The 251,806-nt window shown below is 37.6% G+C and overlaps 15 protein-coding genes and 6 long non-coding RNA genes across 35 annotated transcripts; 12 read left to right on the forward strand and 9 right to left on the reverse strand.

The window, feature by feature from the left end:
* Positions 1–3,822: 3,822 nt before the first annotated feature.
* Positions 3,823–7,301, forward strand: nefmb (neurofilament medium chain b; the record flags this gene model as incomplete). Its single annotated transcript, XM_082189201.1, has 3 exons — positions 3,823–4,827; positions 5,554–5,678; positions 5,765–7,301. The coding sequence occupies 3 exons, from the start codon at positions 3,823–3,825 to the stop codon at positions 6,765–6,767; spliced, it is 2,133 nt and encodes a 710-aa protein (XP_082045327.1). The 3' UTR covers positions 6,768–7,301.
* Positions 7,302–9,873: 2,572 nt separating this feature from the next.
* neflb (neurofilament light chain b) lies at positions 9,874–13,096 on the reverse strand. Its single transcript, XM_082188101.1, has 4 exons — positions 11,880–13,096; positions 11,504–11,628; positions 11,000–11,340; positions 9,874–10,545 (listed from the first exon to the last, which is right to left on the reverse strand). Exons 1-4 carry the CDS (start codon positions 12,891–12,893, stop codon positions 10,316–10,318), a joined length of 1,710 nt encoding a protein of 569 aa, XP_082044227.1. The 5' UTR covers positions 12,894–13,096; the 3' UTR covers positions 9,874–10,315.
* A 4,012-nt stretch (positions 13,097–17,108) lies between these two features.
* LOC309512757 lies at positions 17,109–19,158 on the forward strand. 2 transcript variants are annotated; one of them, XR_014211173.1, is made up of 4 exons: positions 17,109–17,377; positions 18,034–18,135; positions 18,818–18,940; positions 19,095–19,158. It is a non-coding gene; the product is annotated as an uncharacterized lncRNA (long non-coding RNA). The 2 variants fall into 2 exon arrangements; XR_014211174.1 differs by having other exon boundaries at positions 19,098–19,158.
* A 1-nt stretch (position 19,159) lies between these two features.
* LOC309512760 lies at positions 19,160–24,112 on the forward strand. Its single transcript, XR_014211177.1, has 3 exons — positions 19,160–19,210; positions 19,981–20,369; positions 23,510–24,112. It is a non-coding gene; the product is annotated as an uncharacterized lncRNA (long non-coding RNA).
* Positions 21,818–24,258, reverse strand: LOC309512759. Its single transcript, XR_014211176.1, has 3 exons — positions 24,123–24,258; positions 23,365–23,466; positions 21,818–22,756 (listed from the first exon to the last, which is right to left on the reverse strand). It is a non-coding gene; the product is annotated as an uncharacterized lncRNA (long non-coding RNA).
* A 3,053-nt stretch (positions 24,259–27,311) lies between these two features.
* Positions 27,312–45,083, reverse strand: LOC309512323 (protein NLRC3). The gene is made up of 7 exons (XM_082187855.1): positions 44,944–45,083; positions 43,169–43,589; positions 40,722–42,539; positions 40,092–40,265; positions 31,928–32,101; positions 31,626–31,672; positions 27,312–27,867 (listed from the first exon to the last, which is right to left on the reverse strand). Exons 2-7 carry the CDS (start codon positions 43,585–43,587, stop codon positions 27,344–27,346), a joined length of 3,156 nt encoding a protein of 1,051 aa, XP_082043981.1. The 5' UTR covers positions 43,588–43,589; positions 44,944–45,083; the 3' UTR covers positions 27,312–27,343.
* LOC309512368 lies at positions 35,601–37,193 on the forward strand. Of its 2 annotated transcripts, none has more exons than XR_014210965.1 (5): positions 35,601–35,994; positions 36,097–36,157; positions 36,325–36,422; positions 36,509–36,627; positions 36,735–37,193. It is a non-coding gene; the product is annotated as an uncharacterized lncRNA (long non-coding RNA). The 2 variants fall into 2 exon arrangements; XR_014210966.1 differs by having other exon boundaries at positions 35,608–35,994; positions 36,325–36,418.
* A 232-nt stretch (positions 45,084–45,315) lies between the features above and the next one.
* On the forward strand, positions 45,316–59,133 carry LOC309512324 (NLR family CARD domain-containing protein 3-like). Of its 4 annotated transcripts, none has more exons than XM_082187856.1 (8): positions 45,316–45,644; positions 47,201–47,315; positions 47,546–49,318; positions 49,750–49,923; positions 51,070–51,243; positions 54,363–54,536; positions 55,026–55,199; positions 56,861–59,133. In XM_082187856.1, the coding sequence occupies exons 2-8, from the start codon at positions 47,266–47,268 to the stop codon at positions 56,865–56,867; spliced, it is 2,526 nt and encodes an 841-aa protein (XP_082043982.1). In that variant the 5' UTR covers positions 45,316–45,644; positions 47,201–47,265; the 3' UTR covers positions 56,868–59,133. The 4 variants fall into 4 exon arrangements, with proteins under 4 accessions (XP_082043982.1, XP_082043983.1, XP_082043985.1 ...); XM_082187857.1 differs by having other exon boundaries at positions 47,230–47,315; XM_082187859.1 differs by lacking the exons at positions 45,316–45,644; positions 54,363–54,536 and having other exon boundaries at positions 46,673–47,315.
* A 2,688-nt stretch (positions 59,134–61,821) lies between these two features.
* Positions 61,822–65,957, reverse strand: asb6 (ankyrin repeat and SOCS box containing 6). Its single transcript, XM_082188589.1, has 7 exons — positions 65,873–65,957; positions 65,139–65,275; positions 64,890–65,062; positions 64,695–64,801; positions 64,500–64,608; positions 64,304–64,390; positions 61,822–63,064 (listed from the first exon to the last, which is right to left on the reverse strand). Exons 1-7 carry the CDS (start codon positions 65,903–65,905, stop codon positions 62,334–62,336), a joined length of 1,377 nt encoding a protein of 458 aa, XP_082044715.1. The 5' UTR covers positions 65,906–65,957; the 3' UTR covers positions 61,822–62,333.
* Positions 65,958–66,507: 550 nt separating this feature from the next.
* wdr13 (WD repeat domain 13) lies at positions 66,508–74,854 on the reverse strand. Its single transcript, XM_082188588.1, has 10 exons — positions 74,780–74,854; positions 73,733–73,811; positions 73,371–73,602; positions 72,954–73,063; positions 71,949–72,079; positions 69,911–70,218; positions 68,467–68,647; positions 68,197–68,338; positions 67,993–68,111; positions 66,508–67,144 (listed from the first exon to the last, which is right to left on the reverse strand). Exons 2-10 carry the CDS (start codon positions 73,771–73,773, stop codon positions 66,960–66,962), a joined length of 1,449 nt encoding a protein of 482 aa, XP_082044714.1. The 5' UTR covers positions 73,774–73,811; positions 74,780–74,854; the 3' UTR covers positions 66,508–66,959.
* Positions 74,855–75,402: 548 nt separating this feature from the next.
* On the forward strand, positions 75,403–76,353 carry LOC309512871. Its single transcript, XR_014211205.1, has 3 exons — positions 75,403–75,984; positions 76,152–76,183; positions 76,283–76,353. It is a non-coding gene; the product is annotated as an uncharacterized lncRNA (long non-coding RNA).
* Positions 76,354–79,175: 2,822 nt separating this feature from the next.
* On the forward strand, positions 79,176–103,441 carry asic1a (acid-sensing (proton-gated) ion channel 1a). The gene is made up of 11 exons (XM_082189213.1): positions 79,176–79,380; positions 81,129–81,542; positions 83,509–83,704; positions 94,151–94,298; positions 94,376–94,503; positions 94,573–94,723; positions 98,978–99,034; positions 99,798–99,951; positions 100,162–100,253; positions 100,742–100,821; positions 102,026–103,441. Exons 1-11 carry the CDS (start codon positions 79,352–79,354, stop codon positions 102,143–102,145), a joined length of 1,569 nt encoding a protein of 522 aa, XP_082045339.1. The 5' UTR covers positions 79,176–79,351; the 3' UTR covers positions 102,146–103,441.
* Positions 103,442–104,548: 1,107 nt separating this feature from the next.
* gpd1a (glycerol-3-phosphate dehydrogenase 1a) lies at positions 104,549–113,300 on the forward strand. The gene is made up of 8 exons (XM_082189217.1): positions 104,549–104,687; positions 105,757–105,934; positions 107,243–107,383; positions 107,551–107,689; positions 108,641–108,753; positions 111,283–111,519; positions 112,602–112,708; positions 112,791–113,300. The coding sequence occupies exons 1-8, from the start codon at positions 104,644–104,646 to the stop codon at positions 112,885–112,887; spliced, it is 1,056 nt and encodes a 351-aa protein (XP_082045343.1). The 5' UTR covers positions 104,549–104,643; the 3' UTR covers positions 112,888–113,300.
* On the reverse strand, positions 112,927–121,226 carry LOC309513419 (NACHT, LRR and PYD domains-containing protein 12). Of its 3 annotated transcripts, none has more exons than XM_082189211.1 (10): positions 120,414–121,226; positions 118,099–119,677; positions 117,591–117,752; positions 117,234–117,398; positions 116,965–117,132; positions 116,111–116,284; positions 115,128–115,301; positions 114,864–115,031; positions 114,282–114,362; positions 112,927–114,165 (listed from the first exon to the last, which is right to left on the reverse strand). In XM_082189211.1, the coding sequence occupies exons 1-9, from the start codon at positions 120,433–120,435 to the stop codon at positions 114,293–114,295; spliced, it is 2,682 nt and encodes an 893-aa protein (XP_082045337.1). In that variant the 5' UTR covers positions 120,436–121,226; the 3' UTR covers positions 112,927–114,165; positions 114,282–114,292. The 3 variants fall into 3 exon arrangements, with proteins under 3 accessions (XP_082045337.1, XP_082045336.1, XP_082045335.1); XM_082189210.1 differs by having other exon boundaries at positions 112,927–114,168; XM_082189209.1 differs by having other exon boundaries at positions 112,927–114,362.
* A 1,655-nt stretch (positions 121,227–122,881) lies between these two features.
* Positions 122,882–130,313, reverse strand: LOC309513424 (keratin, type II cytoskeletal 8). Its single transcript, XM_082189216.1, has 8 exons — positions 130,006–130,313; positions 128,962–129,170; positions 127,782–127,842; positions 127,409–127,504; positions 127,150–127,314; positions 123,969–124,094; positions 123,550–123,770; positions 122,882–123,167 (listed from the first exon to the last, which is right to left on the reverse strand). Exons 1-8 carry the CDS (start codon positions 130,231–130,233, stop codon positions 123,152–123,154), a joined length of 1,122 nt encoding a protein of 373 aa, XP_082045342.1. The 5' UTR covers positions 130,234–130,313; the 3' UTR covers positions 122,882–123,151.
* A 1,231-nt stretch (positions 130,314–131,544) lies between these two features.
* Positions 131,545–142,463, forward strand: abtb1 (ankyrin repeat and BTB (POZ) domain containing 1). Its single transcript, XM_082189214.1, has 12 exons — positions 131,545–131,798; positions 132,761–132,823; positions 132,908–132,963; positions 134,101–134,245; positions 134,325–134,484; positions 135,585–135,630; positions 135,712–135,828; positions 136,192–136,304; positions 136,817–136,915; positions 137,261–137,428; positions 139,883–140,083; positions 140,974–142,463. The coding sequence occupies exons 1-12, from the start codon at positions 131,743–131,745 to the stop codon at positions 141,178–141,180; spliced, it is 1,431 nt and encodes a 476-aa protein (XP_082045340.1). The 5' UTR covers positions 131,545–131,742; the 3' UTR covers positions 141,181–142,463.
* Positions 142,464–152,060: 9,597 nt separating this feature from the next.
* slc6a6a (solute carrier family 6 member 6a) lies at positions 152,061–175,973 on the forward strand. The gene is made up of 14 exons (XM_082189236.1): positions 152,061–152,266; positions 158,311–158,540; positions 159,059–159,193; positions 162,491–162,725; positions 162,801–162,933; positions 165,173–165,307; positions 165,408–165,511; positions 165,619–165,743; positions 166,164–166,276; positions 168,162–168,299; positions 168,376–168,478; positions 171,311–171,411; positions 171,493–171,663; positions 172,577–175,973. Exons 2-14 carry the CDS (start codon positions 158,312–158,314, stop codon positions 172,730–172,732), a joined length of 1,878 nt encoding a protein of 625 aa, XP_082045362.1. The 5' UTR covers positions 152,061–152,266; position 158,311; the 3' UTR covers positions 172,733–175,973.
* Positions 168,606–168,894, reverse strand: LOC309513446. Its single transcript, XR_014211451.1, has 2 exons — positions 168,798–168,894; positions 168,606–168,665 (listed from the first exon to the last, which is right to left on the reverse strand). It is a non-coding gene; the product is annotated as an uncharacterized lncRNA (long non-coding RNA).
* Positions 175,974–177,207: 1,234 nt separating the features above from the next.
* On the reverse strand, positions 177,208–209,841 carry grip2a (glutamate receptor interacting protein 2a). Of its 6 annotated transcripts, none has more exons than XM_082189220.1 (25): positions 209,049–209,838; positions 205,817–205,882; positions 202,561–202,638; positions 200,914–201,049; positions 197,560–197,705; positions 196,757–196,843; positions 195,860–195,935; positions 195,005–195,150; positions 193,433–193,580; positions 192,628–192,782; positions 188,843–188,965; positions 187,723–187,893; positions 187,338–187,524; positions 186,475–186,620; positions 186,282–186,362; positions 185,979–186,042; positions 185,722–185,867; positions 185,250–185,394; positions 184,903–185,042; positions 184,586–184,777; positions 183,464–183,614; positions 181,842–181,962; positions 180,458–180,625; positions 180,224–180,370; positions 177,208–178,548 (listed from the first exon to the last, which is right to left on the reverse strand). In XM_082189220.1, the coding sequence occupies exons 1-25, from the start codon at positions 209,209–209,211 to the stop codon at positions 178,354–178,356; spliced, it is 3,378 nt and encodes a 1,125-aa protein (XP_082045346.1). In that variant the 5' UTR covers positions 209,212–209,838; the 3' UTR covers positions 177,208–178,353. The 6 variants fall into 6 exon arrangements, with proteins under 6 accessions (XP_082045346.1, XP_082045349.1, XP_082045348.1 ...); XM_082189223.1 differs by lacking the exon at positions 209,049–209,838 and adding an exon at positions 205,967–207,005 and having other exon boundaries at positions 177,209–178,548; XM_082189222.1 differs by lacking the exon at positions 209,049–209,838 and adding an exon at positions 206,007–207,004 and having other exon boundaries at positions 177,209–178,548.
* A 677-nt stretch (positions 209,842–210,518) lies between these two features.
* LOC309513433 (protein SSUH2 homolog) lies at positions 210,519–225,649 on the forward strand. 3 transcript variants are annotated; one of them, XM_082189239.1, is made up of 13 exons: positions 210,519–210,725; positions 210,815–210,873; positions 214,389–214,493; positions 215,553–215,628; positions 216,703–216,832; positions 217,263–217,323; positions 217,691–217,812; positions 220,037–220,099; positions 220,354–220,436; positions 220,594–220,686; positions 224,725–224,830; positions 224,914–225,021; positions 225,208–225,649. In XM_082189239.1, the coding sequence occupies exons 1-13, from the start codon at positions 210,706–210,708 to the stop codon at positions 225,346–225,348; spliced, it is 1,167 nt and encodes a 388-aa protein (XP_082045365.1). In that variant the 5' UTR covers positions 210,519–210,705; the 3' UTR covers positions 225,349–225,649. The 3 variants fall into 3 exon arrangements, with proteins under 3 accessions (XP_082045365.1, XP_082045367.1, XP_082045366.1); XM_082189241.1 differs by lacking the exons at positions 210,519–210,725; positions 210,815–210,873 and adding an exon at positions 210,882–211,232; XM_082189240.1 differs by lacking the exons at positions 210,519–210,725; positions 210,815–210,873 and adding an exon at positions 211,248–214,086.
* Positions 225,650–230,841: 5,192 nt separating this feature from the next.
* On the forward strand, positions 230,842–244,411 carry LOC309513434 (protein SSUH2 homolog). Its single transcript, XM_082189242.1, has 12 exons — positions 230,842–230,884; positions 231,174–231,223; positions 233,695–233,767; positions 240,032–240,167; positions 240,321–240,381; positions 241,473–241,594; positions 242,294–242,356; positions 242,504–242,586; positions 242,971–243,063; positions 243,153–243,258; positions 243,349–243,456; positions 243,864–244,411. The coding sequence occupies exons 2-12, from the start codon at positions 231,175–231,177 to the stop codon at positions 244,005–244,007; spliced, it is 1,038 nt and encodes a 345-aa protein (XP_082045368.1). The 5' UTR covers positions 230,842–230,884; position 231,174; the 3' UTR covers positions 244,008–244,411.
* The last annotated feature ends 7,395 nt before the right edge of the window (positions 244,412–251,806 follow it).

Here is a 251,806-nt window from a genome sequence, read left to right on the forward strand (position 1 = left end):
TTAAAGTTATAACAACAACATTTCAGTCTTTCCAGTTCACATTCGTTATAATAGTAACAATACAATAAATTAAAGGTAAAAAAAAAAAAAAAAAAAAAAAACATCAAATTACCAATAAAGAAAAACAAATTTTGTGACAGATTTGTATCTCATGACAAAAATAGTTCTAGTGACATATTATCCATTAAACATTTCTGAATGAATGTTCATTACTGATATGCATTTCTTGTTTGTAATTAATTTAAGAGACTTAAAATAAAAATCCACCTCTATCAAAAACAACTTAAACGATGGTGAAGAATTCTGGAATTTACATTTATGGATATGAAACTTGCCTAACAAAATATAAAGGTTTCAACACGCCTATAGACTGAACACGTAATACACATGCGTATGATGTCACCGTTTTCACAAATTTGCGTTTTTGTAGTTTACACAGAGACAATAATGGTATTGTTTTCAAAAACATGCACTTTGAAACCCATTTTTAAAAGTTTTTGTTTTCAGGCCCCCAAAACGCCGGTGAATCTTAATTTTTATAACTTGTGCTAAATATTTTTTTTTCCTTTATTAAAACATTGGCTAAATATATATATAAATATCCTATAATTGAAAAGTAAATGCACGTTGTTCTATCATATACACTCTTAAAAATAAAGGTTCAAAACGGAGGTTTCCGTATTCCAAAGAACTATTTTTGGTTCCTTCCTCAAATAACTTTTTTGTTGTTTTTTTTTACTGTGAAGAATTTTTTCTTCTATACTTTGCCACTATAAAGAACTTTGTGTGGAAAGGAAAGGTTCTGTTAATGTTAAAGGTTCTTCGTGGAACTGAAAATGCCATTAAAGAAGTTTTAAGAGTGTAAATGCAAAAAAAGAGAGACTTCGGTGTGGTCTACTATAGTGTCTGAAACTCCCCGCAAGACTAGTAAAATCTGATATCACTTGGTGCAGCAAATGGTCCTCATGAGTAAAACTGCTTATTAAACAAACTCAGTAATGTGCTGATGAAAAAGCAAAAGGTTTGTGAGTGGTAGGGGTAAAATCAATGCAAGTCAATGGAAAGTCCACATCGTGATTTAAAAAATCAAATGCGTATTTGTGTAATAGGCTTACTATCTTTCTAGACTGACACACACACGGTTTCTAATATGGAATTCCAAAGCTGCCAAAATATCTAACCCGTCCGGCTCTGTAAATGAGATGTCTGTGTGCAGTGGTGTGCTGCAGAGGGGCGGAGCCTGTGATTTACACCCATCAGTGTGAGTGTGTGTGTGTGTGTGTGTGTGTGTGTGTGTGTGTGTGTGTGTGTGTGTGTGTGTGTGTGTGTGTGTGTGTGTGTGTGTGTGTGTGTGTGTGTGAGTGAGTCTGCAGGAAAAACAGTGCTGTCAGCCCGCGCGAGCGCTCGCGGTGCCGCAGAGCTGCTGACGTTGGAGAGGGATGCTGAAGTGTTGAGTGGGAAATGCAATCCTCAAAACACCTAATAGTTGTCCAAGTATGTCTTTAAAAAAGAGACTTCTGCACGCTGAAATGATACAGATGTATTTCTAGTACCAGTATGTTTGTGTTTCTCATCATTTTTTGCTTCAGCACACACAAACACACGCGTATATGGTGTACTACTCTCTGTCTTACATTCCCATTTGTATGCAACAGTAATGGAGCTCCGCTGTGTTCCTCTGCCTCTGAGCTGACTCAGCATCTCTGCACCCTTCTGTTGGCTCGCAGCCTGGGTTGAAACATCATCCGGCGCACTCTCTAAAAGCATGACTGTGCAATTTTATAACCGGCAAAAAAGCAACCTTTTTGGGCTTTACAATTACATTCGAGCGTCTAGTGTTTCACTGCGGCAGGCGATTCCCTATCACAGTCAACAACGACACATGAGCCGGATGAGTTACTAGAGATGATGCACAAACAGCTAGCTCAACATATTATAGCCTATAGGATTTAACTCAAACTAGGCTATATCATGTATACACACTCTGACACACACACACTTTGTGTTTTAATGTTTTATGGGGACTTTCCATAGACATAACGATTTTATACTGTACAAACTGTATATTCTCTCCCCTTACACTAACCCTACCCATCACAGAAAACCTTCTGCATTTTTACATTTTCAAAAAACATCACTTAGAATGATTTCAGTGTCATTAGCAACAGGCCACTTTCCCTCTTTTGATTGTCAGATTTATATTTTCTATTGATTATCTATGATTTGTATTGATCTAGTCTGCAAAAGCTGCTTGTACATAACCTCTGACATATGTGTACAGTATTTCCCATCATGCCCCACTTCTTCCAGTATGTGTCTGCTCATTTTACTCGTCATGGCTATAATCTGGATAAATAATTGAAGTGCAGTTCTTATGGCATTATTACTGCTGTTTTAATGGATTTGTCTTATATAATGATATTAATATCATAACATCTTAGTGATTTTGCACCCTTTTTTTAATTAATATCAGTATTCAAGATGCTTTTTTAGGTCCTTGGGGTACTTCCTTATGAAGAAAGTATAATTATTATTTTAGGAAGGCCCTTGGTTTTTTATTAAGCATTGAACTAAAATGACTCCCTTGTGCACTCTAAAATGAATTAGAAAACTTCTTATAACCTTGGTACTTTGCTGCATTATTGAACCTTCCTGACAACAGAGGCCAAATCCTCAGTGCATCAACTGAGGCTGACAGCGGATTGGCTGCTTCGTCTTGCCATGTGCACACATTCAAGAATATCAATGTCTGGAAAAGCAAAGGAAAAAATGACACTTTATTAGAAAGCGATCAGTTAAAGAGGGGAATGTTAATATGGGACAGAGGTTATCCATAAATATTATATTGCTTTTTAACCTTTCGATCCAATTTGATGTTAATTTTAATTTTAATAGAAGTGCACATATTACTTTATTTTGTGTTTGTGTGTATTCAAGCAGTGCTTTCATGTCCCACAGTGTGGCATTTTATAATTCATCTGTATATCCAAAAAAATGTGTTTTAATAAAACTTTTGTAATTATTATTATTATTATTATATTATTATTAAGTATGCAGTTTTTTACTGCAAATTAATGCAGAGACTACATGGAATATCTGTTCTTTAAAATAAATTATTTGTCACATAATTAATTAAACTAAAAACAGAAAAACAGTTTATTAAAAACAGTCACAGTTACAGCATGTTAAAAAAAAACTTTACTTTTTTAATGAATATATTTTTGTAAATTAGAGCTGTGTATTTATTCAGTCGATGATTAATGTTTGTTATATCTCTGCAAATATTTTGTTCAGTCTCTGCACAAATTGTTTTTAAATTCATATGCATTAAAATAAGATATTACTGAATTTGAAGCAAAATGCACGTTTATTGGCAAAGAAAGTTGCACTTTTGATGGGTTGCTCTAAAGAACACATAAATTAAAATTGGGACAGACAGATAGATAGATAGATAGATAGATAGATAGATAGATAGATAGATAGATAGATAGATAGATAGATAGATAGATAGATAGATAGATAGATAGATAGATAGATAGAGTCCATCTGCAATACATTAAGAATAAGTATAAGTGAACAAGTGCAAAAAGTGCGTCAAGTGCATTAAACAACATGTGATGCAGAAAGTCACAGCCTCTTGACTTCACCTTTTATACAATTTTAAAAGACTTCGACCACTGAGGTGAATTGCTGAACAACCCAACGACCCATCTTCATCGATTTTCCAAGGGGAGGGTGGTGCTCCTGCCTCGTTGACAAAGTAAGCGCGCGTATAAATAGAACAGGACCGAACACACCACCAATTCACAAGCACTATCTACCATGGACATGATAGGTACCTCCTCCCGCCGAAGAGCTCTGGAGACACGGACTATCCGCCAGCCGTCATCCACTATGCGCTCTTGGGCTAAAAGCAGTCCTGTGTCTTTCAAAAGAACCGCAAATGTGACTGCATCAAGAGCTGCGTACAGTTCTTCCGTGCTCGCGTCTCCGGAAGGGTTCGAGTTGAGCGCGGCGCTCAACGGAGACCCGGCGCGCCATAACGAGAAGGAGCAGCTCCATGGGCTCAACGATCGCTTCGCCAGCTACATCGACAAGGTTCGCTTCCTCGAGGAGCAAAACAAGCAGCTCGAGACTGAGATCCAAGCGCTAAAGCAGCAGAAACTGTCGCAGTCCCTGCAGAGCGATGGGTACGACCGCGAGCTCCAAGACCTGCGCTGCGCCCTGGAGCAGCTCCACAAGGAGAAGACGCAGATCCTGCTGGACACAGACCACATGGATGAGGATCTCCAGCGGATCCGAGAGCGCTACGAAGATGAATCCAGGCTCAGAGAGCACATGGAGGCTGCCATCCGAGGCATGAAGAAAGACAAGGACGACTCGGTTCTGATGAAGCTGGAGTTGGAGAGGAAAGTCCAGTCGCTCGTGGACGAAATGGACTTCTTGCGGCAGAACCACGAGGAGGAGATCAGCGAGCTTCTGGCTCAGCTTCAAGCCGCGCAGGTGCCGGTGGTGGAGATGAGGGACCTCCAGAAGACCGACATCACCTCTGCGCTCCGGGAGATCCGCGCGCAACTGGACGGGCTCTCCTCCAAGAACCTCCAGCAGGCTGAAGAGGTGTTCCAGTGCCGCTATGCCATGCTGACGGACGCCGCGGAACAAAACAAGGATGCTATAAAGTCCATACGGGACGAGATCGGTAACTACCGCCGTCAGATCCAAGCCAAGAACGTTGAACTGGAGTCTCTTCGGGGCACCAAAGATTCACTGGAAAGGCAGCTGCATGATATCGAAGACCGCCACAACACCGACGTTGCGAGCTATCAGGTCAGTTTATCAAGACCTAATAAAACATTTAAAACCGAATCCATTATAAGTTTAATTCAATAATAATATAAATAAAAAGTTAATAAAAATATAATTATTTTATATATAAATTATTACTAATTAATTCATATAAAGTTAATAAGAATGTTTTTTATAATTTATATCAGATGTGACAGAAAACCTGCAGCACTAGTAGCTAAGTATGCACACTGCACCGTTGCGCGTAAATACGCACGCAGTGAGATAATTGCTTTTTTCATGATATGAACGATGGATTTTGTTTTTAGAGTTTATTTATTTCTTAATTCTAATGTCTTTAATGTAAGCAAATGCACATGGCTGTGTTGCAATACAGAAAGCACCCACGATGGCCAAAATTGCTGCTTACTAGGTTTTGAAACCCAGCCATTATTTTACAGGTGGTTGCGCACTGCGTGCGTAATTATGCGTAGCGTGCAAAGCGCGTCCTACTTAATTTTTTCTAGTGCTTCAGGACTTCATTTTAGTGGTTTCTGCCAGGCCGGGTATAAATCATAAAAACAAATCATAAACAGATGCTACATTTGGTCCAATGAGAACATTTTCCACCAAATAAGAACTTTTATCAATGTAGTTGTTTCCTCTGTAAGGGAAAAAAAATATTTTTTTTAGTCAATACTGAGTCATAATTTCTTGCTGTTAAATTTTAAGTGTAAACTAATGAATTTATCAAATCTGCTTTAACAGGAAATGATTCATCAACTGGAAAATGATCTAAAAGGAACAAAATGGGAAATGTCTCGTCATCTTCGGGAATATCAGGATCTGCTCAATGTCAAGATGGCACTGGATGCTGAAATAGCAGCTTACAGGTAGAGTTGTGCAGAACATTAAACTTTGTTTTGCTCTTTTTCATGTCTTGTTTGATTTATGACAAACTTTTCTCTTTTAAATGCAGGAAACTACTGGAGGGCGAGGAGACTCGCTTCCGTACCGTCTCTGGAAGTATTTCAAGCGCTGCGTTCCCGTACAGCCAGCCCAGATCCTCTAAGGTCAAACATAAAATAGTGGAGGAGATCATTGAGGAGACTAAAGGAGAGAGTGACTTCGATGATGTCCTGGCAGAGGTGGCAAAAGAGGTGGGAGCAGAAGCTGGTGAGGGTGAAGAGGAGGAAAAGGAGGAAGAGGAGGAAGAGATTGTTGCCGCCAGTCAGGCCAAAGTGAGTTCCGCCGCTCCTGAGGGAGAAGAAGAGGAAGAGGAAGGAGAAGATGAGGAAGAAACAGCAGAAGAAGGAGAGGCGGCTGAGGAGGCAGAGGAAGAGGAAGAAGAGGGTGAGGAGGAAGAAGCAAAAGTGGAAGTGATTGAGGAAACAAAACTGTGTGGAGACAAATCACCAACATCAGAGAAAGAAGGCAGTGACAAAGATGAAGAAGGAAAGGAAGAGGAAGAGGGCGCTGAAGAACAAGAGGCGGAAGAGAAAGAACAAACCAAAGATGATGAGGAGAAGGAAGAAGCTGATGAAAAAGACGACGAGAAAGAGGAGACCAAATCCGAAGGGGATGAAGAGAAGAAAGACGAGTCTGGAGGAGAGGAAACAAAGGCTGATTCCGAGAAGAGCGACAAAAAAAGCGATGCAGAGGAAGACGAAAAGAAATCCCCCGTAAGTGAAGAAAAAGAGAAACCAGAAAGCCCAGCAGAGGAAAAGAAGCAAGAAGAAAAAGAAGAAGTTGTTCCCAACGGCGAGCAGACGAGCCCGGCCAAAGAGGAAGCCAGTCCGAAAGAAGACGTCCAGACCAGAACAGTGGAGACCATCACCAACGGAGACAAGCAGAGCAAAGCAGACACAGAGAAAGAGGAAGAGAAGGAGCCAGAGGAAAAGCCTCAGGAGAAAAAGAAAGTCACCAAAACGGTGGAGAAAGTCACTCCCGAAGCCAAGAAGGAAATCAAAGGAAAAGACTGATGCAAATGATTCCGATGGGAAATTAGTTATAATCAATTGTTAGAAATTATTCTATTCGATGCAAAATGTGAAAATGACGCAGCTAGCAATAATAATTGCATGCGTGTTAAATGATTAACTTGCATGTGTGGTTTGGGGAGGATGTCGCCATGCTGAGCTGTTGCGTCTGAAACAGAAATTATAGCGCATTTGAATTAAAGTGCAAATACATCACGCTGCTAATGACTTGAACCATCTCTGTGAACGAGAGATTTCGCAGTGATGTGAAGTTCTCCAGCAGCTGTTTGGCAATAATGGTGCTACAACTATATCATCATTCGCAGGCACACTTTGAGCAGAAACTACTTCATTTCATCTGTATACTTCTTGCCTTAAGACATAATGCACTGAATCAATGATAAGAGTCGGTTTGTTAACATAAAACACAAAAGCTGTTAACAATGATACTGTGAAAGCTAACTGGTGCTGCACTTTGCAATATCATATCAATCAATAAAAGCTCATCAAGTCCTTACAAAGCTTCTTGTGTGTTTGCATTCATGTTACTGTACACAAAAGTTTGGGGTGGATAAGACGGAAGTCTCTTATGCTCACCAGGGCTGCATTTATTTGATCGAAAATACAGTAGAAACAGTGAAATATTATTACAATATTAAATAACTGTTCTATTCTAACTATTCTAGTTGAATATATTTTAAAATGTAATTTATTCCTGTGATCAAAGCTGAATTTTCAGCATCATTACTCCAGTCTTCTTCAGTGTCACATGATCCTTCAGAAATCATTCTAATATGATGATTTGCTGCTCAAGAAACATTGTATGAAGAAACAACAATGTTAAAAACAGATGTGCTGCTAAATATTGTTGTGGAAATGACAAAAAAATAAAAATAAATTATGAATAGAAAGTTCAAAAGAACAGATTCATCAATTTAATGCATTCTTTCTTAATAATATTATGGACATTTGCACTGCAATGATTTAGAAACAAATAGCACAAAGATGATTGGTGATAATCACAAAAATCATTATGATTTTGTAACCCTAAATGATACATTTACCAATAAAGAATTTATTGTCATATAGATAAAAGGCCTTGTTAGACACAATGCACAGCAAAGTTACCATTGCATCCCCTTATTGTATATCTAATTAATCTATCTAATTGCTTTCATTAAATGTTTCCTACATAATATTAAGATCACAAATTTGAACTACAACCATTAATTATCCTTCCACAAGAAGATAAAGTCCTTCACATGTAAACTAAGATTAATAGTTGGCAATAAAACCTTCTTTTTTTCCACCTGGGCAAATGGAAAGAATGACAATGAAGCATGACTTAACTCACAAACGTTTCATCACAGCGTGGACATAAATCAAAAAACATTTGCAGGCGAGACCATCTCTAAACCCCCTCCATTAGTGTAACTACATGTCAGCGTATAGTTCTCCATTAGGATAATGGAGAACATGCGCTGCGCTGGCTTGTTAGAGCTCGAGTTGAGTCCTCTGGATCATCAGGTAACTGAATTTGTGCGAAAGGATGTCGCTGAGGGGGCAGTAATTGGATTTGTATGCTAAAACTCACTAATTCAAATGATAAATCAATAGAGATTTGTGCTGACCACCGGTTATGGCTGAGGATCACATCTGGTGTGACAGTGCATAGCTGACACACTTATCCAACACACTTAGTGCACAGTGAGAAACTCCAGTGGATTCAAACCTAAAACTTCCCTGTTAAAGGGATACTCCACTTTTAAATGAAAATTCTGTCATCATATACTCATCCTCATGTTGTTTCAAACCTGTATGAATTTCTTTCTTCTGCTGAACAGAAAGGAAGATATTTAGAAGAATGTCAGTAACCAGACAGTTTCTGGTCTCATTGACTTCCATAGTAGGAAAAAAATATACTATGGAAGTCAATGGGACCAGAAACTGTCTGGTTACTGACATTCTTCTAAATATCTGTTCAGCAGAAGAAAGAAATTCATACAGGTTTGAAACAACATGAGGGTGAGTATATGATGACAGAATTTTCATTTTAAAGTGGAGTATCCCTTTAACAGCCCAGATCTGAACCACTATGCAACACTCACCTCGTATATATGTACATTAGAAGCATAAGCTGTGCTTTGACTGGGCTCCGCTCTGTGCTGAACGGGCACAAAATAGTCACATGACATCAGTCTAGTGAAACACTTTAGCTGAGCTCTGAGGATTCTTGCATTATATTGATTACAGCTGTCATGAATAAATAATCAATTTGCAGCGCTATACTGTTAATGGCTCAGTCTGTTCTTGCAGCGTTAGTGGGCCGTAGTGTACCTGAATAGATTACACTATTCTCTCAGCATTTCTACAGTATGCCTGATTTATGGAGAGAGAGCAGAGCACATATGTGACCCTGGACCACAAAACCAGTCTTATGGGTCATTTTGTTTAAATTGAGTTGTATACATCATCTGAATAAGCTTTCCATTAATGTATGGTTTGTTAGGATAGGACAATATTTGGCCGAGATACAACGATTTGAAAATTTGGAATCTGAGGGTGCAAAAAAATCTAAATATTGAGAAAAAATGTTTTTAAAGTTGTCCATTTATGTTGGTGATTTTGCTGCATTCATTCACAAAAATACATTTTTATATGTTTAAGGTAGGAAATTTACAAAATATCTTCATGGAACATGATCTTTACTTAATATTCTAATGATTTTTGGAATAAAAGAAAAATCGATAATTTTGACCCATACAATGTATTGTTGGCTATTGCCACTAAATATACGCGTGCGACTTATGACTGGTTTTGTGGTCCAGGGTCACATAATGGTATATCGTATATCCCACAATGCACTGTGCTAAACCTTTAATGTCTGGCATTACGAATGAACCGGAAGAAATTTTCAACATTTAATCAATGAGTTCCGACAAAACATGCAAAGTAACCTTCTTCTGAAATGATAGCTAGACACCACTCGCTGAATTATGCATGCCACATAATTTGTTCTAGTTAGTTAGTATGTATGCTTACAGCATACAATGTAAGGCATAGTTAAACATATAGGCAGAAACACATGAAAACAGAGTGACGCACTGGGTTAAGGAGATTTGTCAAGATTTTATTGGTAGGCAATGAGCCTTTCTTTGAGGATCTGGTATAAGGCATTTTGTATACTAAGCACACTTGTGTTAGCATAGGCAGTTGATAGTGCGATTAATGCTGAAGGCATACAGACACAGTGCTCAAATAATAACATTTGTTTGCATTTTAATAAATAAACATCAATTAAACCAACACAAGAAACCTGCAATCACAACTTCCCTGCCAAGCGCAAACATAAGGCATGTGTTCATGCATAGGCTACTCTGGCTTTAGGCGATCTCTATGGTTGCATTTATTATTCTAGTTTGTGTCTGAATGAGAAATGGAGCAGCAGGACACAGTAAACTTGTCAAGACGTCTGCATGTGTGAGATAAATCAGGGTTGATCACGAGGTTTGATCACCTCCAGCTAGCACCAAGGGTTTGGTCCAGTGGGTTTACTTCTCTTTCGGCTTGACTTTCTCAGCTTTACTCTCTTTCTCGTCGTCTCCTTTCTTTTTCTCCTCTTCTTTTCCTGTATCATCCTTCTCCTCCTCTTCTTCTTCACCTTTCTCTTCTTCTTTATCACCTTCTTCACCCTCTCCTCCTTCCTCTTTTTCTTCCTCCTCTTTCTGTTCTCCCTTATCCTCACCTTCTTCCTCTGCTCCCTCTTCACCTCCTTCTTCACCTGTAAAAGAGACAACAAATGTCACTACTGCCATCTATAGATAGATAGATAGATAGATAGATAGATAGAATTTATATATCATCACCTTCCTAAAATAATTGCCCAAGTCATTTTTTCAGGTTTCTCAGAAAACACAAAAAACGGAACCAATAATGTAAAAATTTACAAATTAAAAATTGAAAAGGTGACGATATTACATATAAACACATTTTAACAAACATAAAAAATTTTGGTACAAAATGTTAATGTACATTTTTTTTTTTTTAAATCTAGTTATAATTAACTTTTTTTCACTAAATGAAGATAAATAAAAATAAATAAAGGGGAAAAATATTGTGGAAATTATTAATAACTTTCATTTACTGTACATGCACCAATTTGTCAATAAATTGAAGCAATTTTTATGTAAATTAAAAAAAAAAATTTATCTATATAAAAAACAAATGATCCTCACCCTCTTCTTTTTCCTCTTCCTCCTCCTCCTCCTTCTCACCCTCTTCCTCCTCCACCTCCTCCTTCTCCTCCTGCTCCTCCAACTCCTCCTCCTCCTCTTCTTTCTCTGGACTTGCCCCAGCCTCCTGCAACTGACTGGCTTCTATAATCTCATCCGGAATGGCGGAGTAGCTCATCAATCTGGTTCCCAGAAGATAGGGGGCGCCAGAGGTCAGACTGGCCTGCACAGAGAACACGGGACGGCCGAAAGACGGAGTGGCAGCGATGGAGGGAGAAAACACACTGGACATACCGCCAATACCGCCAACGTTGAAGCGGGTTTCTTCTCCTTCTAGAAGTTTCCTGTTGGAATGTAATTTGACTTTTATTTAAGGATCTAAAGAAGTTTTCAAGATTAGGGAGGATCAAATGTAATCAATGTAAAACCCATATTAATTGATTGAGGTTAGATATCAAATGCAATGAAGCAAAAATGTTGTTCTAGAAAACGGTTGACATTACTAACCTGTAAGCAGCTATCTCAATGTCCAAGGCCATTTTCACATTGAGAAGGTCCTGATATTCTTTAAGGTAACGGCCCATTTCACTCTTCATGGATCTTAGCTCATTCTCCAAGTCACCAATGTTATCCTGTCCAGACAAAAATTAAAGACAAAAGTTTCGATTTTTGAGTACAACAGTGCATACAGAGCATTATTGAAGGATATAGCCTTCCTGTAGCTCAAACAGTAGAGTATGGCACTAGCAAAACCAAGGTCATGGGTTCAGTTCCCAGGGACATAAAGAACGGATCAAGTGTGTGTCTTGAATACAATTTAAGTCACTTTAAATAAAAGCAAAATGCATAATGTAAATTGAGGACATGTAGTTATGATTCTGACCTGTAGCTCAGCGATCTCCGCGCTCTGCTTCTCCTCGACCTCTTGCAGTTGTCTCTCCAGAGCTTGGTTAAAGCCCTGGCATGCTTCGATCTCCAGGTCTCGAGATTTCAGCAGGCGACGGTACTCCCCGGCCTCGTCTTTAGCGGTGCGGATGTTCTCTGTGTGTTTGGCAGTGTCCTCCGTGATGGTGCTCACCTTCCCGCGGAACCACTCCTCTGCGGCCTGGATGTTCTGCTGAGCCAGGCGCTCGTACTGACCTCGGATTTCTCGGAGAGCCACAGAGAGATCGGGTTTGGCCACTTCCATCTCCACCGACACCTGGGCGCTGTACTGCACCTGGGCTTGGAGCTCGGCGATCTCGCTTTCATGGAGCCTCTTGAGGAAGGCCAGCTCGTCCAGAAGAGTATCGGCTCTTTTTTCCAGCTCAGACCGGGCCAACGCTGCATCGTCCGCCCCCTTCCTGGCATCCACCATCCGGCCTTCGGCTTCCTCACGGGCCAGGACTACTTCTTCATAGCGACTCTGCAAGTCCTTGAGTGCGTCTTCCAGTCGGTCCCGCCTTTCTTGAGCCGCTTGGCGCTCCCTACGGGCCTCGTCCACCGCCGCACGTAGTTCCCTCGCCTCTTGCTCGTACAGACCCCTGAGGCGGGAGGGTTCGCAGTGCTTCTGGCGCAGCAGGAGCAGTTCTGCCTCCAGGGAACGGTTCTGGAGCTCCAGGCCATGCACACGCTCAATGAAGTTGGCAAAGCGGTCGTTGAGGCCCTGGAGTTGGGCCCTCTCTTGGGTCCGCACCACTTTGAACTCCGAGCTCAGCTGAGAAGCCTGGCTCAGGTCCAGCTCTGAATGCTGCAGACCTGCAGAGGAGGAGAGAACCGAGGCACGGGACGGGGAAGAGTAGGTTGAGTAGACAGATCGAGAACGACTGCTTGCTCCGCCGAAGGGTGTCCCGCTGCGCACCACCACGCGCCTCCGCTGCACAGACGGGAGATAAGGGTTGTAACTCATTGAGCTCATGGTTGTTGAAGAGAGAAGAGAGCAGAGGTTTCCGCAGTGCTGCTGCTGTTGTGGAGAAAGGTCTGTGAGGATGTAGCGCCACTGGCACGGCTTTTTATAGCAGGAGGAGAGACTCTGACGCAGAGCTTTTTACTGACAGCATGAATCCATTACCTTCCAGTGCGGGCTGGGATGGGTTTCTCAGGAGTGGAGGGGCGAATTACAGAAATGGATTGGCAATGCGCGAGAGAGAGAGAGAGAGAGAGAGAGAGAGAGAGAGAGAGAGAGAGAGAGAGAGAGAGAAACAGAGAGCACAGCAAAGAGGGCAATGAGGACAAAGCTTTCAAGAGCTTGCAGAGGAAAAACACAATTCATCATGCAATTGTACAGATCTAACAGGGGATATAGCTGTTAAATCGAGCCTTTAATACTAGTTCCCAGCAGTTCTCTTTGCATTTAAACTGTTTCTAGTTGTGAGATGAGAAATCTGCATAATATTTTCACTTTTGCCATCTTAAAATGTTGGCAAAATTGGTGTGAAGGAAAGGCTTTTCAATGGCCTGTGCAAGTGTGTATATTCAGCTGCAAAGGCCACTATAATCTGTCACCAGATGCTCTAAAGGCAGATCTTACAAACAAACTGGATAAAAACATTAACAGAAGGACTAACATAAGTAAATGCTTCTCTCTAGTGGTGGTCGAAGGTATTGTGAAATAATCCAAGTTAGATTTGCATCCCTGTGAAATAATGCAGTGTCATTGAAGAATCTGAAAATTGCAGATCAAACCAACAATAACCTATAACAATAATAGGTCTTGATCCTTAAAAACAATATTTCAGCCAAAAGGCAGATGGAGGAGATGAAGTGATTTATAAAAATGAGTTAATTGAAAATGAGTAGTGTCTAAACTCAGTCAGACCAGAAACAATTGTTTTAAAAGTGTTATTAAATTAATAAAAGAACATCGTTGCTGTTTAAAGCCCCCAGGACCTTGAATGAAGACAACTTTTATCTCTTACTGTGCACAAATGAATGAAGCCAAAAATATATATATATTAATCTCTCTTCTCCATATACTCATTTGTGAATAATGTCAAATCACATCAATGCTCTCTTTTTATTTACAAATGCAAAATGCCCCCATGAGTAACTTTTAGAGTTGACATAGGCTAAATGTTCAATGTGTTACAGTGGTTGATCATTTTAGCCACTTGTAATTAAAGCTGCAGTCCGTAGCTTTTTTGAGTCAAAAATTATCCAAAACAATTTTTTGAACAAGTACATAACCAGCCAGTGTTCAAAACTATCTGCTTGCCTCAGCTTGACTCAAAACGGTAAGCTTGTAATAATGTTTTTAATTCCAGTGGTACTGGTGGATTTCAGCGGGAAATTCGAGCATGTCTTTGCGTCATTACGTCACATCTGTCCACATAAAGAAGAGTCTCGGCTAGTCGGCTATGAGTGTGTGGATGTTGGAGGTGGAGATTTATAGCCTTTTCTCACAGCACTTGATATAATTAAACTTATCAATTTGATGGCGGATCCAGAAAGGTTCAAAAGACAATCACCAGTGACGAGACTCACCCGCTGTAAAACGCGAAAGACTTCGGACTTCGGAGAAAAAAAGAGACTGCAACCGGACCCATGCGAAAACAAAGATAAATATCGGCAGGGCATTAAATGTAGTCACGCAATGCTGATGTTGTTAACATGAACAATTTGAGAACCAAGTTTAATTTGCACGGTTTGATCGTTGAGCGATCGTTAGATTTAATCGGCACAATTTTACTGCAATGCTTTTTTTCATTTAGTTGGTCGGAACAAAAGTGGATGTTACTTACTTAATTGTTCAGATTACATTTTCCGGTGAAAATTCTTATGTTGGTCATACTTCCCAAAAGTAGAACCTGTGATTGCGAATGACAGTATCCACACCACCAGAGCGGTGATTGACAGCTGCACATTCTCCTCAAAACATTGGATTCATCCGCGCTGAGCCATGCCGACGCACAACGCACATCAATTTTATAATTCTGCTAATAACTGCAATTGTAGATTTCGAACAGAGATGGCGACACAGAGGAAAAACTGCGGACTGCAGCTTTAAATTTTAACATTTTAATTGTTGTGGTAAGCTTGTAGAGCTTCACCATCTCACCATGTTTCTAACCATATGGATCACTGTGTGTTTTGCGAAAAAAGATGAAAAATGTTTACATGCATACATGCCAACAAAAACAAACATTTCTCATTGTTTAATGTCTGGTTATTAAGTTATAAAGCCTACCAACTGAGAAAGCAATAGGGAATGACAATCACAAATAATCATAACTGAAACTTTATTATGCCATCACAGATTTATAGAAGTTATTTATACAAGTGAAACTATTTTGAAAGACCAAGCTAAATAGAAGTCTAAATAGCCTATATAGTTAAAACAAACAAACTTGGTGGCTTTTGGCTCAAGGCCACAGGCAAATCAGTTGCTGTAATTAAATTATGACACAATGTACTATTTACATTGTGCATTGAGCATACAGCTTCCTGACACACTTCCATATTGAAATAGTACATCTCACTTATTTCCGGAAATGTATATTCTCAGTGTACTGTAGTCATCGAGATGACTAAATGCTACCTAAAATGAGTGTCTGCATACAGATTTAAAAATCTGGACATTTTCAGAGACAGTATAAGAGATATTCTGATGATTAATGTGTACAGAATTTTCAAAACTCAGCGGAACATGAAGTTTTAATCATCCAACTCATGATGATCTGAGAAAGCAACTACTGTTAAACATTGATCAAACATGATTATTTCCCAACAGTATGTCAGTGCTGGTCTAAACTAGTGACCGATATGCTGAAGAGTGTGAGACCTGATAAATACAATCCTTTATTTATTTGTATTAAATATTTTAATCACCATTATTTCATTTATCATTGTCAATCATTTTAGTGTTTGTAATTTAAATGTTTATTCCCAAAATGCTTATGCAAAGTATTGACTGTCATTCTCCTCTACTGTACGTTAGCCTCGGGAAACCCCCAAGATATAACAAGTAGAATGCGTAAGTAGTTGAGCAAGTAATCCATTGAGACTGTTTAGGTTTTAGGGAATAAAAAAAAGAAGAAGGAGTGAATAGATTTTGATCATTATAGGGTGGTTGTCTCCACACACTGCTAAGACACATTTATATGCAACCCTAAACCCTAACCCTAACCCTAAACCATGTAAAAGTGCATTTTGCATCTTATGTCCCCTTTAAATAATGTTTTTGTTCAATCAAATTTAAATAACATATTTTAAATCAGCAACAAAATCTGACAAACTGTCCTATTAATTATGTTTCTTATTAAATAGCATTAAAAAAAAAAGCTTATATATTAGGATGGTCCAGCCAATATCAGTGACGGGATGACAATTCAATATTCTAATTCTAATTGAGAAGGTGGGAAGTATTCCACCATATTGCATGTTCTACTCTCATTTATTTTAATATGAATGAATTGTCTGTCTTGGTATGTCTGAAGTTTTTGGTGTTGATCGTAGACACGCCACAGCATTGTTTAGAAAAACATTTTGGACAAAATAAATCAAATTTGCTACATGTTAAATGCTAACGTTTACTGAACTATTCAACCCTGTATCACATGAAATACGTTCTGAGGAAACTATTTTGCAAATCGCAATTACGTTACATGCCAACATATAAGCAGTGCTATTACGTTGGTCCTTAACCTAATATAAGCAGTGCTATTACGTTGGCCCTTAACCTAATATAGCCAATCTATTGCAGTGCTATTACGTTTGTCCTGAACATAATACATCCAAAGCAGGTTTCTTTTCACACGTAGCAGCTAATGCTGTTCATTTTGTTTTAATTATTTACTCCCTTTTTTCTCATTGGGCTACAAAATATTATCTATGCCAGGGCGAGTCAAATGGCAGCACACAGATAATTTTTATCTGGCCCTCCAACTGGTTTTTGATGTTTAAAACCCCTCGCAATCTGATATCAAAGTCTCCGCAAAGGTTTAGCGCGTTCAGCGGTGAGTTTAACAACGCACGTGATCATTCAGCGGTGAGTTTAACAACGCACGTGATCTCACGGCAGTTCGTGATATGGTCACGTAATTTAATCTATTGATTTGTGCCACGGACACGTTTATTTCGTTATTTTTGTAATACCAGCACGTTTTTTAAACTAATGTATTTTCAATGGGAAGCGTCTTTCGTGATAATAACAGCACGATTCTTTCTGCCTGGCTGTCGGCTGCAGCAGAGAAGCTGTTTAATCAACATTTATTCACGAGATCTTATGTATTTTTATGTATTTTTTTAATGTTATTATTTCGGTCTTATTGCCAGGGAAGCTGGTTTGCTTTGCTGTTTATTGATTTTCTAAAATTATATTTTATCAGTAGGAAATCGCGCTGAAGAAGTCTCGTTCCGAACACATCGCGATATTTGGCATCAGTTCACGTGTGTCAGATGTTGGTAAGTAAATACCTAAATACGCTATCCTAATGTGTGATATCATGTCTTTTCTGTTTGTCGATGTTAATCTGCCATTATATCTGCCATCTCCACGGAGACTTTGCGTTTCATTGCTTTCTAATTCAAAACAGGGTGATTAACACTGCCTGTCACGTGACGTGCTATAGGCCTAGATATTCATATCAGATTAAAAATAGTACAATTAGTTCCAAAGTTGTATTTGTAGTAGAAGCACAGTAAAAACAACACTTACCATGCTTTTACCACAGTAACATTAGTTTTACTGTGATAAGTGTAGTAAAAAGACAGTAATCACAAAACTTACCATGCTTTTACCACAGTAACCATAGTTTTACTGTGATAGGTGTGGTAAAAGGACAGTAACCACAAAACTTACCATGCTTTAAACCTCAGTAACCTTAGTTTTACTGTGATTGGTTTAGTAAGGACAGTAATCACAAAACTTACCATGCTTTTACCTCAGTATTGATAGTTTTAAAGTGATATTTGTTGTAAATGCATATTAACCACAACACTTGCCATGCTTGTAAGGCTTTATAATGTAACATCCAATATTTGCAAGGTAAATCAGTACTTTTCCCTTTAAATAATCCTATATATTATACATAATGATATTTTCTTTTCTCTTTTTTCAGCTGAAAAGACCAAAAGGGCCTTTCGGACTCAGTCATTCCATTATTGTTTGAGGAGAAGTAAACGGAGGAGACGGAAAGCTGCAAAGGCAAATATTCGCAATGGTATGTGTTGGTTTTAACCCTAAATCAAACATTTTATCAAGCATTTGTTGTTTCTTAAAACTTTTCTCACAAAACCCATAGCCCAATCAGTACAAACATAGTCTGAAAGTCTTAATAATTCACAAGATTTAACAAGTTTTTTCAAATTCGTACGATACTCGTACATATTTGTATACTCGTACACAATCCTGCAGCTTTTACTCCTAGTGCTGTCATTGGCTACTGCCTCAATTCCTGTACATATTTATCGCGATATTTGTAAATCAGTTGCGCCACTTCTTGGAAAGTTGTCGGATGTCACACACACTGTCAGAAAGTTTATATTAATTGCAAATTGGTCTCCGTCTGTTTATGTTCCAGTGATACATGATGTCTCTCCACACCTCATAACCTACCTCTGTTTGCAAGAGTGGAAAAGCTTATCTGACTTGTCAAATGACATCAGATACTCGATTATTTATATATAACTGTCCCGTTTGCATGTAAATCATTTTCATGATTATTGCTTGCTATTAAAGACATACTTTTATTCATAGAAATGCCCACATATCAGTGAACTTATTACATAAAAATGCTTTTAACATTTAATTATGCAACACTCTTTACAGAAAACATATCCTACAGTTATAAACTGACTATTTGCAAGTAATGTATTAAAATGACCTTCCTTTCTGTTTTGCAGGATTACTTAGTCCTTTTTTTTAAAGCTCTACCAATATCAAACTCAACAGCTCTTTTAAGAGCCAACCATTACAAGAGCTACTAGTGAGTCGCAGCGAATCTTGCCGTGATCAGCCCTTCCCAGGTGAAGTTTCTAGAATATTGCAATCAGTATTTACTCATCAAATGTTCTCTCCTGAATCATATGGTAAATTAACTTATTTATAACTGTCTTAATTTGTGTTTCAAGAACAATAGTAATTGCACAAAGAGTAAGTCGAGACTATCTTGTTTTACAGCAGAGAAGGAAGACCAGTCCTTATATCAACGCAAGCTAATCGAATAAGTCCTTTGTTTCGGGTGGGGAAGGAACATCTGGTGCCCAAAGAAGGCAGAAAAGTGCGCGAGTCCATTGGTATGTCTTGTATTGAAACAATGCTGTAATATGTAGTACATAATTTGATGTTGACAATTTTACATTGTACAGGTTATCACTTGGTTTTTGACCAAGTGAAGCTCTTGAAACAATTGACAGAAGAGTATGTTGTCTGGAAAGAAATCAAGCATCACTGGCAAAGGCTCAAAAGAGACCATGCCTTTCTTAAAAATCTTTTAAAATAGGTTGCTGTTGATATGGGTAAAACTGTTTTTGTTCAGTACTTAGCTTATTTTGTGCTGCAATATTTTATATATATATATATATATGTGTATATATATTTATATATGTATATGTGTATATATATATATATATATATATATGTGTGTGTGTGTGTGTGTATGTATATATGTGTGTGTGTATATATTATATATATATATATATATATATATATATATATATATATATATATATATATATATATATATATAATACTTCAATGTGTATATTATATAACGTACTGACTGCTGCTTTGTAAATTTATGTAAGGAACAGGCAACTCTGGCCCTTTGCATTCTACTTTTTGAGGTTAGTTAAGAGTTAACCTCCAACCCTAATCGAGCACATCTGAAAATTTTAACCAAAGTCTTCAGGTTTACTTCTAGACAATAGGCAGGAGGGTTTGAGGTCGGAGCTAAATGTGCAGGACAGTGGACGCTGAGGGCCAGAGTAAACCATCACTGCTTTAAATAACGCAGAACATAACATAACTTTATTTGAATGGTTTCTGTCTTTTGTTTTACTTTCAGACCAGGACTGGAGAACGCCTGACAATGGGATGTTGAGACTTCTTCCTCTGGTTGAGAAAAAGCTACACCACATCAGTGATCACATCTTCTGTTCTTCTGTTCTTCAACTGAACAAACTGTTTAGACGAGGAAGAAGAACACTAACACGATAGAGACGTACAGGGAAGAGCAAGAAACCAGTTTAGCTGTGATAATGAATCATTATTTTCCAACACAATATCAAATCTGTTTTCTGTATCATATGTGACTGAATATGATTATCTGGCACTCGTTTTGTGGCTTCAGCAGCTGTGAATGGATTCATATGATGTTAACGTGTTTTTGAAGACACATTTTTATTTATCTTGAATCTCATTTGTCTTTATGCTACTTTATCAACTTTATGCTTTGTTCTCCAATAAAGTGTTGTTTAATAACGTATGATGACTATTGTGTATTGAAAGTGGTGTTTGGTACAGTAAATAGAAATTTTCTTTTGAGAAATTTTAATTTCTTATTTCTTTAAAAATAACTACATATAATTAATAACTTATAAATAACTAAATATAATTAATTACCATGATTCTTTTACTTGGGACATAAAAATTTAGATCTGGTTAATGATATTTGGGACAACAATGCAACAAAAGTTGCACATACTTGCATGTATGCCAGTTTCCAGTGAAATAAAAGGAAGCTATGTGAATAACAAGACGCTGCAGTGGGCTATCTTGCTAAATACTTAAAGCTTAATTGAAGATGATCCATGTTGATCATTCTAGTATACTCTATATAGTATACTCTATATATCACTGATGTCAGGAATATAAGCAGCAATCAGAGGGGGGGTGAAAAGGAAATGTTGGCACTGTTTTTTTGTTGTTTTACTGAATGGTGCATTATCCTTGTGTAATAGTAATAGTATGTGTAGATCTGTGTAGATTATACTGTCCTTCCACCCCCAGGGCCCAGCAACGGCCCCCAGAAGAGCAAACAAATGCACGTTTCAAATGGCTGTAACTCAAAGTCTGATTAGTGTATCAAAGAGAAAATCGTCTGGACAACTGCTTATACTATGTTTAATAAATAATGTTGGCCACAGTTTTCAGACATATATGGAAAGCTGGCATAAAGGTTATTTTTAAAGTGCTCACAGTAAAATATCAAATTTCAGCCTGTCCCTCATATATGTCATAAAGGTTTGCACAATGAACAAATTTAGATATCCAGTTGTCCATTAAATATATTATTTATTTAACATTTATTGTTTTATTACTAAACGTTTTAAACTACATTACCCACATATCTCTGTCATTCTATCAGTGGAGCAGGAAGCATTGTTCTGTAGTTCATTGAAATGTGCAGACATGCTTAGGGTTAGGGTTAGGATCTCGGTAAAGGAGTAATTTCTCACAACATAGAGACACTTTATAGTTAGCTTAATGTATAACTAACGTAATAATACCACCAAAACATACTTTGTAACATGAAGCGCCGTTTTATATGGGTTAAACGATTGTCCAATCACAGCGAGTTCTGCGATAAAGTCACAGCCAATAACAAGCCAGCTGAACAGATGCGTCACACTTACATGCCCTGGTTTATGGTAAACGATGACAGATCTCTTCTGGTTCCGGCTGCGGGGATAGATACCTTAAATATTTTATATTTAGGCTGTTAAACATGCATTCCTTCTAATTAAATTATAAAACTCATATTTAAAAACAAAAGACTCCTTTGTGTGGTTACCATCCAAAAACGAGGTCACATGATCAATGACACAAATTTGCTTAGACTGATGCATAAATAAATTTGAAAGAGAAACTTTTTTCAAAGCAATGTCCTACAGCAGGGGTAGTTTTGCAGTATTTTAATTAAAGATAATTACATGTACTAAAGTGCTTCTAACATTTACAGTGTATGTATAGTATATTAAAGGTATATCAATTATATTCAAATAAATGTAACAAAAGCACAATGAATGGACACCATTTTGAAAACTTATTCCAATATTTAATGTCAAACTGTTTAAAGACAAATGTAGTGCCAAAACTACTGCACAACAGTATAAAAATCAGTTAATTAAAAATATCCAGATACAGGAGCAATCTATTATAGTGACACATACATTAACGTTAAAAAAATTGCTATGATGAAGTTGAATATATTTACAAACCAAGAGATGAGATTCAAGTTTGTTATGTGAACATACATTTGTTTCTTCGCTTTAAATAACAAATAGGCAAAAACATAAGCACAACATTTTACATTCTCAACTTTCATTCTATATCCTTGTGATTATTGGTCACTTTTATTGTAACTATGCAATGAATATGTCCTTTAGCAAAACACCTGATGAACACTGACACTTTTTTGATAAAGGCATTAGGCAGAAATCAAGTACAATTTATGAAGCTGAAAAGAGAAAACAAAATGCTTTAACAATATGGAAAAAGATAAATCACTATTTTCAATATTGGTTCTGCATATATCAAAGAGATCCTGAGGAGGAGTGGGACTCCACATGAAGACTTTCAGAAACTGTGACAGAGCAAAGTGTGCACCTCGCTGGACACATCCTACGCATGCCCAAACAACAACACCCAAACACAGTGATGAAGTGGACACCACCAGGAGGATGCAGGAGACAGGGAAGACCAAGGAAGACATGGAGACAGATGTTTCACGAAGACCTGAAGAATGTCAGTGTCCCATGGGAAGATGTGAAGAACCTGGCCACGGATCTTCACAGGACTTGATGATGCCGTTGTGAGTTTATAACTGTAGGATATGTTTTCTGTAAAGAGTGTTGCATAATTAAATGTTAAAAGCATTTTTATGTAATAAGTTCACTGATATGTGGGCATTTCTATGAATAAAAGTATGTCTTTAATAGCAAGCAATAATCATGAAAATGATTTACATGCAAACGGGACAGTTATATATAAATAATCGAGTATCTGATGTCATTTGACAAGTCAGATAAGCTTTTCCACTCTTGCAAACAGAGGTAGGTTATGAGGTGTGGAGAGACATCATGTATCACTGGAACATAAACAGACGGAGACCAATTTGCAATTAATATAAACTTTCTGACAGTGTGTGTGACATCCGACAACTTTCCAAGAAGTGGCGCAACTGATTTACAAATATCGCGATAAATATGTACAGGAATTGAGGCAGTAGCCAATGACAGCACTAGGAGTAAAAGCTGCAGGATTGTGTACGAGTATACAAATATGTACGAGTATCGTACGAATTTGAAAAAACTTGTTAAATCTTGTGAATTATTAAGACTTTCAGACTATGTTTGTACTGATTGGGCTATGGGTTTTGTGAGAAAAGTTTTAAGAAACAACAAATGCTTGATAAAATGTTTGATTTAGGGTTAAAACCAACACATACCATTGTGAATATTTGCCTTTGCAGCTTTCCGTCTCCTCCGTTTACTTCTCCTCAAACAATAATGGAATGACTGAGTCCGAAAGGCCCTTTTGGTCTTTTCAGCTGAAAAAAGAGAAAAGAAAATATCATTATGTATAATATATAGGATTATTTAAAGGAAAAAGTACTGATTTACCTTGCAAATATTGGATGTTACATTATAAAGCCTTACAAGCATGGCAAGTGTTGTGGTTAATATGCATTTACAACAAATATCACTTTAAAACTATCAATACTGAGGTAAAAGCATGGTAAGTTTTGTGATTACTGTCCTTACTAAACCAATCACAGTAAAACTAAGGTTACTGAGGTTTAAAGCATGGTAAGTTTTGTGGTTACTGTCCTTTTACCACACCTATCACAGTAAAACTATGGTTACTGTGGTAAAAGCATGGTAAGTTTTGTGATTACTGTCTTTTTACTACACTTATCACAGTAAAACTAATGTTACTGCGGTAAAAGCATGGTAAGTGTTGTTTTTACTGTGCTTCTACTACAAATACAACTTTGGAACTAATTGTACTATTTTTAATCTGATATGAATATCTAGGCCTATAGCACGTCACGTGACAGGCAGTGTTAATCACCCTGTTTTGAATTAGAAAGCAATGAAACGCAAAGTCTCCGTGGAGATGGCAGATATAATGGCAGATTAACATCGACAAACAGAAAAGACATGATATCACACATTAGGATAGCGTATTTAGGTATTTACTTACCAACATCTGACACACGTGAACTGATGCCAAATATCGCGATGTGTTCGGAACGAGACTTCTTCAGCGCGATTTCCTACTGATAAAATATAATTTTAGAAAATCAATAAACAGCAAAGCAAACCAGCTTCCCTGGCAATAAGACCGAAATAATAACATTAAAAAAATACATAAAAATACATAAGATCTCGTGAATAAATGTTGATTAAACAGCTTCTCTGCTGCAGCCGACAGCCAGGCAGAAAGAATCGTGCTGTTATTATCACGAAAGACGCTTCCCATTGAAAATACATTAGTTTAAAAAACGTGCTGGTATTACGAAAATAACGAAATAAACGTGTCCGTGGCACAAATCAATAGATTAAATTACGTGACCATATCACGAACTGCCGTGAGATCACGTGCGTTGTTAAACTCACCGCTGAATGATCACGTGCGTTGTTAAACTCACCGCTGAACGCGCTAAACCTTTGCGGGGACTTTGATATCAGATTGCGAGGGGTTTTAAACATCAAAAACCAGTTGGAGGGCCAGATAAAAATTATCTGTGTGCTGCCATTTGACTCGCCCTGGCATAGATAATATTTTGTAGCCCAATGAGAAAAAAGGGAGTAAATAATTAAAACAAAATGAACAGCATTAGCTGCTACGTGTGAAAAGAAACCTGCTTTGGATGTATTATGTTCAGGACAAACGTAATAGCACTGCAATAGATTGGCTATATTAGGTTAAGGGCCAACGTAATAGCACTGCTTATATTAGGTTAAGGACCAACGTAATAGCACTGCTTATATGTTGGCATGTAACGTAATTGCGATTTGCAAAATAGTTTCCTCAGAACGTATTTCATGTGATACAGGGTTGCAACTATTATATAAAATCAACATTATACTCTTGCTATATATATGCACACTACCATTCAAAAGTATGGGGTCGGACAGATTTTTTTTAAATGTTTTTTTTTAATGCATTTATTTGATCAAAAATACACAAAAAACAATAACATTGTGAAATATTACAATTTCAAATAACCGTTTTGATACTTGAATATATTTTTTAAATGTAATTTATTTATTGATGCTGTAATTTATGAGTATCAATACTTTTATCAATACTTCAGAAATCATTCTAATATGCTGATTTGTTGCTCAAGAAACATTTCTTATTATTATCAATTTTGAAAACAGTTGTGCTGCTTCATATTTTTTATGGAAAACGTGATTCTTTTTTTCTGAATTCTTGAATAGAAAGTTTAAAAAAACAGCATTTATTTTAAATAGACATTTTTAAGATTATAAACATCTTTACTGGCACTTTTGGTCAATTTAACGTATTCTTACTAAATAAAACTTACTGAACCCAAACTTTAGATAATCATAACCATTTTTTTGTCCACTGACACACAATCTTATTTTGACTAACTGCCCTCACAATCTGAACATTTATAAAATGCCACTTTTAAGTTAAATAATATTTGCTGCATCTGTGCATTGCAGCAGTGAAAGAACAGCAGTTAATTAACTTTGTCTTTTGGTGTTTCTGTTAAGGATAAGGATACATATATATTTATAATCTCATAAACTAAAGAGTTGCTACAGTTTAGTAATTACTGTGTACTGTAGATGAAAAGTGGCGGTTCTAGGGGGGGGGGGGGGGGGGGGGGGGGGCAGTGCCCCCGTGTCACCAAGCTTGGCCCCCCCTCTGCCCCCCCAAATTTGGAATCGTAAAATCACACCAAACAACTGCGCATTTTATCAGTTGCAGCGCCTTCATCTATTCTAGGCTACACTGCAGCACGACGTATATTCACATCAAATGTTAACGCAGAGGAACGGGACACTGCAGTTCACAAAAGTTCATTATTTGCATGTACTTTAAAGCCTTGCCGGTTAAACATGTCATTCGCTGCTGATGCTGTTCAAATATGCGCTTTACTGAGCGCGTACACTCGACGCGCACATGCACTAAAAGCCTGTTACTGGACTAAGTTATCTTTTGAGTCTTATATTGCGCTAATACTGTCAAATACAGACAATGTTTACATAAACAAAGTTGGTTATGTCTAAAGTGAAAGCAAACAGAGAAACTTAATTAAAATCTGCTTGTCATATGCGTGTATATTAGACGCGTCGCGTGCAGTTCTTAAAGAGACAGTAGCCCTAATAATAAACATGCTGCCGCTTGTCCTTAAAGAGATAGTTCACCCAAAACCAAACAGTTGCTGGTCCCCATTGACTTCCATACATAGTAGGAAAAAAATATACTATGGAAGTCACAGGGGTACATCAACTGTTTGGTTACTCACATTCTTTCAAATAACGTTTATTTTCAACAGAAGAAAGAAACTTATTCAGGTTTAAAACAACTTAAGAGAGTAAATGACTTTTTTGGGGGAGAACTATCCCTTTAATGTTAATAAAACAACAAAACACACAGAGGAAATCATTCACTGCTCTTGACTGAGAACTTTAAGTCTGTTGTGTTTTATTTTCATATTTGTTCATTTAATTACTTTCTTCAATACTGTTAAATACACATATAGCTGAAAAAAATAAAGCACTGTTTATTTCATTTGTATATTAAGTTGTGTATGTGTAATATGTATCTCCGTTCTTAATTTTTAATAACATAGAAAATAGTGACAAAGATTTTTATTTTCGCCACTTTGGCCTAAATGTCTGCCATTCTTTTTTATTTTATATTTTGTTACCTATATTTTGTTACCTATAAGGCTTTGCTTTTAAAATAGGGACATTAGTTTGGCTGTAATGCTCAGTCACATGCAAAATAGTAAAACCAACATGAAAAAAGAATCGTGATAAAATCGTGATTTTCCAAAAAAAAAAAAAAAATTGTGATATGATATTATTGCCATATCGCCCACCCCAGGTGTAAAAAAGTGCCTAGATGTGCTTAGATGCAAAAAATGTGTTATTATTGATCATTATATCACACTACAATTAAACATAATGAAACATTCATTTGAATTGAAATTGTTTTATTAGCTTAGCTAATATAATTTATTAGCTTTTTCTAGAGATTGCAGTCATGCATGACATGGTGAAAAATGACTTGAAATAATACTGAAAATAGGTTAAGATGAATGTTAAAGGTGTGCCCCCTAAAAGCACAAGTGGCCCCTGCCTGGCCCCCCCAGTTACTGTGGTCTAGTTACCACTGGACAGCTGTGTGCTGCTGTCTCTTTTGTTATAATAAGAGGCTGTTCACCCTGACAGAAACACTGAACCATAAACTGCAAACCCAGCATAGAGCTGTTCAGTGAAGGTGGTGTTGAACGTATATATGTGCGCAAGCGTGTGTGTGTCAGAGATGTTGTAGAAGGACAGAGTGCCGGCCGGCTTGTCCAGATACACTGCTACTCTGTACGAGGGTTTTGATGGGAAATTTGCATCTGTTTTCTTGTTATCGTGCCAGGCACTATATCCATCAGGAGTACAGAAAAGACTCCAGGACTTTTCATTCCACCCAAATCTACAGTCACTCACTCCTTTCTTTCCTTTATTTCCTTTATAAGTTACTGCAACATAAGCCCCCCCACTCCATTCAACCTCCCAGTAACAGCGTTCAGACAGAGTTTCTCTACACAGAACCTGCTCCTGGTGCTCAAATCTCTCCGGACAATCAGGATATGACTTCTTGTCTTCCACATAAGTCGCCTTTCTGTCCCCCTCAGACAGAGCGAGATGAGTGTTTGCTGTGTCCGGATCCAGCGTGAGATCACAGGAATCTAAATACAAAAATATAACAATAGATACAGGGTCATAACCACCAAAGACATTGAGGGGGATGTCTCCACAATGTCAAAATGTTTGAGATAGTCAATCAATCCAGCTTTATTGTTCAAAGAACCCTTATATGAATTCCAGTGACACTTTGGATTTAATGGTGAAAGATGCAAATGGCTAAACATTTAATAGCTTATTTGACATTTAAAGGGGAACATGGCAACTCTAGCCATTTCTTCGCTGATTTTCCCTTTTGTTGTTGCGTGTTTTCTCGACGAGCTCCCCCTACAGCTGTAGTTAAAAAACTCCCCCTACTCCCCCTTTCTACCGCTGCTCATGTGCATTTGTTATTATGGGAGCCGGCCAACTTTATCATGTGGAGCTATGTCTACCGAGGTGGGTAATACACGTTTATATAGTAATACATCATACACAGTATCATATGGCGTGTGTGTTTATGTTGAATTGCCGTAAAGCAGTTCGTGTTTCTCGCTCGTTCTCGCTTCTCACGAGACTTATTTGCAACTTATCGGGACGTTAGTCCCCATGTTGCAAGGTTGGTTTTCCGGCGGGGAACACCGGGGGGTGCGGGGAAAGTCACCATTCTCACTAGAACAGGTTATTTAACCATCCAAATGATTTCTAAACGGATTTATTAAGTTGAAATAGTTACCAAGTTCCCCTTTAACTTTCACATCGAAATGTTAAATAACCAACAGTAATTTTAAAACCACAGAAATAAGTAAAAACTTCTTAGGCAATTATTTTTGTAAACAAACAGTAATAAAATAAGAAATAAGCAAATTACAAACAATAGGAAAAATAAACAACAGATTAAATGGTGTTGCGCTCATTTGATCTAATATTTTATGTTTTTCAAAATGTTGTAGATTTAAGTAGCAAATGAGAATCACTAAAATGATTGAATATATTTTATAATATAAATGGGGATTTCTCTGGAACGCTGGGGATTTCTCTTTTTGTCTGGCTTTGGCCCCGCCCATCTGAACCTTTCTGCAGCACTTTTCTTTCAATGGACTGAAGGCAACGAAGATAGCTAGATAGATCTTATTTGTGCAAGTTAGTTAGATAATGGTGGGGAATGTGTGGGAGCGCTGGCCACATGTTCCAGGAGCGTTTTAAAGAGCTGTGTTGCGCAAAGACGCATTCAGTAGGCTACTAGGCTACAGACATTTGCTGCGTCCCAATTCGCCTTTTGTTTAGAAAAAGTACATACTTTTGAGTGTGTAGCAAAAGAGTAGGCAAGCTTTGGGACATACTACTTCGTCATCTTAACGGACAGATCTGTCGCGTGCATCCTGTCACCATAAACTGCCCTGTCAATCATTTGGTCACAGTTAAAATCCTCCATTCAATCTAAATTAATTTCCTACTGTTTCGAAGAGAAATGTAGTTGCACGTTGATCTGCCAGTCGTGGGTCTTTCATGCGGAGACTCTCATGTGTTTGCAATTTGAATATAATGATGCATTTAAAAGTTAATGGCTAAACGTATCTTTACAAAAGTTCACAATGCTGCTGCAGATGCAATATAATGCAGACAACATTGAATAAATACATTTACGTCAGGTTAGATACTGATAATAATCACTCAACCCCCTTTATCTAAACCATAGACAGTAAAAGATCTAAACCTCTCTACATAACCGCCGGACTCGCGCGTCCTCCATGTCTGTAGTTTTTTTTAACATTTTTCACTCGTGTTTGTAGTTCTAACCGAATCCTCGTCCAACGCGCGATGGGTTGTGGGCGATATTAGCCCATAGACAGTATTAGCAGAGAATGGAATGGCTAAGGGCTCTGGTATTAGCCAGTGCGCATCGATTTGCACTTTGGATTCTGACTGGAAATAGTAGACCATCCGGGTATCTTTGGAACACTCATTTCAACATACTACGATTTGGGATATACATACTAATTCTATTTTCGAATACTTTTTAGGACGGATAGTATGCGAATTGGGACGCACCAATTGTGATTCCCAAAGAGAAGCGTGCTGCGTACAGAGGACTTAATGCCAGTGCCGTTGTAATTAATTGCGGGGACAGAGCGCGTGCTTTGCTTTCTAAATGTTTGTTGAACTTAGTTAAATGTGTATTTACATAATGGTTATATTTTTCTAAATAAAATTGACATAAATATAAATCTAGTTAAACCTCTTCAAGGAAATCTAGAGGTTTGGTAATTGGGGTAAAAAGCACAACTGCTGTTGGGGCAAAAGGCACAATAATTAACATGATGATAAATATCTGACTTTTCCATTTGTTGACATGACATGGTTAGATTCAGATGGTAAATATCATATATTAAGTTGGGTGTCCACCTTAAAGATAATCACCATATTTACAATGAAACCATCATATTTAAAAATATGATATAATATAATAAAATATAATTTATTATTGCTACAGTAAATCTATATTAAATTTATTTTAGGATCTCCTTCAATGCTTTCCGAATCTTTACTTTTTAAAATATTTTTATATTAGCATTTTAATTACAGTATATTTATTGAACAAAAATTTATAGTACAAAGAAAATAACAAACTTTGCTAAAGTGATTGTTTTGAACAAGTATTAACTTAGACATTATTAAAAACATTATTTTACCTTAAGTATTTGTATAAATAATATGTGCCTTTTGCCCCATGCTGGTGAGCCTTTTACTCCACACACTGCCCCCCTCGTCACCTCACACATTTATCAGATTTTTAAACAAAATAAACAACTTTTATGATTTATTTTCACTCAAAATATGTTGCTCTATCAATGTTCAATACAAACATTTTTTTTTTCTGCAATCATACACTATGGGAATAGTGAAAAGCACATTTTGGATCAGAAGCTGCATCTGAAATAGCAAAAAAAATTATTTACACAAACTGTTAAATGTTACTCATAAATGATTAAATTAACAAGAACTCCATACTGTCAAGTAATGCTCTTGATATTGTAATACATTGTAATAAAACATGTTTTTGTGTTTGGGGAAACTGCATGTCATATTCTGGCTACACAGATAAAACAATCTAAGAACCATTTATGAATTATTTTAATGCTTTTTACGCATTAGAAAATGAAGACTTCACATGATCTTACCAGCATGATGAATAAATTATATTAACTGGAATAAACTGTGAACAGAAAGGGAGCAGAGAATGTGACCGATCGTGAAGCTGTCCATAACTTGGATCTAGCGCGACTAAGCACTCTCACAAACACTTCCGTTAAAATCACGAAAGCTGACTACACTGCGACATGAATCTCTTACATCAAATCTGCATTTTGTTGTTTATGATGGGAGAATTCGAACAAAACTCTTTGTTTCAGCGATGATTAATCTGAACCTCTGATTGGCCATGACATTCATTAGCGCAACAAAAACGTGTGTGATTGGTTCTAATGCTCAACACTGCTAAACGAAATCTGACTAAATGCCACAGTCGGATCGATAGAATGAACGTTAAGGATTGTAGTTTGTTTAACCAATATTATCAATTGAGAGATTTGCTATTTTAAAATTACATGACTTTTCCAGGTTTTTCATGACCGTACAAACGCTATTGACAGTTCCATCGCAATGGGCAGAGCAGGAGAAACGACAGACCTTTTCTGTGCATGTGCTTCAGGTGTGTGCACAAGGAGGGTCACCTGTCAGCGTGTAGGTGGAGATGTGATTTAGGTCATACTAATATGTATGTTAAATGTGTGTGAGTACATGTGAAAGAGGAAAAACCTACATTTTTGTAGTCCTGGTTTGATCCTGAAATCTCCACAATAGTCTGAACTACAAGAAACAGAAAAAAAGTATGTAGAAGGTCTAGTGCTCATTCACTTTTTCTCACACTCATTCATGTCTTTACTGAAATAGACATATGAGCATTCTTTATTAAGACCAAATCAGACAATAAAAAACAAAGCTGGTTTATCATTTATTGGGTAGAGATGGCAAAATGTACTTTTACAACTACATTTTATTGGAAATCCTGATTTATCTTCCAAACAGATGTAACAAATAGATGTGCCATAAAACGCAACATACTTGAGTTTCACCAGTTTGCAGTCTGGATTCTTTAGGTGACCTGAAAACATCTCAACTCCTGCTTCTCCTGGGTGATTGTAGCTTAGATCCAGCTCTCTCAGGTGTGAAGGGTTTGAACTGAGAGCTGAAGCCAGATAACAACAGCCTTTCTCTGTCACCATACAGCCAGATAATCTACATAAAGAATAATTGGTAACACTTTACAATAAGGTTCATTAGTTAACATTAGTTAACTTAACTACATTAGTTAACATTAACTAATAATGAACTGCACTTATACAGCATTTGTAAATCTCTGTTAATTTCAACATTTACTAATACTTTATAAAAACTTTGTTAACATTAGTTAATACACTGTGAACTAACATGAACAAACAATAAACAGATATATTTTTATTAACTAATGTTAACAAAGATTAACAAAAACAGTAACAAATGTATTGCTCATGGTTAGTTCATGTTAGTTAAAGGGGTGGTTGATTATGATTTCACTTTTCTAACTTTAGTTAGTGTGTAATGTTGCTGTTTGAGCATAAACAACATCTGCAAAGTTACAACGCTCAAAGCTCAAAGCAAAGGAAGATATTTGCTTTTAAAGAAAAGGACTATGGCTCACTGCATGAAAAGTGGGATTTTCGACAGTTACCGGCGCTGTAGATTGTCGTGGAAGTTCAGGTTTACGACTGCAAACGGCAATTTACAGGCAACACTGCAAACTGTCGGAAATTGTCGGAAATTGACGTGGGACTTGCTTGCCCCGTGACCCCCCTCCCTCTAATGCTTTAACATGTAAATGAGACTGCTGTGAGCTTTACAAATGCAAATGAGGGTAGCAGGGGGAGTTTTATCCCAGGTGACTCAAAGGTATTAACTTAATTCTAAAAAAAATACAATATTTATTTATAACGCAAAATTAAAAACAGCCAAGGCTGACCAAAGTGCTGTACAGGGCAATAGATAAAATGCAGGGCAGAAACAGGACAATTAAAAAAAAAAAAAAATAGTTGTGTCAAGGGGTATTAAAAGTTTTCAAGGATGTTTTGAAGATGGAAATTGAGGGAGCTAGTCTGATATAGAGGGGTAGACTGTTCCAAAGTTTTGGGCCTGCAGTCGCAAAAGTGCAGTCGCCTCGTTTTTTAAGTCTGGATCTGGGCACGATGAGAAGACAGTGATCACTGGATCTCAAAGTACGAGATGGAGTGTACGGGCAGAGGAGTTTGGTCAGATATTGGGGGGCCGGTTTGTTAAGAGCTTTATACACAAATAGTAAAATTTTAAAATCAATCCTGAATGTGACAGGTAGCCAGTGGAGTTTGAATAAAATAGGGGTGATCGACTCATATTTGCGTGTCCCGGTGAGAAGTCTAGCCGCTGCGTTTTGAACTAGCTGTAGACGAGAGAGAGAGGCCTGAGATAGCCCAAAATAAAGTGAGTTACAATAGTCTAAGGCCATCCTTAAAAATATTCTTGTTTGCCGTAACCCGGCCGACCCTGTCAATTTAGTAGCCTACCGACCCAATTATTTATTTTTTCCCCCTTTTAGTCCGACCGACTTGCCGGCTGAAACTTGTGTTAAGACCGACCGCTTTTTTGTAACTCTTCAAACAACTAATATAAATGCAATAAAATAATATTAGTTATTAAGTATTGTGAATATAAATTCCGTAGGCCTGCATACAAACATAAGCTATAGCAGTGTGATTTTTATTTCAAAATAAGAGATTTTTGTTTAACGGTAACACCAGTGACACAACTCCAGGGGACCACTACTTTCATTATAAATTTTATAATATGTATTCTGCATTTTTTTTATATATATCATTTACATAATATATTTGATAGTTATGTATACATGATTGTATTTTAAATGGTGTAAAAATCTGTTATTGACCTCAAAATAAAGCATTTTCCCTCTGTACATGACTGTGGGGACGAGCACTTCTGTGGTGCTTGAAATTCTATATAATTCATAAAAATCAAATATTGCCACATTGATGGCTCAAGAGGGTGTAATTGTTCAAATAACATATTGTTTTATTTTAAAATGTAAAGAAATTGTAACCCTAAAGTGTTTTTTAAGTGTAATATTTCTGTAAAGGCTAGGGACAGAAAAATTGACATTTTCATAGAATGACCCTCTTACATTTTAGCTTAAATTGATATATTTAATGAAAGTAGCTAGATTAGTTACTATGTGTCATTAGCAATAGCCAATGTTATGTAAAAAAAGACACAAAACCATTTATTTCAACAATTAATTTCAATCAGGCTTTGCCACAAAGGTAAAATGTGCATTCCATGCAAACAGCATCACAATCTGCCCAACCACTGTGCATAATACAACACGAACAGAAGATTGTATTTGACTCATGCTGCATACACATACGCAATGACAAGAATTATGCCTACTGTACATATAGAGTTACAACTACGATTAGAGTTGTTTACATAAAATGTACCTCGTTTCTATTTTGCATTAAAAATGTTTGTGGCCCCTTTAAGAAATCCCTCTCTTCTCGCGATACTATTCACTTGTGCTGGACGCGTGCGCGCGACCAGAGAACGGCAGCCATTTTTCATCAGGAGAGCTCCATGACGGTGCGTGCATCGATCGGATCAATACGTTCTTCTTTCTTGGTAAATATTACTCCAATATCTTTAATATGCACAAATAAGTTGTGAAGCGAAGTTAAAAGAACATTTGATGTGTACATTTTTGTTTATAGATTCATTTGGAGCGCATGTGTGACGAGGGAACCTCGTGGTGATCGGACGGTAAAGGATTGGGTATGTACGTTTTATGGTTTATGGGGGAAATTACTGATGGCATGTTTATTTGATAAATCTGTTAATGAGTTGAATCTATATTCTGTGATTATACAGTATAACTTTATGGTTAAATGCATATTTCTGGTTCCGCATGGCATGATTAAACGTGGGTTGTGGCTTTGTTAAAGTGCTTTTATTTCTCTTGTAACTTAGGCCTAAGTTACCTCAGCCACTGCAGTATTCCAGTTTGTGTTATCGTATTTAATTGTAGCCTAACATATCTTGGTTTGGAGAAATCAATTTAAATCTGACCAGTTGCAGTGTATTACACTGCATTTCAGTTTGAATTGAGTTAAGTATTCTGTGGATTTGGGCATTGATCCACTGGTTAAGCTTTTTGTGACATTTGATTGTCATCTTCAAATTTACTGTAAACTGTTTCTACAATTTTTTTTATTTTTTTTTATTTTTTTTATGTGAAATCTCTTCAAACAAGGCAAACTTTTTTCTTAATCAGACTTTTATCTGTTTAATTGCACATGCTTCCATTGACCGCTGTCACTTATTTTAAACAGCAGTCAGAATAAAACCCCAATTTCAAAAAGCATAGTTTGCTTCCGGTGTGTATTTCTGCAATTTCACCCGGTTGCATTTTTTCTCCTTTGTTTAATTTTACTGTGACTTATGTTGTTCTTATTAATTTTACTGTGACTTATGTTGTTCTTATTAATATCACTCTCAATTAATTGTTTTCCAGCTGCCTTAAAGACATATTTCACGACAATGCGCAGGAGCTTCAGGTACAAACAACCAGATCTTGCATTGCAGGCGGAAGCTGTGGTGAATTCAGCTCGGAGTCGAGCGAGAAGAAAGACTGTAAGATTTATTAGATTAGATTCGTTTTTGGTCAATGTGACTATTTTTCAGGTGCATTAATAGATGTGTGTTGTCCATACGCAGTGCATTGCGCAGTATTGATTGTCTTTATTGGTTTTAACAGCTGCTAAAAGCGAGACAGAGTGTGCTAGCTGAGGATGAGGTGGGCCTTTGGAAGTGTGCTACCATAGACCTGATGTCTGATGAGGAAGACGGCATCGTTGGCGGGGTGTCTGGATGGATTGTGCGACCTCCGTCCTGTCGCAGCCAGGAGCTCACCGAGCTCTGTACCACGCTGCAGTCGAGATTAGAGGCGACTCCAAAGTACAGGGCAACGCACCATAGACGTCTGCAAAATGGACCGAATTCAGACAGAATGCCGCTAGTTACCTGCAGCTGTATTTTGTCAGGCCTTGTGAAATGTAAGAATATTCTGTTTTTCATGATTTCATCATAAAGCAAGAGGTCATGGGATTGATGGCTATTATTTGTTTAATAATTGTAAATAATCCTGTAATTTACAGGAAGCCGTATGCCATCTTCACAACTCTGAGACAAATTGTGGGCGCTACGAACTGGATCAAGGTAAAAAAAAAAAAAAAAAAGAATCTTACATTCTTTTATTTTTTTACTTTCATAAAAACTTACAAACATTTTAAAGGTAAGATTCAAAGAATATGCTTTTATTCTCTTGTATAAGAAAATAGATCCGTTATAGTTTACGATCTTAATCATACATTTTGTTTCCATAGAGTAACCTCGCCTCATAACGAGGGCGTAACCTCACATTTACTCAGAGCTATGTCTGCAAGTCCAGATTTTCATGACGCTGATCATGACAACATTGTAAGTAACTTTTACTATTTTCTCCTTGTTTCATTTTACTGTGACTTGCGTTGTTTTTATTCATATCACTCTCATTTAATTGTTTTCCAGCTGCCTGTAAGACATACTACGAGACAGTACGCAGGAACTTCAGGTACAAACAACCAGATCTGGCATTGCAGGCCGAAGCTGTGAAGAGTTCAGCTCGGAGTCGAGCGAGAAGAAAGAGGGTAAGATTTTTAGTCAATGTGACTATTTTTCACGTGCATTAATAGATGTTTTGTGTCCATTCACAGTGCATCACAGTACTGATTGTCTGTATTGGTTGTTTTTACAGCTGCTAGAAGCGAGACAGTGTGCTAGGTGAGGATGACGTGGGCATTTGGAAGTGCGCCACCATAGATCTGATGTCCGATGAAGTTCAACCACCAGCCAGGAGCTCACAGAGCTCTGTGCTACGCTGCAGTCGAGATTAGAGGCGACTCCTAAATACAGGGCAACGCACCACAGACGTTTTCAAAGTGGATCGAATTCAGAGAGAACGCCGCTAGTCACCTACAGCTCCGAAGATGAAAACAGACACTGAGCTTCCAATTTGTTGTGTGTGCAGATGATCTATGCTTTGTACATAGGTGTATATTGTTTTGTGTCTGTGCTAATAAAGCTCTTTCTTTGAATAAACAGCATGTCCCTGGCAAATTTTCCATTCCTTTATAAATTCATGTCCTTGATGGTAATAATAGTGTAGTCCATAGGTTAACAATGACATGAATATACCACAGAATAGCATATTATGAATATAAAAAAATAATTTATATATTATTATTTATATGAATATTATAATTTTTTGAATTTTTAATGAGCGAGGGTGACCAATAGTAACAGATCTGCCAACCAATCACGAGTGATTTTTCTTGTTTAAACCACGTGGGTTCAACCAATAGTGAGTGAGGAAATTCAAGCCTTTCTCTGGCGGGAGCTGCTATTCATATGGTAATTAGAGCCATTCACACCTCCGGCGCGAGCGCTCTGCATACGTCATGGTTCGTTTCCTACAATATTCGGCACAGACGAACGCGACGTTCACAGGCTGTAAATTGTCGTTAACTGCCGAAAATTAAGGAGATTTACGGCCGTTTACGGGGTCGGAAATCCCAATTTTCATGCAGTGGTAGGGACTACACAACATTCCTCCCGGGTTAGTGACATCACTAACCCTAGAATTTACATAAACCCCTCCCCCGGGAACACGCAGTCCATGTTGAGAAGAGGAAAAGTTGTTGTAGTCGAGCACATTTGTGAGTCAGCTCAAACTTTAGCATCCATCTTTTCACATGCAATAGAAAGTCACTCTGTGTGCATCTCACAACAGTTCCTATACGAGCGATTTATAGATTTATCATGACAGAATATCCTAATTGAAGATAGTTAACTCCACATCAGCAACATAAATTCATCAACTAACCATTCAGAGACGTCCTGTTAATTCATTACATTTATATAATAATAATTCATTACATTTATATAGCGCTTTTCTCGGCACTCAAAGCGCTTTACATAGAAGGGGGGATCTCCTCAACCACCACCAATGTGCAGCATCCACTTGGATGATGCGACGGCAGCCATATTGCGCCAGAACGCCCACCACACACCAGCTTACTGGTGAAGAGGAGACAGTGATGAAGCCAATTAGTATATGGGAATGATTAGGAGGCCATGATGGACAGAGGCCACTGGGCAAATTTGGCCAGGATGCCGGGGTTACACCCCTACTCTTTCGAAAGACATCCTGGGATTTTTAATGACCACAGAGAGTCAGGACCTCGGTTTAACGTCTCATCCGAAGGACGGTGCTCTTTGACAGTATAGTGTCCCATCACTATACTGGGGCGTTAGGACCCACACAGACCACAGGGTGAGCGCCCCCTGCTGGCCTCACTAACACCTCTTCCAGCAGCAACCTGGTTTTCTCAGGAGGTCTCCCATCCAGGTACTAACCAGGCTCAGCCCTGCTTAGCTTCAGTGGGCAACTGGTCTTGGGCTACAGGGTGACATGGCTGCTGTTGCATTCTACATGTTGTCACTTCTTCTTGAGTCTCTCCATCTTTGTCTGAATCCGTTTAAACATTAAATGCAGAACAGTTTCTGTCATTTTAGTGTGTCTGCGTGAGATAATAGCAAGCGGGAAGGAAGTCGACCGGAAGTTGAAGCCGGCCGCGTGCCACCATCTTGTAGCAGAACTTCACCTGCTGTTAGCATCCCATTGAATCCCATTCATTTTGGCGTCACTTTGACAGCGAATAACTTTACATCTGAGGCATTTAAAGACTCCATTTGTCCATTATTTATTTCTAAAGAAACACGACAATGTATAAAATGCCCCATTACCTTGTAGCTTATGTTATGGCCCCGTAAAAACAGTTTTTGTAAAAGTAGGCTAACGATTGCGTCATAACCACACGACTCTCTGTCGCGCAGTAGAGAGATTAAGTTACCGTATTGACGGGAGGAGAAGCTCACGGGCAATCGGGGAGATGTGGAGGCAAAATGACAAAATAATTAATCAGAATACCTAGCAAAAGTTTATCCTGCTCCTAGCTCATGGACACCTCCTACTCACGATCTCTGTCTCTGCAAGATTCGGAAGGGAATGATTCAGATTTCTCATGCCACAGCCACTAGAAGACAGACGGGTTGCTCACGTCACATATACGTCGTCAAGCTCAGTTTGAGTCTGCGCGTCAGGAACGGAAGTCCTAAAAAATCGCTGAAAATGGGCTTCACTTGCCTCAATTGAGTTCCAATGAGATGACTCTGTCCATTTCTTATACTGTCTATGGATAATAGCAGCTGCTAACACACACGAGCTCTTGAAACCCCGCCCTCTGCAGCAGCTCATTTGCATTTAAAGGGCCAGGCACAAAACGGTGCGTTTTTGCAAACCCTCAAAAAGTGACAAATTTAACTTGCTATATAAAAATATCAGTGGGGTATTTTGTCGCTAAAACTTCACACACACACTCTAGGGACATCATAGATATATTTTACATCTTGTGAAAAGGGCATTTTACCACCCCTTTAATACATTAACTCATGTTTAATAAATTAACCTTATTGTAAAGTGTTACCGAATAATTAATAGTCAGACTGAGATTTCTGGTTGTATTCGAATATTGATTATGTTATGATGATAAAAGAAAAAATATCTGTTAAATACTGCAGACTTTATTGCTAATTTATTTAGTCAAGAATCGCACATTAGAACTCAAACTTACTAAAAAAGTCAAAAGACAAATTCAAAGACAAAAGTATGCTCCAGAGATGTCAGTCTCGTGCACAGTACACATGATCTAAACGGAGTATGCAGCCAACATTTTCTAGTCTTATGCACATTTGCATGTCTGAACACTTCATCTGCACATTTGCCTGGAAATGACTGCACTTATTGGTGGGTCTACTAGGTAGCAGCAGTCACATTTTTTGAGAAGTACTTGAAAATGGAAAATGGTCGTTAAACAAACGGTTAATCATGAGTATTAAGATAACAACTCAGTGCTGTCCTCTGCAGGTCAAGAGAAATATCACAAAGTAGAGCACACATTACATGTTTTTGTACAGATTTATGGTAAGTAGAGTATCATAGTGTGGCATAATGTGGAATAGTGTGGAAATTCCATTTCCAGGTATTACTCACCTCAGTATCTCCATCCGACAGTGTGCACTCTTCAGTCCAGCACAGAGGAGCTCCACACCAGTGTCCTGCAGGTCATTGTTACTCAGGTCCAACTCTATCAAGGGCAAATTTGATGATTGTAGAGCTGACACCACGATTGCATAGCACTGATCTGTGATATTACAGCCGGAAAGACTGAAAGAGAGTAAAACACTGTTTCAGTTGATGAAATGAACATCTGTAACAGGTTGTTAGTCAATCATCATCATACTTGTACAATTCTGAAGGCATTCAAACATTCAATTAGTTGTTTCAATTTCACAAATAACATATAGGTTGAATTAATCTGCTTGATTTCATTAAAGAAGCAAAGACTTAGTTTATATAGAAATTGCAGCAGGATTTTCACAAAAAAAATATTTGAACTGGAAACATTAGGAAATTGTAGGCCAACATAGAGTAAATAAATGAATGTGTTAGTAACCTGGAGAATTTTAAGCATGATCCTGACCAAGTTAATTTGACCATCGGAATACCAGGCAGGAAGTGAAGAAAATGCTGATATGAAACTTAGTAGGTGACCTTATGATAAATAACATGTGATATTTGACACTACACTGATATTTGACTCTTTACTATGTAAACACTCACATAGCTTTTCTGCAGTTCATCACAGCCGGTACCAGTCTCTTTCTGCCCTCATCTGATGTGTTGTATTTCTTGAGGTCCAGCTCCTCCAGCACCTCATCTGACATCTGGAGCAGGTAGGCAATTGCTGAGCAGTGAGCAGGAGAGAGTTTCTTCTGCGAGTCTTTGTTTGATTTCAGAAACTGCACAATCTCTTTGAACAGAGTCTGATCGTTCATCTCCAGCAGACAGAGGAAAAGATTGATGGATCTGTCGGCCGAGAGACCCTGTTCATGTTTGATTTTGTCTTTAATGTAAGCTGTGATTGTCCCGATGCTCTCTGAGCTCTTCTCCGTATGTGTCAGCAAACCCTGTAAGAGTCTCTGATTGGACTCCAGTGAGATGCCCAACAGGAATCGCAGGAAGAGATCCAGGTGTCCATTCTCACTCCGAAGAGCCACATCTATCACTCCTTTATGGAAATTTGGCAGCAAATCAAACACTTTCAGAGCATCTGAAGTGTCATTTATAAAGCTGTAAAAAACATACAACGCTGCGAGAAACTCCTGAAAGCTCAGATGAATGAAGCCGTAGACTTTCCTCTGATGAATCACAGATTCCTCCTTAAAGATCTCAGTGCAAATCCCAGAATACACTGTGGTGTCAGTGGCATCTATGCCGCTCTCTCTCAGGTCCTCCTCGTAGAACATCACATTGCCCTTCATCAGCTGATTGAAAGCCAGTTCAGCAAGTTTCACAATCACGTCTCTGTTGGACTGCAGGAGTTTCTCTGGATCTCTCCCACTTGTCTCTTCATACTTCTGATTCTTCATGTTCATCTGAGTGAGCAGGAAGTGGATGTACATCTCAGTCAGAGTTTGAGGGATTTCTGCACTGTCATCTTGTTTCAGGAGGTTTTGAAGCACGGTGGCTGAGATCCAGCAGAAGACGGGTATGTGACACATGATGTGGAGGCTTCTTAATCTTCTAATGTGTGATATGCTTCTGCTGGCTTGATGCTCATCACTGATTCTCTTCCTGAAATATTCCTCCTTCTGAGAATCATTGAATCCCTCAATTTCTGTCACCCGATCAACATATTTCGAGGGGATCTGATTGGCTGCTGCTGGTCTGGATGTGATCCAGATGAGAGCATTGGGAAGTAGGTCTCCTCTGATGAGGTTTGACATCAAAACACCCACTGATGAAGACTCATTCACATCAGAAACGGTCTCAATTTCTGGAAACAACAGTGTAATTCTGCTTTCATCCAGACCATCAAAGATGAACACAACTTTATACACTTCAAAGATCTTTGAGTCCAGATCCTGGAGTTCAGGATGAAAGTCCAACATAAGTCTGTGAAGACTGTACTGGTGATCTTTAATCAAGTTCAGCTCTCGAAATGGAAGCACAAACATGAAATCTACATCCTGATTGGCTTTTCCATCGGCCCAGTCTAGAATGAACTTCTGCACAGAGACCGTTTTTCCAATTCCAGCAATACCACTAGTAAGAACGATCTTGATTTTGTCTTTTTTCAGCTTCTCACATCCTGGTAGAGGTTTAAAGATGTCATTGCAGTTAACCTGAGTCTCTTGGAACATCTTGTAATTTTTCTCCAGCTGTAAGATCTCATGTTCTTTATTCACTCCTTCACTCTCTCCCTCTATGATGAAGAGCTGTGTGTAAATGCTGTCCAGGAAGGTTTTGTTCTCTTGTAATTGAATTCCCTCATATAAGCTCTCATACTTGCTCTTCATGCTTGTTTTGTGTGACTCCTTGAGCACATCAACAGATGAAGTATAGCGGGAAGCAGAACCAACAGAACTGGAATTCAAACTAGAAAAAATTATTAATTACATTTTTTTTATTAAAATGACCCACCGCACAATACTACAGTAGGGTAGGGTTATACCAATAATTTAAATGAATATTTAAATCAGAATTGGTTTAAGAATTGAAAATAAGGAAATGAAGTATTGTACATAGGGCTAAGTATTGCAATTCTACTATAAAGTAGCCTACATTTATTAATAATAATATTATGATTAAATATTAATTTTTATTTTACAGTGCAGTTGTATTACAATAGTAATATATTCCTTTAGCAGTAGTAGTAATAAGAATAATGAGAATTAATTTTGTTCTCAATGTGCACCAGATTCATGCTTTTTAATTTAAATTTTGTTCTCAATGTGCACCACATTCATGCTTTTAATTTAAAAATGCCCTGGACCCAGCTAGACGTCCAAGGTCCACTAACCACAGACTCACAAAATCCGGTGGGAAACACTGAACACCCTTAATTTAGCTTAATAAAAAACAACAACAAAAAAACAGCAATATACTTCATCTGAATGAATTTGAGCATATGCCACGATACTGACATGTCAGGAATTTACATTTTAAGTGTCCTATCATACCTGGGAGAGTCTATACTGTTCACAGAAGCAGCACCTTTGTCTTACCTGGGGTCAAATGGCACGGGTCCACGTCCATCACTGAATCTAGGAGGTTCATACATGGAGCATTTACTCTTCACAGACACACAGCCGGGCTCTGGAGATGCCGTTCCCCGTCTCTTCTCCTTTCCTTCACTGAATCTAGGAGGTTCATACATGGAGCCTGTACTCTTCATAGACACACAGCTGGGCTCTGGAGATGCCGTTCCCCGTCTCTTCTCCTTTCCTTCACTGAATCTAGGAGGTTCATACATGGAGCCTGTACTCTTCATAGACACACAGCTGGGCTCTGGAGATGCCGTTCCCCGTCTCTTCTCCTTTCCTTCACTGAATCTAGGAGGTTCATACATGGAGCCTGTACTCTTAATAGACTCACTGCTGGTTGCTGGAGATGCTGTTCTCCATCTCTTCTCCTTTCCTTCCATAGCTTTCAAAAGGTTAGAATACAGTATGTCAACCACAGGAACGTCAAAATAAATTAATTCTATATAAGCTGTTTTATTTTCTTTCTTTTTTTAAAACCCTGATACTAAAATGTAGAACATATCTAAATACTGTATAGTTCCAAACCCTGATTTGTGTGATTTTAGAATATACCAATGAACATTAAATAAACAGCTAAATTAAATATCAAATTTAAATAATTAAAAACATAAATCAAAATAAAAAACAATAATACTTCAGTAGAACAGGGTTACATAACAGTTTTGGAATCATTGTACTCAGTTTTGGAGAAAAAAAAACTCTACATATTCATAAAATACATTTCCCAAATGCAAAACACAATTTGTAGATATTCAACTGTGCACAAAAACCTTCGAATGTTTAAAATGTACAAGTTTATCCTTGAATGTGAATGTGTGAATCGTCTTGGATTTGTTTATATACTGTCTATGGATTTGTGTGTGTGTATTTAGTGATGATTCGTTCATTTTGAACGAATCTTTAATATGACTCGGGACTACCGAGTTGTCTCAGAGAGTGATTCGTTCATTTTGTGTTGACCGCGCATGCGCGCAGCATTCCATAGGTTCAGTACATGAAAAACATAAATGATTTGTTCGAGTCTACGGGAGATCGGAGGTACTTCTCAATATCCCTCCTCGTCTGCAGTGTCACTTTCAGTGTCAGTTTCTGTCCAGTGAGATCATTGGCTTGTTCCCGAGATCTTGAGCTCTTTAATTAATCAATTAATTAATTAATAAATTATATTAAATAAATTATATTAAATAACCAAAAACTTGAATGAAACTTTTTGCTGGACCAGCTATCTACGGAGCTTATCTATTTAATGCTCATCATTTGTTGAACATTTGTTTGTAGTAGAACAGCGCCCCCATGTGACATCAGCTGACTACTGCTGCTCTTCTGTTGAACATCTTTTTAACCAAAGGAAGAGATTTGTTTGACATGAATATAGAGGAAGATGACTGACGGAATGTCAGCAAAAGGAAGAACATCAGAGACGAGAGTTAATTTTCTGTACAGTTAAATTTTTTATATTGCATTTGAAAGAGATGCACCTTTGAATGATTGCTTATGAATGTCTTTGACAAGTGATGTACATTTTTTCCAATGTGCCAAAAATAATGCATTAGACATTTCTATACTGACTTTGTTACATAATTTCACAGGTCTCAAGACCATTTTAATGTTGCTGAATGATTTGTAAATTTTTTGTTAAGTAGGCCTACTTCATGTTTAAGTTAGTAGCTAATGAGAAAGTCACTTTTAAAGGGATAGTTCACTTTGAAATTAATTTTTGGTATGTTTTAGCTTACCTCAAGGGCATCCAAGATGTAGGTGTCTTTTTTTCCGCAGTAGTTTCAATTTTGAGTTCTTGTCTGTCAGTCATATAATGCAGGTCTATGGTCATTATCTCAAAACACAAGCACAGAGTCCAAATTAAAACAATTCCCCGTCGTCCAAATTAAACAATTCCCCATCGTAAGTAGCCTACACATTGATGGCCTAAGACACGAAACGAGCGGTTTGTGTGAGAAAACGAACAGTTTTTATATCGTTTTTATCTCGTATACGCAGCCATGTCCGAGTGATCTGATCTGACGTGTGCGCAGACTGGTGCATAGATAGCCTACACACTAAATGTCGCCTTGTCTACGGCAGTTCATTGGAACGAATGTCTTTAAGGCGACATCTAGTATATCTATGCACCAGTCTGCGTACACGTCAGATCAGATCACTTCGACATGGCTGCGTATACGAGATAAAAACGATATAAACACTGTTCGTTTTCTCACACAAACCGCTCGTTTCGTGTCTTAGGCCATCAATGTGTAGGCTACTTACGATGGGGAATTGTTTAATTTTGACGACGGGGAATTGTTTTAATTTGGACTCTGTGCTTGTGTTTTGAGATAATGACCATAGACCTGCATTATATGACTGACAGACAAGAACTCAAAATTGAAACTAGGCCTACTGCGGAAAAAAAGACACCTACATCTTGGATGCCCTTGAGGTAAGCTAAAACATACCAAAAATTAATTTCAAAGTGAACTATCCCTTTAAAAGTGACTTTCTCATTAGCTACTAACTTAAACATGAAGTAGGCCTACTTAACTAAAAATTTACATCTTGCTCTTATCTTAATTTTCTCAGACACATAGGACCTATTTGCTTAAAACACATTTTTTATGTAATTTTTAATGCAGATTGGGGAACATTTTAAACACTCACACAATGTAGAAGGTTGTTGTTCCCCAATCTGCACAGCTGCACACTTATGTATTATGTGTAGGCCTACTGTACAAAACGGGGGAGTTTTATAATATTATAATATATATCATATTTTATAACAATGTTTTGTAATCATTTAATGTTTTTAATTCGGCCTCTTTGTTTCAAACTGTGATATAATATGTATAATTATGTATGTAAATTAATACTGAATAGTGATGGGCGCTTTCGAAACGCTGCTTCATGAAGCTTCGAAACCTTTACGAATCTTTTGTTCAGAATCAGTGGTTGGGAGTGTCGGTACACGATCCGTTCCACCTACACGATCCGTTCTACGCATGCGTATAATGGGATTTTAGCTAAATTGCGATTATGCTTTTTACCTCATGTAAACACAATACTTAATAATGTGATAAGCTCATAATCGCATCAACTATAATCGTATTAAAACAGGTGGCGTACGCCGTTTTTAACCATGTAAACACTTGAATCGCACTAACTGAAGTGCGCGTGTGTTTTTGTCACGCACCTTAAGCGTGTATTCATTTTAAACTTGACATTAGGAAGTTTTCCCTGAACTCTGTCAACACGACTCACTGTCAGCAGTCTACCTTCATCCAGAAACAGCTCAAATAACCTGACAGCAGTGTATAAAACTGTTACAGGCACCGACATAATATTTCTGTCTTCATCACGGCACAGAATAACAAAATACGTCCATAATAACCCGTTTGTTATTAAACGTACGTAATTACGCGCATGCGTAGAACGGATCGTGTAGGTGGAACGGATCGTGTACCGACAGGTAGCGCGTATCAAACTGCCAGAGTCACGTGATTTCAGTAAACGAGGCTTCGTTACGTCATAACTGTTTCGAAATTTCAATTGTTCACCGCTGGAGGGCGATGATCTCAGAGTTCCCGTCAGTTTAACAAAGTAGACTCTTTATCAGTAACAGTAACACCAACCAAAAAAAGACAAATATGAGACTGTTTGTTTGTTTTTTCATAATGGTGTTTGTTTTTTCATAATGTTTATTTTTTATTTTTTTATATAACTTTCTTGATTTGGTATGATGAATTTTGGTAACAACATACAATCGATACAAACTATTTGTCATGTATATTTTTAATTTAGGTGTGATTTCTATGGTTTGTAACGTTACGTCCAAGGACGTATTTATTTATTTATTTATTATTATTATTTTCTTCTGAACTTCTTTGGTTTGCTTCTTTTCTTTCTTTTTTTTCTTTCTTTTTTTTACATTTTAATTGTCCTGCTATGTAACCTAGCTGCAAACTAGCTTCCAATGACATTTAAATACTTTTTATATGCCAGTGTCAGAATCAGTGTTTCTGACTCTTCAGACTTACTCGTGCAGCTCCATTAAGACTGAATAAATCATGGAGAACAAAGAAACATTCAGCAATAGAGATTTGTCTACAGGATGCAGGTACGTCAAAGTCTTCCTAAGATCTTTATGTTACATAAAATATGTTGTATTTCACATAACAGAGCAGTTCTGGGTGGTTGTAATGGTTGCTAAGGTGATATGAGTGGTTTTCTCTTATTCTAGTGCTGAGATATAGTGAGGATCTAGACAGATTAATGTATTAACAAGTGTTTATTTGATCACTTTTACTTCTTTAATTTATGTTGTAATCTACTATTTTAATCTTTCAGTTGTGGCTCTCAACTGATGAAAAGCTCATTCAAATCAAATCTAATGAAGAAGTGTCTGTATGAAGGAACAGCAAATCAGGGAAACCCAACACTCCTGAATGAGATCTACACAGAGCTCTATATCACAGAGAGTGAGAGTGGAGGGATCAATAATGAGCATGAGGTGAGACAGATTGAGACACAATCCAGGAGAGCAGCAACAGAGGATACACCAATCAAATGCAATGACATCTTTAGACGTTTACCTGGACAAGACAAACCCATCAGAACTGTGCTGACAAAGGGAGTCGCTGGCATTGGAAAAACGGTCTCTGTGCAGAAGTTCATCCTGGACTGGGCTGAAGGGAAAGAGAATCAGGATGTCCAGCTCATATTTCCACTTTCTTTCAGAGAGCTCAACTTGATGAAGGACAAATCACTCAGTCTTTCAGATCTTCTTCATGTCTTTTTCCCTGAAATCAAGGAAATGAAACCATTCAGTGGAGAATATGAAGTGTTGTTCATCTTTGATGGTCTGGATGAGTGTCGTCTGCCTCTTAACTTTAAGAGCAATGTGAAACTGTGTAATATATCTGAATCAGCCTCAGTGGACATGCTGCTGACGAACCTCATTGCGGGGAATCTGCTTCCCTCTGCTCTCATCTGGATCACCTCCAGACCAGCAGCAGCGGATCTCGTCCCCTCTGAGTGTGTCCATCGAGTGACAGAGGTACGAGGCTTCAATGAGCCACAGAAGGAGGAATACTTCAGGAAGAGAATCAGTGATCAGAGTCTGGCCAATACAATCATCGCACACCTGAAGTCATCAAGGAACCTCCACATAATGTGCAACCTCCCAGTGTTCTGCTGGATCTCAGCCACTGTTCTAGAAAAGATGTTGAGTGAAGCAGAGAGAGGAGAGGTTCCCAAGACTCTCACTCAAATGTACACACACTTCCTGATCATTCAGACCAACATCAAAGATAAAAAGGACTATGAGAAGAAAGTGAAAAATAAAGACATGATTGTCAAACTGGGGAAACTTGCTTTTCAGCAGCTTGTGAAAGGCAACCTGATCTTCTATGAGGAAGACCTGAGAGAGTGTGGCATTGAGGTGACAGAAGCATCATTGTACTCAGGATTGTGCACTCAGATCTTCAGAGAGGAGTTGGGCTTGTATCAGGGTAAAGTCTTCTGCTTTGTACATCTGAGCATTCAGGAACATCTAGCAGCTCTTTATGTGCACATCTCCTTTATAAATGACATCAATGTGTTTGACCAAACCAAACAAAAAAATGTAAACGCAAAGAAACATGTGTCATTATCTGAGCTGCATCAGAGAGCTGTGGATGAGGCTTTGCAGAGTGAGAATGGACATCTAGACCTTTTCCTGCATTTCCTTCTGGGTCTCTCATTTGAGTCCAATCAGACTCTCTTACGAGAACTACTGACACAGACAGGAAGCTGCTCCTACAACAAAGAGGAAACAGTTCAGTACATCATACAGAAGACCAGGGAGAAACACTCCCCAGAGAGATCCATCAATCTGTTCCACTGTCTAAATGAACTGGGTGATGATTCACTGATGCAGGAGGTCCAACATTATCTGAGATCAAGAAAAATAAAACAAACCAAACTCTCCTCTTCACAGTGGTCAGCTCTGGTTTATGTGTTGCTTACATCAGAGCAGAATATGGATGTTTTTGATTTAAAACAATTTATTGGAGCACAAAATAAAGCAGATAAAGTTATTCAGAATCTGCTGCCTGTGGTTAAAGAATCCAGATCAGTTCAGTAAGTCACACTGACAACAAACACTACACTGTTAAAACATGAGCACATTTATGATTTTAACATGTGCTTTCTAACCAAAGCAACAAAAAATGAAAATGTTCAGAAAATCCCGTTATTGAGATGTTTTGAGACATTCTTACTAAAGCAGCTGAGGAGGTTTTTTTATGTGTGTCTGTGTGGGAGCTGGATGATTGTAGAGGTCAGTGTGTAAGACATGATTGAATGTGATGGGGATCAAAACCGGCAGCAATTTTTTAGCAGTGTCTTTTTCTATATATTGATGCTGTATGCATTAGGATGGACTGATGGACTGTTTGTCTTCTAATGATGTTAATGTGTTTTACTCTGAGTAAATTTGATTTAGTAGTTTTCACATTTTCTTTAACTGCAGCTGGTGTCAGATCATCATTCATGTTCTTTAATCTCTACAGTCTGATTGATTGTGGTGTCACAGATGAAGGTTGTGCTGCTCTGGCTTCAGCTCTGAGATCAAACCCCTCACACCTGAGAGAACTGAATCTGTCATTGAATAAACTACGTGACTCAGGAGTGAAACTACTCTCTGCTGGAATGAGTGGTCAGCACTGTAAACTGGAATCACTGTGGTAAGTTTGTATAAATCTGTATCATCCCCCATTTTCCTCTAATGGTTAATACTGAACAAAATGGTAACAAAAACTAAACAAAAGTGTTCCAAGTCTCTAACAATTTTGCAATATTTATAAGTATAAAGTTGATTGTGTGATGTGAAGATGTGACAACTGCTTTCATTTCATACAGATGTGTTGAGGATTTTGGGGTACTCGCATAAAAAAATTGAACATCGAAATTAACCCCCTCAGGCACCCATGTAGTAACACGGTTGCCCCTTAGGCTGGACCTGTTATTTGTGTCATAGATTAAGTCTCTTTCTGATTGTGCAGTTCATGCTAATCTAAGCTGTACATAATAAACAGAGACTGAAGTGTGTGTGTATGAGTGAGCTGGTAATTTTTAAGCGGATGTTCACTTTTATTGTATTGGGATAGAAATATATGTATTATGTATAGCGTAATCCTTATATATATTTTGGAGTATGTATTATGTATGTATCATGTATAGTTTATTTATTTGATATTTTTAGCAGTGTTGGGAAAGTTCACTTTCTACATGAACTAGTTCAAAATTCAGTTCACAAATTTTAAAATGAACTAGTTCAGTTCATAGTTCATACTAAAAATTTTTAACTAAGTTCACAGTTCCAAAAATGAACTAGTTCATAGTTCTTTTTTTCCATGTTGCTGCGAGATATTATTTTTCAAAAAGATTGCCACAGCCTATATAGAACCACAGACAATTATTTTATCAGTTTTAACACTGAAGCTTTGCGTCAGATTTTTCCCATCCTCACCGACCTTGTCATAAAACTCGTTTAAATGATCATACAACGCCTCCTTGCTGCTTTTTGTTTTGATTTGAGTCGTTCATGAACAATCCATTCAGTACGGTACTGTACTGTACAATACAGTACGTTCAGTTCACTTTCACCCAAAATATGAACGAGTTCATGAACTATCGTTCAATGAACGCGTTCAGGCACAACACTGATTTTTAGGGTGACAATTTTACCACCAGTCCAGGGACTGCAGATATAAAATAGCCTTCTGGCTAATTCTGGCACATTGTACATTTATGTATCATTGATGTATATTGTCCCTGTCAAATAAACCTGAAATAAATAATTAAATGTAGAGTGTCATTGCTCTCTACAGGTTGAGTTATTGTGGTGTCACAGATGAAGGTTGTGCTGCTCTGGCTTCAGCTCTGAGATCAAACCCCTCACATCTGAAAAAACTGGATCTGACTCGAAATTATCTCAGAGACACAGGAGTGAATCTACTCGTTGCTGGACTGAATGATCCTCACTGTAAACTGGAGATACTGAGGTAAATCATTTATTTGAGATTCACACACACAGGCTATTGCTCTGACATAACAGCACATTTTTATCAGTTATTTTGTCTATGGGTCATCATATTTCTAACAGATTTCTGCTCATTCTAAATCAGATACAAATAAAGTACCACAGTAGTAGGATTACATTTATTTGAATGCATTAGTGAGAGTGACTGCGTGTGTGAATAAATCCTACCTGTCTATGTAGCGTCTCTCTACTAAAATTTGGGTTTTAGTTACTTGTTATGACCCTCCTATGACTCGTACCCATCTAGGGCTTTTTAAGAGGGGAACACGTAACCATCTCAGACACACATCAACATATAACACTGAGTGAGGTGAGAAAACACGAGAGACCACTGAATAAAGTGAATGAGTTTAATAAATATATAATGAATAAATATATACCATAACAAAAACCCAACCACAAAGGGAAAAAAAAGGGTGAAACGGATTGTGCCAAACAAACGAAAGTAATATAAGCAAAAAGGTTATCTAACACATTTAACTTCTAATACTAAGATAAAAGAAAAGATCAAAGGAAAAGTCTTCAACGTCCGGGACGTCGTAACTAAACTACACTAACTAATAAACATAAATACAGCGGGTGGCACAAATCCCTAACTAGTGTTTTTATACAGACAAATTTAACTACGTGTGTACAATGTATGTAACGTGACAATCTTACCTATCCTCTTCTCCTTTGTAGACCGCAATGCTCACAAATGAGAAGGTTTTGGACACAGCCAAAACAAGGAATGATAAACATACATGTGAACAACGTAACGAAAATAAAACACACAAACAGTTTCTCCAACAAAAATATCTTAAGCATAAAGCTCTCTCAATCTCCAACCTCTCTTAAGATAAAGGTTCTCTAAAAGGTTTTCAATCGCAAAGCAAAACTAAGACAAAGATCGTATCGCAAAGGTTCATAACACAGGTACTCATTACAAAGGTTCTCTCAATACAAAGTTCTCTAGTCACACTGGCAGCAGCATGGTCTTTAAGTATCCGCTTCACCAGGTGTCACTCATCATGCTGATGCAGATCCCGCCTCCCAAGGCGCGGCCACTCATCTCGTTAGTCTTGACTGACAAGCAAGATAGCCAATCAGCAACAACCTAAGAAAGCGAAAGTAAGAGAAACAGGACGGAAAAACATAATACACCACACACACACACACACACACACACACACAATACTATAAACGTCCTTACGGACGTAACACACTATAAAATAGAAAGAAATATATGTTTCGTTTCAGTTTTTAAGCTATTTTATTGATAAATCACAGGACAGTGTTGACATGAGTTTCTGCACTCCTGAGAAGAATGGGATCAGTAAAAGGGTGGACTCAAAAAAGTGTTGGTCAAGTCAAAAACTAAACCCACTGCTCTTACTCCCCACACCACTACTCCAGTTATTAAATGTGTTAATTTAGTAGTTTTGCCAGGATCAACCAGATCATTGGGGGCAGGGTTAGTGTAAATAGCCTCTGCGAACAAGGAGGGCTATTTGCACTTAGTGCAAATAGACACTCTGGGAAAGGCACCAAGTGTAAAAAGGAGAGCCAAATCCCTGTTACAAAAAAAAATGCCTCACACACACAACACAGGTGAGACAAGGATCTTATTTAATGAACATAACTTCCTATACTTTTTATAAGGCAGATGTTGACCCTGGACCACGATCCAAAGTGGACAACGGCGGTACTTTATTCTGATAAATGCATAGCTACATGCCATATAAAATAATTTATGGACATGAAACATTGATGTGATTGTAAATAATCTTATTCAATGCTAAGTAATATGAGATAAAACTAGCGCAGCTATGTAGGAAATCTGTCATCTGGGACAACAGTCAATATAATAAAAAATAAACAAATAATAACATGTATAATGTTTTCTGATTCATATGTGTTTGTAATGTGGGGTGAGCTCAGAAACAAGGAGAGCCAGATCCAAATGCAGAATAACATTTAATGATACAAAGAAGAAGTGGGCCTGGAAACCAAGGTGGAGCAGGAAAGATTCTTTAAAAAAAATTATGATATTGAAATGAAGCCACTCAAGCACAATGTAGAAGCGGGTTTACACCTTAGACTGGACCTGTTAATCGTGATGTGGATTAAAGGGTTAGTTCATCCAAAGATGAAAATTATCTCATAATTTACTCACCCTCAAACCATCCTAGGGGTGTATTACTTTCTTCTTTCAGCCAAACACAATCAGGGTTATATAAAAAAATATCCTGGCTCTTTCCAGCTTTATAATTGGTGTGAATGGTACCTTAGATTTTGAAGCCCAAAAAGCGCATCCATCCATCATAAAAGTAATCCATGACTCCAGGGGGTAAAGGCCTTCTGAAGTGAAGCAATGTGTTTTTGTAAGAAAAAATATACATATTTATAACTTTATAAATTATAATCACTGACTTCCGTTAACGGCCTTATGCGAGTCTATACAGAAGAGTGACCTCTGACCCGACACATGACATACTGATGAACACGGAAGTGCAGAGGATAGAGCAAAACAAAACACGGGTCATGAATTGGAAGTCTAAAATGGCCATTTTTAAAGAGAAATGTCAGAGCTTGAGTTTGTTGCCACGCCCTATTTGTTTGAACTGCGAGAGGCGTCTGCTCTCACCTAAGCTTACGCTACTCCTACATCATGTGTCGGGAGAGGTCACTCTTCCGCCTAGACTCACATATGGAAGTCAGTGATTATAGATTATAAAGTTATAAAACTTGGATATTTTTCTTACAAAAACGCATCACTTCAGAAGGCCTTTATTAACACCCTGGAGCCGTATGGATTCATTTTATGATGGATTGATGCGCTTTTTTGGGATGGATTGATTTTTTTTTTACCATTCACACCAATTATAAAGCTTGAAAGGGCCAGGATATTTTTGTAAATATTTTTTAATGTAAGAAAGTCATATACACATAGGATGGCTTAAGGGTGAGTCAATTATGGGATAATTTTCATTTTTTGGGTGAACTAACCCTTTAAGTCTCTCTTTCTGATTGTGAAATTCCTGCTTATCTGAGCTGTATATCCTGAACTGAGAGACCGAAGAGTGTCATTGTTCTCTACAGGTTGAAGAATTGTTGTGTCACAGATGAAGGTTGTGCTGCTCTGACTTCAGCTCTGAGATCAAACCCCTCACACCTGAGAGAACTGGACCTGTCTGGAAATAAACTAGGAGATTCCGGAATGAAGCTAATCTCTGCTCTACTGAAGGATCCTCACTGTAAACTGGAAATACTGTGGTAAGATTGTATAAATGTGTCAACATCCATCTCCATTTTCCTCATATTTTGAATATTGAACAAAATTAAAACAGAAACTATTGAAGAGGATGTTGTTCTATTATTCAATAGGTTTTTCCCTAAAGTGACAATTTTTGTACTCAATAATAAAAAGTTGATTGTGTGATGTGAAGATGTGACATTCACTTTCATTGGTGGTGTTTAAGGAGATTCCCCCTTCCATGTGTGTAAAGCGCTTTGAGTACCCAGAAAAGTGCTATATAAATGTAACAAATTATTATTATTATTATCATATCATACAGATAAAGTTCTCACATTATGATATTAAACTAAAGCTTCTCAAGCACCACGTAGAATCGGTTCTGCACCTTAGACTGGACCTGTTAATCGTGTCGTGGATTAAGTCTCTCTTTCTGATTGTAAAGTATCTGTTTATCTGAGCTGTATATCCTGAAATGAGAGACTGAAAAGTGTCATTGTTCTCTACAGGTTGAGTGATTGTGGTGTCACAGATGAAGGTTGTGCTGCTCTGGCTTCAGCTCTGAGATCAAACCCCTCACACCTGAGAGAACTGGATCTGTCTGGAAACAAACTACGAGACACAGGAGTAAATCTACTCTCTGATATAAAGGATGATAGACATTATGAACTGAAGATGCTTCTGTAAGTTGTAATGATTATAATGTTTATATTTGAATTTGTTGCTATTGATTGTTATTAAGCAGTTTAATAATGAAGACCATGTTTGAGTTGCAACCCACTAGTGCATTAATTATTAATATGCAAAGGAAACAATGTATCTTAAAGGTCCCATGACATGAAATTTCCACTTTCTGGGGTTTTTTAACATTAAAATGAGTTCCCCTAGCCTGTATATGGTCCCCAAGTTTCAAAAAAATTTAATCGGTGTAAATCGAGCTTTTGCTATTTTTCTCTGCCTTTGAGCTCAACCGGGCTGATCTTGAATCTCCTCCTTATGACGTCATAAGGAGAAATGTTACCTCCCCTTTCTCTGCTTTGCCCGCCCAGAGAATATTTCTCGCCCATGAGAAAATGAGCTAGGAAGTAGAACGCGCGCGCGATTTTAGTTTGTCCACGAGAGATATCATGGCTTTTGAGCGAGCGAAGCATAATAATTGCTTAATAATTGGATGTACAAATGAACATCGAATGGTCAATACAGAGCTGGGCTTGCTGAACGTCGGACAAGTAACGTTAAGTCAACAAATTATATATAAGTGTGTTGCTTTACTGTTTATGGTTACCTAGCTTCTTACACGTAGAATGTGGCTGTCACATTAGCTATGCAGCTATGCAGTTACTTGCGCTAATGTAAAGGTAGACAGCATCAAGTTACACATACTGTATTGCGAGTGTTGTACATTTCTTTGTTATTTGGATAACCGTTTTCCTGTTGGTTATATGGCGCGCGCGATATCCGCATTTCAAGATCGCAGAGCTTGATGTAATTGTAATAAGATAAATTACAGACGTGACAGATCTCTCATGAAAAGGCAACAGTAGGTTAGCGTTAGCTACATGATGATAACTGTAAACCATCCGAATAAAGTACCGTATCCAGACATAATATTTTAAACTAACCATTAGGAAACGTCCTGCTGGAGCCGCTGAGTTGCAACTTCTTCATCCGTTGCTTCTCCATCTGGATCAGATTCTGGGTCAAACTGAAATGCTTGAACGACTGTGTGTCTTCGTGCCATTGCAATATCCAACATAAACAAACATGCATGGTACCGTTGCGCAAGATGTTCAAGGCCACACCCACCCTCCACCTTGCGCCGCCTTTCTCCTCCTCATTAGTATTTAAAGCTACAGACACCGAAACGGCCCGTCTGAAGGAAGCTCATTCTGGGACTGGCTTGTAGTGGCTATAATTCTGCACCGAGGCTGAATTTTTGGAAAGAGATTTCAGATACAGTACTAAGGACCACTAAGGACTATATTAAAGCCTACAAAAAGTAGCATGTCATGGGACCTTTAATGTTTAATTTTAATTTCAAAACAAGTATATAATCATTCCCAATCTTTTATTCTATCAAAATTATGTATTTCAAGAGTATTCTGCATTTGTCATTTTTAATAGAAGATAAAGGTAAATATGTGACACAAAAAGTATTTTTATGGATAAGAGTCAAAGGTCAAATGTTGAATATTTAAAAGGGCTTTTACAGATCCATCTACCGTTGACGCCATGTATCGCAGGGTTAATTTCATATTCACGTTATTCATATGTGTTGAATTTATTTTTGAGTGTACAATAATAATAGTAATGTCGCAAACAATTTACTGTGTTTTACTTCCAGGTTTTAGCTGTTAGTCTGACCTTCTCTGGACCAGCTGATGGTGAATAAAGAGTCACTACAGACACATTACATTCAACAGAATCAACAGGCACAAACCCATAGCAATCATCACACACGGATGTGTTTGTGTAACTTTCCATAATCATCCAATCCTTGATCCAAAGTCAAGCAAAGAATCCTTTTGCTTCTTGTGACATTTATACTGGTTCCCCATTTTACTTTATGATAGCTTATAGCAGTGCTCGGGAACCTATGGCTTGCGAGCCACACCTGGCTCTTTGACAAAAATCATGTGGCTCTTCAGGTCTCTCACCCTTTACCAACAAATCGATAAAAAATTTGACACTTCACTAGCGATGTGCAGAGACTGCAGAAAAAGCAGCCAATTTCAATTCCTTTGTTGTACAGCCTATCGAAGTTAATAAAAAGTTTAGAATAATAATATATTTCAAATTGTGCCATCCAAAGTGCGTTCAGCGCTGTTCGAGATTGTCACGACAACAATCAACTGCAAACCACTTACATTCTATGGTTCCCTAGAGCTCCTGCACTCATATTCAAGCAGCTACGTAGCTTCCCAGACAGCAACATAGTGTTGGCCCAGATCCGGCCTACATCTGGTACACGTGGGCCAGATCTGGGCCGAAACTATGTTGCTGTCTGGGTTACATTTACATTTAATCATTTAGCAGATGCTTTTATCCAAAGCAACTTACAAATGAGGAGATCAATAGAAGCAATTAAAATAACAATAGGACAACAATATGCAAATGCTGTGCCACTTCTCAGTTTAGTCTACCGCAGTATAAACGAGTAAGTATATAATTTACTATATATTATATTATTAATATTATGGACTGGACTATGGACCTAATAAAGTTAGCATTTATGAAATAGTACTGACAAAAACAACAACATGTTTTTATAATACTATAATATTTTAGATAAATATCATATTATCATATTTTAGTTTAAATATTGAAACTTTTGGAAAAATGCATGAACCAAAAATGAAAAAATGGCTAAAAGAACTGAACTGAGCTCGACGATGATTGATTTAATAATTATGATCTTTATAAACGGAATCAACACTGAACTGACTTATTTTAGACTTTTATTTTATTTTATTTTTTTATCACAGTAAAGCTGCTTTAAAACAATAAATATTGTATAAAGTGCTATATAAATAAAGGTGACATGACACTGAGTTGACACAACCGCTGAAACACGATGGTTAAAACCTGTGTATTTATTTTTAATTAACCCTGATAAGATAAAAATACACATAATTTCCTGCCTGTCATTTCTCAATGTCTGTAATCTGATCCAATATGGAAGTGCTGCTTTAGTTTTCTGTCTCTAGTGCCAGAAGCTTCAGTATGTTTTTAATGAGATGAGATAAACATTCATATGAATAAGAAACTCATCATAGACACTTTCCATGATAGTTATGCAACTAGACTGTCACAGATTACAAGATACAGATTAAAAGATATGTTAAGAACATCTGAATCTCCAGTTAAGTTACACTTTAAAACACTTGTTAATATTTGATCAGAGGGGTGGGTTGTTGACTTTGTGCTCTGTAATTAAACGTTATGCTTTGTTTTGGTCAGTCAGGCTTATGATGGGCAGTAAAATGTACCTTTTTATACTGTGGTGAAGGTAGACAGGGTCTGAAATTTTTCATCTTGTACGTCCGGCAGAGAAGCCTAGTCTTTTTCTAGTCTATTTTTACGTATATAATTGCTGCCATAATAATGGCCCATTTAAAATGTTTAATTGCTTTTCTTCTTTCTTCAATTAAATTACTGCACGATCTTGGTGTTTGTCAAAATCAGTAGACCTATAGGTAATTCGGCCAGGGCTTTTTACGCAGGTGGTGGGTGAAAAACACTGGCATTCTGGATTTGGACAGCAATAAAATCACTGACTAGCTCCAGTAAATGTTGAAAATACCTTATGATCAAATGAGAAACAATTACTGTCCGAATAGGGCTATATTCAGCAAACAGATGCTTTGTAAAATGTGTAATAGGAATCCACAATATATTGGTTATCATATCTGTATCTGCCTATGTGTTAATCAAGCCGAAGATGGAAGCAGATACTGTATCATGGCTTTTTTAACCTGAATCATAAATTAATTTGATCATAAAAGTACTAAAAAGTTATATTTTCTACTAAATGTATGTAAGGGATAATGTACAGTAAACCAGCATGATACACAGCTAATTACAAAATAAATAAATGGAAAAGGTTTGTTTTTTGAAGATTGTTTGTTTTTCTTATTTGAAAATTGTGCAATATCCAATACAATACTGATCATAAATACAAGATGAAAGAATGGTTTTGGCAGACATCACAATCCCAGGTGATCTCACCGGTCTAAACTGGGCAGGTTTTGGTTGTCTGTCCTTCACACGAACCCCCACACCTCATCTCCTTCACTCTCCAGTATCATGGCCACTCCACCATGCCAAGCACAGTCAGTGCAGTCGCCCCAAAAAACGAAATTCAGCCTGTAGTCCTGAGATACAGTACATAAGACAATGATAAATACCACAATACTGTATGATTAACATATTTATGTACAAAAGTTTTGTACAATGAATTCCAAGGTACTTCAAAGAGTATCATGTGGATCATGATTCTTTTTTGTTTGTGATTACAACACATTATAAATTTAAATGACAATATATATATATATATATACAGTATGTGTATATATATATATATATATATATATATATATATATATATATATATATATATATTAAGTTACAATGAAATTTGATCAATTAAAAAAACTGATTTAAATAAATAAATAATATATTTAACAGTACAGTGCGATTATGGGTAGAAACTGTAATAATTCATGCATCCCTTTCCTCCAATAACCACTTCTCTTCTCTTGATATCAGTTATACTGACTGTCTCTGCTCCACTTTAAAATCCTTTTCTTGACTATATCTGTCCTCTATATATATAGAGGCATTGGCAGCAGAAACTGATACATATATATATATATATATATATCAGTTTCTGCTGCCAATGCCTCTTACTACCAGAACAAAATAGCAAAACCTCAGAAACCTGCAACTATTCACAACATTTTCCTCTCTACTCTAGCAACATCCACCTTCTCCCACTCCGTCTCTGACTGGTGATGATCTTGCAACCTATTTCACTGATAAAGTGGCAACCATCAGGAACCAGTTCTCTACACAATTCTCTGCTCTAGTCCACCGTTTCAAACTGATTCAGCATGACATGACATAGTCATACCACTGAATATTCAACAATATTATTGATCTGACGGCACTGATAGGATGAGAACTGAACTGAGGTGCACGATGACACTGTTTTCTGAAGAACGACTTTATAGATTAAATGAACTAATTTATGATCTTTATAACGGAACTGAATCAACACTGAACTGACTTATTTTATACTATTTTCTTTTTTTCCTGTCATCACTGTAAAGCTGCTTTGAAACAATCTATATTGTAAAAAGTGCTATATAAATAAAGGTGACTTGACACTGAGTTGTTAGAAACAGGCTACGTTCTAGTGACATCCTTACGCGATGACGTAAAAGAACCGCTGAAAAAAAAAAATATATATATATATATATATGTATATATAATTGTTTTATTTTTTTTATTTTTTTTTACTGGTTCATTGAAACTAACCGTCCGAAAGAATTTGGCCCTTTCCTAAATGGCACTCTTCATTATGCACTTATGGTCTTGTACAACAGCTGCCGCATGCAGTAGCACCTCACTGCAGTACACGAGATCCAGGGGGCAGAGTCGGATCCAGATCTAAGGGGTGGAGATTGGTAGGTTTAGAGGTGGGTTTAGGGATCAGGGGGTGGAGATGGGTAGGTTTTGGTATATGTAAGATGGGAGGAGTTGGATCTGGATCCAACTCCTCCCCCTGGATTTCGTGTTCTGCAGTGAGGACCATCTCGCCACATGCGTGTGTCCATTAAGTCCAACCCATTTTGTGTCAGTCGATGTGTCTCTTTTGCACGCGATGCATGCGCACTTTTGCCAAGCCCGCACTGAAGCGCGCTCCGCACATAGGCTCCGCAGCAGACTTCTATGGGGTTAGAATTGTTGCATTATTCCAAATAAATAGATTAAGATTCATAAATAAATTTAAAGAGATTCACAAAAATTTATCAAATTCACAAATAAATAGATTAAGATCCACAAATAAATGTAAAGAGTTTCACAAAAATTGAATTCACAAATAAATAAAATGAGATTTGCAAATAAAAAATATTTACAAATGTTTTATTATTTTACAAACACAACTCTGCCTGACATTTATTTGTGAACCGCTTTCTGTGCATTTGTAAATCGCTGCACACATTTGTAAAACCCCTCACACATCTGTGGATTTTGAAACACTTCTAGCGTCGATGAACAAATAAATCCACAAATAAGTGGACTCCACCCACCGTTTACCTAAGCCAATCAGATAACGGCCACATTGAGCTGACCAATCGTAGCACGTTCTCGCTACAACCAATCACGTTTGGCTTTACACTCGGGGCGATCTTGCTCTGAAGTAACTTTGCTCATTCATACTAGTCATTTTCTTTTACTGTCTATGGTCATTCCATTTAGGATGGATAGTTTGGACATTAGGATGCTGGGCATGCGTTTGTGTTAGATAGATAATTAACTTACGGCCCATCAAGTGAACTCTGGTTGACTCATTTGTTCAGCTGTAAAATAAGGGATTACTTCAAAGTTTCCTATAAATGTATTAATGATTCCATTTGAGCTAAATTGACGCTTCCCTTACATGAATGCCATTGCTCTCAGAGAACACACTAAACTGTTCAAATTTGAACTGAGGTCTTTGATATGACGTGATACACATACACACACACACACACACACACACATCACATATTCATACACAAAGACACACACAAAGTACAATGAAAGTCAAACATTTTTTCAGTACTCCAGCTACAAAGTTGATCTTGTTAAGGCACATTAAGTACATCAAATTAACGATAATGCAAAACATGGTGACTGATTCCAATCAGCAACTCTGAATCACTTACAAATCAGCTTAAAAATAGACACACATAAGTACAAAGCACATAACGCAGTAATGCTGCATAATATTAAAGATTCAACTGTAAACAATTATCACTTTTATACTGAAAAATAAACTACAATACCAAAAAAATTACCAGGAAAACCAGGAAATCTGTAATATAGTGAGGTTACTGGCTTTTTGGCACACCATCTGAATGACACTTATAACATTTATATACATATTTTTGTAAGTTTCCCGCTCTCAGATCAACAGACAAATGATCTTTCTGCATGCTGATTCAAATGATACAAGCACTGCATCACTTTTATCTGAATTTTCCTGAATGCAGAGGTCATTAAGGGCTCCATATTTACAACCACACACACAGTCCGTGTGGATCCGCCTCTCAGCGTGGAGAACGTCGAGGTTTGAATCTGTCCCAGCCGGGTCTGTTGGTCCAGCAGTTCTCTGGGAGCAGCAGGTCCTTCAGTCTGTCTGGCAGTGGCAGGGCTTTCACCTTCTCCTCAAAGGGCCACGGATGCAGACAGCGGCGGATCAGTCTCCGGCAAAGGCATCTCAGTGGCAGCGGCCGGCTCTCTTGGTCCTCCAGTTTGCTGTAGAGCTCCAGCAGGGGCTGATGGGTAGAAACCTGGTCCAGAACGGGCAGTTGTGAGCGCGGGAAGAGAGGAGGAATGACAGGAGAGCAGATCCTGGCCAGATCCAACAGCACTTCAGCTTTGGCTAAAACATCAGCCAGCTCGGCGGCATCTAAAGGCTCACGGAGAGCTTCAGCGAGACGCGTGAATATCAGTTGTTGACCCGTCCAGAAGGAGGCGCTGTGGTGAGAGCAGACGAAGGAAGCGCCGTGCTGGAGTAGAAGAGCGGTCAGGGGAAATAGCAAGTCGAAGTTCTCCAGAATCGTGTAGGTTAGAGAATGTTCCCACTCTTCCCCGTCGGCAGCGTTCAAGCAGCAGCTGGGATCGGCACCGTGGCTGATCAGAAGATGTGCCACGCAGGTACAAAAACACCCGATCTCCTTCGCATCCTCCACGCTGCTGTCCAGAGCCTCCTTCACCAGGAAGATCAGAGAGGACATGGGGGTCTCGCCGTCATGTGTGGTGGCGTTCACATCTGCACCTGCACAGGACAGATATATGTTTAAAAACACAGTAAGAAATAAGAATAAGTGGTTTGATTTTTTTACTTTTAGATGGCTGTAAAAAAAAATGTCAAGCAAAAAAAAGTCTATTTAAAGCAAAAAAAAAAAAACATAAAAAAAATATACATACAGGCAAATCAATTATACTATATATATTTATTTATTTTTATTAAAAAATAAATACATTTTACCTAAAAAAAAAAATATATATATATATATATATATATATATATAGTATAATTGATTTGCCTGTATGTATATGTTTTTTTTTTTTTTTGCTTTAAATATACTTTTTTTTGCTTTACATTTTTTTTACAGCCATCTAAAAGTAAAAAAATCAAACCACTTATTCGGTAAGATTTTTAATGTTTTTAAAAGAAGTCTCTTCTGCTTACCAAGGCTGCATTTATTTGATAAAAAACTATAAAAAAAAAAAAACAGTATTATTGTGAAATATTATGACAATTTAAAATGACTGTTTTCTATTTGAATATATTTAAAAATGTAATTTATTCCTCAGATGAAAGCTGAATTTTCAACATCATTACTCCAGTCTTCAGTGTCACATGATCCTTCAGAAATCATTCTAATGAAAATTCAGCTTTGATCACAGGAATAAATTACACTTAACTATATATTCACATATCTGTTTTAAATTGTAATAACATTTCACAATATAACTGTTTTTGTTTGTATTTTTAATCAAATAAATGCAGCCTTGGTGAGCAGAAGATACTTCTTTTAGAAACATTAAAAATCTTACCGATCTAAAACTTGTATATAGTGTGTATATATATATAATTTATTTTGAGGTGTTAATGACCTATATTATAAATATTATATAAATATAAAATAATTAAGTATAACAAAAAATTAAGTATAGAGTATACAATTTTTTATAAAAAAAAAAACGAAAAAAAAAACTTTTTTCAACACTGATAATCAGAAATGTTTCTTGAGCATCAAATCAGACTGGAGTAATGATGCTGAAAATTCAGCTTTGCATCACAGGAATAAATTACATTTTAAAATATATTCAAATAATAAACAGTTATTTTAAATTGTAATAATATTTCCCAATATTACACTTTCAACATTACAATAACAACTATATCAAATCTTTCAGTTTAAGACAAGATTTGAGATTTTAAAATGACATTTCTGAATAAACCTGTTGCCTAATATCAGAACTGCTGTTTTAATGTCCAGTGAAGCACCTCTTTGTAGAAGCAGCTCTATATTGTCCACATTATTGACTGTGAGTCCATCACTGCTGGCCAGAGCATGAAGCAGTGCAGTTTTCCCTGCAAAAGCGCAAGCATGTGCAACAAAATAAACAGAGAGTTAGAATCAAATGAAACATATCAAGAAACCACAAACATTCTACATTGTCAGATGAGTTAAATATAATACCATTCTTGTCTTTCGCATTCACATCAGCACCCAAGTCCAGAAGCACACGCAGACACGGCAGCTTATCCGCCTCCTCGCTGGCCAGGTCAAGAGGGCTGCTTTCATGAATCTATTGCAGAGATGAACAAGTGCCACAAAAAGTATTATTGCATGACTATGACAGTAAATGCTCCTTTATAAGACACGTGTTCTCACCCTGTCCCTCTTGTTGATTTCAGCTCCGTGAGATATCAACATCTGCACCATGTCTGGCTTGTTCCTCAACACTGCAATATGTAAGGGGTTGTAGTACGATACAGGGTCTGGAACAATAACAAAAAGTTTCAAGATGATAATGAGGTTTATCAGAATCACAAAATCATGATGTATTCGTCTTTAGCATCTCCGCACCTTCAAAGTTGAGATCCGCTCCGTAACGCAAGAGCACCTTTGCTGCGCCGACCAACCCGAGATCAGCCACTCGAAACAGGCAGTAGCTGATTCCCTGCATGAAGACGGGAGACTGGGACTCTCTATCCAGAAGCTCCACAAGAGCCCTTGAGATGCTTTCTTCATCCTCTTGTCTGTGAAATGCAGTGCATACAATTCTGTCATCGTCTGCTCACTGCAGTGTCTTTAAAGTGCAGTTGAGATGCTGACCTGCGCTGGGTTTCTCCTCCTTCTGTTCCCAGGACACTCATCACAGCATCCACCAGCGGCTGGTACTCGTACACGATCCTCCTGAACCCGTGGAGGAAAGGCATATTCGGTTCCCTCTGTCCCACGGTCTCTTCACGCTTTAAAACAGTACAAACTCATGCAATATTCCAACAAATATATAAATCAAGTCAGTAAAACATAATGCACACAATATTATGTAATGCACTAAAGATCTTGCTTGGAAACTGAGTCACATATCAGTATTTGTTCACGACAAATAAACAATTTTTATGAAATAGTGTATAGGGTATATCAAAATATAAATATATATTAAGACTATGATTACATAAGAAACAACCATTAAATCCTTTTCGATTTTTTAAATAATGCATATTAATGAAAGAGAAAACTCGTTTTATCAGATGGACCACACCTCTAAAAAACGGCCAGCTCGATGATTCACATGCATGAAAATATAAACTAGTTTAACTCTTTATAAGATGTCTTTATAATTACAGAGTCTGAATTAATAGAAAATAAACCTATAAACCAGATTTATTCATTTTTGTTAGGTGTTTTATGTAGTGGGTTCTTTACTTGCCTGCTAGCGGTCTACCTCTTACTATACAGTAAGTAATCAATGTTCAAGGCTCCTAAAATATTTTTTTTAACAATATATATTTATACCATTTGCGTTTCATTCATATATTTGTTTGTTTTCTCTTTGAGCTTACCCACTGTAGAACCGGAAGTAGTTCCTCCCACATGTTACAGTGTAGCTGCCGTGAGAGAATTGCTCCCTTTCAAAATAAAAGCACATGAAAAAAGTGTGCTTATGCATATTTAAAACATGTTAATTTCAAAATAAAAGCCTTAACATTTAAAAATGGCAACGAGGTTTAGAAATCTTTTTATCCGAAGTCACCAAAGTCTGAAGACACCAAATATTCTACTAAAATAAAAATATTTACATTTTATAGGCAACAATTTATTTATGATACTAAAAAATACTTTAAATATATTGAAGAAATATTGTCACCGGTATTAGCACAGAGTAAATATCAATACTAAAGAAATACATGTAAAATTACTAACTTGAGGAGATCTATTCATATTTAAAACTTGAAAATATAGGCTAAATTTGCACTGAAACCACAACCAAATGCTTAAAATATCATAAGTCACAAATCTAAAATCAAGTCTCCATCTCTCTTAACTGGTAATATGTACAAAAGTGCTCAAAACAACAACTTCATTTGTCCCAACAACTTTCCCATCTTCAAAAAGCTACTTTGATTTAAGGTTGCCAATCTTGCCATTAAAAAAAAAAACGTGAATAAATCCAAGGAAAACACAGAGAGACCAAATGTAACTTAGTGCTTAGTGTGAGTAAGTTTATTGAGTTCAACAAGGCATAAATACAGTAGTGTTATTGTGCAAGCGAACACAACTTCAGTGACACATTGTCTCAAGCGTTCTCATTCTCTCACACTTACTCACAAAGACAATGCACAAAGGTGAACAAATTATTATATTAACGTCTCCTCTCTTAAGTTACACGTTTATGACCACAAAGCACTGATGAAGTGCACATAGTCACAATCAAGCATCACATCCCAAAACAACAACAATAGAAATATCAGCCCTAAACAAAGATAAGAGAATACAAGTTTCTTTCATGGTCCACATGAGTTAGCTCAGACTCATTCAAAACATCACAGTCATCACACATTTACAGTAGGAATTTCATTGCACGTGATTCAAGCCAGCCTGCATGAAAGATGCTGTAGCCAAGGTAGCAAAAGCTTGGAGTCGCTGTGATTACTTCTGCTCCCGTCTCCAGATGATCACCATTCCGGTGGCGTCAGAGGAGGCTAGCAGGCTTTCGTCGCAGTTGAAGCTCACGTCCAGGACGGGCACGCTGTGACCCTGCAGCTTGTTAACAATGGCCTTAGTGTTGCGCTCGACGTCGAAAAAGTAGACACATGCATCCTCGCTGCCAGTGACTACATGAGAGAAAGAGCAGGGATTCACTTACACTGGCTTTGTTCCAAAACAGTGTGAGATGCCTACATAGTACATAGGCAGCATCCTGACTAAAAAAAGGAACCTCGTAAGTGCACATCAGTGAGTGATATATGATTGATCGATTTCAATAGTTTGACATTAGTATGTTGCTAAACTAATAACATATAAAAATCACACATACATTACCATTCAAAAGATTTTTTTTTCTGAAAGAAATTAACACTTTTTTTCAACAAGGATGCATTAAATTGATCAAAAAAAGTGACATTTATAATGTTGTTTTTCTGTACTTTCTATTAATCAAAGAATGCTGAAAATATATGCCAGTTTCACAAGAATATTAAGCAGCACAACTGTTTTCATCATCGATGATAATAATAAGAAATGTTTCCTGAGCAGCAAATCAGCATATTAGAATGATTTCTGAAGGATCACGTGACGCTGAAGTAATGATGTACACAGAAAATGTATTCATTTTAAAATATATTAACATAGAAAACAGTTCTTTTAACTTGAAATAATATTTCATAACATTACTGTTTTGACAGTATTTTTGTCAAATAAATACAGCCTTGGAGACTTATTTTAAAAATCGACCCCAAATTTTGAATGGTATACAAAATATTGGTTAAAATAGTCAGTTTTTAAATATATGAAACTATTTTTATTGCCATTTCTTGCCTCTGATGACTAGTGTTTAAGCAGACATAATTCGAGCTTTGCTCAGTATTCAAAGAAAAGTATTTAAAAAACAGAAATTACAATGGCCCTATTTTCAGTTGCTGAATGTAAACGGTCACAGATGAGATGATGATTCGGGTCTTACCAACACAGGCTCCCTGTCTGAAGGACATGAGAGGACAGAAGATGCTGTGCAGCGGTTGGGATCCTTGTTGGATGGGGAAACTCCTCTTCAGCTGTAGAGTCCCCTCATTATCCACGACCCTGTCAATACCAGTTCCACACTGATCAATAATCATCTTAGCCAAAGGAAAGTGACTATCTGGATTGCCGTTAAGTGCATTCTAACCTGTAGAGCAGTAGTTTGTTTACACAGGCGTTGACGAGCAGCGACGGATCCCGAGCCTCTCGACTGATCCAGGAGCGGGCTGAGATGCTGGAAATAGAGCTGCCCTCATTCACCACCAGTCTCTTAGCTTTGGTCAGTTTTCCTGTGGAAGAAGAACCTTGACTTTACTTAAACACCAATATATCAGTTCTACTCTCATCTACATTACTATGTATTCCAGATTTCCCCCCCAAAATCACAATCTGGGCCTGACATGAAACATCTTTGTACCTGTGGCCATGTCAAAGAGGAAGGAGAAAATGCTTCCCCTGTCATCGCCAGCCCACAGGATTCTCCCTGGTGCATCGAACGAGAGAGAAAGCACTCGACCCGTCAGTTTGCTGGAGCCTCCTTTCACTTTCTTCCCAGTGGAGATGTTCACCACCTGCAGGTGATGTTTGCTGTTGCCAACCTGGGACAAAGACACATTTGATTTGATATATCATAACGACTTCAGAAAATACTTAACCAGACATTTTCATATTATTACAATTTACAAAAATTTCGTTGTGTTACATTAGCTTTGTCTAGTAACATATGTAGACACAAATAAAAGGGAAATTACATAATGTTGAAAATTGAAGTGAATCTGGAAAGCTTTGTGTTATAATTGAAACACGTGAGTCTGAGTTTGTTTGGAGCATTCACATTAAGACAAAATCACTACAGAAGTGAAGAAAGCATGAAAGATATAATCTAGTTGTAATATAACCGAGTTTCTTTAAGCATGCCACATTGCAGAGATGTTTTATAGGTTGCCCAACTCAATAAATGTATTCACACTAGCTGAATTAAACTACATTTGGTCTCTTTACATTTAGTACAATTACCCACTATTGCACACAAAGTACCCTTTTTTCGGCTGGTGGCGCATATCACACCCTAATAGGATTACTGAAAGGGCTGATGGTATTTGTTACCACAATATTTCATCAGCATAAACAATTCCATTTCCCCCAAAATTATGAAGTCTGTCACCCAGAATTATCCCATTCTAGGGGGCGGAATTCTTAATATTTGTTTCTTGGGAACAGGTAATAAATGTGGGATGCCTTTCCTCTATAGTCTTTCTGATAAACATAATATTGCAGTTCTGCAGTTATTACAAGATGTATGGTCACTAGAAAAAAACATCTGTAATTACACTACTGTTCAATAGTTTGGAGTCAGCAAGATTTTTCTTTTTTTAAAGAAATTAATATTCAGCAAGGATGCATTAAATCGATCGAAAGTGATAGTAAAGACTTTTACATTGTTACAAAAGATTTCTATTTCAAATAAATGCTGTTCTTTTGAGCTTTCTACTCATCGAAGAATCCTGAGAGAATCATGGTTTCCACAAAAATATCAAGCAGCACAACTGTTTTCAACATTGATGACAAAAAAATAAAAAATTTGAGCAGCAAATCAGCATATTAGAATGATTTCTGAAGGATCATGTGACACTGAAGACTGCAGTAATGATGCTGAAAATTCAACTTTGCATCACATGAATAAATTACACTTTAAAATATATTAGAACAGAAAGAAGTTATAAAATATTACAGTTTTTACTGCACTTTTCAATCAAATAAATGCAACCTTAAAGTTTTTACAATTTTAAAATTCCTACTGACCCAAAACTTTTGAACAGTAGCGAATATCAGAAACAATAATGGTTGCAATTTGGGCTCACCACAGTCAGGTTGTTGTTCATGGGCTGAAAAGTGCAGCACAGCAGCTCACTGCCTTCTGGGTCGACCACCTCCCGGATGCAGCGGCCATCCTCTGTGTTCCAGATACGCAGAGTGCCATCTTTGGACGTGGACACAATGATGTCATTGCTAAGCGACCAGGCAAAGTCAGTCACGGGCCCAGCATGGCCTTTCAGTGTCACCTTTACAGTTGGTGGAGGTGGGGATAGTGTCATGATTGACAATGTTCCATCCAATGAGCAGCAGGCGAGGAGGTGTTTATCATCATTGGCAAACTGCAATCGGGGAACTGAGGAGATAAAATAATTAAAGGTTAAATGAGAGGGTAAAAACAACAGTCCAGACCAAGGAATTAAAAAAACAATATTATCAATAACAATATATCCTTTGTCAGTCAGTGCTTTCTTGAAAAATTATTAATAAACTGTGGTTTTGCTGTGGTATCAAAATTGGTATCAAGGATAGTGGTCGACTGATATATATCGGTCAATATATGGCACTTTTTATTTATCAAAATCATCTGATTTACTTTTTTGTTGTTGTTGATGAGTGACTTTTATTTTGAAAGTTTTATTTTATTATGAAAAATACTATAATAGGATTACAAAATCAAGAAGTTGCTATCTAAAATATAAAAAAGTTTAATTATTTTTTTAATAAAATTATTTTTTTATTAAATTAAAATAATTTCAATTGAATTCTATTATAATATTTTTCGCATATTGCTTAATTTACTAATTATTTCTGATTAAGTATATATTATGCAAATAAATATCTAGCAGGCAGCAAGTGTTATTTACTATCTTTAAATTAAATAGTGTGATATCATATATATTGGCCTTATATCGGAAATCTGCCACCCTGCCCTCTAAAAATGTATATCGGTTGACCGCTAATCAAATATTGTGAAATTTGAATGGTGCTGGTATTGACTAGGGATGTCAACGATTAATCGACGATCGATTAATTGTCGATAATACATTTAATCGATACAACTTATCGATCATCGATTAAGCAGGTCTTCATGCGCGTGCGCGCTGCTCAACCGCGAAACATGTAAAGCGAGCGCGCCGGAGTTATGTTTGGGACCATTTTTCACCTTCATCATGACTATAAGTTTGCATGTGCATTCGCAGCCTTTTGTTTTGTGCAAATGTAAGTTGTAATACTGTTTATTTTCTGTAGGCCTATCTATATCTGACTGATCTCATATTGGATGCATTTGGTTAAGAATTAACTCTGTAGTAAAGCGTCAGCTTCAGCACGCGCAGCTCAAACGGCAATGCACGACTAATAATGACTATTGGGACTAAAGAGAACAATATTGTAATAAAACATTGTGAATTATTTGGGTTTAGTTGCCGTGTCGCGTTGCTCCAGGAAGACCGCGTCCACAACATGAGTAGTTCTGAATGAATGGCACGTAACTTAGTTCAAGTTCACTTGTGCATGAATTTGCGTCATTTTGTGCAGATATAATTTGTAATATTATGTTTATTTTGAATATACCTGATTAATCTCATGTAGGACGCGTTTCTTTTAGATAAATAACGTGCTAGCAAAGTGCTCCAGTTTAACGGTAGCAGATTCATTCAGCGCGTGCAGTTGTTCCAGGAAGAGCGCGTCCACAACGGTCACACATTCTAAGCGCATGTGAGGCGGCGTTGGTGACACGTTGTATTAGTAGTTATATTTGATTATTAAATAATTAATTTAATTATCAATCACATCGAAACATTTTACAATCCTACTAGCCCTTTATTTATATTTAAAACCATTCTAATTGATTTGGTGAGGAACATATAGCGTTTTGAGCAGCATTTGCAGACCCTGTCATGCTGTTATAGCCACTGCAGTAGACGCATATCGCAGTATTAAGGCTAACGATTAATCGATTAATTGATCGTTAATTTAAACGACGATCGATCATGGGAATTTGTGAAAATTGACATCCCTAGTATTGACTATAGAAATTTCTGTTGGTCACAGCCCTAGTTGTGTCATTAACATCTCACTCACCAGCTGAGTCGACATGCTGGTCAAAGATGTGGTGCATGCCAGCAAAGGCGTAGTTCTCACTGAGGGTGGTGTCACCTGCCATGGCCCGACTGGCTTCTGCCACCGAGGTGGGCACCAGGCTACCTGGAGGCCTGGCACATAAGATGTTCCCAGAGACTTAATTATACACAGTGCAAACACAAAAATAATGAGTAAGGCTATGTTCACACTTAGCGTCTTTTTTGACAAGAAAAAGTTGACAACGGCGTTTTTTTAGCAAAAAAAAAACGCTGGCAGCGTTCGGTTACAAATAGCAGCCGAGCGCGTCTTTTGTGGCTGGCGCATATACTGACGCGTCTTGACCATGCGTCAACATACGACGAAAAGGGTACCCCCATAACGTCCATATGTGACGATTCGGGTTATGGGTAGGTTTAGGTATGCGTTAGGGTACCGCTAGGAGGCGCTGCTGGTGCGCTTCTGTCTGCGTCTCATATTGACGTTAAAGGGGTACCCTTTTCGTCGTATGTTGACGCATGGTCAAGACGCGTCAGTATATGACGTTTTGGGGTGAGACCGGGCTGCTATAACAAGAGCTGCAACAGTAGCCTAGTGCTGTGTGATGCAAAAAATGTTGAGAAAGAGAAAGTTGGCTCTTGCGTTGGCTTTTGAAGTTACCGGGGAGGAGAATGTCGGTTCACAAAGACGTTTGTGGGTGCACGACAGACAGTTGTTCTTGTTGTTATGGAAACGACAGGTCTCGCTACTCGCTTGTCATTGGTCAGCTGTCAAAAAGGTGCTTGACGTAGGGCGTTCTTTTCAGAAAAGTTGAACTTTTTTCAACTTAAAAAGACGCTCTGAGCTGCAGAAAAAGACGCCGGCGGTGGCGTCTAAAAAAGCGCTCAGGACTTTTTTGAAAAAAACGGTTTACTCCATAGGGTTATAATGTAGAACAGACGCTGGCAATTTGAAAAAAGACGCTAAGTGTGAACATAGCCTAAAATAGTTAAGGTTAGTGGAGTTTACCTTTCATCATACACCGCCCTGTTCATCTGGGCTTGTAGCTGGTATGAACCACGGCTTACTGATCTCCGGTGGCCTCTGGCACCCTGAGCCCTGGGATCCTCCTCAAAGTCCTGAAAAAAGATGAAAAAGAGAATAAAAAATACCAAGAAAAGAGAAAAGCAGGCAGCAATGGAGGGTGATTTTAGAGTTTAGCACTACAGCAACATAAAGCCCATCATGCACAAAAGAGCTCGCAATCTACATGCACTGCAGCTCTCACACAACACATTGACCTGGATCTGGATTGCTATTTATATCTAGGACTGTCTTATATATACTATCTTGCCCTCTGAATGTGTTTTTGTGGGGCTTATTTCAGCCCAGTCCTCCTAATCCACATTTCTCGATCCCTCTTCCCTGTTTCTGAATGCACCTAACCTCCATGCGATCCAGTGTGGTGCGGGAACTGCGCACACTGCTGGCTCTGAAGCTGCTCTGCTCTGACAGAGGCCCGTAACGCAGGGCGAGCAACTGACTGCGCAGACGCAGATACTGCCTGCGCAGCCCCGGCTCAAAGCCACACTTGGCATTCTCGCGGAGCAGCTGGCTGCGCCGGCGGATGTACTGTGTGCGGAACTGGGGGAACGTAGGTGTGCGGTAAGCATTGTACCTGAGGAATAAGACAGGGAGAGGCAGAGAGGCATAGAGAATAATATAAGACATGATTAGTCCCTACACACGTTAAAAAGAAATGCACACATATGCATGGAGTCTCACTCCAATGACAATCTTGCACACACCTTGCGTCCACTGCCAGCACCTGCTGCCAAACAGCAGCCATGAGATCCTCAACACAGAGAGATGCAGGAAACACGAGGTCTGCAGAAAAGACAAATACACTGTTATATAAATCCATAATAAATAACTAAAGAAGATGTCAGAGCCTTATTTGTACCGTTCAGATTAGATATGATTCAAATTTTCTATTTGTAATTGTTGTTAAAAAAATTTACAAGAGACACAAAATAACATAAATGAATGCTAATCACAACTTAATAATCATCTAACTCAATGATTTTCAAACTTTTTGATGCTAAAGACCCTAAAGGAGATGATCTGCTTGTGAGACACCCTGTTTGTAAACATAAAGGCAGCTGTGTAAAAATCTATTAATAGTCTGTGTGGAAAATATAATTGTTCCCAAAATACAAATTTGGCTTTTTTACATTGTCATATTACTACAACAAATTGTTTAAATAATATCTGGAAAATATTTACATGAGATAAAATTTTCCACAAAGACTTTTAATTCTATCTTTTTTATATTAACTATTTATGAGAAAAATAAGACAATGTATACAAAATAATAGCAAATGATTTCTGACCAGTGTTTAGAAAGCAGAATGAAATTTATTGAATGCAACCGTTAAAAAGAATTACGTGAAAAACGTATTTCATTAATATGTTAACTTTGATCGCACTAAAAACACATAAATCCAGCGTCAAATTACAACTAGCATGCCATTCTTCTTGTTTCTCAAACACACTAGTACACTGAAACATGAATAACGTGAACACAATGTTTATAACGAATATATCATTTCAAAATGATTCATATTTATACACAACCCAAACAAATAAAATCAATTTAAAATCAATGTTTTGACGCATTCGCCCCAGTTAGCAAGGATGCTAACAACAACAGCAGTTCCACAACGAATAATATTTTTTTTTCAATCATGTCAATCACACAGAAGCAACAATATCTCGCGAATAACATTTCTGAATGCCTTTATCTTATTGAAACTTAATGTCAATGTATAATTTTATACTTAAAGGACACCTACCGTGCGAGATTCTCACCGGTTCATTCTGTCTGAAGCTGAAGGGACTGGCATGATCACGTGACCGACCCGCCCTGACAGCAGCTGATCTGCATATCATTGACGTCACTGCAGCGCGTGTAACGAGGACTGTCAAATGATTTGTATGTTGTTAAAGATTGAAAGACAAGGCAGAGTGACTTGGCAATGAGAACTGATGTTTACATGTATGTATGTAGAGTAAAAATGTATTTTAAGTGCATATAGAATCAGTCAGTAGGCCTAGTAAGTGTTCAAGTTCAACTGCATGACAGATGTCTCAAGAGAAAGGCTCACAAACTCCAAATATCCATATTCATATATAAACTAAATATAATTATCTAAATATTAATCTAAATAACTTTTTTTTTAAAACTATATTTTATTTGTGACTAATAATTTAGAGCAGGGTATTATTATTAACCACATAAATTCCATTATTTTCTGAATCAGAAGATAACAGATTTATTTTTATATTTTTATTACTATAAATATTTTATATATTTTTTTATATTCTTTTCTTTTCTTAGTGCCAGGTTAGGATATGGACATTTGGCTTTTTGTATAGGTGTCAATAAAATGTTAAGTTCCTACTTCATTAAATCTAAATAATGACTGTTAAAAAATAAAATGATTAACCACATAAATTCCATATTTTTATTAATATAAATATCTTACTTTTTTCTTTTTTTTGTAGGATATGTCTGAACATTTGCCTTTGTGTATAGTTGTCAATAAAATTCTAGTCCCTAATTCATTAAACCTGAAGATACAACATTGTCCTGATAAAACTGCAGAACATAATTTGTCTAACTAGTCAGAGCTCAGAGACTGTTAATCTGCAGTTTAACACTAAATTTTAAACTGGATATTAACATTTCAAAATCAAGAATTCTATCCGGGTTGAGGAAAAGGCTGCGGGAGCGAACCATCGATTTGCAAAATAAAAGGATTAACTGTACAAAAGATATGATTCCACCTGAGCTCAGCAGAGGCCCGTGACAGGACAGTGCTGAGGCACAGCTGACGGGGCTCTTTACTTGTTCCTGATGCTGTTTCCCGAAGGGGCCCCGTAAGTGGAGTCATTCAGTGGCCGGGGCCATAAATGAGGGCCGCGCCAGCGCTCAGCACTGCTTATTCTAAAAGGACGCAAAGACCTTGGAGCGCAGCCAAAATGCCTGGAACAAAAGGTAAATATTGAAGAAAAGCTTTAAAATATGTTTTTAATTAAGATTTTAACATGCAAAACTGTCATGAAATAATTACACCTTTCATTTAGACTTTTATGAACTTCAAAACACCACAGTAGTAAATTAAACCAGGCATGCAAAAAGTAATGTCCTGAATGTTTTAACAGGTAACAAGGGGGATAAGAAATCCGCTACCAAGGTAAAGAATTGCCCACAGCAGACCCATTTTACATACATGCATAATTAATCTTTAATTGCTTTCTTGAGATTGAATTTCGATTTTCTTGTCTTCCTGTAGCAACCTCAGAGTCCTAAGGAGCAGCCGAAGAAAGTTGATGAGAAAGGAGATGACACCAAAAAGCAAGGAGGTAAATACTGACAATAGGCCTGTAGACATTTCAGATGTGCATGAAACACAAGCAAAAAAATGTCAAAACACTTCTATAAATAATGTTGTTCAGAATTGAAACGTAAAATGGTTTTCATGGCTTATGAAAGTAAATGTTTGTCTGACAAATACACATTTGAATCAATATGCAGTGTGTGAGAAATGCAACATCTTGACACATAATGAGAGAAGAGATTGCGCATTTCTATCTTGCTCTCAGGGACAATTTTATTACACTTGCTATGTTTCCAGTCAAGGTATCTGTCTTTGTGTCTTCCCCTCACAGGACAGCCAAAGGGAGAGAAACAGTAATTTCCAGGCCTTCGTGAAGCTGGCTCTGGAGACTCTCCTGGGCTCTTGTCGACGCAATCATGAGGGCCCTCGTGGTAGGCAGGGCTGAGGTCTGCTCCTCACACCAGCCAGCCAATCAACAGCATCCATTCGACTATCGCTAGACAGAGCTTGGCCTAAGCCTCCGTCGTCTGTCCCTTCCGTACCTTCTCACACGGGTCTCAGGTCTGAATAACGCTGCTGATTTGCTCATTGGAAGTCGGGCCGATATCCCAGGATTCCAGAGACTCTGTGACCCCGCCCTCATCTGATCACATTTGACTCCGCCCGTGTCATAGTTCACAACTGTGCTGTACATAAATGAACTGAGTTACAAATAAACATGATTTCATACACTTGCCATTTTGACTCTTTCCCCCCTCATTTTTAAATCCAAATATTCACTTAATCAAAATAACCTACTGTAAAAACAGTAATATTATGACATTTTATTACAATATAATTTGATATATTTAAAAATGCCATTTCTTCCTGCGATGACAGCATTATTACTCCAGTCTTCAGTGTCACATGATCCTTCAGAAATCATTCTAATATGATGATTTGATGCTTAAGAAACTTTTATGATTATTGTCAATGTTGTGCTGCTCAGTATTTTTGTGGTGATACAAACAGTGATCCTTTTTTTTCCAGGATTCAAGTACAGCATACAGCATACAACTTTATGAATGTCACTTTTGATCAATTTAATGCACCCTTATATTGATGAAAGACAAGATTATTTCTTTGGAATAACGTACACTAATGAATCATTTGCATGTACTAAAAACAAATAGGTTAAATTGTGATTTTATGCTGGTGTTATAAATCTATAACATTTAGTCAAACAAATCCCAATTCCTCATTCAATCAATTTTACAGCTACATACAGTAATTATATAATAAGAAGATGTTGTCAGAGGAGCACAGCTATTAACCTACTGCTCTGACATACAATAACATTTGCATTTTAAAAATAATCAATTTTGCTGATAGCGGCCCCATGTGAACAAATGTCTCGCCAAGTAGACAGTGGACTAAAACAGGCGTAGTGTAACCATGCATTAGAGACAGAGTTCAGGGACTATATATGTAATATTAAGCTGAGACAGCAAAACAATAGGAGGCATTTGTGCCATGAACAAGTGAAAGGAGGTGCATGTAGTCTTTTAACTAGATCCGGGTTCTGTAAATAAAGCATATAACATGGACGTAGCATACAGTGCTTCTGCTTTATAGAATGCCAGAGAATCTTTCTCTTGACTTAACCGCATTAGACAGATTGTGAGTGTGTGTGTGATCACATATGCAGAGCCACATCCAACGCCATAAACCTGTCAGAGTGATGTGTGCATTTCTCTCCTGATGCACTTCAAAAAATATGCCATTCATATTTGATATCAAGCAATGAATATTTACTTACAGCAGCTAAGCTATCATATGTGGCCATTTAAACAAAGATGTCATGTGTTGGATCCGCATAACCCCTTATAGGCTACTGGCTTATTGTTTGAGGGTTATTTTCAGGATTAAACTCATTGAGAGAGATCAGATACAGAAAATGAGAATATATAGAATAGAATAGAATAGAATAGAATAGAATAGAATAGAATATATATGTGTGTGTCTGTGTGTACAGTATGTATATATGTAATGTTTAAGAGAAACCCCATCGATTACTGCTGAAAATATTTTTGATTTTTCTTATCTTTATAAAAAATACTGTGTTAGCACCACAATATTATGGCATAGGTATTATACCATGGTACTGAAAAAGATAGACCAATAGACAGACAGACAGACAGGCAGGCAGGCAGGCAGGCAGGCAGGCAGGCAGGCAGACAGGCAGGCAGACAGACAGACAGACAGACAGACAGACAGACAGACAGATAGATAGATAGATAGATAGATAGATAGATAGATAGATAGATAGATAGATAGATAGATAGATAGATAGATAGATAGATAGATAGATAGATAGATAGATAGATAGATAGATTACTATGAATGTACTGTATCTGGTATTTACATACTTAATAGGTATTACCATGGTGCATGTAAAAAAAAAAAAAAAAACTACAATACTTACAAAAACGTGTCCGAAAGTATCATTGCCATATTTTATTTATTTATTTGTACATGGTAAACATCGTGATACATGAATTTCAGTACTGTAGTATTTCCATCACTAAGTATCCAGGTACCATATTATTACATCATATTACAGTTCTGTATTTTATATCATGTAAAAACTACGATTCTGCCATACTCGCTCCAAAACGTGGCATAACCATGGTACATGTAGTAATACTATCATATAGGCTAGTAATACGATTGTGGTACGTTTTCTTACATCTAGTAGCCTACTAGCTATCGATGAATTCATAATTGCCCTCCCACTCTCTTCTCTCTCGCACACACACACACACACACACACACACACAGAGAGAGAGAGAGAGAGAGAGACCTCACGATCCTTGGCTTCAGCCATTAGAGCTTCAGGATCGTCACTCGAGAGAGATCATCCATCGCGCGAGTCATCATTTCATCACAGATATGGGTTTCCATCGGTCTGTCGGGTGGACGACGGGATCGGCTGATTTCTGCACGAACACCGGAGAAATGTTCGGATAACTGGCATCTGTTTTCATGTACAGCATCTTTCTGAAGTGCTTCAGGTAAACGCTACAAGTGAACGCTATCACTGTCGCGCGCTTTAATTGTCTGTTGGATTCTGTTGAGTGATACAGTGTGACAAACCTAAAAACGAGTCGTGATTTCACCTGAGACAACGTGGATCTCACGAAAATATGTTTAGGTCACATGAAAAATGTTTTTGTAGCATTAACATTTCTGAGTTGTGACATTATTTGAATGGCAATTAAGCACATTTTACACTTTTGGCATAGCCTAGATGAGTAGATGTTTTGCTTTTGATTCTGAGTGATGATTCTCATTATTGTAATGTAGTAATGAGAACTATTGTTTTAGCTTTACTTATTAAACATAAATTAAATAATTTATGCATAGGCCTATTCTACATTTTACATTATTTATGTCTATAATATAAAAATGTAATTTAAATGGTAAAATAGGCCAATGCCTAAATTATTTAATTTGTATATAGGCTATTTTGCATTATGTAAATAGGGGTGCTTGCTTAATTATCATGTATATCATGTCACAAATGAATGCAAAAAAGAATGTAATGTTCTTTTCTTTCTTTTTTTACTATTCTTTTAATTGTGGGAAATACGTCATTTTGATTTTGAGTTTTTCTTGTCAGTGGGGTTGATAGACTATAATTAAACACTAATTAAACGCAGATTTTCCTCTACATGCTGTCTACGTGTCTGAACTATATGGTACACAGAAGGAACAGAGATCTGTCGTAATTTGAGAGTTGCATTGATGTACAAAGTCTTATAGGCCTACTTGTACATTACATTTCATTTCAATTTTCTACATTTCTATATGAAAATGGAACATTTAGCTGAACTTTTTTGAGATCAAACAATGATTCGTTTGTTGAAGACCCCTGATATTGGGATATAGAATATGTTTTTAGGGAGATGACAAGATGAACTTGTGTTTGCTGATTAGTAATTTCACTTAAAGGGATAGTTCACTCATTAATTAAGCATCTAAGTGTTAGTTGCGTAGTTGTCAAAGGGACAGAAAGCTCTCAGATTTCATCAAAAAGATCTTCATTTGTGTTCCGAATGAACAAAAGTCTTACGAGTTTGGAACGGCATGAGGGTGAGTAATTAATGACAAAATTTGCATTTTTTTTTGTGAACTTACCTTTTAAAATCTTAAAACGTAAAAAAACGTTTTATGTCTTCAAATAAAACTGGAAAAAATATTTAAATATTACATTGAAAGAAAAACTTAAATAAAAATAAGAAATATTGCATTAACACTGTCAAGAACAAGTAATGACATTTCATGGATCAACCCTTGTGGGGTTTGAACCTACAGCCTTTCAGTTACCAGCCCAGCATAAAGTTGGCATGAGACAGAAGTTGGGTAAGTCTTTTCTGGGAAAAAACTTCTCAAACAAGAAAAAATTTAGGGCGGGGCTTGATTTTGTAGAATGGAAATTGATTGGATGGTTGTGGTTTGCAATTGGTGGATGTTATGTGAGTGACAGGTTGTCCCGCCCTCATGCCAGTAAACACATCATCAGAGAAGAGATGTTGCTGTGAGTGGGAGGGGAAGTTATTTTGATCATGAGGGCACATACAGTTTTTTTAAATAATGATGTGCACAGATAAATAATAATAATTACTGCAATATTCCATAAAAAAAATAAGATTTGTCCATTCTGATTTCATGTTGACTTTAACAGAGCTGCATCCCAAAATGGAAATAAAACTATGGAACTATGGAAATAAAATGTGTCTTTCTGTGTTTAATGTCTTAGGGAGAGTTTCACAGCTTTGCATTGGAAGACCTGTGCAATGAAGACATCAATGATGGATCTTAAAGTGGAACCTATGGACATTGATTACGACCAGCCGCCTCCGCTGCAAGTGTTCGCTCACACCTCGACTCTGCATGGCATCTCTCATATCTTCTCTTATGAGAAGATCACGGCCAAATGCTGCCTCTGGCTGGTGTTTTTCCTCAGCTCTTTAACCTTTCTCATGTACGTCTGCGTCGATCGGATTCAGTTCTACCTGGAATACCCTCACGTCACCAAGCTGGACGAGATCTCGACGCCCGTGATGGTGTTCCCCGCAGTGACGATTTGCAATCTCAACTCCATCCGCTTCAGCAGGATCACGCGCAACGACCTGTATCACGCGGGGGAGTTGCTGGCGCTCCTGAACTCGAGGTTGGTGAACGCGTGCGTATCAGTCAAACGGCTGTGGTTAAGTTTTAAAAATGAGCATGAGTCACTCGCTCAGTAGATTATGCTCTCGTATTCCCCGCATGAACGCACAAGCACATTGGAGTGTACATAATTAGCGTGTTTTTATTGAACTTGAGGAGCGGAAATGAAAATGCAGAGCTCTGGGGAGTCCCTGTTACTGAAGTTATAGATTTCCTGCATCTCCCTCTTTGTCGTATGGAGTCCCTAAGTGCTTTTCTGGCATATTGAAAGATGCAGTCTGATTATTGTTCCATTTTAATCGAGGAAAGTGACCTGTAGGTTGTGAAACGGCAGATGTGACAGGTCTTTTTTTGGATTGTGGAGGTTTTAACATTATTAAAAAAATGACATATTTGGCTGTAGGAACAGGATCTGTTTCCATCTGGCATCAGGAAGTCGTGATTTAGTTACTGCAGTGTTGTAACACCCAGCAGCTGTGATGTGATGTGGGTTTGAATTGGACTTCAGTCATTCCTGCTTCTGCATTCCAAGTGCTCACACACACACACACACACACACTGTCTCTTTCTCGGTTTATTCGGCCCAGTGTGGCACTTTTCGACATGTTTACAGGGAATTAACCTTGACTATTCATCATACTGAAAAGAACATGCACAGCTGTGCTGCATCAAGGGCACAAAATAAATATTGACATTGTGCCATTATTTGGGCTCAGTTATGAGTGTAGTCAAATTGAGATTTAATTTTGAGATTTTGAGTTATGCATGTGTTGTCACTGTTGCTGTTATAATTTTTTTTAAAGGTAATTTTTTTCATACACTTTTGTTATACCTGAACCAAAACCACAAGCTAAATGCTGCGTTCATGCCATGTCGTAACTGTAATTGCAAGATGGCAACCGGTGATGTTCTAACCGGAGCTGTTCATTTCCTCAGACTCGGATTTATGTATTTCAGTGTCAACATTGTCAATGTCGAAATGAATCCGCAGTTGTCAGGTGGTACATGTAAGAGCTCTATACGTTTTTTGTGTTCATTATTATTGTAATGTTATTTGCTTTGAGACATGAGGTAATTTAACGCCATTTGAGGGATCTAATGCTATTAATGATAATAAAGTAAATAATACATTAAAACATTAGCATGTAGCCTTCAAATATAGTTCAGTTAAATAAACATTGCAAAAAAAAAAAATGAAAATTTAGTAAAATGAAAATAAAAAAAAACACATTACAGGTAACAAGTGGCAGGTTTATTTAAGACTTAATGCATGTATCTATTTTCAAACGTCACAGTTTCAGATTCAATCCCTCATTTTATTATGTTTTTTTCTCCCGAAACTTTGCAGTGTGTAGGCTACTTTTATTAAAATTATGAATGGGTTATACCAGAAAGCGATCTAAGATATAATCAATGAAGCTGATATCTTTCCAGTTCAGTGAAAAGTGTTAGAATTTTTAAAAAATCTGTCAGTACTGCACAATGGATCTCTTATTTACATCGTCTTACATTTTTGTTCTTTGTTGTTTATGACGAAATGATTCGCGAGCATGCAGAGCTAACGCTGAACTCTGGCGTATTGAGCAGATTCTGACTAACCTAAACGTCTCTAATTGGGCATTGCGTTCATGCGCTCAACAAACATGTCTGTGATTGGCTGCAGAAACATGTTGTAAATAGAAACATTTGAAGCTCTTCACAAAGCGCTATACAGACGGGAGCTCCTCTTTTCAAAAATATATTTTGAAAAATGTCTTTATGTCATTACAATAAATTCAATGTGGTCCAATCTTGTTTTGGACTCCACTGAACTTCCACTGTATAAAAAAACAAAAACAAAAAACAGTTCACTGATTGGTTCTTTGGGGAACTTGAAATGGTCCTTCAAGGCATTGCTGCAATAAACCCTATTTGGAACCTTTATTTTTAAGAGTGAATTCTTGTTTTTTTTGTGTCTGTCTCTATAGACATGAGATTCGGGACTCTCACCTGGTTGAAGAAAGTGTGATGGAGGTTCTCAAGAGCAAAGCAGACTTCCGCGTATTCAAGCCACGACACTTCAACATGTGGGAGTTCTATAATAGAACAGGACACGACATTAAAGACATGCTGCTGTCCTGCCAGTTCCGAGGCTCGCCGTGCCGACCCGAGGACTTCAGCGTGGTGAGAAACTCTAGGAATGCACAATGATAGATTTCTTTGAGCTCTTTTCACTTCAAGCCCCAATACTGCAGCCCTGGTGTATTTATTTGATGCGAAGATTTATTTGATTTATATGGTGTACTGAGAGAGCCGGAGGCTTTTTCTAGGTTTCATCCAAATGCTGGGGTGTGATATTTGACAGTCCAATCATTTACGCTGCTGGAATGAAGTTTGTAGTTCTCAAGATTTCCCAGGGTTCACATTGTGCTGTTGAGTTGTTTTATGGCTTTCATTTCACAACACTAACAAAAAGTTCTGAAAAATACCCATTTTCTTCTATGTATCCAGTAACATGGTAAAGCCAGGGCTCAACTATAATGACGGCGTGTTGGCCTGAGGCTAGTGTGAGAGAGGTTTGGGCCAGAGAGCTGTCAATTCAGTTGAGTTTGCATGCATTTAGAGCGGCTGTTGTGTGAACGGGGGAGTCTACACACCTCCCCCGTGCATCCAAAACATTATAGCAGTTTAATTTATACACTACGGTTTACTAGTTTGGGGTCAAAGAGTCTCCAATTCTAACTGCAGCTCTTATGCTGCATGTTTAGATTTTTTTTAAATACAGTAAAAACAGTAATATTGTGAAATATGATTCCAATTGAAAAATAACTGTTTTATATTTGAATATATTTTAAAATGGAATTTATTCCTGTGATGCAAAGCTGAATTTTCAGCATTATTACTCCAGTCTTCAGTGTCACATGGTCCTTCAGAAATCATTATAATATGATGATTTGCTGCTCAAGAACACATGATCCTTTCTTTATAATCAGACAAGATGTAAACCTGGCACTGCAAAATATATGTTGATTATTGTAGGCTTACCATAGTGAATTGATGTCAGGCAAGAACACAGGAGAAAATGAAGGATTTACTTTGAAACAGTTTTCACTCATAAATTGCTATTACATTTCATGAATAATTACAAAGAAACGCAAGTAACATTGAATTAAATTGACATTTTTGAAGTCGAAAGTATGTAAAACAAACATTCCAATCCTTTAAAAGAATGATTTTTTTTTATGGAAACCATGGAAATATCATGATACATGCATGTGGTAACCATTCAGTACCATGATATACAGTTGCAATCGAAATTATTCAACCCCCATTGCAAATCAGGTTTATTGGCAAAATGTACAGACTTTCTGCTGTTTGCAATGAACAAATAAAAAAAAGTATTTGAAATAGCTCAACACAACAAATGTTTGTTGGTTTCTCCAAATTCAACTGAAAATGCAACTGACTTCTGCAGTCTCAAAAATATTCAGCCCCATCAAGGGTTAGTTCACTGAAAAAAAAAAATTCTGTCAGTAATTACTCGCCCTCATGTTGTTCCAACCCCGTAAGACTTTAGTCCAAGTGACTACAGTGGCTCAACCTTAAGTTTATCAAATGCAGAGAATACTTCTTGTGTGCGCAAAAAACAAACAAAAATAACGACTAGTTACAATATACAAAAAGTATTCTTGTCGCTTGATAAACTGTAGTCACTTAGACTATTTTAACAATGTCTTTACTAACTTTTCTTGGATGGCAGATATCGATTACCAACGGTGTCTCTAGGAACATTTAGTGCCTTTGCTATCTTTTTGTATCATGTTCCTTGTTTGTGAATGGCGATGATATCTTCTCTTAACTTTTTAGACCATTCTTTTCACTTATTTCTAACATGAGGTCAAACGTGACACTCAACAAACCTAGCCAGTTGAGATATTTCATGTGTTCTAGCTCAAGCACACCTGGTGCAACTAATTGAGCCCTTGGTTTGTTGCATCAAGTGTGCTTGAGACAACACCTGTTTTGCAGATTTGTGTTTGACCAACCAAACAGAGATGAAGCTAGAAGCGACCAAACACCTCCACGTTTTGGCACTTTTCTAAGCGGGTAAAAAGGATAACTATAATGTATGGCGGAATAGCACTTGAAGTTGGGAGCACTCCCGAGTCCTAAGTGCTATTCCGCCATACATTATAGTTATCCTTTTTACCCGCTTAGAAAAGTGCCACGTTTTATTTTGTGTCACCATACTTGGTCGTGTAACTACTCGTGTAACTGTTTTTAAATAGGGAAAACGTGGAGGTGTTTGGTCGCTTCTAACTAATATGAAAAAACGGTGGAGTATCCCTTTAAAGGAAAATTCGGGCCGGGTGTCACAGCATGGGGCAAGAAGCAGATGTGGGAGCTTATAACGCAAATTATTAACGTTTCATTCCCCCTCATTGTGCACACCAGGAAAGCCAGCTATATTCATAAACGCAGTTTTTCGAGCCTGCAAGGTGGGAATGTCCAGTGGAAACGAAATGAACTGCGACACAATAAGAGGTTCTGAAAGTGCTGTAATTGTTTGTGTGATCACTCTGCTTACAGAAGGTTGTGACAGACCCAAATCATCAATGCTGCATTGTTGCATTTTCCCAGTTGCCAAATAGCTTAATGTAGTGATTACATTAATTTCTGGCGCTAGGGCATTTCTGCACTGTGTCGGAGATGTTAGCGTGTCTCTAATAAGATCTGTCACAAACATGATCCCTGCACGATCTAATCTATAGCGTCTTATTAACTCACTGTCACCCATTGTCTGCAACACATTTCTTCTCCCTCTTCATCTTTCTGCCATTTTCTCCTCTGCTAAAGAAACTCGTCCGTACTCCTAACAATTTTGACCTTAAGACTTCTTTTAAGGGTTAAGATGCTTTCTGAATTACTTTTTTCTTTACTAGGATTTTTATTTAATTTTAAGAGTAAACACCCACATTTCTAAGAATTCTCTTTGAATTTTGTCACTAGGAGCTACTCTTTGCATTGAGATTTTTTTATGAATGCGGGCCCTGATTTGCAATGGGGGTTGAATAATTTCGATTACAACTGTGTATCAGTGTACCATGGTTGTACCGTCTGAAACCACTGCTATAGTATTGTTTTTGCATAAGAAGCCAGTGACTCAGACCTACAATTATAACTGTAAGCTATGAGAGCAGATGTGAGCAGCAGCTCATTACTGAAAATGAGCATTGGAGCAAGAGTTCACTATGACACTAGAAAGGGCTATGGTGCTGAAAAGGTTACTTGATGATGTAACCATGTTTCTCTCCAAGTTTCCATGGCGACATGTTGAACTGACTCCCCACCTCCCCCCCACCCCCCATCCCCGTCGGAAGCATCTGAAGTCTTTTGTGTGGTGTATTGGTGATAATGCCCTACTTACCCAAATGCCAACATGAGCGTATTGTACAGGGATTTTTCCATCTCTAAATATAAATGCTTGTATAACAGCATTAGTAGTTCCCTGATGTGCAAAGAGTCTCCCCAAAAAACCTCTGCATGTTTCTTATTCCCCGATGATTTTATCTTCACCTTCATTGCCAGGCTTTTGAAGAAAAGCAATCCCATTTGCTTCAGGCTGCTTTAAACTCCCACAGCAGGGAAAACTCCAGCAGGCTTTAAAATAGGTCAGTGTTAAATATTAGATTTGGTGTGATGTGTGAGAGAGCGTCTGGGACATTTTATTCTTTATCTCTGTCTTCACTGACTCAGTGCTTTGGGAAAAAATAGCCCAGTGAAGTGCACCAGACTTTTTGTAGGCTAAATGTTAATGGAGTTCGAGGGATGGCTCTCCTATTCACGGCCAGCCTGCTCTTATTTTGTGCTTTTGATTTTTTTTCCAGCCCTGTGTGACTACAATTAAATGCTTGGTGGGTTTCGTTCTGGGAGGGGAATTGCTTGCTTCATTGGCCTTGATGACTGAAGTCATTCGGCTCGAATGCTGTTTATACACTCTCCAAACTGCTTTATTTGGCACTTTCCACAGATAGGATGTGCTTGGTGATGCATTACTTTTTTCTGTCGTGAGACCTATTAAAAAGTTCTCGCACAATTAGCTAGTTTTAAAACAGTGGATCTCAACCTTTTTGACTTGAAGGCCACAACAATATTTGAAGGCCGAATAAGAAAAATCTCGATGTTTGTTGGTTTTAAAACACATCATATATCTGGTGAGTTTTTTGGCATGTCAGAGGCCTTGACTTTTTCCTCTGTGTCCAGGATTTCATAATTTTTACATTTTATGTTGAATTGATATTCAATTAATTGTAGTATAAAGCAATTTTTAATTATTATATTTTGTATTATTTGAAAACAATATTTAGCTGCACAATATTTTGTGCACAATAATTGATCTCTGTTATATAACACACATTTCCCTCCATTTCAATAACTGTAAAATTATTGAAAATTCTAACTCAACAATTTACATCATTTGGACTCTTTTTTCCACATGGCGGGAAATGAAGTAAATAATCTTGTTCCATTGTCTCAATTCTTACATATATTGTTTTGTTGACTGAATTTGTCAAGCTCAGTCGATCAACCTTGATAAATCAGTTTAATTTATCATGAATTTGCATAACATTTATACATTACCGTTCAAAGTTTGGGGATGAGTTTATAAGAGTTATAAGAGTTTTATATAAGATTAAAAAAAAAGAAAAGAAATAATACTTTTATTCAGCAAGGATGCATTAAATTGATCAAAAGTGACAGTAAAGACCTTAAAACTTTCTATTCAGCAAAGAAAAAAATGAAGCAGCACAACTGTTTTCAACATTGATCATAATAAGAAACGTTTCTTGAGTAGCAAATCATCATTTGGTCGAAGTGATCTGATCTGACGTGTACGCAGACTGGTGCATAGATATATACAATAGATGTCGCCTTAAAGACATTCGTTCCAATGAACTGCCGTAGACAAGGCGACATCTAGTGTGTATATCTATGCACCAGTCTGCGTACACGTCAGATCAGATCACTTGGACATGGCTGTGTATAAGAGGTAAAAACGATATAAATACTGTTCGTTTTCTCACACAAACCGCTCGTTTCGTGTCTTAGGCCATCAATGTGTACTTACGATGGGGAATTGTTTTAATTTGGACTCTGTGCATGCTCTTTGAGACAGTGACCATAGACCTGCATTATATGACTGACAGACAAGAACGGTTTGACCTAAAAATATCAAAATTGAAACTACTGCAGAAAAAAAGACACCTACATCTTGGATGCCCTTGAGGTAAGCTAAAACATACCAAAATTTAATTTCAAAGTGAACTATCCCTTTAATAACCACTGCCAATGTTTCAGATCTTCAGTTGCAGATGAATAAATTATTGTGCGATAAATAAAATAATCACACATGATAATGAGACCGTGATTAAAGTGCCTTTGCATGCCGTCTGTGCTCCCACCCCACGTAAATGGTGTTTACAGCTAATCATGACGGCTAATTGGACTCCAGAGTGTTGCCGAAGGAAGATGGTGGGGGGTCGTATGCATAAAGAATGAAGACCATTGAGAAGACCATTCTTTCAGTATACTAACTGACAAATCTAGGCATCTTTAACTCAGTTAGCCCATTAATAATGTTTCACATACGTACTTTAATTTGTTGATAATGACAAAATAACAAGGCAAAGACAATGTTTGTTTCTTAGCATGTTATTCTTATGCAGTAATTCACGCAAAGTTGCATTTTTTCAGATGTGAGTGCTGCTTGCTTGTACTACATTGTTATAGAGTTGCTAAGATGTTCTGAGTGTTGCTATGCAAAAATTGGGGTGTTCCGGTGGTTGCTACAGTAGGTTGTTGCTTATTTGTGTGACTTGGCAAGGAGAGGCTATTACTTTTCTAAGCAACCAGACTTACTAGTATTTTTGCCTAGGAATGAAAAACAGGTTAAAAAAAATGCATTAAATTCATTAATGCATTAAATTCAGTCCTGTCATGAAACTCTTGTTAGGTCAATCTCAATCTGCTTGCAATCACATCATTCTCTATAGGGCACTGCTGATTGGTTACTACTGTGTCAGGAACCAATGAGCTCGCTGCTCAACCTTCAAATAATGTACTTGGTCAGCATTTTCTGTAGCAGTGCAGTGCTCTTTCAGATCCTCCACCTTCCCCAGCTCCACCTGTATAATTAACCGGGTAATTCATGTATCCTCTATTGTACATAGCAGCATGTCCTCCTTGCTAACAGAAGCGTGTCCTGTACTTCCTCTGCAGCCGCAACAGCGTAGAAGATCTATTCCGCCAAGACCAAACATTGTCATATCCATTACCATGCCAAACAAGTGTTGTCATGACAGAACTACATTTACTTAGCCTGGAAATCCAGATCTAAATCTGAAAGATTAAGGGTCTGGAATCGAGTAATGAAAAATCGGCCAGCTCGAGGGGCGGCACCAAGCATGCATTTGAAAATCTCACTGCACGCAATTGGATAACACTACGACCAATCACAACAAGCCCCATACGCTTAGCTACCAGCGGAGCTAACTGGTAGATTACCGTATCTGGTCGGCAAAACGGCAAAAAACGCCCTTCTTGCAAAGAAACGATTCGAGCGCCGTCTTCTGTTCCTCTTTTAGATAAAAAGCCAAGTCTAACTCGTTCATTGTAGCGGCCAAAGCCATTTCAAACAACTGGTGTTCCTCCATAGCCATCTTGCAATTAATGACTTGGACGTCACAGCGCTGTCGTCTTCTGTTTAGCTCGCCTCTGGCCCGCCTATATCAGATAACCCGATGTGATTGGTGCAGCTCGGCTAAGGGCATATTTAATGAGAATCATTACTCGACACCAGAGTAAACTCGCTGAGCAAATTCAACTTGTGCTCTTGCGAGAACTCTGGATTTCCAGGGTAACATTTACTAACAGTGATCAATGCATTTGTTGCATAATGCATAATCTTTGACAACATAAGTTAGTAAAAATACATTACAAATACAAATACATAATTCATTGTTGGTTCAAGTCAGATTAACTAATATTAACAGATATACAACTTTTGATTTTAATGTTGAAATTAACAATAACTAAGTTTAATAAATTCAGTGTTAGTTCATGTTAACAAATGTAGTCAACTAATGTTAACAAATGGGAGCTTATTGTAAAGTGTTACTGAAAAATCCCATAGAGCAACATAGTATCTAGCAACACTTAACAACCACCCAACTGTATAACAACATGCTGGCAACTTTACTGAATCAGTTCTGACATGCTCTGATTTCTGTGGATATTCCCCATGCTTTTATTTATGATGCAGTGTGTCTTATTTTCCGTTAATCAGCCATAGGACATGATGCAATTCAATTCACATTTATTTATATTGCGCTTTTCACAGTACATATTGTTTCAAAGCAGCTTTACAGAAAATGCACGTCTTCATTACAATTTAGAGTGTTATCTGCTATCAGAGGTGACTGTGTCCAAGTTAATGTACATACTCAAATCACACAGTCAGCTAATAATGTATTCATTTAAACAATGTATTCATTTAAGGTGGAAATAATTAGCTAATTGAAGTAATGAATACACATTTTTTAACAAATTATTAGGATATATAGAAAAAATGTATCATTGGCTCATGCTGATTCAGAGCTTGCTTCATCTGCAGTCCTCGCAGGAGTTGGCGCTCTCTTCTTCACAGGTTATGGGGCGTCTGAAGTGGATCATCCAGATCAGACTGTTTTTCTCCTTGCCGATGTCCTCCATTTATCTTTCTCGCTCTCCTGATGGAGTGGTACAATCATTTCACCTCACAGCTCCTGCGGCACACACATCTGTCATGCAGCGGAGACTTAAATCAGGCAGATCTGTCAGGCAGACCTGCCCTCATGAGGACCCGCAGATCACAGCTAGCCATGAGTCAGTCACAGATTGGAATGTGAAAGGGTTTGTGGCTATATATGAACGACAAAGCTGATTCCTTTCCTAGTGAACAAAACTGCCTAAAGTGGGTTGTGCTGGTTTTGCTGGTCTCCCAACCAAGCCTAGCTGACAAGTGCCTAAAACCTTCTTAAAGTCACCAAGAAATCAAGATGGACCATTCTTTTTTTATGGAATATTGCAGTATTTATTAAATGATTTATCTTGTGCACATCTTTTTTTAATTAATGTGCCCTCGTAATCTTTAATCAAAATAACTTCCACTCCCTCTTGCAGCGACATCTCTTCTCTTCTCTGATGATGTGGCATGAGGGCGGGGCAACCTGTCACTCACATGAGATCCACCAATAGTAAACCACAACCACCCAATCAATTCCCCATGGATGAAATCAAGTCCCGCCCTACATTTTATGTAGTTTGAGAAGCCGTTTCACTCGGATATACGTCAAAATAGGGAAGAAAAAAAATCTATCTCATCTCCTTTTTTATGCAGACTTTAAAACCAGCAAGACAGAGTTTTTCAGAAACTATCATGAGGTAACCACCTTAGGCTCATTTTTTTTTAGGATGATCTAGTCTAGAAATCGGTTAGCTGACGTGGTAAGATGTTGGTATACAAAGGTATGCAAAACGTGCTAAATTATGACTAGATTATGATCTTGCTAGCTATCTTCTGCAATGAATGCTGTGTTTCTAGATGTGTCTGTATGTAGAGTTAAAAACACATCTCAGAACTGCTGTGTTTTGCTCACTGATTGCTGTCAACTTGTTTCCCTTGAAATTTCTCAGTAAAAATTTAAATAGTCCCACGAGACATTTATCGGCAAAATAAATTGAGCTATCAAATAAATGTGGATAGAAGCTCAAATCATTTTGTCTTGGAGAGATCTCTTAAAATTGTTTGCTGGCATTAGTTTTTTGAAAGGTCTGAGCACAGTTTGAGATGTTTTTGTTTGTGACACCAGAATACTGGGGTCTTTTTCTCTCCAGAAATGCTTTTATACACTACCGTTCAAATGTTTGTGGTCGGTAAGATTTATAATGTTTTTGAAAAAAGTCACTTATGCTCAATAAGAGGTTCTACAGGGTCATTGAGGCTCGGTGGACGTCACACAGGGATGTTTTTGTGGCAGGATTTGCAGTATTGATGCAGAATGTTTGTGTAAGGCACACCGGAACACTAATGGATGCTGATATGGACAAGCAGGGTGGTTTGATCAGATCTGACGGGACAAAATCTCTCAGGATCTCTCCCTATGTTTTCAACACAAACAGACAGATGCAGTTGTGCTCAAAGGGAAATGTCTTGAAAACACTTTAAATGTTTAATTAACGTATCAAAGAGAACACAGCAAGAGGACAGAGCCTAGTGTGTGCGTGTGTGTGTGTGTGTGTGTGTGTGTGTGTGTTTGTGTGTGTTTCCGTGTTTTTCACACTTGGGTCTTTGTTTCCATAGGAACAGGCTCCCTTTAATAACTCTCAGCAGGTCTACAATGAACTTTTCATTTTTTTAATGCCTCTCCTGCTCTTTCATTGTTTATGTCTCAAGTCAATTTGGAAGAATAGAGATTTTTACTACTAAAGAATTGCTACAGCTCTTGTAATATCACTTTATTTCGTTCAGATCATTTCAGTCTGGCTGCACGTCTCTTCTGACAGCAGGGAAAACAAAACTGAATGAAAATAATAAAATGCAACCATCTGTGCCATGTTAAGAAGCAGTAAATAATACATATTAATTATGCAAATATGAATGAATTTCAATGGTTCACAAAATTTGAAATATATATATTTCAGCAAGGATGCATAAATTCAATTGACGCATCAAATTTCACAAATTTTTATATTTAAAAAAATGCTGTTCTTTTGAACTTTCTATTCATCAAAGAATCTTGAAAGTGTTATACGTTTCCACAAAAATATGAAGCAGCAATGTGCTAAACTTTATGAAACAAAATGTATGTCTCTGCCAATACTTTTGGCCACGGCTGTGTGCGTGTTAAAGGCTTAGTTCACCCAAAAATCAGTTCACCCTCATGTTGTTCCAAACCTGTAAGACTTTGTTCATTTTGGAACACAAATGAAGGTATTTTTAATGAGATCTGAGAGCTTTCTGTCCCTTCATTCTCATGTTACGCAGCGCGTTTGAGCTTCTGCAAGAGCTTTGTTCTCACGCACTAAGCAGGTTTGGTTGAGCTTCTGTGTATGTTTGCTGATCAATGTTTATGTATGAAGTCTAAATTCAATATATTCGTCATATAAAAAAATTTTGACAAAAATTTCTATTCATTTGGATTAGTATTACAATCTCTTTATGAAATGTTTGAAGTGTCAAAAGTGGTTGTTGCGTAGTTGCCAATGGAGGAAAAATGTCTTCATTTGTGTTCTTAAGATGGTCTTCCGAAAGTCTTATGGGTTTGGAACAAGAGGTTGAGTAATTTTCATTTTTGGGTGAACTATCCCTTTATTACAAGGGATAGTTTATGTTCCTCCTAAATTGATGTGACTATTTCACAGGCAATTCATATCCATTCATATTATTTTCAGAGTATGTATGTAAAAATCATGTAAAAATGCTACATTGAACACCGCATGGCTCTGGTACAAAGCATCTGCACAGTAGAAATAAACAGCAAATTTCAAAATGTTGTATGGAAGGTAGTTTTCTTTTGTGTGTGTTTTCAGGTGTTCACGCGTTACGGGAAGTGTTACAGCTTTAACTCTGGTGACATCAGCCCACCGCAGATCAGCGTGAAGGGAGGGATTGGAAACGGCCTGGAGGTCATGTTGGACATTCAGCAGGATGAATATTTACCTGTGTGGGGAGAGACAAGTGAGACCACATGATTAAAACACCAGGTACGCGCCACCCTCATTCTCGTTCTCACTCTCGCTCGTTTTCTCACGCAGATGAGTCGTCATTTGAGGCGGGAATCAAAGTTCAGATTCACAGTCAGGACGAGCCTCCGTTTATAGATCAGCTGGGCTTCGGAGTTGCTCCAGGATTCCAGACGTTCGTGTCCTGCCAAGAGCAGCGAGTAGGTGTGGTGTTAATATGTGCTTTAAATTGATCTCTCTTTTTTTGACTCATGCTTTTTATTTTTCAGCTGGTGTATCTTCCTGCTCCGTGGGGGAGCTGCAAGTCGGCCCCGCCAAGCTCGGATTACTTCAAAGCGTACAGCATCAGCGCCTGTCGAACAGACTGTGAGACGCGCTACCTGGTGGAAAACTGTAACTGCCGTATGGTGCATATGCCTGGTGAGTCACTGCTCCAATTACAGCAGCTCTTGACATTCACTTTGCATGGGCAGTGCAAAATCAGAAGTATTTTACTATAATGACAGATCAAAAGAGTCCATCAGGTCGATGAAATAGTGAACAGGATCCTTTATTGTCTGAGTTGTGAAATGAAACGTTGTAATTGCTTTATCCACTGTCTATCAGTGTTGTTAGGGATATTGCATAAAAAAATGGATAAAAACGGCAAGATGTGCATTAAAGGTGGGGTATGTGATTTGCAAAACGGCCAGCAGATTTTGAAAATACACAACTCAAATGGTCCTACCTTCTTTCCTTTGACTCCACCCATTCAAAGAACATGAGGGGGATGGGGGAGGGGGGTATGGTACAACCGTTTGATTGACGCACTTACTGTCCAATGATTCTAGGTGGTCTTGGAAATGATTGGCTGGAGTTTTTCGAGTCCTGCCCGTTCCACAGATGATTCAATTGCTTAATTTTCATTTCAGTGCTTCTAACTCAGTGGCTGTAAGTGGGTTAGGAATAGGATTTCAAGTGATTTTGAAAAAATGGCCAAAAAAGAGAATTACATACCCCACCTTTAATTCTACAAATGTGCATAAAAAACGTATGAGCTCAATTGAAGTGGATAATTTTTTTTATCCCATAAGATGCCTAAAGGCACGTTTCCTTTACAGATTTGCGCAAAACTTTATATTTTTTTCTAAATGTCGACGATGTTGCATTTTTTCGAAATGCTAAATAACGGCGTTTCCATTTAACCGATGTTATGCGACTACAACTTCATGACAAAATCATGGCAATGGACGTTGGTAGGTTTATGTATATCCCAGCCACTGTACTGGCCATTATTATTAATTGAAGGAGACGTATGTGTTATCTAATCATTAATGGCAAGGAAAGACCCTTATAATTGAGAGCGGCACATATGAGGTGTTTCTGGGTGTTTCTCCCTCATATCTGCTTCAAGGTCTTGATTGTGGCATTTCTTTGAGGTTTAGAATCCAGTATTCCTGTAATTCTTTAGTCTTTTAATATTTTATTAAATTTTATATTTAATATTTTCAATAATTGAATAAAGAACTCTGTCTCAAACATACTGCGTCATCCACGTCAGGTGACCTGTAAGTGCACAAAAACTGTTTCCATTGCAGTTTTGCGAAATATTTCTTTTTTGAATTGCCTGAAAAACCACCTCATGCGAGCGCAAAAACCTTTTTGCGATAAATGGGAGTTTTTGCGAAATTGACGTGTTTCCATTGGGCGTATTTTCAATTCGCAATTTCAATTTCAGCAATTTGAAGTGTAATGGAAACGCGGCTTATGATGGAAACACATTTACCGAATAAATCCCTCGATTCGCAACAAAAAAAGTAGTGACTAGGCTATGCCTCAACAGATCAACCAGCGGACCAATCTTCGCACATCATCTCAAATGTTGGTTTGATTGTTCTGAAATGCCTGAGCCAAAGTCTGTCATCAAAATGATTTGGTTTAATTCGCTCCCAGAAGCGTCTCACACAATTGCGTTTCTAAACACCAGGCATCAAAACGCAAGATAACATGAAAGCGTATATATTGCGAGTTATCCGTATTTCGTCTACGCACTGAGACGCAAGTCATTTATAATGTATGAAAAAGAGACACATTTTATTTCCCGATTGCAGCAACTTTCATTTTTATTACAGATATTTTGCACCAATTTCCCAGGAAGTGACACTTTTGTTCTATTGAACACATGGGATGGAAGCGGTTCTTTATTCACAAATGTTTTGGCAATAATTTTAAGCATAAGTTAAATTGCAACTTTGGATGGAAACATAGCTATTGTTAACTAAAATTATTAAATATCGTTATCTGTAATTGAAATAAAGTTGAAATAAAATCAAATATTAGATGAAAAGCTTTAAGTTGAAGTACTAAACTTACTAAACCAAAAATAAATGAATGGTTAATAGAAATATTTTGAAAAAACTAAAACCAAAAATGTCAAAAGCACATGACAAAATTACCAAAACTTAACCTAAAATTAAAGGTACATTTCCAAAACGTGTTTTTGTCTTACCCTGATTCACTATGGTAAGCCTATAATAAGATGTCTATATTTTAGACCTGACGGGATGGTTTTTGCAGGAAATTGCGTACATACATCAATTGTCCGTGCGTGTCTCGTCATATGCGTAAATAGAGAAAAGTTGCTCCGGCTACTGGTGTGGGAGAGGCAGAGGTTATCTGTCACAAGGAGTGAGAAAGGTTGACAGCTGCTAAATCTCCAACCTCCGAAAAATCACCCCTTGAAACAAACACCGAACAGAGGAGATTCTGCTGGAGAAAAGAGAACGAGACAGAGCTCGTAATAAAACAAGAATCAACATCGGTTTGGCTTTTCTGAGATGGTGAGAACTGAGGGATTTGAAATGTTGTAAAAGAGACACGGAGATGGTGTTTTTACTACTCAACAGGAGAGTAAGGTATTTTATTGAACAGATAAATTCCCATATGTAGTTCTCTAACAGAGTTTTTTGTAAAGCGTTATCTATTGTGAAGTCACATTTCATTTACCACTGTGCTAGAATTTATTTTCAAGTAAGTACCGTGTCTATTAACAGGTAAAGCTACAGTAACGTCTTCATCTAGTCATCTTGAGATCCTTTCCATCTAAACTGGTTATACAGTATCTCTTAAGCCTAGAAGTGAATGTTTTATGAGCAGTAGGATAATCATATTCATCCGCACAGTCACGCAGAGCCAAAGCACAACCAAAACAAGGTTCTTCCATAAAATGCATGCAGTTTTATTTTTTAACCACTGGAGGGCCAAAAGGTACATAATGTACCTTTTTAAATGAGAATTGAATATATAAAAATAAAAGCTAATTCCAAATATGAACAAATACTATAATAATATATAAATAATACTAAAATAACACTGATATCTATCTTTTTCCCATAAGTAATGAGCACTTGATAATACCAAAGCTGATTTTTAGTCTCTTTGTTGTGTTTATAATGGGACTGACACCACAGATCCTCATCTTCACGTTACAATTTACATCGTCTTTAATGATTGTGCATACACTTGATTATAGTTACTATAATTGTGTTTAACAGTCACATTTGTAACATACTAGCAGGTATTTTATTGCTACTTTTATTATCTCCCTCTTAAAAAGTGAGTTCACAACTCAAGTTAATCAAGCCAGTGAAACCAAATGAAAGCTGCTCCTGTTCAACCGCCACTGGCACTGAAATGTAATTTAGTTGATTACAAAAGGCTAAATGATCATGTATTAGTGTGGGATTTTAACCCGAGGCAATTTATATCTGCCGTTAGGACTCTGGCCATTGAATATTCATTATGATGCACATGAACATTGTAAGAGAATTTAATAAATGTGAGTGCTTGAGGTTTTTAATATTAAAAAGGAATTAAGCAGGATTGTGTGTTAATAAAGTTTTGATCTTATCTGTAATGATCACCAGTGAGAGTGCCCGGGGATAATCATCAGAGGGCAATCCAACCCGGACCATCACCACACATCCACAGACTACATCTCCCATAATTCTCTGCCTGGACTCATCAGCACTCATTGTTTTCACCTGTGTCTCATCTTCTTGTTTGCTCACCTTGATCACATGATTTTTCATGTGCATTTATCAACCAGTGTTATTTTAGTATTATTTATAGTAATAAAGTATTTATTAATATTTTTAGTTAGCTCTTATTTTAATATTTTTAGTTTTCGTTTTAATTTCAGTTTATATTTTAGCAATTTTGCAATGTGCTTTTGTCCTTTTTTTTTTATTTTATTTTATTTTTTTATATTTCTATTTAGGTTTATTTTTATACCAGGTTTAGTTTTAGTAAATTTAGTACTTCAACTTATTTCAGTTAGTTGCCAAGTTTAAGTTTTTCATCTAATATTTATATTTTATTTTATTTCATCTTTATTTCAATGAATGAAAATAATTTTTAATAGTTAACAATAAAGCAGCCTTTGTCACCTTTCATATTTCACACAGAAATAAAAACTATCATTGTTTAATCATCCTCATGTCCTTCCAAACCCATATGACACAACATCTTTGCGTTGGAAACATCGATTAGGTCTTAACATTTCTTTTTTTTGTTCCACAAAATAAACAAAGAAGACAAACAGGTTTGGAAGACATGAGGGAGAAAATGATGATAGAATTTATTTGTGGTCTAACGATCTCAATAATGATGCTTCGATATTTGCTGCCCCCGCAGGTGATGCGCCTTACTGCACCCCTATGCTCTATAAAGATTGTGCATATCCAGCACTCGGTGAGTAACTTTTATCATAACGCAATGTCACTTCAGTAAAGTGTATTTTTTTTTAGTGTGTATTATAGCTGTAAAAGGTCTGCAAAGTTTCAAAGATCAAACTTTATCACTATAAATTATTTTCTCCCAAAAAATAAAAGATTCTAAACTGCCTGAAACGAGTCTTCAGTTATTCCAGTCTGACATCCTGCACAAACCTACGTAGGTTTGTAACAAATTTGCATAATGCCAGTCTATGGTCTTCATTGGCTGCCCGTGAATGACGTCTACTTTGACCCTCAAGCAGTGTAGTTGTAGCTGAGACTGGTAGGGAAGGGAAGAAGATGCTGTTTTCGATGCTGCAAAAGTAAATCCATTTTCAAAGGACTCAGGCTTGAATTGATAAGGTCAAACTGACACCATTGTTACTGTTCATATCACTGTATACAAGTGCTGATCCCTCCAAATCTGAAATTCACGTTTAATTTCCGGCACGCATTGTAAGCGGTCGACCAATCACAAGAGACTGGGCCATCTGACCAATCAGAGCAGAGGAAGCTCTTGGAGAAGAGTTTAGAAAGACTGAATCCTTGATCGAACCATTTCAGACACTGTGAGAAATGAGCTGATGTCACAATGTATATTAATTTTTATTTTTTTTACCTTAAATGCATGTAAACCTAATGTAGGAATCCTCCAAAACAAAATTAGCAACCTCTAAAATAGAATTAAAAATCTTTTTAATGTTTGCAATGCTATTATTTATCTTGTTGCGGTTGCAAAGATTTCCTTGTGGACACGGACAGCGACTACTGCTCATGCGAGACTCCGTGCAACATCACACGCTACGGTAAAGAGCTGTCCTTCGTCAAGATCCCCAGCAAAGCGTCTGTCAAATACCTCGCAAAGAAGTACAGCAAATCTGAGAAGTACATAACGTGAGTGTTGTCACCTCGGTACAGTAGTGTCTGTTCTCCATCACAGCGACGGGTGTTTGAACATTTCTTCATTGATTACTTATGTAGATGCCAGTGACTGTTTTTTTTCTTTCCGAATGATAAAGAGTTATGTGACTTTAGCACATTAATTGATAATCTGCCATGCTGGAATGCCAAACACATGCTAAACTGTGTTGTGTGTGCTGTCAGTGACAATGTCCTGGTGCTGGACGTGTTCTTCGAGGCTCTGAACTATGAAACCATCGAGCAGAGGAAAGCCTATGAGGTGGCTGGTCTGTTGGGTAAGTCACATGTTACTCAGTGTCTGCTAACTAGTCCTGCATCATTTGTACTAATGATATCTCAAATCTTGCGGCTTCTTGACGAGAGGTGTGCTGTTACTTTTCTAAATGATCAGATTTACATTTTTCACCTTAAAACTGGCAAAAAAGACTTCAGATTAAGATGTTTTATGTTTTTGAAAGAAGTCTCACCAAGGCTGAATTTATTTGATTAAAAATATACGGTAAAAATAGTAATATTGTGAAATATTCATTTTAAAGAATTGATTTCAATTTGAACATATTTTAAAATGTTATTTATTCCTGTGATTAAAGCTGAATTTTCAGCATCATTACTCCAGCCTTCAGTGTCACATGATCCTTCAGAAATCATTCTAATATGCTGATTTGCTTATTATTTATTATTATATACATTAATGTTGTGAAATGTCAATGTCTGTATCTTTTGCACTTCCGCTCAGTCTCTGTGTGTTTGTGTGTGTTGGTAGGTGATATCGGAGGACAGATGGGGCTTTTCATTGGAGCCAGTATTCTTACGATTCTGGAGCTTTTTGACTATCTTTATGAGGTAAGGTTTATGAAGTATCTGTATAAATGCTGTGTCGTGTCATAAAGATTTCTGCTGGGTTTTGGTTTTATTTGTCTAATGACATTTTTACAGTTTATTAAAGGGATATTTTAACCCATAAAAAATCTGCTCATGTTCATCATGTTAATCAAGTTATTTACTAAAAATATCTTGACATAAAATGGGAAGTTTAAAAATAGCCTTCATTACTGTTCAAAAGCTCGGGGTCATTAAGAGTAAAAAAAAAAAAAAAATGTATACTTTTATTCAGCTTTTATTATCAAAAGTGACAGTAAAGACATTTATAATCTAAAAAAAATAAAGCATATTTTGTTACCTTTTAGAACTTTGCCTTTTTGTTGTTTACACACCGAGACAATAATGGGATCGTTTTCAAAAGTTTGCTGTTTCAGGCCCTCAAAACACGTTTTTGTGGAAATAAACTTGCATTTTTCTGTTTTAAAGGTGGTATCAGTGATTTCAGGCCCAAAAATATATATATTTTTTTCCTAATGATCCGCTAGCTGCCCGCCCCATAAGCATGCCGTCAAAAAACCGCGTCTCTGTAGGCAGCCGAGGCTCTGAGATCTGCACACAAAAACAAATGGTTTCACCAAACACTCAAAACAAAAACAAATAGTGTTCCAACCAATCACCGACAGGGGGAGGGTGTTGTGAGGTTTTGTGCTCGTGCACGGCTGCACGCGAAGTCAGAGCTGAAGAAGAAGCTGGCTCAAAACCTCACAACACCCTGCCCCCTGTCGGTGATTGGTTGGAACACTATTTGTTTTTGTTTTGAGTGTTTGGTGAAACCATTTGTTTTTGTGTGCAGATCTCAGAGCCTCGGCTGCCTACGGAGACGCGTTTTTTTGACGGCATGCTTATGGGGCGGGCAGCTAGCGGATCGTTAGGAAAAAAAAAATATATATATTTTTGGGCCTGAAATCACTGATTCCACCTTTAAGTTGAAAACGGTGTTGTGTAATCAGCCCCTAATATTTAATTGCATACAGTACTTGCTCTGCAGTAAATCACTGAGCCATTTCAAGTTTTGCTAAACCTTTAGGATTAAAGGTGAATTGCACTTACTGAGTCGTCAGAGATTCAATTATTGTTTCGGTGAAAAAATATACTTACACTATAAAATACGTTTAAGGGTTAAGGACAACACCTCAACATCTTTTTAACTTTTTTATCTGTCAAGGTAATGAAATACAGGTTGTGCCGCTGCTCCGACAAGAAACATCACAACAACAACAACACTGATCACGGCACTGTACTCAGCCTGGATGACGTCAAATGCCATGTCAGTAAATTCCATTAACATTCCCGCAATATTCCAGCTGTTTGCCTGCCAGTCATATTGCGATTATGTTCTACATTTTAGCAGATGGCATCGCGACACCAGCACGGTTGTTTTCTACAGATTGTTCTGGCATCTTGTGGTTGTACTCTCTCTTTCTCTCTCTCTAATGCCTATGAATGAAAATTTTCTAGTATTTTTCCAAAAATGTTTTGTGGTTTTCTGAACAAGCCGATTTTGATTTTGTCTCTATAAAGCAGGAATGTCAAAAACGTTAAATATGAATTAAATGGTTGGATCTTTGTGTGCCTGGCCTTTTGCAACAGAAATGCGTCTAGCTTGAGGGGTTACTGTGTCATATTTGATTAATTCTGTGTATCTTAATAGCTATGCCTGTAAATGCATTGTGACAGACTATTCATTGCACAAGGTGTTGAAAGAGGGAACACCAGTTTGAAGGCCTGTAGTGTCTATGATATGAGCATGATATCATCAGATCAGAGAGACTAACCCTAGATATTCCCAGTGGGAGCATGTGAGCTTCTGTCTGCTGTGTCACGTTTGTTTCGGGAGCTGGAGTGTGTGTGCATGTCTGTAAATGTGTCTGTTAACGTTGTGTGCCATTGCTCTCTGTGTGTGTGTGTGTGTGTGTGTGTGTGTGTTTGTGCAAGCTTGACTGCAAGTGCATGGATATGTTTGTTTGTTTGCTTGTTTGTTAGGTTCACACAGATCGAGTTTTTGCTGTTAAAAACGAAAAAAAGTGCAAGGTCTAGAGATGTGTTTTTTAGAGACTCTGCAGACGCGAGCGCAACGGGGAAAGACGTCAATCTAGCACGAGTTTACATTGAAAAACAATGTAAAAGTAGCGCAGTGGAATGGAAAAACGTGTTCTGTGTGAACGGCTGTCTTTCTGCATGTATATATTACATGTGATTATTTCTAGAATGGATGTGGAAAAGTTGGAGCAACAGGGTGTCAGGAATTTTTTAAAAGGAAATTAAGTATTTTTTAGACTCCGACGCATTAGGTACAGTAGATGTGTCAAATGCGAGCAGATAGAATGCAGTGATTTGTTGTGGAATATGGTAGTTTATGGCTATTTTGTTTATGTCAGGTTTACATTTGAGACACTATATTAATCTCATATACAGCAGACATCTGTCTGGTTTCTTTTCAGAAAAACCACACCATCAATTTTCAGTATTTCCTTAGTATGTAAATCATTTCTGTATTATTTTGATGTTTATCATGTGGCTGTAATAAAATGTTTGGTTTTTTATGAATAAACATGCATAAAATGATGCCCTGTGTATTTTGTGTGTGGCAATATGTGGCTAACCCTACATTATGGGGACAAAATCCCCACAAAGATGGCAATATCCTAAATTATTTTCCTTGTGGGGAAATGTTTAGGCCCCATGAGGAAAGCAGCTTATGAATCATACTAGGTGATGTTTTTTAAACATGTAGAAATGCAGAAAGTTTTCTGTGATGGGTATGTTTAGGAGTAGGGTTAGTGTAAGGGTTGAGAATATACAGTTTGTACATTATAAAAGTCATATCTATGGAAAGTCTCCATAAAACATGAAAACACAACAACTTGTGTGTGTGTGTGTGTGCGCGCGCGCGCGAATGTAAAGTTGTGAAATAAGTACTGGGGGAAAAAATTATAATATCATGTAAATAAAACTAAAATAACACAAAAGTTTTAACTCCATTTCAAAATTCCATTAGCTCACTGTGAATTGAGGAATTCCTCCCCTGAGCCGCATTGAACTTTGACCTTTCATCCCTGAGAGCTGTTATGGTATTCCCTAACAGAGGATTCTATTGTTCAAAGGTCATTTTGCCAACCTAAGACACTCAGATCCTTTGTTAAAGTCCCATTTTTTTATAAATCAGTTGATCTTTTATATCTCCATGTGTGATTGGATCACACATAAACATCTCACATTTCACCCCAATCAAAAGATAAAGAAAAAACATATTTTTAAGACCATTACAATATAACACGATTCCCATTCTTGACAAGCTTTGCATGTCTACTTTTTACTTCTCATCTCACTATATAACTTATTGATTGCTCATATTAAAAAAAGATTACAAGCTTTACAGCTAGTCTTTAAGCTAGTAGACAAATCCAGCATTGTGTTCCAACACTGTATTTTTTGCTGAGTGTCAAGTTACAGCTTGGCTTTGAGTTTGTCCTTATGCCAACTGAGACTATCGTTTGTGTAAGTGCATAACTTGCTAAGAAAAGAGAGTGAATTGTATTTTTTTGACACTTCACTTTTTACTTGCAAGTTATAGCCAAGCCAATGAATCATTTGTTTTGAGATTCCGTAAACACACCCACCAGCTGATAGTGGGCGGAGTCGACAGAGCTGTTTTCGTCTTCTGAGTGGCCAATAGCACAAGGGGGCGTGGCCTATACGGACAACACTCGCAGCGCTGCGGTTTGATTGACAGGTCAGAGTGACTGTAACTCAGCGAAGGAGCCGGTGAAGATTCTCAGCGCAATGTCAAGTCCTAAAAAAGTTTGCATCGTCGGCTCTGGCAACTGGTAAAAAAAATATTTGGATTTTCTTTAGAAATGACTGTTTGAGCTGTAGGGGGATTAGTTGACAGCACATGACTATTAGTTTAAACATTAAACAAAGGCACACAAGCCGTTCATTGAATCACATGCTATGAACAACGAACAAGTATAAGGTTATGACATTTGAAAGGGTCTAACAGAAGACATGTTAATATGAAGGTTATATACAATGTAGTTTTTGCTACACAATATGAGATCCACTTAAGAAGTTCTGCTCAACAGCTTTGAATGTGCTTTTGGACTAACTTGAATACTATTTATCACTGTTTGCACGAGCCATTTGTTACACTGCGGCAATGCAGAACAAGTAGAACACATGTTCCAGTCAGTCACACTGGTTAGGTTCAGTATTTATGCTCAACAAGATTCAACTATCTGTCCTACAGCCGTCTGGCCACATCTTTGGTTCAGTATAATGTCCATTCTAATGTTTGTAATGTACTGACGGCTGCAGAGTATTAGGCTATATCATACAATGCATGCAAAGTATATTGTTTTGCTATTGAATTGTTTCCCTTGACCTTTTAGGGTTTTAATAATTTACACATTCACATAGACATATGTATATGTCAACGTGTCTGCTGTTGATGACTGAGGTTTTCATGAGCTTGACTCTTTGAAATGGGCTACTGTTCCTTTAAAACCACCCTATTTTTGGTCACACTAAACAAGACTCCAAAAGTATTTTTATATAACAGCAATCCAAATTTGTGTTTATGTACTCAGTTAAGAGCCATATTAAATTTCTCAAACAATACTGCAAAACTGATATGGTTGTGTATTTTGTAAATAAAGTGCTCAATCAGCAGACTAGTTAACTAGTTACCCCACTGTAAGACTGAACTGACCCTCTGATCTGACACAACAGGCTTTGATCACTTTCTTGGAATGCAAAATCTCCATTTTGGTCAAAGAAAATATATATATATATATATCGGGGATTGTGATGGGAGTAAAGTCCTTTGTTAATTTCCTCCCTCAACCTTTCACATGATGAACTCACACATTCTCTCTCTCTTTCTGTAATACACAGGGGTTCTGCTATTGCTAAGATAGTTGGCAGAAATGCCAGGAACAATTCGAAGTTTCACTCCACGGTTAACATGTGGGTGTTTGAAGAGACGGTGAACGGGCGTAAACTCACAGAGATCATAAACACAGACCACGAGAACATCAAGTATTTGCCTGGACACAAGCTTCCAGAAAATGTTGTAAGAAACACATTATTTTATTTCAATCATATAATTTATTAAATAAAAATATTATTGCATTGAATAATATATAATAAAATAATTGCAAATATAGTATAATAAAATAATATATTTTGTTATAAATTAAATTAAATATTTTTTTTGCATACTTGTACAGTAAAATAATAAATGGTTTAAGAAATTGTATTTAAATAAATTAAAGTGGGAAATCCTTATTCATATTTTCAATGTAACAGAAGCAAATATGGTAACTTTTTATTTGTGTATTTAAATTTGTATAATATTTGCATACATACACCAAAATATATAGAATGTATACTATTAATGTATTATATATCAATTTTAATATTACAAGAATAAAAATAGTTGCTTGTTTTAATTGCATATGTATATATACAGTATATAAAAATCAAGATAATATTATATATATATATATATATATATATATATATACATATACACACACAAACATTTATGTTAGATGTGATTAATCACTATTAATCAATTTAACAGCACTAATATACACTGTATATATATATATATATATATATACACTTGTTTAATTGCATATAGTATTTAATTATAGTATAGTATATAGTATTATAATTTTATTGTGTGTGTGTGTATATATATATATATATATATATATATATATATATATATATATATATATATATATATAGATTATATAATGAAAATATATGATAAAAATACATATTCACCTTCAAGATTCAATCACACAGATCAGTTCACTTTTTTGCTTGGGAAATTGTTTCGACAGCAAATAGTTGCTCTGCTACAGAGGAACTTAACACAATCCAGAAGTCTGGAGAAGAGTGCTGAGCCACTCGATTCTTCCCCAAAACCTTTGGGAGGCACGTGCTGCTTTGCAAAGGAAACCATCCATTTGTACTCAAGCAACTATTAAGAAGCTGACAAAGCTGCATGTGGTTTCTCCGTCATTATGACCTTAGACCAAATGTTTGAGAGTCAGCCAAATGGTTCAGCTTGTAACTAGGTTCAGGGATCACTATCTCTGGACTGGGCTAGTGGCCTAGAAAACCATTGGCAGAGACTTGATACATGGATTTATAATGTGAACAAGGTGGTTTTGGCTTGACATGTCAAAATAATAACAAAACAAATAGGCCAATATGTAGGTCACATAATAAAAGATGAAACAGGGCACCTTAGGTGTAACCAATCATATAGTGAATATGTTGAGTATGTTTCTGCAGGTTTCATCATTACGTATCAAACTGATTCTTTTCCCTTCTCTCTATTCCACTCTCGTTCTCTCGCTCACAGGTTGCGGTGCCAGATCTGCTCGACGCTGCCAAGAGTGCTGACATCCTGATCTTTGTGATTCCACATCAGTTCATCGCTCGTGCTTGTGACACCATAAAGGGCAAAATCAAACAGGACGCGCTTGGAATGTCCCTCATCAAGGTCCCGTACACTCATGAATATATGCAATGTGTGCGGAAGTCATTTCTTTGCCATTTTCCCTCTTACTCAGCAGCAGAAAAAAAAGAGGACAGTTGCTTTTTAAGATCACAAGACTGTCACATTTGACACCGATAGCAAACCATGACTGTGCTTGTGGGTTCATTTAGGGGGTGGATGAAGGACCGGATGGACTGAAGCTCATCTCAGAGGTCATTCACGAGAAGCTGGGCATCAAGATGAGCGTGTTGATGGGAGCGAATATCGCCAACGAGGTGGCGGATGAGAAATTCTGCGAGACCACCATTGGTGAGGCTGATAAAAAGCAATGTGAATATGTTAGATAGGTCACTTTGTGTTTGGGGGCCCTATCTTGCACCCAGCGCAATTGAATTTGTACACCGACGCATGTGTCATTCCTATTTTGCACCCAACGCACAGCGGACCTTTCCCTTCACAGACGCACGTCGGTAAATTAGGGAATGAACTTGCGCTCCCGGGGGCGGTTCAGCGCAAAGAGGAGGCGTGTTCCGGCGCAAACATTCCCTGGTGCTATTTTGCAGTTTCAGAAAACAAATCCGCCACAGAGCAGGAAAAACCTAGTCTAAAGTCAGTGGCGCATTATTCAGATGCTATTTTAAGGGCGCATGCTTGTCAATAATGTAGTGTGTGCACAACGCCATACACTTTGCTTATCTCATCTACACTCAGCAGTTCCCATTTTTGCAAACCATACATAATTACAAGGAAAAATATTACCACACAAGGGAAATCATTGTGGTGTCCATGAAGATGTGAAAAAATAGGCATAAATCTAGCTTACACATTTACCCAAATTATTATACGCCTGTTTAACTGAAGCTAATTTGGGTGGGTTTCTCCATCTCCAATGTCACTCCTCTGTGTTTTACGGCCCTGAAGAGAACGTCGGTCTCCTCGGCTATGAACCGCTCCTGGTGCGTGCCTGGAAAATCCGCCGTTATAATAGCAATCCGCCATGGAACAAGCGCGCCTGCTTTTAAAGGGTATGTGAGATGACGCTCTGATTGGTTTATTTCACATTACGCCCAAACCACACCTATGAGTAATGAAGCTACTCCAAACCAACCCATTTTAGATGTGCGTCGGCGCAAGAGTCATTTATCCCGCCGGAATAATAGCAACAGCGCCTGAGATCCGCCCACAAATTTACTTGCGTTTCAGATCGTTAAAATAGGGCCCTGGGTGAGTAAATGCTTTTGTGTGATTAATATTTGTCAGGCTGCAGGGATCAAACTGAGGGGGCGTTGCTGAAAGAACTCATGCAGACGGATCACTTCCGGGTCACGGTCGTACAGGAAGCAGATGTGGTGGAGATCTGTGGTGCACTGAAGGTTTGCTTATTCACACTTCAAACATTTTACACCTCAAAACAGGACAGTGTATATGTGACACAGTTCAAAATAATGTGATATCCAGTGTGTTTAACAGGTAAAACTATTTTTAGGTTGACATTGCATGCAGTGTGTACTTGCATTAATTCAAGAAGTTGTTTTATCAACAGGAGTAATAATACTGGTCTGTCTTGATATGGCAAGTGTGAGTTGTCCGTTTTACAGTCTATTAACATTCTCTTTTGCTGTGAAGAGGTTTTTTGAAGCATTATGTATAAACACAAAACAATCAAACCAGTAGAACTATATACACTGATAAGAATTTGGACAGTTGCACCACTAACTTAGAAGTGTTGTTATTGCTAACTGAAACTTAAACTTAAAAAATGTAGGCAACTAAATGAAAGAAATAACCTGAGGTACTAAAATGTACATAAAATAAATAAATAATAAATTTGATAAAAGCACATAACAGAATTAATAAAACCTAAACTAAAATGTTTATGAAAATATAACAATAAAAGCTACTTCAAAATATGAATAAATACTATAGTGAAAAGTGTGCTCTGTACTGTCTTTCTTTAAAATAAACACTAGTTGGTTTGATAGTGTAGAAAATGTCATGATTTTCAGACCAGTGTGTTTTTACTATCATTAATATATTTGCAAATATTATGAATTAGCTTTTTGTAAATTTTTATTAGTTTTTGTATATTTAAAGCCACACCGTGGACTTTGTGACCTAAAGAGTTGACGCATACGAGTTATTTTAAATGATTCCTCAGGCCAATATACAGCGTTTGACACTATTAATGCTCCGATCGGGGCTGCCCTCTTGAAATACCGCCTATGTAAGTTTGGAGAAGACGGACCGTCGTTGGCCAGGTCATGTGACCTGGAGAACGTATCGCTTTACGGCCGTCACGTGACCATAGGCTCTGATATACTCATGGAGCTAAGGCATTTGCTACTGTTTTCCCGCCTGCTCGGCTCGCGGACATGGCTGAGGCAATAAAAAAATTTAAAACTCTCCCTCGTCGTCCTCCTCGTCCTCTCCCTGTTTCGGGAGAGGACTCTGAAGATTCTTCAAGCGGTGAAGAAAATGACTGACAATAAAACGAACATCGGCATAAATGTGGATATATAATGTAATATTTACTGCGAAGTCTGGAAATCGTGTAACAAAACTGATATAAGTCACAACATAGCCTACTGTTGTTATTTGTAGGCTTCAGTTTCTTTGTCCTTTTACACATTCATATATGTGTGTATTATTATTAGTGGCTTATATGATTTTAGATACAAACGTGTATGTATTATTAGAGGCTTATATGATTTTAGATTCAAATTCATAGGTTACTACAGGAAAAACACAAATAAAACGATGTAAGTCCGATCTAAAGATAAAATGACTCCAAAACAAGCACAATAACAACTTAGTTTTAGGTATAAAACGTCTATAACCTGCTCCCGCCGATCGACTGTCCTGACCTGCACAGTTTATCTCCAACCCTAATCAAACACACCTGAAGCAACCAATTAACGTATTCAGGATCGCTTGAAAATTAAAGACATGTGTGTTTGATTGGAGATGAACTGTGCAGGACAGACGATCGGCAGGAGCAGGGTTGTGCACCCCTGGTCTATGCGACTTACCTGATCATACATTATTTTCTGTTCACTTTTTGTGCAATTAATTTATTAAGTGGATGTCTTCTAGGCTTTTGCGACAGTGCTGCGGCGCTTGTGGCCTCTAGGGGCGCTAGACGTGAAAGTTACAGGTCTAGCGCCCCTAGCGCCCGCAAAAGTTCCGCGGTGTGGCTTTAAAAAAAAAAAAAGTCTATATAGTATTTATTAGTCTTTATATATTAGTTTTACTTTTAATTTATTTTAGTACTTCAACTTCAACTAAACGAAAATGAGAAATGTTGCCAACTAGCTAAAAAAATAAATAAAAAAAAATGTGTGTGTGTGTTACCTTCATTTATATTTTGTATTTAAAGGCTATATTTTTCCTTTTACAGAATAGAATCGCTGTATCTATTGTTTTATAAATACATTTACATTGATGCATTTGGCAGGTGCTTTTATCCAAAGCAACTTACATTGCATTCAAGATACACATCTTTATAGGTTCAAGAATTCCTTGTGAGTCAAACCCATGACCTTGGCTACGGTTTGAGCTTATAGGAGGAAACACTTTGCTTCTGAAATTTGTTAGGTTGCAGAGTCAGATAAAAGTCTTAAAGGTGTAGTTCACCCCAAAATGAAAATTCTGTCATCATTTATACATCCTCACGTCATTGCAAAACAAATGGCAGAATTTTCATTTGGGTGAACTATCCCTTTAAGACTTTCATCTGACTGCAACATAACAAACTTCATAGTGCACAGCAAGAACACAAACACCATAAAAATATATATAAAAATATAGTGTCAGGGGATCTTAGCATTTCCAAACAACACGTTTCTTGTTGTAATCTAGCTCAGAACATGTCAGACATTCAGACCCTCTTTGTCTTCCTACAGAATATAGTGGCAGTAGGAGCAGGTTTCTGTGATGGCTTGGGCTTTGGTGACAATACAAAGGCTGCGGTGATCAGACTGGGTCTTATGGAGATGATCAGCTTTGCTCGGTTGTTCTGCACCGCCGGCTCGGTCTCTTCTGCAACTTTCTTGGAGAGCTGTGGCGTTGCTGATCTCATTACCACATGTTACGGAGGACGAAATCGGAAAGTCGCGGAGGCTTTCGCCAAGACCGGCAAGGTGAGACACCAAGAACTTAAAGGGATAGTTCACCGAAAATATGCTCACCCTCGTGCCATTTCAAACCTGTATGACTTTCTTTTGTGGAACACAACAAAAGACATGCTTTTTCTTGACAGAAATGGAGCTGTCAAGCTTCAAGAAGACAAAAAAGTAGTCTTGTGCACTTTATTTCAATTCTTTTAACTTCATACAACTGATTTGTGAGGAACCACACACACTGTTAGTATTTTTACACTGCAAATCTTTCCCACTGCAGCTGTCAACAGGGTTCGTACAAGGTGCTTAAAGTACTTTAAGTACTTGAATTTGACTTTTTGAAATTTAAGGCCTGGAAAACCCTTGAAAACAGCCATATTTACGAAGAGGTACTTGAAAAGTACAAATACAAAATATATGATATTTCTTCTTTTTTTTGTTAAAAAAGCACAAATGCAATCTTTTCACGCAAAATTTAACACTGCAGCCCGTCTGATAAACCTCCATCAGACCTTTTCTCAATACACCAAGTACGCCATTATACATTATAAAATAAAATATTATTTATAGAACAATAATAGCCATTATAAACTTTGTATTTAATATATATTATTAAAAACGTTGTTTTTATATCTGTAATTTGAGTTTAAAAAAATATTGTTTGATAAGTGCGATCTCTGATGTTAGTCCTTGAAAACCAAAAAGTAGTGCTTGAAAAGTCATTGAAAGTCCTGGAATTTCATTTTACAGTATCTGTACGAACCCTGTGTCAAATCTAATACATTTATATTTGGCATGTCACAATAACTAAGCCCAGAATGCAATCTGCTGACCCTTTTTTTCAAAGTTTCAAAAGTTAAAAAATGTTTTATGTATTTGAAAGAAGTCTCTAAGTAAAAAGTAAAATCATTAATAGTGTGAAAAGTGATTAAGCATGGATTATCAATCCAGGTCAAGATAGTTTATATGAGACAGAAACAAAATGATTTAAATTCCATTTTCAATTTAGCATAACGAAAAACTAAATATTTGTAGCTTTGCGTACAATGAGAATAGTGCAAAATCTTTGGCAGCATTTGTAGTCATTAGATCCTCTGTTTCAGTCTCTCGAAGAGCTTGAGAAGGAAATGTTGAATGGCCAGAAGCTGCAGGGTCCAGCCACAGCCGCTGAGGTCCACACCATACTCAAAAACAAAGGCGTACTTGACAAGTAAGTTTCAGTTTCATTGTGCATGTACTTTAAGACCAAACGCAATAAAGTTAGTTTATCTGAACGTTTTTTCTTCCCACAGATTTCCCCTTTTTAATGCAGTGTACGAGATCTGTTACGAGGGTCGGCCTGTTACTGAGTTCATCCTCTGCTTGCAGAACCATCCAGAACATCAGTGAAAGAAGGACAGAGATGCAATACTGAGTGTGTGTGTGTGGTGTGTGTGTGTGTGTGCCCTGCTGAAAAGAATGGCATTGCTGTTGCTGTTGTGTTTTAAAAACTTTAACCAGCAAGACAGCTTCAACTTCATCAAACAGAAGCAGCATGCAAATCCATGGTTCCAGCGGGGTGTGTGTGTGTGTGTGTGTTACAATGAGAGCGAACAGGGTCGCATGAGGACGCTCTCTGAGTGCACAATCAGGTTTTGTCATTTCTAATGAGTCCATCCTTTCAGTCACTATTCTGTATAAAAGCCTCAAATGCCAGACTGAGCTCTCTTTTATAAGTGCCACTAAAACTGAAATAGTTCTCAGAATCACACTGAATTGAATGTTCTCAATATGCAATGTGAAATAAATCACTGTCTCTGTGAGTTCCGGCTGTCCATTTCTTTAAGACAATCATTTTGCCAATAAATTGCATTTTGAGGGTTGTCCGGTGTGTGTAAGAACCAGACATAATATACAGTGGCCCAAAAAGTATCACAATTAAAAATGAATGAATATATATATTAATGAATGCTTCACAACCAGAAAGAATTCACTTTTTTGCACTGTATCTATTGTCTTATTATTATGAAACCTGACAAGCTTCTTTTTGTGATCTGTTTTTGCTTGTAAAGTGTGTTTGTGATATATTCCATTACTTCAAGTAAAATACTTTATAATATTTTGTTACAAATGCAAAAACGTTCATACTTTTTGGGGGCAACTGTATAAAACTGTCTGTAAAACAGCTAGGCATGCACCGATATGAAAATTTTGGCCGATACCAATAACTAATAATTCTTTATATTTGAAAGCCGATAACCGATATATTGGTCGATGAATCTAAATCCAAATTTGTATATAATATTTGAGAGCCTGATTACAAAAACAAAAGTCTCATCATTAAAAGCCATGAACCAAGCACACCATTATAATGTTCTCATTATAATTTGATGTAGCCTATATGACAGACTTATGCTGCACATTGCATTTAACTATTTTCCTTTTTGAAGTGATTCCAATCATATTTCAAGGAATTCTAACCCATTATGGCAAACAGTGCGCATCTGAAGTGTCTCAGCTAAAGGAAATAATCCATTATTTATCGGCTTTACTATATCAGCCAAATTTTCTTCAGACCGATAACTATAACATTAAAAATGAATATATATCGGCCGATACCGATATGGTGACCGATATATATTGTGCATCCCTAAACACAGCCACTAGAGGGAGTAACTTTGTCTCTTGCTGCTAAGGAATAGATGAAAAAGAATATGCATTATTAAAAGCTTTTTTTTACACTTTAAGCATGCATTTAATTTTAAAAGCCAAGATATGCAGGTGTATATTGCAGATGTTCCAACCTGAGATTCTTCTAGTAAACGATATTTGGGCACGTTTCCAGCAAGTCAAAAACATCCTCACTGAAGTCATTATACCTCAGACTGGAAGAAAATATGAGAAAAATAATACATTACTTATCACATACTGCATAGTACATCATATTGAATTAGGAAAGTATTTAAGTGCAATCATACAAAAAAAATTCCTGGCCAAAATGTATGCAGAATATATGCTAAAGATGTTAATTTAAAATATATTTAATTTGAACCTTTCAATTAGAAAATGTACTGCAAGGGGCAAGAAAATGCATTTACTATATTAAAATACATTTTGGGCTAATACAAAATGTATCTTTTAATATGTATTTGGACAATATCATTTTTCCATTGGGGGTAAAAAAATGGTCAAAAACAATGAAATAGCAAACAAACTAAAAGTCAACATTTAAAATGTCTGTTTATACTGTATATATATTTTTTTTTGGGGGGGGGGGGGGGGGGGCAATTTTAGTGTATAAAAAAAAAAAAAAAAACTTTTTAAAAATATATTCGATTTTTTTTTTCTGTATGGGCAAGAACATTACATTTATAGCCTGAACTTACTTTAGCTTGGTCATTTGAGGACGGGCCAGCATTAATTTGACCAATTGTGGTACGGCGGAGTCCGTCATCTCGTTGTTTTTAAGGATGAGAGTTGATAAAGTGCTGCTGGCAGCAACAGATTCACATAACTCCTCTACGCAAGCGTCTGTCAGAGGAAACCACTCCAGACTGCAGAAGACAAGACAGATATTTCAATCATCAGGTGCAGTTTTGTGTTTCAAATGATCTCTAATCATGCAGGTTTCTGTTGAGGATTTCACTCACTCCAGGTGCTGGAGTTTGCAGTTTTTGTGTCTCAGCGCCTCCCACATGTGTTTGGCTGCACTCTCGCCCACATTATTCATTCCTACATCGAGACTGGTGAGCCTTGACACACCAGACGTCAGAACAGTCCCCAGTGCTCCAAACACCTCCTCAGTCAACTCACATCTTGTAAATCTTCAACAAATACACACACAGCTTAGATTTCACATCGGGAACGGTTTTCAAGTGATTTTCTCATTTAGAGTAAAGTTTAAATGATTGTGTTCATAACCTTTCATCAAAATGCAATAACATTCTCGACATCGGAAAGAACATTTGCACTACCGTACAAATATTTGGGATTGGTAGCAATTTTTTATGTTTTTAAAGAAGTCTTCTGCTTACCAAGGCTGCAATTATTTAATTAAAAATACAGTAAAGCAGAAATATTATGAAATATTATTACAATCTAAAATAACTTTTCTATTTGAATATATTTTAAAATGTTATTTATTCCTGTGATCAAAGCTGAATTTTCAGCATCATTACTCCAGTCTTCAGTGTCACATGATCCTTCAGAAATCATTCACGTGTCACGTCACATCTCAATAGGCTGATTTTCAAGAAATATTTCTGATTATTATCAATGTTGAAACCAGTTGTGCTGCGTAATGAAGTGTGTAAACTTTTATACAGGGTTTTTCAGGATTCTTTGATGATGGAATAAAAAAAAATAAAAACAGCATATTTGAAATAGAAATCTTCTGTAACATTATAAATGTCTTTACTGTCATTTTAATGCGTCCTTGCTGAATAAAAGTATTGATTACCTTTTTTTTTATTATTGTTATTATCCCTAACTTTTGAATGGTAGTTGATGTTCAACTGATCCAACCAAAAAATAATAATATTCACCAATGATATTCATAACACGCTTCAACTCTCTGCCTTTCTCACATGATCATCATCAATGTGATTAAAAAACAACTCATTTGCATACATACTCCAGTATTTCCAGTGTGCACTTAGGAGCCATCAGGGCTTCACATATCTGCATCCCTCCTGATTGGCCGAGATCATTTAAGGACACGTCCAGCTCAGTCAGACAGCAGTTTTCTGATTGGAGGACAGCTGCCAGAGAAGGGCAGCAGGAGCCAGTCAACTCGCAGTCAGACACTCTGCAGGAAAAAAAAAGGTTTTTATTAACCTTGTGCAATTAACCTTAGGAATTTGTAGCTAATTGCAACCATCTCAAACATTGAGCCACACTCTGCTACAATTTGCTGCTAAATATATTCTAGATATATTTTTATTTTCAAAATGTATTGCATTTAGTTCCTGTTTCCCGTCATTCATATTCATATATATATATATATATATATATATATACCATTCAAAAGTTTTGATCAGTAAGATTTTTATTATTTTTAAAATAAATACTTTTATTTAGCAAGGATGCATTAAATTGTTCAAAAGTGACAGTAAAGACATTAATAATGTTACAAAAGATTTCTATTTGAAATCAATCCTGTTATTTTTAACTTTCTATTCATCAAAGAATTCGGAGAAAGGTTTGTCTTTTCAACACTGGCAATAACAAGAAACATTTTTAATAAAATTGCACTATTTGTTTTATTTCACTTTATCTTTGACCAAATAAATGCAGCCTTTGTGAGCATAAGAGGCTTCTTTCAAAAAACATTTTCAAAAAAAATAACTTTTGAACGATAGTATACAGTATATAAAAAACACACTTTGACGTGTGTAAAGAAAAAGATATTTGCTACTTAGATGTGTTTAGACCTGACTTTTTATCCATGTATGTTGGTCACCTAAACACATAGCATGAATGCTTTACTTCAATGTGTTTAGACGGCGTTTCTGTAACGCTTGTAAGATCAGCTCAATCCCATCATCCTTCAGTGAGTTCCTGCTCAGGTCTAGCATCCTCAGCTCTGAAAAACCATTGTTCAGAGCCGAAGACAGTGCAGACATGGACGCCGCTGTCAGTGAGCAACCAAGCAGACTGCAGAACACATGCAACACAAACAAACAGCGGTTAATTGGTTTCATTTCTAGATTTCTGCGTCCAAAAAGAGTGAAGTAGTACAAATAGTGCAAGTGTACTTGATTTCCTGAAGTCTGCAGTTCTCCAGTGCACTACTGAGATGAATAAGGCCTTGATCCTCTAGTTTATTCCCATAGAGACACAGCACACGCAGTCGGGAGCCTCCGGAGAGCATCTTCGCCAGTTCTTCACAATCAGCTGCGGTCAAATGGCATCCATTCAGCCTAAACATGGTGACGAAACATTTCAGCAAGTATTACAGCAAAAGCAAGCACCAAGAAGGATGTAAACCAGTGTATGATATTGCTGGTGGAGCCGTGGCACGGCAGTAGCACACAAGCTCTCGGCACACAATCCCATTCCTAATATGATGCTGTCCTTTCTAATAAGGGCACATACATAAAAAATGATCTTACATGAGAGACTGCAGCACAGTGTGTGTGAGTGCATGGCAGATGGTTTTGAATGATTCTTTTTCCAATCTGGAGCAGGAAAAATCCAGCGAGGTCATCCGGCCCTCGGCCAGCGCTGTTGCCAGGTGGGTGATGGAGGCTAAATTGAGATCACTCTGTGACAGACTGACGGGATAAAAGACACATTGGATTTTAATTGTATGGCCAAAAAAAGACTTTTTGAGAGGAAATTAATACTTCTATTTAGCAAGAACACATTAAATTGTTCAAATGTGACAGTAAAGACGTTTATATGGTTACAAACATGTTTATTTCAAACAAATGCTGTTCTTTCGAATTGTCAAATTATCAAAGAATCATGAAAAAATGTATCAAACATAATAAGCAGCACAACTGTTTTCAGTGTTGATAGTCAGAAATGTTTCTTGAGCAGCAAATCATCATATTAGAATGATTTCTGAAGGATCATGTGACACTAATGCAATGTAAAAATCTAAAACGTCAGACTCACCCAATGCTTTTCGACAGCCTTAACGCTGGTAAAAGTTTCTTGACCTGCTCGTCTGTTAGTTTGGCTCTATATAGGTTCATGTGCCCCATCTCTCCCATGCAACTCACTACATATGACAGCGCTGCGCAGTCGGGCTCCTGCATGTCACTGTAGCTGACATGCCTCCATTGGCTCTTGCTGATGCTTTCTTTGACCAGAGACGAGTTACGTGCATGTTGCAGAAGCCGGAAAACACGAAAGTGCTTTGTTGCACAAAACATACCTGGCAACACTGTAGAAACATATCCCATCAACCACTGAGAGAACTCAGAAATCCGGCTTTCGTCGAACCTGCCCACGGAGTCTTCTATTGGTTTACGCTGGACTGAGTCCGACAGCCCTGCTAGAAATGTGTAGTACAAATCCGAGCGCTCGTCCGAGATCTGCACGGTTTGGTCGAGATAAAAGGATGCGGCCGATAAGAACTCTTGCATCAGTGGAGACAGGAAGGAGAATGTGGTGTCAGGGGAAGTGACATCGCCATTGAAGCACAAGAAAGTAGAAAGCACAGGCTGGTGCAGAAATGAACGCAGGCCACAGGAAGTGATGTCGTTGTAGGAGCAAACCGGATTGGTTAGTTTTCCCAAACCTAACACAAGCTCTCTGGTTTCTTCTGCGTGCGTCTTCTGTTTCTCCAGGAGCATGTGCGTTACGATGCTGAGGAGGTGAGTAAGAGTCTCAGGTGGGGTGTTTTTACTCTCAAACTGAGTTTTAAACACACTGCAAAGCGTCCAGCAGAAGGCCGGACGAAAACACTGCTCATTCACTCCCAACGCCTGCTCACTTTGCTGAAAAAGTCTCTCTGATAGGCCTACGTCATCGAAGAACTCCTGGAAGAACGTTCTCCTTTGGGTCTTGGAGAACCCGACCATCTCGAAATCTCTCAAAGACTCGAGCTTGACTGGCTCTCTGGAGGTGATCAGCATTGAAGCTCCAGGAAGCAGAGAACCGTGAAAAAGACTGAACAGCAATACGGGGCCGGTCGCTTCTTGCTGTGCGTCACAGACGAGACTAGAGGAGGACGATGGAGTGCATAGAAGGTTCTGCGATTGCTCCAGCCCGTCGAGCACCAGAAGTAAAGACTGAGGACTCTGGAGAGCGACGGAAAGAGTCTCGGCGGAGATCTGAGGGTGCAGGCGGCCTAACATGCTCTGCAAACTCTCAGCTTTCCCTCCAAGAGCGGCCAGCTCCAAAACAGGCACTCGCAGAAGGAGTCCATAATGTTGCAGGCGCGTGCCAGTCGTCCAATCCCAAATGACCTTTTCCACCACTGTAGTCTTACCCATCCCAACTCCACCATGAAAAACCACTCTGCGGCCTACAGATCCTGGAGAAAACTCTCGGGATATGACATCCTCAAAAGCTTCCCAATCGCCTCTTTTCACCCCACCACAGCCATCGTGATACGAGCACACGGAGAGGGGAGTGTAGTGGCCTCTCCGGATCACTTCTCCCACAGGCTCACCTCCCAAAAGAGAGTTGGGCAGAGTGGAGTTCAGCAAAGAGTTTCTCAAGGCCTCTTTATGCAATTGCTGCACGTCTGTGGAAAGAGAAATATACACTAGAAAGGAAGTACTTGATTACATCACACTATCTATCTATCATTCACTCATTCTATCTATCAATCACTCTTTCTATCTATCACTCATTCATTCTATCTATCTATCTATATATATATATATATTTGCTCCTTCTATCTATCAATCATCTAATTACTGCACATCTATCTATCTATATATCTATCTATCATTCCCTCGTTCTATCTAGCAATCGTTCTATCTATATATCTATATCACTCTTTCTTTCTATCTATCTATCTATCACTCATTCGTTCGATCTATATATTCGCTCCTATCTATCTATCTATCTATCTATCTATCTATCTATCTATCTATCTATCTATCTATCAATCATTTAATTACTGCACATCTATCTATATATCTATCTATTTATCTATCATTCACTCGTTCTATCTATCTACTGTATTTATCATGTAATTACTGCACAACTCTATCTATCTATCTATCTACTGTATCTATCATATAATTACTGCACAACTCTATCTATCTATCTATCTATCTATCTATCTATCTATCTGTCTGTCTGTCTGTCTGTCTGTCTATCTGTTGAATGCCTTAGTTAGAAATGTCATTCCTGTCATTAAAATGCACACTCCAGTTCAACTTCCTGTAGCATGTCTTTCTGTCTATCATGTAACAGCTAAACATCTAAAAGCCAGAGGTTTCAGTCTCAAAACTGAAACTATTTTTGCTCACCATATGAAATCTCGCTCTGCATGACTGGAGATGTTGATATCGTGGGGAATTCTGATGTTATACGAGCGGTAGATGAGTCTCTGACAGGCTGGTCAGTCGTTGCTCTCTCATCAGTGAAGAATGAGGAAGTGAGTTGTGTTTGTTTAATAAGACCCTCTGATTACTACACAATGAAGTTGTAGTTGTGGACACCTGTTATTTGCCTATTTAATGGCGCTGCTGGTCAGAGCAATGTTTTTGTAATGTCTCTGTTATCTCGGACATAAACTGATCTACAGAAGAAAAGCCTGATACAAAATAGCACTTGTGTGTATAAAACATTCTAGCTTTTAATCTGTTTGTAGAGCGTCAATGCGGCGCTTCCGAGCGCGGAACCAAAAAGAAGTTAAATAGCGCCATCTAGTGACAGATTACATTAACACGTCATTCGTTTTATTTATATGCCTCAACCATTTATTTTAAATATTTATTTGTAGTTTGTTAATAGATTATATTTCCCTTTTTCTTTTTGTTGGGTTTAGAGTTGCTTGATGGTTGTGTGTTTATTTATAAAGGTGCTTGAATAAGGTGTTCATTTCTTTAGTTACTTTCCTTGGAATCTTATCAAGCCTGTGTTAACACCTGTTTCTCTCCCTGAAAACAGGATGGCAAACTTTGCTTCACCCCTTTATTACTGTTAGACTATGACATGAGTAAAGCTGCCTGGCCTCTGGTCACGCTCTTCTTTGATGTGGAGTAAAAATATCATTCAGATTCTTCAAATTACACTAATTGTGTAATTTACATGTCATTTACATTTAAAGGTACAATATGCAAGAATTTTTGCCGCTAGAGGGCGCTACATTCCAAACAACAACAACGGCGTAGCTTGATGACGATGTGAAGGAGCGTGGAATGATGGGAACTGTCGTTTTAAACTCCACCGTGGATGTAAATCAGTCAGACGGGAATCGAAAAATCATGTTCATGGATGATGAGGCTAAGTTCTATTTTTATAAATGTTGCGTTTAATGACATGCTTTTTGTGGCGAGGGGGGCGTGGTTCAGCGCGGTCTGTGATGGGAGAGAAAAGAGACGAGCAAGTAGGTCAAGTGCAAATGCACCTGTGTCTTATTGCAGTGATCGGCGTGGAGAGACCGCTTATAAGCCGCGCTGGAACGAGAGAGAGACTGGAGAGAAAATTGGACACAGAGGAAGAAAACCGGTGGATCCGAGCTCTCATTTTTGAACTGTTTTGTGCCGTCGCGGTTGCCACAGTGAATGCGCGTTGTGCGCGGCTTTTGTTTGTTTTGCTTTATTTTAATAAAGTACGAGTCCCAGTCACGACGACGCGTCTTCTTCCTTCCTGACTCTTAAACCTCATCACACTTTTATTTCATTAAAATGAATTAACCGCAAGAAAAGTAAGGTTTAATACTTCATAGATGTTACTGTATTTGTTGAATTCATTGTTGTGATAACGCGGCGCAGTTTTACATGTTCTAAACAATTGTTGTAAAAGTACATTCGAACATGCCCACATCATTTGCCAAAATACTGATTAATCTTTATGTATAACACATGCTATGTTTATTTACATGGCCATAAACACCAGACGTGATAAACAATGTCAATAAACTAAACACAAATCTAAAGCAATAATACTTTCCTTACATAAACATAACTATTACCGAATGCTACATTTGGAAAATATAAAATTAAGCATGCTTTGTCGACAGAACCAGCTGCAATCGGTAAAGAATAATTGTGTACCATAACGACTGCAAGAAACAAGCTAAAGTTTGTAGCTTGATAGACGCTACAACTACAACTTCCGCATTTGTCCAGGACTCCACGCAGTACGAGCGGAAACCGAGGGTGACGCGGATATGACGCAATTGACTGGCGACTCCCAGCTCCCCCCTGCTCTAACGCCCCGTTTCCTTGGTTAAAATCGCAATTTTCTCACGATTTAAAAATAGTTGGAAACATTTGGGATATTGCAAGTAATCAACTTAACAAAATATATAACACTGGCCTTGAGATTTTGGGATATTTTAATGCAAAATTCTTACATATTGTACCTTTAAGGACAGAACAGGGGATAATTATCCCAAAAAGAAAAAAAATTTGTCAGAATTTACTCATGTTGTTCCAAACCTTTGTGAGTTTCTTTCTTCTGCTGAACACAAAAGAAGATATTTTAAAGAATGTTGATAATCAAACAGTTGACGGTAGCCTTTGACTTCCATAGTAGGAAAAAAAATACTATGGAAGTCTTCTTTTGTGTTGAACAGAAGAAAGAAACTCAAGTTTGGAACATCACGAGGGTGAGTAAATTATGACAACATTTTCATATTTGGGTGAACTATCCCTTTAATACCTGATTAAGATTTTGCTCTCAAAACAAATGAAATAATCCTTATTATATATTTTTTCACATTTATAATGGAATTTCAGACAACAACAAAAAAAAAACTTTACATAAATGGCATTTGGAGAATTTATATATGACCTTTATATAACAAAAAAATGACATTTGCTGCTTGTAATAAAACATTGCTGACATAAAATTATTTATTTTTGTAATGCCAAATAATACTGAGGACATCATTTTCTTCTTTTTGTCATTTTCCCACTCTTGAAGTTTTCGCTCAGCAATGGCAAGCAGGGATTGTTTGATTGACATGTGATGTAAATGTATAGACAGTGGGATTCTCGCTGTTCATTAGCGTTTATGGACTGGGTGAATGTTTACGTTATTCCAGTCCAAGCCTGATGGGAGAGAAGTCGGATTTGAGTTATTAGCGGAAACCACTTCTGACCGCTTATTTCAGTTCATTCATAATTTAAATTATTTATATATGTGTGTGTGTATATATATATATATATATATATATATATATATAAATATGTGTGTGTGTGTGTGTGTGTGTGTGTGTATGTATATATATATATATATATATATATATATATATATATATATATACACATACACACAAAATGATTAATTACAATAAAAATAAAAACTTTTTTCAAATAAAAAAAAATTCTATGTATAATATACTACTAAGACAATCATATAAAAATAATCATTTAAATATAATCATACTTTATATTAAGCACTCGGTTAATTGCTCAAGCTTTACAGTTTCACCTGTTCTCTTCTCCTTCCAGTAGTTTTTTGTAGGTGGCGATCTCAATATCCAGAGCCAGTTTGACATTCATCAGCTCCTGGTAGTCATGGAGATGTTTGGTCATTTCCTGTTTGGCTTTCAGCAGTGCGTCCTGCAGTAATCTGATTTGTTGTTTAGCGTCAAGCACCGCCTCCTCACCACAACGCTCCGCCTCTTCAATCTGCCTCTCCACACGCTCACACTGTAATGATATCAGAGAATTAAAGTACAACTCATTTAAAATGAGCTTACATCCATTTATAGTCCTGGCCTTTAAAGATCCCATCAGCCATAGCACAGAAAGTTATCAGTGCGTTTATTGAGGATGCTCATGGTTGCCCTAGTGTTCAAATGCAGACATGATCAGTTGCTATAGTAGAGTATTATCTTGATCAGTTACCTGTGATTTAGCTGAGGTTAAGTCATTTTGCAGTCGCATGATCTGCCTTTTCAAATCAGCTATTGCACTTGTATTGTCTTTCAGCTCATTGTTGCACTTGTCAGCCTCCGATGAGATCATGTGAAACTGTGGAGGAGTAAAACACAGGAATATGCACAATTATTAAGTTTATGTAATATATATATATATATATATATATATATATATATATATATATATATATGACAAAGCTCATGAAGATGAGGAATACATAGAATTAACTCACGCTGACATTGACGATAACGGACAAAGACTGAAGGAGAACACAAGTTATAAATACACAGGGACTAACAAGATAACTAATGAGGTGATTGACAATGCACAGGTGATAGACATGACTAATTAGAACAATCATGGAACACTGGGTCACAGGACTGAACCAAAAACGCAAACAGGGATGTAACAGTACGTCCCCTCCGCATCGTCGCGCCGTACATAGTCCAAATGAGGAGGGAGGGGGTTCTGGAGGAGGGCGTGGGGTTTAACAAAAAACAGTCCATGGAGAGTGGATGGTGGGAGAAGCCAGTGGGGAGCAAGGAGCAGGAGGAGCCAGATGACATGCCAGAGACCAGCCAGGACGAGACCCCAGGGTGGAGTCGAAGGCGGGAGGAGCCATGGTGTAGATGACTTGCTGGAAGGTGACACCCTGGGGACGACCGACGGAGATGATGCCACAGAGTGAGACCCTGGTGAAGCTGAGTAGCCGATGAGCCTATGCGAGACCGCCGGTCCTGGTGACTGAGGTGGGGCTGTGAGGACGAGCGTCCGAGGTGGAGCCGGAATACCAGAGGCTGAGCCGGTGGGACTGAGGACGAAGATGGAGCTGAAGGTGCAGGCAGGTCGACGGCTGACCAAGACGGAGCCAGAGGGACAAGGGAGCCTGGAGAAGCCGTATGGCCGATGGTTTCCGGTGGAGCCGAGGGAGGGAGGAGCCAAGGCGGAGTCTAAAGGCCAATTTATACTTCTGCGTCGGGTGCGCGTAGAAGGTACGGCGTAGCATACGCATTGACGTGTACCATACGTCGTACCCTTCGCCGTACCCTGACGCGCACCTCCTCAAAAATGTAACTACGCGTCGCGGCGACGCGGACCGCAAGATCTGTGATTGGTCGGCTGGATAGCATCGCGTTTCCTCCTACGCATTTCCGGAATGATCTTCTGCACTCTGCACCGCCCGCCCGCCATTTTTAAATTCCGAAGATCAGTGAAGAGCCATGGAAATAGACCAAGTGACCGAGAGATTGCTTGAAGAAGTGCGGAAATACAGCCATCTGTATGACTCCTTCAGTCGCCATTGCTCGTAGAAACCTAAACTCAAAATAGCCGCGAGGAATGTAAACACAGTGGAACTGGAACATTAAAACCCACCCGCGCCAACTAGCGTTTCGGCGGTGTAACTGCAGAGCAACACAGACATTCGCAGAAGTATAAATGCTCACGACGGCGTAGCCTACGTGCGTAGCCTACGACGTACACTACGGCGTACACTCGACGCAGAAGTATAAATTGGCCTTAAGTGTCGAGGTGGAGCGATGGGCCCAGAGGCTGGAGGTGGAAACAGGGGCTCCTCCAGGCTAGGTGGAGCTGGTGGCCTGAAGACACTGGGAAGGTCTTCAACACATATGGGAGAGGTTGAAGGACCGCAGCGGAGGCAGGGCTGAGGAACTGGCTGATTGAGGATGTGGGAGAGGGAGGCTGGGCGGGCATTCAGGTAATACAAGGGACACTGGAGATACTGGGAACTCTGTAGATAGAGGGGAAGCAGGAATTACCTTGCCAAACCAGTCTATGAGGTTCTCCTCAAAAATGTCCTTCAATTACTCATAATATATGCCAGAGGCCATTCCCTCTGCGACGCACGAGGTTGGCAGCTCAGGCACCTGGTCAGACTCCGTTTGTGGTCCGGGCTCTGTGGCGATGACACACTTCTTTTTTCTTTTTTTTTCCGCAGGAATGCAAGATCCGATCTGTTATCTGTAAACGCACCGTGTCCTGATTGGCTAATGATCCGATCTGCTTGATCGGATCACGGTGATCGCATGTTAATGCCAAGTGTAAACGCAGCCTAGGTCACAGGACTGAACCAAAAACACAATGAAGGGGGGAAACACAGATCATACATCCAACTATATATATATATATATATATACACACACACACACACACACACACACTGCTGATCAAATTGGAATTATTACGATTTGTTTAATGTTTTTGAAAGAAGTTTGTATATGTTCATCAAGGCTGCATTTATTTGATCAAAAACATCATATTAGAATGATTTCTGAAGGATCATGTGACACTGAAGACTGGAGTGGTGATGCTGAAAATTCAGCTTTGCATCACAGGAATAAATTACATTTTAAAATATATTTAAATAGAAAACAGTTCATTTAAATTGTAATAATATTATATATTAATATATTAAGAAATATTTCACAATTGTACTGTTTTCACTGTATTTTATATATATTTTATTTTCTGTATTTGTCACAATTTTTAATCACCTTTTTGCCTTCATTAGGTTCTGTGGTGTGACATTCATTTTTAACGATAAAAATATTATATGTAATATACACATTGTTTAAAATTGTTTTAGATGTGTGCAGTAAAATAATATTTTTCTTATGGACAAAACCTTATGTGCCTCAGACCATGTACATGCTTTGCAATAAAGAGTTGTTTTAGATTAATATAACATGCCACATAATAAAAATAAGTTTACACTAAATAAATAATAGAAATGATTATCATATTTAGGTGGCCGTGGCAAGATGGAAATGTTAAACCACTTGAAATTTCATGTCAACTGCTTAGAAATTAATACACACATATTTATAATAGGCTAAATGTAAATATAAACTGTTTCAAAAGTCTAAAGTCTGTAATTACAATAGTTTAAAACATGAGAACCTCCAGGAAATAACAAACGAGATCTCAACTTCTGTTCACAGAGATTAAATGAGGCGTCCTGTAAATGGAGTCTTTTGTTTAAGGCTTCAGCTTCTCAGATTTGTTCTCATGAGAAACAGCCCCAATAATCTCATGTTTCTCCTCTAGCGTTTCAGATCTCAACATCGTCTCGTTCAGATTTGCCAAGGTACTGGATTCTGTAATGGGAAGTCAGAGATCTGATCTTCACCTTGTTCTTATACCAGGCCTCCGCTTCCTTTCGGCTGCACGCTGAAATCTCCTCATACTGGCTCTTCACGTCAGAGATGATCTTCTCCATGTTCAGCATCCTGCTGTTGTCCATCTGCACTATAACAGATGTGTCCTTCACTTCAGCCTGCAGCTCATGCAGCTCCTACACACACACACAGAGAGAGAGAGAGAGAGAGGGGTAAGATTAATCTCAGGACGTTTAGGTGTCTCATTCATGTGTCTTGAGTTTGAATTACCTGTTCATAGAAGCACTTGAAAAAGTTCAAGTCACCCAGGATTTCTGCTAATTTCTCTTCCAGTGCATTTTTACACAAGTACGTTGTGTCCACATTCTGTGAGGGCGTTTACACTTGTTAGCTTGGCAGATGCTTTTTGCAACCAAATGTCTAATGTAGGCAGAATTACACTGTTGTATTGACCATCAGGGCCGTCGCCTCAGTTCACAGGGCCTGGGACGGGAGCTCATAGAGAATGATGGCGCTAGAAATGCCACGGTCGTTTAGTCGTTTTGGATAGAAGAGTCTGCCAAGTGCAGGCAACAGCCCTGATGATCACAGGTTTGTCTAGGCATCAGACATTTATTATCTTCTGTAACTAGATTTGTCTTACCTTCTTCAGAAGAACAAAGTCATTTTCAGTTTTGTTTCTGTTGTTAATCTCATCTTCATACCTGTAAAAGCCTACATGTTAACTTCACTCAGTGTTTTTGTTCTTAACTACTATTCCAAATACTTTTCATTTATTGAAATTGAGCTGAAACAAAATACTAATCTAGATGGCAAAAAAAAAAAAAATGGCAACAAAATTTTGAAATGTTGACTATAATTATTAAAGCTAAACTGAAATAAAAATAAATGAAAGCTAATTAGAAATATAAAAATAAAAATAGTAAAAAAAGACCAAATCATATAATAGAAGCTAAAATTCTAATAAAAACTGAAAATATAAAAATAAAAAATAATTCAAAATATTAATAAATAAAACTGGGCTTATTATAAATCATGCTAAATAATAATTAACTACTAATAAAATAAGTTGTTTGCTCAAACATAATCACTACAGTTGTTCATTTTAATTAATGTTAATTAACTAGTAATAAAGTAGTATGGGATCTTCAACAATGCAAGAATGTTTCAGAATCTTCCTGTTGTTTTAATTCATTTGTCTTTTTTGACGATAGTGATGGTTAAATGACCACTTACTGCAGTAAAATTACTTACATTTGTCAGATTCTTATCATATTGAAATCTTAACATATAATCATATTTGGGACAGGTTCATGTTTGTACTAGTTACATAAACCTAGTTTGTACTAGTTTGTACTAGTTACAAAATACTGTTGTATTTTGGCAAAAACTTCATGGTAAATGATTGTTAGGAATGTTGTTGTGACACTCTTTTAAATAAAGCTTCCAAAATGGGTTTTCACAGCGATGCAATAGAAGAACTATTTTTTGTTTTTGTGATATTTCAGTGAACAGTTCTTAAAATAACTTTTCTTTTTTTTCTTTTTCTTTTAAAAAGCATTTTAAAAACATTCTAAAGAACGTTATCCTTTTTTTTCTTTTTTTTTTTGATGTTAAAGGTTCATAGAACCACAGATGCCAATAAAGTGTACATGATTTTACATTTTACATTTAAAATGATATTGAATGTCAGAATGTTGAGACTATTATTATTAAGCATTTTGAGACAAATACTCCGCTCTGCTTAATGGTTTGAAACTGAACACTATAGTCTAGTTTCGAGAGGGAACTGAAGACTGAAGATGAAGTGTCTGATTACAAACCTTTGTTTTTGTTCCTCAACCTGTGCGAGAGCATTCCTGAGCTCGTCATCAAGGTGTTCCTTGTCTTTCTTCACCCGCTCCAGCTGTGCCGTCAGGGAACTGATGTAAGACTTCAGCATGGGCCCCAGTTTAGACTCGGGTTTGGACCCTTTCTGTAGCAGATGCCATTTAGTCTCCAAAAGCTTGTTCTCCTGCTCCAGTTTACGAACCTGCGTGTGTTTATGAGAACATTTTAGTGTTCAAATGTTGCTCTTGCAACTATTTTGTTTCATTTAAGGATCAACTCTGATGTTTCTTTAAGAAAAAAATAAAAAAATAATGCAAAATATTAACAAAACAGACAATAATTGTCATACAGTAAGAGTAGAGCTGTAAAATGAATATGGATAGCAGGTTGCTCAGTTCATTTGATATTGTGAAAAAGTTTGACTTCATATTGAAATCTCATATTTAGGTTTGGCCGGTCTGAGCATAATTTGAGCCTCTGTTATTCTATAGGAGCCACTTGAGATTATTTGAGTCTTTTTCTCAGAAGACTTATTGAAAAATCTGTTTGCGCTCATTTTTATCTCATTGGCATATAGGAGAAACAATTGAGATATTAAATCATTTTGTGATTTTTCTCTCCAGCAGGTTATTAACAGATCTGGCTGAGATTGAGGTATAAATGAGAAAGAATTTAAGTTTAAAAATAATAATAATAATAATAATTATTATTATTATTTATTTCTCCCCTAGTTATCAACACATCTGGCTGCTGGGATTCAGATATGGAAAAAAATACAATAAAAAAAAGGATTAAAAAAACTATTAGTAAAAATTAATAAATATTTATTTCCGACAGTTTATTATCTGGCTGCTGAGGTTAAAATAAGAAAAATAAGTATAAAAACTAGGCGTACATACAATAAATAGAAATAAATTTGGTAGTTTTTCATATTTTTCAGGTCCATAAATTTAATTACAAAGCTGACCACTGAGCTGACAATCTCAGTGTATTATGAGCAATTATAGCAGCGTAAAGTAGGCAGAGGAATGTCTCACCTTGTCGATGAAGGAGGCAAAGCGATTGTTGAGGATTTTGATCTGCTCTTTCTCCTGGATCCGCACAGCCTGCAGGTCGGGGTCCAGCTGGAGATCCACGGGGGTCAGAAGACTCGTGTTAACGGACACAGGCTTGATGGGGGCCACGTTCCCATAACCGAAGTAGGAGTTACCCTGACGGGGGTATGAGCCCACTGAGCGGCTGCTGAAGCCGTTATTAGCGCTCATGGCCAGACACACAGAGATGGAGAGAGAGATGGAGAGAAGGACAGGTGTGTTGCAGAACGAGTAGCCTAGGTAAACAGAAGCTGGTTCCTGAGAACTCGGCTACTTATCACTGCTGACAGGTGGGCGTGTTTGTGTATAAATGAGGATATATACCAGAATTCTTTACTTTGAAAAAACCTGTTCAGCCCATTCCCTGTTCAGAGCAAATATACTACATTCATGCACTGACACAAACTGAAATGACAAGCAGAACTACTGTTGTTAACTAACCTAGGCCTACCTTCAAGAGATCTTTGATTATGACAATTGTTCCTGTTCCTGATTGTCTAAAATATGTGATGGGCTGCAATATTAGCTAAATGTGTTGTTGTTTACAAGAATTTCTTTATTTAGTGTGATTTTTGGTGTGATTTTTGTGCTATTTGTTCATAAACAATTATATAATTTAAAGGGGTCATGACATGACATATAGGATTCACAGCTTAAAACATCCTCGTCTTCATTATAAACAAAGATTAATATTTTAATCAATATATTTTTGATATTGCAGGACGTCTGTGACGTCACTTGGGCAAACACATTTGCATATTCCTGCCTCCAGAGCAAGACGATCGACGAATAGTTTTACATCATCGCACCATAGCCCCGCCCACTGACATTCAGTCGCTTAACTGCTATTTGACATTATTAGTGAACCTCAAGGAACATATTAAAATAATAATACATGCCAAATAATCCATGTCATCATGACCCCTTTAATTCAATGAAACAGTTTTTTTTTTTTTTTTTTTTTGTGCACATAAAAATACAGAATATTTGTTTCAAAATATATTTTATATGGCCTTTTCTGTTTTTTATGATGGAAGGCTATGTAAACACAGTCATGTGATTTAACACAAATTATATATTTTTTTTTGTCTGCACCATTCAAGCCTCGTATTGAGTTTAATGAGAAATGAGTTCTCAGCACATATTAAAATAAATATCTAAAGAAAAAAATATTGTTTTTAGAATGAACTTTTATAATTAACTTGATCTATTTTTAAGTTTGTATATTCTTATATATTTACAATGTATTTTTTTCTGAACATATTTTAAATGATTACGTTAAAATACTTAAATAATAAATCAAATTCTCAAAATCAAACGACATTTTATTTCCTCATTTAGGGTAGCATGAACTATAACAGAATTAAAATTGAATATAATTTGTGTGTGATAAACATGCAGTTCAACGCTGGCGCAACAGTCAGTATATTCCAGCACAGTCCATAAGAGGGCGCTGTTGGGACGCACGTAAAACTCAGCCGTACGTACACAAATCTGCTTCCTGTTTACGTTTGAGAGCACTTTCAGTACGAGAATAGACCGCAGATATCTCGAATCTCACCTGGAAACAGGCTCCGCGTTAGCTTTTCCACAACCGCCTCTGACCGTGTGCCTGTAGCCGATCCTGTCTGTTAGACAGGCCGTTTCAATGCATTTCAGAGAAGCTTTACCGCCGCGCAGATGGACGCCGTTGATCTGTTTTCAAGCTGCAGAAAGGGCGACATTGCCAGAGTGAGGTCAGACAGCTGATGGGTTGTTGTTGTTGTTCTGAAGTTTTTCCATGTGAACACATATCCACGGCCTATTTATTCTCAAGATATTTTAAATGCATATATACAGAGCAAATATACACTACATATAGACTCTGTAACGTATGTAACAAGTCAATATGCACAACTCTAGACTTTGATTTAATTGTAACCAAGTGTGCATGGGCTATATAGTCTGTAGATACAGTTTAGTCATACCTAAACAAATATACATGTCTTGTATAGTCTTTAGAAATTAATTATGCAGATCTAAACAAAAGTTCATCTCTAGGTATCTAGACACTAAGTTACATATGCTTATCTAAAACAACAGTGTTATCTTTAGAGACTGTATATTCACATGCAACTCAATGTGCAAATCCAAAGCATATATAGTGTTTGGATCCTGTATATGCCTATCTAAGCAACTGCATGGCATATATATTATCTAGTATGTGCATTCAGGAGCTACTAGCTAAGATGCTGTTTCATTGCAATATAGAATTACGCTTGACTAGCACCTTTGATTGAAATATACGCTTTGCTTGTAACACCATAATATGCCAGGGTTGTTTTATTAGTATTTGCAGTGATGTTGTGAAACTGTGAAAGACCCTGTGTGGCCTCAGAATTAGAAGGAAAAGCATGTGAGGGTGACAGATAACATGTCACTGTATTGGCCCTCATACAGTAAAGAATTACTGTACTTAGTCTTTTCTAAGTACAGATTTCTTAAAGAGATAGTTTAATTTACTCACCCTCATGTTGTTCCAAACCTTTATGAATTTCTTTCTTCTGTTGAACACAAAATAAGATATTTTAAAGAAAAATATGATAGGGTGAACTATCCCTTTAAAGCTCAGTGTGTGATTCTCTCAATTATTATGTTGGTTGGTTATAATGTGTATCTGGTCACTGCTTTTTCTGTTGACATTTTTCATCTTCTCCAGATACCTGGTTGAACAAAGAGATGTAGAGCTGAACATCAGAGATAAGTGGGACAGCACACCTCTGTAAGACCGCTTGCTTATGTCCATTGACTGTCTGTCATGTCTGTTTTGATGAAGCCACTGATATCTTTCTGTCTTTGTGTTCAGGTATTATGCATGTCTCTGTGGACATGAAGAGCTGGTGCAGTATCTGCTTGCCAACGGTAAATGCTAGAACGATTATTCATAACTAACCAGGGAGTTGTAATCTGCTCTTTATAGTGAGATTTTAATGATTAGGATACAAAATAAAGCCTGAAACTATGGAAGCTTGTTCCATAAAAAAAGGTAATTGCGACTTTTACTCTACTGACTTTTTTCTCAGAAGTTTATATCTTGCAATTCGGACTTTATAACTAAGCTCACAATATGCAATTGTGAATTTATATCTGATAAAAAGTTATAATTGCAGGATGTAAAATATACAGGATACATACCCCCGGTTTCACAGACGAGGCTTAAGTCTTGTCCCAGACTAAAATGCATGTTTGAGCTGTTTTAACTGAAAGCAACTTGCTTTTGTTTTGTTGTTTTTGACATTGTCTCAAGATGCACACCGGTAATGTGTTTTTCTAAGGCGTTTATAAAAGCTACTTAAATTACCTAATTCAGGGTTTCTCAAACTCGGTCCTGGAGGGCCACTGTCCTGCACAGTTAAGCTCCAACTCTGATCAAACACACCTGAGCAAGCTAATCAATGTCTTCAGGATCACTAGAAACTCACAGCTAGGTGTGTTTGATCAGGGTTGGAGCTAAACTGTGCAGGATAGTGGCCCTCCAGGACCGAGTTTGAGAAACCCTGACCTAATTGAACTAAGGTCTAATTCTGGCTTAATCTAAACCCTGTCTGTGAAACCAGACCATAAACTTTAAGTATCTCACAATTCTGACATTATATTTCGCAATTTCTACTGTGAGTTTATATCTCAAACTCGCAATTGTGAAAAAAGTCAAAATTGTTATTTTATTTCTCAGAATTGTGACTTTTTTTCCTAAAAATTGTGAGATAAAAAGTTGCAATTAACTTTTTAATTATTTAATTAGATGCAAGTTTCCATATAAACCCATCAAATAAAAAAATAAAAAATAAATGAATATTGAGTGAAAGCAGGTATGTAACCTTCCAAAAACTTTCAGGTGGTAAAACTAAATGTTATTTTACTCAAATTAAATAATAGGTCCGCTTTAAAAGGTCACACCAGGAAAAAATGAATTTTGTGTCCTTAATAAAAAAAATGTAAGAATTGCACCATACGTTTTACTGATATTTGTGTAAGTGCATTACATCTTTGTTGTGGCAGGAGCAAAGTGTGAGGCGAACACATTTGACGGCGAGCGCTGTCTGTACGGAGCGCTGAGCGACCCCATCCGCCGCCTGCTCAAAGAGTACAAGCGCATCACAGCGAAGGCCATGCAGAGAGACTATTACGACCAGTTCCTGCAGACGTGAGGGCTATAAACACACACAAACAAAAGCCAAACCACAGTCACTTTCACAAACTGACTGCTGCTTTCCTCATCGTAGGCTTTTGGAGCAGGGTAACTACAGTGACGTGACGTTTATGGTGCACGGTGAGATGTTCAAGGCCCACCGGTGTATCTTGAGTGCCCGATCTGAATACTTCGCTCACATGCTGGAGACCAAGTGGAAGGGCAAGAGTGCGATCGCACTCAAACATCCACTGGTAGGCGCTGTTTGACTGCACAAAAATGCCAATTTCTATTCATCCTGATACTATTCATCCTGATACTATTCATCCTGATACTATTCATCCTGATACTGTTCATCCTGATACTATTCATCCTGCCTGGAGCTGGGTGATTATAGATTACACTAAAACTCAAACTACAACCATAAAAACAAAAGTGTTACTTGAAATAAACGTTATATGAAATCAAATTATATATATATAAATAAACTTATTTCAGCTAGTTGCCAAGGCATTCATTTTGTTTAACTTGATCTACCCAAATAACTAAAAATAATAATAATAATAATAATGGTAACACTTTACAATAAGGTTCATTAGTTAACATTACAGTATTTATTAATCTGTTAATGTTAGTTAATGCAAATACAGCTGTTCATTGTTTGTTCATGTTAGTTCACAGTGCATTAACTAATGTTAACAAATACAATGTTTGATTTTAATAATGTATTAGTAAATGTTGAAATTAATATTAACTAAAATTATTAAATGCTGTAGAAGTGCAGTTCATTATTTGTTCATGTTAACTAATGTAGTTAACTAATGAACCTTATTGTAAAGTGTTACCACAATAATTAATAAAAAAATTGACAAAAATACACAAAACATTTCTAAAACTTTATCTGAAATTAAAATGAAAACGGAAAATTTTAAAATAAAAAATGATTCAAAATATTAATAAAAACTATAATAGTATCTCAATGATACTAAAATAACTCTGGCTTGTAGTTTGTGAGATCATGTCTAAGGTGTTCTAGTTATGCATACCATTACACTCTTTCATACCCTTATGAAAAGTATGTTTTATAAAAGTATGTAAATTTGGAAGTGTCATTTTCCTGACTAATAAGTTGTACCACCTTCTTATCATTTAGTATTAAACATGAAAGTGTATGTTCATAGTTTTTTCAGAAAGTGTTAATGCTAGTGTTCACATCTTGTGCTGCTTTAATTATCTTCTCCCTAGGGTTGTGTTAAATTAAGAAGCAGCTCTCTTCTAACCTTTTACATCACCAGCATGCTTCAAACTTTCATGATCCTAATGTGTCCATTTCAATTTCCTTTTTTTTTTCCAGGTCAATCCTGCTGCATTTGGTGCAATCATGCAGTATTTCTACACTGGTGAGCGTCAGACCAAGACCGAGAGTTAACTTAGCAATCTTCTGCCAGACACCCTGTGCTACCCTTTTTTTTATTCTTCAGGTCGTTTGGACATAGATGTGAATTACGTGGAGGATTGCAAGCGCTTGGCGAAACAGTGCAAGATCAGCGAGCTGATTGAAGAGCTGGAAGTGAAGTGCAAACAGGTTTATGAGTTTGGTGAGGAACCACACAACAGTGAAACTGTTAAGCTCATTTGAAACTCGTAAATTAAAGTACAATAAAAAGTTGCTGACTGCATCGAAGCAACACTAACGTTCAAAGGTTTGGAGATGGTACGATTTTAAAGTCTCTTCTGTTCACCCCTGCCCTTATACATTAAATAATATTCATCTATTTAACAGTTAAAACAGTGCAGTAATAGCACAAGAATTGCATTTTTTTATTTTTTTTCTACAAAAAACAAAACAAAACTGTAATTTCAGGACTTTTTTTTTGAAAACTGTTTAGTTATGATTTGGTAACTGAGTTGTTTCATTGCAGTGCAGCATCTGAACAACCCTCTCTCTCTGTCTCTGTCAGTGTCTAATAAGCCCGGGACGTGTGTGAAGGTGTTGACACTGGATCCTCATGACTTCCAGCTGCAGGATGGAATGGCTCTGCTGGCTGACAGCGCTCTTCCCGCTGAGCTCAGGGTGAGAGGACGCACACACACGCTTACCTTTATCAGGAGTTCAGCTCTCACTTTCAACACCTATAGCCTCTTATCACCAGGGTGAAGATTCGTGCCGGTTTTATAATTATGGGATGTGTGGTTGCCTAGCAACTGCTGGTTAAAATAGTTAGTTCCTCATCACAGGAATAAATTACATTTTCAAATATTTTCAAAAAGAAAACCGTTTATATATTATATGTTAATATTTCACAATATCATTGTTTTTTTTTTGGTATTTTTGATCTAATAAATCCAGCCTTGGTGAGCAGAAGAGACTTCTTTCTTTTCTTTTCTTTTCTTTTCTTTTCTTTCTTAACGACCACAAACATTTGAACGGTCTTGTTTATAAGTGTGCAAGAATGTTGAGCTGCAGTATTATAGACTAAAGTCAACCTCTCCTGTTTAATAAAAAAGTCAGAATGTCACATATAGGTTATTTCTATACTCTGCTTGCAGTGATATTTTGTTTGATATCTGCTGTTTGAGTTTTAGGTTGGATACGGTCAGCTTCCTTTCGATCTAACTGACAGCTTTCCGAGTTATCCTGATATCTGTTTCCGGGTGGAGGGCAATGACTTTCTGTGTCATAAGGTCAGTGTTTGGTAATACTGATAATCATAATCCCTGGTTGTTGTATTTGGGACGGCATTAGTTGCAACCCAAATGCAAATGAAGACATCAGTGTAATGTCTGTCTTTGGTTATATTTGTAATCACTTAGAATCGATTATTAGAATGACAGTTGTGCTTTAATATTCTATTTGTGGTTGATTAAAAAGGGCATTTTTGCAGATTAAACGTGTGTGTGTGTGTGTGTGTGTGTGTGTGTGTGTGTGTGTGTGTGTGTGTGTGTGTGTGTGTGTGTGTGTGTGTGTGTGTGTGTGTGTGTGTGTGTGTGTGTGTGTGTGTGTGTGTGTGTGTGTGTGTACGTACGCAGGCGTTTTTCTGTGGTCGAAGTGATTATTTTAAAGCGCTGATGGAGGATCATTTCAGCGAGGGTGAAACTCTACAGGCTCATCCCAGTATTCCCGTCATCTCCCTTCACGATGTGTCTCACGATTTGTTTACAAGAATCCTTTACTACATCTACAGTGACAACACTCAGGTACACACACACACACACACACACATGTGCAATGAACACTACACACAATCAAGACATGTCTCAACAGATGCTGAACATTTCCTATTTACCGAACGCTTCCAAATACAAGTTTCGAGTAGTTCTAGCATAAAACAAACTGATATTTATTAGTGTTGTTATCATTAACTAAAACAAATAAATTAAAATAGAAATATTATATATGAAAAACCTAATCTAAAATAAAACATCTTGGCAACTAACTGAAGGTGTAAGTTGTACTAAAATGACTAAAACTGAAATAAAAATGAATTAAAGCTAAATAAATAAATATATTTATTTACAAAAGCACAACTCGCATAATAAAGAGAGTGAAATACTTGGATGCTGATGTATTAGACATCACCTACGGGCAAAACCCTGTTTTTTTAATACAGTCTTGTAAAAGTGGTTTACTTGCATTGCCAGTTTATTGATTTGCATGTAAACTGATTTTACGTAGTTATCAGCGTATTGTTGTGCATGTAAACGTGCTCTCAAAAAATACAGACCAAGAGCTGAAGAGTAATATTCAGAGAAAAATGTGTTTTTAAGAGGTTTTTGAAAGAAAGAAGGTAGGATGCTTGACGTATGTCTTGAGGTAGAGCATTACACAACCTGGGAGATGTAACACTCTAAGACCTGGCACCCATAGGGACCCAACTAAATTTAGGAGTCATTAGCAATCCCGCACTAGAAGATCTTAAGGAACGAACCGGGGCAGGAGGTTGAAGTAGATCAGATGAAGGACCGAGGTAATGAAGAGCTTTGTGCGTGAGGGTTAGTACCTTGAAGATTATGCGTAAGGAAACCGGAAGAATTGGAGTAATGTGCTCGTTCTTTCTTGTGAGAGAAATCAAACAGGCTGCAGAGTTTTGATCATGTTGTAATCGTTTGATGTTTTTAGCTGAAAGGCCATAAATATGCGAGTTACGGTATTCAAAGTAAGATGTGACAAAGGAATGTATGACAGTTTCAGGATCCTGCTGACTAGAAGATCGAATATGAGAGATATTACCACCTTACCAATGTGAGCAGTAAACGAAAGAGTGGAATCAAGAAGTACAGCGAGTACACCAAACTCACTAACAGATTTAGAACCAATCAGTTATGGATGGATGGATGGATGGATGGATGGATGGATGGATGGATAGACTGACTTTATTAATCACACTGGGGAAATTACGTCCGTTCAGACCGCAAACGCGTATTTTTTTTCACCGTGCATGTTAATCAATGAGTGCCTTCACAACGGGAGCAGGAGCAGCGCGTGAGCGTCAAGCAGGAGCGTCGCGAGCAGTGAAGCGCGTGTTTCGGCGCCGAGTCTATTTGCTGCACTGCTCACGCTCAATTAAAGGGAAAGCACACTTTTGATGGACAAAATAGCCTAAATAGCCTTTCACAAAAAAAGTGCCCAAAATGCACAGAATTTGCGTGTTTTAACAAGAACTGGAGTAGGCAATGTCAGAAAAGAAAACGAAGACTAATATTTATAGAAAATGTACCCATTTAAACTTGTTTTATTATTCAGTTTGTACAAGTGATTGCAATAGGCCTATGTGTGTGTGCTTTGAGAAATATCTTTATACTGCAAGGCTATATTTATTTAATTTTTGATTTGTTATTTTATTGCCATTCCCTGTTTTCATACAGACGTTTAGTTTGCTAAATGCATATATAAAAAAAAATATTGGATATTGAAATGGTTCTTCCATAACACTGCACTTTAGATGTGTGTGAATTACCCACACCTGGAGTATAATTTATATAGTTCTATTTTATAGCGTTTATCTGTTCAAAAAAATATGTACTATGCAAATTGTAAAATGTTCTATTACAGAAAAGATATCAAATAAATATTTGTGTGTGCTGTTAAGTGGTTAGAAAAAATGAAATCGGAATCGGCTAAAATCGGTATCGGCAGGTCAAACTTAAAGAAAAATCGGAAATCGGAATCGGCCCAGAAAATTGTAATCGGTGCATCTCTACCTATTACAGCAGCTCCACACAAAAAAAAACAAGTACGGAAAAACACATTGAATAAAAAATATGACTGTAATAGATATAATAAGTGCTACATAGTGTCATTACTGCAATTAAAGAGTCTAATTGCTGTTGGAAGGAAGGGCCTGTGGTACCTCTGTTTTGTCTGAGGTAAATTGAAGGTGATTTGCCTTCAGCCAAAGCTTAAGTTCCTTAATGCAAATTGTTAACCCAGGAGAAGGAAACACTTTGACCTTAAACCGTCGTAATATACCGTAGTTTTCCACTCTCTCTTTTAAAGTCCTTTTAAGGCAAGCCATATCATTTAGATGCTAATAATGCCCCTGACAACAATGGTATCATAAATTGTAGTTGTTTAGCTGAAATAATGTTAACCAGCTTGATAAATGCTTCAGTGTCAGATGTGCTAGTGAAGCCTCTGTCACTGTTTTCCAGCTCTCTCACGAGAACGTGTATGAGGTCCTGTGTGTGGCCGACATGTACCTGTTGCCGGGTCTGAAGCGTCTGTGTGGCAGAACTCTGGCCGCGCTGCTCAATGAGGAGAACGTGCTGCACATGTGGAAGACGGCAGAACTGTTCCGGCTCTCGCGTCTGGAGGACCAGTGCACAGAATACATGGCCAAGATCATCGAGCGGGTACGGCACGTACAGCAGATGTGTGTTCGTTCACGGTTATGCTGCGTTTGTGCGTATCAAAATTCACATTATTTAAATTCATAATGAATGTCCCTGGTGTTATTGTGGCCCGCTCATCCATTTTAATATTATTGTAAAAATTATATAAATATATTATATATTTTATATCAATGTAAAAAATAAATTATATAATATAAAATAATAAATTATTTTTAGGTAAATATACAAATAAATGTAGTATAAAAATAATAATAATGTATGTTTGTACATTTATATTTACAGTATATAATATAAATATATAAAAATAAATGTTTATAATATTATTATAGAAAAGTATAAAATTAGTTAATATAGAAATAATTTGATTTTATATAAAAATGTAAATGTATGTTTATATAATATAAAAAAATGTTTATTGTATTTTTAAATATAAATACAAAATACATTTTATTATAATATATTAAATATTTTATATAAATACACATTTAAATTACATTTAAAATATACATTTAATATAACTATATTAAAGTATTTTGAAATATAAAACATTTATTATCCAATATACAAATTATATTTAATTTTTATAAATAAACATTTGTGTGTGTGTGTGTGTATAATACATTATAATATAATTTATTTTATGTAATTATACATTTATATTAATACATAATTAAAAGTATAATTTTTTTATGTTATTATAAAATTTATATTTTATATAAATTTATATTATTTGTTAATAAAAAATAAGTGTAACAACTTCCACCTGATGGATAAACTTAAGTCCTGCCCTGTTTCCCGTTTATTATTTAGTTTCACTGGGAAATATGTTAAAGTTCATAACACATTTAACACAAATTAAATGCTCAGAAAGGAAGTCATGTTTGTTTCAGCTGGTGGAAAGGCCAGAGTTTGCCGATATGATCAGAGAGGATGCTGGGAACGTGGCGGCCAGACAGGAAACTGATTCCATCCCTCTGGTGGACGAGATCCGGTTCCACATCGCCAGTAACGTTCAGACGTACAGCGAAATCGAGGAAGCCAACCAGAAACTCAGCGCCCTGGAGCTTCTGCTGGCCAGCATTGGGCTGGAGTGCTGAAAAACAAAAAGGAACTTGAGGTCGAGAGGGAGGGAGCGGGACGCTGAATGATTTATAAAATGCTTTACATGCACAAATACTCTGTAGCAAACTAGCATCACATTAGCAGTACCAAACTAATATGGTCGATTTTAACCAAAAACACACTTGCAGATGCGTCATATTGCAGTGGCCTGTTGTGATTTAGTGAAGCTTCCTTTATTTAGTTCTTCCTTTTGTTTTCCATGAACGAACGAACTCACTCCAGAGAGATAAAAGCTTGGCATTTTGATTTTCACGATAGTGAGTGTCGTGTTTCAGTTGATATTAGCGTTCTTCATGATGTTCGGGCATGTACTGTTCATTCTTCCAGATGTAGCAGAATATTGAACTAACTCTACAGGAAACTTGTTGTGAAGTGTTGTGGATGCAGAGTCAAAACAATAATAAATTATAAATAGGTTTAGCTGTTACATCGCTGAACATGATTTGAGTCAATATTTAATCAAAGATGAGGCATTTCCTTTGGAAAGAAAGATTTTATTTATGCATTTATGAATAGGAGTGCACAGAACATGGTCGGAAGAATCTGAAAGTGTTTTGAAAGGTGTTGTCATGATAGGACTGAGAGTTACACAGTCGTGCATATTTGATCCGAGAATTGAATTACAAAAGGATTTCACTTGTTTTCTCTGGTGTTTGTGTGACAGCGCCATTTGTTAAAGCAAATGATTATTTATGCCTCTAAATGTGCTTTCACTCACAAATGTATCTTCCAGCACTGATATAGAAGTTTCTCTGCTTTGCACCCACGGGAAAGACTTCTGCTAATGTGCATGCAATATTTGCATTTAATATCAATATTATAATCAGGAAACGTGCTCCTAAACCTGACTGTCCTTAATCTTTCTCAACCTAAACATTTTTGGCTTGTGCTTTTCTTTTCCCTGCATTGCTTTTATTTTATTTTATTTTATTTTATTTATTCTGTTTTATGCAGGTCTTAAAGTGACATGTCTACATGATGTGGTTTAAATCATCAGCATTATCCTTTGCTCATTTTCATAGCAGCACTTGAGTTGTGTGTGTGTGTTTGCGTTACTGAACTGGGTGCTCAGGAGAATATCCCACCAATGAGACTTGTGTATGAACATTCATAAATGTCAAAGTCATGAAATATACATTTATGACCGGATGCGTTGGCATTGCAGATTCCTTTCATATGATTTATGGGTGGGATACTGTGACTGAATGGGATGTACTGTACATAGGTGAGAAAAAAATAAATATTATTTAATAATGTATTACTTGTGGCTGTTTGATTTGACTTTACAAAAGTATTTCTCTGCATACTGAAATCACATACTTACCTACTATATAGTTGGCGAGAAACAATATGAGACAAAATAAGTAAGAAGTCCCAAATTCACAGTACTCATAAAACAGGAGGTAAAAAGTACCCAGATGAACCATTACGTCTGGTGAGATCCTGAAGTGTGCATATGATGGACGCTTTACTATCCCATGAGGCCACAGGAGAGGATTTGTGAATGGAGGTGAAGCGAGGCAACTGACGCTGGTAGGTCACATGATAATGACAACATGGCGAATGTAGGACATCCACATTACATTTGAACTATATATAGAACATAAATTTTTTTGCAATTATGAAGTAATTACTTATTCAAAATAATTACCTACTTAAGAGAGTATGCTATTCTGGACTGATCCTGTGTTTTCTGTCCTGTGCTTTTTTGTGTGTGTGTTTTAATACCCAGTTTAGGTGTGTTCTTGTGTTTGTCGGTCGGTCGGTTCTGGTTTTTGTTTTTTGACGCGTTTGAGTCCTCGCCATCTCTCTGCACCCACACCTGATAATTTCATTGCCTTTTTATTCTATTTTATGCTGGTCTTTTTGAGACCACTGGCAAAATTATTCTGTTTATATATATTTTTTTTTATTCAATACAAATGATTATAATAAATTGTATTATCAGAATACTTTAAGTGAAAAGTTGAAAATATTTGAAGTAATTACTCAAAAATGAACTAACAATGAACAATACTTTTACAGCATTCTTTAATCTCAACATTTACTAAACCGTTTTTAAGATGAAAAGTTGCATGTGTTAACATTAGTTAATGCTCTGTGAACAATGGTCAATAAATGCTGTGTAAATATATAAATATATTACTCATTGTTAGTTAATTCATTAAGTAATATTAACATAGACCTTTTTGTGTAAAGTGTTACCAGTATTTCTTAATTTCTTTGTCAATATTTATTGATTTTTGTCCTGCAGGAGGCGCTAAGTATTACTACAGGACTCACACAGGGATCATGATTTCACTGAAGGACAAGCGTTGTTTTAAACGATAACTTTTAGACATTGTCTTAAATATTATCTGGTTTGCATCACACGTTTATGTTGTATAAAGAGTCATATCAAATGTTTCGTAACTGAATGTCCCTAAAGTGCGTCTAGCAGGATAGCCATTGTTTTTAATCAGCTCATAGAGATAAAGACATATCTTTAACGTATTTGTTTTTGTATAGTGTGTTTAAAACTACCAGGGACGAATTGTGGAGATAGCATAAAACAACAAAGAAATTGTCCCCTCCCATTTCTTATAGCTTATAAACCTCTGAAAACCCATTTAAAATTCTCGTTTGCTGGAGTTTGGTACTTGTCAAAGGATGGCACGAAGCTTCATGTTTCTCCAGGCAACAGGAGGCAGAATTGCCATGACAACCGACTCATGTGAAGGATGAAGGCCTATCAGTGCAGCATTGCGTTTCTCTGACATCTATCATATAAGAACTGTGTGTGTTTGTGTGACTCAGATCCCTGAGTCACACTCGATAGAGACATGCCATGAATCTGTAACTAACCAGGCAGCGGTGGATTTTTAATGTGAGGATACTAACTACTGTAGGTCTGCAGTGATCTCACTCACCGCTCGGTTTAAACCTACACCCACAAACATCTCAGAACCATTACAACTCCCACTTCACCCACTGCACTCGCTGAGGTACAGCCAAATCTGATGATGTAATCTCCCATCATGTGTTTTGATCAGGAGGAACAATAAAACACCAAACGCTGTAGACAAGCCGAGGAAGGCAATGCTTGTAAAATATGCTTCTTTTTTTGTCTTTTGGCTTACCGTATAAACTTAGATGAGTAAAGTTTGATGACAAAGTTTGATGTTGACTTGACAAAGCCAGGTCTGAAAGTTTAAAATAACTTTGAACAGCTTGTCCTTTGAAAATTTGAGCACATTGTTGGCACGAATTAACATGTTGCTAGCATGATGATTTAGCATGTTGCTAGCATGATTTAGCACTTCGTTAAAGTGAATTAGCATTCTGCTAGCATGAAAAAGTAGCATGTTGCTAGCATGTTTTTGAATGTTGTTAACATGAATTACCATGTTGGTAGCAAGATTTAGCATTTTGGTAACATGAATTAGCATGTTGCTTGCAACATTTGACAATATATTCAAATATAAAACAGTTATTTTAAGTTATAATAATATTTCACAATATTACTGTTTTTATTGTATTTTTACTGTGTTTTTGTATTTTATATCAAAGAAATGCTGCCTTGTAAGAGAAAAAAAACATTTTTTTTTAAATCTTACAGCCCCAAAACATTTGAACGGTAGTGTATGTCGTATTCTTCATTTTTAGGAGTTTTAATTTGTCCAAATACTTCTTGGAATCACTGATCAAAGCAGGGTTGTAGATTTGTTGGGTTTCTCTAAGCCTGCTTGAGTATTTGTGTCAGCTGAAGTTTCCCTTGCACAAAATTACCATGGTAACCATGTTTTCTGCCAAAATGAAAGGAGAATGGCATGCAGGTCAAAGTCTGACAAGTAGGCAAATATCCTACTCAGATATTAAACAAATATATTCGGAGTGTTGCATGTATGTTCTCCAGCAGTTTAGTGTGGGTTATATAAACAATGGCTATGTTAATTTAACACCGGGAGTTTTGCTGTGATATTGATGTCTCCACGGGCAGAAAACTGAGCATTCAGAGCATCACATGTTTCCCACACGTAAAAAGTAACCTTTTTTTTTTTACTAATCTTACAGTGGAAATCATTCAGCATTATCATAAATATCAAGTCACTCAATAAAATACTGTGGGTCAAAAACAGTTGCACATATGTACACACATTTACATTTTCATTTACAGCTAGTTATAATCTGTTAATTTTCTGTTTTATAGGTTTAATCACACATCGTGTACCCCTGGGAATTACTTATTTAGAGTGTTTCCAGGAATGAGACCTATTTCCTGCTGCGATCACAGCATTGTTGGAAAATTGGTGAGGCTTAGTTCTCCTGCATTGTTTAAATCAAGGGCAGCATGTGTTGGTCATGTGTACACTCTTAGAAAAAAGGTTTAGTGTGGTTCGAAATAGAACTCAAGGGTTCTTAACTCAATTTTAAAGAACCAGAAAGGTTCTATATAGGGAGAAATTTCTTAAAAGGGTCCTATTATGCTTTTTACATTTTTAACTTTCTTTACTGTGTAATGTTGCTGCTTGAGCATGAAAAAGGTCCTTGAAAAAAAAGGCTTTGAAAAAGGCCACTCCAAAGGGAGTTTTTCTCTAACGAACACGTCACAATATTCCTCATTTAAATAATTCCTGCATGCACAAAAAAGGGGCGTGGCCTGGTTGAGTTGAATAGTTGCTGCATCCCAATTTGCATACTATCCGTCCTAAACATATTGAGTCCTAAATAGCATTCGAAATGAGAATTAGTGTGTCCCAAATTGTAGTATGTTGAAATTAGTATTCCAAAGATACCCGGATGTCTACTTTTTCCGGTTAGAATCTGAAGTGCAGATCCGTGCACACTAACGGCTAATACTGCCCACAACCCTTTGCGCATTGGACGAGGATTCGATTAGAACTACAAACACCAATAAAAAGAGTTAAAAAACAAACATGGTGGATGTGTGAGTCCGACATTATGTAGAGAGGTTTAGATAAAGGGGTTTGAGTGATTAAGAATCAGTATCTAACCTGACGAAAAGATATTTATTCATTGTTATCCACCATGTTCTTTTGTAAAGATACATTTGGCAATTAACTTTTCAATGCATCATATTCATTATGCAAATTGCAAACACATGAGGAGAGTTCTCCGCATGAAAGACCCACGACTGGCAGATCAATGTGCTACTACATTTCTCTACGAAACGGTTGGAAATTAAATTGAATTGAATGTGGAGGATTTTAAATGTGACAAGATGATTGACAGGGCAGTTTAGAGTGACAGGAAGCACGTCACTAGCGACAGAGCTGTCCGTTAAAGACGCAATTATGACAAATTAGTTTGTTCCAAAGCTTGCCTACTTTTCTGCTATCCACTCAAAAGTATGTACTTTTTCTTCACAAAAACAGTACATACTTTTAGGGCATAGTAGCCTATAAGTAGGCGAATTGGGACGCAGCAAGTGTGTTGAAACCTGGTTGAAACTCACAGTTATGGTAAGGGGCGTGACATTTCCCAAACATGCTTGAAGCGGTTGACCAATCTCAACACACTGGTGAAGCCGGCCAATCAGAGCACATTGCGTTTTTTGGAAGGAGGGGCTTCATAGAGAGAGGAACTAAACTGAGCGTTTCCATTACCTTTCAAATTGCGCAAATTGAATTTGCAAATTGGAAATACGCCCAATGGAAACACGTCAATTTCACAAAAACTGCCGTTTATCGCAAAAAAGTTTTTGGACAGAATACGAGACAAGAGTTCTTTATTAAATTCAACTGGATTCTAAACCTCATAGAGGTGCCACAATCAAGACCTCAGAGCAGAAATGAGTGAGAAACACCCGGAAACACCTCATATGTGCCGCTCACAGTAAAGGTCTTTCCTTGCCATTAATGCTTGGATTAACACGTCTACGTTTCCTTCCATTAATAATAATAATGTCTAGTGCGGTGTCTGTGATATATATAAACCTACCAACGTTCGTTGCCATGATTTTTGGAATAACTTAAAGCGAGAGGAAAAAACGACGTTTTAGTCGCATAATTTAGTCCATCGGTTAATGGAAACGGCGTCAATTCGCCATAGTTTTTATCGATATTTAGAAAAAACTGCAAAAGTTTTGCGCAAATCTGTAATGGAAACGTGACTGGGAAGAGAGGAGCTGCAGCATGAAAGCCTATAGACCATATGCGTCAGAGAAACGAGGGCGCCGCCATCTTTAGAATATTGTCTTTTAACTTCCGTTTTGCGGTCGCTCTGTATATTTCTATGGCATTGCTGTCCAGGAGTAATTAGCTTTCGAAGTGGATTTACTTAATTTAAAGTTAACGTTAGTTATCATGAGGACTGTAATGTTTAAAGCAGATGACTTAACAAATGCCAGTCAACCGGGAAGATTTTAAAACGAGCCGTTCATTAATAAACACACAAAATCGCTGTGAAAATACAGACCGGAAGTCAAAAGACAACAAGCGCAGCGCTGAAAAGGGGCGGAGCTACATGAGGTCCCAAAAACAAAATAAAGACTTTGAAAAAGGGTATAATAGGAACCGCTTTATATAATATTTTCATGTTTCAACAGTGATAAATTATGTTTGCAAGCTGTTTAATTCATAACATTTTATCAACATAAAAATGAATTAAATCAAAATTAATGATTTAATCCATAAAATGATTCTATGATGGGAATCCCTAAAAGGTTAATTGAAGCCCCTGACAGAACACAGCCTTTTCTTCTAAGAGTGAACACAATCTCATTGCAGTTCGGGATGTTTTGGCGAACTGGTGGTTTGTGTGTGTCAGCATGTGAATGAAATCTTTCAGTATCCCCCAGCTGCCCTGTGACACAAACAGTGCATGTGAGACTGAAAGAGGCTTACTGTGGCACCACATGATTCTTCCCATAGTCCACCTGCTTCACATGTCAGTAAAAGTAGAGCTCAAACACTTCACAACAAATCTCTTTATCAAAATGACTAAAGCAAATCCATGCAGCCACATGACACTGGGAATAAAACGCACAACTAATGACAACATGAATAATTACCAAGTATCAATAAGCGCTTTGCAAAACGCTGCTTATAATTCAATTAAAGGCAAGCAAACGCTGCACAAGAGATCTCATCACATGGAAATGTCAGCGTTACACAACCCTTTAGAGCACCAAATACAGCTGGACTCAGCACTCTGGAGCTGAGCTGATTTACAGGTATTATTTTGGCATGGATAAAAAACAACCTGTTCCATTGCCTCGCTCTTTAATCTCCTCCTGGGTGAGCAGAGGCTCCAGAGACCAGCGAGGAAACCTGGCAACACGATACAGACACGCACACAGAGAAGCACTCAAATGGGAACTATTAGAATTCTTGTTGACTTCAACATTGTCTTAATGCGGGTATTCAAAGTGTCTCACATGGACATAATGAAGAAAAGGAGAAATAATGACATAAAAGTCAAGTTTAACATCATATAAGAACATAAAAGTGAAAGGGGATTTCAGACCTCTCAGATTTCAGAAACTATCCAAACAAATATTCATATCGTATAAGATCCTCTGCGTTTTGCTGTACTGATGTCTTGATGGGCATTAGCCTTATGGGGATCTGAATTAAAAAATATTGTTTGAGCAAATTTTGCATTAGCTTTTAATTGCATAGACGTATGCTTTAAAAAGTTTATTGGAAAAAGAATATAAAATACAACTATAAACATGATGATAATTGGTTAACTAAGTTACCTTACCAGGTATTTAAAAAAGGCAGTGCCAGTCATTTTACGTTGGTTGAAATAGTAATAGGATTTGAATACAAGCTATAAAAATCTGTGTATTTTGACCATTCAACAACCTATGTTAGATATTACAGTAGACATTTATATTTTAAAAGACAATGCATGTCATTGTAAGTTGGTTGATATTTTAAAATGATATAATTTAAATATGAAATATACAAGCTAAGCTGTATAATCAGAGTATTCTGACCATTCAAGAAGTTACAATGAAAATGTGCATTTTAAAAGGAAATGCATGCATTTTTAATACATTAAAAATAAAAATGATACATTAATATATAATTTAAATATGGAGTACAAATATTAAATATGATACAGTTTGCTATATTATACTGTATATATATACACTATATTGCCACAAGTATTGGGAAACCCCTCCAAATCATTGAATTCAAGTGTTCCAATCACTTCCATGGCCACAGTTGTATAAAATCAAGCACATGCAGGCAGAGTGCCTCTACAAACATTTGTGAAAGAATGGGTCGCTCTCAGGAGCTCAATGAATTCAAGCGTGTTACCATGATAGGTTGTCACCTGTGCAACAAGTCCATTCGTGAAATTTCCTCACTACTAAATATTCCACAGTCAACTGTTAGTGGTATTATATCAAAGTGGAAGCAATTGGGAACAACAGCAACTCAGCCATGAAGTGGTAGGCCAAGTAAAATCACAGAGCGGGGTCAGCGCATGCTGAGGCGCACAGTGAGCAGAAGTCGCCAACTCTCTGCAGAGTCAATAGCTACAGACCTTTGTGTGGCCTTCAGATTAGCTTAAGAACAGTGCGTAGAGAGCTTCATGGAATGGGTTTCCATGGCCGAGCAGCTGCATCCAAGCCTTACATCACCAAGTGCAATGCAAAGCATTGGATGCAGTGGTGTAAAGGACTCTAGAGCAGTGGAGACGTGTTCGAATCACGCTTCTCGGTCTGGCAATCCGATGGAAGAGTCTGGGTTTGGCGGATGCCAGGAGAACGGTACTTGCCTGACTGCATTGTGCCAAGTGTAAAGTTTGGTGGAGGGGGGTTTATGGTGTTGGGGTTGGTGTAAGGAACTCTTTATATTTCCGCATACCAAGACATTTTGGACAATTTCATGCTCCAAACTTTGTGGGAAGAGTTTGGGGATGTTCCTGTTCTAACATGACTGCGCACCAGTGCACAAAGCAAGGTCCATAAAGACATGGATAAGCAAGTTTGGTGTGGAGGAACTTGACTGCCCTGCACAGAGTCCTGACCTCAACCCGAAAGAACATCTTTGGGATAAATTAGAGCGGAGACTGCGAGCCAGGCCTTCTCGCCCAACAACAGTGCCTGACCTCACAAATGTGCTTCTAGAAGAATGGTAGAAAAAATTCCCATAAACACTTCTAAACCTTGTGGAAAGCCTTCCCAGAAGAGTTGAAGCTGTTACAGCTGCAAAGGGTGGACCAACTCCATATTAAACCCTACGGATTAAAAATGGGATGTCATTAAAGTTCATGTGCATGTAAAGGCAGACGTCCCAAAACTTTTGCCAATATAGTGTAATTACAGTGACCATTCAACAATCATTTACAGTAGTACCTGTATTTTTTAAAAGGCAATGCATGTCATTTTAAGTTGGTTTTATATTAAATATCACATCACTTTATAAAGAAAAATACAATTATGTGCTTTAGAAAATGACCATTCAACAAGTATATGAGATAAGCTACTAAATTCTTACACTGATTGGATATATTGTTTTAAAAGCATGTCGCTTACATTTGTGCATTGCCATTTAACAATGCAAGGCATGTACAGCACCAATGTGCATGTATGTGTGAAAAATAATAAAAGCAGCGAGAGTCGGTAGCCCGCAGCTCACACCCTTTGACTAACATCCTGGACAGACCATCTGTCTGCAGACAATCTCACACACGTGTCATAGTAAGGCATGGATTTGAGTGAGCAAACTCTTTATTATACTATAGCAAGGGCAGCGATGTAGCTTCAACTTCAGTTTTCAAATGCCAGAAACTAGACCTTGATATCCGTGACAATGTGTGACCTTTGATTGTGATCATGCTGTCATAAGATTGTATTAAAGCAGATGATAAAAGGAGAGATGAGGACATGTGAAGGCATGGCACACTAGCCTTATGGAAAAACACCACCAAGGATCACAATCTTTTGGCTTTGCTGTGATTGGCAGACACGTTTAGCTCAGCATTGTTGCCATATCAGAGTTTGGACACCTACCCCCTCTTTATTTTTCTTCTTAAGTTGATCCCAAAGTTTTGAGTCTAGTAAGATTATCCCCTCACAAGGCCACTGACCCCTATGTGACCTCACTTTAGCACTACCTATATCTGGAGATTTTGCTTTAGCATGACAACCATGGGACTGAAACTTAAAAAACACCTGGGAAATGATTTATTGTTTGTGTCAGTCATCGAGGTCTTTGGTGGAATGGCATCCATGCACGACTGTTTTCTTTCCAGTAAAGTGATGCAAGCAGCAGTCTCCGTCCTCCTTATTCACAATGCGCATGCGCAAGATCAAATTCGCGATGAGACGTAGAAATGAATAAGAGCGTAGAAGGGCAATCAATTTGAAGCGGGTCTTTAAATGGGCGGGGTTTAATGTCAAAAAGCTTGCATTGCATTGGTCTGTTTGGATAGGTCTAAATATGAAATCTTATTTTTTAAGACTTAACTGGGTATATTTCTGTGAATTGTGTAATGTTTTTCAGCACCATTATTCAGGAGTAAATTAAACTGTAGTACACACCACTGCTGAACCAGCCTTTAAGCAGTCACGTGATACCTGTTACTTTTTTCTTCGCTGGAAATCATGGACTAATCACAGGCGTTTGTGATTAACTGGATGAAGATTTTCGCGAATCATTTTATAGAAATTGCTTGAAATAATTTACATTATTATGTCAGGTACCAATCATTGAAAGCTAATAGATTTAATGTGAGACAAAAAATAAATAAAACATGATGTTTTAATGAGACTCGATGTAGGTTACAGATTTCTGTGCCCCCTGGTGGTGTCTGGTAAACTCTTATTACCAAGCAACATAATTGCCGCCCAATGGCGCGACGCTCGCGACGCCGAGCGATGTGAAGCGAGCGTGTGCTTGTCTCTTTAAGAAACACTCCTGTTGCACGAGAGCCTGGTGTTTTTCCACTCTCTCCGTTATTACATGCGCTCCCATATAAGACAGAAGTCGGGGGGAGAGGGCGTAAAGATTATTTCCCTTGCATTGTAGCCTCACCACAAGAAAGAAGACAAAAGAACAAGAGACTCGGACAGACTTGAACAATAAATTCCATTGTCAGGTGAGTGACACCTTGCAGCCATCATGACAGTGGAGGCTGATTAAGCGCATCTTTATGTGCACATCTTATTTATGTTTTAAGAACTCGTTTATCTTTGTCTAAGGCAGAAACATAGTCTTTGTTTTTATTAAAATATATATTTAAAAATTCAGTTTGATTTGCATCTTTGAGAAGCTCATTTTTTTGTGTAGATTTATTTTAATTTTAAAACTAACTCATTTTTTTGGTACAATAACGACACCTGGTCTCTGCTTTAAATTTAAAAAGACTTAATTCAACAGTTCTAATTAGAAAATAAGATTTTTTGAATTTTTTTTTTTACAAATAGCCTACATTATCCCTATGTTTCAGGTTTCTGGCATTGTATTAAAGCTTTGTGTCTTAGTTGCGCACACATGTTCTTTATACCTAAGTGCTCTCACAGGCTTTGCAAGATCAATGTCATTAAATATTAAATGCATATCAATTTATTTTAGATGCACCGTAATTAAAGCTGCATTTTAAGTACTGGTTAATAGTGTACCAGTCTAATACATCTCAGGTGACTGACAGCACCCTCAGGACCATCACAGAGCATCATCCTCATAGCGCGTGCTTTAACCGGTCAATAAAATGTAGGTTAATGTGAATTTATTCGGCACTGTTCGTGCATGTAAACACTGACACCGCCTGGAGATGGATATCGCTCTCAAACCTGTCATGTGGGTTCGTCAGACACAATGTAGGTTATTGGGACATAGTCACGATTTTAACTTCTTATCATGTCCATTGGCCTGGTGGTGTGGTAATGCAAAAACCCTCGTTGATGGATATGCATTAGAGACATAATTGGTGCACAAATGCATGTTCATCTTTTACTCTGGCTCATGCAATGTCTGTGTAAAGTGTGTATCATGCAAACTTGGAATAAAAATTTGTTTGGGAATTATAATTTATTCCGAATCCGTAAAGCACGGGTTTCCAAATTAAACACTCACAAAAATGTAATTTCATTAAGAGCGCGCGCCGAAAAATTAGGGCACGTGCGTGATATTATTCAGGTTTCATTTTGAGACCAGACAGGTTTAGATTTAAGCATGACATGCAGTGCTTGTCTTTACTTGATATATTTGTGCCACCATCAATACCTACTGTGGCAGTGTCATACACTTGACTATGATTGTCATATTCATGAACTTCAAAGAGTACCAAGGTATTACAATATGTGGTTACACTATTATTTAAAGGTGTCACTGTTACAGTGTAGGCTAATTATATATTTAACTACTGAGTATTATAAATGAACAACATTACTTACTATAGGGTTAGGGTAGGGTTTGGTTGAGGGTTAGTTGCATGTAATTATGCATAATTTACTGTTATTATAGTAAGTGCATGTAACATATGTAACAAGGACACTGTAAGATAAGGTGTTACCAATATGCTATAGAAGTGCCGTTGTACCATGTAAAAAAAAAAGAAAAAAAAAGGGGTAATATATTTGCACCATGTTTTACAACTGGTTCTTTTTTTTAATTCCTAACCTTTACTAATGTTGTACAAAGTTGGCAACGTTTTCTGCTCGTACTTAAAAAGGTAAATCACTGTTGGAATGACTAGACAACAATGAACTTCATAGTGTCTGACCTTCCATATAATTAATGATGTTAGAGTAGGCTAAATGTTGTCGTTTCTGTTTATAACATCCCATTTGCTTTATGAGGTTTGGCGTTCTGATACAAATGGACATTAGAGCATTAAAGCATTTATCCCCATTCCTTTGTGTATTTTAATACATCCAATATTATGTTTCATATTTGATAGTTAGTATAAAGAGTGTAATTTATAACCTTCAGGGGTTTTAAACAGCTGAATATCCAGACAATGTTATTTCTCAGCTGGTGGCCTTCTGATACGTTGTCTCTTTCTTGACACTGGTTGATTAAACATGCATTTGCATAGCTTGTTTTGATAGGGAGTTATCATTGTTTATCTATATCAAGGCTAATGAGAGGTCTGGGCATGTTTAGAAGGTCATTATTGGGGTTAAGATTGAAAGCTGAATGTGGCTGAGATAGCTGAGCTGTGAACCTGCAATATGTCTTTGCTCATGGCCAAATCTGCACTGGGACAACAAAGGGCATTTAACTAGTAGAGTTACTAGTTGAGGATCTGACAAGTCTGTCAAGTCACCTTTATATTTAAAGTGCTTTATACAACTGAAACAGTTTCAAAGTAGCTTCACAACATTAACAGGAAATGAATGATGCTGCTGTATTTAGACAATAGTTTCATTATTCAGCTCAAGTCAGTTGAGTGTGAGGGTGTGTTCACAATTGTAGTTCGGTTCCCTTGGTCCTTTTGGTCTGGACCAAAAAAGAAAATGAAACATTTAGTCACACTGACATTTTCAACACCGAACCTAAAGATACAAAACAAAAAAAGATGGCTTTTATTACGTATATTTTGCGGGACTTGTCGAACTTCCAAAACAATGCTGTGCTTTGGGCTAAATGCGCTCGCTGTATGTGCGTAGCCTACATATAATGGTATTTTGACCAGCTGAGAACTCGTGAAGAGCTTATAAAATGTGTGAGGGAGTCAAAACACACACACAAATGAAGATATACTGCGAGGAGATGCCGTTCTTCTGATGCCTGTGCCGAACTGTGATGGGAAATATCGCGACTATGATGACAAAAAACAGATATGCTTGAGCATTCTGTCCTTTTTAGGGTCGCATCTTGTGATATCATGTCCTGTTTTTGGTTCGTTTACATGTCTTTGGTCCATGTTGAGTTCATATTACATTCAACTGTGCCAGAGTTCATTTGGAAGCGGACGAGACTCATCTTTTCAGCGTCTCAGTCCACTTGTTTGGTGCGCATCAGGGATCAGATGGAAAGTTCACACTGATTCATTTGAACCACACTAACAGCAATCACACCAGGGTTCGTTATAATCCATCCAAACCTGCCAAGTGTGAACACACCCTAAAGTTAATTCATTATGAATCAAGTTCAATTCAGCTATAGTCGGCTCTACTGAAGACAGTAATGTCTTTATTCAGCTCGTCAGTTCAGTGTCGCTTCAAATCAGTTCAATAACAATGTAGATGTTACAAACTTCATCAGTTTTGAAAAGCTTTCAGCTATAAAGCAGACGACAGTAGTGTCATTATTCAACTCAATTCAGTTTAAGTTTATTATTTTATGGTGTTTTACTGATCTAACTTTTCGGGCCGACACACCAGAGGAACGTGAGGGCGCACATCTCAGTGTTTGGCTCGGTCGTTGACATCGCTTACAATAAATAATGACACACTGCTTGTTGTTCAGATGAAATAACATAATTTTTCGTGATTTAATGGTTTTTCGGAATCTAATTATTTAAAAATAACACAAGATTAGTCTACATTGGGATTCAAAATCGAATGTACAATCAAAACAAGTTTTAGCAATTTTGAAAAATGTTAAACCAAGAAACATAGAATGAATTAGAAATATTTAATATTCTGCACTTTTTTTCGAGATCACTAATAAAATCTAAGTAATTTTCAGATCAAGATGCTCTTTGGATCCTCTCAAATTATGCTGGAGAACCCGATCATCAGGTTTTGTTCATGTAGCTCTAGTGCTGCTGTCGGTAAAGCAAAAGAGAGACCAAGAAATAACTAAGACATTTTCAAATTCATATGCATTTTCAACTCACCTTTGCTGAATGCTGATCATATCATTTGTAATAAAAACAGTTGTTATTAACCTGTCTTATCTGTCTAGGCTTCATCAGAAGGTTGTTCCATAATTCGGAGTCAGTGCGCTTGATAACTCCTGATACACTCTTAAAAATAAAGGTTCCCAAAGGAGAAAGGTGCTCTCCTTTGGCAATGCAACAGAAGAACCATTTTTAGTTTAGAACTTTTCAGTGATCAGTTCTTAAAAGAACAATTTTTTTCCTTAGTATAAAGAACATAAAAAAAATCTAAAGAACTTTCTCTACTATAAAGAACCTTTTGTGCAACGGAAAGGTTCTATGGATGTTCTAAAGGTTCTTAATGAAACCATCAATGCTATAAAGAACCTTTATACTTTAAGAGTGAAGGAAGATAAAAAGCAGGATGCTAGTAAGTCATGTGCTGACCTCGTACTAAAATATATATGCAAATGGTATCAAACCTCCAAACATACAGAGAAAAGGGAACTGGCTAACCTGGACACGTGTACTGGAGTGAGTTAGTTTATCAGCATCTGTGTTTGAGTTGTTAGTGTGAGTTTCAAACAGGATATCAGACTGCACCAGCTTCCTGCTAGCCTGACTCGCATTACTCTGATTAAAGACAGGCCATGGAACACTATACTGGTGTTTGTGTGAAAACCACAAGCATTGAAACGTTTTCTGTATGTAGCTGCTTCGTTCACTTTACCTGAAATGTAATCTTAGTTGTATACATGTTTGATTTTGAGGCTACTGTGTTATTTCAATAATTCCTAGGGATGTTTTTGCATAAGCTTTGAGCAATCAGCATTGAGATTTGCAGATTTTTTTGAGCTCTGGCTTCTAGATCTGTCTTATATAACAGTGCTTGTTTCGCACAGTCTCAGAGGATGACATTTTTTTTATAGCTCAAACTTTCTGCTTATTTACTTATTCTTTCCTTGTGGGTCTTCGTAAAGCTGAATCCAGATGAATCACACATATAAACAGACATTTATGATACACTACTGTCAAAAGTTTGTGGTCCGTAAAGTTTTTTAAAGGGATAGTTCACTTTGAAATTAAATTTTGGTATGTTTTAGCTTACCTCAAGGGCATCCAAGATGTAGGTGTCTTTTTTTCCGCCGTAGTTTCAATTTTGATATTTTTAGGTCAAACCGTTCTTGTCTGTCAGTCATATAATGCAGGTCTATGGTCACTGTCTCAAAGAGCATGCACAGAGTCCAAATTAAAACAATTCCACATCGTCCAAATTAAACAATTCCCCATCGTAAGTACACATTGATGGCCTGAGACACGAAACGAGCGGTTTGTGTGAGAAAACGGAACAGTATTTATATCGTTTTTACCTCTTGTACACAGCCATGTCCAAGTGATCTGAGAGCGCGGGCGGGTATAGAAATATACACTAGATGTCGCCTTGGCTACGGTTTCGTTCCAATGAACTGCAGTAGCCAAGGCGACATCTAGTGTATATTTCTATACCCGCCCGCGCTCTCAGATCACTTGGACATGGCTGTGTACAAGAGGTAAAAACGATATAAATACTGTTCCGTTTTCTCACACAAACCGCTCGTTTCGTGTCTTAGGCCATCAATGTGTACTTACGATGGGGAATTGTTTAATTTGGACGACGGGAAATTGTTTTAATTTGGACTCTGTGCATGCTCTTTGAGACAGTGACCATAGACCTGCATTATATGACTGACAGACAAGAACGGTTTGACCTAAAAATATCAAAATTGAAACTACTGCGGAAAAAAAGACACCTACATATTGGATGCCCTTGAGGTAAGCTAAAACATACCAAAATTTAATTTCAAAGTGAACTATCCCTTTAATTGATTTGAAGTCTCTTCTGTTCCCCAAGGCTGCATTTCTTTGATCAAAAACACAGTAAAAACAGTAATTTTGTGAAATATATTATTATTACAATTCAAAATAAGTGTTTTGTGTTTTCTATTTTAATATATGTTCAAGTGTAATTTATTCCTGTGATCAAAGCTGAATTTTCAGCATCTTTACTCCAGTCTTTAGTGTCACATGATCCTTCAGAAATCATTCTAATATGATGATTTGCTGCTCAAGAAACATTTCTGATTATTATCAATGTTGAAAACATATATGATATTTTTGTCGAAACCGTGATTTTTTTTCCCCACAGGATTCTTTGATGAATAGACGGTTTAAAAGAACAGCATTTTCTTTTGTCTAATTATAAATGTCTTTCTTTACTGTGACTTTTGATCAATTTAATGCATCCTTGCCCTTGCAAACGTCTCTATCAAACTTTTGATAGGTACTGTATATCATTCTCAACCCCTTCCGCTCTCTCTCTCTCTTGTACTCAGTATGGCACAGAAGGAGAAGTTGCAGTGTCTCAAAGACTTCCATAAGGACACATTGAAGCCGTCTCCTGGCAAGAGTCCCGGCACGCGTCCGGAAGACGAGGCGGAGGGCAGAGCACCACAGCGGGAGAAATGGGCCAGCAAGCTGGATTTCGTGCTCTCTGTGGCCGGAGGTTTTGTTGGTTTAGGCAACGTTTGGCGTTTCCCGTACCTCTGCTACAAGAATGGCGGAGGTGAGTGTTATATGTGTGATGTGACAACAAAGATAACACTTTTCCGTCTTTGTGAACTGTAAATATGTCACATGCAAATAAGAGCTTGTGACATTAAAACCTTTGAGCTCATTGCAGAATATTTTTTTTGCTGGTTTACTAAGTATTTCACATATTAATGTATTATATCTGTGCTGTGCTAATGAATATATGTATTAAAAACTATATAGTATATCATCTATATACTATTTATAATATTTATTATTATATTTATTCATTTGAAGTAGCTTTTATTTTTACATTTCAGTTTTAGTAATTTTATGTGCTTTTGTCATTGGATTATTTTTTATTTTTCTATCTAGCTTTAATTTTTATTTCAGTGTTAGTTGTAGTAATTTGAGGTAACATTTCTAATCTTAATAAGTTAATATTTAAGATTATACCATGGTCTGTCTGAATACTCGATTCTGATTGGCTGGAAGGTGTGCAATAAAGCCGTTATCTTAAAACCTGGTCTTACCTGTTGTTGTTTTTTCCAGGTGCATTTCTCATCCCCTACTTCATATTTCTGTTTGGCGGAGGGTTACCTGTCTTCTTTCTGGAGGTGGCGCTCGGCCAGTTCACCTCTGAGGGAGGAATCACCTGCTGGGGGAAACTCTGCCCCATTTTCACTGGTAAGACAAATATATGGATCAAGAGAGAGATAGAGAGAGTGAGGGGAGGACGAGACAGGTTTGACTTTGATGATATTTAATGACTCATCGGGCTCAAGCACATTTTAATCAGCATAAGTCATATTTCATATTTCGACCAATCAACATGGCCGTTACTGTGATGCGCTTCGAGTCTGATTGGCTGCTGAGGTGGCTTGTTAGACTGATCTTCACTCTGACCTGTTTTCAGCATGAGCTGTGGTTTCTGAGCAACACTGGAAGACGCTGTGTTCTTTTCAGATGCGTCGTCGTGTTCCGATTCTACATGTGTGTGTGAGCAGGATGCGGGTCACTCATACACACACACTACATGTGCGTTTAATTCCCCATCATTTGTTTGCTTTCCGCCGCTCTCTGCTTCAGAGTGCCTTGACTAACACCCCGCTCTGCATTTGGGCATGTATTCTGATCTCCATGGCAACAGCCGTGAGAGGTGACTGAGATGCTTTCGATGGGATGTCCTCCGGTGCCGCTCAGAGATATTCTGCTCAGGAGCCAAAATGGAGTGGTTGTGTTAGGATGAGAAAGAACAGGGAAGGAGGAGTTTCTTAGAGGAGGGCTTTTCAATTTTTAGATGCTGTTTTCATGCATTAGTCCCTAATTAATACTGTGAAAAATAATATTATAAATTTGTAAAATATTTACTTTCTATTAAATTACATTATTGCATTTTTTCTACTTACTCTAGTACTAGTACTGTACTGTAAATGCATTAGTTTATTATTTAAATCAAATTAATTTTAATATTTTTTATTTTAATCAGTTTTAATCAGATTTTTTTTTAGTGACTTATTTGTATTTATTTATTTGTACATTTCTTATTTAAGTCAAATGTTTTTATTTCTGTAGTAATAAAAAAATGATTAAAATAAATAAATTTAAATGATTAAACATTTTTTATAAAATGTTTTAATAAATGTATTTATTAATTTTAATCAAATGTTTTTATTTATTTATTTTGATTTAAATAACATTATATTTATTTATTTTAATCAATTTATTTTAATGTAATGTATTAATTTAACTTAACTTTTTATTTTATTCAAATGTATTTAGTTAGTTAGTTAAATTAATCTGACTTTTCCACAGACCGCCTAGCACCCCCTCATTTTGATAACCCCTGTCTTAAAGGATATTTTTATTATTTTGGTGCCTGACCTCCATATAGCTACACACATGCACGGGCACATCGCTCACGTGGATGGGTTTTATTTAGCACATACCAGTGATATTTCTTACACCGTGAGCCCATTGTCCCCTTTCACCCAATGATTATGTTCTTAGCATCAGCGGCAGCTGACCGATCTCTCTTGAGCACACACACACATCTACAAATTAAGTCCTGCTCTTGCATATACTCAAACGCACGTTTGGCATTCTGTTGTCAGCTGTCACAGTGAGCTCCTGGCACCGCAGAGCGAGCTTGTGGCACTTTGTATTAATTATAGCATAAAACTGGCATTCAGCCCTTTGACTGCCCTCAACCCTAGAAAAATACAATTTCAGACGCAGATGTGTCAGAGCCAACAGGTGAAGGTTCATTGCTCTGAGAATAGAGTCGTTTCAGCTGTGTTTGGCTCATTAAAAGAATGGGTCTGTCTCATAAAGTGTCACACTGTGCTCCGGTCTGCTTAGATGTGGCACCTCTCCTTTAACAAGCCGCATGATTTGAGATATCACTCATGTCTGTAACACAAAGAGTGGCAAGTTACATGCTGTGCGAGTAGATGCTTGTCTTATCATTTATGACCAGCTCTAATCCTGGCAGATTAATGTTTTAATGTTAATCTGTGTTGTTAATACACTGTTAGTTCCAGTACGGCACTACAGATTGCTTAGAGAATAAGTTAGTTTGCTGGTAGTCCAAACAAAGTGTAGCTTCACCAATTTTCAACCCGCTTTGTATTGTTACAATGTCATAGCATATGTAAATGAACAATGTTTACTCGTTCTCCATGTTACTTGAACCGAGAAATTCACTTTAATTGTCAACAAAGTCCACAAGATGATAGTGTTATTAACAGCATAATGGTAAAAACTGAACACTATGGCAACAGCTTTTCTGTACGTGACAGCTTTGTTTCGGAGGGTTCAGGCTCTTGTCAGGTAGCACTGATTTTAATTTTTTTCACCTTTCTACTATAAAGGCAGCCACATTAAAATTTCATTAAAATGAAATTTCTCTTTCTTTATAAACATGAAGTCATACTCATTTTACTTTCATAATGTGACATTTCTTAATGAAATAAATGATTAATTGGGAAAAAATATAGCGATACTTGATTTTATCCATTGGGGTATGGTTGCACCAGCTGTGCGTAAGTTAGCTGTTGTGCTACTAAATATTTGAGCATTGAACCATACGTATAAACTAAATATTTAAAGAAGTAAGAGTAAAATAGCAGATCGCTTAAATTAGATCAGTGAGCTCATGTTTTACCCAACAGACTTCAGTTCTTAGGACATGTATGATGATGTTGACATTTAACATCATTTACAGTACATTTTCTAAGAGAGAATATTATATTATAAATTATTACTTAGTGGCTCTCAAGCATGAAACCAGACTAAACTAAACACATAAATAAATAAAAATTATTAATAGCAAATTTTCCAGTTCAGGGTATTAGTATTATAGTAATAGTACATATAGTTTATATAAACTACCATTTAACTACCAAGTTTTTTTCCCGTTTTGTTATTTATTTGAAAGAAATTGATGCTTTTATTTATTAAGGTTTCAAATAAATGCTGTTCTTTTGAACTTTCTATTCATTCCTGAAAAAAAATGTATCACAGTTTCCACAAAATATGAAGCAGCACAACTGCTTTCAATGTTGATAATACTCAGAAATGTTTCTTGAGCAGCAAATCAGCATATTAGAATGATTTCTGAAGGATCATGTGACACTGAAGACTGGAGTAATGATGCTGAAAATTCAGCTTTGATCACAGGAATAAATTACACATTAAAATATATATAAAAAAGAAAACAGTTATTTTAAATTGTAATAATATTTACTGTTTTTACTGTATTTTTGATCAAATAAATGCAGCTTCTGTGATCATTAATTTAAAAGTAAAATAAAAAAATTACCAACTCCAAACTTTTGTAAAGCTAGTGTAAATAGGTGGTGCAACCCTATCATTTAACAATTTCCTTTTGTTTGTATAATTTTGAACAATCACTGCAGAACTGTGAACAGTAAGTGAATACCATGTGTATTAAGAAAGTAAATGTTGCTTTCATGTTGACAGGAATCGGCTACGCCTCAGTGGTGATCGTGTCCCTGCTGAACATCTACTACATCGTGATCCTGGCGTGGGGTCTGTACTACCTTCTGCAGTGTTTCCAGCACGAGCTGCCCTGGGCCCGCTGCAAGCACAGCTGGAACACGGAGAACTGTGTGGAGGACACCGTCCGCAAGAACAAAACCCTCTGGCTCTCCACCAACACTATCAACTTCACCTCGCCGGTCACCGAATTCTGGGAGTGAGTATCGTGCGCGGGTGTGTGTCCGGGACGGACGCTCTACGCCCGTTCTCATCACTCTGATATCGTCTGTAGGCGGAACGTCCTCAGCATCTCTTCAGGGATCGACGAGGTCGGCGGTCTGAAGTGGGAGCTGGCGCTGTGTCTGCTGGCCGTCTGGATCGTCTGCTTCTTCTGCATCTGGAAAGGAGTCAGATCCACCGGCAAGGTGAGGGAGAGGACGAGAAAAGTGACTCATTTTCTAAAAAGCAAGCATTACACTTTTAGAAATGTCGAAAGTTTGTACCCCCACATTTTGGAAAGTGATCATTATATTTTAAGAGCGCAAATTGCAGCCAAACACATAAAATGACCAAGTAGAAGCTTGCAGCCAACCTTATCCTTTCAATAAATCAGACTTTGCATAATTCATATTTATGAGTCAAGCTGATAGGTTTTATAATATATATATAATATTACCCAAATTATCAGATAGTCCCTATAACCTTTCTGTAAGGCTTTGGTTCCTTTGGATGTTACCATATATCTGATTACATAAGTAGCTAAGAACAATAATATGGTCAGATATAGTACTGTATGATTTATATTAGGGCAGCATGATATCATTTCAGCATCAACATCGTGATAGCAGGATAGTAGGATTCGTAGTTGATCCGTATGGACCAGGCTATATGGTTCAGAATGCATGTGATTCACGGATTAATAGCAAAGTTTATCCATCATAGAGTGAAAGTTTATCATATGCAAGTCCTGTCAGTTTAAACAATCAAGCGACTTGAAAGCATTCACGCGCAAGACGTGAACGAGAACTCAATTTGGAAAAGCAAATTCAGTTCCTATTATCTTCTTTTTCATGCAAAATTGTCTCAAAACGTCTGTCTCAGCGAGTTATCCTCGTAAACACAGTCACTTGTGTCTTAAGTGAACGTAAACAATTTAAAAAGAAATCGGATGTGTATCATTATATTTGATCAGTGCATTAGCTCTTAAAGTAACAGTAGCCTAATATTTTCTTTCCAAATAGAGCTATTCAAGTCATCTGGTAAAATTTTCATATCTCAATATACATAGCAGAAAAACAAAATATTGCAATGTCAATTTTTTCCCAAATATTGTGCAGCCCTAATTTATACGAGATTATCGGATTCCTGTTTACTTGGAATACTCCAGATTTAACATGCTAACATACACAATGCAACATGCATATTTGCAGTAAGCAAGCTAAAACATGACACACAACTCAATAGATACTTGCACAGTTTTCTTTTGCTATTGGTCTTTTTTCTATTGTAACAGAAAGTAGGAACAGGACATATTGAAGAGCGAATGTACAATAAATAAAAATATATTTGTGGTCCATTTTCCTGGAAGAGAAAGCCTGTATATTTTAAATGCACCTGCTTTGCTAAATTAATTTTGTCTACTTTCTGGAACACACTACCATTCATACACCACCATTCAAAAGTTTGTGGTCAGTAAGATTTCTTAATTTTGAAAGAAGTCTCTTATGCTCACCCAAAGGCTGCATTTATTTGATAAAAAATACAGTAAAAAAAAAAATATTGTGAAATATTATTACCATTTAAAATAATGTTCTATTTTCTATTTGAATATATTTTAAAATGTAATTTATTCCTGTGATGCAAAGCTGAATTTTCAGCATCATTACATCATTAGATCCTTCAACTGATTTGCTGCTCAAGAAACATTTATTATTTTTATCAATGTTAAAAACAGTTGAGCTGCTTAATATTTTTGTGGAAACAGTGACTTTTTTTTAAGATTCTTTGATGAATAGAAAGTTCAAAAGAACAGCATTTATTAGAAACAGAAATATTTTGCAACATTATAAATGTCTTTAATGTAAAAATGAAAAAGAAAATGATTAATTTATTTGATAAAATACCAGACCCCAGACTTTTGTATGATGGTGTATAGATTTATTCAAAGCTAATGGACATGAACTAAAAACCACAAACAAATGGTTGATTTTATTGGGTCTTTAAAAGATTCAAGGTTTTCTAATTGAAATACAAGCACATCATGTGAAACACCACAGCTGTCATAAGACATCCCAAGATAATCAAGGCTTTGCACAGTCATCTAAATTAAAAGAAAGGCATTTTAGTGGTGCACATGATCTAGTAACTGTGTAGGATTATAATCATGGACACACACTGAGCCTCATTCATTAAACACGAGCAGAACGGATTTCTGTGTAAATCAAAGAATGACTAATGAAAGAATGATTTTGTGGCAAACGAATGAAAAATCTACTCGTGTTTTGTGGAAAAAGGTCCAATGTGCACTTTCAAGCCTTCATTTCAGAATTTGTAGCTATGTGGGTTTCATTTGTGAATATGGATTGCTTTCCGTAGGTGTATAATTATTTTATTTTCATAATGGAAATCCATGAACGCTCTGCCCTTTTCTCTCTCTGTCTGTAGGTGGTTTATTTCACAGCGACGTTTCCCTTCCTCATGCTGATTGTGCTGCTGGTTCGTGGTGTGACTCTGCCTGGTGCCGCCGAGGGCATCAAGTTCTACCTTTACCCCGATCTGACCCGCCTAAAGGACCCTGAGGTAGAGAGACGGAGAGAACAAAATCTCTGTACATTGTTATTTTTCATTTGAAGCAAACTGCAGTCTCTCTCTCTCTCTCTTTCTCTGTGGACTGATTTAGGTGTGGATTGATGCAGGCACGCAGATCTTTTTCTCATATGCTATTTGTCTCGGTGCAATGACATCACTAGGAAGCTACAACAAGTACAAGTATAACTGTTACAGGTGAGGGCCGGCTGTTGTGTTTACCAATTGTAAATGCATATTTTATATGTTTATATCTATATGCTGTGTCTATTTATTGTTCAAACATCGTGTGTGTGTGTGTTTAGGGACTGCATGCTGCTCGGGTGCCTGAACAGTGGTACCAGTTTCGTATCAGGCTTTGCCATTTTCTCTGTCCTGGGGTTCATGGCACAGGAGCAGGGCGTGGCCATCGCAGACGTGGCCGAGTCAGGTAATCCTCAGGGTCAAAGGTCACCAAATCTGGCATACTTTCAATAAGAGGAAGAAGTGAATATTAATTTAAGATTGTGATCAATCTAATGTATTATATTTTATTTGAAGCTCTTTTAGCAGCTTTTGTGGCTGCTAAAAGTGTCTATTTATATATATATATATACAATACCAACTGTGCTTTCTCGCTCTCTCATCTCTCCGACAGAGAATTGACACACAAACTTCCCCTCACCCATTCGTTTTATTTGCTCCGGATGAATATTGTTGGTGTTACAGGGCTCGAATTTCAGCGACGGATTGCGCGCATTGCGTATAATTTTACCCATTACCGCAGATTTTGTATTTTGTATGTATATATATATGTATATACACTCACACACTCTTTTAATAATATATGAATTACTTCTGTGTCTCTCAGGTCCTGGTCTGGCCTTCATCGCGTATCCAAAGGCCGTTACAATGATGCCACTGCCGACGGTCTGGGCGATACTTTTCTTCATAATGCTTCTGCTGCTGGGCCTAGACAGTCAGGTTAGATCAACACTAACACACTCCTACACTTTCCGTTGCTCTTAAATTAAAGGGATAGTTCATCCAAAAAGAATCATTTAATCCCACTAATGACTGAATGACTTTCTTTCTTCTGCATGATAAAAAAATATATTTTTCTTTTCTATTTCTTTAAGAAAAACATCTAAGACAAAGTTAACACCAAAACATAATCGAGAACTCCATTAAGTCTCCAGAGCTAGAAAAGAGCAGTAAATATGTCCTCTGCGTTGTGTGACATATGAGTGTCTTGGTGTTGGAATGAAAGACCGCAAACATTGAGATGGTTAAGCCAGAAGATCATAACTATACAGCATAGTGTTCAGTCCTGATGTGAAACATCATCTTTCTGTGGCTGTGAGCCAGCGTTGAGGAATTACACTGCTATATTTCGGGCTGCCTCCCACAAACACACCCTCACACTCACATATCACGAGACAGTGAAGTTATTCCAGTCTCATATGACTTGCTGAAAAGCCAGTGTGTGATGGATCACATTTCCTTTTGCATATGTGTGTGTGAAATTACACCGGCTACATCACACAAACAAACACACTAAGAGCAACAACAGGACATAAATAAGTTTGCCATTGTTATGAATGTCATTTACTGAGTCTCCAGTGGGCAATAAAACAAATTATAAACCCTCAGATTTTCCACAGTTCAGGGTCAAATAAGGTGGTGACCTGATGCATAACCTGACACCATTGTTCATTCATTAAAACACAACCTCAGATGACTCCAAGAGGCTTGTCCCTGTAAAGCAGTGTTTCGAAATGCTCGAAACGGTTGACCAATCACAACACAGTGGTCCAGCCGACAAATCAGAGAGCTTTTCGGAAGAAGGGGCTTCATAGAGACAGGAACTAAACAGAGCGTTACTGACAGACTGGGAAGAGAGGAGCTGCAACAATGGAGAATATGTGAAAATGTTTTTGAACATTCAAGCATGAAAACCTATTCTAGTAGATCCAAAAAAACAAAATCAAGGCTGCTTCCCAAATTGCATACTCTCTTGAGGAGTAGTAATAAGTGTCACTTCCACTACAAAATTTAATTATACAAAAAAGATACAACAAAACAGTTAATTTAAAAAAAATTATCAAGACTAAACTAAAAACATTTGAAAAACAAATAGTTATTATGCATTTTCCCCCCTTCCTACAGTCAAAATAGAAACAAAAACTGTGTAAACACTAACAATGCTGTACTGTTGGTCACTAGTAGGCGTCTGTACTGGACTGCAGTATCCAATGTATCACATGACCTATGCCTCACAAACATTGGTATTGTCCAAATAACATCACTTCTCATTTGCATAAGGTTAAATGGTCGCTTTGTTCTGTAAATCACTTGTCAGTATGAACACATCTTTATAATTGTATTGTCACTCTAGGCCTTAATTAGACACATGATATAGCAACAAGTGACAAAAGCTATCTATTCAATGTTTTTTTGTGGAACAGATAGAATAGAGTTTTAAATTAGTTTTGTTGTAACCAAACGGTCATTTCACCTGCTTTTACATGAATATATATTATATATTTAATAAATAAATTGAAATTAAGCTGAAATGAACTTACATCAAATATAAATATTAGATGAAAAACTTAAACTTAAATGATTTTATTTTATTTTAAATAGGACTACTAAAATAGAAGTATTTAAATATGAAAGTAATTAAACAAACAAATTCGGTTTTTTTTCTAAACAAAATAATAAAATGTCAAAAGTCCATAATAAAATGACCCCATTGAAAATTAAAACAGAAAAAAAAAAAAAACAGACTCAAAATAACAAGTACTAAAATGACTAAACTGAAATATAAATAAATTATATAGAAAAAGATCTCCTTTACTCCCCACAGTTTGTAGAAGTGGAGGGTCAGATCACCTCGCTGGTGGACCTGTACCCATCCCTCCTAAGGAAGGGATACCGGAGAGAAATCTTCATCGCTGTTATCTGCGTCATCAGTTACCTGCTGGGACTCACCATGGTCACTAAAGTAAGTGTCAACGATATGGATTTCACCCCTCCTGCAGTGTCTGAATGCTGAATGTCCGTATGTCTCTCTCTCTCAGGGTGGCATGTACGTCTTCCAGCTGTTTGACTACTACGCCGCCAGCGGTGTGTGCCTTCTCTGGGTTGCATTCTTTGAATGTGTTGCAGTAGCCTGGGTTTACGGTAAATACACACTAGATAAGGTTTCAGTAATCAATGCTGGCCTCTAGAAAGAAATAATGGCAAAATATTTTGAACTAATGTATTTTTGAACAAAAAATGAAGTGGTGACCAGTTACAGGATTTAAAAAAAAAAACATATTGCTATGGTGTTTTTGGTGACACAATGAATTCTTAATTTTAAAATATACTAAAATAGAAAACGGTTATGTTAAATTGTTGTTATATTAGCGTTTTTGACTATATTTTTGATCAAATAAATGCGTCCATGGTGAACATACATTTCAACCTAAAATGTTGATACATAAAAGAGCTCATTAACATGTTTTGCATCACATACTCAGATATACAAATCATCACAAAATAACTGAGGTTAAAAGGTAGTTGAGTGTGAATGTGACCTTTTAAGAGCCATTTAATCAAACACACTGTAAACAATCACACACACACACACACACACACACACACACACACACACACACACACACACACACACACACGCACACACACACACACACACACACTATATGCTCTACTTATTATATGGGTGTCTGTCTCTTTAAAAACAGATGCTGCTGTCACTTGTGTTTACAGCATAAATACTGAGCTCATGCGTCTTATGATCTGTGCATTAAGCTCATTGAGGTTACTCAATCAACAGTCTAACAGTGTTTGCTGAGATTAATTTGATATAATCTTATTTAGTCTTATATAATCACATCAGTCCTCTGGGCTTATATCAGATCTCTCTTTTTAGTCATTACTGGCCCCACATGAAATCAGCATGTTTTTCAGTGCTGATTGTTGGGAAAAACCTTTTGGCTAGCTCAATATCATTGCTGTATGTAATTTTTTGACTGTACTAAAGCATTAAAGGGATAGTTCACTTTGAAATTAAATTTTGGTATGTTTTAGCTTACCTCAAGGGCATCCAAGATGTAAGTGTCTTTTTTTCCGCAGTAGTTTCAATTTTGATATTTTTAGGTCAAACCGTTCTTGTCTGTCAGTCATATAATGCAGGTCGATGGTCACTTTCTCAAAGAGCATGCACAGAGTCCAAATTAAAACAATTCCCCATCGTCCAAATTAAACAATTCCCCATCGTAAGTACACATTGATGGCCCAAGACACGAAACGATACATTAGCCAATGCGACATCTAGTGTATATATCTATACCCGCCCGCGCTCTCAGATCATTTGGACGCAGCTGTGTTCAAGAGGTAAAAATGATATAAATACTGTTCGTTTTCTCACACAAACCGCTCGTTTCGTGTCTTGGGCCATCAATGTGTACTTACGATGGGGAATTGTTTAATTTGGACGATGGGGAATTGTTTTAATTTGGACTCTGTGCATGCTCTTTGAGACAGTGACCATAGACCTGCATTATATGACTGACAGACAAGAACGGTTTGACCTAAAAATATCAAAATTGAAACTACTGCGGAAAAAAAGACACCTACATCTTGGATGCCCTTGAGGTAAGCTAAAACATACCAAAATTTAATTTCAAAGTGAACTATCCCTTTAAAATACCATAATGTTTGCAGATATTTAGGAAACATGCGAGGTTCACTTACTTGTTTCTCTGAAAATCAATGCTACAGACAGTTATTTTACTCTGAAATGTGCGTTCCGTGTCGGAAAGTCTGTTTTTGTTTTGATCCGTGTGAAAATGCCCACTGCCAATTCACCCAATAGTATTTCGACACCCAGGGTTACCAGTTGGCGGAAAACACAATGCATTGCAGCCATGGAAGCCAGCAAACGAACTGGCTTACCTGAGCTAAAAAGCCTTGGCATCGATCTAAAAATCTCTATGAACGGGAGCATATTGAAATGCGGATGAATCAACTCATCAGCTTAAGTAGTAACTTACCTAAGTCTCTTCGCCCTTCCATTGTCAATTGCGCTCACTCCTGTTGCATGTCCTCAATCTGGCAACCCGCGTGAGCATCGAGTCTGAGCAGGAGAAACAACGATCTCCGATAGTTTGAATTTGGACTGCAGTACCCATTTCAACCACTAGCTGTCAATATTACATACTGCACCTTTAAGCTTTATGGGCCGTATCATACACCTGCGACACAAGTGTTTTTTTGCTATTTTCAGCCCAACGCAGTTATCATTTTCACGTCCTGGGCCACATTGTTTAAATAGGGTGCCATGGGTGTGCTGGTCTGAAAACAAGGTGTGTTCAGGTGCATTGTTGGCGCGTTGCTATTTTGAGGCAACTAAAATAGACTGCGCCATTGACCAACTGAAACCTGGTCTAAAGTCAATGAAGCAACAAAAAAATGTTTTTTTTGTTATTTAAAATGTGCGCCTATAGGTGGGTCCACAATGTGCTCTGCTTATACATGCCAAATATTAAAAATAAAAGGTTTACAATATAAAAGATTATTATTGTGTTCATAAAGGTATGGTGGAATCGCTTTAACCATGCGCACGAGCAGATCCGTTTGCTCTCTGGAGAAGTGTTCAGTCTTTCAGCTAGCAAATTCCACCATGTAAATAGCGAGCGCAACTGGCTTTTAAAGGGAATGGGAGATGAGACTCTGATTGGTTTATTGCGCGTTACGCCCAAAACACAACCATTACTCATTAAGAGAATAGAGACAACCCTTTAGACCATGTGCTGGGAGCGCAGACCATTTTTCTTGTCGTTAAACTATCAAAAGTGGATTCAGACTCACCCTAAGTGAACTTGCGCCACACGCTTTAGACCATGCGCTTAGATCCTTAAAATAGGGCCCTATGAGTTGAGATGTACAGTTACTAATGATCAATACACAACTCTTGAATCAATTCTGACTGCATGTGTTCATTTGTAGGGGCTGATAATTTCTACGATGCTATAGAGGACATGATCGGCTACAGACCCAACAGCTGGATGAAATGGAGCTGGATGCTGATCACACCCGTCCTGTGTGTGGTAAGTGTGTGAACGCAGTTTATGCTTGAGAAATATGGCCAGCAGCAAAAGGTTGTGACTATTCCCATCTTTCTATTTCAGGGTTGTTTTGTCTTTTCACTGGTGAAGTACAAGCCGCTCACCTATAACAAGCTTTACAAGTATCCTGATTGGTCTGTTGGATTGGGTTGGGTTCTTGCACTGACTTCTATGATTTGCATCCCGATGATGGTCGTCATCAAAATCCTCCAATCAGACGGCTCCCTGATAGAGGTGAGAAGGTCATATACTGTATATAAAACACGTCAGGTTGATTTACTGTTGTGCAAAGCAACATAACACACATCTAGTGGCATTATTGATCATTCTTTTATATTAGGAAAGTACAATATATCTTTGATGATTAGGGAAGTTAGGGAAACATTTGTGTCCCTTAGAATAATTTGAAAAAATTTATACTTTTATAGAAAAATATTTGTAGAAATTATATATATATATATATATATATATATATATATATATATATATATATATAAAGTGGTGTGATTTAAAAAATAACGAATTAATCGCACAAGTAATTTTTGGAAAAATAATTTATAAAATATATAAAAAGATTTTTGAAAACAGTTTTTATGAAATATTATAACATTTATTTGTTTTATTTTATTTTATTTACTTTTTAGGAAAAAGTTAATTCAGATTTTCTACTTCCCCTCTATAATAAATGTAATAATGTATTAAAAAAATGGCAATTTAATTTTTTTTTCAAGAAAATAAATGTATCAAACATATTTTAATTCATTTTCGTATTGTATCCATAGATAATTTATAGAAAAACTAGTCATTCTAGTTTTAAAGATATAACTTTCAAATTTTTATTGTAATTTTATTTTACTTTTTCTTAAATATTCTCTTCATTTTTAAGAAAAAAGTTCATTCAGACTTTTCTACTTCCCTCTATAATTTGAATTCATAACATGTATTTCTTCTTTTTTTGTTTTAGATTTAATGTTTATACTAAATCTGAAATAAAAAGGCATTTTTAAAATAGATTTATAATATCATCAATCGTTCAAATTCTAGGCCATAACATAAAAATAATTAGCAGTTATCATGTTAAATTCTTTATCACATTTTGATAATAATCTTGAAAATGCACTCAAATCAATGAATGCTCTGTGTTCAGCGGATCAAAGCGGTGGCGGCGCCCGTTAAAGGAGGCGCGAGCTCTCGTCCGAAGGAGTACGGCCTGAAGAACAGCGAGCTGCTTCACCCTCTGGACCCCAACGGCATCCACGTCTTCACCAAACACACCCACACCATCGTAGAAACTACTATGTGAGACTCTCTAAGAGAGATTCCCATATTCTCCTGCTCCTGTCCTCTCCTATGGGAGATCCCGTTTTCCTGTGTTGTCCCTCTCTCTTCCCCTCTGTTCCTCTCTCTCTCGCTCTGCACTAGTGCGTTTTTAAGAAATGATCTTATATCCATATATCTTTTTTGCCATGTAGGATTTGTATTCTGATTGTACTCACTGGTATTAGCATTAATGCTGATATTGTAATAACCTGATGTGAGCTTTAGTTGTCTGGGGCGGTTTGTTTAATCTGTAGTGCAGTTTCACATTAACCCGTGTCCTAATCAGGAGCGACACCGGATTTACTATCATATCAATCAGGGTTTTAGTCCTAAACAGCCACGATGAGAGATTTTGCTTTCGATTTCGGTCCTGTCACTCACAGCGAAATCCCATTGGTCCAAAATCTTATTTCCGCATAGATTTACATAAAACATAGGTTATATTCTTATTGCATTTCACTTTCTATAAGGAGTTTTATTGTGGAAATGGTGTTGCACCTGGTTAGGACACAATTCATCAGCAGAGAGAGCGAGTTTTTAGCTTCATTTTTAGGAAAAAAAAATTAAAACAGCAGCGAACTAAATGTGACATTTAGCTCCGTCCGTCAGTGGTTGTGGCTGTAACTCTTGTACGATGAGGTTCTTAAATGTTCTTGAAGAAAAATGAATGTACCTCCGCTTTGGGCGGATGCTGTGCACAGTCATGCACACTCACATGTAAGACATAAGCAAACCTTAACGTTCTGTCCTTTCAGTCTCTCCTTGAACTATAGTGATCACTGCCATCGCACACATCGAGTTCCTTTAACACTGTAGGCAGCTCTGTTCACTAATATAAGTATCATTTGATGCACTATTATGAGCGTCATTCACTGTAAGCTGATCCGAGAGCTGATGATTATCAACAGCCGTTTGGAAGCACTTTACTAGCTCTTCATGTACAGCGAGATCCGAAAGTCTGAGACTATGGCTGTGTTCGAAATCGCATTCACTATTCCCTACATTACTCCGCTAATATAGTCGGGCTGCCGCTTTCGCAGTTTGTGCTTGCTGTTTAATGTATAAAACTAGCAGCTCCAGTAGTAAGATGAAAATACTTATCTTGAACTCTGTCATGGAAACTATAACCTTAACTAAACAATTTAATAATAATTTAAAACGGAATTTATACCTGTATGATATTATGCTGTACCCACATTGGACCAGCGGTTTAGAAAATGGATGGATGGAAGCTGCGGCGCCATCTTCTGGTCAGACACGGGAATTCATTCAGCGCTTGACTCTCACAGTGCATTGTGGGTATTCTCTAACCGCTGAGTGTACATCCGTTGTACACTCGTTATTGTGGGATTGGATGGGTGCACTCGATTACGTCCACTATAGGGGGCGATTTCGGACACAGCCTATATAAGTCAAAATGCTTCTATATTTTTATTTTATTTTAATTTTAACATTTTTTTCAATCTTAAAACTTTTCTACTTCCCCCTCTATAATAAAAAACTTCAGGGAATTTCTACTTTTTTCAAGAAAAGAATTTGATCAATCTTATTTTAATCATTTGGTATTGTATACATAGAGACTGGTTTTCCCAAAAAATATTTTAGAATTTCAATTCATAAAAAAAAGATTTTTTTTGTTTTTAGATTTAATGTGAATGCTGATGAAATGTGTGTATATTTATTTATCAGATTGTTTTCATTGTGAATTGTACTAGGCAGACTTAACCAATAAGCAAGGTAAGCTTAGGGCCCCAACAAATACCCAGAGGCCCGTATAAACCAATTTGACAATGAATATTTGACGTTTTATTTAGAAATGAAGAATAAATTTTTTTTTGACTGCAAAAAAAAAAAGGGGTGCATAGTTTGGCGTGTTGGGGCCCCGTACCAGGAATTGATTAGGGCCCCCAAATCACTGCCCCTGATCAGCATAAACATTTGAGGTAAAAAAGCTGACATGAACAAAACCTGATGAGCTAAAGCACCTTGTGCTACAATGTACAAAGAGTCACATGATCAATGTCACTACTAATGAACTTGCTAAGTTAGATTTTGATTGCCACACGTTTCAGACTTTTGGAGGCCGCTGTATATCACATGATTCAACACAGCCAAACCGCTCGTCATCATAAAGCCATCAGCTTTCAGAATGAGCGCAGGAAACCTGGGCTTTATGTCCTTGCACAGAGACACTGCCATTTCCCTCTCTGGACTAAAAATGAGATTGTTTCTTTAGCCTTAAAACGTCTAAATAAATATTCAAGCTAATCACCAACAGCAAAGAACTGCCCCTGATAATGCCTCTGTGTCCTTTACCTTTGACCATCCAGCCCTCCATAAACACCATCCTCAAGGTCGACCCTCTCCGACCCCAATGTCTGTGTACACATCAGGGCTGCGTTCGAAATCACACACTTCCCTACTATATAGAAGGCAAAAAACAGTATGTGACATATGAAGTATGTCCGAATTTACAGCACTCATAAAAAGAGTAGGTAAAAAGTACCTACTAGTTCCGGTGAGATCCTGAAGTGTGCATACGATGGACACTTTACTATCCCATGAGGCCACGGGAGAGGATTTGTGAATGTAGGTGAAGCTACTAAACTGAAAATGACAACAGGGCGAATGTAGTACGTCCGGATTACGTTCATACTATATGGACCATACTTTTTAATGCTCACAAAGTTAGTATTTATTCAAAGTAAGTACCTACTCAAGAGAATATGCGATTTCGGACGCAGCCCAGATCATCCAACCTGACCTATGACCCCTGAACCCTCACCGATCTTGAGCTATCCATTAACTAAGCAAGTGTTTCCTCATTTGTAGTATTTTCATTTATCTGAAATTTGCCTTTTTGTATTTAACCATTTTATACTGTACCTGATGTGATTGGTCATTTGCCTATATTTTTTTCTGAACGTATTCAGAAATTTATATTTAAACGTTGATTAGTTGTCAGCCTAAAAGCAACTAGCAGTGTGCAATATTTGTAAACAACGGGCTTTGTCCATTTTTATTATAATTTCAGCTGGAAAATACTGTAATATGATGAAAACAAGAAGTTTCAGATGAAATTTTTCATTCACATTTTGCTGTACTATAAGGTAACTTGATTAAACAAAAACAAACAAAAAATCTTGTAAAACCAAAGTAGTTTTGTGACAGACCATTCTAGATGCATATTGCATCTTTCAGACAAAATAAAAATGTCCAATCTTGGTATGTGTTGTGTGAAGTCTGTTCAGAAATGTGTTTACCTGCTTTGTTAATGATGTGGACCAGGACAAGCTCACAGTGAACCCCAATGGAATTCTTCTTTTTTCATATCAAAGATAGACTGGCAATATTAAAGTGTCTGTGATAAATCAACTGTGTGATTATGACTTTGAACACAATGAGCTTAAGCGACTCACTCTTTTACAGCTGATTTAACACATAAACAAGAGTCATTTATAACCTAAATATGACTTGGTTACAATAAACAATATAAAAATTTGTCATTTTGGAAGTCAAATCCTCCACACTCTCGAGCTCTCGGGATCGTCATTTAGTTAGTTATTTGAACATTGATTCAATGGTCCGGTCGGAGTGAGTTTTGAATCAATGTTCAAGAGAGCTCGAGAGTGTGGAGGATTTGACTTCCAAAAGGACACATTTTTATATTGTTTATTGTAACATAATAATGTGTAACATAAAAATGTGAATTGTACACACCGAGTGAATTGTAGCTTGATAAATGAGGCAATCGGATTAGCCCAGTTCACGAATAAACCATTCAGTGCAATTAGTGAACCAATTCAACAGATTCATTGAAATGAATCAGATGTCAAATGCTCCGCACGCTCGAGCTCCGAGTCCGAACCGAGGTCGGTTGAGCTCGAGTGTGCGGAGGATTTGACTTCCAAAATGACGGATTTTTATATTGTTTATTGGAAACAAGTCATATTTAGGTTATAAATGACTCTTGTTTATGTGTGAGAAAGTCTCTTGTGAGAAATTACCAATTCTGCGAGTTGATTCAAGACTCTTTCCCACTGGATCACCGAGTCCTAGCTTGAAAAATCCAATTCATGATGATTCATTTCGTGCAAATCAATTTGTGAATGAGTTCAACAGGTTCATTAAAAATAATTGACTCATCACGATTCGGACATAAACAGTCGTCTCTCGGAGAGCAATGTGTGTTTTTCTGAAATGTAGTGGAGTAAAAAGTAGCCTAATATATTTTTAAAATATGAAAAGCATAAAAATATATTTGAATTGAAATTAATATACTCTATGTACAAAATTAAATATGTACTGAAATACAGTAACAAAATGAATGTTACTGTCCCAGTAAGTGGAAAAGTTAAAAATGTATTATTTTATTTAAAAAAAACATAAATTTACATAAATTGATACATTAGATTAAAATAAAATGACGATAAAATAAACAAAAAAATTACGTTTGATTATAATATTGATTATTAAATTGGGTCTTTATACATGAATATAGCTGTTCAATTTTAGGGTAGGGGACTCACACAAGGATGCATGGCATCTAAAAGATTGAAAAGCCCTGTGTTAGGCCTAATATTTCCTCAAATCAGAATCCACCGTTGGCCTAAATTAGGAGTCGTGTCAAGCGGCTTCGGCTTCCAGTATCTGACAGCACGGTGAGGTGTGGGACAGCTCATCTCCACCTCGTGACAACACTGTCGACATCCTGACAGGCACACGCGGTGGAACCACAGGACGAGAGAGATGCTTCGGCTGATATTCTTACCAGAGACACAGAGCTTTGGTTTTTATCCTTTATTTTCTTTAAAAAAGGAAAAGATCATTTCAAACCCAAGAATATTAAATGTACATCTTATTCATGGCATTCTACATAATTAACATCCAGGAAATATATAGGATTGAAGGTAAACAATATACAGACAAGGATCTCATTTTAAAAGTTACACTTAAAATAAGCTCCTTTGAAGGACTTCAGATCACTTAAAATCAATTTATTCCTGGATTGTATCAGGCCGTAAAGCCATAAAATCCTCGAAAACGCCTTACGGTACACAAAAGACATCACATGCACCTGAAACATTCACCTCAATACAAACTGAGCTTTTCATCAGAGAACATCAGTGTTAAAAAAAAATCGATTGTCAGACTGTCATGGTTTTGATCTCAGAAAGATTTTTATCTGTCTAAACCGACGACATGGTTTGAAGTTTCTCTGTGTGTTTTGTAAAATCCTGCAGATCTGAATCATCAAAGAGTTCTCGTGGACGGGAGAAACCAAACGAGTGTATCATTTATTTATAATAGCAACAAAAGTGGCGTGTGTGAAGATGAACTTGACATGTTTTGTGTAACAAAGTGAACATAAAACTCGCGTGCCTCTGTGAGCGTTCAAATCAACTTATTTGGTGGAACATAAAAAGCAGCAGTGGATCCTAACTTGTGACAAAAACATTGAACTTAGCTTGAAAATTATAAAATAAATAAATATTAAAATAAGAGTGCTAATGTGTCCTCTGTGAAGGTGAGAGACAGAACCTTTTGTGTGGAAAAAATGTAAAGAAAGTTGTGCTCTGTGTTTGTGTTGCTCATTTTTGGGAATCAGAGGTCAACTCTTCTTGGATTTTGTGCAGAAACCACAGATGATTCCGAAGGGTCCTGACAGTCTTTAGGTGGCCATATGTGTGCCTGAGCGAGAGGGTTTCTGCTAATGACCAGCTGCAGATGCTCTCCGGCCTCTGTGATCAACGGCACAGCTAGACAACAGTCAAAGTCACGAGTCCGTGCGTGATTGACCTGTTAATAAACAAGCAAACGAAATCAGAAGGTTTGAACTGTTTCTTTGGCGTTCAATTAATGTCCACTACCATTCAAACGTTTGAGGTTGGTGAATTGATTTAAAGGTAGGGTAGGTAATCCTGTTCAGAAACACTTTTTTTTATACTGGGTGAAATGGTCCTTCCATCCTGATAGTAGTCAATACATTATGTGTTTAGAAAAAGGAATGAAAAAAATCAGACCTCTGTAGCAGCTGCAGGACAGTAAAAACTCTGACCAATCACTGCCATTCGGTGCGAATGTAAAGAACCAATCAGATGCCTTCATGTCTCGTGCCCGCCCCGAGCCCCACTGCGCGCGCTGCCCGGCGTGCACTCATCACATGTCACCGTTCCCGGAAATATTCAGCTCAAAGCACCTGCATATGCAGTCAGCGAAGGCAAACAAGGCAAAAACTACTTCCTCGGACCCTGCCCGCGCTCTTGAACGACCTCCTCTGCTTCGCCCTCAACCCCGGACCTGTCCTCGAGCCGACGATGCGGTACTTGTCTCCGGACTCGGAGTGTACGTTAGTCTTCATTAGAGTCAACAATGTTTTCATCATGGAAACTCTTACATGCAAAACACCGTATATGTTATGAATCTTACACGAAATTCATCTTCATCACAGTGTAACTGATGGTAATGGAAAAACGTGTATCAATGCAACCTGTTTTTAGTTTTGCCTTATAAATATAGCTCGTTACCGAATGAAACTTTACCATTATCGATATGCTAGCTTGATAGTGAGTACTAAAAGAAATCTTATTTGTTTATATTCATAGTGATAAAGTTAGGTATTTTATTACATGTGATTCTGACATGATGTCACTGTATGTACTGCGCTCCTTCCTCTCCACTCGTCTCAGGTAATAAATGCGTCTTGTTCCAGCCTGAGCGTTTGGCGTCGCGCGTTCATGTGTTTTGGGGGCGTGGCTTTGGAAGGAGCTCAGAAGGGAGGGGGTGGAGTGAATGGAAATAATGAGCTGTGTTTATTGCAGATTAAAAGGTCTACAGTCACTCGATTTTTATATTTTCTTTTTCAGAGTACTTACATTTTAATTATGTATTGGTATATAAAGACAGTTTAAACAAATTTGGAATGTTTTTTTTTTTTGAAAAATGATTACCTACCCTACCTTTAATGTTTTTGAAACAAGTCTCTTCTGCTCACCAAAGCTGCTTTTATTTGATCATAAATATAGTAAAAGACAGTAATGCTGTGAAATATTATTACAATATAAAATTACTGTTTTCTATTTTAATATATTTTAAAATGTAATTTATTCCTGTGATGGCAAATCTGAATTTTCAAACATTTCTTATTATTATCAATGTTGAAAACAGTTGTCCTGCTTAATATTTTTTTGTGAATACCATGATTCTGATGTATAGAAAGTGCAAAGGCATTTTTTGTAACATTATAAATGCCTTTACTGTCACCTTTGAACAATTTAATAAACCCTTGCTGAATAAAAGTCATTCATTTCTTTTTTTATTATCTTACTGATCCCTTAGGAAAACTGTCAAGGTTAGGAAGGAATAGTTCAAACTTCCAAAATATGGGTGACATGAGGGTGAGTAAACAGAAAGATTTTTCCGTTTTTGTGTGAACTATCCCTTTAAGAAAAGGTCAGTTGTTTGAATACATCACCTGTAGAATACGATCGTAAGGCCGTAACCCAGCTCGGTCCGCAGGCCCATCAGGACGGATCATGTTCACATAAACACCCTTTTCCAGCAGACCATCGGACACGCTGAACCCATAATCCCTGCTGTCAACATCCTTCCGTAAACAGATCTGAGAGAGAAGGAGAGAATAAAGATCTGTCCGGTAGAGAATAAGACCTAATTCAGACCCTGGAGCTGCTGGGAAAGTGAACATCACCTTATGAAGCTCTAATGGCATGGACGGGCTGGTGTCCTTCACGTCCTCGGGTACAGCTGTGTTCTCTGAGGTCCTCTCCGGGCTCAGTGCTAGAGCTTTGGTCCTGCTTTCATTCTGCTTCTCGCTGTCTTCGCTCAAACTCAGTGTGCTGCCTGACATTATAGTAGCCTAGAGAGGAAATAAAACGCACGTATACAAACTGCACTACCTTTGATTTGGAACAACATGAGGGTATAGAGAATTCTATAGAAACTCAAATGTAGCGCCTTTCAATGCACAGTCAGTGTTTTGAAGCAGATTTAGGGTGTGTATACTTAGCAGGTTTGGTTCGATTAAAACGAACCCTGGTGTGATAGCTCTGTTAGTGCGGTTCATTTGAATAAGTGGGCCTTTTCTTTTCATCTGAAAAGAAAAGGCAACTGAAAAGATGAGTCTCGGTCCGCTTCCAAAGTACTCTGGTGCAGTTTGAATGAAATATGAACGCAAGACGGACCAAAGACATGTAAACAAACCAAAAACAGGACATGAGGTCACAAGATGTGACCCTAAAAAGGACAGAATGCTCAAGCATATCAGTTTTTTTCTCGTCATAGTCGTGATGTTGCCCATCACAGTTCAGTACAGACATCAGAACCGTGTCTCCTCGCAGCAAATCTTCATTTGTGTGTGTGACGGAGCGATTCCTGCTGCTGTTTTGACTCCATGACACATTTTATAAGCTCTTCACGAGTTCTCAGCTGGTCAAAATACCATCATATGTAGACTACACACATACAATGAGCACATTTAGCCCAAAACACATCCCTATGCCTTTAGGTTCAGTATCTTTAGGTTTGGTGTTCAAGTGCCAATGTGAACGCTAAGCAGACCAGGACTAAATATGTTTTTTGGTTTGGTACGGACCAAACGAACTAAGCGAACCGGACTATAAGCGTGAACACACCCTTAGATAAAGGCCGGTTTAGTTGTAAACAGTAGTAAACAATTCTCAGAAATCATCAATGAATATACGATCCAATGGTCTCTAGTCAAAAAGTTTGTCAAAGAGTTTGATGCGCGTTTAATAATTTCCACATGTAGAGCAGTCATTTAAGCGAAAATGTTGAGAAATATAGGGTATGGCTTTCATTTCAATTAGTGGCATCTCTTATTTCAGGCAGAATTACAATAATGTGATGCTGTTCCTTACTGTGATTGACAATTATAGTGTGGGGGGGAAATTGGTTGAAAATGACTTACATTGGGTTAAGGATTTTGGTATAGATGCTGGTCAAATGGCCAAGTAATTTAATAGGGAGACATAATGATTAAACCCTGCACAATTAACACAGAAAACACAGACAAGGAACACAGATCGTTTGAGTTGATCCCCAATTGCATTTACCTCAAGTTCCCGCAGGATTTCCGATTGGCCGCAGGTCTCCAGATCCTGAAGAGCTTGTGACCAATAGTTCTCCTGAGCGTCTGTATTGTTGTGGTTGTGACAGCATGCTGGACTGACAGATCTGTGTCAATGCAAAGCAACCTGGGTAATGTAAGGCCAGGTGTACTATTTGAAACGGAGCTATCTCTCTCTCTCTCTCTCTCTCTCTCTCTCTCTATAAAACTGTACTGTATGGCATAACTGAAAGTCAACCGTAAAAGATCCTTCTCAACTACAAGAACACGGCGGTTAGAGAAAGAGAAACACACAGATGTGTCTGAAGAGGCCGTGAACTAGTTCCAGCGATAAAACAATAGAATTATGAAAATGAGCAAAAAAGAAGCACACAAGGGCAGATGACAGCATGTGGCCGACGGATGATTAGTAAGGCAGACGAGAGACAGAAAACCTGAGAAAAAATAGAAAAGAGAAAAGTAGGACCATACAGAGACTGTGGAAGCAAACAGGCTAGTGGTTCCTGTGCTAGACAGTGTGCACGTTTAATGAGCGTTTCCCCACAGACACAAAAACACCAACATTAGGTTCAAAATCCTCATATTGTTTTATCTAGGCATAAAAAAGGCATTTCACTTTCCACTGGGATCATCAAAGTTACTTATAAAACCACAGACAAAAGGTTAACTTGTACAGGTGAATCTCATTCTGTACAAAAGTTAGTGAATTCACAGTATATTCCTTTTTTTATGGTATTGTATGTATAATTTATTACAATTAAATGGCACTGTCATTTAAGCAGCTTAGTGCTCAAATCTCAAATATTTGGGTCTGTATTATAGTACATTAATGAATTGTTTATGTTCGGATTAATTTTTACTACTAGCTGCTCTTTGTCACTTTTAGTTAAGTTTTGTAATGTTTATCTAGTTTATCTACATATGTGCATATACATATGAATATACACTACCACTCAAAAGTTGTCAGATTTTTTTATGAATACCTTTATTCAATAAGGATGCATTAAATTGATCAAAAGTGACAGTAAAGACATTTATATTGTAACAAAAGGTTTCTATTTAAAATAAATGCTGTTCTTTTGAACTTTCTATTCATATATTCATGAAGACTGGAGTAATGACGCTGAAAATTCAGCTTTGGTCACAGGAATTAAAATATGAAAATATTAACTAATATTATTCTATTTAGACTCTCAATAATGTAATATAAAAATACTGTAAATACTACAAATATTTTTTATTTAAATCAGCATAGCCCAATGATATACGAATGTGTTACAATTCAAATAATATATCTTTGAAATATGACCTGGACATGTTCTTGACAGATTTCATGAGGTTCACTTGTTTCATTTTTTAAGCGCATACATTTACATGGGAAATAATAATTGACAGACCAAGAGAAAGAATAACAGCCACATGATTGTGTGTTAGTAACAAAAGCTATAAAACAAACTGAAATGTTCTTATGCACAAATGTCCTTCTCATACAAGAAAATAAATCAGCTGTTATGCTTCTTTTAATCTTCTAGTTCCTGACTAGTATCTCCAAGATAATTCAGACTACGTATTGTAACAGAAGAATCAACAAGCCCTAAACAAACTCACCCAGAGTACGTCCAGTCCTCTTCGCCCAGACTCCCATCATACATTGCAGTACGGTGGGCATGTCTTCTGGAGTTCAGCGGGCTCCTGTGATTGGTCTGTCTCCAGTCATTGGGGTGAAGAGTGAAATCAGATGCTCTATGAATATAGACACCTGAAAATAAAGGTTTAGGTTTGCTTTTGTACAAACATGAATAAGATTTGAGAGCTACGGTAAAGGGGAAGATTTTGCACAATATTTAGTGCTTTTTTTTTGTCCTTTTGGAGCTTATTGTATGGAACAGTAGCTTGGGAATTCTGCTAAATTTCTTCTTTTGTGCTCCGCGAAGAAAGTCATATGGACATTATGAGGGTGAGTAAATTATGACACATTTCATTTTTGGGTGAACTTTAGTAATTTGGCTTGTCATTACACCAAATTGTTATAAACCTCACAGATTTGGATAATCCTCAATAATCACCATATAATGAATTAACTCAAATTAAACGAATAAATTATACAACTACTACAAGTATATCGAACCTTACATACAGTACACTCATGTTAAGTGAAATATACTATGTAGCAAATGTCAACTGCTGGATTGTTATATTATCAAATAATGTAAACTATATTATCATCCAACAGTGATACAAGTTGGATATATAGTAGTTTTACTTAACCTGCGTACATACAGTAGACTCACGTAAATTGACTGATCGTTTATACTGTTGTAAAATGTTACTATATTATTGCCCAGCTCTTTATATAGTTGGATATTATTATTTCTATATACATGCATATATATCACGTAAAGCAATATATACTATTTATTAAATCTCAACTGCCTGATTTTTTGTCGCAAACAATAAAGGGTATGCGGGTGTAAAGGCATGAAGATATTAAGATATTATAAACATGAACATCATGATTTTCTGTAAAGCTGCTTTGAAACAATGTACAATGTACTGTAAAACAAAGTGTTATACAAATAAATGACTTCAATTATCTCTTTAAATTTCCAAGGATTCTTCAATGACCTCAATAACAGAAAACTCTCAGGACATATTCCACATTTCACTTTAGCCAGCCCTTGGTCACATTCAATTACGTTATTCTTCATCTAATCCCAGGGACTTCTGTACCTTGGCTTCCATAGCCGGCGTCCAGGGCCGAGCTATCCCACGAGTCCATGGCTGAATCTAGACTGGGCGGTGTGGTCAGGCGGTGAAGTTCAGAGTATTTACCCCGCCTGAGAGAATCTGAGCGATCGTCCTCCATGTCGCTCACGCATGAAGCCGTCCTGGACGGGCTGCCCCTGTCCGACTCATAAAGTGCTGGAAAAGGCAGATGTGGGTCGCGAGGATAAGCATTGATGCATTATTCATAGAGATGCTCTTCCCAGTGGATTATATGTCGGAAATGTTTACATGCATACATACATCTTAATTCTGACACTTACGATCAGATCGTTTCTTGATCTTGAGCGTAACCGTGTCTCCAGCGGTCTGCAACAGGTGGATGGCCTCGCTCAGAGGTTTCCCCTTTAGACTCATGTTATTGATGGCCAAGACACGGTCACCGATATGAAGAGCGCCAGTCCTTCACACACACACACACAATCTCATGTATTAGTCAGATAACACTCACTGCACTGCAGTTCCCACACTACCCTCTAGAGATCAGACGTGAGCTTGCTGTTCACGATGTCAGATGATGTGTGTTATGAAACATGCACATTTGAGCGTGTGTATTATTCATGTACTGCTGTATGAAGCACTAGATGAGGTTGTGAGTGTTTGTGTGCACCTGTGCGCAAGGCCGTTGCGGGTCAGGCTGGAGATCAGGATGGGATTGAAGGGCTCTTCAGTGCCTGAAATGGTGATTCCAAGAGGACCTCCGTGTCTCTTGAGCTCTACTGTGAATATGACCGAACCTGACGACTCTAATTCATCTACAATATACAGAGACATACAGAAGTTAAAATGGCATAAAGAAACAGTGTAATTTTTAAGATTTAATTACAGTGTTATTTTAGTGTTACTTACTGTATGTATATTATATTATTTATTAATATTTTTAATTAGAACCAAAAGTGTACACACCTTTTGATGGAAATAATATCACAACATTTATTTCCATCAAGAGGTGCATCAACCTTTGGTCAAGATCTTGAATTGACAGTGCAAGAGTCTAGCACTTTCTAGTGCCCATTAATGTGCATTTCTTGCACATTAGCATTTCTTAAAGAATACACACACAAACACACATACTCACTCACCCAGGTTGTCTTCATCTTTCTGAATTCGCAGTTTGACCATCCCCTCGGCCTGCTGGAGGACCATCATGGCCTCTTCCATCCCACAGTTATCCAGCCGAACATTATCAACGGCCAGCAGACGATCACCTGGCTCCAGGGTTCCTATTCTATTAGAATAGGCCATTTCACATTAATCAGTGAACAAGAAACATCACATCTATCAGTTTGCCTCTTTAAAAGCTAATTAATTGGTTTAATGTGTTGTACTGCAGGTTTACCTATGTGCAATACTGCCTCTCTGTATCTCAGAAATGATCAGAGGTTTTCCTGGCTTCTTGCTTGCTATAAATCAGAATTCATGGGAGTAGGAAATTTTGCATTAGTGAAAAAAATAAAAATGCAATTACCACCTTAAATATTATATATAATAGTATATAGACAGCACTGAATGCTAGGCGCCGAAATTACTATTACAGACAAAAAATTGCATTTAATATTCATATAAATATTGCATATATCTTTATGCAGTTGGACTGTAAAATGCTATGGATCAACAGCGCCCCCTGTTGTTCATCACTCACCACTGATCGTAATGCCAAGCTCCACTCCACGTCTCTTGGGCAACTTCACCTGAAATGTGCCACTGCTGGGAATGACTGATTCTGAGAGAGATACGCAAGATCACACAGAATTATACATCAAAAATCTGTGTGTTCACATCACATTTAAAAACAACTTGAATTGCTGATTTTTGATTGAAATGACATTTTGTACCTGCGACATCAAACTCCACCTCCAGCGTGACCTTATTGGCCAGAGCTGCATCTCGGAGCAGCTGATTGGCTTCCTCCAGAGTTCCGTCCTCAGTGGAAATTCCATTAATAGAAAGAAGTCTGTCTCCGACTTGTAACAGCCCACACCTTGAATGCAAAAATAAATTCAACATGCATTCAAAGAAGACACATGCACACATGTATAACAATACAAGAAAAGAGAAGACAAAGAATATATTATCAATGATTATAAATGAAGATGCTACATATATTTATTTAAACAAGTGTACAATACCATTCAAAAGTTTGGGGTCTGTAAGATTTTTTTAAAAGAAATCTATTTTCCTCGCCAAGGCTGCACATTTATTTGATCAAAAACACAGTAAAACATTACTACAATTTAAAATACTTTAAAATGTAATTGATGTCAAAGCAAAATTTTCAGCATTTATTTGAAAAAGAAATTTTTGCAAAATACATGTCTTTTCTGTCACTGTCGATCAATTTAATGCATCCTTACAGTATTCATTTCTTTAAAAAAAACATTCTTACTGACCACAAACTTTTGAATGGCAGTATAGCTTGTAAACATGTTGCCATCATCCATTGATCAACATTACTTAAACAGACTCAACATATTGGACTTGGGACGCCAATAGAATGATAGAAACTGTGCAGTAACATCTTCAACCCTGAACTGAGCTGTGAAAATGAGATCTTGGTACTGTGCCAAATCAACATCTCAGCTTTCTCACATGCTGTAAGGCTTGTAAATGTACATACATCTATCCACAGGCTCTAAGTGTAGAAGACAATGGCGTCAGCATGCATCGCATCTACAGTTGGCCAGCAGCGTCCTCTCACCTTTCAGCAGGTGTGTCAGGCTCGATAAAGCGGACACAGGCAGGTGCTGACAGGGGTTCTGTAGCAAACACTCCCCCCTGTAACTGCAGCCCGAATCCAGTAAGAGGATCTCCTCTCAGAAACACCTCACTGGTTTCTAGATGCACCACCTGACCACCGGCGCCCACTGTACTCGATGCCAGAGACACTGAGAGAGAAGAGAATGAGCAACCTTTTTTGTATTTTACAAGTACAGTAATGATTGATTGATAGATAGATAGATAGATAGATAGATAGATAGATAGATAGATAGATAGATAGATAGATAGATAGATAGATAGATAGATAGATAGATAGATAGATAGATAGATAGATAGATAGATAGATAGATAGATAGTTCACTGACAGGAGCTCTTGTGGTCTTTTCTCCGATGTCTCCTCTTGCTGACAGTGCAGCGAGGGCTGGATGGGTGGGATGGCAGTGTGTTACTGGGGTAGGTGTTGGGATACGTTGACTGGGTGCCACAGTTGTAGCTGTGAAAGCCTGAGGTGTTTGCAGAGATGCCAGACGTCACAGCTGGAGGACAGAGAAGATTTGAGATTGACAATGCTGGAATCGCCATGTCTAATCGGTGTGTGGTTGTGTGTGGAATGGAATACTAGCATGTAGTATACAGTATGAGTGACAGCTGAATTGTAAATAATTAGCATTATGTATTTTAATAAAATAAATGTAAAAAAAATACATATATATATATATAAACAAACATTAAAATAAATAAATAAATATATATAAACAAACATTAAAATAAATAAATAAATATATAAAACGAACTAAAAAATAAAAATAAGAAATAAATAGATAATTTAAGCGATTAAATAAAAATTAACTAATAAACAATCATGCAAATAAATAAATCAAAACTAATAAATAAACAAACATGCAAATTAATAAATATTCATGACTATTCATGCTATTACTTCAAGTACATCGGCAAAAACAGGAAGTTGCACAATACATTGTGGAATACAGTATTTCACATAGTACGCTGTGCTTTCTATATTAAAAATTTTGGCAAATGTAGTACAGAAGGTCTTCCAGGTGTAGGCTACATACTGCAAAAAACAAGTATAAGTAGTCTATAAGTATGCTATTCTGACCGTACCCTACATGTCATCCTGAACCAGTTAAGCCAGCACCTCAGGCAATTCATTAGATTTAAAAATTATTCAAATGCATCATTTCCTCTGGTTTATACATTTAGCCCAGTTTCACAGACAGGTCTAAAATGCATGTTTGAGCAGAAAGCAACTTGCTCTGACATATCTTATAAAATATCAGTGCCATTGTTTTGTCTCAAGATGCACACCAGTAATGTTTTTTTACTAGGGCATGTTGATAAAATCTACTTAAACGTCCTAATTGAACTATACCTAATCCTGGCTTAATCTAAGCCCTGTCTGTGAAACCAGGTCTTAATGTGAAACCAGGACATTATGAAGACGTGCACGTAGGGGACACTCACATCGGTGTGAGGGTGTAGGGGTGGTGTGACTCCAGGCTGAGGGTGTTTTTTGGAAAGGTGGAGGAGCGCTGGTGTAGTTCTCACTACAGTCCCACTGGCGCTGACTACTCCTCTGGACACGTACTGCAGGGAAAACATAGACAGACACAAAATGTCCGGTAAATTGGTTATTTCTGCTGAAAACATGCTTAATGTTACAGCACTCAGGCTGATATACGCCTGTAGACAGATCTGATGTAGACTGAATGTCAATGATCAGTGAAGCAGTGTGGATCAGAGGGCTGAATCCGAGACGCTGCTCATAGGCATGCGCTTCGTTCGCTCCTTTACACATTTATTCCCCCCCATTTCTTTTTCTTTCTCTTACATTTTCGGGCCAGCTCTAGTAAGGCTGACAGCAGTGGAGGAACCATCTTAAAACTCTCTCTTAGCTCACGTTTGGAAACAAATGCTCTGCAAGACAGATAGAGGACATTGTTTGGGATTCTGACAGAAACAGATCCTTCTGACACTATACAGCTGTGTCACTAACGATGCTTAATTAGACATGCAGCGTGTCACACTCGTTAGGAAGAGCCACGCCCATCAGACAGAGAGACATCTGCACATCAAAGAGATCCTGTGCCTTTCTTTTCTTTCTTTTAGTTTCTCTGTTCCTGATACTGAGCTTTTAAGACAATAGAAAGGAATAGTTGTGCTTTTTAGAGCCTCCAAAAGATTAGGCACTGGTCAAACATTTACTGTAACGATGTAATATTTGTGACATGTTACTTGCAAAAAAATTGTATATTGTCAGAATGCATGGCTACTTATGAATGGCCATTAAGATGGTATCTACAGCTAGATGGTGTAGTTATGATATCTACCAGCAGAGACTAACTGGACTATGCTAGCCAGCCAAACCTTGGTTGAATATTGCAAATTTGTGCAAATATAGTAGTTGGTCTAACAGGTTTTTTCTTTGGATTCAGAAAATTTGCATCATATGCATTGTAAACATACTGAAAAATAGAACTATGTCATTAAAACATACCCAAAATATCATGGAATGAGTGTTTCCACTGAAATATTTGTCAACAGTGTTGTTATTGTTAACTAAAATTATTACAAATATTTTTTTTATGAATTGAAATAGAACTAATAAATATTTCATTTAAATATTGAAGAACTTAAACTTGAATACTAACAATGACAAAAAAGACAAAAGCACACAAAATCACTAATACTTTAACATTAAAATGAAAACTAAGAATATAAAAATAAAAATAATTCAAATACTATTACATACTATAATAGTATATAATTAATGCTAAAATAACACCGTTTGTCAATCTAACAGGCCACTAACCTTTCATTTCAAGTGTGAATGAACCAGAATAAAATCTGTTGACTTCCAAGAGACAAGAAATTATTTAAAAGATATGTTTGTTCCTTATATGAAAACTGAGCACCACCTGGAGAATTAAAAATGCAAATGGTGGAGGTCATGTTACATTATAATGAAACATATAGCAGACTACAGTTTGAATGGTTTAACTTTTGTACATTGTGTTCTATGTTAAATACCATTGAAAATTTTGTATCAGTAGGCTTTATATGAAAGAAATTAATTATTTCATTCAGAAAGGGGACATTAAATTAATCAAAAGGGACAGTAAAGACATTTATACTGTTACAAAGGATTTTCTATTTCATAAAAACACCGCTCTTTTAATAATTCCATTCATCAAAAAACTATTAAGCAGCACAACTGCACAATTGATGATAATCAGAAATGTTTCTTGAGCAGCAAATCATCATATTAGAATGATTTATGAAGGATCATGTGACACTGAAGACTGGAGTAATGCTGAAAATACAGCTTTGCATCACAGGAATAATTTACATTTTACAAATAGAAAACGTTTATTTTAAATTGCAATAATATTTCACAATATTACAGTTTTTATTGTATTTTTATCAAATAAATGCAGCCTTGGTGAGCATATCAAAAACAAGAGCTTTTGAACTGTAATGTATTTTAGAACATACTAGTTGGCAGTATTCAGTATATACTGTACTATACACTATATAATGCTAGTATTCCATTCGGTACATTCCTCAGTTTTCAATTCTGCAGTGTGGAAAATGACTCCACATATGAGATTATTCTGACAGATGAGCTGCCCAGTGAGCTCAAGCTTCAGAAAGAGAGGATGCAGGTGTACAAATCACTTTATAACGGCTGTGCGCCTCTTCATATCGCATTTCTAGAAAATCCAATGATACAGTCAGAATGCGGTTTTCTAGTAACACGGTAAAGCCAGAGTGAAGGCTCTGAGCTCATTGTGTGTGTGTGTGTGTGTGTGTGTGTGTGTGTGTGTGTGTGTGTGTGTGTGTACTCATGTCTGTAGGGTAGGGGAAGTCTTGCCTGCAGTGCTCCTCTGCATATTAAGAGTGACTCATGATACTTGTAAGAAAGTGGCCCAAAGCTGGATGCCAACAACCACTACAAACCAACACTGGCACACATAAAGGTCAAAGAAAGACAGAAAGAGGGAAGGAGAAAGGAAGATGAGACAAGGATAGAATCCAGTAAGACCGAAAGCGTAAAGAAGCAGATGTGAACTAAATTCCTTCTGTAAATATGGAGAACAAACACAAATAGGATCTGAATTAAAAAACAGAACTTGTAGATGATGCTCTTATTGTGCTAATGCTGGCAGACAGGCAATCAGTCTGGACGTCCATCTTGTTAAAAACAAATGCTTTTGCATAGTGCTAACAGCGCTGTACACAATGATTTAATTTTTTACAATATAAAAATAGTATGTGAAACAGTCTGGTAAAAATATACATTTCAAACTGTATGCTACGGTTTTTGTATCGTGATCTCACTATATTGAGTTTTTTTTTTTTTTCAGCAAGTGGTATCCAGATAAAATACATAAATAATATGTGAAACAGTCTGGCAAAAAAATAATCATTTCAAACTGTAGTATGCCATGTTTTTGGTCACAGTTTTTAATTTAGTAATATAATAAAATATAATAAAAAATAAAATAAAAAAAAATTATGTAAAATGGTACTGCAAAATTAAACATTTCAATGCTTTGATTTTAATTCAGTGGTGTCCAAATATATTAAAAAAAATTTAAATCATATAAATAAATAGTATGTGAAATAGCATTCCAAACTGTATGCTACATTTTTAGTCAGCATTTATTTTAGCAAGTGGTGTCCAAACATAATAATAAAACAATAAAATAAAAAAAGAAATATGTGAAATGATTTACTAAAATAAATATTTCAAACTGTAATATGTTAAAAATTTTGGTCACATGTTCTCACTATGTTGAGTTTTTAATTCAGCACGTGGTGTCAAGATTAAATAAATAAATAAATAATTTTACATTTATGTATAAAACATCTAAAACTCTTGGAAGTCTGATGAGTCATAAAATAAATGTTTAAAAAATTCAGTGGATTAAATAATTATTTAATATATTTTAAATTCATTTTCACACTGGAAATGGTGAGTCACCTCAAGTGCAGTGTTCTGTGTAGTAAGCTCTCTTAGTAGGTCATCTGGATATTCCATGTAAACAGAACATTTGCACACTACGTATCTGCATAGTATGTATTTTCTGCACAGAATTAGTATGAGTAGTATGCTCTTGCAAACAGATCCAAAGTAAAGTTGCAAGACACGTCTAGATTATCTAAGCATGTGAATATCAGTCACTATGAGCTTTGAGTACGTGTTTATAGCGATATGTCTAGTAAATGCCAGTGTGCCTGCAGACCTGCGTCATGTGTGCTGTGCTGAGACGGCAGGATCTCTAGTTTGGTGAGCTCTGAGGAGCTGGACAGGAGCTGTTGAGCCTCCATCAGAGAGCAGTGCTCAGTGCTCATGCCATCTATAGCCAGGAGAATATCTCCTACATGCAAAGCACCACATCTGAGAAAAACAGGGAAAGACAGCAAGAGAGAGACAGATAGTGGTGGTAACAAGGAGAGAAAGTCATCTGTGTTGAGCAAAGCAAGAAACAGCGAGAGTGAAAATGACAACAGAGAAGGTGTGAGGTGAAAAAGTGACTGCGAAAGAAGAGGATTGCTAAATGTTTATTATAGATATATGAAGAATAGATATAATGCAAATATAATGAATAGTAATATAAATTAGAGGTCGACCGATAGTGGATTTTACCGATATGATATTTAGGTTTGACCGTAAATGCCGATAACCGATTTTTGCCGATAACGATAGTTCCACCAATCAACTATCGGTACCGATATATCGGCAAAACCGATGAATCGGTCGACTTCTAATATAAATATTATTTAATGTTAGGCAATTATATGTACACAATTTTTTTTAGACAATATTTATTTAAAACTATACAAATTCTCAAAAAAATATTTGACTATAAGTTGATTATCCATTAATGAGGCTATTAGTATGTTTTGGAGCCAACAAGCTGCTGATAATCGGTCAAATATCAACCAATTGTCCAAATAGTGACAGAATAATCTGCTGGTAATGTATTTGTGAATGTGACTCTTTTCATGTATTGTTGGTTCTAAACGTGTGTGTTTGTGTGTGCTCACCTGTCTGCAACACTGGCAGGCTTGATTTTCTGGATTGTAATGACCTGTTTGTTCATGTAGAGGGAGGTAGTGAGACTGAGTCCCAGTACTGATCCCGCGGAGCGCGCGATGTCCACCTGCAGCGGCCCGGAGGACTTCTGGACTGAGTCTGATCCGAGGCCAAACCAGAACCAGAGAGAAGCAGAAAGAGGAGGTATTTCAGTGCTAATTCAGAAATTAGAGAGAGAAAGAAACCACCAACCATATGCTCATTCTTTTTTCAAAACGGTAACAAAACAAACCTTTCTGTTTCAATAGCACACACTACCATTTAATAGTGTGGACTTTTATTTATTTAAAAGAGCTGTTTTCTATTTTAATATTTTTTTTTATGTAATTTATTCCTTCACATAATCCTTTAAAAATCATTTTAATATGCTGATTTGCTGCTCAATAAACATTTATCATTATTTTCAGTTATTATAAAAAAAAAATCTGACTTCTTCACCGAATAGAAAGGTGAAATGAACCGCAGTTATTTTAAATAGAAATCTTTTGTAACATTATAAATGTCTTTGCTGTCACTTTTAATCAATTTAATGCATCCTTGCTGGACAGTAGTATAGGAACCATTTGATGGGTTATATTATCTCGGTTAAATTTAAGGGTACGTTTACACGACAACGATGTACTAAAAGCGGAAAAGTTTTTCCTTTGCGATTTTCGGGTACAGATGACAATGTTGTCAAAACTATCCCCGTTCACACGGATCCGCGAAAACGACTAAAAACGCTGTATTATTCATGCCAGGCCAGTAGTTGGCGATGTCACTTTGTAAAGAAACACAACGTGCCTGTAGATTGAACAAGTAATACGCATGCGCATGACGTCACTGCTGTCATATAGACTTTATGCGCCAGAAAAACAAGGGCGCAGCCATCTTTAGAAAATTGTCTTTTGGCATTGCTGTCCAGGAGTAATTCGCTTTTGAAGTGGATTTACTTAATGTAAAGTTAACGAAAGTTATCATGAGGACTGTAATGTTTAAAGCAGATGACTTAACAAATGTCAGTCGACCGGGAAGATTTTAAAAAGAGCCGTTCATTCATAAATATGCGAGATCGCTGTGAAAATACAGACCGGAAGACAAAAGACAATGAGCGCAGCGCTGAAAAGGGGCGGGGCTACATAAGGTCTATAAGAATGGCCAATTATATAGCATAAAATCTTTCCCTTTTTTTATAAAACGTTGTTGTGTAAATGCCCCTAAGTATCAACTTTGTCTCAGGTGTTCCTTTTAAAATCCTAATGAGAAATAAAAATGAAGCAATTATTGACATACAATAAAGCATATCAGCATAGAGCTTTAAATGTAATATGCACAGCAGCTCCGATCAGTTGCTTTTTTTTTTAGAAGCAGGAGGCTTTAATCTCATTGCCGTCCAGGAGAATCTCAATGGTGTTTTTTCTTTCCAATGGGAATGTGGAGGGAAAGTGGAATATGTTTCTACTTTAATTAAGGCCACATGAGAGTATCTGTGCACACAAGCATACTCAAGTGTGTGTGTTGCATGCATCTGTGTGTCTGCTCACCCATGACCATGATGTCGTACTCGATGAGGAAGAAAGCCTCCTGGGTGCTCTGCATGATCAGGGTCAGAGCGTCAGCATGTTTCTGTCTATTCACAGCAACACCGTTCACACTCAACACACGGTCGCCCGCTCGCAAGGTTCCCTCTCTGACAGACGGAGAAACGTGGAGAGACGTACCGAAACACAAAAAGACAGCAGTAGGGATGAGACGTGAATGCAGACGTCAACTAGAAAATAAAAGGATCCTTTTGTATGAACAATAAGCATAGTGGAAGTGTAATTATCAAGCAAATCTAATTCACTTTAAAGCATTATGTTGAAACAGGGTGCTTTCATATGCATGCGTGTTTTATCTGCTTGTGTGTGTGTGTGTGTGTGTGTGTGTGTGTGTGTGTGTGTGTGTGTGTGTGTGTGTGTGTGTGCGCTTCGGGCTGTGTTCTACCCTTCTCACTCATTTTAATGTCATCAGCCTATGCTTCAGTTAACATGTGTGCCTCCAGAACCAGCTTACAGGGTTCAACGATCACACACACACACACACACACACACACACACACACACACACACACACACACACACACACACACACACACAACATATAGAATGCTCTCATAATGTACACCAAATACATCATATCTCAGACAAAATAAAAACTCTTTATGGAAATATACAGACAAATAACCTAGACGGATGCATAGAGACGGCACTGATGTGACACACACACACAAAGACGCAGAGAGCTTCACGATGATTCAGACATTGTGCTCATTAATAAGCAGAGATGTTCTGAAGGGCCTTGTCTTGTGGTATAAACGTGTCTCACACACATACAGATTGTAGTCATCGTGGTCTCACCTGTCTGCGGGTCCGCCGGGCCTGACGTAGGTCACCGCTAGAGGTCGAGCCTTATGCCAGTCCTCGTGAAAGCCCCCTGAAAGCATGTGAAACGCACACCTGACTATTGCCTTTAGTAATAGTAATAAAATGCAGCTGAACACATACGCACACACACACACCACTTGCTGCCCTTGAGAGTAACACAAATGCTTTTAAATAACTTTTTCTTTCCAAAGAACATTTTTTCTGTTGTATTAAACCTGGAATATTCTTAGAAATATAATTGCAAATAAATAGCTGGTTTGATTTCAAATCCTCATTGGTGTATTTTTCCTCAGTTTAAGGGTCATAACATTTAAAAACACATGAAATATTTATGCAAATACATTTCAGATTTCAAAATTTCAAATAAATTCAGTTCTTTTGATCTTTTTATTTATCAAAGAACCTTGAAAATAATGTATCACAGTTTCCACAAAATATTAAGCAACTGTTTTCAACATTGATAATCAGAAATGTTTCTTGAGCAGCAAATCTTCATATTAGAATGATTTCTGAAGGATCATGTGACACTGAAGACTGGAGTAATGATGCTGAAAATTCAGCTTTGATCACAGGAATAAATTACATTTTAAAACATTAAATTAGAAAACAGGCATTTTAAGTTAATAAATGTCACAATATTACTGTTTTTACTTTACTTATAAATGCAGCCTTGTTGAGTTTTTATGATTTCATGCATTATTAGCACGTACCCCAGTTTGGGAAAGCTGTTGTTGTATTGAACCTGGATTATTTCAAGCCATCATTGATGTATTTTTCCTCAATTCAAGGGTCATAACATCAGTTTAAAATGAAAAACACATGAGATGTTAGGGTAAAGACATTTCAAGCTGTCTGATGGTGATTCAGTACCTCTCAGAACGAAGCCAAAGCTGTTGCCTTCTTTTTCCAAGCACACTTCGATAGTTTTAGAGATGACGCCGCAGAGATTGCTGGGAGCTAAACGCACAGAGAACAGCTTGAGTTACTGTCACAGGAGGATGAGATACAGCTCTACACACTGAAATGTACATGTGTTTACTTTCATAAACACCATAAACACTAATGCCACAATACAATTATCACATATAACTAGGACTGGAAATACCATTTACATATTAAGTACTGTTGCGGCACTACCGTGATCAGCACAGCAGTATCAGGTACTTTGATATTTATACTGTTAATTAAATTGATAATAAATGACAGTAAAGACATATATAATGTAATCAAAATATATTTCAAATAAATGCTGTTCTTTTGAACTTTATATTCATCAAAGAATCCTGAAAGAAAATGTATTCCACAAAAAAAGATTCCACAAAAATATACGCACCACAACTGCTTTCAGCATTGATAATAATAAGATATGTTTTTTGAGAAGCAAATCAGCATATTAGATTAATTATTAAATATTAATCAACTGTTTTCAACATTGATAGTCAGAAATGTTTCTTGAGCAGCAAATCAGCATATCAGAATGATTTCTGAAGGATCATGTGACAATGAAAACTGGAGTAATGATGCTGAAAATTCACAGGAATAAATTATTTTAAAATATACAAAAAGAGCACATTTAAAATTTCTATAATATTACACAATATTCGTTTATTTTTATTTTTTTACTGTATTCTTGATCAGATCAATCTGAATTGTGGAGATGTGTGTGTCCGTACCGAATGGAGGAAGCTCGTACTCCACCTCCAGCACCACACGCTCTCCAATGTTCTTCAGCATGCTGATGATCTCATCATGTCTGAGCTTGGACAGGTTTATCCCGTTCACTGACTTTATGTAGTCACCGACATTGAGCTGGTCACTCCTGCCACACAAACACATATGGAAGATTGAACAAGATTTTTTTTTTTTTTTTAAATGTATGTACAGTATGCAGTGATAAATTATGGTAACATGCATAGTAGATTCTTAAGTTGCTTATTTATCTGTCTAGGCAACAGTCTTTTTTTATTTTTTATTTAATGAATGTATGTTTTTTAAAGCATTATTTTCCTTTATATTACATGATTATTTCATAATACCTCAAACAGTATAGCATGTCACTAATGTCACATGCCAAGATCATGGGTTAAATTCCCAGGGAATGCAAGAACTGAAAAAAAAAGTCACCTGGATGCAATATACTCTACGTCGCTTCGGATAAAAGCATCTGCTAAATGCATAAATACAAATTATATGTTTTGCACAGGCCCAAGTTTCATGCAATGATACGTGCCACTTTTATAATATGAATCCTACATTTAGTAAGTCCTTTTATGGCAAATCAGTTAATTCATCGGCCATCTTGGAAAATGCTATTTAAATCCAAGTGCAGCTCCCAACAGCACAGTTTTTTGTGAAGATTATGTTTCAAAACTATATTTCACATCGCCTGTAAGATCTGACAAGATCTGTAGGCCTCTTCATTTCAAATTACAGTAAAAAAAACTACACAAAACCTCAAAAACAAGTGGCTCTTTTAACTAAAAGGCTTTCTCAAAGCTGTTATATAAAGCATTATATATTGAGCCGTCATATTAAGCATCACAACTTTCCCCTTTCCTCTTATTTCTCATAAGACATATACAAGCAGAACATACACTACAGTTAAAAAATGTGGGGTTAGGGTGTTTTTTAGGGTGAAATTAATACTTTTAGTCAGCAAGAACGCATGTTGATTTCTGAAGGATCATGTGACACTGAAGGCTGGAGTAATGATGCTGAAAATTCAGCTTTGCATCACAGGAATAAATTACATTATAAAATATATTCAAATAGAAAACAGTTATTACATTTTTTTATAATATTTAGCAATATTATGATGCTGAAAATTCAGCTTTGCATCACAGGAATAAATTACATTATAAAATATATTCAAATAAAAACATTTATTTAAAATTTGTATAATATTTAGCAATATTATGATGCTGAAAATTCAGCTTTGCATCACAGGAATATAAAAAAATATATATATATTCAAATAGAAAACTAAATTGTAATATTATTTCACAATATTAATGTTTTACTGTATTTTGATCAAATAAATGCAGATGAACATAGAAACTTCTTTAAAAAAAATCTTACCGACCCCAAACTGACCGATAGTGTATAAAAATCTACTATTGGCAATGACATTCCCTTTATCACCTTTAACTCTCATTCACAGATCTAAATCCAAAGCACAATATTAAATCCATATAATACGGCTGCACTGATTACGCAACATGGTAAATCATCACTATACTGTTTCTGCTGCAGAAAGATGTGTGTTTGCGCTGTGCAGCAGGTACCTGTGTTTGTGTGAGTGTATATATGTGTGATGTTAGTAAAGCTGACTCCTCATGTACTGTTATAGAAGCTAATTTAAGCCGCTGATGTCACCCAGCACTGGGATTTTGCCTGTAAGCATCGCATTAACAGAGACAACGACACATGCTCGGCACCGGCACAATGACGACACTCAAGAGTACTTAATTTACACGTGAGCACACAACCAAAGGCAAAACCAAACACATCATTTTGTGATTCTGCATAATTATGCACCGGAGTTAAACAGCATTAACACATACTGTACTAATTACAGGCTTACATATCTGCACTAGACCTTGATAAACTGATAATATAAAAGCATTAGCTGGAAACTCAAACACAGAGTCACAGGGTTTATATCACCTGGCTGCAACTCTGCATGCAGGAATATGCACATCAATCGTGTGTGTGTGTGTGTGTGTGTGTGTGTGTGTGTGTGTGTGTGTGTGTGTGTGTGTGTGTGTGTGTGTGTGTGTGTGACAGAGGGAGAGCGGTCACGTTAGGACTGCGTCAGCCTGTCACACTAGAGGCTGATGTGAATGAGCAGCCCACATCCTGAGGACACACACACACACACACACACACACACACACACACACACACACACACACACACACACAAGAGCAGCTCAGATCCTGAGGTTAAAGAGCCGTGTGTGTAAACATGGTGCATCGCACACACTACACATCATTGAGATACTATTATAGTTGTTATTCACATTTTATTCACAGTTTTTTTGGGGGGGGGAGGGGGTGTTCTTTTTATTTAAAGAAATGACATAAAGGATTCAAAGGGATTTAAGGGAATAAAGAAGAAATAAGAACGGTAAAAGAAGTTCTAGGTCTAATTGTAGCCTATAGTGAAGTAAGCAATTTAAACTCTTCGCAAGTAATATTTCCCTTTCACACACAGATTCTGGAAAACACACACATAATGTGTCCTGGGATTTAACCCGGGATCGCTTGATTTTGGTTCATTCACACTGCCGGTGATTTTCTGGAATCTGTGAATGCGTTCACCCCCCACACACACCCACCCACCCTACGTCATTGCGACGTATTTTTCCGACATATTTATCACTATAACACACCTCTTACGACATTGGTCCTGCCTTTTCTTCACAAAGGGCTCAATTACTCTGTCCCCATCCCGGGATCAATAAATGATAGCATCTTTTCAATTCAAAATATCAAAATTCCCCCCAAAATTTTAGTAATTTGCATCACTATATTACTGTGGGTTGTTGAACATATCCATCGTTGTCAAATATTAAATGTTTAGCTGCTTGAATCTTACCACACACTAAACCACAAACTAAAAGCGTGGCGTTGGAATTCACACTCGTCTTCAGTGAACAGTAAGCCCCGCCTTCTTTGAACAGTAAGCCCCGCCTTCTTTGATCTGATTGGCCATTATTTTGACCTTGACAAGCGCTGTTAGACCGCTGAGGCATTCAACCTAAAAATGTAACTTTTTAAACTGTTTGTCATCCTAACAACAAGCAGAGCTGTGCGTAATGGAGAGCAGTATTTACAATATCAAAATATTGGGGGGACAATTCAGCCATTTCCAATTATTTCCCCCCTCAATGCCTATGGTGGCTACGGCCCTGAAAAACACACATACTGAACACACAACTGAGAGCTGTGAAAGAGCTGTAAAAAGACAACCTTCAAGAAATGAAATGTTTCTACTGTCAGTTGAGTCACTGATGTGTTTCTCACCGGGCCGCGAGACCTCCTGGTCTCAGGTTTGACACTCTTGGCTTGCCGTCCTTGTCACAACCTCCGGAGATCGTGAGGCCGAGACTGCTGCCCTCTTTTTTCATCAGTTCCACCGTCGTCACACCTCTCTGCTCATCTGTGCGTACACAAACACACACAATGAACACACATGCACCAGCACATGGACATTCGCAGCAGGTAAGTCACCCACGGGGAGCTTGTGAAGCCATGCATTGTGACATGGAACTCAGATTCATTTAACCATTTCATGAAGGACAGATGGTAGTACTGTGTGTGTAGCACGCTGTGTGCAATACATTTATACATTATGCGAACAAACAAGGGTGATTTTCTCAAACCATGTCCAAGCAGTGTAAAAACTTTTTTTATGAGGAAAAACATTAGGCCAATTTTCACATTGGACACTTTGAATCAGCCAAAAGTGTGTGTGTGTGTGTGTGTGTACAGTAAAATTGTGGAATATTACTGCAATTTAAAATCACTGTTTACTATTTGAATACATTTTAATGTCCAATTTATTCCTGTGATTAAAGCTGAATTTTCAGCATCATTACTTCATTACAGTCTTCAGTGTCACATGATCCTTCAGAAATCAATATTCTGATTTGCTGCTCAAGAAACATTTCTGATCTTTATCAATGTTGAAAACAGTTGTGCTGCTAAATCATTTTACTGTCACTTTTGCTCAATTTAACATCCTTGCTGAATAAAATAAAATTATTGAGGCTAAACTGTATGTTTTTAATGAATTTTAATGAGGTGTATTGGTATTTCTTTGTCACAAACAACACAATTTATCACAACAGTACATACTTTCTTAAATTAACACAAATATTATATATGATTTAATAAAATTTGAAATAATTTACAATCATGACAGTTATGAGGACCCCATTAAGGGGAAGATATTTTGGATGAAGAATCTATAATTACTCAAATAATTATGACAAACTGTCTGATACAGTAGCTTTAATAAACAGTTATGCTTTGTGCTTTGGTTTAACAATATTCACTTTAATAACATAAATTTAATCTCTTTGATTCATATGTATTAATATCAGTTGAGTTGAATGTAGTTAGTTTGTGTTTTTTATCACTAACAAACAATATAATGCACATTTTCGTAAAATACCACAAATATTTAGATAAAGAAAATAGAATAAATTCCACTCATAACAGTAATGAGGACACCATTAATGAAAAGAGATTATCCTATTCCGCATGACAAAATGAGGAAACATATTTCTATAATGCTATTTATTAGATAATTCATCATTACTGCTGTTAAATCTCTATAGTGACTCTCTGATAGTGAGTGTCAGTGTGGTGAATCAGTAAAGACAATATAACTGACACTATTTCCTCACAAGCCCAACGGATAAAGAGAAAGGAACAGAGAGAGCGAGTGAGGGGGTATAGCAGCGGATATCAGCATTATCACAGACGAACAGTCTCTTCACCTCAAGGTACGAGACACTGTGTGTGTGCTGAGGCTCGCAGAACTCCTTACTAAAGAGCCTCAATCTAGAGCCGAACACACGTCTGAAACAGCGCAGGGGTTTCATGAGGAGCTTTAACAGCAGTTTTCTGCAGGTTTTAGTTCTGCCGGGTCACATGCCAACTTACCAGCGAGACTGCACCTCTTGGTGAGGCCGCTGCTGTCATTCGCAGCGTCTTTACTTCCCTTTGTGTATGGGACATCATCTGAAACACAAAATGATTAAATCAATTATGATAAAAAATGACAAATGCATTTTACTCAATTATCAGACGTGAACGGATCGGTTTTTTAGAACTGAATTCAACCTCAAGTCAACATGAAACAGCATTTGCAAACCATTTTACTTTTTTTTTTTTTTGAGAAGCAGGATATACAACACTGAAATCATATGTAAACGTGTTCTTCTGGTACGTCCTATCCTGTGTTTTTCTTATTGAAAATCCTGTTTCACTTGGAAAGATCCATTATGGAAGCATGGGTTGTGAAAACGGTTTCACTTTAAGTGACTTTAACTCGCATGTCTGATAATATACGTCAGAATTGTTCTCTTCATTGTTTGCTAACCCTGGAAAGTTGAAGCTGTTGGACTACTGTTCAAAAGTTTGGGGTTAGTAGAATTCATGTTTTTGAAACACGTCTCTTCTGCTCACCAATGCTGCATTTATTTGATCAAAAATACAGTAAAAACTACCCTGGTAATCCAGAGTTCTCGCGAGAGCATAAGTTTAATTTGCTCAGCGAGTTACTCTGGTGTCGAGTAATGATGCTCATTAAATATGCCCCTCGATCTGAGCTGCACCAATCACATCAGGTTATCTGATATAGGCGGACCAGAGGCGAGATGACGACAGCGCTGCAACGTCGAAGTTATTAGTAAACATTGCAAGATGGCTATGGATGAACACCAGTTGTTTGAAACGGCTTTGGCCGCTACAATGAACGAGTTAGACTTTTTATCTAAAAGAGGAACAGAAGACGCTGCTCGAATCGTTCCTTTGCAAGAAGGGTGTTTTTGCTGTTTTGCCGACCGGATACGGCAAGAGTCTAATCTACCAGTTAGCTCCACTGGAAGCTAAGCGATAACTTCTTGTGATTGGTCGTAGTGTTACCCAATTGCGTCCAGTGAGATTTTCAAATGCATGCTTGGTGCCACCCCTCGAGCTGGCCGAATTTCATTAGTCGACACCAGACCATTAATCTTTTAGATTTAGGTCTGGATTTCCAGGCTAAGTAAAAACAGTAATTCTGTGAAATATCATTACAACTTAAAATAATCGTTTTCTATTTTAATACGTTTTAAAATGTAATGTATTCCTGTGATCAAAGCTGAATTTTCAGCATCATTACTCCAGTCTTCAGTGTCACATGATCCTTCATCCTAATATGCTGATTTGTTGCTCATGAAACATTTCTAATTATCAATGTTAAAAACAGTTGTGCTGCTTCAGGAAACCATGATAACATTTTTTCAGGCTTTTTTGATGAGTTCAAAGAAAAGCATTTATTTGTAACATTATAAATGCCTTTACTGTCACTTTTGATCAATTTAATGCATCCTTGTTGAATAAAAGTATTACTTTCTTAAAAAAAAAAAATATCCTGACCCTCAAATTCTGAATGTAATGTATTAGCAGGGATTCATTCACATTTGTTTTTAAACCATGAAGCTTCCCAATCCGTGAAACGTTAAGTGCCTGGTCGAAATTGTTCAATAATAAGAACTTGATGAAGAGACAATTTATGTGCTACTCGATAAATAAAGGTCAGTCAATCCCAACATGCTAGTCCAATCTGAGCGTTAACAACCCATACGACGTCTCCATTTGGTCAGTAAAGATGTTCAGCTGTCCTTTTGGCCAAAAGGCTAAAGAAACCATCACCACACAGACTGTTTATTTAAGAGGTCATAGGCTCAAGACATCACACCACTGCTTTAACAGTCAATCACACATCTATGAGTATTCAAAATCAGCAATAGTTATATAACTGAGACACACAGCATCAGCTCTGAGAGTCACGGCAGAGTAAAACTGTCATTATGGGTCAGGATAACTCAATTTTCCAAGTCTATTAAAACTCTGAAACTAATTTGGAGCAAGCCACTCCGACGGCCCTGGTTGTGTTGACACCAATCCTGATGTAGGTTAAACGGATGATGTTCTAACAATGCAAATGGAAGCTCAGGGCTTATTTTCAGAGTTGGGCTTTTATTTATAGAGTCCACAGCGGCCCCAGTTGTCACCCCTCGCTCAGCTCTGAACAGGCTTTTCCAGCAGCAGGGCTGGAGCTGAGAACCACACGGCCCAGGATCAAACTAATACATGTGTGGGCCTCCTCTACCCTGGCCCAATATGTAGACAGCTGCATAGAGGACCATAGTGGACCCTACAGGGCCCGGGACGACAACCTGCAGAACAACAGATCCACTGGCAAAAATTACATTGTTAATGGTTTGATTTCAAGTAAAGTGAATGATGAATAGAGTTTATTTTTTGCTGTATGTGAAGAACCCTGACCATAAACATTTCATGAACTGTACAAGATGAAATCATTTCAAACCTAAGCTTACACGAACATTAAAAGTACCAAAATTACTGTTGTTTTGGACATGTACTAGTACCATGCTACTCTTTGAAAAACCTTGGAGTGTATAATGTAAATACCAGGGTATATGAATGTGGTAATCATTCAGGTCCATGGTAAGTACCATAAAATACCAATTGATACCAATGATACCATGTACATTTTTGAAAGGGTAATCTAGATACCTTAAGAAGTTGGATGTAAAAATAATTCACAAATTAACTAAATAAATACATTTTCATTTTGTAAAAGTTTGGGTTCAGAAAGATTTATTTATTTTTTTAAAGAAATTAATACTTTTATTTCACAAGGATGCATTACATTGATCAAAAGTGACAGTAAAGACATTCATAATGTTTCAAAAGACAAATGCTGTTCTTTTGAACTTTCTATTTATCAAAAAAAAAAGGTATCATGGTTTCCATTTAGCAGCACAACTGTGTTGTCTTCAACAGTGATATTAATAAGAATAATTAGCATAGCTATGAGAAGGATTTCTGAATGATCATGTGAAACTGAGGACTGGAGTAATGATGCTCAAAATTCAACTTTGAATCACAGAAATAAATTACATTTTAAAATATTCAAATAGAAAACAGTTATTTTTATATTGTAATAATGTTTCACAATTTTACTGTTTTTTATTAGCCTATATGTTTGATCAAATAAATGCAGCCTTGGTAAGCATAAGAGACTTCCTTCAAAAACATTAAACAATCTTACCGACCCCAATTTAATATATACGACAAATGAAATGGAAAAATAAAGAATTTGAAAAAAATGATCAACATGACTCACCACCACTATTGTTGCGACCCTCTCTCCTAAAGCCACACAGCATCATGGGAATATCACGATTCCATTCTGCCAACAACAGTTTAGAAACTTACTAAATTAACCAAATTGACCATGGAAAACACATTAACATATCCAAGTAGGCCACATTACATGTGTAACTTCAGTTAGGATTCCTTAGATATTCTCATACAGGAAGAATCTTCTTTGAAAAGCAATGAAACAGTGGAAGAGGAAGACAAGCAGACTAGATGAATCCATTCAGCGTAGAAGATTCAGATCTCAGATGGTTTTATCTACAGCTGATCCTGTTGCACAGATCCTGTTACAAATCATTTAGAATTCCACAATTTTTCCATGAAAATGTGCAGATCATCAGCAAAGTAAACGCGAGCGACTGTAAGAGTGTAATGCATGAATGAGTGACTGAAAAAAGTGTGTTGCATAGGTGGATCTGGATTATTCCCGAGACATCCCAGTATCACTCCAATCTGCTCTTTCCAAACAGCATAACGTGGTTATAACGCTTGCCAATCCGCACATGCAACCAGTCTCGTCAGTCAGTCATCCATAAAACACATGTGATCCACTCGCTCGCACAGATTCAGTCCTGGGTTTCTGAAGCAGATGGTAGTTCATCCAGAGATGACAGCGCTGCAGTATGGGAACGTATCCGAACGCTCCAGTGCTTCACACAGATCATCCCCGGACAGAACGAACACTCGCTCCTTCTCTCCTGTCTGCCACTCCTCCCTCACTTCTTGAGCTTCTTACTGTTCACACGGGCTCTTCCTTCCTGTACTGACCTATTAATCATCTCCGTTCACACACAAAGAGTCTTGCCCGAGAGGATCTTCCTACCAGCAATCACACAAATATTAAAAGCACAGCCAAACCCTGTCACTAGAGTAACTCTCTCAGCCCACACGTGCCTCACGCACAAACACTTCCTCCTCCCTTTCTGTCTGTCTCTCTCTCACGTGCCCTTTCCCTTAATTTAGAAGCTGAGCATAGTGTTAAAACAGCCTTTGCAACATTTTACCATGGTAAATGTGGGTTAAGAATCCTGACAAAGATGTATCACGGTTTCCAAAAAAACATTAAGCAGCACAACTGTTTACAATATTGCTAATAATCAGAAAATGTTTCATGAGCAGCAAATCATCATATTAGAATGATTTCTGAAGGATCATGTGACACTGAAGACTGGAGTAATGATGCAGAAAATTCAGCTTTGATCACAGGAATAAATTACATTTTAAAATATATTCAAAGTTATTTGAAATTACAATAATATTTGACAATATTACTGTTTTTACTGTATTTTTACAATATATTTTTTTTTATCAAATAAACGCAGCCAAGGTGAGCAGAAGAGACATTTAAGAGCTCATCATAGTGTGAAACACTGAAACATTTTACCATTGTAACTGTGGTCAAACCACCGTAATCAAAAACAAAATGATGTACCAAATGGATATGGCACTTTGATATATAAGATATGATATACAGATATCAGATATGCATATAGTATTTGATGTATATGATATATTCATGTACAACATAGTATTTATTTACAACTGATTCAATGAATTTAACACCATGATGCATATCAAAAATCTATTTGGTATTGCTATCCCACAATTCAATTCAATGTTTCAGAGTACCATAGTTTTAACATCTGAAATATCACTATACCATGGTCACTCACTATATCTGCCTACGTTTACAGTGCTTTTGAATCTATTGTACTTAAAAAATACCATAAATGCTAGAACCATGTTTTGCACGCTTAATATGTGAATATTATGGCTTATTACGCGGCTCTCTGGAATACTCGATTCTGATTGGTCCATGGTGGCATTCTGACATGAAATAATTGTATTAACTTTTAATTTGTAACTAACTGTTGTCATATTTAACTGACATGCAGCATATAATTGCCATAGTGGTCCTCTCTTTCTTCTCACATAAAAAAACATTATTTCAAGATAAATCAATATTTCATGACATTTTCAATATTGCTGCCACAAAATAAAGGATAAAAGATCCTGAACAGGGTTGATTTAGCAATAATGACTGAACATGATCCCTTTTTCCCTTACTTAAATGGCATCAGATTCCCTCATGTTGTTATTTTGTTAAAAACTGGCTTTTACTATATTATGCAAAGAAAGACAGCACGCCATGAAGTGACAAACCAAAAGCAAGTCTCAAAAGCAAGTGTGAAATCTGTCTCAAATTTCATTTTTTGGGGTTGGTCAGTGTATTTTGTCTTGACAGCCACATGTGTCTGTGAGAGAAGACGAACACCTGTTTCACCCATCAACACATTCCACACATTCTTCTCTTTATAAGACTGAAATAAGTTTCTTCCCCAACAACAGATGACACACTATCTATAACACATACTAAACATTCAACAAGTCACACTGACAATCTAATCTAACGGGAAGGGACTTTGTATTCTGCAGTTTAACATCAGTTGTGCTCAATACATTTGGGGTATGTCATTTTTTTCTTTCTTTTTTAAAAGAAACTAATACTTTTATTCATCAAGGATGTGTTAAATTGATAATAAAGACTTTTTGTTAAATGGTTAGAAAAGGTTTCTATTTTGAATAAATCCTGTTCTTTTTTAACTTTTTATTCATCAATGAATCCTGAAATATTAAGCAGTACAACTGTTGTACCAACTGAGTATCAAATCATCATATTAGAATGATTTCTGAAGGATCATGTGACACTGAAGACTGGAGTAATAATGCTGAAAATTCAGGTGACTTCTTTCAAAATCATCAAAATTAGTAATGTTAATTTTATTTACATATAAATATGTATTTATTTATTTTCCAAATAATTTATACTCTGTTATCTAATGTGGTGACAAGAATGTGGTAAAAGTGTTCAAATATTTTGGGGTTAGTGTAAGCCTACAGAGTATTTCAAGTCATTTTACACTCTACAGCCCCCGTGTGGCCGAACGTTGTATTGCAGGTCACTTCAGCTGATATAGGACAACATTTATATTGCATTCATTTCTCAGACCAACACACACACACACACACACACACACACATAAACAATTACAGACACAATGACTTCAGCATGACTGCTCAATGTATACAGCACCAACCTACACATACAATTCACCCTTTACCTGTACAAACATCACCACACACCCACTCAAATGTAAAGGTCACACACCTTGTTCACATTCTCTAACATGTCTTACCTTTAACCCTTCCTCTGATAACTCCAATACGACATCGCAAAGAAAACGAGAACATCTTCCTTCTCCCTTTGACTCCTCCATCCAGTCCTTTCTTCACAGTCCCCAGCGTTAGGACCCCGTCCGGGAGCAGTTTAGGATTTACCGAACAACTAACATGCCACATGGCTCCTCTTTCTTTCTCCTCTTGCCCGTACCACACAGATCTTCAACGTAGTCTTTGCTTTGGGTCTCTTCCTCTCTTATCTTCCTCCTCTACCCTTTCTCTTCATCCTGGAAGAGCTCTTCATTCATTCTCTGTGGGAAATCCTGTGGCTTACTCAGATTTGAGGGTTTCAGAGAAACACGGCTGATCTCATTTCAACCTCTTCAAAGTCATGTCATGAAAATCTGGGTATGACTTAATAACAAATCCAGTTAAATATAGTGGGCAGGGCTGGTAACAGCGCTGGGGTGCGAGTGTGTTTGTTGGCTGCTCAGAGATGAGACAGATGGACTGAAGCGGCCTGCTACAGAGACACAGGCTGCCTGAACCACAGGAGGGACAACACACTACAGTACCAAAAACTACTATGGTAGTAGTACCATGTTTTGTAGATTACGTTTAAATGCCATGGTATTTGTACGGTAACCATACAATATAAAGGTGGGAAGACTGGGGCAGGCTGTCACATGAAAAAAAGTTCTATATCTCAGTCAAATGTCCAATTAATGAATCATTTTTGTTATATTCTACAAAACAAAATTTCCAATATCATCAAATTTTTTATTACGGCTCAATGGGCAAAAAATGTATGGTAGATTTTAACCAAAAAGGTGAGACAACAAGAGTATTTTAATAAAACAGGCCAGGTTGGCATATGGTGTAACTTTATATACATAATTAATAAAATATGTTAGCCAAAACAATGGTTTGATAAATGTATTTTTATGTTTTCTTTTTTATCTTACCCATTTTTGCTATTTCATAAATCATTATGTGGTTCATAATTGTCTTGCTGTTTAGGATAATGTACCTAATAAATATTTGAATGGCAGGTTCAATAGTGACAATTTACGCCATGGTGTGGAGTAATCCAAAGAAATCCAAACACATCTATTCTGTTTTACCTTTCCTTGCAATTCAAGGATTATTTAAACACATTATCTCCTGAATAAAGAAATTCTGCTTCAAAAATAAACCCACCGAAAAATATTCAAGTGTGAAAAGTGTGACAAGTCAGTATCAAGACTGCCACGGATTTACCATCTGATACCTCACTGTATCATAGTGTATCATGTTTCTAAATGGAGCGACTAAGTAAAGTTTAAACTGTACTTTAGGATTTTCTTTCCGCCTCCTCGGTATCTTCATATTCAACAGCAGGTGTTTGGTGGAGATTTATTAGTTCATGCAGTGCGTCAGTATGAACTACGGAGCTTATAATAACGGGACATTGTGATGGGGAAAATAATATCAGATGGGAGGAAAACTGTTTTTATATAACAGTTACAATGAACGACTGTGTAACTTAGACTGAGAAATGGCCTATTGTTGACCTCTGGGACACTTTATGAGGTAACGTTAATCGTTAAGGAAATAACACGATCACATGATGATGTGAAAAGGAAACTGTTAAACATTTCAGGAACTCTAGCTATTTCTAACTGCGTTTTCAAAATGGAGAGACCGATCGTGAGGTAAGATTTAAAAAGTCTTCGTAATCAATATTTACATTGTTTCGGTTTTAAAAAGTGCACAAACTGACTTCATTAAACTTACTCTTAAGTGACTATGGAGCAAATTACGGCACAGTTAACCCGGTTTATGGATTACCAGCAGTAGCAGGTAAGTTAAGATTTTGTTGTGATTTTCACGCATTCTCAGATTTCCACATGACGACAACACCCCATATTCACTGCATATGAGTAACCTTATTTACTGCAGCGCCATCTTTAAATTACGCGAAGGAAAGCGAGGGTGTGAGGGATCATAAACATACATAGGCTAACGTTACATCATCTCAGTGGATTGCACTCTTATTTGAACTGTTTTCTAACTGTTCTGCTGACGAAAAACTGCAAAAAATCTTTCCAAGCAATTTCAGCAGACAAAAAACTCCAGACAATATAAGCTGTGGACAATTATAAGTGATCTAGGAGCTTTTTTTTTTTTTTTTTTTTACAGCGGACGCCTTTGAAAACACGGTACGTACGACATCCCTCATAGTTTCGCTTTCATTCATAACGTTAAGTTACCTGTCATGATGACGCTCCTCTGACTACATTTTAAAGGCTAAATATTACCATGGTAACCAGAGTTTCCGCTTAAAGCCACTCTGTGGTTTTCAAAACAACGCTAAATGTTTACGTAAATGTGTCGCTTCGTGCATACTGTTTCATAAAAAAAACATTTAAACTTATAGTATGTCTTACTAGTATACGGTATTCCTTACAAAATGCACCAAGGTAACGAAAGCATCCGCGTTTACAAAAGTGTTTGTAACATTTTACAAAACAAACATTTTTACCATGGTAAAGTCCCATGTTAATATGGTAGGCTACTCCGAAAAAATACCATGGTACTACAATGTAGCTACTTACCAATAATGGTAATGTAAAAAAAAACAACAACAACAAAAAACATGTTAGTTAGTTTTATGGCATTTTTTGTTTAGTATATAAAATACAAGACATCTCATACCATTACCATGGTACTACTAAACCAGTATCTTTATTGAGACTGTAAAATCCTAGTTCATAAAATAAATATTCAAAACAGTATAACATTTTGAAGTTACTGTAGGAAACTCAGAAGTGAAGACCAGGAGACATGGGGTGCTTCTCATTTCTTATTTGTGCATCCTCTTTTCCTTTCCTCACTTCCTTTCCTCGCGTCTCAGCTCCTCCCCCTGTAGGATACGGGGAAGGCTGCAAGGAAAGAAAAGGAGGACAAAGGAATCTAATGAAAGCTTTTTTTATACATTGGAATACTTGATAACTCGAGCGTCACTTCACAGCGTCAACAGCAGAGCTCAAAGGATCTGCCCTTATGTTGTTGAAGTTTGTTTATTTAAGAAATTCATAATAAATATTAATAAAGCAAGATACCCTGTTGAAATATCATGTGAGATGTATGGTTTATTAGGGATGCACCGATCCGATACTCAGTATCGGTTCCGATACTGTCATTTTTGCCGGATCGGGTATCGGTCAGACAAGGCTGATCCAAATCCGATATTGTGCGTATAGAATGTCTCAATTTTATAGTAGGCTATATATAAAATAATCGATATTTTTTATTTTTGTTATCTTGTTTTTCATGAATGTATTTTACAACAATACAAAGAGCAATGTGTAAAGTTTTACCAGATTTAGTGTTACACTTAATGTCTCTAATTTGTTCCCCACAAAACGTTTTTTTTTTTCCACAAACTGTTCAGATTTTATACAATTATTGTGGCCTCGTGATTTTTCTAGACTAAATTTTACTGCTGAATTATCCACTAATCTAGTTTATAATAGCATTTATGTCAGATTATGATCATATATTTTTTGTTGTTGTTGTTTTTCTTTTTTTCAGTTCTTATTATCAGTTCAACACAGAGTTATAGAAATTCTACTTGATAAAAAAAAAAAAAAAAAACTGCGCTGGTATCGGATCGGATCGGTATCGGTCGATACTCAATTTTTGGTATCGGATCGATTCTGAAAAAATGGTATCGGTGCATCCCTATGGTTTATATAGACTACAAAGGTAAAGTATATATTAAAATTATTGTGACCGATGTGAAGGTGGAGGAGAATTGATACGTGGTTGATACAAGTCGATAAAACTCTTCCGCATAGATAGGATACACCCGTGTATCCTCGCTCATGACTCCTCAGGAAGCCTCCTCACTCCTCACTCCTCGATCCTCTCGGTGCAATTAAGAGAATTGAGATGTCCTTCAGGATGGCTGAGCTCGATCGGTTTCCGGGTCATAGGATGGAGGACGGAGGAGAGAGGAGACGAGGAGGGATATTGAGAAGTACCCATGGTTGTATCTTCAGCAGGAGGAGCCTTTATTGAGAACGAGCTGTTGGTAGCTGAAGTCATCCAGTCTAACTAAAGGCTGAATACAATACAATACTTTTGTTCAGATTTTAAAAGTTGTGTAGTGTATTCCAGCCTTAAGGAAATTATACATTGTAGTTTATATACATTTTAGGAGGCAGTGCTTAGAAATGGACACAAAGCATATGGGCGACGACCTTAAACAAAGCTTGCAAATTAAGTATGTGGGTATAGGAACCCGCCCCAGACTCTATGTTACCATTCCTAATCCAATCAGCATAACTATTCAAAGAATGGGATAGAGCAGAGGGGCAATAGTCTCAGTATTCTGACTCATTTGACTTACAATAAAGAAAACAGGACTGGCAGGAACCTCTTGCTAAAATATTTGCCTGTTTGCTAAAGTCATCATCTTTATCTTAAATGTACTTTCCCTTAGTTTTTCATGTGATGTTATGTAAGGATGTAGAATCAGCAGATCTTAAACGGGTTCTTAAATTTGTAATCCCACATTACCACAGTTTTATTGTAGAAGTGTGAAAACATTGTTAAACAAGTGTATATTGTGTAGTATTACAAAAAGTATGGTATTCTTTGACATACCCTTTTATTGTGATTATAGCACTTACAAAAAATAACATTGTACTACTATGGTTTTTGGACATGGTTCTATGGTAGTACCATGATATTCATAAGAGCTCTGCAATACATATAAATACTGTGGAATTTAAATTTCAGGACAACTGTATATATCAAAGTACCAGTACCATCATTATGGTACAGTTCCTAACACTTGTCACAACTAGCCTACTGAGTCTCTCAGTTTACAATCCAGTAATCCACCCACTCCTCTATTCAACACCATCCAATAGCAGCTCTCAGACGTAAACCATGCATTCCTGTGCCATAAGTAGTCTACACAAGCCCTGCTCCCAAAGGCATTAGTTCACACACTGCTCACCACGAGAAAAACACTGACTTCAGGCATCTTTCAAGATCTAAAAAGTAAGTCCCTAACTATTGTTTGGTGCCGACTTCCATAACATTTTCAATAGCTTATTTGGCTAAGCTATTGAAAACTATTAATAACTGGCTATTTATAGGCTTTTTACAAAGTTATTTCAGCACAGGCCACTGTGATTGACCAATCAGAATAAACTATTTCAGAAAGCTGTGCAATAGAAAAAAGCATAGAAAAAATGTATGTGTTAAATATGTAGTGACATTTGTAAAAGAATTTTATCAATGTTTAATAAATGCCTTTTTGTGGGCAACTTCCCTAACCGGTTTGTTTGAATGTCATTCAGCCATGGCAGCCCCACCCGCCGCAAGCTCCTACGGACCTTCCGCTCCTCCTGCAAACATGTTCGATACAGTCCCTGGATATGAAGGAACAGTGGCTGGCGGAGGAGGTAAGACCCATGCAGAATATGGAAAGCAGATAATGGATATGCTTCAGCATGTGCAATAAATGTGCGCATGCTCATATCGTGCATTCAAGTCATGTCGAAAATATCGTTTAACACACGTGAACGTCAAAAGTCGTAATTAAGAGTAGAAAACTCTTTCTGAATTGGAGGCATGTCAGTGAGATTCAGGCTACGTCTACATTAATCCGGATACATTTGAAAACGGCGTTTTCGTTTAGAAACGCTCTCCGTCCACACTAGCGTTTTCAAACGAAAACGTATTAGTGTGGACATGGCCTCAATGTATGCAGCGTTAAATTTGTGAATTAAAAAATGAATTAAATCTTTTTTTTTTCATTTACAAGTTGCATGATGTAGCCTTCAAAATACCATAGTATTGTACAATTACAGTATTATATAATATATAACGATTTAATTTACAGCACCTTCATAAACTGAAAAACATATAAAATCAAAAACAACCCCAAATGCGCATTCTTTAATTCATGATTTTGTAGAAAAGATGCTTCACGACATCACGATAAAAAGACTAGCATGTTTAATTTTTTTTTCGGTCCTCAACGACGGGTTCCGTCAAGAGTGATCGAGTGTGTGTGTGAGCGAGAGTGAGTGTGTGCGTGAGTGCGAGTGAGTGAGTGAGCGAGAGTGAGTGAGCGTGAGTGCGTTTGTGTGTGTAACATGACAATTAATAGGTCATTTTCATTGCCGTTTAAGTGAAATTACTGAACTTAAATATACGAGCTTGATAAAAATGATCATTCTAGAAGAAAATTTCAGATGGCACTTAGAGGCTTTTGCATCTGAACTCTTCATATATGTGTGCGTGTGAGACGGCATGCGATGACTGGTCTGTAGTCTGACATGTTTCTATCTTGTCCACGACATGACAAGATTTTAGGATTCAAAATCGCGTAATCTGACACAGAAAAAAAAAAATCTGAACCAGGCATTAAATGCACCAATAGACCTCGTAGTGTTCAGAGCACCAAAACTCATGAATAATCCCCTAGTTTTGTTACTGATGTGTCTCTCTTTTCACAGGTGGGTATCTTCCACCTCCAATGCCAACTGTACCGATGCCTGTGCCTGAACAAGCCCCCAGCCCACCAGACTGGCAGTAAGAGCTTTTTCTTTACACAGAAAACACACACTGCACTCAATGAATCTTTAACACTGTACAGACACCCACCTACGATATGCAATCATCGTACAAAGATGGGAATTCTTAATTCCTCACCGTTTGGGTGTCCCTTATCTTTGGGGTTCTCAAACTAGGTCTGCATGATTAATTGAAATAAAACCAAAATGCAAAGGCTGTGATTTTTTTAAACAAATATTTGTGTTGTTTCAATAATATTGTTTCAGAGTGAAGCACGGCACCATTTGCACTCTGTACCTTCCCATACTTGTAATGTTTTTTTTATTTTTTTTTTTATTACGGCACAGTATTACAATTGTACTGTTTAATTTAATTGTATAGTTTAATATTTTCATTTAGTAATACTAAAAAGTAATAATTACAAAAAATAAGGATTATTATTATTTTATATTTATATAAAACATAATTTATAATTAATTTAAATAAATATTAATATGATATTATATAATTAATCAAATCTATAATTTAAGGCCAAATTGTGTAGCCCTACAAACAAGCACAGCTAACCTTTTTTAACTAAACAAATGTTACATTTTACATTTTTATTGCAATTTTATCTAAAATGTTTTCCAAATTGTGCAGCTCTATGTCAAACTGAAAAATTTCTATTTATTTACTGTAGATAGACCTATATATAGATCCAATTTTGAATAATAATGCATTCAAAATTATTTAAGTAATCATGTTTTTTAATAGTTGAGTTTTGACAGTACAAGTAACAAATAAAAAATACTTACTTCAGCAAACAACACGTTTTTATAACATCACACTTTTCCTCTCAGACAATATCCTCATATTTGGTTCTTGGCATCAAACAGTTTGGAAGCTTTATCTAGCACATTTGCTGATTCATCTTGTTGTTAGCTCATTAGTGTGCACTTTGACCTGAAGTGGGTGTGTCAGCTTTGAAAAACAACAAAAAAGTGTCATGCTGGGGTCTTCCAGGACCAAGTTTGACAAATATTGTACAACACACCCTGTTGAACATGTGCAAAGGTCACCCACATATTGATCTTTTCTCATTGATATCAGTATACCTTCCATCTCAGAGGAGAGAGCGCGTGAAGCTTTTGCAACGTACGTCTCCAGCAAGTGCTGCTATAGTTCTGGCCCCGTCAAAGATGGAGTTATTACCAACATGGAGTCCTTTAACACCTACAGGGTGAGACCTACAATAAATCATCTTCATTATGTGCATCTTTTACTTAGTCCAGTATAAGGAGTAGAAAAGTACGGAGCCTCTAAAGGGAAATGGTGATGGAATAAATATGAGATGGGAGGAAAAAATTGATTTCATTGCTTTTGCTTCCAAAAAATGTGCGTTCCCCAAAGAAACTTTGTGTTTGCTCACAAAGAACACAAATTTTTGCAAGCAAATGCAAAGTTTTTTCTGGGAATGCACAACATATGTGATAGAACGCAAGAGAACGCATATTTTTTCCTTCAACATGTCCCTTTAGGTGCTCCATAGAAAAGTATCAACCATTAGAGTTATTTTAACATGCATAATGTTAATGTGATTTGTGGTTGATAGAACAAAATGTTGCTCTGGATGGTTTATATTCAGATGTGTCTGCTTATTCTGTTCTCAGTATCGTTTGGAGACCTTCATGGAGTCCAGATCTACTGAATGGAGTCAGGAGCCGTTTGCAGGTACCCAGAAGTCATCCTGGGCCTGTTTGCACTTTATGCATGTTTTGGCTCCATTTACACTTGGTCACATAGATTTGTCTCCACAAAAAGGGATGTACGATGTAAATCCGATCTCACATATGTAAATCTAACGGAGTTCATCTCCATGTTGATGCAAATGCTGGGCAATAAAAATTTTCTGCATTTGATGTGGCTCATAAACACAAAAGTTAAATTTCTCTGACAAGAAGATTCATTGGGTCACATTATAAAAATTTAAACTGCCCTTTTTTTAAGCTTTTATGCCTCAATGCTGTAATACCTCATCAGTCATGGCTCTTGGGAATTTAACAAACTGTTTCATTCTCACTGTGTTCTTCTCTCCCAGGGCAGCCTGTAGATGCTGGTGTTCAACCTGCTCCTGGACCGTGGCAGATTGCAGCTCAACCACCGGCCTTCTTTCAAGAGCACAAGCAGACCATTAGAGTGCCCTACACTTCCTCAGTCAAGGTTTGACCTTTAAATGGTCATGAATCCCCAAAACATATTTTTTGAGATGTGAACAGTAATGTACAGGCTGCACATCACTGAAAACACTAAAAACGCTCATTAATTTTACCAACAAGTGGAAATTTGGGAGTGTGTGACTGGCTGCCGGCACGATTTTACGTCAGCCAGTCCTGAGCGCGAGCTGAATTTATTCATGAGAATTAACTCTTTTAACGATGAGTTAAAATGCTCGCAACGAGGATCATATAGATCATACACGGATCGGAGAAAGCGCATTTTTATGGACATATTTCATATACTCTAGAGCTCTAAACATGAACCAACACCGCGTATACACACATATTTAATCACGTCTTATTCAAATGAAATGTATATGTGCAAATGAGGACAATTATACAACTGTGCTGATAATGAACGCAATGACACGATTAATTATTCTGATACACAGAAGACACTGATGTAGACCGACAATTCAAAGAACAATGGACAAAAAGTAACTATGCCTTTATTCTTTCTGTGTTATACTAATCTCTGGTTTGTTCAGAGACTGTAGTGCTCGTAAATGTAATGAAAATATTATTAGACCCTTTAAATGTTTTTCCGTGTTTTTCCCTCATTTTAAGTTTGTTGTTATATAGGGTTAGATTTTCAAAATGCATCAAAACGCCCTCAATTCAGTTTTTTTTCCTCCGTGGTTATATTTTAATAATGATGTTTTATTGGTTGTTTTCTCCCATCTTCCCTCGTCTACAATCCCACTTTTCCACAGCTTTACACGTTAATTTTTTTTACTTTTTCATTTCTAAGGTGTGAACGACCAGACTAAAACAGGGGGAGGGGTGGGTGTAGGGGGAGGGGGAGGGGGAGGGTGGGTTCATGACACTTTAACCACAAGATCCATCAAACTAATGGCGCTTTTCCATAACCAGTTCCAGCTCAGCTCGCCTCGTCTCGGCTCGCTTTTCACTCCGTTTTTCATTGCAGATAGTACCTCCACAATAGTACCTGGTCGTCATAGCGACGCCGCAGGAAACTGCTGTGACTTCTTCTTCGCGATACACACCCGCTACCCACACACACAGGACAATGGAGGAAATCGAGTGTATGCTGTTTTTGGATGTTTTTGTTTTTGCTGTTTTTTATTCAGGATACTCCGTCTGGCGCGTGCAATGATGACGCAGTGAATAGTGACGATTCTCTCTGACCAATCAGCAGTCTGCTGTGTTTTCACGTCACATTTTAGTATCGCCTCAGCTCGCTCAGAACCTCGCCGGAGGTGGTACGAAAAAAGTACCTGGAAGCAGGTATAGGTACAACTTTTACACAGTGGAAAACCAAACAAAGGCGAGTCGAGCCGAGCTGGTACTGTGTAGTGGAAAAGCGCCATAAGAGAGCAGGTCTCATTCAACACACACTGTCTCAGAGCATTTCTGCATGAAACATCAAAAAAAAATTCTAAAGGTTTTGGAAGCATTTTATTTAGTCTTCCAGAAGATCACAAGGATCTTTCATTTAAATTGTTCTGTTTGTAGAGCTATTATTGAGTGCAACAGTCCGGTTCCAGAAGTACAAAGAAACCCGTTTATTTTTTTCCATAAGGAAATTAATTTTAAATTCTAACTTATAAACCTTTAAAGGCAGACCTACTATGAGCTACAAGGTTGTTAATCAATGATAAATGTATTTGTTGAAGCTGTCAACCTGCATAATCTTAACTTATTTTTTAAAATAATCATAATGAACAGCTCAATCCCTTGTAAAGAACTACATTAGTTATGATTCTGCAAAGAAATCTCCACCAATCAGAGAATCACAGCAAGAAAATCACACCAAAAGACTCGCACACTCCCATGAAGCACTGTGAATGATATAAAAGTCAGTCAAACTACTTAATTCTTTGTAATTAAGTTCTTTGCAATATTGTACAATAAACAAAATATATTGTTTCTATATATAAAATCAACATCTTTAAATCAGTGTTTTTATATTTATCCATCATTTTTACTTTGATTCGGTTGTTCATAAAGCTTTATGGGATTGCAGTTCTTAACCTCATTAAAGCCGTTAAGTTCACATTCTTGTGCTTTTTAAAAAATCCATATAGGAATTTTTTGGGGGGATGAATAATAATAAGCACAAGAGCTTTTTGGTAAACATCCCAGTAATGCTTATATTCAACCAGTCAGATCATATTTTACAGCATTGAATTCTGTTTGTACCCCAGAACTGTCACCTGTGTCTTGGAATGGGAAGAAACCCCTGTAACGCCTGTACGGGAGCTGGAAACGTAAGTCAAATTTAACTAGCACAATCGAACCAGCTTCATGCCATTTGAACAATGAATTTCATTGTTCTCAAAGGTATTTTCACAGAAGAAAATATGCTAGATGCATAAGGTATCCCTTTGTGTGGTGCCTGGAGAAGTTGAATTTTATTGAAAATGTGCACACAGTCCACAGAATGGTTTTCATTCAGTTTATATGACGTAAAATAGCAGTCTAACATATGAACTGTTTGTCCTCTATTGTTGTCCATGTGCAGAAAGTCTGTTGGGTGTGTAATGGTTCTGGTTTCCGCCAAGGTAATGACCGCTGCACACACTGCAATGGACGTGGACGTGAAAAGTAAGTCTTAATTTACTTTTTTTTTAAAGATATATATATATATATATTTTATGTCATTCTATCAACTATGGTTTGAATTCTCATGAAATCCTTCTGGGGGCTTTAGTGAGTGGTTTGGTGTTTTCTGAGTATTTACATGTTGTCTGGTGTCTTTCAGCTGTAGTTCATGTAGCGGCAACGGCTCTTGCCAGTGTGACACCTGCCATGGAAAGAGACAACTGATCGTCTTCATCAACCTCAATGTTAAATGGTATGATCTACATGATTTAAGGGGCACCTATTATGCAAAATTCACTTTTACATGGTGTTTGAACATTAATGTGTGTTGGCAGCCTACCTGTCAACACTCCTGTTTTCCCCGGTAGTCTCCCGTATTTCACACCCATCTCCCGCCCCCCTCCCGTTTTGTTATTTCTCCCGTGAAACTCCCGTAATTTGTATGGCCCAAACCTCGTTATATGAATAATCACATCAATATATTATTCCAAGGTTGTCCAGTTGCCAGATCTTGTATGAAACCCATCCTACTCGCGCAATCAACACATCATACAAATTTCAACCCATTTGTGAGCTCCACCTGGCAAGCTACAACCCAGTTGCGCCGTCGATATCTGCGCAGGTAGTAGTTGAGTTGAATAAGCGTCACTGGTAGAAATGGGAAAAGAAGACTCAGTGGTAAATATTTAACGCAGCATCCGTTTTTTCTGTCATCCTTTGGCTGGCGTTACATTATATGATGCGCTCTTATTCTTGCAAACCATTCAAGCCAAGACAAATTGAGCGCCATAATAGAGTTCTCTTTCGGCTTGAAGTTGACCGAACACTAACACACGAAATTATGCCAAAATGTCTGTTTTGACGAGTATCCTCAAAAGAGCAGACTGAGCAATCTTAAATGAGTTAAATTAAGTCTTAAATGAAGGTAAAGAGTTGTGAGAGAATGAGGCGCGTGTGAGATCTGGTCAGAAGCGGCAGGTTTTAAAGGGACAGCAGCAAATAAAGCTTTCTGTCAGTAAAGTTCATCAAAAAACAAACGTAACAGAGAAAATCATTCTTGACTAAAGAACTTTTGTAACTTTAATAAGGATTAATCTATATATAAATATAAAATGAATGCCGTGCAAACTGTTTGATAACTTTATTCAATTTCTGTATATTTCCTACCTTTTAGACAAATATTTAAAATATACTGTCTTTATGTTGTTTCTACATTAATTTGGAGATTAACTGTGAAATTATTACATTATAAAATATATTAAAAAGATTAGGTTTTTTAATGGCTATTGTAACGTGATTCATTTTGAAGTCTAAATAGTATGTTTAAAAAGTTCACACTGGCAGAGAAGAATCATGTTACAATCGTACACACGAATCCATAATAAATACCAACAGCACACTTAAAAACTGCAGCTACACGCAAGAGAATGTGAGTTGTGTCTGTGACCAATCGGTTTTTGTTGCTCGTACTCATGGTTTGCAGATGAAGTGAGGTGGTCACAATGCTGCCATATCTTACTTATTTAATAAAACTTTAAAAGCGGAAAGCGCATCGTATTTGCAAACCATTCTTTCGCAATAGTTGTTTTGTAATATTCAGTTCCTGTAGCCTAGAAATCTAGAGGCACCCTAGTGGCAGCAAATTTTATTTTGCAGCCAGTGTCGTCTAGCAACTCCCCGTTGGCTTTTGAGCTGGAAAAAACAAACTCTAGTCAGGCCAATCACATCGTGTATAGAGTCGGTGGGCGGGCTTAACATAATGGCGGCAGAATTGCGCGTGAATAGAGAGCCTAAGTCCCTCCCCTCCGCTTCCGGCTCATGGGACCTTATTTCGGAAAAAATATGTATGGTAGTCAATGGCGAGAGACAACTTATCTTTTTATTCCGTCTGAACTGTGCCCTGAATTACACATATGATGTTTGTCAATTTAAAAGATAATTATGAAAGTCAAGAAAGTCGCAGTTTGTCATAAAACAGAAGAGTAACATTTAGTTTTATGTGAAAATCGCTCAATGAACTACATCTCTCGCCTCGCACTATATACGTATGTGTGCAGTCTGGTACAAAACACTCAGGCATGACGGTGTAACGTTACGATTATAACGTAAGACTATAGAAAAAATGACAGACGTTAGCTTCAGTAAAGTTAGCTTCATTCTTCGAGAGAAAAGGCATGACGTCACATGTGCGCCTTTTGGGTTTGTAGTCTATGTAATTACGTATTTTCACAGTCTTATACCTCAACAGTTTTACATCAAACTGCGACTTTCTTGACTTTAAAATGTATCTTTTAAATTGACAAACATCATATGTGTAATTCAGGGCACAATTCAAACGAGATCAAAATATTTGTTGTCTCTCGCCATTGACTACCATACAATATTTTCCCGAAATAAGGTCCCATGGTGGTCCACTGGAAGGGGAGGGACTTAGGCTCTCTATTCCCTGCTACTTGAAAACAAAGAACTTGAAAACTGCTGGCGAACAGCGGTCTTTCGAATCGGCTTTGGCTGAGACTCTGGAAGACTTGGAGTTAAGCTTTTCTTTGAGAAAAGAACAAAGAACGGCACTGAAGTCATTCTTAAAAAAGGAAGATGTGTTCGGAGTTTTGCCGTTTAATCTCTCTGACTACGTCACCTTCTTAGTTGCTCTGGTTGGTTGTAGCGCTATCCTGTTGCGTGCAGAGGGAATTTGAAAGACAACTGTTTATCCCGACCCTCAGATTAAGCCCTGCCAATGGTGTGTTCCCAGACCCAACATGTGGGTATTTAACAGTATTTCACAATTTTTCACAGGAACTGTAGCCTGACAACCCAGACCCAAAATCTGGCTTGTCAGGCTACAGTTCCTGTGAAAAATTGTGAAATACTGTTCCAGTAGGTTTTGTACAACAATATTCTGATTACAAAACAATAATATTTGGATGTAATATTCAGTTCCTGTGAAAACCTGTTCCAGTTAATGGAGTATACACAGGTAATATTCAGTACCAGTAAACTCCACCCGCTGGAACAGTTTCTTACAGTAACAGTTTCTAACAGTTTCTTAGGCCGGCGACACACTGGCTGCGTGGCGTGTCCATTTTTATTTCGGCTCCCATGTTAACAGGTTAGAGCTTGCACACTGCATGTGTGACACGCGCGTCTCAGGCAAACGCGTGCATGCTAGAAATAGAACCGACGCCTATTTTTCACACGACACGCAAGCGTGTTGGAAGCGTTACCAGGCAAAATAGAGTAGGAAAAGATGTTTATATGTCATTTTGACACGAATACATATTAATAAATGACATTTGGATGTTTGAAAGTCTCTAGGTTTTGACATAAATGCAGATATAAATGTAATAAAAAAAAATATTATCGATTTTCAAATATTGCACCTGTCAATACAGAACGAAATATTCTGTAGCCTATTTTGCCATCAATACTGCCGACGTTGTCTTTGCTGCTATATATTTATGTTTAACATGAAGTATAGGCCTTCCACAACTCTCTCCCCATATGTCAAATATATCACCAATGAGGCTTATCATGTCACCTAGCAGCAGCAGCGCCGCGTCAGGCACATTTCTGGTGTGCAAAGACATAGAAAACGCCACGCAACAGAAACGCCACGCTCACGCCACGCAGCCGGCCTTACACCCCCCTTTAGCTTCTGTTGCAATTTGTCCTAGGTTGACCCCCATTTTGGCTTAAAATGACTGGACTACAAGCGATTTAGGTGTTTTGTTGTTGGATGTAAGAATGAACATAGAAGTCGTCATTTACTCTCATTTTTACTCGAGGATGGATCTGTACCAACCTTTCATGATCTAGCTTACAGTCTCCAGAGCGATAGGCCTAATGTTACTGATCACGGCAGTAATGAAAGGGAGAGCGCATACTTTATTGTTGTTAAAGTTGTTTTACGGATATAAAGTTGACCAGTTTATTAAGCAAAACCCTTTTACTTAGAAGACCACATTGCACGTTGCAGTTTCCCTCATTCCAAAGTAGGAGTAAACCGTCTTTCTATATAGTCTTTGGGTTAACTCCCTCATTGTTTGCTACAAACATAAATCATGCAGTTTGTTGAGAAGAGCTGTGCTGTTATTTTTCTAATCGATCATGCTCATGATTATTTCCTGGTGAACATTAAAACAGGCATAACCCCCCCCCCCCCCAAATATTTACATTCAAGTCATTTCTTTGGAATGAAAATTAAGTCAATATTATTGATTATTTAATGATATTCAGAAGTCTTTCAAACTAAACTGTCTCATTCTGAAATCAATTTTTTGGATAATTTCAGGAGCACTGAGAAGGATGATTTCGTAGCACAAGATTTGAGTGGTCTACGAGTGGAAAATCTGGAGAAGGTTTCAGGGAAGGAGCTCTTCAAAGACGCCCAGTACATGGTAAGCACAGACTGTACATATAGTGAGCAGTAAAAAGAAAGAGCCAAAAACAAGTTAATCAGATGTATGTATGTTTACTGTAGGTCTATCCTGTGATGGGCTTCCCAGACTTTTCTGTTGCACAAGCTTCTGAGCGCTTAGTAAGAGACCATCAGGTGAAATACGCCCAAACCTCCCGCATATTACAACAGGTACAGCTGTATTTGTGTGTTTGTGTGCTTCCAGACCTTTTTATATTGTACTTTTTTATTCATAATTTATATGTTTTAGTACTAAAAATGTAATGCACAAACTTTACTGTATAATTACATTTGTTTGTAAACGGAGACATGCTTAATCTTGAATCTGTCATTCTGTAATTTCATGTCCTGTTCCAGAGGCAGACCATTGAGCTCATTCCCATAACCAAAGTGAGCTACATGTGGAAAGGGAAATCCCATGTTTACTATGTGTATGGAAATGAGTTTGAAGTGAACGCTGATGACTATCCCGCAACCTGCTGCTGTTCTGTGATGTAACATCAAATACACCTGACCTGATATATGCAATATAAATACTGTATATCCATTAAGATGAAATGTAATGAATATGGGACGTATAGGCAAAATGTACATCAATACTTGACAGACACAAAACAATGGGTCATTGATTACGCAGCTTCCGTCTATGCAGATATTTGTAACATTTTATACAGTATGTCATCATCATGTGATTCAATATGACCAAATGTGAATTACTAAACCTCTCTTAGATTAATACACTTTTTTTTTATATCATTATAAATAATTACAATATAATAAACTGTGAGTTGAGAAAGAATCATGTCACCAAAAATGTTTTTTTTTTTTACTGTGTAAGATTTATAAATATTATATCTTACATTTCTGGTTCGCCTAAAAAAATATAAACACTCACACTTGCTTGAGAACAATGGAAATGTTACTGTGTGTAAGCTAAGTGTGAAAGTTAAAAAGATGTTACACTATGATTGATCTGTTATTTTTTAATGGTTCCAAACATGCTAAAATCAAACTCGAGAACTAATAATGTGCATGATTTAAAAAAATAATAATTTTGCAGACATTCACAATGGTTTCAGAAACCTTTTTGCAGGGCTTGTTTGTGGTATGTTGGCCATAGTGTTTAATGGAAAATGTGTTTAAAGGTGCATTGTGTAATATTTAGGAGGATCTGTTGCCAGAAATACCATATCATATACAGGTGCTGGTCATATAATTAGAATATCATCAAAAAGTTGATTTATTTCAAGAATTCAACTTAACAGGTGAAACTAATATATTATATAGACTCAGTACATGCAAAGTGAGATATTTCAAGCCTTTATTTGTTATAATTTTGATGATTATGGCTTACAGCTTATGAAACCCACGAAATCAAAATCCCAGAAAATTAGAATATTACATGAGTCCAGCAGGTGGATGAAAGCGTTCAGGTTTTCTTCCTGTGATCTTGTGATGTGAGCAAAGTTCGTAGAGTCAATCTGGACCTTTGTGACTTGTTCAGTTGACGTGTCATTCCTTCATGGAGAAACTTCTGCTTCTGTGCCCCTTCCCCATGATGATAATCTGACCCATCTCGACCAATCCTGTCACCTCCAGCGGTGCGGTTGTCTGGGCAGACCTCAGTGGATGAAGGGGTTCTCCTTGGTTCACACTGCTTTGTGTGAGACACCTGAAAAGCATCTTAAATGTCCACTTCACGATTGAGCACTTATGACTTAAAGTTGTAGGGAAATGCATGGGAACACATAATGCAACAAAACAAAATCATGTCATGTTCAATATAAAATACCATGTTCATGTCAGCAAGTGCGAATGGTAGATCTGGTCTCAAGTGTTTCTCAAGGTCAGGTAGGGTGGTCCCATTTTAAATGTCCAATTCTTCACTACCACTGTGATGTTAAATGGTAGTGGAATTTTAATATTCTTGGTCTGAATTATTCAAAGGAAATGCAGCAAGAGGTCGGTGTAACCTAAATAATAAAACCAATGGTATGCATCAATAAATCTTGTAATAAGAGTAATAATTAGCCTGGTTAAAACCAGACCATTCTCAGTAGTAACTGAGTTATGGTCTGGCAAAGCTTCTTTAATAACTCATTTCCAAAGGGGCGTCACCAACGGACGTCACTCAAATGCCTCTGGGCGCAATTGGATAGACCTAAAACTCCTAAAACCAATCAGAGCGATCGTCATCGTGTAAAGCCATATGCTGTGTCCTAATTCGCCTAAGTTACACTATGCCATAAAAGTATGTACTCTTTTTGTGAAGAAAATGTATTTACTTTTGAATGTGTAGCAAAAAAGTAGGCAAGCTTTGGGACATACTACTTCGGCATCTTTATCGGACGGATCTGTCGCGTGCATCCTGTCACGTAAACTGCCCTGTCAATCATCTTGTCACAGTTAAAATCCTCTATTAAATCTAATTTAATTTCCTACCGTTTCAGAGAGAAATGTAGAAGCACGTTCATCTGCCAGTGGGTCTTTCATGGAGACTGTCCTCATGTGTTTGCTATTTGAATATAATAATGCATTTAAAAGTTGGTGCGCTTCACCAACGGAGTGGACGTCGCTCAAATGCCTCTGGGCGCAATTGGATAGGCTAGACCTAAAACCAATCAGAGCGATCGTCATCGTGTAAAGCCCGCCTCAACGTTTCTGATTGGTGCCGCGATTTCGACAGCATGGAAATGGGCTTGAATGAGCTCTTTGCCAGACTACTTGCAGAGCAAATCTAAATTTGCCGGAAGTTTTCTGGGTTTTCCCAGGCTAAGTAATAATAATATTCAATCACAAGGAAGAAATGCATGTATATAATAATCACTTTGTTTGTTCATGAATCTTCCAATGCAAGCCACCTTTGCAGATCTAAGAAGTGACTTGGAACATGTTTAGGCATACAAGAGTGGAGATTGTTCATTCATCGCAACAGTTTTGTGTGTGTGTGTGTTTGAGTGTGTGTGTTTGAATGTGTGTGTGAGTGAGAGTGTGTATTTTGTGCTGGCTAAGTCACAGTTGATGACAGGGTTAAATTGAAAATTTTGTAATTGATTGGAGTGCTCATACTTCAGATCATATCCGGTTTTTATGATGTTTCTGTTATTAGTGGTATGTTGAGAAATCAGGGGCCCTCTTTAGCAACCACCCTAATAACAATCAGAAAGTTTAAACATTTTGAAATTTAATAGCAGGTCTGTCTATGCTTTATAATTTTCATCACTGACTTGTGACTTTGGCAATTCACATGTGTATTACAGTGTTGTCCCATGAGTTGGCAGTGTGTTGTGAATAGCGTATGCTATGAGTGTCTCTGTTACACCGTGATCATGGGATCAGCTTTACCATCCTATGTGTGTGAAGCTATCTGGATCTGTTAGTGTGACGATGGACAATAGATCTTTAGTGAAGTGACACTTTTGGACTCTACGTCAACTTTATCTTCTCATGATGTGTAGTGTTCAGCCTGGACAGACTTCATCTATTCCAGGTGATGTTGCTGTGAGGGTGTAGTGACGGAGGTGTGTGTTCAGTGTTCATGTCTAGGAGATGGGTGGAATATAATCTATAACAATTGTGTTGCAAATTTAGTTCCAGTTCTATACTGGGAGGCCATATTTATGCAGTGATGTACTATTGTGAGATGTGAACGGCCTCTTGAAGTGTCTTTTCACCCATCTCCCGAGTCTCAGGTTATGTTCTAACAATTCCGCTGTCCTGGCTTTGATCCAGGTGGGGTCCAGCCCATCCTGGCATCCGTCCTCCGAGGAATTTGCAGAAGTAAACCTGAGACAGAAACAAATGCAGAGAGAAATGAAGCCTAGCGCAAGTTCTGCCAGGAAGACTCAATCATGCTCGTCACTTATTACCTTCTCATCTATCCAATCATATCTTAATAGCCCAGTATAAAAGGGTGGTACTTATACATGTTTGAGTTCGCAGATGCTGTCGCTTCAACCACCTCCATCCTCCCCAACCATCACCAAGACGGGACCTTTCCTTCATCCCCCCAACACCACCATGTTGGGTCCTCCCCAACACCTCCAGACGGGCTCTCCCCTCCATCCTTAAGCCGCCAGGATGTCCTCTTCCTCCTTCCACCCCACCACCACCAGATGGCCCCCTTCCTTACTTCGCAGGGGGTGGGCTGCGCCCCTGCCTTCGTCTTCAGGCAGGATATGCAGATTCCGTACCCTCGGAAAGCGAGTTACGGACGGGGCCTCAGTGCATTGTGTGACACCTGAAGCTGCTCTTGCATTTCAGCCTTCACAGTCTGCTGTGTCATATGAGCATTAGAGATTAATCAGAGTTTTTATCACTCGTAGTGTCATGAGTTCCAGTGAGTCAATGCTCATGGCTTGCTCTCATAACAGCCAGATCTGTGGGTTGCCTGCTTTAGCATTTGCTATGGTGTTGTTCACACATTTAGTTGGTGCAGATCTTTTGTGACCTGCAAAAGGCTGTGGTACTTCTGATGTTAGCTTTTCACTCCCTCCTTGTAAATTTACTTCTCTTATCAGATTCAATTCAGTTGGTTCACCCATCATTAATTGTGAGCGAATGTTTGACTATTTCTTTAACTCTTTAATGAAAATAATGTCAAAGTCAGTTAGAATAATCAAATGTAACAATTTATTATGTCAGGTAAATGTATCATGCCAATTTCATAATCAATTCAAAGATAATCGATACAAAACATCAAATGCTCTGGAATAAAGAGAAAAGATGCAACCCAACATTAAGAAATACATGAGGCTGAGAGATCTCTCTCTCTCAGCCTCACGGGCGAATCTGAGTTACAGAAAAGGCCCCGAATTCCCTGCTGCATTTCATTAAATAGCCAGGACCTCTTTCACTTGGTAATATCTTTTAACAATGGAAATTTGCATTCAGAGGTCACACCTTTGGGTGTAGGGAGACCATTTTGTCTAGAGACCAACCTCTCCTTGTGTGCTAGTTATCCATAAACTCTCAAAAACCTTGTTACCTTTTGTTTTACTTATTTGGAAACGAGACATTTGTACCAGTCGCACTGTGACATTTTAAATGATACCAAACATGAAAAATACTCTGTGATAATCATTCACATTAAACTATACATTTTCTTGGGTGAATTCAGGTGATCATCTGAGCATGAGAGAGAGGGGGTGAGGGGAGAGGGAAAGTATATAGATTAGGATGACTCGGAGGTGAGACTTTCGTCACAATGGTGAGTTCAAATGGTAATTTCCAGAGAGGTCCTTTTGTCCTCTCAGGGTCTGGTCGCTCTTGAAACAGACTGTCCGGCATTTTGTAATTTTTCAATTCTTACAATAATTTTTATGAAGTAATTTCACTTAAGTGGCAATGAAAATTACCTATTAATTGCCATTTAAGTGAAATTACTGAACTTAATATACGAGCTTGATAAAAATGATCATTCTAGAAGAAAATTTCAGATGGCACTTAGAGGCTTTTGCATCTGAACTCTTCTTCTTCTGTGCTCTATTGTCTCAACAAATGTGTCAAAAAGAAAGCTGCGTTTGTGGTCTCACAGGAACAAAACAAAGCTAACAGGCAGGTGTGAAAGAGACAAAGTCTCAACAGCATATTTCCTTTCAACTTTCATGCACCATTTATTCAGAATTATTCAGTTTCACTTTTTTTATCACTGCTTGCATTAGTTGCATAGATCAGAAAATTTGTTTGTAATGTAAATCAGATTAAATTAAAAATCTGCATTGCACTCACAGACCTTCATTTCATATAGTTGTGGTGTATTAACTGTAAATAGTTGTTTTATTTGAAATTACCATTATGGTGATCAGTTTTTCCATTTGGTTGTATTTACTTTTCATAATGTAACTCAAGCAGTCTGTTAATGTTTGTGAAGGGTGAATACATTTTTTAACCACTAGACTACACCCCTCAGTCAGAAGCATCTTTCTCCTCCAATCATAACTCATAAGCGTCAGATGATGTGCCTCTGTAAAGCTATATAATCTGTATCCCTCTACTCTGATTTGCGCAGCAGCTCTGACAAGTAAAAAGGCAAGTCTTTGATTATTTCTATGTTTTGAAAAAAGCTTATTTGGCCTATAGTATATAAATAAATTATTGTATGTAATGAATAATGTGTTAATGAATTGCTATATAAATAATTACATTTAGCATATGCAAAATTCTGAATGTGCTCGTTTGATCGAATTTAATGAGGGAACTTTCAAATCATTAAAATTAAACTTGGCCAATGTTTGCTATTGATTAGCTGAAATTAAGTTGCAATATGTAATTCATGATGTAAAGCAAGTTGCCTTAATATGTTGTCATTTATATGTAGCAAGCATGTTTGACAGCGTCCCGGGATATGAAGGAACGTCGGGCGGCGGAGATGGTAAGAAGCACCAAACAATATTAATTGCTTTCATTTTTTACTACATAGGCCTATTATAAAAAATTTAGGTCATTATTATATGATATATCATTATTATTGCAATAATTAATAGGGCTCCTATATCATATAACTACGTTTTTTTAAGATACAGGACATAAAAGTGGCATAACATTCAGAAATTGGGGCTTGATAAAATGTATGTTTTTGAAATTAGTATTTTCTGCTCATCAATGCATTTATTTGATCAAAAATTGTGAAATATTATTACAATTCCAAACTACTGTTTCCTATTTGAATATATTTTCAAATGTAATTTATTCCTGTGATGTCACATGATCCTTCAGAAATAATTCTAATATGCTGATTTGCTGCTCAAGAAACATTTTTTATTATTATCAATGTTAAAAACAGTTATGCCGCTTCATATTTATGTTATATTCTTTGGTGAACAGAAGAACAGCATTTATTTGAGATTGAAATCTTTTGTAACAATGTAAAACTCTTGACTATCACTCTTGATCCATTTCATAAATTTTTTGATGAATAAATGTATTCATTTTTTAAAACTTTTTTTATTTATTTTTAAAACTTTTTATTTATATTAACTTGTTTTTTGTTAACAAAACAAAAGGAACATTATCTGAGACAAGTGATAAAATAACAAGAAAAATAATAATAATAATAAAAAAAAATATTCTGTATATGTATATTGCTGCACCTAATATGAATGTTCACATCTCAACAAACATGATACAATAATATACAGCCATATAATGATATAAAATATATAATGTATATAAAAAAACAAAAACAAAAAACACTTTAAATATTCTTTAACCATGTGCCATCTCTGATCAAAAAGGTCAGTTTTCCATTGTAATGATGCAGTCATTTTTTTTTTTTTTTTTTTACCATTTTTTAAATCTTATTGACCAGAATGTTTGAAAGGTAGAGTAGGCTTATATTATATTTTAATAAATTATTAATTATCAGGAAAAAAATATGAATTGTATCATTAGCTATGGATCCAATTAGAGGCAAACTTTGTTTTTCATCATACTTTTATGGGTAAAAGGGGCGTAGAATGTAGTAGGGACCCTAGGGACGTGTCCCTACCAATATCCAGTGACACTGATATATCCCTAGCAATAATTTCGATCAAAACTTAAAATATATTTATATATAACCACTGTTGTCCGGTTGTGTCTTGTGGTTTTTATGTATTAGGCTTATTTTATTTAATCAGGAAATATCTTATTTAGATTAAAATCTCTTACAAGAGCGTTCTGAGAAAAATGCGCAATTCATGGTACACAAACGGTTAATATGTATCTGAGTTCCGCCTGCTTAACACACATCGCTAAACTGATTGGCTTTGTTTTTTCTATATAACTTGTGAGAGGCTCTGGTGTGAAGCGGCAATGCTCCTCCGAAGGAAACCTTAGTTTGACGAGAGAGAGAGAGAGAGAGAGAGAGAGAGAGAGAGAGAGAGAGAGAGAGAGAGAGAGAGAGAGAGAGAGAGAGAGAGAGAGATTGTGTATGCTTAAGTGTGTGTGTATGTGTGTGTGTGTGTGTGTGTGTAACAATACATTATAGGGCCAAAATGTCACCACAAAGATGGCAATATCCGAAATACTTGTCCTTGTGTTGTGGGGATTTATTTATTTATTTATTTTTGTAAAACAGCTGAAAATGTAAAAATGCAGAAAGTTTTCTGTGATAGGCAGGGTTAGTGTAGGGGGATATAATATACCGTTTGTACAGTATAAAATCATTATGTCTGTAAAAAGTCCCCATAAAACATAAAAACACAACATTGCTTGGTCTTGTTGAAATGAGAGGAATGTTTCATGAAGTTGAAACTCAGTCTCATCAGCTGAGGCTGAAAGAAGTTCCAGTGCTCTAGATGCCAACAGTTAATTTCTGTAAGTTCACTTTTAAATGAAAATTCTGTCATCATTTACTCTCCCTCAAGTTGTTTCAAACATGTATGCATTTCTTTCTTCTGCTGAACACAAAAGAAGATATGAAGAATGTTGGTAACCAATATTGAGTTTTTTTTTCTACTATGGAAGTCAATGGGGTCCATCAACTGTCTGGTTACCGACATTCTTCAAAATATCTTCTTTTGTGTTCAGAAGAAGAAAGAAATTCATACAGGTTTAAAACAACTTGAGGGAGAGTAAATTATGACATAATTTTCATTTTTGGGTGAACTGTCCCTTTAATGACAGATGCAGCTCAGCTTCAGGGGATGTCCCCATCCCCACCAAATTCAAAATCAAACCTACGCCCTTGGGTAAAACAATCGGAAATGGAAGAAAAGCGGATGATGTGCTGACTTTCATGGTTGCAATTGTATAGCTTTTAGATTTCTGCATAAAGTAACAGCATTTGGACGTTGAATGTGTTGCTAAAGTTATAACCACTGGTCTCTTATGAATGTCACTGATGTGTTCCTCTTGTAACAGGTGCGTATCTTCCTCCTCCAATGCCCTCTATGCCGATGCCTGTGCCTGAAGCCTCCAGCCATCCAGAATGGCAGTACGTTTTTTCTCTGTATAGATTAAGCGAAGTCACATTCATAAATATAATGCAGCTTCACATTAATAAACAGAAAAATAACATTGGGGCTGTTCACACAGAACGTGTTTTAGGTTTTTACATTACACTGCGCTACTTTTCCGTAGTTTTTTTCATGTAACCGCGCAGGGACCATAATGCAACCACTGCGCTCGCGTCTAGTGCATGATGTGGTTTTCTAAAAAAGGGGCGCTCAAGTTAAAAGTAGTTCTCTTACGAGAGGTTCTCTTGTATTGCGTAAGTTGCTTACGCTACGGGTAAAGTAATCTTTTCTCGAGATATTGAAGCCAAAAATTATCCTTAATCCCTCACGCGTCAAAGCCCGCCAGAATGGGTGTGGCTTAGCGTATATAAGGAAGGGCTAGGGGGCTGCTTACCTGATTTTCATCTCTTCAGCGAAGCTCTCCGCATCGCTGGATCCTCTAGAGAAGCCGACGCCGTCGACTCAAGCGACAAAGCACGCCTAGGACAGCGCCTGAGGAAGCCGGACGATTTTCGCCGCCTTCAGCCATCCGTGCCTGCTACGCTATCCGGTGTTATATCCTTTACTGCTGTGTGTGCTCGCTGCCGCGACACACACACTTCTCTAAAAGAGCGCGAGGCATTTTACGTTATAAATGCCTCGTTTTTCCTGTGGCTCTTGCCGAGCCCCGCTCAGTAACGGAGACCACCATGTCATCTGCGCTCTCTGCCTGGGCCGTGAGCACGCAGCCCTCGCCCTTTCCTCGGGCGGCTGCGTCCACTGCGAAGAACTGACCACCTTCTCAGAGCGAGTCAGGCTTCTACAGCCGCTATTTCCTCGTTCCAAAGAAGGATGGGGCTCTCAGACCCATTTTAGATCTGAGACACCTGAACAAAGCCCTTATGAGGCGACCGTTCAAAATGATTATGACCAGACAAATCCTCGCGAAAAATTCGCCTGAGGGACTGGTTTGATATGATAGTATGCTGATTTAGTTATTACTTTGACATGACTACTGAAACTAAGGTCTGACTCTAGTGTCACACCAAGATTCCTGACTTGATGTTTAGTTGTTTGACCCCTAGAGTGAAGGTCTGCATAGCTGTGGTAAGCAATTTGGTTCTTTCTCATTATTTGGCTCATTGGGAGCATATACAGGTTGAACAGGAGTGGCGCAAGAATTGAGCCTTGAGGGACTCCGCATGTCATGGATGTCCACTCAGACTTATGGTCTCCTATACTCACATAATAACCTCTCCCATCTAAGTATGACCTGAACCATTTTTGGACTATCCCAGAAAGCCCCACACAGTTTTCCAGCCTGTCAAAAAGTATGTTGTGATCGACAGTGTCAAATGCAGCACTGAGGTCGAGTAGTACCAGCACTGATAATTTGCCTGAATCATTATTTAAGCGAATATCGTTTATTATCTTTATGAGCGCTGTCTCTGTGCTGTGGTGTGGTCGGAAACCAGATTGAAAATTGTCAAAGTATCCATTCGAGCATAAGAATTTGTTCAGCTGATTGAAGACAACTTTTTCAATGATCTTGCCTATGAAAGGAAGATTTGAGATCGGTCTATAGTTGCTTAATATGGTCTTATCCAGATTGCTCTTTTTCAGGAGGGGCTTGACAACTGCAGTTTTCAGGGAGTTTGGAAAACTCCCAGAGAGAAGTGAGGCATTTACCACTTCTAGAAGATCTGCTTCTAAACTGTTTAACACACTTTTGAAAAAAGATGTGGGAAGTGTGTCAAGGGCGCATGTTGATGTTTTAAGGTGCTGTACGGTTTCTTCCAAAATTTTGCCATCAATTTCTTTGAAATCAGACAAAGTTACTACTTTCTCAGGTGGTCTGATCTGTCTGACCCTAGCGCAACTCAAGGATGTGCTGATCACCTTTCTGATATTATTTCTGAAAGAAGCAAACTGACTGCACTTGCTGTTTGAGAGCATTTCACTGGGAATCTGGCTTGGGGGGGTTGTCAGTCTCTCTACAGTAGCAAAAAGAGTGCGTGTGTTGTTTAAATTGCAGTTTATAATATTTGAGAAGTAAGTCTGTCTAGCTTTGCCTAGTTCCATATTGAAAGCATGAAGGCTGTCTTTGTAGATGTTATAATGGACTACAAGTTTTGTCTTCCGCCACATGCGCTCTGCTTTTCTGCATTGTCTTTTCATATTTTGCACTGCTGTTGAGTTTCTCCAAGGTGCTTTTTGTCTGCCACTCTTCTTCCTGACTTTCACAGGAGCAATATCATCAATTGCACTTTTAACTTTTGAGTTAAAAGAATCAAGGAGAAAATCAACAGACTCAGCAGATATGCTTGGAGTTAAGGATATAGCCTTCATAAATAGTACACTAGTGTTCTCATTTAAGCATCTCTTCTTGACAGACACAGATCTAGCTTCAATGGCAGGAGAGATCAATATATCAAAGAAAATACAGAAATGATCAGACAGTGCTACATCCTTAATAACAATCGATGAAATGTTTAGACCCTTACTGATAAGTAAATCTAGAGTGTGTTCGCGATTGTGTGTGGGTCCATGTACATGCTGAGTCAGATTAAAAGTTTAAAACAGTTTTGATTTCTTTTGCCATATTGGTTTCTGCATTATCTATGTGGATGTTAAAATCTCCAGCAATGGCAAAACAGTCAAACTCTGCGGTAATTGTTGATAACAGTTCTGTAAAGTCCTCAGCAAAGGCTGGAGAGTATTTTGGAGGCCTGTAAATAATGATGAGTAAAATGCGTGGAGCACCTTTTAACACAATACCCAGATATTCAAAAGACGTGTAATTCCCAAATGATATTTGCTTACATTGATAGATATCTTTAAAAAGAGCAGCTAGACCCCCACCTCTCTTAACAGCTCTGCAGACACTCATGAAAGTAAAGTTAGGAGGGGATGTTTCATTGAGGATTGTTGCACTGCAGCTGTCTTCTAGCCAGGTTTCATTTAGAAGCATAAAATCCAGGTTGTTTGTGGTTATTAAGTCATTGACTAGAAGTGATTTATTTTTAAGTGAACGGATGTTTAAAAGTGCTACCTTAACAGTCTTACTTTTTTTCCCTACACCAATCTTAGTTAGACGTGCAATAGGCACCAGATTAGTTGAGTTTGCTGTACGGCTATTGAAGGCCTTAGACTTTCTATCTTGTAATAGAACAGCAATAGAGAAAGATACAGGCACACTGGGTTCCCGCTTGTTCTGTAAACATTTGAGAAAGTTACTGTTATCATAGCGGGGACCCAACACACATCACTGAGAGCTGGTATCAGTTGTTTTTGGTTCACCTCGAGCAGATGGAGGAGGGTGTGGGCCCTGGCGTTGTGGCAGAGGCCGAAGAGCTCTCACAGAGGCAGGGGGAGGGTGAGCTGGGCCCGCAGGCTTTGGTGGAAGCGGTGCCTGCCGTTTTTTGGTTGATATCGGGGGGCTTGCAGCAAAAGAGTGGGATAGTTTGGTTCCAGCATACACCAGTTCTTCCATTTTCTGTGAGAAGCACAGAAGTGGAGTTGCTGGAGAGAGGGAAAAAGTATCTGGTGAAAGGGGCTGTTGCTCAGGTGTTATCGGAGGCTGTAATATGCTGTCCTGGCTTCCCTGGCTGTTTTCCAGGAAGTCGTCCTTGGGTGCTGAATCTTGGAGCAGTTCTAATATGTCTGTCTGTAGTGAGCTCTGTAGGCAGGGCTCAGCTGAGATTGTGTTCGTGAGCAGAGGTTGTTGTGGCTCAGTGGTGTTATTGTCCTTGTGTGATATGTCAACATCCTGTCCATTTTGCTGCTGAAGTGAAGTCCTGTGGTCATTCATACTGTGTCTAGGTGTGTGTGCGCCGTTCAGATTGAGTGGATTGGCACACACTGCAGAAGGATGATTGAGGGAGAAGTAGATATTGTCCTTTAGCACTCTTGAGCCAAGTTTGTTTGGGTGGTGGCCATCCTGATGAAACAGTTGTCTCTGACTCCAGAAGAGATTGAAGTTGTCAATGAAGTTTACTCCTTTTATATTGCAGGTTTTTTGCAGCCATGTATTAAGCCCAAGCAACCGTGAAAACCTGTTTGTTCCTCTTGCTGGGAGTGGTCCACTGATGAATGTCTGAACTTTCAGTCTTTTAAGTGTTTCAAAAAGTTCATTGAAATCCTTCTTAAGGAGTTCTGACTGCTCTGCTCTGACATGCATGGATAATCAACGGGTACCCGTTGTCCTGCCAGAAGGGGTGGTGAATACGATCACGCAGTCTAGAGCTCCCTACACGAGAAGGCTCTACGCGTTGAAATAGTCTGTGTTTACTAACTGGTGCACGGGGAAAGACCTGCACCCAAAAACCTGTGGGGTCTCTGAGGTGCTTGTTTTCCTTCAAGAGCTGCTGGAAAAGGGCAGGTCCCCTTCCACGCTCAAAATTTACGTTGCGGCCATTGCGGCGTTCGCTGAGTCGGCGCGCGGCCAGGCAATAGGAAGGAATGAATTCATTATCCGCTTCCTTAGGGGAGCCAGGAGGATGAATCCCCCGCAACCCCCGTCGGTTCCTATTGGGGATCTTTCTGTGGTCCTAGAGGCCATGAAAGCACATCCCTTTGAACCGTTACAGACCGTGGATCTGAAATACCTCTCGCTCAAAACCGCTTTTCTGATAGCCCTGTCATCAGTTAAGTGCGTAGGTGACTTACACGCGTTATCTGTTAACGCCGCGTGTCTCGAGTTTGGGCCTAATGACTCTAAAGTCATCCTCAAGCCGAGACATGGTTATGTCCCCAAAGTGCTCGGCACTCCTTTCAGAGCGCAGGTTATTACATTATCGGCCCTGCCGGGCTCCGGTAACGAAGTCGATGTTAACCTCCTCTGCCCTGTTAGAGTGCTGAGGATTTACATCACGCGCTCCGCCGCCTTCAGGCGCTCGGAGCAGCTCTTCGTTTCGTTCGGTGGATGCACTAAGGGTCTTGCCACCTCGAAACAGAGTCTGTCCAGGTGGATTGTTGATGCTACCGCGGCAGCATATGCGTCTAAAGACCTGCAGTGCCCTTTGGACGTTAGGGCTCTTTCCACTAGAGGCATGGCCTCTTCGTGGGCTTGGTCCAGTGGGATTTCTATTCACGACATTTGTACGGCGGCAGGCTGGGCCTCCCCCTCTACATTTGTTAGGTTCTACAACCTAGAAGTTCCCGCCCTGCAGGCTAGACTTCTGTCAGTCTAAGCTGCGAGTATGTTCTGTTCAGGTTCGATCACGCGCAGGCTGCTCTCACGCTAATATTAGCTCCCCTGGCTGATCTATACTGTGATACTGTGTGCTTATGTACATGTACTGGCCCACTCAGGTTGGCCGTCTTATTCCCACTGATCTGTGTCCCCGGGTGTGCCTTGGGACTATATGTGGTTGATGCTTGCACACACGGCGTTGACAAGGGGTTCCCGTAGCGTAAGCAACTTACGCAATACGAGAGAACCTCTCGTAAGAGAACGTACTCGGTTACTAACGTAACCTCGGTTCTCTCTAGAAGAGGGAACGAGTATTGCGTAACCTGCCATGCCCGCCTCGAGCTGGTATCGCTTCAGACGATGAAAACCAGGTAAGCAGCCCCCGAGCCCTTCCTTATATACGCTAAGCCACACCCATTCTGGCGGGCTTTGACGCGTGAGGGCGCGGCGTCACGCAGGGCTCAGCGATAGGCTGCTGCAGTTGCTGCAGGGCAGCCAACGAGCGCGCTAGTAAGCCCGCTCTAGGTCTGCTAGCTGCTGCAACGCGTTGACAATAAATACAAAATTAAGGATAATTTTTGGCTTCAATATCTCGAGAAAAGATGACTTTACCCGTAGCGTAAGCAACTTATGCAATACTCGTTCCCTCTTCCAGAGAGAACCGAGGTTACGTTAGTAACCGAGTACGTTCAATGTGTCTCTAAACCTTTTTTTTTTAACATCAAAAACTTATTCTGTGTAAACCGGCCCAAATGTTGCAAAATTCATCAGTTATGAAGGAAGTTTATTTAAGCTATAAGTAGCTCTACAAGACAACAATAGTGTCATGAATTCAGCTAAAATGTGGTTCTCATCTGAAAGTGCCAGTGCAGTTGAACTGATAATATTACTGAATATGAGTTAAAGTACTTTTTATAGATTAAAAAGTAGGCTACTCCATGCAAAGAGACTAATCATAACCAGAGTTCTCTGTGTTTCAGATGTCTTAATTTCTCAAACTGACTCCTGTTGCATGTTCATCATAATGCACGTAATTCAACATTCATGTCTATTAATATTTTCTTGTTAGTGACAACATTCCTTCCATCTCAGAGGGAAGAGCATGGGAAGCTTTTGAAGATTATGTCTCCAGCAAATGCTGCTATAGTTCTGGCCCCGTCAGAGATGGAGTTATAACCAACATGGAGTCCTTTGCCACTTACAGGGTGAGACGTGAATCATTTCCATTTTCAGCATAATGATAACCATCATTCTGTGTATTAGTAGACATGCATAAGTCTTGTTTTGGCTTTATAGAGCCGAATGTGGTTAGCAATATCAATCTGAGGTCTGTCTTTTTGTCCTGCTTCTGTTCTCAGTATCGTTTGGAGACATTCACAGAGGCCAGATCTACTGAATTGAGTCAGGAGCCTTACACAGGTACCAAAAGTCAATCGAGTCTATCATTAGTGGTGCAAGCATCACCATCACTTTTGCTAATACTTAGAATTGGAGATTTAAACAGCTTTATATATCTTTTGTGATATACAGATATGAATGATATCTCAAATTGTGCAGCTTATTGAGTAGATCTGTGCTATTAGAAAATGGAAAAATCCCTTGGATTTACATAGGAGGGACTAAATAGGGAAAGAATATCATAAGCTATGTTTCCATCAACCTATTTTATTGCGAAATTTGGGTTATCACATTAAAAAAAATGCTGGATGGTAACGCCAAGATGTGCATAAATTCAAAAAATTTGCAAAAAACCTTACATGAGGAGATATGCTCATAAACTAAGATGAAACCAGATTTACTGAATAAACCCGTTGATGCACAACAAAACCTCATGTGACTGCCTCAACAGAGGATGTGACTGGATCACTGGACTAGCCAGCAGACCAATCTCGTCGCACAGCATCTCAAATGTTGGTCTGATCATTCTGAAATGCCTGAAACAAAGTCTGTCATCAAAATGATTTGGGATAGTTACCTTACAGAACAGTCTCGCACAAAAAAACAAAACCTGATTTCACAGAGTGCAACTTTCCTGGATCAACATCTTTGTCAATCCTGGAACAACATTCCGATCAACCAATCAGATTTTGACATGTTTACCATTTACATCACATCTAGGCTTACATCCAGGGTTAAGTGCTTCTACATCAGCGTTATTCACTATCATTTAGTAAAATATTTGAACCCAAGACTCTGGGTTCTGCAGAGGTCTAAAAATCAGGACATGCCTCGATTGCGTTCCCAAACACCAGGCATCTGCCTCCGAATGCAAGACAGCGTTTATTGCGTTTCGTCTGTGAGTCGTTTTTTATTACAGATGTTTTGCACCAATTTCCAAAGAGACTATAAAGATTCGGGGATGGACATTTTTGACTTGGGCCAGTAAGCAATCACCCATAACACCCTAGTAATAAGCTAAAAACACTATAGCAACAGGTTTTGTTAAAATTTTTGAAAATTAAATCTAAACCTTGTTCCCTGGCTAAATCATTGCCTAAACTCTTTTGCAGGGCAGTGTGTCGATGCTGGGATTCAGCGTGCTCCTGGACCGTGGGAGATTGCAGCTCAACCTCCGTCCTACTTTACTGAGCACGAGGACACCATTAGAGTGCCCTACACTTCCTCACTCAAGGTTTGATCACTCAAGATCCACATGAAGGGTTAAAACAACAGAATACAAACAACAGAATGTGCAGCAACGACTATATCAGAACATTTTTGTATGAAACACCACAATCTATGGAGCTTTGTTAGCACTACATTTTAAAGTGCCCCTATTATGCTAGTTTAAGGGTTCCTCATTTTGTTTTGGAGGTCTCCTACAATAGGTTTAAATGCATCCAAGGTCAAAAACACACTTTCATTTTTGCATAATATACTTTGCAACGTCACCTACTTTCTTGTCTGAAATGGTTCGATCAAGGACTGTGCCTTCTCGACATGTCGACATCACGAAACAAACTCTTCCAGTCTCATCGACAACTACAGTGTTTGAGGATCGAAGTAGACGTTGTTCTCCAACAGCCAGTGAAGACCATAGACTGCCATTATGCAAATTAGTTACAAACCTACATAGGTTAGAGCAAGAAGTAATACTGGAATTACTGACGACTCGTTTCAGTCAGTTCAGAATCGGTTCTTTCGTTTGAGCGACAATAACTTAATTTATCATGACCTTTGAAACTCTGCAGACCTTTTACATTCACAAAAAGCCATATTACACATTACATGAAAGGTAATATCTGAAAAAGCATAATAGGGGAACATAAAGATCTAATTTACATAGTCCAGTTACTGGAAAGTAAACAATAGTTTTTTTGTTGTACCCTAGAAATGTGAACCATGCAGTGGAATGGGAATGAAACCCTGTTCTTCTTGCACTGGAACCGGAAGCGTAAGTGATGATTGACTGGCAAACACCAGGCCAGTTTTACCAGGCTTTTTATTATTCACTGAATTGTTTTTGGTATACATGGTTATTATAGGAGGTCATATATTGGGACATAAATCTAGAGACACTTTTATTTGTGTCTTTATGCAGAAAGTGTGCTCCCAGTGTAACGGCTCTGGTCAATGTGCTGATAACACGGCCTGCTATAATTGTAACTGTAGTGGACGTGAAAAGTACGTAAGTCTGCCATTCTCCATGTACTGTAGTAACTGTTTGTACTATTCTAGCTTTTGAGAAAGGAACACATCAATTGGTCTTTTATATATATATATATATAAATATATATATATATATGAAATTTAAATAGGACTTACTTTTTCCACTCTTCAGCCTTTTCCTTAATTTGATCTTTTTGATCAATTCATACTGAGACATTTGTTCACATCTCAGAATGGCTGCTGTTAGAGAAAATTTTAAAAAAGTGTTTGTGTATTACTTTGCACCAACCAACCAGTCTTTTACTCTCATCATATTTGATGCCATAGAGCCCTTTATGTTCTGAAAATGTTTTACTAGTTTTACTACTTTTATCTGAGTGTTTGTCTGGCAACTTCCAGATGTAGTTCATGTAGCGGCTGCGGCTCCAAAATGTGTAACACCTGTGATGGAAAGGGAAAGCTACTCGTCTTCGTCAATCTCAAAGTCAAATGGTATTACATATTCACTGATAATACTAACCCTATACACTCTGTCAAAGTGAACTGTCTCATTCTGAAAGCTACTTTTTGGATAATTTCAGGAGCACTGAGATGAATGATTACATAGCGCAAGATTCGAGCGGTCTGAGAATGGAAAAGTTGGTGAAGGTTTCAGGGAAGGAGCTCTTCACAGACGCCCAGATTATGGTAGGAACAGATGTGCATACAGTTAAAGATAAAAGAAAGAATAATAAAGAGGCCGAAGATGATAAAAACGTGGTTGAATGTTTACTGTAGGTCTATCCAGTGCTGGGTTTCCCTGATGTTTCTGTTGCACAAGCGTCTGAGCGTTTAATAAGAGACCATCAGGTGAAATATACCAAGAACTCCCGCATATTACAGCAGGTACCTGATGTGTTTTATTCATAATTTTAACCTATAATTTGGAAATTTTCCATATTCAATAATAATAATAATGCTAAAGTTTTGCTATAAGTCAAGTCAAGTCAAGTCAATTGTATTTGTATAGCGCTTTTCACAATACAGATTGTATCAAAGCAGCTTCACAGTATTAAATTAAAATAATACAACAAGGTTTGTTTCAAGTGGAATTTATTGATTGATAAAATTAAATTAAATATCCCCAAAATATCCCCATGTTTAACATAACATATGTATATGTGTCTGTCTATGACAGTAGACTTGGTCATGTTTACTTGCACTATAATATTTATATGTAAACTGTCAACATGATTCCACAATACTGATGAAACCTGAATCTGGTTCTGTAATTCAATATTTCCTTGTTCCAGAGGCAGACAATCGAGCTCATTACCATAACAAAGGTGAACTACACTTGGAAAGAGAAGCCTTATGTTTACTATGTGTATGGAAATGAGTTGAAAGTGAACGCTGAGGACTATCCCGCAACCTGCTGCTGCTGTTCTGTGATGTAATGTTCATTCCAGACCTGTACATCCAAACATCATAACCACTGACTGTACATCCAACATTCATCACCTCAAACTCAACGCACAAAATAAAACCTGTCAGAGATGGCTGTTTTTAGGAAAGAATTATCAAAACTAATTTCCTACTAGATCAGGTGTTCCAGTGTTTAGCTTCAACCTGCTTCAGCAAATCTGCCAGGATGTCTCTAGCAGAGCCAGACTGCAGTACTGGCAATAAGAGGCCAGTTTAGTGGATGTCAACGGAGAAGATACTTAGATCTTTCAATGCTAGATACTTAGATCTTTCAATGCTAGTATAATATAATTTTCTGAGGGAAAGTTCCACAATATAGCCTACAGTAAATGTGATGTAATGTAAGTCTAAATAAAATGTGAGCTTTGTAACACGAGTTTGTTTTTTATTTATTTTTTACTTTTGAAAACTTTTATAATGTCAATTTAATCATGAGACTTCTTTCAGCACACTTCAAGCGTAAGCTTCAAAAGTGGAAAAACTACTCAGAAATAACTTGTTTCTAATGGAATGGCTGGAGAAGTGTTAATCAGCGACCAAATATTTTAAGATAAATTGCTGAAGTGAGTTTGAATCAATAGAATCTGTTTGAATGTAAAGTAAATACATTACCTCTTTAACGTGCATTGTAACCGGACGTTTGACCTTTTTCGGCAAACCTCATTTTTTGGCTCTTTGTCCATATACCCTTCATTGAAAAGACTGTGTAATGGCAATTATATCCACTGGGTGGCCATCTTGCTGAGAAGCTGAAACAAACGTACTCGGTTACTAACGTAACCTCGGTTCTCTCTAGAAGAGGGAACGAGTACTGCGTAAGATATCTTACGCTAGGGGAAAATCCTTTTTCCGCGAGATATTGAAGCCAAAAATTATCCTTAATTTTTTAATAATGCAAAACGCGTTGCGGCAGCATGCAGACATAGGCGAGGCAGCTCGCGCGCCTATTGGCTGCTCTGCGGCAACTGCAGCAGCCTATCGAGCGAGGCCTGGCGTGACGCCAGACCCAATCAGGGCACTTCGCGCCCGCTGCGTCACGTCCCGCCGAAATGGGCGTGGTCTAGGCCTATAAATACCGCTCGCAGGCAGCTATTATCTGGTTTTTCATCATCGAAGCAACCAGAGCGTGTGCATGCACGGCAAGATACGCAGTACTCGTTCCCTCTTCTAGAGAGAACCGAGGTTACGTTAGTAACCGAGTACGTTCTCTTACGAGAGGTCTCTCGTACTGCGTAAGATATCTTACGCTAGGGGACCCAATGCAAAACGCCGTGCATGCTGAGATCTGACACCAAAGACCCAAGGGCGAAAGCCCGGGGTACATATAGTGCACAATCACTCAGGGAACTCACAGGGAGTCCGGGAAGAGGGAGGGGCGAAGCCGCACTCTTCCACATATGGCAGCGTCGCTGAGACGCGAATTTCATACAGACAGGGCGGGGTACGGCCTGAACTGATGGGGGAATGTGGGTCTTACACAGTCTGCCCAGGCACATCTCGTGCTGCTACTTTTTTACTGTCGAACATTGAGCTGTGCTCAGTAGACGCAGCATTCTGAGCTGATAGCATCAGGTCAGATAATACTGGTAAACTTAGACCGACAGCAGCCTGGCCTGCAGGGCGGGAACCTCTAGGTTATAAAACCTTATAAATGTAGACGGGGAGGCCCAGCCTGCCGCCATACAAATATCTTGCAAGGCAATCCCACTTGACCAGGCCCACGAAGAGGCCATGCCTCTCGTGGAGTGCGCTCTGACACCCAACGGGCACTGCATGCCCTTGGAGGCATATTCCAGCGCTATAGCATCAACTATCCATCTGGATAGGCTCTGTTTCGACGCGGCTAGTCCCTTAGAACGCCCGCTAAATGAAACAAAGAGCTGCTCCGTCTGTCTGAAAACAGACGAGCGAGACACATAAGCTCGTAATGCCCTGACTGGGCAAAGGAGGCTCGCGTCTCTTTCCTCATCAGGGACCGGTAGGGCTGACAGGGAGATAACCTGCGCCCTAAACGGTGTGTTGAGGGATTTTGGAACATAACCGTGCTTAGGTTTGAGTATAACTTTTGAGTCATTAGGCCCAAACTCCATGCACGCCGCACTCACAGAGAGCGCGTGTAGATCCCCTATGCGCTTCACTGAAGCGAGAGCCAGCAAAAACACCGTCTTGAAAAACAGGTGTTTCAAATCAATTGACTGTAAAGGCTCAAATGGCGCACCTTTCATGGCTTCCAGAACCGTAGAAAGGTCCCATACGGGGACTGAGGGAGGTCTGGGAGGATTCAGTCTTTTAGCCCCTCTAAGGAAGCGGATGACTAAATCGTTCCTTCCTATTGACTGACCAAGCGTTGTTCCTGAGAACGCTGCTATTGCCGCCACATAAACTTTGAGCGTGGAGGGGGCCCTGCCCTCATCCAACAGCTCTTGTAGGAAGGAAAACACCTCCGCCACACCACAGTCTGTGGGTGACACACCACGGGCTGTGCACCAGCCCGAAAACACTGACCATTTCGAGGAGTAGAGCCGTCTCGTAGACGGAGCTCTAGCCTGCGTGATCGTGTTTAATACTCCTTTAGGGAGTCCAACATGTACCCGTTGATGGCCCAGACATGAAGGGACCATAGTTCCGGGTGAGGATGCCAGATCGAGCCGTGGGCCTGTGAGAGGAGGTCTCTCCTCACTGGTACTGGCCACGGGGCAGTACTTGCTAACTACATCACGACTGAGAACCAAGGTTGGTTTTTCCAGAACGGTGCCACCAGCAATACTGAGCATCCTTCTTCCCTGATCCGTTCTATCACGGAAACGAGTTCGCTGTGCGTTGAATGTCTACCGCGCGCTGTGGTGATAGTCGCGCTATCATGGATAGCGAGTCCAATTCTGTGCCCAGGAAAGATATCTTCTGACTGGGTGACAGAGAGCTCTTCGCCCAATTGACACTGAGACCCAAAACCTCGAGGTGATCGAGTAAAATGGTCGTGTGTTCTATGAGCACTGCGCGAGATTGCGCTAGAATCAGCCAATCGTCCAAATAGTTCAGTACTCGCATGCCTCTCATTCTGAGGGGTGCGAGCGCCGCATCCATGCACTTCGTAAATGTACGGGGTGCCAGGGACAAACCGAACGGCAGGACTGTGTACTGATATGCCTGGCCCCCGAAGGCGAATCTCAAATATCGCCTGTGACGTGACGCTATTTGTATTTGAAAAATACGCGTCTTTCAGATCTATTGACACAAACCAATCTCCTTGGCGAATCTGCACAAGGATTTGTCTGGTCGTGAGCATCCTGAACTGTCGCTTCACAAGCACTTTGTTCAGTTGCCTTAGATCTAGTATGGGTCTGAGACCCCCGTCTTTTTTCGGTACCAGGAAGTATCTGCTGTATAGCCCTCCTTCGCTCTGAACTTGAGAGAGAGGCTCTATGGCCCCTTTGCTCAATAGTTTCGCCACTTCGGCTCGAAGTAAATGTGCTACTTCTGTTTTTACCGTGGTCTCGATGCGCGCCACATAGCGGCGAGGGCGTCGGCGAAACTGTAGCGAATAGCCTCTTTTTATAATGTTCAGCACCCACTTCGAAACCCCGGGCAGCTTTGCCCATGCGTCCGCATGAATAGCTAGGGGTTGAATACGAAGCGCGCTCCGCTCGCTCAGCGATGGGGAGGCTTCGGAGTGCTGTAACACAAGCGTCGCGCTCGTGACATTTGAGGCATGGGGCGCGCTGATAACAGCGGGCAGATTGCCCGCGCTCGACTCCTCTGCGGTGGTCAACCGCGAGGGGGACCCTGATTGGGTCTGGCGTCACGCCAGGCCTCGCTCGATAGGCTGCTGCAGTTGCCGCAGAGCAGCCAATAGGCGCGCGAGCTGCCTCGCCTATGTCTGCATGCTGCCGCAACGCGTTTTGCATTATTACAAAATTAAGGATAATTTTTGGCTTCAATATCTCGCGGAAAAAGGATTTTCCCCTAGCGTAAGATATCTTACGCAGTACGAGAGACCTCTCGTAAGAGAACCCGGACGTGTATTAACGCGACACCTCTCTTCAAACACTGGCTGAAATTGACGCTTAAAGTTGAGGCAATATTTTTTTATATATATATATTTAAATCATGTTATAGATGCAAAGGGGGAACACCTTAATATTAATGTCTATTTATTTAGAATAAAGTCCCTTTTGTTGTAACGATAGGGTGTATAAATACTTTTGTCCATAGTCTATAGTGTATGTGTTTGATATTCTATTCTAATGTATTCTTTTATACATTGGATGTGAAATATAATCAAAATATTCAAATGCATCTAATCTATAAGGATGAGAAGTTGTTATTTTGTTTGAACAACAAAAAACAATGCTTTGTTACATATCAATAATTTGTTTTAAATTACATTGACTATTTGTCTTTTACCATACATTTTATTCAGATTGTCACTTGATCTATTATTTATGTTTATTTATATTATCATCGTTCATTTTGTTTTGTTGTATTTGTTTATTTACTTTAAATTGTATTAGATTTGTTATTATATTAAGTTGACTGCACTTTTTTCAGTGCATTTATGTTATAATTAGAACATGTTTTTTAATAAATTTTTTACTAATTCATTGATAATGTTAATGTTTTTATATGAAAAAACTTCAACTTCAGTTGCACAAATGAAAAATTCCATTAATGCAGCCAGCATGCCTAATACTTGTCAGTTCATGCTGAGAATTGCCCTAAATGGGCAAGTCAACTGGCTGGTTGATTTGTGTGTCCGCTTAGTGAATGGGTCATCTGAAACTCAATGAGGTGTCAAGAACACAATTTTAGCTATACAATTATTTTTTTTATTTTTTTATTTTTTATGTAACATCTAGTTTTTGTTTAAGATTTTTTCTGACCTAGTATGATTAGTGGTTTTGCTTTTATTACATGCAAATGACAAGGACTAGACTTTAGCACAGGAAATGTGAAGGAGAAGATCTGAAGAGTAAAACTGAGCCAGAGCAAGAAAAATTGTTTGAGGCACGATGAAGCTCCTTTTACAGGACCTTTTGCTGATTGTAATGTTATATTAAAGTACATTATTTTCTCTCATGTTTTATTTTTAACTTAAAGTGTACAAGGAATACATCACTATATATTTATGATAAACTATTGTAATTGGTCATATATCTTATACAGAGAAATGGCAGCAGAAGAGAACATTCCGGTTGATATCAATCTGAGGAATATCGATGTGAGTGATGTTATTAAGGTGCAAAAGATTTTTTTATCAAATTCTGTTGTAATATTTTAAATGTATAATATAACACACACACACACACACACACACACACACACACACACACACACACACACACACACACATATATATATATATATACAGTATATATATACTGTATATATATAATTTAGTTTTTACGGTTTTTTTAACTAAATACTGTATATAGCTGCTGAGACTAAATTGAAGGTATGCAACTACAATCTGATGTTGTTGGGTTTAAAAGAAATAAAAATTGAAAGAGCTTTGTTTAAGTGTGAAATGAAGTGTGAAGTAATTCAGCCATTAATTCTGATGTCTTTCTTTAATAAAACGAAACACTAGATTTAATTTAAAAGCAAAATTAATCACTTTCCTCATTACAACATCATTGTCTGTCTGGCTTCCTACTGACACATTGATCATTAAAGCTACATCTATTATTCCAAAGTGCCAACACATACTAAGAGTTCCAGTAAAGATGCAAATTTTGTTCATTTTATTTCAGCTGTATACATTTTTAGCATGTTCATGTTTCACCGGCATGTTTGTGTAGTTTCAGATCTCTCGGTGCCGAAGATCACAGTGTATCGACAGGTGGAGGACAGAGAGCGTGTGATAGTGCTGTGCGAGTCTGACATGACATTTAACCTTTTTTTTCGAGTCTTCCACACTGTCTGTAGAGAGTGAACTGAAATACACCATGAAAAGACTCACAAGCTCTCCGTGTTCATGTGTGTATATGGTCACTGTGAGTCCACCTGCTTCCTTCACCTGTGAGTATGAGGAGAAGTCAAGAACCTGAACAGCCAGACCTACACTTACGGTTTGTCAGGTAAAACAAATGCATATCCGCAAGAACATTTAGATGTTACATCATGCTTGCCTATAGTTGCTGCAACATTTGTATATGCTTGTATTTTCCTATTTTGTTCAAACACACACATTCCACTCAACAAGATGCTCCACTATGACATTGATTGTAATCATTCCCATTTTAAATAACAATTAAGTTTTGATTTGACAAGCTTTTGAACATGATGCCTAATGTACATAAATTCATAATAATCCATTTAAACATACATTAACAGTACGGCTGATCTCTGTAGTGTTTCTGTGTAAATATCAGTGCATTCACCTTTTTTCCTGTTTTTCTGTTTTTGTTTCCATGCAGTCTTGGATCATCATGAGGAAGGAGTATCTTTATTCTACATCTGCTATTCCTCCTGCATTGCTGTTGGTCTCTTCATCATGACTGTGGCAGTCAAGTATATTTGTATAGCGCTTTTCACAATACAGATTGTATCAAAGCAGCTTCACAGTATTAAATTAAAATAATACAACAAGGTTTGTTTCTAGTGGAATTTATTGATTGATAAAATTTAATTAAATATCCCCAAAATATCCCCAACTGAGCAAGCCAAAGGCAACAGTGGCAAGGAACCGAAAAACTCCATTAAGTGACCTAATGGTGTCCTAAAACTCCATCAGGTGACCTAATGGAGAAAAAAAACCTTGGGAGAACCCAGGCTCAGTCGGGGGCCAGTTCTCCTCTGGCATTTATGAGCTAGAGGCCGGATTGTAGTTTGAACTGTAAGATTAAAAATATTATATGAATGCCTGGCTGAAGAGATGCGACTTTAATCTATTTTTAAACTGGGAGAGCGAGTCTGAGCAACGAACAGTATCAGGAAGACTATTCCAGAGTTTTGGAGCCAAATGTGAAAATGCTCTCCCTCCTTTGGTGGTTCTGGATATCCTAGGTATGACCAAAAGCCTTGAATTTAGTGATCTCAAAGAGCGCGATGGATTATAGGGCGATAGAAGATCCGTTAAATAGACTGGAGCTAAGCCGTTTAGGGCTTTATAAGTCAGTAGCAATACCTTATAATTAATACGGAGCTTTATAGGTAACCAATGCAGTGATGATAAAATCGGTGTTATATGATCATATTTTCTTGATCTCGTAAGAACTCTAGCGGCGGCATTTTGGACTAACTGTAGCTTGTTTATTGAGGATGCAGGACAACCAGCTAAAGCATTACAGTAATCCAGTCTCGAGGTCATGAATGCATGAACTAACTTTTCTGCATCAGAAACTGATAGCATATTACGTAGCTTAGCAATGTTTCTAAGGTGGAAAAAGGCTGTTTTTGTAACAAATGAAATATGATTTTCAAAAGACAGGTTGCAATCGAGTATAACACCCAGGTCTTTTACTGTAGAGGATAAAGTAACAGGACATCCTACGATGTTAAAGTTGTATTGTGTGAGGTTTTGTGGGCGTTTTTTTGAACCGATAAGTATTACCTCTGTCTTGTCTGGATTTAATAAAAGAAAATTACGCGTCATCCAATCTTTTATATCTTTAATACACTCTGTCAATTTGGATAATTTAGCGTTTTCATCCGGCCATGATGAAATATATATTTGAGTGTCATCAGCATAACAATGGAAACTAATTCCATGTTTCCTTATAATATTTCCAAGTGGCATCATACATATTGAGAATAACAGAGGGCCTAACAC

The sequence above is a fragment of the Leuciscus leuciscus genome (genome assembly GCF_965113295.1).
Source record: "Leuciscus leuciscus genome assembly, chromosome: 13".
Taxonomy (NCBI): Eukaryota; Metazoa; Chordata; class Actinopteri; order Cypriniformes; family Leuciscidae; genus Leuciscus; species Leuciscus leuciscus.

Bases quoted from the DNA above. Each gene is read 5' to 3' on its own strand.
- neflb (XM_082188101.1), bottom strand. From the start codon at position 12,893: ATGAGCTCAATGAGTTACAACCCTTATCTCCCGTCTGTGCAGCGGAGG. The intron at 11,629-11,879 runs GTCAGAATCATA...TTGTCTGGACAG, and splicing joins CGGAGATCGCTGAGCTACAG to GATAACATTGGTGACTTGGA. The intron at 11,341-11,503 runs GTTAGTAATGTC...ACATTCCAACAG, and splicing joins ATTGAGATAGCTGCTTACAG to GAAACTTCTAGAAGGAGAAG.
- LOC309512323 (XM_082187855.1), bottom strand. From the start codon at position 43,587: ATGGAAGGAAAGGAGAAGAGATGGAGAACAGCATCTCCAGCAACCAGC. The intron at 32,102-40,091 runs GTGAGTAATACC...TTCTTTATGTAG, and splicing joins TGTCGGATGGAGATACTGAG to ATTATCTGGCTGTATGGTGA. The intron at 27,868-31,625 runs GTAGGTTTTTCC...TTTTGTATTTAG, and splicing joins CAAACCAGGACTACAAAAAT to ATTCCTGTGATCTCACGCTG.
- LOC309512324 (XM_082187856.1), top strand. From the start codon at position 47,266: ATGGAGAACAAAGAAACATTCAGCAATAGAGATTTGTCTACAGGATGC. The intron at 49,924-51,069 runs GTAAGTTTGTAT...TGCTCTCTACAG, and splicing joins TGTAAACTGGAATCACTGTG to GTTGAGTTATTGTGGTGTCA. The intron at 51,244-54,362 runs GTAAATCATTTA...TGTTCTCTACAG, and splicing joins TGTAAACTGGAGATACTGAG to GTTGAAGAATTGTTGTGTCA.
- asb6 (XM_082188589.1), bottom strand. From the start codon at position 65,905: ATGTGGGAGGAACTACTTCCGGTTCTACAGTGG. The intron at 65,063-65,138 runs GTCAGCATCTCA...TGCATTTCACAG, and splicing joins GGAGGAGAAACCCAGCGCAG to ACAAGAGGATGAAGAAAGCA. The intron at 63,065-64,303 runs GTGCTTCACTGG...TGTCCTGTGCAG, and splicing joins AGAGCTGCTTCTACAAAGAG to GTGCAGATGTGAACGCCACC.
- wdr13 (XM_082188588.1), bottom strand. From the start codon at position 73,773: ATGGCTGCTGTTTGGCAGCAGGTGCTGGCAGTGGACGCAAG. The intron at 73,603-73,732 runs GTGTGTGCAAGA...CTTATTCCTCAG, and splicing joins GTGCTGGCAGTGGACGCAAG to GTACAATGCTTACCGCACAC. The intron at 68,648-69,910 runs GTGAGCCCAAAT...TCTTTGTCCCAG, and splicing joins TGAACAACAACCTGACTGTG to GTTGGCAACAGCAAACATCA.
- asic1a (XM_082189213.1), top strand. From the start codon at position 79,352: ATGTACAGCATCTTTCTGAAGTGCTTCAG. The intron at 83,705-94,150 runs GTGAGAAACTCT...GTGTGTTTTCAG, and splicing joins GACCCGAGGACTTCAGCGTG to GTGTTCACGCGTTACGGGAA. The intron at 99,035-99,797 runs GTGAGTAACTTT...GCGGTTGCAAAG, and splicing joins TTGTGCATATCCAGCACTCG to ATTTCCTTGTGGACACGGAC.
- gpd1a (XM_082189217.1), top strand. From the start codon at position 104,644: ATGTCAAGTCCTAAAAAAGTTTGCATCGTCGGCTCTGGCAACTG. The intron at 105,935-107,242 runs GTAAGAAACACA...TCTCGCTCACAG, and splicing joins ACAAGCTTCCAGAAAATGTT to GTTGCGGTGCCAGATCTGCT. The intron at 111,520-112,601 runs GTGAGACACCAA...CCTCTGTTTCAG, and splicing joins CTTTCGCCAAGACCGGCAAG to TCTCTCGAAGAGCTTGAGAA.
- LOC309513419 (XM_082189211.1), bottom strand. From the start codon at position 120,435: ATGCAGAGCGAGATTTCATATG. The intron at 117,399-117,590 runs GTAAGATCATTT...CACCATGTTTAG, and splicing joins ACTGTGCTGCAGTCTCTCAT to GCTGAATGGATGCCATTTGA. The intron at 116,285-116,964 runs GTAAAGCATTCA...TTTTTCCTGCAG, and splicing joins CGCCGTCTAAACACATTGAA to AGTGTCTGACTGCGAGTTGA.
- LOC309513424 (XM_082189216.1), bottom strand. From the start codon at position 130,233: ATGAGCGCTAATAACGGCTTCAGCAGCCGCTCAGTGGGCTCATACCCC. The intron at 129,171-130,005 runs GTGAGACATTCC...AAACACACGCAG, and splicing joins TTGCCTCCTTCATCGACAAG to GTTCGTAAACTGGAGCAGGA. The intron at 124,095-127,149 runs GTGAAGATCAGA...ACTCCTCCACAG, and splicing joins AGGCCTGGTATAAGAACAAG to TTTCACATGATCTCATCGGA.
- abtb1 (XM_082189214.1), top strand. From the start codon at position 131,743: ATGGACGCCGTTGATCTGTTTTCAAGCTGCAGAAAGGGCGACATTGCC. The intron at 132,964-134,100 runs GTAAATGCTAGA...TTGTTGTGGCAG, and splicing joins GCAGTATCTGCTTGCCAACG to GAGCAAAGTGTGAGGCGAAC. The intron at 134,246-134,324 runs GTGAGGGCTATA...TCCTCATCGTAG, and splicing joins TACGACCAGTTCCTGCAGAC to GCTTTTGGAGCAGGGTAACT.
- slc6a6a (XM_082189236.1), top strand. From the start codon at position 158,312: ATGGCACAGAAGGAGAAGTTGCAGTGTCTCAAAGACTTCCATAAGGAC. The intron at 162,934-165,172 runs GTGAGGGAGAGG...CTCTGTCTGTAG, and splicing joins GAGTCAGATCCACCGGCAAG to GTGGTTTATTTCACAGCGAC. The intron at 165,512-165,618 runs GTGAGGGCCGGC...GTGTGTGTTTAG, and splicing joins TACAAGTATAACTGTTACAG to GGACTGCATGCTGCTCGGGT.
- grip2a (XM_082189220.1), bottom strand. From the start codon at position 209,211: ATGTGGCATGTTAGTTGTTCGGTAAATCCTAAACTGCTCCCGGACGGG. The intron at 201,050-202,560 runs GTAAGTTGGCAT...GTGTACGCACAG, and splicing joins CAAGAGGTGCAGTCTCGCTG to ATGAGCAGAGAGGTGTGACG. The intron at 186,363-186,474 runs GTACAAAATGTC...TATCTCTCTCAG, and splicing joins GGTGGAGTTTGATGTCGCAG to AATCAGTCATTCCCAGCAGT.
- LOC309513433 (XM_082189239.1), top strand. From the start codon at position 210,706: ATGGAGAGACCGATCGTGAG. The intron at 217,324-217,690 runs GTACCCAGAAGT...CTTCTCTCCCAG, and splicing joins GAGTCAGGAGCCGTTTGCAG to GGCAGCCTGTAGATGCTGGT. The intron at 220,100-220,353 runs GTAAGTCAAATT...GTCCATGTGCAG, and splicing joins CCTGTACGGGAGCTGGAAAC to AAAGTCTGTTGGGTGTGTAA.
- LOC309513434 (XM_082189242.1), top strand. From the start codon at position 231,175: ATGTTTGACAGCGTCCCGGGATATGAAGGAACGTCGGGCGGCGGAGAT. The intron at 233,768-240,031 runs GTACGTTTTTTC...TTTTCTTGTTAG, and splicing joins TCCAGCCATCCAGAATGGCA to TGACAACATTCCTTCCATCT. The intron at 243,457-243,863 runs GTACCTGATGTG...TCCTTGTTCCAG, and splicing joins ACTCCCGCATATTACAGCAG to AGGCAGACAATCGAGCTCAT.